This window comes from Polistes dominula, unplaced genomic scaffold (assembly GCF_049000335.1).
Source record: "Polistes dominula isolate Pdom_NZ unplaced genomic scaffold, Pdom_raw_medaka contig_49, whole genome shotgun sequence".
Taxonomy (NCBI): Eukaryota; Metazoa; Arthropoda; class Insecta; order Hymenoptera; family Vespidae; genus Polistes; species Polistes dominula.
Window position 1 is genome coordinate 4,507,516 of NW_028300914.1, and position 224,366 is coordinate 4,731,881.

A 224,366-nucleotide genomic window follows, 5' to 3' on the forward strand; every position below is an offset into this window, starting at 1 on the left:
TTTTATTCGTCCTTAGATAATTCTGAAAAGTTTTATAACCTTTTCTATCAAGAAGCAGAACTTTTGAACTTTGACAATAATTTTCAAGTATTTACATAGTTTCCTGTAATGTTGATTAATTCGATCAAATAAAAATTTTATATACATTTGTACTTAAAATAAAATCAATTTCTTTTTGGTATATTAATAATAATCTTTTGCTTTAAAAAATGCATGGAAATTGAATGTAAGTGTCTAACTGATAAATATTTTCCTACAAAGTAACGAAATTCATTCAGAGACGGTTTACCTGAATCTACGCTTTGAGTGATATTGCAATCTACAGCTCGATTTATTTTATGCTCCAAAAAGCATACTAATTGCTGGACGTATATACGTACGTACGAAACATCAAGGAGAGGAATCATTATCAATTTCATAATAAGCCTTCCTCTCCTTTGCCGAAATTCTTCCTCAAAATGATTCAGATGAGGAATTATCGATCAAAGAATTAAAGATAAATTGAGTAATTAAACTTCAATCGTTTAAGAAAACCGTCCTTTTATATTTAATTGTACAAATTTAGTTAAACTTTGTTGAATTTTTACACCCCATTCCTTTTAGAGTCTCAATACAGCCCCCTCCTCCACAAAAAAAGAAGTTGTAATCCGGTACACTGTTTGCCAAAGGACATTTTTGAAAGAGAAGCACGAAAAGGGTTAAGAAGGGTGAGATGGTAAGCACTCTCTTTTTTTCGCATGAACGAACAAGAGGGTGTGAAAACGAAAACCCTTGTCTTGAATATGCACAAACGTTTCCCTCCTCGAAGTTTTTCTATCTCTTTCTCTCTCTCATACTCACTTTTTATCTATCCATTTCTATCTCTTTCTCTTTCTATTTCTCTTTCTCTTTAACTCGAGTACTGGATACCACTTTCATCCCTTTACGTTCTGTCCTTTTACCCTTACCCCTTCTTTCTCCTTTCCTCACTTTTTCCTCTCTCTCTCTCTCTCTTTTGCTTTCGTACTTTCGGTCACTCTTTCTGTCTCTTTCTCTTTCTCTTTTTGCTTCAGCTACGAAATTAACTAACATTCCGACAAGCTTTTGATGTCGGCAGAGTGGTTCCAGCCAGCACCACGATTCAATTGGTTCTACTTCCCGCGCATTCTACACATCTCAATCTCTCTACACGAAACCATGTATGTACTTCCAATACAATTATTGAATTTTCTAATTTCTAACTCATAGATTTGTAAAATATATTCGATTAGAATAAGTTTTATCAAAACATTATTTTTGTACGTTATTTTGGAATAATTAAATCCACAAATTTATAATGCATTTATAAAACAAACGTACAAAATCAAACTTCAATTTTAAACTATATTGTAATAATTATTCTTAACTCATTCATTATCTATTAAACTATTTTAGGAATTTAATTCACATATAACTTTTCTACATTTACGAACCATAATTTCTGAACTTCGGAAGATATCCATGAAACAAAATTTATTTTTATATATTTCACTTTCTCTCTTTTTAAAAGTATTTTATGAACATTTTCCTTTCGATAAAAACATTCGACAACTTAATAAACCACAAACATCTAGTTACAAACAATATTTGTACAATCATGTATGAAAAATAAACGTATAGCTAGTAACATACTTTTAGGCGTTTGATACTTCAATGCTATTGAGACTCTTGATAGCTTCTAGTAACTATATTTCATTTCTGTATGTATACATTGTGTACACACATGAATACCTATTGAAAGAGATCGTTTTTACCGAATGGACGAGAGAAATTTTTCATGCAATTTGACTGTACACATTCATTTTATCCAACTTTGATCGAACATCGTACGTGACAAAGTTATCCCCAAATCAAATGACACGTTGAATTTCAATAAAATAATTCAATATGTGATAAAACTTAAATGCTACAAAAAAATATATATATGATAATTATTTTTTGATCATGCGTGATTTGTTACAAAATAATATGAAATAATAAATATCAACAATAAATATATTTTATTGAACAATATTTCTTTTCGCTTACGAGTTTATCTTTTAACTTCGTAGAATTCGACAAGTACGTTCCTATTGGGAATCAAAAGTCATAAAATTAGAAAGCTAGCACCAGAAGCAGCACACTTTGCTCGTATACAATACAAACTGCTTGATAAAGTCTCGGATCGTTATTGCAGCGATTCCAGTCCCACGAATGTACTTTGGGGAAGTTATAGGTATAAATATATACCTCAAGCACTTACATAGACCGTACTTTGGCAATTGCAGATTTAGAACGGTAGATTTTCAAGAGGGATGAGCATTTCGCGCCCTTGTGTTATCAATTCTACTTGATTTATATCGTATACGTTGTCTGAAGAAAAATTCACGTTTTCAAGTTAAATAATGTTTACGACGTGACCAACCTGAAATACTTTTCAAAATTCTACACAATACGTCAAAGCAAATAAATAGTTACGATTTCTATGTTGAACTATACTACTGTACAGTATAGTTTCGTTAAATATCGTTCATGCTCGTACATCTTTACCAAGCTATCGTTCCAACATACACACACATACACACATACCCTTATGTAGAAGCACACATACACAATCGGGAACATAAATCTACGTGAGCGATTGATTTAAAAGAGAAAGAGAGAACCACTGCTTGATATTCATCGTACAACCCTAAAATACGAGCTTTCAAAAGCATTCGGTAATATCCGTCGTAGTAAGCTGGGTATCCATGTGGTCGACTATAACCGTATCATAACTTTGCTTTTAGAACGCCTGACTGTCCTGGCATTGACATGTCCGAATTAAATCGGCACTCTGATTTAAAATCGATTAATTTTGTAAATCATTTTTACGTTACTAACATAAGTTCTTAACGAGAAAGCTTTCAATTAATGCATTCCTTTTGTACAATTTAATTAAAATTTTCAATGTTACTACAAATTTTTAATGTGAAGCTGATCTATATTAAGTTAGTATTTTTTCAACTTTTCTGGTAATATTTATATAATAAATTGTAATTAAAAAAATATATATAACAGCTGTTTCTTGAAATAGTTAAATATTCTAAAATATCTTTAAGCATTTGGGAAGATGTTCATGCATTATTTATGAGTTGAGAAAAAAAGAAGTAGAATTTTATTATAGTTACATCGGTAAAATAAAAGTAACAGCTGTTCTTAAAGCTTTGCTATGTATCGTAAATTTTTTTCGGGTAACTCGATGACAAAGAAACGAAGTACTCGCCTTGTCGTTTTCAGATGGTGTTTGCTATAGTTATGGCAAATACGAGAATGGAAAAGGGAAGTCGCACTCCGTTTAACACTGGTAGATATCTTACGCGTAGCATTTTCGAACGCACGTTTACCAATACAAGTTTAAATGGATTTCAAGGATATTCTCGCTTTACATGGTAAAATCCTGACTGTGTAGGATTGGAATGGGATATGTGAAATATCATAAATGCCAACATTGAATATTGCGTATGTTATCGTAATATTAAGTCTTGGTTTTCATGCAAAGCTTTGGAAGGATTGGAATACATTCTGTACAGTCTTCTATCTCGTTTTCTATATTCTTTTTTCCAAAGTAAGAATCCAATTCTGTCGTTTCTATTCCAAGAACGTTGCATACCGAGGACCGTGATTTACGATTCTCTTGGCTAACGCGAGAGAATCGTTCGCTCGTTGGAATTTTGAAGAAAATCTTTGAGCCATCGTAAGAATGATTTTCAAGCCGATGCGATAATCGAATCGACCGTATGATCCGTTAGAATTTATGAGCTGTTGAATAGTCTTTTTGTGAAAAAAAATTCTTTTACTACTGGCATCACACACAATATTTTTGAAGATAATAAACACGTCAATTGAAAATCTCGAAAATATTACGTAGTAATAATATTATATTATTTATTTGGTCAATATTTTAGAAACGTTTTTATTTTAAATAAATGACAAGCATTTTTGTAATAAAATATCAATTTAATTTGATATCTAATATCATTTATTTCACAAAATGTTGGAAAATATTAACCAAACAAATAAAAGTGATAATTTGGAAAACTACGTTTGCAGTGCTTTTGATAAAATAAATATCACATTTTTATATTCTCACATTTACATGAACACGTTTGATGTAGTTCGATAAAATTTTATTTAAATGTCTCGCGCAATATCCGAGTATTCGTTGAAAAGAAAAAAAAAGTATTATACAAATATAGAACGTGCAATGATAAAAAATGTAAGATTATCAGAGAGTATTATATATCAAAGCACTGGAAATTTATCTGTTCGAGGATCTCAGGATATGAACCCAAAGTTCTTCCATTACGTCCTAGAAGGCGGTTTGGGTCGGTGCATTATTAGGCGTAAGCTTGGCAAGGAGTATCTTATATGAAGTGAACTTGTATCCACACAAGGGATGCTGGATTCTATCCATTTTCAACGTAAATGCTTCATATTTCTCACTTTTCTCACTGGTGACCGAGTCTGACGCTTGGGTGAGACTAAGAGACACTTATTTACGAAAATAAATCGTTTTTTCCTATTTTATAGTAAAATAAATCTATTATATTGTTACCTAAATATCTGAAAGGTATTGTAAATAAATAAAAATAATAGTCATTTATAAAAGAATTTTTGATTTATTATTCAATTTAAAATTGTTTATCTTTTATAGAAATTTGAACAACTAAAATATCCGATGCTTTTTGAATGAATAATAAAAAATCAATAAACGAACAGATGAACAGTATCAATTCTTATGGGTATTGAATAATACATACAAAAATTGGAAATAAAAAAATTAGCTAAAACGTTACGTATTATACTACGTCAGTCACCGGATGACTGACACTCAATTATGTTTTACTACTAATTGTAAGCAACAGCGCACGTGGCATGACCAGGATTTCCTTATAAATTTGCGTGGCACTCAACGTGTTAAATGCCTAGTACATGTTCGTTCCACATTTGATGCGATCGATAACAAAGAGAAGCATTTTCAATAGATTGGACGTTGGTTGGATGTTCTATGTACGCCACGTACGTTCGTACTTGTTGCTAATATGACGTTATTAACGATTCTCATGATTCACATAGGCTGCTGCATCTAACTCACGTATCAACGTCAATGCTGAAAACGCATTCGCATTTGGTCGAGCTCAATAATCTTCTAACGAAAAGCGAATACTACGTGTATCGCATAGAATGTATTCCTGCGTCAAAGTTTTCCTCATGTGTGCACATGCTACGAATCACGAAATGCACAAATTATAATCGAAACGTGAGAACAAGAATAAGATAAAATAAATTGTGTGATGATTCTCGTTTGATTTGAATATCATTTAATATTGTTCACAGTTCTTATTTAACTACCGCAAACTCTTAAATATTCAAAAGTGCAAAGGTTACAATTTGAATAATTAGATATTATCTGAGAAAGCTTAATTTTCTAGTTGCGTTGCTCTTCTCTTTGGATAATAGCAGTATGATTATATCTCTGGATTTTCAAAAGCGAGTCACATGTAACCCCAAAGGATTTTAGAGGAAAAGCTAAGTCGAAAACAACTTCTCTTTGATATCGATCTTCTCAATCTCTTATGGCTTTTCCCCTTTTAACACAAAGACTTAAACATTTTAGTTTTATTATTAGGATCTAATTATGGGAATATTAAGCACTTCAATAAGAAGTTGGTAACACATTGACTAGCATGTGTAGCTGAATAATTCAAGAATAAAACTTTTCCCCAAAGATTACAACATTTTATGGGAAAGCTTATTCTACCGTATTTCATAGACTCCCCATCGTCTTGTTCAACCTCATAAATTTTATCTCAATTACCATGGTCGAATTCTCAGAATATTGGAACCCTAAAAGTATACACGTTGATTTGTGTAGAACATTACTAAGAAGAAACCTTTTCCTAAGGATGTTACTAACGATTTTATGGTAAAATATTCCTTCTATATTCTATGAACTTAAAATCATATATAAGTTTAGTCCCAGGTGTTAAACTTTCGTAACGATTAGATTTCACTATCCCCAAGGAAATTTTCTCAATGTAATCCCGTACTATTGCAACTGTTGATTGATGAGATAAAAGTACTGTCAATATTATTAACGATTGAATTAACACTATTAAATCAATGATGCTTATTTAAACGAAGTAACCATAGTGATAGATGATATAATAATTGAAGTGATATGTATGTTTGATGTTGTTAAATAATAATATTTAGGAATTCCTTATAATTATTGTTTTTAGATTTTGGTGTGTGTGTTAGTGGTATGATGGTTTACTTATTCCGAATAACATTTAAAAAAGCGTAACTATATCTTTATGGCAAAGGAATCAGAATAAATAGACGAGGCTATTAAAAAACGCTTTCTCGCATCGTCGCTCTCGCAGCATGCTGTTTTTCGTAGTGAACACACGTGAATTGACCCGAATGCAACTGTATCAAAGCAAGCGAGGGTGATCACTTTTTCACATTCCGACGCGTATCGGTCAGTATGCTTTACGCTTATATCGGATAGACAATATAGAATGTTATCAGGGAAATCAATATGCGAGAATTGAAAGAAAACAATTCTTGTGATTTTGCTATCATTTCTTTTTTTCATTAATAAGTATAAAGATTAATTTATTATATTTATTTAAAGATTTCTTTTATTAGCCAATAAGTCCATTTAGTTTTTTGTTCATATGCTAAGAAAAAACCGAACAAATATTTCTTACCTAAATTAAAAAAGGTTTTTTAAGATTTCAGTATATTAATATTTATAATTATATTTAGGTATACATGTGTTATGTATATTTGAAGTAAAAAATATTTATATAAAAATTCAGATAACGAACTATATAAAAATTGTATGACCTTGTATTTGTAGTTAGTTACGAACTAATTAAAAAATATAAAAAGATATGCTCCTTCGAGCTTGCAGCTTCTATGTTTTTCTGGTCCAAGTAACGCGACAATTGTATAAGCACGATAACGCTACAAGAAATTTATACAAGCCACAACATTTATTTCTTTCATTTATACGCAAATCTACGGATGAAACTAGCGCGTCCACGTGATTTGCATACGAAGAGATTTTACGTTTAAATTCTCACGAAAACTAAGCGAGCTTAAGGTTGTTTTACCGGACGATAATATTCACTGTAATTGCAACATTCCTAACCTTTTATTTTAATTATTGTCTTGTTTTTCCTTGTATAAAAAACTTTATGAATAAGATTAAAAATTGTTATAAATAATTTGAATTTTAAAACTCGCGCAGTAGTGACTTAAAAAACAAATGCTCGAATAATAAGACTAAAATGCAAACATGATTGCAATCATGATATCAAAAAACACGTTTGAATTTAACGCATTCCATAGATATACTTAACTTGCTATGATCTCTTTTATCCTGATCTCATTTATTTCGTAGAACAATCCAGGTATATGAGTGGCGCAATAAGAGATACTGCTTAGGTAATTAAACCTCGTTAAATGAAATTGGCCAGTCGAACTAGTAACGAAGCTAGGTGAACGAGATAAAACTGATCCTGGTAAATCGATTATTAAATCAGAGAAAATTGTTCCAATCATTAGTTAACTTTTTAAAACATTGGAAAGTTAAATGTATCTGATTTTTTAATACCCTAACATGAACAGTGGTGAACATCTTTTATACTATTTCAAAAACATTCCAATTATTCGAAGCGTAACAAATAAGGGAATAATTTAAATTATTTCCAGAAAAAGGGAATACTTGAATAATTCGTTTATAATGAAATAAATTATTTAAAAATAAAATTTACTTTTATTGTTAATTAAATTTTATTCTAATGAAATATCGGTTAAGCTTTAGGATTTTATTATGAAATAAAATTGTGCATGCTTCAAAGAATAATTAAATAAACTAAAAAGGAGGAAAACAAAAATTAAAATAATAAAAGAATAAAATAAAGGGGAAAAATGGAGGGAAAAACAAAAAGATTATATTATCAGACTTGAAAGAGAGAATAGAATCGAAGGAAGGGCTTTGACCAGGTGGATAAATGGTAAGAAAGGAAGTCAAGTTGTTCAGGTTTACAAATCCTTACAATTGAAGTCTTAAATGAACGTATAAGTGTATTCTTACTCTCCATGCTTGGAAAGTAGTTTGGTCGATCGTCGAACTTGAACTTGCTTTTCAAGAATACATAAGAAAAAATGAAAGGTATCTTTCTTTTCCAATCTAGTCTAGTTCTTATACTTTTCCTTGCTTCCTGGCATCCAGATAAATCGAACGAGTCACGTATTTTCTCAACATCGTTGAAAGAAAAAAGTGAAAATCCTATGAAAGAACTATACTACGAACCTGACTACTTCTCTCGTTCGTTCCTCCCTTTTAAACCAGTTGGACAAAAATTAAAATAGAAGTTGTTAAGAGTTACGATGAATATTTCATTCATATTGACATCAACAATGTCGTTAGTCTCTATTTGTGTCAAATTAATTAAATCTCTAATTAGTCTATCAACACGTAACCAATTTAATGTCATGTGCAGTGAGACTATTTTGATATCCAAAGGGAATCCTGATAATGTGCCATGGAAATGAGAAAATGTTTCTACAAAAAAATTAATCGTTTCTACGTGAATTCGCACGGAAATAATTTCAATACTATGAATTATGTTGAATTTGTTGCTAGTTCATATTTGTATCAGATATTTTTCTACTTTAAGATATGATTTATTAGTTTCTTTGGACAAAAATTAATTGATAATGGTAAAGAATGTATTTAGGATTTTTTTTTATTTCTATTGCTAGGTAAAATATAGTTGATCGTAATTTTTAGTATTTTGACATTTAGATGATTGTTCGTTTACTAAAATTTGTAGTAGATTATATTGCGAGTTAATTTAAGCAATAATGGGGGAAAAAACAAACATTTAACTATTATGAAAAAAATGAACATCGTTTAAAATGTCATTGATTTTTGTTTACTTTTTTTTATTGTTTAATTGGAAAATTTCAATATCTTATTTTATCGCATTTACTTGTGATTTCGATCGACAACAGAATCATACGGATGCTTGTTTTGGGGTGAAAGTTTACGCAACCGGATCAACTTTTCTTTCCGTCTCACAAACTTGTCTCGTCTCGTCTCGTCTCGTCGAGAAACGTCGATGCACTTGATCGTAAATTCACGTTTTATAGAAACGATGGGAAGAATGAAAAAAAGAAAAATAGAGTTTGTCGCTTTTTCAATTTACATTTTTTGAAAAAGAAAAAAACGATATTTAAGTTTTCTGATCATTGAAAAATTTCAGTTTGCAATATGTTTAAAAAAATTCATGAAATTTAAATAAATAAAAAATTGCGATAATTACTGTAAATTTTATCTGAATACACATTTAACTGTTACGTTAAAGTAAAATGAGATCTTCAAACAAAATATATTAAAAAGTTCATAAACATTAAATACGGAATGACTATTCATGCATTCCAGTAGAAAACTCATAAAAGGTACAATTTCCTATGAGAGAACTCGAAATGAATTTTGAAAAGTAATTCTGGGAATGTTTCTAAATGTTGGACGATTTAAAAAAGTGATTTCACGCTAAAAAGGGCAATATACTTGAAAAGAAATAACGTTGGATATACGATTCAATATATATACACCAATGTATACTAAAATATATATACACAGAGGTACCATACATCGTATAAAATCAAATTCATCACTTGGCGTACCTGCATTCGTAAAAATCAATTTTCAATAATGCATTTCATTTCTTCCGCTAGTGTTTTCCCTCCCTGGTGAATTTTATCAGTACGAAAAGTAAATTAAACTTTATAACGCTGACGCGATGAGCGTGGCGAATTAAATCCCGGCAGGGATATTTTCATCATCTATCGGAAAAGCAAACAATTATTACACAAATATTTGCAACGTTTTACAATTTACTATTTTTTTTTTTTTATTACACGCCTGTAAGAATTTTTTTTTATATTTTATATTTTATCTACCTATCTATATATCTATATATCTATCTATCTATTTATCTAAATAAATATTTATAGTAGGAGATTAAAGATACACTTAAAAATCAATCAGCAAGATAAGAATTTCCTTATTCAAAGTCTCGTAAAATTATCAACGCTTCTACTAACTTTCCGATCGACGTAATTTATTATCCGATACTTGAGGTTCTGTAATAGATTGACGTTGTAGGATTTTCAGTAGATAAAAGAGGGATCATCGATATTTTCTCATGATTTTAACCTTCGACTTTAGGTAGATACGAGAAACTAACTTTTACATAAATTTACGATCACGCATACTCTGAATTAGATTGGTCCCAATAATAATTTATGAATCTACACATGTCCGCAAAATGTCCCGTTAATAAATGGATTTCACTTCCGAACAAGTTCTCAACCAATTATATTCGAGAGACTTTATTAAACGTTACGTTATACTACTCTACACGAAAGTGAGAAACAGGAAGAGAGAGAAAAGAGAGAGAGAAAGATAAAGAGAGAGAGAGAGAAAGTACAACTTTGTGAAGCCGACATTAATTATTTTAACAGTCTCCGAAGTTCGAACCCTCTAGCAGTACATTATTTTTGTTATAAACGATGATGATGGCTTTTGTTTCTCTCATTAAGATTCATTCCAATTTCTATTCCATCTAACGTAATTTACTGTTCTCGTATTTCATTTTAATAATACATATATTTTATAAAACCAACACGTTTCGTTTCCTTTCAATGATAATTAATAGTATTTCCAATGGTTTTCCATTTTTTATGTTACTTTTGATAGATGTAACTCGGTATGGTTCAAAGTTCATCGATCATGTCTAACACGAAAATGATATATAACGTTTAACCCTTAATAATATTATATTTTACTTGAGATTAAAAAATGTTTAAAATAAAAATTTCAAATACAAAAGTGTAAAAAAAACTTCCTAAAATTAAAATAATAAATATTTTTCGTCTGTTGAAATAAATGGAAATGTGAATAACATAAATACACTATACAATTGAATTAGTATAACATGACACGCGCAAAGGATTATAACGTCTATCAAACGTTGGTTTTTCTATCAGTTTTCTATTTTTTACAAAGATATATTCGCAAATAAATCCACCCTCTTGTAATGATATTGTAATCCGATTTAATTTCGTTTTTGACAACGGCTTATGAAAAAGGATTCTCCGTTCCTCCAGCCCTTTTCCTTCTATTTTGTTCCTTCGTTTTACCTTCTCTTCATCGTAGAGCATATTAATCCAGGAATATAACGTAGCATCGTTCTTACATACATAGATGTATATAGTGTTCAATGTGAGTAGGTTTGTATGGTACTCTCATGGGACGTTCCTCGACTGGACCGTATTTGTATCCATGCTGAAGACCGGTGAATGTCACGATATTAGCACAAACATTAACTCCAGGTCTATTCGTGTATAGTTATACTATATCTTGTATCATAGAAGCCAGGATTAGAAGGAATAGGTTGTAGGAAGGATTATTCCAGTCTATTCCAACATGGACACACGGGTTAGTATCTGACGTCAGTATATATATGTATATGTGTGTGTATATATATATAGTCACCATAGGCGTTAACGATAACGGGAATATAACGTTTTCGTTTGCCAAGTGTGTCCATGGATTTCGATACGATATCGTTCATGATCAACGGGATTAGAACGCTACGAGGTTTTATCGTCTGCTAAAAAACTCGTAAATATATCCTACAACGTATGCATCGATGTTTATTACCCGGTAAATTCGTGCTTTAGATTTGTATGTAAGATAGCAACGGTTGTGAGATTAGATTTTTTGAATTTAAGAGATCAATATGTATATTTAGTATCTATTCGAAGAGATATGTTTCATTTATGTCTGATACTACTGGAAATTATTGGAGTAATTTTAGTTACCAAAAGAAAAATAGAATGATCGTGTATTTCCATTTTAGAATTACTATTTCAGAATTACCATTTTAGAATTACCATTTTAGCTATGTATTATATATATATATATAGTTTATCATTATTACTTGAAATTGTTGCCGCGTATCTTGTATTTTCAACTGTAACTTCATGAATACAGAATCTTCTGTAAGAGACATCTTTTGATCATCCTTGTATCATATATGCATTATAATTTGCGTTATAATTACCGAGCCATTCTGTCATACCCACGATATGTTCTGTATATTAAATAAGCTATTGTTACACATTCTAATACACTTTCTAATAATTACAATTAAACTAATTGTAATTATCAAATATTCTATTGCAAATAAAATATTTCCATATCATTATATTTCGTAAACAATTACTAAAAATGATTATATAAAAGATTTAAGTATAGAATATTTCGTTACTATACATATGCATGTTAGTAAAAATCAGTGAACGTGTAAACTACCACAACGAAGTAAGAAATTTCGAAGAGTCACCGAACGTCCTGATTTCATCCACCTCCTCCTCCTCCTCCTCCTCTACCACCCCTGTTACCATTTCCCAAACCGGATATCCAATTTTACGAAGGATAGGAAAATTGTCGCCGAAAATCGAGCCTTATGCTTTATTTGATAAAATTGAAAATGCTGACTCACTATATTTCTTTTCTTATTCCTCAGCAAAATGAATCACAGATATTCACATAATATTATGTCACTAGATATATGTGATAATGTATATATATATATATATATATATATATATATATATATATATATATATATACCATTTGAGTCTCTTTGATTTTACTCTTGCGTACTTCCTAGAATATTGAAGGTAGGAACGAAGGAAGGTTTCCACAAAGGGTTTTGCAATTCCTATTATCGCTTGTAACACGGCATTGACTTTCTTAAAATTCGCAAGAGTTAGTGCAATTAAATTGTATATTAAGTTGTTACATTTTCACCTTCTGTAGTTTCTCAACACCACGGAAGCATTCACCTCGAGAATGATTTCTCCCTAGAATTGTAGTCAGAAGCTTCAAAGCTTCCAACGAGGTGCAAGCAGTGAACAGCTTTAACATGTTAAAAGAGGAATGTATATGTATGTATATGGAAAATATGAGAGAATCGTTCTCTACTCGTATATATACGAGTATATATATATATATATATACTAATATAATACTATATATATATATATATATATATATATAGTATTATATGTATAATATATATACTATTTCTATACAAAAGACAACACGATCGATCGTACGGCCATTATCAACGCCATTGTCGCTCCTCTATCTCTTTCTCTCTTTCTCTAACTTTAGATATTTCACTCTCACTCGTGCTTTACTCCTCTCTCTCTTTCTCTCTCCAATAACGAACATCCGCAAAGTTTAGGGCTACAGCAGTGATCGGGTCATGTTAGCCAAGTCGTTAAACGTTTTAGACATTCTTCCCACACTTTGAAACAACTTTGCAATCTCGATACAACTATCGATCTATGTGTGAACCAATAGAAATACTTAGCATTATTTGGATTATGTAATATCAAAAGTTTTCGGTTATATAAGACCACGATTACTTTTATAAGACACAATTTCTGAAGTTTATTATAAAAGTAAAAAATATTGCTATTCTTTTATAGTATGCCTTTTTTTTTATAAAAAGTTAACAGTTAGAGATACGTATGTAGAAAGAGACAGAAAATAAAGGAATAGCAGAAACTGAAATTTAAAAAGAGGAAGATTTCACAGCATCGTTCAACAAGCCGAAAAGTGTTTCATTCCGTAGCTGTATAAGGACGATACCCTTTCACATATTTTCATGTATATATGCATATTTGAACTATACATATGTATAACTATATATATCTACTAGAATATTTCGTGGTGGTAGCATTGCCATGCTAGAGAAATTTTTATGCGAACTTTGCCACAGTGATTCCTTTTACGTGATTCAATTAAGTTTCTCGTTGAATCGGCCACACCGCAATTAAGCTTCACTGGTGTCGGTACTCTAGTCGTACAGCTAAAACCACGTCATCCCTAGACGTATATATTTCACTATATTTTGATATTTAAATGAAAGTCCTCTTATACTATATATATGAATACGTATATATGTACATCCCCTTTGAACCCCAACGAGATACTATATACATAATATATATATATATATATATATATATATATATATATATGTATATATATATATATATATGTATGTATATATATATATATATGTATGTATTATATATGTATATATTCGTATACAGATGCAATAATGATAACAGAAATGAAAGACATGAGCAGAACGCACATAACATTCCTTTCGCATCTTCAATCATTAATTTTACTCCAGAATGAAGCGACGTTTAGTAAATCATTGATAAGACATCGATAAAGCAAGAAAATATTTATGGAGTTGCTGCTTTCAACATTTTTCACTATTTTACAAATTTTTATAATTCTTTTAACTTATTAAATGTTAATGAAAATTTTTCTTTCACCAATATTCAATCTTACAACGTTTATAAAATATTTTTTTGATAACTTGTGTGAAAATTATGGTAGGTGTTATTTTATTGTTCACATCAAACGCGTTATAAATTTAATTAAATGAATATTCAGCAGTCAAATGTAATTGAATCTATGGAATCGATTGATTGAATCTAAATATCAATCTATAAAAGATAATTAAAAAATATTACGCTCGATCGAACTTATATGATGAATGAGAATCGTATAAATCGACTAGTTCGAAATTTCTTAATTAATCTCGCAACGCAGAATCGATTTTTTAACGGTGTTGTTTTCACGTTGAAATATCTATCGAAATAAACGACCATGTTTTCGAAAGTTTATTCTACGGTTGTAAATGAGCATCGTATAACAATTTTCCTATCTGAAAAGTAGTTTAATATAATATATGACGATATTGATGAATACTGAGAGATAAAATATTTGCACGTTATTGTAAAATCGATAATCTCTACAATGTTTTCCCTTTTGTTTTCTGTGAAATTGCAATCTCGTCTAGTTATAGGACTATTTTTTTTCTCCTGCTTCGAGTTAATATCAACGATTTTAAAAGTAGATATTACCTCGTCGGTGAAAAAACCGAAGGTCAGCTTTCCGAAGCAGAATAAAGCACACATTGGAAGTGGAAAAAAGCAATATACGATTTTGTTTTTTTAGTATCGAAATCGATGTACACTAGCAGTCAATAATACTACACCAATTAGGATTACAAAAAAAAGCTCTTCACCTTTAATCTATTTCACTACTTTTTTAATTTCTATTTTGTAAAAATAAAAATAAATATTATTTACAAATTTTGCACATGCAGAATATATTATTTCTTTTCTATTATATTAAAAATATTATGAAGTATAAATCACATACTAATCGATAAAACTATGCTAGCTGACTCTTTCTGCATCCAAATATCTTTTGCCTTATTTCTTTAAGTTAACAAATATTCCAATTAAAGTAAAAATAAATTAAATATTTATTATTCAAGATTTATCAGGAAATTAGAAATAAATTTATTTTTTAAAATGATATAGGTTGAACAATACTATAGATGAGATTTACTTATCCTTATTAGCACTGACTACTTTTATAGTATATTCTAATAAAAATATGAAATAAAAATATATAGTTATAATAAAAATTATTTTAAATGGATACACAGTCAAACGGAAATAAAGTTTAAACTAAAGTTTATCTATACCTTATTAATTTTTTTTAATTTAAATAAATAAAAAGGAATAAAATTAAAAATCTCAATTTTTATTCATTTTTGTGTGAATAAGAATAGAGTTTTCTGTTCATTTGTGTAAAAGCGTTTGAAGAACTCCTATTGACTATCAGCATATCCTTCCTGACTTAACGCGAGGAAAGAATTCGTCGTATAATAAAAATAAAAAATAAAAAAAAACGAGGAAGAAAAAGAAAAACGAGAAGAGAAACTTTTCAAATTACGAAAATCCGGTAGACGTTTTCATCCGACACGTTTTCTCGATTCGCGGTTCCTACGAAACTTTTTCACTATGTAGTCTCTTTTATATTCCCCGTTTCCATTCATTTCCTTTTTTCCAAAGATCCTATAGAATTTTCACGGTGTAACTTAAAGGGAGCTTTTCTTAACGTTATCTTTCTTATTTTCATGGTAAGTTTATCACATATTATCAAATATATTGAGTTAGACGAATAAATAAATTTTTTGAAATTTATATCAATAAAAAATTATTAATGGTAACCATTTAAGCATAAAAAATATCTAATAAATGTATTTTTTTTTTTTTAATGAAAAATATTAGGAATTATTTAATCAGACATATAAATAATATCAAATAAAAAAATAAAACCAAATAGAAAGATATTTTCTGATTCAAAAATATTTGAATATAAAATTAAAAAAACAAATCTTTATAATGAATAATGTTTGTATTTAAATATAAATGACAAATTAAAAATTTGTTAAATGTTTTTCAAATACTTCAGTTTAAAAATAAAAATAAAAAATTTATTTTAACATTTACAAGTTGCTTAGACAATAAAAAAATTTAGGGCTATAAGAGTACAAATAAAAGAGCAGGAGGAGAAAGGCGCGTCTTTGGAACGCGTAGCAGATCAAGTTAGAAACTGGATTTAGAAGAAGCTTGGTAGCAAAGGAGTACTGTTTGCTCTCTTCTCGACTGGATATATAAAAGAAAGTCGATTTCTTCGATTACCGGCAGTTTCCATCAGTGATTGAAACGCTTAGCATCATTGATTGTTCAATAAAAAGAAAATAAAGGAAGAAGGAAAGGAAATAAAAGAAAAAGAAAAGAAGAAAAAATTCTCAATGAAGGGTTACAAGAAAAGTTTGGTGAGTGGTGATCATCGTTACCAATGCAACAAACAAAAAAATATCTTAAAAATCTGCGAGTGTTATCTACAGTTATTTACTATCATCTTCTATCTTTATCTCTTAGATGTTAATCGTTGCCAGCTATGTGGTGGTACTCACTGACGCATTTAAAAACGGAAGGACCGTTTTTGAGAGGAGCTATTCTGGTTATCAAGGACCTCGTCAGCATCCACCCTTTCACGAACAGCACCGACCCTTCCGAGAACAATCATTCGGTCAATCGATTCGTTCCTATCGTCAACCAACAGCATCTTATCGAGACCAATCATTCTTTCATGATTATTCTAACTTCAAAAATCGTCCCACATATCACGAAACCCATTTTCAAACTTCCCCACAACCAACACCATCACTATCATCATCCACATCCTACGAAATAAGTTCCTCTTACGTTCCTAATCGTGCGTCTTTTGGAAATGAACATGCATTTCAAACAGAATACTTTAAAAATAGATCACCAACAACCTACCATCACCATCCCCAATCTACTCGAAATTATTTCCCAAACGAGTTTCGACATTCACCTAACTGGATCACGTCCTATCGTTCGGAACCTTACCAGAAAACGGTAGACACGTACGAAGAACTCGAGAAAGAAACTCGCCAACGTTTGCCCTTCGACGAGCCTTCCAATTACTTGAAATACGGTTAGTTTCTAGTTACACGAGCAAACCATTTTATATGAGCCCCATCTAGTTCTCCCTTATTCTCTGCTCTTTTCCTTCTACCAAACCGAAATTCGAATTTAACTTCTTCTGATTTTACAGATCTCACAGAGTTTAAGTTTAAAGTTCTATGTTAGTTTTCACGTTAAAAGCTTAATGTTTGCGATTCTCTTAATTTTATGCGGATATTAAGTCTATTCGATCATTTTCTATAATTAGGTTTAAAAGTCTTCTATTCTCGTCACGGGAGATCCAGAAATTTTCATTTTTCTTAAATTACTTTTGGGTTGGAATTAACGTACTCAGTTTTTAACATATTTGTTCGGTTTAATGTTTGTAAGAAAACTTAGAAATTAATTGGTAAATGATATTTAGAATCTTTTGACACAGTTACTCTTTGATTTCTACTTATAATTAGTAATCAAAAAGTTTTCATAAATTGCGGCTGCAGATGTGACGAATAATTTTGTTTGATTGTACAGTTGTACAAAAGATTAGAGAACACTGTTGTATTAGTTTTGTTTATGTTTTTCATAATGTTTGCTTTATTTAAAAGGAAATCATGGTCTTGGTTTCGCATCGGTACCTGAAGTATTCGATGAAAATACTTTACCGTTGGACACAGAAACAACTACGATGTTGTCAACGACACTGACTGCTACCCACAACCCATTAGCGGAAGATACTGCCTCCAACACTACGCAAACTATTTCTCAACTTCACTCCTCCTCAACCGCTGAACCGAAAATCGCACCGAAGTCAGTAACGACGATTACAACAACGGCGTCTAAATCAAACGTTGAATTAAACACGGTAAGGAAATTTATTTTATATTAAACTCCAGATCATTCATTTGTCTCCAAATATTTCAAAGTAGGAAATGATATCATTCACAACGTTTTGTTCAATATTTTTAAGTGTGACATTTTCTTTTATTTACGAAGAATTTATTTTATAATATTTCTACAACTGAACCATGTTATGCATAATCTATTAACTCATAAAATAATTGTTTGATCCTTATTTTCCTAAAAACCCTATACAACTATGCAATTAGTGAAACTACTACATTATTGTTAAAAAGATTAATAATAATTTTTTTTAGCTTGCTAATGCACAATCCAATACAACAAACATTTTACTCCCAACGATGCCTTCAATGTTTGCTACACCGAAAAAATACTCTGAAAAGTATGATATTCTGACGACCTTGACAACCGCTTCCAACTTTTCCAGTACAGTCACGGAATTTCCTGCAACTTCTTACGATGGAAAGTAAGTAATAGCAATGTCAAAATGCTTTGTTCTGTATTTTACTATACGTCTTCGTTATTATCTCAGAAGATCATTTATATTTCTGGTTGAAGTGATTCCTTAGCAAAAAATATTGTTCTTAATAGAGAAAATTCACAATTAAATAATGTGTCTTAATTTTGTATTTTTTAGTTCGATCATACCAAACAAAAAACACGGTTCTACGATAAGCCCGTCAATAATGTTTATGACTACCAGTAACTTCCCAAATGGATTTTTTAATAACGCAAGGGATCCATCAGATGAATCATCAAAAAACAATATTCAGCAAAATTTACTCGATTTACCAACAACGTTAAAAAGTAACAATCAGGATAACAATTATCTTCCTTTATCTGGTTTAAAAAGTGACAGCTATCAAGATCTACTCAATTTATCAGCAACACAGCAGAGTAATTTCCAAAACACTTTACAAAATTTACAAAACTCTTGGAAAAATACGTTAGAGAAGAATGCATTAAATATACAAAACATAAGTCCAAAGAGTGACATTTCGGGTTCTCTGTTAAATTATTTAATATCGAAAGATCAGAAAAACAACGTGAACGGTGCTACGTACAACTATGTCTTACCAACCGAATCGAGGTTGACTTTAAAGGATAACACGCAGAGCAAGTTTACTAATTATCTAATATCGGATGAATCCAAGCAACTTTTTAAAAATAATTTGCAAAATATGTACCTGGATTATTTACTACAAAGTGAAGCTAAACGTAGTTTATCTTATCAACCATTACAATCATCAAACCTCAATTACTTTCCAACGACAATACAAAGGGAACAAAAGTTAACTTTACCGATGAATACTTTACCTTCCATCTCTCATTCCATAGAAAATGTTAATTATGTTCCTAACACGATACCATACTTGAATTTGGATTCATCATCTTCACCTCGACTTAATTTAGGTATAACAAATTTCTTATTTCCATTTCATAATGATCATATTCTTTGGTGTCTGAAATAAATGTAATTTCTTGATTATTCAAAAAGGTTCAAACCATCCAGAAAGTTTATCAGGTAGTCTACAAGGAACCTTCTCCGCAAGTATTCCCAACAGTATACCTGGAAGCATACCTGCTGGCATTTCTGCGGCTATACCTGCTAGTATATCTACTGGCATACCTACGAACATTCCTACAACGATAGAGTTTGCTCAAACTTTTCAACAACCGACTCAAATTCGTACTATACAAAACAATGTCACACCTTATTCTGGTAAGATGGATGTCTCTCAAATGAATAATACATATTAACCCAACATCAGATAATCATTTATTACATGATAAATTATTTTAACACGATTCTGATGAATCTACTATAATTATTCTCTGATCATTTAGTAACAAATTATTTATATTGTAAAATATTCATGAATACCGTTCATCTGTTTTGCAAAGTACCGATCAAAATTGGTCTACTTAGAAGCTAATGATATGATAAATTTGTTATCATATTTTAACATGTAATACATTATATATTGCATTGTATCTTTAAACCGGTATACGGACGATATTTTACAGGAATGCAGTTGCAGCTGGGTGGATTCGGCGGAATAGATTATGGTCTTCGCTCGAATAGTCCTGAAGCAAGACCAATGGAGCTTGGCATCGCAAAAGTGGGCTTGAGTGTGGGAGAATTTCCGAGGCCGCACAATCCAACATTCGGAAAGGTGAATCTACAAAGTGTAATCGCTTGTAAACAATACGTAGCAATCTATCTTAAGAACATATACATTTGTCGGAGCTTTGTCACAATAGATTTCTAAAACGATTTTCAACGAAATGATTTTCAACGGAACGACGTTGATTCATGCACGCTTAAGCTTACGTGTATACGTGTATCAACGAAAATTTCTTAATTTTCTACATTAGTCAAAATTTTTAAACATTAATACACATAATTTCGCATGATTGAAACAAGACTGAATATTTATTTGACAGTAATAAAATTCTCGTTTTAACTTCTTAATACTTTTTTTTTTATACGATGGTAAATAAGCGAGACTAAAAACGTGTTCGATAAAAGTTTTTTATCTTTACTCTTTCGTTTTATACAAGGTAGCATTGAAAAAGAAATTCAGTGAACGTTGCGGCATAAATTACATCAAGTTACGTGTAGTTACGTGGCGTATCTTACAGAGATCCTTCGTTCCTTTTTTCGTGAGGATACTTTAACCTCGTGAAATTTCCTTTTCTCCCTTTCCCTTTCATTCTCTTTTTTTTTCTCTAAGTCTTTTTTTTCTTTTTTCTTTCTTTTATCTTCTTTTCTATTTCGTTCGTCACACCCTAAAACAACCGAGACTAAGGTGAAAAGCGATATCGCAAAATTTACGCGAACGATAAGACACGTCTAACGCTGAGACAATCATGTATTATTCACATACATACATATGCGAGAGTGAAAAGCCGTACTTTCAAGGCACACTGAATAATTTTCTCAAGATAAAGTTTTGCTTTAACTAAGCAAGTCCGTCTGTTTTCCCTAAAGTCGCATCGAAGTTTTCCTTTCACTACGTACTCCTTACCACAACCCCTAGACCCCAAACATCAAATCCCAAACCCCAAAACCCGAACCCTGCTTTTCTATCTCATTCTGACGAACTTTTTCAGATAGTCCTCTTTCACGGAAGAAAGTTTGATTTTTACTATTCGAAAAGCTTCTGATAAAAGATCTTACATTCTTTTTTCATTGCTTTCTTTCAAATTTAAAAAAAGAAAAAATATTAAAATTTTTAGGAAGATTTTCTGTTTAAAATGATGACAAAATGTGAACTTTTTCAATCTCAGTTTTAAATCAACGTTAACTTTAACTAAAAGCAATCGATGATTACCCTCCTCCTCCTTCCTCCTTCTCTTCTCCATCCTTACCTAAATTTCGTTGATATCGGTATTCATTAAAAAATGTGCGATATATCGTTAACATAACTCCAATATTTTCGAAGCGTTCGGATCTTCTGGTTTCCCAACAAAACGTTTACAATTTTTCAATCTTTCCTTCCCCTAAAGCTTAGCAAAAAATATATAAAAAGTATGGAGGGTCGAAGCTTAAAATAATTTAGCAGGCAGACTACCAGGGTAACAAGATCTCATTAAGAGAATCCCGTTAAAGAGCAAAATACTCAAACTAAAACTGGCTTAACGTCCCTGTTAAAAAACTTTCAACTATTTTTGTAACTTAAATTTTAAACATCCTCATGTTCCATTCAAAATGCTTATTTGTTTTTTCCAACTTTTTAGTTTGTTGTTTTTGTATACTTAGATGAAGTTTACATTTCAAGTAAAAAAAAATATTTTTAACTCACGATTTTTCATGATTTTTATGATTTATTTGATGTCAGATTAAATTTATCTTACAAACTAAATCGTAGAATTAATTAGAAAAAATTTTTTATTTACTTTAATCTCATCATTTTCAATACATTTATTTATTTTTATTAGAAGTTATTTTTGATTCAGTCGCGATTGGATATTCGCTTTCATATTTGATTTTATATATTTTTTTCTTATTTTCTTTTAGCGTAGAAATTGTGAAAGAAAACCTCTTGCTCGAATTTTCCTCTGTACTATAAATAACTAAAAAATTTACTCGAAGGACGATTCGATGGCATTGTTTTTTCGTTTCAAAATGTTTGAGTCGCAGGTGTTCCTTTCATGAGAAAAAGAAATAAAAGTTTTCTTAAAAAGAGGAAAAGTAAAACAAAATATACGAATATCCAAATACACATACACATACACACATACATACATACACACACACACACACACACACGTATATAATACATACCTACATCTGATTCTCTCATCCATTTTCCTGTGACCCTACTCCTACTTTCTTATTCTCATCGATTGCTCAAGACATTTGCGAAGCAAAAACCAACCCGAAGAATCTGCCCACCCAATCCTTGCTACGATATTCGCGATTATTTTAACCCTCCCTTTACTCCTTTTGCCCCCGCCTATTTCTTACTTTTATAGTTACCATTAATTGCAAAGGATTACGGTAAGAGCCGAGCGTGTGACATCAACTGAGAAAATTGAGTACAGTCGTAAGTCTTAAAGGTGGCACAGTAATGCTCACAGATAATCCAAGTAGATGAGAGAGAAGATTTTTCTTCGATTCTTTCAATCTTATCTTTTTTTCTTACATTTCTTTCAAATTTCTTTTGGAATTTAACCAAAGAAACTCGCTTAACAGAATGATCATTTTTGATTGAATGACATTTGAAATTAATAAGAAAATAATTGTTCTCTTTCAGATTGGATTCGGACAAGCTTTGTGGTAATTAATTCGACATCGTAATGCATGGAATTGCATTTGAAATATCTCTAGCATCGAAGGGAAGAGTTCTAGATAGTATTGGGTTCACTTCCAGTCGTACTTCACTTGTGACCCCAATCTTCGAATGAAACTGCCAAAGGACAATCCTCTTTCCCTAAACTTGGAAAGCTACCAGGACTTGGACTATGAAACATTCGCGTTCATTATATACCATAAGGTTTTTTTCTTATCCTATCAATCTTTACACTGTGTATTTTCACACGTTAAGTCGTTGTAAGAGGCTGTTATATTGTAAGTTACTTGTTAAGTATATTATATTATTACTATTATTATTAATATTGTCAATATGATTGTAAGATAGGTTCGATTATTTAAGATGTATCGTGCCAGTTATGTAATAAACGTTTTTATCAAAATGATATGAAATATAACTTTCTTTTTGTCTTTCCTGAACGAAATCGAGCAAATAATTGCTTGATTTAACCACTCTTAACGCGAGGACTTTTAACAAAGGACAAAAAAAAGTATAGTAATTAATTTCACTATTAATTAAATAAATTTAATCGGTGATATAAGAAAACATATCTTAAACTAATAAAATAAACAATAGTGTAGGAAAACTGGTATTTAGTCATTCAGTTATATAAATATATATATATAAGAGTCGAGTGTATGGCGTACATGGAAGTGGTTGATGAAAGATTTGTAGCGATATGGATACGAGTGCATGTGACAAGAAAGAAAAGCGTACGATATCGGATGACACCATCGTTTGTAAACACTCCGAAATCTCTCGAATGTTCCCGAGCCGGAAATCGGGAAGAAGTCTTTTGTTTGACCGATTGGGAATAGTCTGGAGATTTCTAGAATGATTAACGAAAGTGATCGGGACCATTGGTGGGGTGAATGCATATATAAACGCAGTGAAGAGGACGGTCCTCGGCCCTTCTTGATTCGGTGTGACGAGTGAGTGTTAAACGAGTGTAGTTACGGTTACTTATTTTGCTTTCGGTCTTTAAGTCTTTGTTATATTATAATAAACATTTCTTTTATTCAATAAAAGCTTCTATATATATGTCTGTCTGTCTGAAACCACGCCAACCACCACCAAACCACCCCCACAGTTCAGAAGTGGGATTAAAGAAATAGTGGGATCTGTGTCGAAGTGAATACGCGATTTTTTTGGAAAGTGATACAATTCTGTTCTTCTGTTCGCTGTGCGGAAATCTCTGTTCGTCGTATACGAAGTCTTCTGTCCGTTGCGCGGAAATCTCTGTTCGTTAGATACGAAATCTTTTCTGTCCGTTGCGCGGAATATCTCTGTTCGTTTACGCGAAGTCTGTTCTGTCCGCCGTATATGCGAAATTCTGTCCGCTGTGTGTAGAAAATAATATCATATCGGGTTTGAGGAATTATCATCAAAAACAGAAACTATCATAATGTCTGCTAAGGAACCAAGCTCTTACACCGTTTGCCAATTGAAGGAGGCATTACGCGTAAGAAATTTGCCTACTGTCGGAAACAAGAATGAATTAATTAGTAGGTTGACCGAAACGGAGCCAGAAATATGGCAGTATCTGGAAAAGGAGTTGAATAATCCGGTTCAAGAAGACGGTTCGACGGGACGTGACGAGCCGACGGTTGCTGTTGGGGCTCCACGTGTTGGAGACGGTAATGTTTCTCCAGATCTTGAACTGATAAGAAAAGAAAGAGATCTACTTAGAAAGGAATTAGAATTGGTAAGAAGAGAACAAGCCATACAATCAGCAACTACTTCTAGCATTGAAAGTTTAAACCGAGTAAGTAATACACCGAGTAATGTCAACTTGAGAAGTATCAGTGAGTTGCTGTGCGAATTCGATGGGTCCGACCATTCATTTTGGAAATGGGAACAACAATTGAATTTAGTACGTAGTACCTATAGTCTGGACGATAACAGCACAAAGATTGTTATCAGTTCAAAATTAAAAGGATCAGCTCTGAATTGGTTTCATTCAAAACCAGAACACATCAGTTTAAGTGTGGAAGATCTTCTTCAACGGATGAGAACAATGTATAATAATCGTCAAAGTAAACTGACCTTGAGAAGAGAATTTGAAGCACGAATATGGCATCCAAACGAATCCTTCAGTAGCTATTTACATGAGAAAATTATATTCGCTAATCGTGTTCCGATACCCGAGGAAGAGATAATCGACTACATTGTCGATGGGATACCAGACCCACGACTTCAGGATCAGGCACGTATGGCCCGTTTTAAGTCAACGTCTGACTTAAACGAAGCTTTTGAAAAAATTAATCTGCGACCGAAAAGGTCACAGGAATATTACGTAAGGGACGTGAAGGCAGCGAAAGCGGTTGTTCATCCGAACCCATCGACGAAGGGGTCGACGACAACACGGGCAATCAGAAAATGCTATAATTGCGGGGAGGTGGGTCATACTCTTCCGCAATGTAGGAAACCAAGAACATCGAAGGGGTTCTGTTATTGCTGCGGATCAGCCAATCATCATCTTAAGGACTGTCCGGAGAAGAGGAGGAAACCCGATGCGCCTACTACATCAGTATCACACACGTCCACACCTTCTTCAGATTCGATGAATTTGGTACAGGGGCCAGCACTACATCCCCCGTACACGGTACCCTTAACGTTCACCACAGCAGACGAAAATGGTGATATCTGTAGATATAAGTTTTGCGCTATAGTTGATTCTGGATCACCTATAAGTATGATCAAGCAAACCTATGCACCGAATAATGTAAGTTTATCTGCGGTAAAAGGAAATCATGATCTTTATGGAATAAACGGTTCCAAGCTACAAATTTTAGGTAATTTCGAAATAGATATTAATATCTGTGAGGTAGAGATGAAAATGAATTTTTTTGTTGTGCCGGACAACACCATGAGTCACGCCGTGTTACTTGGAAGAGATTTTTCTACAAATCCGACGGTAAAAATTTTATTAGGTCAAGACGTCCAAATTATAAAAACCAATTCCGAGTCTTTAAGAAACGAGAATAATTGCTTTGGTAATGAAATATTGAATATTGATTACTTAGATGAACCAGTCAAAGTAAACGAGACGTTACAAATTAACCCTAATATCCTTTCTGACGAGAAAAAGGAAGTTAAAGAGTTGTATGATACGGAATATAAGTCAAAACTAAATTCGGGTGTCGTTGAAGAGGAACATGGGTGTGAGATGGTAATATCTTTGAAACACGAACAACCGATCTTTTTCCGGCCGAGACGATTAGCTTACGCCGATAAGGAGAAACTGCGCGTAATTCTGGATAAGTTAATGGCCGACGGTATTATTAGGCCCAGTAAGTCACCGTATGCCAGTCCGATTGTATTAGTTCGTAAGAAGAATGGTGAGCTCAGACTTTGCGTTGATTACCGCGAGCTAAATAAAATAACTATTAGAGATAACTTTCCTACGCCGGTGATCGACGACAATTTGGATAGATTGAAAAACAAAAGATACTATACAACATTAGATCTGAAGGACGGTTTCCATCATGTTAAAATAGCTGAATCGTCGATAAAATATACCTCTTTCGTAACACCTTTCGGTCAGTATGAATACCTGCGAATGCCATTTGGCTTAACAAATGCACCACGAGTATTTCAGAGATTCGTATCTAATTGTTTTGATGAACTAATTAGAAAAGATAGGGTTCTTTTGTACCTCGACGACATATTAATTGCGACATATAGCATGGAAGAACATCTTAAAATATTGCGTGAGGTTTTCCGAATAGCCGCGCGATTTTCTCTGCGGTTCCGGCTTGATAAATGTTACTTCGCTTATAACGAGATAACGTATCTGGGATATCAGGTGAATGAGGATGGTATTCGGCCGAGCGACGAAAACGTGAAGTCTGTAGTGAATTATCCTGTGCCGCGTAATGTAAAAGAGTTACACAGGTTCGTCTGTCTGGCCAGTTATTTCCGGCGGTTTATACCAGCGTTTTCGATAAGGGCAAAACCATTATACGATATAATAAAATCTGATAAGAATTATCATTTTGGTTCTAAGGAACAAGAAGTGTTCGAAATGTTAAAAAATCTGTTGGCGTCGCAACCGATATTGGCGGTTTATTCACCGATTCTTGAGACGGAATTGCATTGCGATGCAAGTACTGCGGGATTTGGTGCTATCCTGTTACAGAAACAAAAGGACGGGAAGTTTCAACCCGTGTCATATTTCAGTAAGCGCACCAGCTCTGCCGAGTCGAAATATCATAGTTTTGAACTCGAATGTCTGTCAGCTATCTACGCCATTAAACGTTTCCATACTTATCTATTCGGGATAAAATTCAAAATAATTACCGATTGTGATAGTTTTAGGCTTACACTCAGCAAACGCCACGTGAACCCTCGAATTTCACGGTGGGCTTTGTTTTTGGAAGATTACGACTATGAGATACAGCATCGGCCGGGGAAACGTATGGCACACGTCGATGCGTTAAGTCGATGTCACGAAATTTTAGTTATAGAAGGAAATACTTTCGAACAAACGTTATCTATTAGTCAGGAGCGCGACGATAAGATACGAGAAATCCGAGAAGCCTTAGAAAAAAACGAAGATAAGTTTTACGAGTTGCGCGATGGTCTCGTCTATCGGAAGGATAAGTCGAAAGGACTTCTGTTTTATGTACCGGCTTCAATGGAATGTAGCGTTATGCGAACATGTCATGACGATTTGGGTCACGTAGGGATTAATAAGGTAATTGAGCATATCACAAAAGTGTATTGGTTTCCGAATATGACAGAGAAGGTAAAGGAATACATTAGAAATTGTCTTAAGTGTATTGAGTTTTCTCCGGTTAGCGGCAAAAACGAAGGATATTTACATTCTTTGGAAAAGGATAAACTTCCGTTCCGTACGGTTCATGTTGACCACTATGGTCCGCTGGAGAAGACTAAACAAGGATATCGATACCTTTTGTCCATTGTTGATGCGTTCACGAAATTCATAAAATTATATCCGTGTAAGACGACAACGGCTCAGGAGGTCGTCAGGCATTTGAAAACATACTTCTCTGCATATAGTAAGCCAAGACGCATAATAAGCGATCGGGGAACGGCGTTTACCTCCGAGTTGTTTAAAGAATTCGCGGAAAAAGAAATGTTCGACCATGTACTTGTTGCGGTGGGTACGCCTCGCGCAAACGGTCAGGTGGAACGATTTAATCGTGTTATTACTCCCATGTTAGGGAAATTGTGCGAGTCTACAGAAAAATGGAATTGTGTAATCGATAAGGTAGAATTTGCTTTGAATAACACGGTTTGTCGTTCAACGGGTGAGACCCCCAGTAGATTGTTATTCGGCGTGGACCAACTCGGGGAAATAAACGATAACATAAGGTTAGCGTTAAACCGACGTAATGAGGAAAACCGAGATCTAGTAGCCATTCGAGACAAAGCGTCAGAGAGAATTTCGGAGGATCAGCACTCGAACGAGCGCTATTATAATAAGAGACGAAAGAGACCCGTCTCGTATTATGTCGGAGACTTGGTGATGATAAAAAACGTAGATACTACCATCGGTATAAACAAAAAACTAATCCCCAAATACAAGGGACCATATGAAGTAAAAAAAGTGTTAGATATGGACCGGTACATCGTCGGGGACATTGATGGGTTTCAGGTAACACAAATGCCATATACAGGCACTGTGGGCCCTGATCAGATGAAGCGATATATTCGTCCACGATAGAAATAAGGAAATCCGTAAATTTAAATATAAATTCTATATGCGTCATATCTTATCTTATATTATGCCTTATGTTTCATGATAGTTTATGCGTTACGTCTTATTTTTTTTTTTTTTTGTTAGTTTAATAAGTAAAACTTGTGAGTGAGTGTTTGTTTGTGTGAATATTCCGTTGGTCGGGGGCGACCAAAAATGTCAGTATGGCCGAGCTGTAGGAAAACTGGTATTTAGTCATTCAGTTATATAAATATATATATATAAGAGTCGAGTGTATGGCGTACATGGAAGTGGTTGATGAAAGATTTGTAGCGATATGGATACGAGTGCATGTGACAAGAAAGAAAAGCGTACGATATCGGATGACACCATCGTTTGTAAACACTCCGAAATCTCTCGAATGTTCCCGAGCCGGAAATCGGGAAGAAGTCTTTTGTTTGACCGATTGGGAATAGTCTGGAGATTTCTAGAATGATTAACGAAAGTGATCGGGACCATTGGTGGGGTGAATGCATATATAAACGCAGTGAAGAGGACGGTCCTCGGCCCTTCTTGATTCGGTGTGACGAGTGAGTGTTAAACGAGTGTAGTTACGGTTACTTATTTTGCTTTCGGTCTTTAAGTCTTTGTTATATTATAATAAACATTTCTTTTATTCAATAAAAGCTTCTATATATATGTCTGTCTGTCTGAAACCACGCCAACCACCACCAAACCACCCCCACAATAGAATATGTATTTTTTATGAGTAACTCCACAAATGGAATTACTAATGTGCTCGTCAATAATTTATTTAAATAATTACAACCAGTAACTCGTGCCGATTTGGACCTTTCATTTTCAACATGGTTGAGCACTGGAGGGACTTTAAATTTTTTAACTCACTCGTTACCAACTGTTATGTCACATATGTAAAACATGAACAGTTGGCATTAGACGTTCTGCGATGGCTCCAAAACACTCCTACTTTGCAGCAAGTATTGCGGTTTGACGATCTGAGAGTTCCTCGATCTGTTGTTGCAGAAGATCCATCGAAAATCCATCGAAGAATTCATTTCACATCTTTAGTAAGGAAGCAAATCTATCGTCTTATCTGTAACATAAATTAAAACATAACGATAAGTTATCTGCAATAAAATCTAAAATCGTATCAAATAAAATCAAATAAAATGTAAATAAAAATGGATACTTACAATGAATTCCTATGGGTTGAAGCTCAATTGCACCATGGTGATGCACTACACAAGAATCTAAAAACGCGGTATAAACGAACATAAGAAATTATAGATGAGTTTCTTATCGCGAAACCGAAATTTGATTATGGGACGAACAACACTGACTCTAATTCGCGTTTGATTTTAATTTATTATACGCCCAATGACTGATTCTACAACTAATTCAACGATACAACATTCCCGTACATTGCTTCGCGCACGATTGCAATTAATATCTGAAACAGAAATAAATAAACAATACTACTAATATTATTACTATTACTGAAGATCATTACAATTTTTTTGGAATTATTTATTACAAAAATATACTCACTTCGAATTTTCATCGATGGGGTGTGACGATGACAATGCACAAACACTGACTCTACAACTGCATTAAATGCAGTTAATTCAATTAACACTAGATATTATTATATACAATTGGAGTGAGCTAATTTGATTAATTTCAAATTTTTTTTCTACGTATATATAAAACTAAAATATTATTTTTGTTAAATATATATTAATTTTTAATGCTAAAATGAAATATACGTAAATATTAATTCCTCTCCTCTACCCATTTTTTTTATTCAAACAATGTTTGTAAATTTTAAAAAAATAGTTAAAAATACAATAGCGATTAAATCTAGTGTTCAACAAATTTCTAAATGAATTTACCATTTCAGCGTACCGTTTTAAAGATGCAATTATACGCGAGTTGCACGGAAAGTCTCACGACGGTAAACTAATACAGTGTGAGTGGTTTTGTAGTATACTAAAGGCACTTCTTCAGTCAACAATGATTTATTAACTTAAGTCTTTGGTGACTATGTTACAATTGTTTAATGTGGACTGTATAAATATATGATGTGTAAAATGTATAACACAAAATGTATAATGAACAGAGTGTATAATAGACTTTGACGGACAGAGAGTATGTATTACGAACAGAGCCGTCTTACTTGATTTCACATGTTTTTATATCTGAATCAGTTACACCACTTTGGAGAGGGAAGGGGCTGAATGCAATTTATTAACCAATAGTAGGAGGGTCCACCTACCAGGATCTCCCGAAGGAAAATCTTATGTTTTTGGGAAAGGGAAACAATGCATAAAGAAACGTGATCTAGAATATCGGAATGTTATTTCTTTTTATGATATCGTACGTGCTTAGATATGAATCAGAAACCTTCAAAGGGCCCGACACGGTTTAAAGGGTTTTCATCGCACCATATGTTTCTTTGATCATTGAGATAGTTTGGGAATTTATGGCCGTTTGGAATTTCTTAATGTCTTAGGTAAACAGTATCTTATACCTCCTGCCTATTGTATTTCATGATATTTGATTCCATAAACTTATGGTATGGTTTTCTTCAAATGAAATTGAATATAAGAAAAAATAACTAAATATAAGTTATCGTCTAACAATGATTTAATACCGAACAAGACAGAATATAGCTATACAGTTTTGCCTATTTTATTTTTATTTTATTGAAAAATTAATATTAAATTCTTTATTTCGCAAATATTATAATTAATAATTATGAAATATATAAAATATAATAATTGTATTGTCTGCAATATATTAGAAGCAGCTGATAAACTCCATTCAAAAGAAAGTAAATTACTGTCACATTTTTATTTTGCTCTTCATAAAATATTTTTGATTCATAAAGATCAAATTATTTCTATTCAATTGGATTTTTATGTTTTTTGTTTTTTATGCTTTCGTCTCATTCTCTCGAAATTTAGTTTTTTGAAAGCTTCACTTCTAACACGTGTGATCTGCACACGTGTTTTAATAATCGTTTTGCATAGTAGAGTCACCCACATTTATTTGTGGTAATATACACGTATATAATTAGTATGTATAAATATATATAAGGGTGAGAGAATGACGAAGAGTGCGAGTGTATGGTGTGCATGAAAACAATTGATGAATGTGAAAGATGTGTAAGAGTATGCAGCGATATGGGTATAAATGTGGGTGCACGCAGCGATATGGATATGAGTGTGAGTGCATGCAGCAGTATGAATATGAGTGTGTCTAGCAAGAAAGAAAAGCGAGCGTGCACCCCGAAATCTCTCGAATATTCCCGAACCGGAAATCGGGAAGAGGTCTTTTGTTTAATCGGTCGGGAATAGTCTAGAGATTTCGAAAATGATTAACGGAAGTGATTGGGACCATTGGTGGGGTGAATGAGTATATAAGCGCGGCGAAGAAGGCGATCTTCGCCTTCTTGATTCGGTGCGACTATTTGTGAGTGAACGAGTGTAATACGAGTGTACTTAGAGCTTAAGATTCCTAACTATTGTTACTTACTTTTCTTTTCGATTTCTATCTCTTTATTATTATATCAGGCCTTAATATTTAAGTATTTGTTCTATTATAATAAATATTTCTATTTAAATTCAATAAATCTTACATATATATATAAGGGTGGGTCAAAAAAATGACTTATTTTTTTGTTTCAAGTGCCACGCAAAACTGGGTTCCTAGACACCTTAAAAGAATTCTCACCCAATATGAGCTCTTAATTTTAATAGGAAGATCCTCCGCATCGCAGTTTTTTTTTTTTTTTCAGTCCAATAGATTAAAATTTATACCTCATTATTTATTGATTGTACAGAAAAATGTTCAAGACGAATTTTGTAGGAAATTTAATGCTCTACAAAAAAGGTATTTTATACTTTTTCCGTAAACCTCACCATTTGAATGATATTGGAGATTTAAATTTGATGATTTTTAGACAAATTTCATTTTTGCTTATGAATTTTACAACTCGACAATAAATCACTATTAAAAAGTGCATAATACAAATTTTTGTAGGAAATTAACTGCTCTATAAAAATGGTGTCTTATGTTTTGGCGATTAAATTAGGCGTTCAAAAGATATTCATCATCAAACTTTCATGTGTAGTGATTTGTGTCTCTGAACTCTGAATACTATATTTTAGGTACATTAAAAATTATTAAATATAAAATTTTCATAACTTTTAATTTGCATATGTGCATATATTGAAATTATTCTAGGTTGTGTTAATTCTAACATTGATGATTCCATTGAAATTCTATTCGGATTGCACTCCTCGTTTGTCATTTTGTTTTTCTGGATATTCAAACTTTTCTCTGGTATTTTCGATAATAATTCTAAGGATTTTTTATGGTGGTACTCTTATGGCGGGGCCTAAGAGTTAGGTTTCTTCCTTTAAATTATATTCGGATGTGGGCATCCTTAGGATGCACATCCCTCTTGGGTCTTCAAAAGTGGTTACCTCCTCGTGGTTAGACCCGGGCAATGGTATTTTACTTTCAGTATAATGTTTATCATATTTTTATGATATGCATTCCATCGCAAGTAAAATTCAGCCAAAGACCGTTTACCATAAACATTATAATTGTAATTAGTTCCTTTTAATTTCCTAAATTATATCATATTTCTTTTATTCCTTTCTTTGATTCTTTTTATCCATTTTATCTATAGAAACTAATTACCTTATAATGTTTTTTAATAACTTTTATATATTTACAGATAGTCGTTACCTAGAAATTTTCCTACTTATTTTATTTTCTTTCTTTTTCTTTATATCAAGTATGCTCAAATGAGTTAGCATGAATTCAAGTCAGTGTACTAAACTTTTATGTGAACGAGAAATATTGTTGTATAGTCTTTATATATGTAGTTTTTTCAACTTTGACCATACTTGGTATTAAAAATAAAGCAACTTTTTTCAGTGCTTAATTACAATAATTTAAAGAATTCTATTAGTTTTTTCATATTTAAATTTAGTTTAATTTAAATATTAAAAAGTATTATAGGAAATAGTTTCAAATATAGATTTTCTTATAATATTAAAAATAAGAAAATTCTGTTAGAGGTCTTAAATTTTTAGAAAGAGAAGAATGAAATTTTCAACTATGTAGCAAAGAATGTAGAAAACCATTCTGTTAGAATAAACTTCGCTAAAGTTACGAACAAGAATATAAATTTACACTTACCGTTCTAAGTTTAAAGAGCTTTTTGGGATATAGGAATGCATTATACATGTATACGGGTAGGGAAAGTTCTATTGATACTTAAGCATCTATAAATAATTTTTTAGCAAAATAAATTTTTCATTTACACTGTAATATTTATTTACTTTTTAACAAGTGCCTGTTAGCGTGTGTCTTCGAGTATAGTAATTTATTTCCATTTGTATGCATGTATGTATGTATCTATGTATACATGTACTTAATTACACATGTGTAATTATTTTCACAAATCGTTTGTATGTATATACTTATGTGTATTTTTTGTTCTGTTTTTTTCTTTCTTTCTTTTTTTTTTTGTAGCGATAATACATACGTGTATAATTGCGCTTATATTTTTCTTCGCCCAAATTTATTCATACGTATTGCCTTCGATACATACACACAGATTGAATTTTCTAAATATATCTTCTTTTTTTGTCTCGTTATAAGTATAGTTTTTCTTTTCTTTTTTTTTTGATTAAATTTCAACAAAAATCATTGATCGTTTCTCTTATAATCTATGCCCTGTATAGACCATTGGTAAATAGTTATTTTAAATTTAAGAAATTTGTTCATAGGAAAATCTCTTAAGTCATTCACATTTGACAATACATACACTTTTACTTACTCATTTTAATTCACATTTTTTTTTCTCTTTTTTTTTATCAATCATTCTTTCTCGATGTGCAACGTTGAGTCACCTTAAATCTATTATTTCAATGATTGAGTACGATCATCATATCGGTCTGGGGAATTTCAGTGATTTCCGGGCTCAATTAGAGAATCTTCAGAAATACCCTCCTTATCAATTTTTTTTTATTAATTTCTTTTTTTAATTTCTACTCATTCTCTCTCTCTCTCTCTCTCTCTTTCTTTCTTGCTCTCGCTATCTTTGATTTGATCACTCTGACACACATTCGTTTTTTTCAAGAGATATTTACATTGAATATACAGACATAGTGCTACTTCCTGTTTCATTTTTTTGTTGCTTCTTTCTTACAGTCATTAATTATTACATCTAACTTATTATTATATAGTATTCTTGTATTTTTCATGAATATATTTATGTATATGCGATTTTTTTATTATGTATGTGCATGTGTCTACTTGTGAGTACGGACGCGCGTGTGTTTATGAATGTATATCATATAGGTGATATTTATTTACAAGAAAACGACAACTTATCAGGATAGAAAAATACAACGATCTTACTAATGATTATAATTGTAAGAAATTGTCATAATTTTTTGAAAAAACGAAAAAACGTTTTTTTTCCAAAGAAAAACGTTAGATAATACTTAACACAAGACTAGGCTTACTTTTTCCTTCGTTTCATTTCTTTGGAAATATTCCTTGGCTTTTTTATCTTATTTCTTTTTTATTTTTTTCGTTTATTTGGATAATATCGTAATGGAATAAATATTAAAATAAATACATTTTGCGATATTATATTAATTGGTTTATAACTTGATTGACGGATCTAATTAATTTAATAAAAATAATTAGAAAAAAACTTGATTGTTTTTGCAGTAATAATAAACTGAAATTTACCACAATCCAATCTTGTTTTAATACTCATCGTTTTATGCATTTGCGTATGCACATACGTGTATATGTTAAAGAGATTTATTTTTTGTTACACATGATAAAAACAATTTAAACGATCCAGCAGTACATCGAATTACTTTTCTTGTAACAAAAAAAAAAACCCAATAAGAAAGAGTTCTAATCGTACGTTCCATATGTTACTTTTGTTCTATTTTTATTATTAAACGAATTCGACATTTAATTGATTAAATTATAAAAAAATTCTTTTCCTTTCTCGTTTTTCGTATTTAATAATTTCGAGTTTTATTCGTATCTTCTCTACGTCGGATGTTCGTGACAGACGAACACAAACGGATTTCACTAGCTCGACATAGAAATGCACTTCCGTCGGCTTCTGCTTTCTCTTGTTAGCGACACCGAAAGCAAAACCACTGAAACTTCATTAATTAATAAGCTATCGATGGCATCTAATGGCATCTGATCACGTGCGAGATAAATTTTATGCATGATGAGGAATGAATTATAAGAAAGATTTAAAATAAATTTCAAGAAAAAAAAATATTATATGAAAAAAGTAAAAACGTTTGAAATCCTTTAAGAAAGGTGAGAAAAAGATAGAAAAAGTGAAAGAGAATAATTTAGGTCGAGTACTTTAAGTCGATCATCTTCGTATTATCTTTTCAAAGGAATTCTTTCATTTTGATAACTTTTCGCTAAATTTACAGAGTTATTATAGGCTTTAACGAATCTTTTTTAAATCAGCAACTTTTTACAATAAATTCTTTTACGCTCGTACTTTACCCTTTTTAATATACAAAAAAAAATGTAATTTTCCTTTTTAATTATAGCTGTCTTAATTCGAAATTAGTTATAAATTAAGTAAATACAAATATATCACGAATAATTTAAAATTATTAGAGAGAGAGAGAATTATAGATTTAAAATTGTTAACAACAACTTTAATTTAAGCTTCGCCAATTAAACAGATTTTTAAAATTTAGCATAATAGTCGTATTGGAAAAAATAAATAAATAAATTAAATTTGTGTTCATATGATTACATCGATCAAAGTCCACAGAATTCCTAAAAAGAAAAAGAAAACAATACCAAAAAATATCTGTAAGTTGAATGTAAAATACGTCAAATTTACAAGACTCATAAATCAAGTTAAAACGACGTTCCTTTCTCGACGGAATTTTTTCTATAATCATCGAATCAGAATAAATTTGTAGATGTAATTATTATCATGACATAGATAGATCACTTTAAACTCGCACGAATTCGAACGCCAAAAAACGTTGGAACAATTTTATTTTATTTATTTATTAATCTTATGTGTGCGTGTGTCTAATAAGTGGCACCCGTTCGATTAGATTCTACGATATTTACAAATTTACACGATTAGACTTAAAGGCTATAAGCTTAGTTTGGAAAATAACAGAGTAAAAAGCTTTCATTCGATTGTTTAACATTATTGCAATAAGACGTGACACGCGCGAAATATTCTAAATCGGCCGAGACGTATACGTTTACACTTATTACATACTTATTCCTATCATTTTCTTATCCTAACTCTTTCCATCTTTTTTTGTTCTTATCGCTCTTGTACAATAAGTGAATATTCACCTTCGTTAATATGTGTTTATGTGTGTAAGTGTGTGTGTTTGTGTAAAAAGGTTCTTTGAGAGTCGATAGAACGAATGGATAACACTGTGTAATTTCATACTAACACACTGATATGTTTGAAAAATTCGATCGCGAGTTATGTTTGTGATTTTTCCTTACTTTAGGAAATTTTTGTTTAATCTCCACACAAATCAAAGATGCGAAGATGATAATCCGAAATGTTTGTCTTTCATCGATTTTGTATCTTTTTTTAATGATTTAAATAATTCGAATATGAAGATCTTTTTTACGTAGATGCATGTTCGTGAAATGTTAATATCAGAATTGGTTAAATATATGCATAGAATGGTGTATGAGTTCTAGAAATACACCGAGTCGAAACTATCCCACGAATATCTATGTTTTAGTGAGCATGTTCTTTTCCCCTCGATATTTGATATATGGAATCACGTTCGTAAAAACTGCAGTTTCTAAATTTTTGTTGTTGCTGTTGTTGGTTTGCTTGCCTTCATTTTTCAACTAATGCGCTCTTATTATCAGAGCAAAAAATATTGCTAAGTTTTTAGGATAACTAGGATAGTAATACTGTCACGGCGTTACTCGATAATATATCTACGAAAAATGTAGGTATACTTATAATAACATTCGTACACAACACAAATATTCCTAGTTAATGAACCCCCGAGTCTCTTTTTCTTTCTTTTATCTTCTTATACATTTCTATAAGTTCAACGGAAAAAATTGGAGTAGATAGAGTCATAAAGAAAAACGATGTCGTCGAATGAAGAACGTTTTCTATCGAGCGACGCTGTTGTTATTATTACTATTATTATTATTTTTATTTTTATTATTATTATTATTATTATTATTATTATTATATTATTTTAAACGAACGATTACGTTCGTAAGAGTCCTTCGAATAGTCGTTTGAAATTTTTATGGAGATACTTTGTACAATTGTAACGTTCCTTAATTTATATTTTAAGATCATTAGCTCGTTTACATCTATATTCGTCAGATGGTACTGGTAAAATAAACATAATCTAAAGTCCTAAATAATTTTGCTACAATTTATGTTTTACCAATACATATTCCTAAAAAAGAAACAAAACCTAAACAAAATATTTTATCTAAAATTTAAGAAAAAATATTTGTCATTAAGAGTCTTACTTTACATTATAAGTTATCCACGAATGATTTTGGAAAAATAAAACCCTAAAAAGTTAACATATGATACTCGCAATTAAGAGTCATACTCATAATTAGTGCGAGACCATAAACTCTGACACATCGATGAGCTTTAGTCTTTTCTAAAATCTAATATTCCATTCCCTTTTTTCGCTTATTTAAAAGGAAAAATAAATTTAATGTTCCCAATTTATTCAACTCAACTTTAAAATGTCAATATGTAAATCCTTTCACAATTTCTTCCACGATTTAATTTCGAAATTTAAAGGCGCATAAGTTTACCGAAGGCCTTTCGGAATTCGGGGTTGAAGACGGTGTAAATGACGGGATTGACGAAACTGTTCATGTAACCGAGCCACGAGGTGATAATGAAGGCCGTGACACCTGGTTGACAGGGTTGGGCTAACTTGTCGCACATGGCATCCATGATGTTGCACGTGAAGAAGGGTACCCAGCAAATCAGGAATGCGCCTGTAATAGTTAGACGAAAGGTATGCTTCTAATATAACCAAGTTAAGATTTAGTAAACAGATAATTAAAATTGAACATGGATAGATGGAAGATTTTGAAGAAAATGATCGATGTGTAGTAACTTGTAACCGAAGTTTCAAAATGTTTTAACTAGTCAAGTTTGAATATGTCGATACTGCATTATCGATAAGACAAGTAATACTAAACTCTTACAAGAATCACCTATACTATTAAAACTTCTTACCCAAAACAATAGCAAGAGTTTTAGTAGCTTTTCTTTCCCTCTTGGCTGAACTTTTTTCCTTCTTTTTCTTACTCGCCTTGTTAGTCTTGTATATGTTGAACTTCGAACCAGAACTCGCGTTCTTCTTATCTTTTTTACAAACAGTTGAGCTGCCAGATAATACGCATGGTGTTTTACCAAGTGGTAGATGTAGCATAGAACCAACATTTTTGAGCCTTTTAAGTTCCTGTTTGTTTCCACCATTTCCGTTCTTCTTCCGATCTGTTTGCGAGCTCTGAACACTAGCAGCCGCTACTGATCCAGGTCTTGCTGAAGGAGGTGGCGAAGATGATGTTGAAGATGATGGAGCTGATGTGATCCTTGGATTTGGACTTGGACTCGAATTCGTCTCGGTTTGTTCATGAATCATTGTACTGCTAGCTGCACCGTTGTAACCTGAATTCCTTCGACCATTTGATTCACCCAATTGTGCTTGCGCCACGGCGCTGAAACGACAACTATCATTCGAGTATCAGAAACCTTGGGAATTATTTTTCTGAGTATCACGAATTTGATAAGGTCAAATATTTTTTAAATCATTTAAAAGGATGATAAATAGTTGGAGCTATTTAACTTAATTTTGAATCAGGTTAAAAAATTACATTTAAAATTCATAAATTAGATCGTAGCAATGATCCACCTTTGATAGATAAGAAAACATTACTTGAGGTTTTTAATATTTTAAATAATTTTGATTATTACTCTTATACTTTTATCAAAACGGTAGTAATTAAATAACTTTGATCATTTGATTGGTCCATATACTTAAATGATTCCATCATAATTCGAGTATTAGAAACCTTGTGATAGTTTTACAACATATTACGAGTTAGATAAGGTCAAATACTTTTCTGAGTTGTTAAAAAAGATGTTAAATAGTTTTGAGTACTAAATTAAGAAATTGGGATAACGCTTTAATCGACATTTCTTTCTCTATTTCTCTCTTTTTCTTATTCTTTATTGTGATTACGTTGAAAATCCAATGACTACTATCTCTATAGGAAACTACTTCCGATTAAACGTCTAGCGTAAATCCAAACCTTTCATAGCAAACTAGAAAATGGGGCCGAGTAAGTGATACTCGTGCTTACACTCACGATCAAAAGTACAAAGAATCGAATTCTCTAACACTGTAGGAGGGAAAGTAGAGAAATCTTTGCGAACCGAACATCTTCCCGGTTCTTTCTTTTTCCATCCATTGTATTCTTTCTGTCGGTTAACTTCTTTCCTTTTCTTTCTTTCCATTCTAATACTTCACGAGAAAGAAAAAGGATCGATAGTAGGTGCCCGAGTTTAAACTCAGACGAGTTTCTTTTCTGACGGAAATCGTTTGACCGAAAGCAGAGAAAAAGAGAGAATTAGAAGATGACTAAGTAGAAAAAGTTTTTGATCATTTTCTCTCCTTTTAACGGGTTCTATTATTATTATATAATTCTTTTTAAGTGACAATGAAGCGTAAAAAAAAGATAAGTTAAGGGAGAGAGAGAGAAAGACATATATAAGTAAAAAAATTAAGAAGAATAGAAAATAATGCAGTAAGAATTCGTTAATTAAAGAATCTAATCGATGGTAAGAAAAAGCATATATAGAGTTACAGTAATTTCGATTACTATTACTAAACACGCTTGGATACCATTAAGAGTAAGTAGTATAAGTGTAATTGTTTTAAGGGCTTTCGGTTTCGTCCCTTTCCATGCTTTAATACGAACGGTCCAGGTAATCCTTACTGCTTTCCGCCTTTCGACGAGATGACCCTACGAAAACTTGTTTATTAAACTTCGTTCTCAACTGCGATATAAGTCGCAACCAGGGATAGATATCCGGTTGTAACTGAAAATTATGTTAGGAAACTCGTTCAAGTTTACCATAACTTTGGTTATGACAAAATTATTTTTAGTTACTAGATAGTAATCTCATCTATTTTTCTATGGAGATAGACCGATACGTATAGAATTCGAAAAATACAGAATTTATATCCGTTCAAATAATGTAAATAATTTTCTATATTTAATTTCGCATGGCAAAGTATCTGATGATCTTTAATTTTGTTTTATCGCGTGTAGAAATATATATTTATTATTTAAAATAAAATTATTTTACATTTATATATTAAACAGATATATAATTTACGTATATATGTAATTTATATTTTTAAATATATATATCTACATTACATTAAAACAAAATATAATACATATATGTATATATCATATTTCAAACCAAGGTTTTAAGTTATTCGTAGCTAATAAAAGATAAGACCCTTTTCTAAAATTAATTTTTTTTTTTAAATAAAATAAAATTAACCAAAATAAAGGAGAAAGAAAATAATTAAATTAAACAAAGAATTAGGGTTAATTAAAGAAGAGGAGAAGAATGGGGGAGATTAGATATAATTCTTAGAAAATATTTGACCTCTTAAATACGAAAAAGAAAAAAAAACAAAATCCAACATCTGTCAAAATAATATAACGAGTTGTTTTGCCTTACGCTGCTTCTTCGACGACAGTGGCTAAGAAAAATTCTGTGCTCTTGTCATTGGAGATGACGACAACTGGATCGAGAGGCGTTTCATCTTCATCTTCGTTGCTCCCGGAAGCTGTGTTCGTTGGCTCCTCCATGCCGGGAGCCACCAAGGCGGCTGCCCCCAACGCCGTCTCGGCGAACCTTGCCACAGAAAACCCACTACGTGATCTTAGTCAAAAGCTTTCTAGAAAAGCTTCTACACTTATCATGCTTTCTTTTCTTTCCATCGTTTCAGCCAGCGTCGAGTCATCACCGCGAAAGAGAAAGATAGAGAGTGAAGGGAGAAAGAGAAAAAGAGATAAACCAGCGAGATAGAAAAAGCGAATGAAAAAGAGAGAGAGAGAGAGAGAGAGAAAAAGATAGATATAAAGAATGAGAGACAGAGAAAAATACACATACAGCATGAACTAGAAAAGGATATCTATCATGCGACCTATGAACAACGTCATATTTTCGTTTAAAAGGTTAAATGCGACCTTATTTCTCAGGAACGATATCACGTTTACGAGTATTCTGCCACATTGAAGATATGAAATGAAATAAACCATCGTTGCGCTCAACTCATGCCTATACACAGTAAGAATTCTTTAAGGATAGATGGAATATGATTGGACCGATATAATAAAAATAGATTAGAAAATGAGAAAAAGTAGATTTTATAATCCTGCTTCTTGTGTAGTGGTTCATACGGATACGAAAAAAATGAAATTTATTTCTTTTCTTTTTTGCTCTAGCTAAGATAAATTTCAAAGTAGAATTAAGAGAAATTCTTGAAAAAAAAAAAAGAAAAAAACAAAATAGATAAAGAGATAGGTATAATCAAAGAAGAAAACAGCAAACAAGCTTTGTTCCTTCCTTCAAGATAACTTTAAAGAAAACCCGTTCTACAGATGCATAAAACCCTACCACAACTTTTCCATTTGGATTACCAACTAAGTTCGGACTATCTAGTTAAAGATCAACTTTTGAATTTTCCTAAAAGAAAAGTTGATAACATTTGGGTAATGGATGATAATAGGAATTATTTGATAAACAACTTCTGGTAATAACCCCAAAATCGTTAAGTTTTTAATACCGAAACGGAACCGTTCTTTTTCTTATTTATGATCTGCTTATTTTCAAATACTACGTAAGGAAAATAGTGAGAGAGAGAGATAGAGGGATAGAAGTATACTGAAAAGGTATAACGAAAGCAAAACGGTTAATGTGTGACAGAGGCAACCATAAGTAGGTTGGTTCCGTAGTCGAGAAGAAATTTATTTCCAAGAAGGGAAACGTAGATCGCTTGACTTTTGTAGATAACAGAATACGAAGGATGCAAGGAGGAACCATGATCTCAGAAAATACGCTTTAACACTCAACATTGGCCAGGCAAAGACGATACTGCTCGTAAGTTTTGCTAAGTATCGTCGAGGTCATGCTTGGATATCGACCTAAATTTTGTTTCATATGATTACGTAGTCGATAAGACTAGATCGTTCAACGCTAGAGAATTTTGCTAAGGATAACCTATGTAACATGTATGCATGTACGCATGTGTATATACGTAGTTATGTATGCATCTATACGTTCGTGTAAGAGTAGGAGTGAGTGAGTGAGTGAGTGAGTAAATGAGTGAGTGAGACAGAGACAGATAGAGGGAGAGAGGATGTAACTAGGATTAACGCGGAACTGAGATTATGTTGGATATACAGAACCCAAAAGGAAAGACGAAGTTAGAGAGCCAAAATGTGGCTCGACGATGTAAACACCTAAGTCCAATTTATCGATAACACCTCCCCTCTTCTTCTTCCTCTTCCTCCTCCATCTTCTCTTTTACCACCTCCTCCCCCTAACCCCCTCCACAAACACCCTCCACAAGCTATGGAACGAAACCATAAATAATAACAAACGGGTCCTACCGCGAGAGCATGTGTAATTAATTCCATGCGCGTTCTACGATAACGCTTTGATGTTAGATCCTCTGTGTTAAATGGGTATACATAAGGGTATCAACCTACCCTCTCACACTCCCCCTCTATGTGTTATCGAACTTACACTTATATGGTTAAAGTATGAACTATGGTTTATATCTTTCTTACTTTGTGAATGTGCATATATGGTAATTTTCTTAGTTTTTAGTAATAGAATTTATCCTATTTGGAATTTTTAACGACTATCGAAGTATGTTTTCTTTACAACGAAACTAACACAAGCGTAAATTGATATCTTATAATTTTATTCCTATTCCTTTGTTTTATTTATCGACGTATAGGTTTTATTAGAATTTGTCTTATCTAGAAACAAAGGGCAAACGATTTGAAGACCTTCTGAAAAAGAAGGATTCGAAAGTTTTGAATATAGTTTGAAGATATTCAAGAAACAACCTAAGACAATTTTTTCGAAAGGGAATAATAAAATAATTTATTTTTGACATATTTGAGAAGCAATTTCCTTCCTGAGCCAACTTAATGAATCGAAATGTACTCGGTGTGTGTTGTAAAGTGTCAAGTGAAATGAAAAAACACGCGATAGGGACCCTCACGAATCCAAATCCTTAATCCTCTATAAAAAATCACCTCGAATTTGGGCGAGATATTCCTACGGTTTTTTCCCCTTCTTTTTGTCGCTTTTTTTTAACGATTTGGGAAAGAGTAACAGTTAAAGCATCTCGAGCGTATCATTCCAATAAATCCTTTTGTCTTTTCTAATCGTATTTTCGTTTATGCTCGCGTGCAGAAGCGTTCGTGCGAATGGTTGCTGTAAGCTTTAAACACATATTATACATTTGTTTCCATTTATATGATTAGTATTTTTAACTATTTTTAATCAGTATTTTCAAATGTTAATGGTAAATTGATAGAATAGCGTTATTAATAATTTTTCAGTATTTCAAATATATTATTAGTATTGATAATAAGGTGGTTTATATCATTAAAGTTACGTAAGAGTAACACATTGAAATAATTATTTATTTTGAATACTGATTAAAATTATTTAAAAAATACTCACGTAAATAAATAGCAGTTTTATAGATATCTGTTTCATAAATTTCTTTAAAATATTTAAATTTTTATTTGACGATAAAAAAATTTCGTTTTTTTTCCTAAGAACTTGTGAACTGGCAAATATAAAAATGAATATTATTGTATATTGATATCATCGATAGTTATCATAGTAATTTGAATGTTTCTCAATAAATATTACAATTATATTCCATGATTTATTTTGACTAACATAAATGTTAGATATGATAGGTAGCGATACGGAATACAAACGTTTACTCACCTCCGGGTGTTCGCGATATTCTCTATGATACTGCCCGGCTTTATATCTACTAGATTTGGTTTTCGATTAGCTCGAGCTTTTCTCGCTCTATTTCGTAGACCCTGAAACGATTTCACAACGTGTAATTGAATATCAATATCAATGATAAAATAAAATATATATTGTTTCAAAATAAATAATAAATGATCAACTGATTTTAAATTATAAATAGATATAAATGTATTATATTTTTAAACGTAAAAGTATATAACTATACTAATTTCAAGTAATTAGAATTTCGTTGGAAATTACCTAGTAGTGGTGAACACTGGTCACACATTTGGACAATGTACCTTTCAAGGGATAAATCAACGAAACGATTGTATTTAACGAGAAACCGCAATGTAATCGCTTAAAACCACAGTGACCACTACTGGAATCTAACAACGAGATTATCCGAATTAAAAATAAAGGAAGAAAAGTATTAGTTAGAAACAGAAACAAAAATATTTGATATCTTAAATGTACGATAATATTCGAAAACTATTACACAGTGTAAGCACTAATCTACAAATTTAATTATCCTCTTATCAAATTCAAATAAAAAAATTAATTTAATTGATTTTTGAAACATTGGGATATCCTGAAATGCTCGCTCGATAAAATTTTTGTATAAAATCAATAACAACTTTAGAGAAAACATAATGAGTAGGGGACCTTTTGATCCTTAAAAAAAATTCATTCAGCATATTTTCAATATTGAATGCAATTTTTTCTTTTCAAAATTGGCTAAACATTTTCGGTCAACCCAATAAATCATAAAATAAGTTTTTTAATTTCTTTACCAATATTTATTTTAAAATTATCAACGCTGACATATATTATATATATATTATATTATATAAAAAAATAACACTACACACTGTGATCAGTATTATAGTTTATCAACACAAATATTTGCAAAAAAATATAACTTAAAAAAGTGGTACATGCGTTAAAGAGAAAAACAAAAGAATAATACCTTAAATATGTTATAATAGAGGAACACCATGATGATACAGGGTATGTAGAAGCTGGATAGGCTTGAGTATATGATGAAGTCTGTATTATAGAAGAGACATTGGTCCGGTAACCGATTGGGAGTGTTATTCAAGCCAAGAACAATCGGGCTGCCGATCGCGGCTGATATCGCCCAGACCAACAGTATCGTCATCCACACTCTTCTATTGTTCCTGTGTTTGGCATACTTTATCGGCTGCGTCACTGCTATATATCTGCAATTAAATTTCTTTCGTAAAACGACTTCTCACTTTTTACACTTTTTACATTAGATTATTTACAAAAGTTATTTTCAATAATATTTTAACAAATGATTCGTTATTTTTGAAGTGAAAACTTCTTTAGAATAGGTGTGATTTGAAAAAAAAGTAACGGAACAGTATAACGAAAACGGACTGAAACGGATGTAAGAAGAGAAAAAGAGACAAACATATAGGATTGAGCCTGCGAAAGAATAAGACAGAATACAGCTATACAGTTTTTCCTATTCTCGGTCTTCTCTTTATGCTATACTTCGTAGTTATCGCTCCTGGTTGTATATGTGTGTGCTTGTGAGCGACTGCATACTACGAAACGTAGACATTAGATACGTAGATATTATTTCGATCCTATACCTGTTTGTAGGTAGGAGCGATATAAGGGTAAAAAAATAAATAGAGATAAGAACGTAGGTATTCGACAAAAGAATAAGGTACAAACGAACCGACGGTCAAAATAAAGAAAGAAGGTGCGTGGTCTGTTTTTTTTTTTTTACCAAAGTGTCATCTTTTTCTATTTAAAAATGACTCTACTTTATTGAAAAATTAATATTAAATTCTTTATATCGCAAATATTAAAATTAATAATTAGGAAATACATAGAATATGTAATAATTGTATTGTCTGCAATATTTTACAAAAAAGAATGATTACAAGATATATCAGAGAAAAAGAATTAGAGAACACTGTAGAATAATTAGGAGCAGCTGAAAAAATTCCACTCAAAAACAAGTAAATTACTGTCACATTTTTATTTTGCTTCTTCATAAAATATATTTGATTCATAAAGACAAAATATGTTTATTAAATTTGATTTTTATATGTTTTTATAAAAAATATACAAAGATTTGTATTGACCAAGGAATACAAAAAAAATTATATTAATGATTTTAATATTTACGTTATAGAGAAATTTACGTCAATTGTTTGATCAAATAAAAACATTCTTAACAGGCTGAACACCCAACGTGAATTGGTGGAGTTTATTACTGGTCCCAAATTCGAGACTCGTTATTTACACAGTTCGATAAGCTGAGAAAGCAATACGATTCAATGCGTTTTTTTTAGATTTTTGGTTGTTCAGATCTTTATTTAAACGAGAGTATTTAGAAAGATAAGTTTGTTGTTCAAAGAATAAAGACGAGATATGTTGTAAATAATAAGGGTCTCGAAATGTGCCTGGTTATAGAGTTGAAAAAACATTTCTAGAGAATATCGCGATTAGATCTCTCATTGCATTTTATTAGAACTTTCGTTCAGTCCAGCAGTAATTTCCACATGTTTTTCGTAACGTCTTTATTTCGTCTATCCTAAAATGTTTGTTAGACAGCATATGAATTTAGATGAAAACGTGAAATTGAAAAGCATACTAACAAAAATAATTTTATACCTGAGTTTCTAAAAAAGGATTATTTATATTTACTTAGTTTCCGACGAATTATATTTCCTTTGATAAACATCCTACGATTTTGGTGTCTATCTATAACTATCGCATTCAGCATTCCATTTTTATTGCTTGAATTTGGAAAAGTGTACTTTTTATCAGCTATTCCATCGAGAGACCATACCGGTGATCTTTATTATATATGGTAATAATATTATAATAAATAAATCCTACAATTATCTTACTCTTAAAACTGTGCATTCGTCAGATTCTCTGTATAATTTGTTTATTTTATATTTTATTTAAACATAACGCACATTTTAAATTATAATTTAGATAAATGATATTAATTAAACATAATTAATATTATTATTATTGGTTGATAAAATCGTAAATGGTACAACGATAAACAGCAATAATTTTCGTGTGACGTGAATCGATAACGAGTACTATTAATATTTAAACGTTAATTCAAGTATTTTCTCTAACAATGAACAAACCTCCCCTATTGAAGTAGAAAGAGATAAAGAGAGAAAGAGTGAGTAAATACTAAAACAGGCGTAACTTTTAATCAGCAGGATGCATTTTCTATGTATGAGATTTTAATGTGTCACTCGTAACTCGGAAATGTGTCACACATACTAAATATAAATTACAGTGTAAAAACAAGTATTAACGCCATAGAATTTATTGGCATACAGTTACAATTAAAAGCTATCGAAATAGTCGAATTATTCAGTTCAATGATATTTAAAATGGCAAACATAATTTGAAAATGGATTACTACTTTTGTACGTGGTAAGCTTCGTTATTTCCTAAAATATTATTTTTAAATAATAATTGTAAAATTTTATCAAAGTAAACCGAGATGATTTATCTTAATAAATATGAATATAAAATATTTTAGAATATAATTTGAAATATAATAATAATTACATACGTGCACGATATGTATGTTTTTAACATGAATACATTTTATAAATAAAAAAAAAAATATATATGTATATATATATAATATATAACGATATTGTGAATTTTCCTAACAACGTTAAATGAAATTAAATGAAAAATTCTATAAATATACGATTTGTTTGTTATTTTACAAATACGAATAAATATAATAATTTTAAATATTAACTACTAACAAACTACAACTGCTTGATATCCTTACTTTTGACGAACATCATTATGTTCATAATACACGTAATAATATTGCTAGATTTACATATATGTATGTACGTGTATATTAAATGTATTGAAAAGTCTCGTAACAGGAAAATCGATCGAGCTTTATAATGCACGTTCGTTTGCTTCATTAATAACTATCTTGTGCGTATCCGTATAATATCATTTGCTGGAAATAATATATTGAAAGATTCACCTCTCTCTCTCTCTCTCTCTCTCTCTCTCTCTCTTTCTCTCCCGTTATTTACATTCATAATGTTATATATAACTACCGAAGGAAACAGAAAGAAATAATTAGAATGCTTAAAAATAAACGTCCCATCTAAAATTCACCATCTATAAATTACCATCCCCTTTAGCAACCTATTACCCCCAAAATTCTTGATTTTTTTCTTTTAACCTATTTCGTTGCTTTAACCTCTCTAATTTTTTACCTCTTTCAACCTTCTACCAATTTTCTCTCAACACTTTCAATCTTGACGTATGTAGTTTTTCAATTTTTAAATTAAAAATCAAAATAATTATAAAAATAACCTGGAAAAAGTTGCTTATGTTAGAAGTGTGTCAATTTCATGCATCTAATAAACGAGCGAACGAGATGCGACGTATCGGAAAATAATTTAATCGATAAGCGCGAATAAATTTTTCTTTCGTAAATCCAAAATTACAAAATTATAAGATTTTATCAGACTACTTTTTTTGGGTAAAATTTTTATTTATTATTTAGATTTATTTTAACTATTTTTACATTTTTTTTTTCTTTTATTTTTCTCACGTAAATCCTGAGACATTTAACGACATCTTGAAAAAAATCAGTATAAATTATTCATGAAATTTAATCGATAATCGTCAGAAAAATATATTTTTTTGCCAGAAGAATAAAACTACTCTCGCGCTAGCGTCTATTAATTTTTATATAACTGATCTAGAAGCTTTCTTTTCCTTTTTTCTTTTTTACCGCGATTCAATTTTACTGCACCCACGTTTATCTCTTTATTCTTCTCACGTAAATTGCATTCGTTATTTTTTAGTTACTTTTTATTGTCCTCCTAATTCCAAGATTGTTTTGACAATCATAGCGAGTTTGTTTGCTGCACGGAATGCAAATTTTTTGCTATACCATTGGGAATAACAATTGGATAAAGAGAGAAAAAAACAGTTTATATTTTTGATATATAAATATTTGTTGTTATTTATCAATAAAAAAAATTGTCACACCTGTCTATGGAGATTGCTACCAAATTGAAGATGGAACTTGTACTGCAGGTTACGTCCATTGCTATATAGAAGTCGCAAACGAATCCTGGCAAACTCCACGAGCCTGAATTTACCTGTAATATAGAAATTTTGTTTTATTATAATGAAATATATTTTAACTTACGAAAAAGCAAAAATAACTTGGGAAATTTTTTGTATCACGCGTCGTTTATCGTACGAGAGTTTGCAAGGTACTTTCATCGATCGTGAGAAGGAGACGTTTTAAATATTTTTGTAAACAAAAAACGAAATATTAAAAAAAAAATATATATTCGTTAAAATATTCATCTAAAAAAAAAAAAGAAATGAAGAAGACGAATTTCAAAAAGAAAATGGAAAATGAAAAATTTTATCATATAAAATAAAGTAATAAGAAATTTGGAAAAGATTGGAAATGCAAATTTGATCCTAAAAGAGTGGAGAATTTGGAGAAAAAAAAATTGGAAATGTAAACTGTCATTTTTTTCGAAAAATGATACTTTTTATATGTACATACATATGGAAAACTAAGTGGAATAAACAAATTTGATGGCACTTAATTCTATTAATAGATTTTTCGTGTCCCGAGCGTGTCCACATCAGTTGACGAATAACACCTACTCGTCATCATTTTATGTATGTACCATATTTTCCCGGCAGAAAATTTATTTTCGAATTGTTCAAGTCACAATCCGGAAAATCAATTGTGAAATCACTGGTGCATAACCTCATGCCAATGCGTAAGAAAAATATTATTCTAATACGTTCCACATTTTATTAAAATAATTTCAACTATTGCGTAAAATATATGTTGGCTAATATATATGTATACATATATTTAAAAAGTTAAAATGTATTTATTAAAATGTTAATTGTTAAAATATATTTATTAATTAACAGTTGTTATATATACTTTTTATATTAATTGTCATTCTCCCCATATTCTCTACATGCACGCGTAATTTATTGATTTTCGAAGAGCTTATTATAGAAAATAATAATATGCTTGGAATATATTGAATAGCTAACTATCTACAACAATATAACATCGAAGTACTATTTATATATATATATATATATATATATATATATATATATATATATATATATATATATAAATTATTTTACCTTTTTTTATTTAAAATAATTATTATTTTTAATAAAAGTAAAAATTGTTATCTTGGATTCGTAATTAACAAATTATTTGTCATTTTACAACGAATAATATTTTTAAATTATCAACATATTGAGTTACATGGTGTTTATCGAAGACAGGAGACAGCTTGCAAATTGTCTATTATTTTCCACGTTTCGTTTTCCTTAAAAACACTGCAAGATAAAACCTTTCTCTCTTTTTCTTCCTTTCCCTTTCTCTTTCAATTTAGGAATACATTCAACTTTATTTAGCAATTTAGTCGAATTTAAATCTTCCTTTGCCTCCATATATACATACGAGTTTACATAGGCAACACGAGGAACGCGACACCGAGCTTACCTATTCCACACTCTGATTTATACTAACGTAACATAGCCACCGTACGAGTCAGTTTACATCTTGTAGGAAACCTACACGACTAGGCCTTCCTTCTCTATATTTCTACGAAGAAACATACCATGTTTGTATTCTATTTCGTCTACAAGGTCTCAGCGAACACATTAGACCGTCACTTTCGAAAATTTAGTCTTACTCGTAAACATTGCACCATACGTAAATTTAAGTATAAATTTACGTATATACGCTTGAAGTATTATTATTTGGTTTCTAATTGTTATTATTAATTAATTAAAATGTTTTTCTTCAAATTTTTATTATTGCATTTAATTAAACGTAAATAAAATATTATATTTCTTAAAACTAAATCAAGGAATCATTTTTTACCTTAATAACAAGGTGAATAATAAATTAAAATATTAGAACATTTTTAATAATTAGTTGACAACAAATTTGTTTAACATCAAATTTTAAATCTTTTGTGTGTAAAAATATAGGAAAATGGATTTAAGAAATTTGCTTACACTACCTATTATATAATTTTGATAATAATTTTTTAAATAGTTCAATTCCTACATGAATATGTCATTTACTAAAAATACAAATTTTTTTAAACATCAACTCATATCACGCATCGAACAATAATATCCAATACTTAATCCTAATGATGGACTGTTGCCAGTGTCAAGCATTTTCGATTGGCTATCGAGGTTTTCTAGTTTAACGAGGGAAACGAGTTGATCGCGTGGATTTACGAATACTAGGAAGCTTCGTTAATTATGTGCTTGTTACTGACATGACCCTGAGGCAAAGTATTAACGTTACTTCCTGTTTACGTCAGTAGAGAGTTTAGGACAAAATCAAGCGACCTGTGTTTCGTGAGGATATAACCGAAAATATAACCGAATAATGGTAAATGAGTAAAGGTTGCTTGCCCAAGTGAATAGCTTGTTTAAGTATCTTGTACTGACCCATAGGACACCATATTCTTGCCTCTCTCTCTCTCTCTCTCTTGCCTACTCTTCTCATTTTCCCCTACGTTCATCATGCGATAATTATACCATGTAACATAGGTAAAGCAACGTTGATAACGTTGTTCATTTAGAAATTACAGGAGTATGAATTCCTTCATTGACAAGAGAGACAAATTATCGATCGACGAATAAATTTAACCATGCCTCGTTTAATTTATTAGGGAAAATACTACAACCCTCATAAGTTTTGAATTAAAAAATCTTTATACATTATGAAACAAGTCTTGATACTACTATTGTTGATAATAAATGGTTAACAAGAATTAGTTTCGAAATAGAATGGAAGAGAGTTAAAGGGATAGGCTGAACTCGTAGAAACCAATGAACAATAGAAACATCCGAGTTTAACGAATTGTCCGAAATCCCTAAAGTAAGTACCGTTAGTCGGAATCACTATTCCATCCAAATAATTCTATCAATGGGAATAGATTAATTGCTGACACACATAGTAGGTGTCTCCCTAGCTGTAATTAATTCGAATACAATGTTATTCCAATAGGAAGAAACAACAATTCAATAACAACAACATCAACAACATCAACAACAACAACAACAACAACAAGGGAAATAAGGAATAATGTTTAGGGGACCACAGTTGGTAAGTTTTCCCATTGAATTTACTATACTGTTGGTGGCACTTATACTAATCAAGCTTTGTCTTGATCTTTCTCCTTTCGTCTATTATTCTAATCTCATTCTAATTCTCTGTTACTAAGGAAAACCCTTTTCTAATCAATTTGATCTATTTGAAATAACGTATTGAACGTTATAATTCGCAGAAACTGATGGAGTGTTTAGTTATATGAGGCAATGTATGCTAAGTAGAATGTGCATTTGAACATTAAGGATATGCAAGTGGATACAATGATACTAATACCAACTTACATTCATGAGTAATATGTAGTACTTGACTACGTTGAAGTATCAGTATCGAGTGCCTAATCGATATTTGGAGACTGCCGTTTATTTCTGTAAGATCTTAAGCACTATATAGATGGATCTTAACTTTAATTCTCACATATATTATATAACATTTGTATTTGTATATTTGAAGTAAAAATCTTTAAAAAAGGTATTTTAATATTAAATTCTTACTAATTAATAATATATAGATTAAATTTGAAATATTATATATACATAAATAATATCCAATTATAGAGCCAATTAAATACAAACAATAAATTAATAATATTTGTCAGATTCATTTTAAATTATTAGATTTCAATTATATTATTACTTTAGATTGAAATGTATTTAATTGTTTCGAATCAATTTGAATTTGATTACGAATGATATTTTATTATCGATTATTAATTATTTTACTAATGAAACAGTGACTATCCTTAACGAGACTTCTTACAAAATTCCATAATGTTACATTTTCAATATTGCCTGTAGTAACTCATCAAGAAAGACATGCTAAAGGGTTCTTTATCGTTTAATATCTAAGAGAAGGAAATATCCGTGCTGTAAAACGCGTTCAACTTTACTCACTTTAATATTTAGTAGTTAACTTTTGCGTTAAAAAGATATTGTCGGAAAGGTGAACATTGCGTTTACATTATCGCAAATCATTATTTGAATATTGATAAGCATTCCCAATAAAATTATCATTCAAAGTAGTATTGTGTTTATTCCTAAGCTTATTGTAATTTGTTATCTTCTTTACATACAAAATGAAAGATCGTCTCAAAAAAAGCTTAATAAAATCTGATTATTTTCATTAAATCAAATATATTTTATTTTATTTCGATATTTATTAAGCCCTTATTTTTTGTAAGAATTAATCAAACTAATCGAATATACCATATTTTTTCTGTTGTTTTTTTTCTAGTTCACGGTAAGTAAACACAAATTATTTTTCGTATCAATAACCTTGGCTTAGATTTTGAAATTCCTTATTTTTGTTAAAGATCAAGCAGATACATCGAATATCATGTCGTACGTTTAAACGGATAGCAGAGCAGCTATTAATTCTCGTATCGAGCGGCTGTAGTACACCTAGCGACTCATCCCTCGTAATCCAATGACGCGCGATATAGGATCCAGGATCCAGGATCGTAGAAATGGGATGCTGTTGCTAAAATTGATTTGATATTGATATAATCATAGAAGTGAAATAGGGATACAAAGGAGAACTGGTGTTGATTGAATTATTCGTTTAAATATCAATAACTCATTGACGCATAGTGTTTCCTTTATCACGTAATTAATTCACGAATAGAAATGATACATCACATGGATCTATTAGAAAAAATTATAAAAGAAGAAAATAAACATATGGTATAGTATACTAGTAATAGTATTATATAATATAATCTGATATAAAAATTATTATTAAATAATATAATCAATATTTAAATAATAAGTATCCTGTTTCACAGAGTAAGAGAATGTTGATTATAAATTATATAATAGTTAAGCTATATAGTAAAATCCAATGGATTAGTGATTAATATATTACATTATTTAAATCTTATAGTATACAGTAGTTAACAAGAATACAATGCAACATATTGAAACTAAATATAAATAATAATTTACTCCAGTAATAGCTGATTTCATGGAACTGTATTCTTATCCGTAATTTTAGTATTATCAAATATTAGTAAAAACGTATACAAACTGATTATACTTTTAGTATTTAAAAATAATACACTGATCTCACTGATTGTGAGATATATTGCCAAAAAATAAGGAGAAATATTAAGTAAGGCTCAATATTTAATGGAAAACATTTTGAAGGAAATGAGAAAGATATAAAAGAAATGGAATGAACAACGAGAAAAGGGATAGCTCGAAGGAGGATAAGCTCTGGGCAATTCCAAGGGATGATCGATCGAGGGTAGTCCAAGTTACGCCTTGGCTTCTCGATCCTATTGCCGGCCAGTTAATTGCATTCGAGTTCTCGAGGTTGCTCGAAAGATCGACGAGGACTACAGGTGTTTCTTCTTCCGAATGAAAGAATCCTCCTACTCCTTCTCCTTTCCTCTTGTCTCGACCAATTCCTCGAGATCCGATCGGTACTTTTACTTGCACTTGAAGCCTTGAAAATGTGAACCTCGAATGAGCCTGGAAAAGTTCTACTCTCCTACACCTAACCTTTTCTATACTAGTTTTCTTTAATTATAGCACAGGTTGATAATATTTTATTAAAGATATTTCTTTGGAATGTAATACTTTTTTCTTTTATTAATTAAATTTTTGTCTTTTAATATATTCCTTATTATTGTGATGTTTAATAAATTATAATTACAATTTTATTATATTAAGATTGTTAAATTTATGATTAAATTTGTTCGTATTGGAAATTATTTAAAGTAATCTTTCCTTAGATAATTTGCAAATAGTATTCTTTAATTTTTTAAATATAATAATAATTGACATTGAATTATTGTTAAATTAAAATTGAATCAAATTTGATTTTGAAACATATTCTTTTCTCAAATATTATAATAAAATGCGAACAAACGTATTTTAAAATTTATCCAATAATATTCAAACGATAATCTTCTTTTGTGTTTTCCCTTGTTTTTTCTTCAACTGCCATAAAAAAAAGATATTACCCATTTGTTCTCCACGCCCTTTTTACGTAACACCCCTAATCGGCCAATAATAATTCTAGGAGAAAACTTGAAATACTTCGAGAGGCTAAATTTTTCTCTTTCTTCTTCTTCTTCTTCTCTCTCTCTCTCTCTCTCTCTCTCTCTCTCTCTCTCTCTCTTTCTTTCGTTCTCTCTGTAGATGTTACGGAAGCAATCAATTTTGGAAGGAATCTCTAGAGGCTGAGGTGTCTTGAGGTACGCCGAAATGACATTAAAAAGCCATTACCGTGGGTGATGGAAAGTCTTGTATCCGCAAATCGAGAGCTTTTTGATTGACGATTCATCGAAGGTAATGTTAGGTACGCATGGAAAATTTTCTAAATCCCTGTCGACCATCTCTAATCAATTTTAATTGCTAACTGCTTTCATATTTTTCATAACCAAACTTTTCTCATTTATATTGATCCTTATCGTCTAAGAAAGCAATACGATACTTATGTTAGTTAGAAAAAAAAAGAAGAAGAAGAAAAATTTTGATTTTAATCACGCTAAAGCTTAGACGTGATACACATAATTTGTTCTCGACCAATGGTTTTTTTTTTCTTTTTTTTTTTTAACTTTCCTTTACCATTATTTTTACGAGAAAAACATTACTGAGAAGTTTATAACCCAGAAGAAAATACGTTTTCTTTTTTATTGGAAGACCGAACCAACATTAGGTCTTTTTACTAACATTAGAGGAAATTAATTCTAATAGTTTGTTCGAGTACATTAGTGGAAAATACCATTGTAAAAGGGATATATATTCTGTTCAACCTAATTCCCGACTAATACATTTTTATTTGCGATTAGAAAATTCTTAATTAAATATATATGTCGAACAAAATATACGAAGTATTTCTCCACAATTATTTTTAAATCGAACTCAACGATTCTAACATTTTTAGAAAGTTCTTTTTTTTTTCGTGGTTTATTTTAAAACTAAAAAGATCGAAATTTTCTCGGAGAAAAATGTGAAAAGATATTTTTTTTCGTTCTAACATAAGCAAAATAAAAAAAAAGAAAAAGATAATGCTTTGTCGGTTATCAAGGGATAGATTTAGGGAACGATTTTGCACCAAAATGGCCGCAATGCACCAAACTCACACTGTTAATTAATGAGCTCCCAGGACACTTATACAGCAGATTAAATATATTTACCTTGGCTGAGACTATCCTAAAAGGAAATAGCTTGAGAACAATGCAATTAGAATATTTGTGGGGTTTTTTTTTTTTTGTTTAACCTTTCTCTTTTCTTTATCTTTTTCCTTTAGTTTTCCCGTATTTGTTTCTTTCTGTGTTATCGATCGATCCTTAAAGGATACAAGATGTAGGTGCATTGTTCTATTTTACTATTTCAAATGTGTATGGAATACGTATTACAAATATATTCAGTATACGTCGCTTAGAGAAAATGAAATATATATTCTATATGCGTTTGAAAATAAAACCGCACAAATACGCCCGGATTGTTGTCTCAACACGTCTTTCTCTTTCTTTCTCTCTCTCTCTCTCTCTCTCTCCCTTCGTCATTTTATTTTTAATTTATAACAACGTTACATTTACATAAGCTATTATTTATTCGGTCATTATTTCGTTAAAAAAAATGCTCTCAACATATTATTTTTTTTAATACTTTTAATAATTTGGATTATATTGAACAGATAATATGAATAATATGCACAAAGGACGCATATTAACATTTTATTCAAATATTCCTAAATTAAAATCGATTCAGTAGTAGTTAAAGTTGTGTTTTATCTATTACTACGTTGACTGGCATGCATAAATTTTACATATTTTGCTGTTAAAGTTAAATATAGAATAATATAATAATGAGTGTCATAGATGACCCACATTGTCTTATTGAAAGACCAATATGACAGTCAACGTGTTAATCAACTTATTATTAACCATTGATATAAAATAATAACAGTAAACATATTTAAAAATTCTGCTATTTTAAAAACTTGCAACCCTGTTGCAACCGTATATACCAAAAATATCTAAAATATCTTTTTAGTATCTAGTTTAAGTTAAAGTGTTACCGATTTTCATATCTTTTTACATTCAAAGTTTTCCGATTCGTACTAACGACCACATTTTTGGTATGTCCTAGTTCTCGATATGTTTCAGGACATCCTTTTCTCATCTTCTCAATTTCCCTACTTCCTAAAAACATCCACTTACGGCTTTTTCCATTTTCCTTTTCGCAAAAATAAAAAATAAAATTTTTCTTTTCAAGAGAGAAAGAGAAACAGAGAGAGAAAAAAGTCTCCTCTGTTTTTCTCACGAAAGTTAAGCTACCGCAACACAGAAGATTCTATTAGAGATCTATCCATCCATCGTATTTTCATGTTACAAAACGGGAAACTACGAGATAAAGATTTCTTTTTCGTCAAGCATATACATTTTCAAGAGCCATCGTTTTTCCAGGCTTCCATTATTCCTCTTCTTTTTCGATATATCCTTCGATATTATGTGTGTTTAAGGATGTGGCTTATACGAGAATGAAAGGAATAAGATTGTTATATATACTTCAACGAAATACATTTTTCCCTTTAACTTTTCCGATGCTCTGAGAATAAAACAAAAGCTTCTTATTTTCCTTCGCATATCTTTTCATTTCATTGGCCTTTTTTTCCATTGGTAGCTAGTTATTTTTATTTCTTTCATAATTTCATGAAAACTTTCTCATGTATATAACAAAGTTGCTTTCACAGTAGGAACTAAAAAAAAATATAAATACCAGAAAAGAATTTGCGTGCTAACATGGTTGAACAAAACAGTGCATTATACAAAACAAATATCATTTAAATATTGTTGATATATATATTTTTATATTAACAAAAAATCATTTTTGTTATTTTTTTAACATGGTCGGTAAGAAACCCTGTGTATTGTCCTAAGAACGTTTGATCCTATCATGTTATTTATCTATAAGCCAATTTGTTTAGATAAATTCATAAAAGTTACTTTATTATTCACATAGCGAACTTTGCTTGAAACTCAATATTCAACATAAGATAAAACCAAATATATATATCTAACTATGTAAGTAAGTATAAATCTTTGACGGTTTTACTTCGAATATATCATATTAGAATCTTTGGAATATAGTCGTAACAAAGGGAATACTCTTGTTAAAGTTTCGAATAATCTATGAAGAACAGTCTTCACGTTCGACTAGATACAGTATACCTAACCATCACGTTCCACCACTCGTTAGCACGTGTAGAATAAACTCTAGTAATTCGTAGTATTAGTTAGCAACAAGAATATCGTTGAATATGTGACAGACTTAAGTCAGAGTGATAGAATGAGACATAGTTAGAACCAAAGTTATCTAAGATAGGATTAAATTTACCTACTGTTCACCTAACGCACGTGGGATTGTTGTCTTGCTTAAAAGGACAAAGTAGTTAAGTCGAATTGGGTATCCATGTGACACATGTATCTGTGAGAATATGTGTATTCTTGTAAGAAAACTAATCGGGAAACTTAATAAGCCACCATTTAGAAAGAGAAAGAGGGATGGCTATGTTAATTTGGCGTGAATCCAGACAGTCACAAAGCTTTTGCATAGTTAGTTCCTTTAGGACAAAAAAGTGAGAGAGAGAGAGAGAAAAAGGTGGGGGGGGGCGGAAGAAGAGATGTTAGAGAGTACAGAATGTCTACTTTGCTTCTCGAGACAATATCTGATATTATTTTGATCGTAGTATCGTAAGATGATCAAAAGAATGAACTACATTTTCTGAATAAAAGAATGCCCTTTTAAATGATATATTATTCAAGCTTCTACGAATTTGGGTTCTGAAAATATGTCTATGTAATTTGATAGAGAAAAAATTTTAAAATTAAGACTATTCAAAAATTAAAGTTGCAATAATTATCCTATATAATAATTGTGCTAGTAAAAAAGGGTAGTATATAATTAAGATCATTGAAAAACGATATCTTTCAAACGAAGAATAGTAGAGACATGACAAAAATATTACATTTAAAGTATAGTTATTTTCTAATAAAACAATTATTTAAGTTCTAGTTTTAAAAATAATATAAAATATAAAATTGAAAAATATTCTTAACGATATCTTAACTTTTGTAATATTATTAAACTATGTTTTAAATTTTTTATTCTAAACTAAAATTTTAACATTCTATATTATACAATACATTTATGTTAATTTATTATCTATTTTTTAAAAATAGTTAATAAATAAATCAATCATAAAAATAATTACTGATATGTTAAAATTCGTTAATACATTTATATGAATCAAAGAGAAAATCAATTTAAAATCCTATTTACATTACGAGATCAATCACAATCTCTTCTGAACAATTTGCGTACGTCTTCGTGAGCTACATTTATTGATGGAAAATTAATTCGAGAAATTGGATTAGAGAGGGAGAGAGAGAGAGAGAGAGAGAGATGTGAAGTAAGCGTTACGAAGATTCCATTGGCGAATAGATATCAACTGCTGCATTATGCAACGAAATGCATGTGTAAATGTATTCACAGTTGAGAGGAAGAGAGCTTGAGAAAATCAATGAAGCTTTTAAACAAATACTAATGCGAATCAGCTCATTGCACACCCTGACTACTACAATTATACGTAGATTATACACATATGGAGAATGTTAAGCATTCGAATCATTCGTATCGATCATTAATAATCATAACAGTCAATTATCTAGCTTTCATGATCGATTACTCGATCGCGCTCCTTACATTCTAAAGACAGGTTTCTAAACTTCTATATAATCACCTCTTATTATCTACTATCTCGATGTCTAACATACCAACAATATAAATCTTTAAAATACATGTTAAATGTTAAATTAGGAAATACCAAGATCTTTTGCGAGCATGTGTGTACATTTCTTCGTGTACGTAATTAAGGTAATTTTGGTTAGGATACATGCAATTTATACCGAACGTGCACTTTCGTTATAGTGCGAGCCAGCTGGCACCCGTCTCTCGAAGTCTTTAATGTATTCTACATTCTGAAAATAAGTTGTATCGTTTAAACTCTACTACTTTGTCTTTAAATTTCTCTATCATCGAAATATTCTACTTGATAAAACTTACGTTTTCTTCATTTAGTAAATATTTGTCTGAAAGAAACTCGTGCTGATTGAATGAAAAAAAAAAAAAACAATTACAAACAAATGCATCTAGATTTTAAATTATATTTTTTCAATAATAATATATTTCGTGATTTTTAATATCTTATATATATATAAATATTTATAACTTGGCACAAATTGTTTGAACAATCTTAAATCTATATAACATCGATTTACTATTAATAATATATGTATAAAATACTGCACATAGTTATTATTAAATTTGTAATATTTATTCTACCAAATTTTTATTAATTTTAAGTTTCATTGAAGATCTCAACTATGAGCTAAATATTATAACACAAAACATAAAAATCTGATAAAAATTTAGACACATAAGTTTTATACATTAAAAATACATCAACTCGACTAGAATATTCGAGATCAAATAAATTTTTTAGTCATACATTTGACCTAGTTCACGATATTAAATAAACAAAAAAAGAAAGAAAGAAAAAAAATTGACAAGATAAAAATTTCTCAGACGATTACTTGCATATTTTAAGTGCAAAAAGTACAAAATAAAAGAAATTCTCTCGAACATTAGATATGGAAGTAAAGTTGGTGAAAGCACGTAGACCATTCCCTTGCCACGTTAAGGACCGTTAACGATCTGAACCTTCGTCAAATTAAATGATACAATAAGGCAGATATTATTTATTCGGATCAATAATCCTAAGCTCGAAATCTTTGGGAACTTTGTATATGTGGATATACAAGGATGATCAAGCAAAAGTTAAGAAAAATCGACCAACGAGATTTTTTTTTGATATGTCCGAATGGTATATCCATTCCGTGAGTTATACGAAAATTATACAGTATTTTTGTCATTTTTCTCTTTTCTTTTTTTTTTCCCCCTACACTGATAGGTACGAGAATGAATCGACAATCATCCGCAATCTAATGTTTCCTTTTCCTCCGTTGGTTTTAAGCATAAAGTGAAGATTTATAGTGTGAATACAGTAGAGAGAAAGGGTAACGCAAAAAAAACCTTTCTAGACACCCTCCCAAAAAAAGGAACAGTTTGAGGTAGATTAAGCAAAATACTGTAGATCCCATTCATCAAGTCGTTGATCGTGTTCCATTGCAAACTTCCTTTCTCTTCATTTAACTTTACCGACTTTCACCAGAAAGCTTTGCCTGTTTATCCGAATTTAAATCGAACGAGTATACCAGTTCACGAATAATATAGGGTTTTACAATTCTCACTTTGTATTATTCCCCTCAAAAAAAGAAAAAAGAAAAAGACGTATACATTATTCTATCGGGATTTATTTTTTTTATAGGAAAAAGTTTCGTTGTCAATAAGTATTTCAAATCGTTTGAAATTACTTCGTAAAGACATGGAAATAAAATGTTTGAATTTATTTATTCGAATATTTTGTTCACGAACGAAATTATTTGTATTTTGATGAAATTTAGAGAAAAGCAAGAAAAAAAAAGAAAAATTTATTTTTTATCAAAGAATCGAAATAAAAGTTTCGTTTGATTTGTTGAATCGAGTTGGTATATTAACTTCATTGTAAAGGAAAGTTTCAATTAAAAAATAAAGTTAAGTTCTTGAAAGTATGAAGACGAGTAACGGGTGAAAAGAAATTATAGGTTGAAATTTTCCCGAAGATTGGATCGAAAGATTAGACAAAGGAAGCTAGTTTGATAGTGAATGTTAGAAAGAAAGATATAGATAGTGATACGAATCCGCAATTACAAGATTCTAAAGTGCTTATCGCAAAGCCTCTATATAGCGTTTGTCTGATTTAACTTGAGACATGTATAACAAAACGAGCTGCATATTCCCCTTCATCCAAACGTTAATTAACGAATTCAAACTCGAACGACTTTGAAACGTGATGCACGGAAAGGAACGTGACGAACATTAAAGAACCTAAGAGAGACTTAGAAAGTACGTGAAATCACTGAATACGTTTAGAAAATGATCGCGTACTTTTCACTATACTTGCTAATCTGAAATTCTTCTCAAATTGGTTTCATTGAATTTCAAGTTTTAAAAAATCATTTAAATTATCATCCATTAATTGACTTCACATTTTTACGGAAGATGATCTCTTCGTGGTTTATAATTAATTTATAATAGTTATGTTATATGAGTAAATTATAAGCATATATTATTTTTCTTTTTTTTTTGTTTAAATTATAATTGCACATATTTCTATATTAACTCATTTGTTATTTAGAACATTATTACATCGTAACCTCGTTATAATCCTTAATAAATAATGATCATACTTTTTATTCAGTTAACATTCGTATTTCAACTCATTATAATCATCTTTAATAATGATTCATTTTTTATTCAGTAAGCTCCTTGATAATTCATTATAATTATATATAATAATTTACTTATTCATTATACCCAAGACATCTGCCATTGCCATCACCGATGTTTTTATCTTTTAATTAATAGCAAATGTTTGTGCATAATGAACAGTAAATCGCACCGAATTATTTTAGAAGAATTTCTTCTTAAGTTGATACTTTATTAAGTTGCAGTTAACTTAGGTACTCGATTCAAGTTTTCGATATTGAACTAACTTTTCCGTTGTCTCTACAGCGATAATTCGATCCGCTATTACGCCTGCTATAGCAATTCAAGAGACGATACGACAGCGACACTCTCGAACTTGAAATTCCATTAAAGACTGCTGAGTGTCGTAATTGAAGGACCTCACCATGGGATCCTTGTATCTTCTTGGAAATTGAGACGTGTACGTCAACGTACTTCAGCTATCCTCTTTGCCTTGTAACACATTTTGCACTACAACAGCCAACACTATTAAACATTACGTATATATAGTGACCCAAAAATTTAAAACCAACGTTAGATTTTTTTTACCAACTCTACACATTGCAAATCATTAAATCAATTGTACAGACACTTTTTAACTAAAAAAAAACAAAAAACAAAATATATTTCCTAAAATATTAATTTTATTTATTCAGAAAAAAGTAAAAGAAAAAAATCTTCAAAACGCTGATTTATTTCAAACTGAACCCAGTTGTAAGGGCCTGTTAAGACCATACACTGTGCAAGCAATAAGACCCAAAGGTGGGTTGAAAAGTTTTGAACTTTTACCACACCGTGTTAGGCTCAATACTTTTCAGCCTATCCATTTATATTACTTCTATAATTTCTTTTTCTTTTTTTATTAAATTAAATTATAAAATACTACTTTTTCCATGTAACATGAAACGAATTGGCAGTGAACGTTAAACTTTTCCCTTTCTTTTCTCAAGAGTGGTTGAGTATTGGATTATTGGATCATATTGCTTGCACAGTTTATGTAATTGATCCGTATAATCGTCTAGAGTTTTTAAGAAATTCGATATTTTAAAGGTCTGATAAAAATTTCTCTTGTTTGATACTAAAATAAGGATAAATCGAATCAAGGAATTCTAACTTGTCCTATGACCAAAGAAAGTTATACGAATGAATAAAAAGAGCGAGAGAGAGAGAGAGAGAGAGAGAGAGAGCGAGGAACGTATCCACTTTAAGAACTTATTGTAAGTGAAATTTCGTCGTCGAGGTCAAATGGCCGAAGAAAAAGTTTTATGAGATGTAGGAAGACGAATGAGAAAATAAAGAAAAAGAAAAAAAAGAAAATCTTGCTTCCCTAGGATACTTCGACTCCTGACATTGAATTTTGACTTATGACTTCGTAATATCGATCGTGTTAGATAGACGAGACAAAAAAAAATAATAGAAAGAAAGAAAGAGAAAGAAGAAAAGAAAGAAAGAACGAAAGAAAGAAAGAATAAAAGAAAAGACAACTTCTAACAGTTTTTTTCGTATTACGATACTTTCCTGTCTCATTACCTGGAAGTTCTTCGTACTTTCTTTGAATTAACTTTTCCCTCGTGAAACTTTTTAATAGAAAGGTGCGTTTAACGTTTTTTTACTGTTTCTTCTTATATTCTCGCTGATTTTAATCTAGCGGAACAGATTCTACGAAAGAAGATATTTTGTCCGCAAGTATCGTCGAGCCTAACTTTCATTTTATATTTTGTTTTTACGACTGTCATTCATCTTCCTTTCGACGTTTCCTTATTTACAATATATATATATATATATATATATATATATATATATATATATATATATATATATATATTCTTCATTATCTATTGTTCATGAAAGGTATACTCGATCGCTATTACAAAAATTATGTAAACAAGATCCAATTTCTCGTCAGAATATCAGTATTTTTCATAACACACGTGCGAGTTTAAATAAATTGCTATATTATACTTGTTTATTAATACTTAATAATAATATAAATACAAAATGTTTATAAATTATTACTCTAATTATAATATATTATAATTCTTTATTAAAATTCATTTAACGTGATACAAATTTATACATCGAATTTCTAACAACAAACATTCTTCAGTTAATTTTATGTGTAAAATATTATTAATTGTTATAATCGGGATAATTATTTATGAAAATCTTGAATTTATAATCTTGAAATAAAACAGGATTTTCGAAAACATTTTCTATACTTAGCACGGCCATTAATTCAATGCAGTAATTCATTTCTCGAAATTGATTACAAAATTTACACGTTTTTCATATATTCATTGAATATCTTTTAGATCAATTAGGATAATATTTTCAACCAGATTAAGGTTGTTCTATAATCCAAGTATTTGTTTTCTTTTCTTTTTCGTGCAGGTATATTGTTCGAAAAAAAAGCGTATAACTATGAATGAAAATATTTTTATTCTGTTGTGCAGAATCTCGCGCGGCATTTGAATCGAAAGAAAGGATAGCCCGGATGCGAGATTCGCGGTATGTGTCGTGATATTTATTGGCAGTATCGTGCAGTTATATTTTGTTTTTAATACACGAAGCGCGAGATAAAAAATCTGTGATTTTCATGTACGTGACATCTTGCATGCTACGTAATATATGTTTTTTGTCTTTTTTTGTTGTTGTATATAAATATTTAAAATTCTCTCTCAAAATTTCAAAATTATAGTCTTTTAATTTGTATCCAAAGAAGAAAGTTATTATGAATTGCAAGCTTTTCAATCAAGGTAACTGTATTTTTTTTTTATATTTTGTATCAATTTTTGTAATATATTACAATAATAATAAATCAAACGTATTTTACTAAAAGCACTGTGAATATTAAATGTTAAAATAATCTGATAATTTTAGATACAGAAAAATCATGATCATACATTAAAGATGAAATTGGAAATTGCAATACGTGAGATTATTACTGTAGGAATTCATTTACCAACTTTTGGCAAATAGCAGGCACGTTTTATCAATTTTAATACTCGATCATATTTCCTATCACACGTTTTGCCCGCGGTAATAAATTCACTTTGACTTGGTACGTTCCATATACGGTTATGGAAATTCAATTGGTTCGATAAACGCAAAATTCGCTATGTCGCAAAGCAGATTTTCATTGAATCTCGAATTACTTTCTCTCAATTGTCACCAATGCAATATGTTTCTACAGTTATAAAAGGAAAGTTAAATACGGTAGTTAGACACGTAGAATGAATAGAAATTTTTGTAGGGCTGCTTTCCTAATCGAAAACAATCTTGATCAAATTCGAATATTTCCGATGAAAAGAAAAAGAAAAAATCTGAATATACATATGCAAACCTATGTATATATAAATGCATATATGCATGCATACATAGATGCATAGATTCATATGTTTTCAGCTACATTACCACGAGGTTTTTCATGAGAAAAGAAGATTATGAAACGAGTTCACGCTCAACTGAACTTGATGATATATTTTATGTCTGATTATTATCCTGGAATTGTAATTTTAAATCTTACTCGGAATGATAAATTATTTCTGATTACTTCACAAACGTTTCTAGAATTTTTTTACAATGCTTTAGATTAGTCTAATAAGTAATTTTTAGAATTTATTTAGATAATAATTTAAATGATTGTACTTTTATTATCAAAAATTTCTAGCATTTTAAAATTTGATATAAGATTTATTTTTTCTAAAAAAAAAATAAAAAATTATTTAACACTTTATATAAGAACTAATGGCAATACACACTAAAAATTCTAGAAGTAAATAAATACACAATAAAAATTTCTTTAATAAAACTAATTTTACAAATACTTAACACTTAAAAGAAAATGGTACTATAGAAAATTTAATTCATTAATTTACCTTTTTAATATTTTACGTTTAAACAAAGAAATCCTGTATTTATTTTATATCAAAAATTCAAACTCGACATATTGATCAATCAAGTAATCAAATATCAAGTCATTTTGTATGTTTTTATTTATTTTTTTTTCTTAATGACAATTTTATTTAGAATTTAAAATTCTAAAGATCGTCCAATGATTGAGCAAAATTAAAAAGGAGTTTAAAACAGTTTATTGTGAATAAGTTGATACGATAGAAGGTATAAGCTAAAGGTTCAAAAAGTAAACGACGGGTTCGTATCTTGCTCCTTTATTGGTTCGATCCTTTCTGGATAATCCATTCGTTCCCTGTAAGCTTGCTACGTCTATTTACTTCACAACCGAAAGAAGACTGATATTTCGTACTTTGAACTTACTGGCGGAAATAAAGAAGGTCAAAATGTTCGTAGGAAGACAAATGATGAAAATTGTGACGTAAGTCGAAGATCAAGCATTGTTTTCATCTATCATGTCATTTTTATATTAAAAGTTTAGAGAAAGATAAGTGTAACCTTCTTTATGATTTAGTATGTATTTTTAGAATGTATTTTGATTACTTTTAAACAAACTTACGTATACTTATATATATATATATATATATTAAATACAATATTTTCATTTAAAAATTATTTATATTTATCAAAGCAAATTTTCTGCTCAATTAACTGCGATATATCTTTAAGAATACGTCAACTTTGTTTTTTATTTTTTTTTTTTCAGATCGTTTAATGTTCGATCATTTTTGTAAAGAAAGAAGAAAACTTTCTAAAAGTTCTAGTTTTTTCCTACAAAATGATGTACTTCTTTTTTCCCCTTTAGTTTTTGGTTTCAACATAAAAAGGAAAAAAATATATTATAAAGAAAACGCAAGAAGTACTCGTGCTTTCCTAAGAATTTTAAACTTGTAAAAGATCTTGACGGTTTGCGATGCTTGGATGTTGGATATGGAAAGCTGAGCTTTTACGAAAATTTCAACGAACATGGGTAAAGTAAAATTACTTTGTTTTTAACCGAGATTACATGCTACGTTGGTTTTTTTCATTTTCATATTTCATCTGAAACTAGTCGATGATATTAATTTTCTAAGATTATCATATTTTCTTTTGTTTTTCTCAACTATGTAATATCTTCCTTTGAAAGTAGACAATTATATGAATACACTGTTCAAGCTTACGAATTTATCATTTTCATTGGTTCGCATTTTTCTAATATATTTTCATCGATTCAATAATTTCTGTCTATTCAACTTTCGTCCAATTCAATTGAAAAGATTCTTCGGTAAAAGAAGATTTCTTTTTCGTTTCAATATCTTCATTGCTTTGCTTCGAGAAACGTACGTGTCTTGAATTAATTGATTTTTTTTTACTCTTGATGAAGAATATTAATGTCAAAAGATAACCTAGATCGAACGAAATTGATTTCGTTCGTTTACTTTTTTTACTTACCACATTGGTCGTAAAAAAATAATAACAACTAATGGTAAGTAAAAAAGTAAATAAATAAGAGGAAAAAAACAAATTATCGTGAAAGATTTATTCGATAAATAATTATATTTAATAAATATTATTCGATAAATAATTACGTTCTCAGAAATTATCTATTTTATTTTGTTTTAGACTCTCGTAAATAAATTTATGCGATTTAATAAGACTAACAGTTAAGATTTACATAATTGATTTTAAATGACGGATTTGTTTTGTCAGTAATAATTCAAGTTGAAATAAATTGAACCAACGATGTGCTTTTATCGAAGTCGGCATGATCAAAGGAATAATTACTATGTCAAAGGATAAGAATCTTCACGGTAAAAAGCCATTCATTATATTTTTGCAAGAATATTATCCAATTAAATGAAATTATTTTCACTGATCCTAAATGATGAAAATTTATGAAGACAGGTTGTCAATACTAAGTGCAAAAGTTTGAATTTTTGTTTAGCCTAATTTACCTTTTTCCTTTGTTTCCGTTACAAACGACGCCTGTCTGGCTTTACTTTTCTTTTCTTTTCCGTTCTTTTTTATCACGTACCAAACCGAAAAATCGTACGCTCGTTTTCCTCCACAATTCCCTGCGAAATGGTTGCTAACGAGCATCCAATAAAAAAAAAAAAAACAAAAAAAAACAAAAAAAAATAAAAAAAGAAACAGAAAAACCTACTTGCAAACAAATTGGATCAATTTAATTAATACGATCGAGTTACGATATCAACGATTGTGAATAATAAATTTAAACAATGAATTTTATTTTCATTATTGCACTAAAAGTAATTTACAAGAAATATTTAAGCCGACGAGTAATTGCTTGTACTAACACTTGCATTATTTTGTCAACAAACTTATCATATTTATCAATTTCATTAATTTTATTTTTCAAACAAATTATTTCGATTTTTAAAATATTTAAATTAAAATTTTAAGAATCGAATTACCTAGAAGGAAAATAAATGAAATGATGATTTTCCGGGGGGACAAATTATTAAAATGAGATGGAAGAATTAAATGGTTCCCATTAAATGAGAACGATTATCGTGTGTGCCATTATTTCGCTCTAAATCATTCAACTTGATGATACAGGTGCTGAATGAAATTAGACTAACCGTGTGAACAAGTTTAACACCACGGGATGCGTTAGCGATCGATGCGGTAGCAATGGATTCAAGTCGGTTTGGCGTAAAGCTGTAAATACGTGGGAAATTCGAAGAATACAAGATTATAGATATTAATAGGATTATATCAAATGAATTTGCTTGTCGAAATAAATTCATAAAGATCATCTATAATTATTATTAATTACCTGATCCGCGTGTTTAAATCTGATCTGAATAATATAATCTCATCATTTTATTTGAATTTTTTCTCTAATTACATGAACAAATAACAAAGAATTCAAATTTAACGTTTTATTTATCAAAACTTTTATTTTTAGCAAAACAATTTTTGAGAGTGACAGAGAGAGAGAAAATGTTTGTAGTGTATTTTAAAAATCAAACCGAAACAAAAAAACAACTATCGAAACATCGTCGTCCATTTCAACTGACTTTTGATGTATGAAAAATCGATACAAATTTCGTCTCGACAAGTCGTATTTTATTGCTTCTTGGCATGCTGCCGGACAAATTTATAACAGGTACCTACCTTCCATTTTATTTTTTAGTTTTTTTTTTCCTTCCAACATGAAATAGTACATACGTATGTATATGTATCCATATATGAAAGTGTATACATTGCATAGGTGGATACGTATGTACACATACATTCCAGAATGAAGGATCGTCATTGGGAGTAACTTTGAAACATCTCTTCATTTTGAACACGACATCCAAGTTAGTATAAGTTTCTGATTATATTCTTCCATTTTATACTTATTTTTGTTTCCTATTATTAAACTCCATTGCGAACTCAAATTGTAGTCTAAAACTAAAACCATAAAACCATAATTATTATTTAAACATATAAATTGAATTTTTAAATATATTTTTGCTAATAAAAATTAAGAATTTATCAATCATTTAAATTATTATTATTGTTATTATTATTTATATAAAATCACTTTTTTATAAGATTTGATCCATTTCAATAGAGCACCCAAAGTAGTTTATTGGAAAAATTAAAAAAGAAATCAATTTATTTCATTTTTTGAAACAACTATCCTCTTTTTCCTAAATTATTCAACCTAAATTCCTCGGATTGAGTTATATAGAACGAAAACAAATTTTCTTTTTTCTTATTTTTTTTTTCGATGGAATATTTTTGTCCTGTCGTAGAAGCAACAGCGAAATAAAAAAATAAAAAGAAAATAATGCGAACAGACAAGAATTTTGCATGCTTTCAACGTGTAACGTTTCGATATTGCTTTATTTATTCTGATATCGTGTTTTCCTGAAGATATCAGCCGGTATATGAGTTGTATCTTCTTCTACATATATATTATACTCATACTAACACCTTCATTCACACATATCCTACTTACAGTACTTTCATACTCGACTATCTTCAATATTTACACTCCTCGACTACTGGAAATATCATTTTTTTATTGCTCTTATAAATAGTTTAGTCCAAGAGTAAAATATTGAATATTTACCTTATCTGTTACAATTTTATTCAATTCGATTATTTATGTAACGAGTGAGTATCGGTCAATTAATTAATACGTTTTATTCGAGACCACTTGTTGGATTCCTCTGTGACGATAACATATTCTACAGATATTTGAAACTTTATTATCAACATATTTTTATTAATACTTTTATCTTTTAATTTTATAGAACGTTACAAATATTATCATAATTTATAATACTATATAATATATTTTAATTAAAATCTCCGTACATTTTATACATTTATTTATAATAAATACATAATAATTTTAATATATCAGACAATAATAAAACTATAAATTTAATTAAATTTATATATTAATTATAATTTTTATATATATATTATATTAATATAAAAAAGTATTCTATATATATATATATATAATAGGTTCATATCAAATATATTGCTCAAGTAAAAGTGCATTGCAATTTATCAATTCCCAAAATTTTCTTTCTTTGTGGACCCATCATCATTTGATTTTTAAATTTTTTTTTAAATTTTCTGTTCGATACACGATTAAAATTAGTTCTATATTTCTTTTTCTTATTTCTTAATTTTGACGCAATCTTGACGCAATCAAATATCAAAAGACAAAAAGATTAATAAAATGGAAAGCATAGTAGCACATCTGCTATTAGAGATAATGTTTAAGAGAGTAGACTAATAGAAGTGAAACGTAGATAAAGATAAAGAGAAAGAGTTGTTAAAGGCAACCATTTATTATCAATTTTAACGGACCATTCTCTTTGCTGCACAGAAGTAATCGTCCTCATTTGGGTAAAATGATAAAGTATCTGTGGTCACGTACCGGCAACCACGTGGAATAAAAAGCTTTTATAAATTGGAGGCTGTTCTCGCGGACAATTCTAGTTGGATTTCCCCTTTTTCAAAAAGATATTCTCTCTCGTTGACAAAAGTGCACATTTTCTTTCTTTCTCTATCTTCCTTTTTCTTTCCTTTTCTTTTCTTCTTATTATTATTTTTTTTTTTTCATATTCTTGTTCGTCCTTATAACAAATTGTTCCTATTCGCTAAAAGTTTCGCTCAAGGGTATATTCGTTCTATCATTTTTTTTTCGATTATCCGTTGAGATAAGGGTCGAATTATTTTACTGAAATAATTTTATTCAATTTTTGTCACACCGATGGAACTCCATAGGATTAAGATTTTTCTTTCTTATATGTATATTTTTTCCCTCTATCTTTAAAAATAATTTTATTTAAATTTTTAAGAAAATTTCTATCTTATATTTTTTAATGATTAGTTTTTAAATCCTAGAATTTATATTCAAATTTAATAAATATTATAGTTTTAACGATAAGTGAAAAGTATATAATTACATTATTAATTTACTTTCTATTAAATTCATTAGTCTTAATTATTTTTTATTGCTTAAATAGGTTTTTTTTTAGATTTCCAAAAAAAAAAAGTATATTTTATTTTATTCCTTATTTAAAAAGGATCAATAAATGCAGGTATAGTGGATTATCGCAACTTAATCAGAAAATTAATGGTAATTATAGTCTGGTTAATTAAGGACTCTTATCCAGATCATAAATCATGGATTAGCGAACATCGTTTAACGTTATCGTTCGAGGCTAATCTGCTCTCGGATGAAAACAACGATGTTGCATCATATTCGCATTGAAGGGTTAAAACTTTTCAACGAAAATAAAACTTTCGTTAATTCGAGAAAATGAAATTTGTCGATTTAACGTCAATAGAACTGACTTACGACGATTAAAATAAACAAAAAAAAAAAAAAAACAATCTTTAACAAATCATATTTACCAGATATTGTTAATAATTAAACAGAAAATAATATGAAAATATAAATGAAGAAAATTTAAATAATAATATCCATTAACTTTTGTAACACGAGCTTGAACGTTTAAGTTTTCTCGATTGTTCTTATCCGTAGAATAAGATCCGTTTAATAGTAAAAGATGGTAGTATGCCTTTGTAAAATTAGAACATTCTCATCCATCCAAGCTTTAGTCTTTGTATCCAGATGACGCTTACCAATTTAAGAACGCTAACACCCGATTAAAATGCTTTTAATTGCAACCCTTATCCATTCGTTGTAATTTCATTCGCCGCGTACTAACTGCCTAGGTGCAATAACAGTTAAGTATAATTGTTCCTGATGGTATGCGAATGTTACGATATTCCTTACTACGACTTCAATTAAATTTTTTCCCTTACATTTATTCTCTCAAAACTTAAACTAGGAAAACTTAAATAAACGTTAAATATTATTTTCCCTTTTGTACAAGAATCTTGCCAAAACATTTCAAATCTTGTTAGTTAGGGAATACCGCAGGGATGAAAATCAATTTCACAAACCGCGATAATGGGTAAGGTTCAATTTCCAAAAATATATGAATAAACAATAGGTGCATTAAATAATATAAGTGTTATGGGAGATACTTCCCTAATTATACGACTCCTCGTAAATAAATTCTTTGTTTCGGAAAGTTCTAATTACAAAGAACCGAGAAATCATAATCCTTATATAATAGAATCAATTAAATGATGCGAAAAATTAATTAAAAGTTTGTCATTATCCATTTAAATAATTCACTACGATCTTTACAATATTTGTCTAATAAATAAAATTCATTTCCAAGTCAATTAATACCTAATCCTATTTGAGTATAATGAATTTGAAAATAAAATTAGGATCGTTTAGTTCGAAAATATTCCTAAAAACGTGTTTACTCGACGGAAATGAGATCTTCATTCTTTCAGTAGTAAACTTTTATATCTAGCCAGACTATTAGAAGATATTCATTTTGCGTATTTCGAGAATGTCTTGTTAAGCGGCATTCACCGTTTATAAGATACCATTCCGGTTGGTGGAAAAGAGAAGGGGAAGGGATGTTCTAATAACGAGAGACAGAGAGAGAGAGAGAGAGAGAGAGGAAAGGGAGATTTGGAATAAGGGTGAAACAGAGGGAGACAGAAAATGTACGAAAGTGAGCTTGAGAGTAAGCGAGACAGTAAGAAAGCGAGAAAGAAGGGGGTAAGAGGAGGTTGGAGGATGGAGGATGGTGGATAAAGGGAGGGGAGAGGAAAGGGGGGAGATAGAATGGTCTAGGATAGAATTTCCTACAGTAAATGCAGAAGCAATTTCTGAAGGTGCAGTGAATGGTCCGGAGTACGGCTTCAATGGCAAATATTATGTTAAATCTCTCGTGAATGGGACAATACCAGCTGGGCTTCCCTATTATCAAGGTCTTAAACTAGAGTGTATAAGATATCATATTAGAAATATATTGTTAGGTCTTTTGCTCACAGGTAGGTAGGTAAGTAGGTAGGTAGGTACGTTAGAAGGTAGGTAGGCTTATCATAAAAGGGGATTGGATTCTCCTTTGGGAAATTCGTAGGTTACTTGTCGCTCGGCTTTCCCAATGAAAAATTTATCTCCTTCGACGTTCGAGTTACTTCGTCGAACCACCATAAAGTAGGAGAGAAAAAGATAGGGGGAAAGGGAAAGTTAAAATGAACATGAAAAACGTTTCGGTGCTGAGAGAACTTTTCTTAACTTGGGACATATCATCTCTTTAATTCAAGTAAGCAACCATGAAAATTACTTCGAATGTAACTAACGTGAATTATTTCTTTAGATATATGAGTAAACTTTGATGAGAGGAAATATCGTATGTAATTATATTATTACATTATTTTTTGAAATATTTTCAATGAATATTATAATGTAATTAAAGTGTTAATAAATAAGTATTTCTCAGGATTTTAAATCAAAAGTTATTGTTATTAATAATATTATGCTATTCATATGATTTAATTGAACAAATAATTATCATTTAAAATAATTTCTTTGATGTTATTGTAATGTAATTTTCATTATGTAAAGTGGAATGATAACACAGGTGTGTTGTAAATTTTGGATCTCAATAAGACAATACTATTGATTTAAATTTAATTAATTTAATAAGCTTATGTTTGTTAAACATCTTTAAAACAACTGACTTAACAAATGCGAACCCTTTTCAAAAGACTGGTCTTATTATATCATAAATATATCTTGTGCTATGCTATAATTTCTTTTCTCAACAAAGTAACTAAGTTTACTACAAATCTTTAAAATAACAGATTAAGTAAATGAGCAATCTTTTACATATTTTGAGTAAGGGTGGGAGAAAGATGAGGAGTGCGAGTGTATGGTATGCATGAAACAATTGATGAACGTTGAAAGATTTGTAAGTATATATAGCGATATGGATATGAGTGTGAGTGCACGCAGCGATATGAGTATGAGTGTGAGTACATGCAGCGATATGAATACAAGTGTAGTGGAAAGAAAGAAAAGCGAGTGTGTATAACGATATCGTCTGATGTTATTGTTTGGTAAGCTAACCGAAATCACTCGATATTCTCGAGCCGGAAATCGGAAAGAAGTCCTTTGTTTAATCGATTAGGAATAGTCTAGAGATTTCGAGAAAGATTGACGGAAGTGATTAGGACCATTGGTGGGGTTAATATGTATATAAGCACGGTGAAAAAAGCAGTCTTCGCCTTCTTGATTCGGTGCGACTAGTTGTGAGTGAACGAGTGTAATACGAGTGTAAAATTCCTAACTATTGTTATTTACTTTTTCTTTTCGATTTCTATCTGTCTATTCTTATATATTAAACCTTAATATTTAAGTATTTGTTATATTAAAATAAATACCTCTATTTAAATTCAATAAATCTTACATTTGCTTATTTTTTTATTTTTTTTTTTTTCATAAATAAAGCTCTTGTTAAACTATAATATCTATTTTAAAATATTTAAATATATTTTTAGTATACATAAAGTAGAATATAACATACTGAAGAATAGTACCCTAGTGTGCTATTGAAGACGATCTCGCAAAGCAACCAGTAAACATCTCGAAGGCTAATTTGCAAGTCGAAGGAAGCTTGAACGAAATATCAACAAGAGAGAAATAGAAAGAGAGAAAGGGAGAGAGAGAGAGAAAGAGAGGAAATGTCTAATAGCGTAATGCTCTCGCAAAGACAAAATTTCTTGATTATTCAGGTTGTCGTTTGAACGAACCAACGATAATCATTACAAACTGTAATTACCAGCCCTGAAGAAAGAAAATTACTAACAATTAGTCTCACTACAATAAATTATTCTCAAACGTATTAAGTATACGTGTAACATTGGTGTAGCTTCCTTTTTATTAATCCTTGTGTATTTTCTTTCTCGTGTTATATGATCAAAAGAAATTCCAACCGTTTCTTAAAATTATGAATAATTTGCAACCTATTTAACCGTAAATTAAAAATTAATTCAAGCGTGTAATTAATTATATAAAAGTAATAAAGAACTGAGTATCACAACGTAAAGCAATATAAGCTCAAACGATAAACGAAGTAAGCTAAAGAATTAAGGATTATCCTTCATTAAATGAACACCGAGTAAAAAAACGAAAAAGTGATATTGTAGTTACATTTTCGCCTAGTTACATTTACATCCTAGACTAATTAAGTCTCATTAAAATAAAAGCATTTAAAAACGTCTTTCGAGTATTAATATTAATTTAATAATATATTAATAATAGTAATTAATTTAACTTCTAATAAGAAATTAAAAAAATAAAAAATCAATCATCAAAGTCTTGTAATTTTTCATTCAGAATTCTGAAATGCACACAAAGTTGATACACGAACATAACATTGTAACATAGGAATAACTATCACACGATACCTCTTACGAGCAAATTAAAAAAAAAAAACCATACATGTATAAACACAAATGACAAATTATACGCCGACACAAGGTCAAATATTTTTATTAAACAAATATGCAAGTATTTAAATATAAATATTGTTCTATATATATAATCTATAGTATATATTAAAGCTAGAAAGTAATTTACATGAAATGAGTAACACACTCAGTTATTAGATTTTGAATAAATAAAGGTAAAAGCGACTCATCTGAGAATTGTTTTAATCATTCATGAGTACTGAGTAACGATACGAAGGACGCACAAGATGAATCCTTAATCCTTATACACATACAACCCTTTCTCACTCTCTTTCTCTATGCAATCTTTTGTCATATGATATTCCCATTACTTGTTACACATACTAACATCCGAGTCTAGATCCTGGTTTCAATCAAAATTATGACCTTGTTGTCTGGAGCAGTATCTTCTGCACGACAATCCCTTAACGAAACTCCTCTTCTTCTCCTTTGTGATGTTTCCCAAGTTCTCTGAATTTGTCTAGTTCTCGGTCTCGATTTAGTTCGGTTTGGTTTGATTTGGTTTCACGTGGTTTGACGTAGTTTAAAATTTGATTTGGTTTATTTTATTTTATTTTATTTTATATCATTTCATTTCATTTTATATTATTTTGTTTTCTTTTATTTTATTTGATTTTATTTATATGCTTGTCGTTCCATTGCAATTAATTATTTATTTTATTGTTAGTTTAGAAAGAACACTCGTAAACCAAATTACTCGTTATCCAAGGTTGGAATATTTAATTTTGTACGTATAAGATTAATATTCTTGTGTGTTAGTTTTTCACATTTCACCTTCACCCTTTTCAATCCAGAATTTACAATATTTCCTAGCTTCTGATTTTACGTCTCATAAATGTGCTTACTATACATCCGGATATCCTCATAACTAATTGCTGCAAATTGTAACTAGTCACGCGATTCGCTGTAATTGCACCGTTTCCCTTTCTTTTTATTTTATATTTTTTCTTTCAACGGTTTCATTGCTCGAGTTATTTTTGTTTTCTTTTCTCTTTTTTATTTTTTGGTTTATAAACCTTTTCTTTCCGTTCCTAAGGTCGCAGAATATAAGTTTCATAAAAAAAAAATTACTTTTTACAATTTTAAATTAGCCTACTAATTTTCTCGAAATTATGGATATATTTAACGCGATGAAATTCAATGTAATTATAAAACTGTAATTAATAATAATAATAATAATAATAATAATAATAATAATAATAATAATAATAATAATAATAATAATATTAATAATAATAATAATAATAATAATTTCCCTATTCGCTATTAAATAAGCTATAATTATAGAAATTATGAAACAACAAAGAGAAATGAACAAAAAAAATCTCTTATGCTCAAGTATCCCTCTTTGATTTTGTTTATTTTTCATTTAAGAGTTTCTGACGTATTACTAACGACCTGTCGAAACTGTTAAGTCTAACTTTAACGCGAGACTAATTACATGCCATTACGACTAATTAGTAAAGTAACATCATGAACGTTTCAGTTAAACTTAACGGATAAATTTTTAACCGAATACTTCAACTTTTAAACCTATCTGTCTTATTTCTTTTCACAACAATCATCCAAACGAATGATCAAAAACTACAAACAAAAATAAATTATATTAAAGAAAACAGCTTGAGATGAAATAACTTTTTCTTATCTAAATATACAACAAACTGATTTATTACTCTTCATGTTTTAAGATTTATGCGTGCCTGTCGAGGTGCTGAATGAAAACAGAAATTGTCTAAAAACCAAAAATCACATACACGTGAAAATACAAAATAAATCCTATCTTTTTTAAAAAATAATCGTGATAGAAAAAAAATAGTCTACTTTAAATTAAAGAATAAAATATTCAACTGTGCAACGATAAATCTGTGCTAGACGTTAGACCGAAAGAAAGTACCAGTTGGAGAATTAAAAGTGAAACGGTGCGGAGAAAAAGAATAATGCTAGTACTTTGCGAAACATAGCGAAGTAGTAGAAGAAAATAAAGGAAAATAAAAAAGAAACAAAGGATAGAAAAGTTAGTGGATAGTCAAGTAAAGTGGGAACGATTGAGGGAGGTTGAGGGAAGTTGGAAAGGTAAGAAGAATAAATGTTAGAAAAGAAGACGCACACGCTATTGTCCTTAGTAAAGAATTTTGATGAGAAAACTTGGATGGTAGATGGGACAAATAGTAGATTAAATGCAACTGATTTTCTTTTTTTTTCTTTTTTTGTGTAAAAGGTTTTTAAGATTGGACGACTTTGATAAAAGTCTGTACGGTGTACATCTACGATTGCTATAGATACATTTCGTGATTTCTTTTATTTATTGTTAGTATAAAAGGTTCTTTAAAAAAAAAAAAAATTAGTCGCTAGCGTACCGTAAGTTGCAAATTCAAATAAGAAAAGAGAGAGAGAGAGAGAGAGAGAGAAAAGTTCATATAATGTATACAGTACGTAATCGGGCCAAAAATAGTTTATTTTAGAAAGCATCCGCACGATGATTCCGCAGATCTGCAGAGTATACCGCAGTTTGGCATATCATCTTATCACAAATTCCTATTCCTATCACGTAGCTCGTCGGAATACAACTTATGGAAAGTTTCGTACAAGTATACTGTGAGAGTAAGGTAAAGTATTAATGTTATTGGAAATTTATTAGATAGATATATGTGCCCATAATTAAGAAAGTGGTCTAAGTCAAAATTAAAAAAAAAAAAGACTTTATTAGTTATTACGCACCACATTATTTTAAACTAAATAAATTCAATGTAATTTTCACGATATTGTCAAAAATGAGTCGTTAGATAATGTTTGTTTTTTCAATATTCCATAGAATTCATATAGTGTTCAAATAGAAATCTTTAAATATCTCGAAACAAGAGATACCTACATGACTTAGACCACTTTCATAATTATGGGCACATATAAATTTTGTAAAATAAGTCAAAAATTTGTAATTATTATATGTATCAAAATTAATTGATGTTTTCTACGACAATTACTTTTTCGTTTGACGCGGTTTGTTTTATTCCTTTATTTTCTTTCTTTTTTTTTTTTTAATATTTCTTTTTTTGCGTGCAACAAAACGACTAGAACAATATTATTTAACGTGAGTTGTACTTTTAAAAACATACAAAAATTTCGATTTCAACATTCACATGTTCGAACGAGGCAACCCTGATGAAAATACAAAACGGCAGTAGTACTTTCGTTTGAAGAACACTTTCAACTCACGCAGCGCAAGGAAGCAAGTTTTAATTAAAAGCTTCTCCGCTTTTCCTAACTTCAAAGCCGTGTCTGGTTCGGTAACGTTTGCGTGTCCTTGCGGTCGCTCGTAATTCGCTAGAAAAAACTTACGCATTTACTGTAGTATATATATATATATATATATATATATATATATATATATATATATATATATATATATATATATATATATTTTTTTCAAAGTATTATTTCTTTTTTTTCTCAAATATCTGTTTAAAATTAATATCTTCAATAATTTGTGTACTGCAAAAATTCCAAAAAATAAATTCCTCGTTTATAAACAAAATTTATTATATATTGTAATAATTAAATTTTGAAAAAATATTCCCAAAATTTACTTTTAAAACGTAACATTCGCTTTAATTTTTTATCGCAATAATTAAAACAATTTTATTTACTGTATATATTTAGAATAAATTTCTTCAACGAAACATTCGGTACCAATTTAAAAAAAAATTTTTTTAAAATATAATTTACTAAAAATCTCAAATAAGTAATACTTTTAGGAAAGAAACATTAAATAGAGTTTTATCTTGTGAAAGTTTTAATTTGTTAATATAAAAAATATAATTTTTACGCAAATTATACTCCGTATAGATTTAAATAAAACAAAAATAATATTACAGTATTGAGTATCTAAACGAAGTATCAAAAATTTCCGATTTAATTCTCTACTGATTGTTTCTCGTTTTCTCGAAAGAATAGCTTTTTCCCCATTAATCGTACATAAAACCAGTATTCCGAGCAAATTTTTCATTCGTTCGAATTGAATCGTACTCTACTATAATTCCACGTCCGTGGTGAATCGATGCAGGTCGATGCAAATTAGTCCAGGGGTCGTCACTGCGACCGCAAAAGATTTCCAAATGGAAATACGATTTTTCAATCGGACCGTGTAATTTTTCCAATTTTTCCAATTTAAATCTAATTCTACAACGGTAAAGCTATCTACCTATCAACTATATATATATATATATATTATTATTATTATTATTATTATTATTATTATTATTATTATTATTATTATTATTATACGTTAGAAGATATATACACACACCGCATTGTATAAAAATATTTCAAACCATTTGTTAATATGGAAACAAATTCATATGAATCAAACATTTTATTTTAAAAAAATTTTTTATGACTATTATAACTAAAATTAATAAATTGAATAATAATTCATCACATTGCTAATAACTAATTAATTATACTTTACTCTGTAAGAAATTTAAAAACCGATATCCGAAAGAAAGACATTTTACATTTCAATCAAATAAAAATCAGTTCGTCAATTTGAATATAGTTTTTATAATTATGAATATATATTTCGTTTCATTATCATATAGTAATCATTATTATTATAAATATGTTTATGAATTATAAATCTTTATAATGATTTTAAGTTTTTAATGGGTTGTCCATAAATTATAAAAGAATGAAAAAAACACAAAGAGTACAACTATTAATGTTAACGTCATGAAAATTGATTAAATAAATCATTTTCTGCTTCTTCTTCTTTTTTGTCTTCTTTTTTTCTATATCTTCGTCGGTTTCGATACTAACTTTCGCGATATGACGAAATGCTACAATAAATGTAGACATTGCACTCTTACATTGAAAACGAAATAGTTTTCATCTCGGTTGCACTTATTCCGCTTCTTCGGCAACAAAAAGGACACACACTAGCATTTAATACATAGATATAAATGTAACCAATACTAAAATAGAACGAAAGGAATTCACGGTTAAGAGAGGGTTAGTGCCCTCATAGAAGAAAATAGAGAAATAGAGAGAGTGAAATAGTGAAAGAGAAAAAGAGAGAGAGAGAAAAGTGGGATAAGAAAAAGAAAGATAGAAGTTTTCCTAGCAGGGTTTGCGAACCCAAGGATTGGTAGAGTTGACGACGTTTACAATCGGTAGCACGAATTCTGTTAAATTGGTTTTCGATGACCAACTCAGGAAGAGGATACGCTACGGTACGCTAGAGAGAACATTATTGAACGTAGTACCCTGGAAATGGGGGAAAAGAAAAGAAATAAGATAACGAAAGATAAAGGTATTGTAAAAAAAAAAAAAATATAGGGGAGAAAGAAAATAAAAAAGAATAGAATAAAATAAAAGGTTAGAAGTATTGTGAGAAACGTTTAAAATAAAGAAATGAGGGTGAGAAAAAGAGAAAAGAAGAGAAAGAGAGAAGTATTATAAAAAAAGAAAAAGAAAGAAGAAAGTTGGTGGAAGTTTTGTACCAAAAGAAAAATAAAAAGCAGTCACGAAGAAAAAGAATCAAAATAAAAAGAATGGGAAGATTTGAAGTACCTGGTAAGATACGAGTAACCCGTCCGGAAGTTTGGTCAAATGCTTTGGAATTCGAGCAACGAATTTTCTTTTTGATTTTTTTCACTTATTTCCTGCTTCGTTTCTTTCCCTTTCTCTTTTTTCTCTTTTTCTCTCTCGCTCTCTTTCTCCTTATAACATTTTATTTCACACGTTTTTACGTTCCCATGATCTTTGGTTGAATCTGTGCTGAAAGCTCGAAGATAGAAAGAAATAGAAAAAGAAGAAATGGACAAATACGTATTAAGATAAGAGAGAAAGAGATAGATGAGACAAAAAAATACAGAAAAAGAAAAGAAACAGGAGAAGCAAAGATTTGATTTTTCATAGGCAAAGCTGACACAATCCAAGCACACTCTTATCACAAAAATATGACGCCTTTCCTTCTACTTCAGTCGAGAACGCTTATTCTTTTGTCAGAACAAGAGTGAAAGAAAAATAAAGAGAAATTGAGAGATAGAGAAAGAAAGAAAAAATATAAAAGAAAAAAAAGATATAGAAAAAGAGTGTAGAAATTTGTACTCCTTTTATCGTACAATACAATACAATTCTCCCAAGGCATGCTTTCTTCAAGTGTACAACTCTTGCGTCATTCATTCTCAAGGATCGAATCCTTCAAGTGCATACTTCGTGAATTTTCAAATATTCCTTTTTACTATCCCTTTCTTTACCTCCCTGTCCCTCTCAGTCCTTTTTTCTTTCCTTTACGTAAACCATGCAAGAATACGAATGGTAACATTTCGATGATTTGTCCCAAAAATCGATTGGACCGTTATTTTAAAAATAAAAAAAATAAAAGATAAAAACACCAGGGATACCTGGTGAGAACAGAGAAAGCAAAATAAAAAGGAAAGAAGAAATAAGAAGAAGAACGTTCTTTTATCTTAGATTTTAAAATGCAATTGTAAGCTCGATGAAAATTTGATAAAGTCCGTCAATTTGAAATAAGGTCGTGTCGTTTATTTTACGAATTCATTCTGGTAATAAATATCAAAGCTCCACGCTCTCGATTCTCGTGCATCTCTCGTCGTACTCTTAAATCACGTTCACGCTCACGTAACGTTCATCATTTTGTTCTTCTTAAGACGAATAAGAGGAAAAAAGATTAAAAGAAGAAAGTGAAGAAAGGAAAGAAAAGTACAAAAAAAAAAAGAAAAGGAAATAATAGCAATAGCGTTGTGCAAGTAATATGGCTGAGAGTACGAGAACACAACACAGTATTTCTTTTTTTTACTTCTTGTTGTCCTCTTGACATTCTTTCTCTCTATCTCTCTTTTTCTCTATCTATTACACTCTTTCTCTTTCGTAGCCCATTCCACCCTATCCTCCCCTCCCCACACCCCTCGTTTATACCTTCCCTACCCTTTATACCTTCTTCTCTTCGGTAAAGAAACGTCGTTACTCGTAGCCGAGGGAAATTGCCATCTACGCCAGGGCCGTGTGCAGGCCCTTAATTAAAAGTCCTGGTTTACAGTGTTACTCCTTTACCGGACGAAGATTCTTCTCTCTCCTTTCATGGTAAAAAAAAGAAAAAAAAAAAAAAGAAAATGAGTGCTAGTGTTACATTTTTTCCCTTGATGGATCGTACCCTCGTTGTTCGCCATTATATCTGTGCTTAAAAAATTTGTCAAACTTAGCTTTTTTTTTGTTTTTCTTTCTTTTCTTTTTACTATACTTCTATACCTTTAACCCTTATATAATTAGATACTTCGAAAAAAATGATGGAAAAAAAATTATGCGACCGATCTTCTGTAACACGATATTTTTATAAACACGATTTCTCGTATAGTACAATATATTAAACTCGAATATAATTTCAAAGACATTTGAGTTATTTTATCGTATTAATTTTGTTCTACGTTAAATAATTAAAGAATCAGCCATTTTATATAAAGATTTGAATTATTTTGATTTTAATTAATTTTTTGAACAATTTTTACGAGTTTTATAAGCAAGATTATAACCTAATTGACAAAATCATAGTTAATTTTCATCAAACCGATGTTTAATTATCAGTATCACGTGACCGCAATTTCGAAGGAAGACATGTAACTTTATTGCACATTCCATATTCTCTCGTTTAAATCTTACTAAGTGATTTTCTTTGAAGTAATAGCTTTGAAACATGCTACACGCGCAATGTCACAAACTAAAATAAAGTCTTACGAAGTCTCCTTTAATTGATTTTAATTTATTCCTTAGTTTCTAAAAGAGGATATTACCTATGATATTTCACGCACCTTGTTTCTCAGATATTAATAAACGAGCCTTATAAATTAATAAAATAATCATTAGTTTCTCTAATTGTAATAATACATTCAAATAATTTTAATTCTATATTACGATCGAGTTAATAAATTTTAATTAAAAACAAAAGATCAATATTAAAATACTAGTTCAATAAATTTATGCAAATACTAATCACACATCGAATATAGTCTAAAACAATCATTGACTCCGCTCATATTTAATAATAAATTAATAATTATTATAGAGAGAGATGGTTCGGAAGTAATTTAACTGATCGTTATCATTATTCATTATAAATTTACACAAAATTGAACTAACATAATTGTCCGACAATTAATATAACAAATATATAAATTCTATATTTACATATATTAGGGTGGATCAAAAAAATTAATTATTTATTTTTTACAAGTGACACGAAAAAATGGGTTGCTTGACACCTTAAAAAAATTCTCATCAAATATGAGCTCTTAATTTTAATAGGAAGATCCTCCGCATCGCAGTTTTTTATTTTTTTCTCAGTCCAATAGAATAAAATTCATACCCCATCATTAATTGATTGTACAGAAAAATGTTCTGGAAGAATTTTGTAGGAAATTTAAAGCTCTAATAAAAAGGTATCTTATATTTTTTCCGTGAACCTCACCATTTGAATGATATTGACATTATAAGTTCGATTATTTTAAGACAAATTTCATTTTTGTTCATGAATTTTATAACTCGACTAGCAACTCATTTTTCCGTGTCACTTGTAAAAAAAAAAAAAAAAAATAATTGATTTTTTTGACCCACCCTAATATATATTTTGATTATTAATATATATCAATCGTTCAGGAAATCCTCATCTTAAATCGTAATTAATGTATTAAAATGACGAATGTATAATGTTTATTAATGTTAATACCGTTAAAGACGAAGTCAGCATTAGGAAAAATACGAAGACCTTCCTCTAAGCTCGTTATTTACGTGTTCGCTTTTACTTTATAGAACATATATATATGTACTCTTGCATTCGCGAAATAGTCACACGTATAGATGTATAGGTAAAAAGGAATACGAAGGATGACACGCGTGTGTTAGCCTATGAGAAGCGTAGAACGTATACCGCCATGAAACCGTACACCCATTAGAGCCACTTTAAACGTAGATTAGTATTTCACCACACAGTGTTCGCTTTCCAAGTGCTTTGTGCGAACGCATAGCGCGACGTGCTTGCTATAAAAAAAAAAAGAAAAAAAAATATAATAAAATAAAAAAAAATAAAAAGAAAGAAAGGTAGGAAAAGAGGAGAATGGAAAAAAGAAAAAAATGATAAAAGAATCGAGTGAACAAGAGAAAATTTCTCCTTTTTTATTTTCCTTCTTTATTTCTTTTTCTTTTTTTCCTATTATCGCGTATATGAAATATGATATTTTGAAAGCTTAAATTCGTTCTATAGCATTAATTATCTTTGATATTCTTTTTTATTTTTTACATTTTTTTATTTGATGAGAAAGAAAGAAAGAAAGCGAAAAGAATGAGGGAAAAATATATTTTACGACATTAAGCAAGAAATGTTTGATTACGAGGTGTAATAGGAATCGAAGAATAATAGGACGCGATTAGTATTTAATTAACTTATACTTGCATCGTTATTTTCTGAAAAAATATAATAAAATAAAATTCAAAAATATATTTCAATATTTATTTATCGCGAGTAGGGTTAAAAAAAAAAGAAAAAGAAAATAAATCGTACAAATCGACAAAAGTAATCGAAAAGAATATAAACTCGTTTGAACGTATACGAGTGCATAAACGAATGTATATATAATGCACATATATACACATACATAAGTACCTTCTCACCGCGGAAATAACTTCAGTCCTAGATGGACGAGTGCTCGGTAAACGAATCCACCCTTTTCCTTCTTTCGGTCGTTCGTTACGTTGAAATTTTATTTGCCTACATATACGCGAATCTCATTAGAGCTCGATATTTTAACATATCTATCCGCAAATTACGAGTTTTAGAAACAAATCTTCTCCAACCGTCGAATTAAATGCTTTCATTTGCATGACGAAACACATTTATTTAGATAACTAAAAAGTATAAATTTATAATTTTTAATATGTTATAAGTGGATAGGAATAAGTACTTTTTATACATTACAAATTCTGATCGTAACATAGTACACTGAAATAAAAAACAATGTTTTTTTTTATAAGATCGCTAATTAATTATAACACATAAATTTGGATTATTTTATATCCAAATAATAATTAATATACTATTTTTCATTTAAAAATAAAACATTTAAAAAGAAAATCGTAATTTAATAAAAATACTATACTACTACTACTATTGGAACAAAGGAACATTTTTTAATGAGTTTTTTAAATAACTATAACTTCCAAAATCGTATTATTTCTAATGAAAACACCATACCAATTAATTGCGATCCGAATGAAACAAAGCAATATTATAATATTAAATTAATTAATAAATTAATAACATTTATCAAAATATTACGTAGTACTACTGTATATTTGGATATAAAATAACTTTTAATTTCTACGCTAATTATTAATCAACCCAATTTACCAGATCCCAAATGAAATAGGTTCAACGTGAACTCTATGAACTCTCCGAACTCTCATCAACCTCCTGCATGGGGGAAATAATGCAAATACTAATAAAAAATCTTTAAAGACCTGGCTTTAATTTAATATTAACGATAACCCTTCCCTGGTGTCTCATTGAAGGCTACAATAAAATTGCCATAGTGGGGAACTGGAAAACTGGAGACCCAGGAACGGGGGATGGAGTTAAAGGGGCGGGTAGGGAGGATGGTGATATTTTAGACAAAATTCGATTAGTAGCTTGAAATTCTCTGCCGGCGTCTCTACCATTATTGTAAAAGCCGCGGTGTGCGAAAGTACATGCTACGATAGAAACTATCTATGCGTTTAATCAATGTGTACTGCGTGTTCGAAAGTTGAAACGAGAACCAATACGATACTACATCTTTTTTTAATCCACATACTATATTTGTCCATTCACTTTGATCGTACGATCCAATCTCGTATTGCACAGGGAACAAAATATGGAATAATAGGAAGAGAAAATAGTTATTTCTCAATAGACATATTTCTCAAATCCATACGCTGTTCGTTTATTCCCTTTGATTGTACGACCCAATTTTGTATTATACGCGTGACTAAGAAAATAAAATTAACAAAAAAAATAATAATAAAAGAAAAGAAAGATATTTGAAACGAATAATTAAAGAAGATTTAAGAAAAAAAGAAAAATAAGAAAGAGGAATACCCATCGTTCGATAGAAATCCTTCTCAAATCCATACACTTGCTAATTCCCTTTAATTGTACAAACCAATCTCTGGTATTGCACGTGTGATCAGAAAAATAATTACAAAAAGAAACCAAAGGAAAAAGAAAGGAAGGAATGTATTGCAGACGAATCAATGAGGGGGATAAAGAGAGAGAGAGAGAGAGAGAGAGAGAGAGGGATTAAAGAAAAAGCAAAAGAAAAAGCAAAAGAAAAAGGAAAAGAATAAAGAAATAAAATTAAAAAACAAATTAAAACAAAAATTTCCGATATCCATTAGACATCATTATCAAATCCAATTAATAATTAATTCCCTTATCAATGTACAAACAAATCTCGTATATTGTACACACAAAAAAAAGAAAAATAAAAAAACTATTAGATATTACAAATGAGTATGAAAAAGATAGAAATAAATAAAAAATATAAAAAATAACAAATTACAATTTGGTTTTCAAATTACTCGCACATCCTGATTTACGAGTAACCCATTGTCGCTAGGACGTCAATGGACTCGCGTTTCCTTCCAACCCTTCACTTTTCTCAACCTTCGAGTAAGACGACCTACCGCCTCTCCCATTAGTGAAAGTTAATTAACACCGGACGGCTTGCCGTCGTTTAAAGTAGCACCTTGAAAGGAGCCATTTGTTCCTTCTTTCTTTTTTGTTCTTTTTTTTATTCACCCTACACCGTGTTCTTCTACATTGTTCCTATTTTTTTTTTTTTTCACCATTCTTCCAGACTTTCTTCCTTTCGGGTTTGATTTATTTTCTACTACTGTAAGTGAAGTATATATATATGTATATATTTGTATTAATTAATCTGAAATTCTGCATAAGAATACTCATCGTATATTACCATTCGTTTCTGTCTGTATTTCTCTCTTTCTCTAAGCTTATAATTAATTATCTTATAATTAATAAATACAATATACCTTATTTGTTTATTTCATATTTCTATAGAATTTCTCTAGGTATAAAAAAATTGTATTAATTAAATAAAATTGTAGAAGATTATCATTTGCATATTAGTTTCTATCAGAACTAGATTATAATTAATTATAAGATCTATTCGTTATCAACAATCCTTCTCTATCTCTCCCTCTCTTTCTCTTTGTGTGTGTATCATTTTCTACTTGTCTCTATGTTTCTCTTTCTCTCTCTCTCTCTCTCTCTCTCTCTATCTATCTATCCATCTATCTTCCTCTCTTTCTCTCTCCTTCTCGTTATTAGAAACTACCGACTTGAATAGAAACTCCGAGAGGTATGCTTCCGGCTTAAGCGGTAATTACCATTCATCAATTATCGAGATTCGAAGCTCAGATTCCAGGCATTGAAGCAAAACTGGACGTATCTTCTCTTCATCTCTCTCCCTCTCTCTTCTCTCTTTCTCTCTCTCTCTCCTTTGCATGCGTTTGTTCATTGATTTCAAGTCGTTCTCTGAAACGTTCCAATTGGGATTCGAAATTGAACGTTACCGATTCTACTATAACTCTCTACTTTATTACCAATTAACAGTCACACGGGAATCTAGTATGAATTAAAGAAAATCGATTACTGTAATATCTTTGTTAATTTTCTAACATAAAACATGTTCAACAAGTTGATTTCGACGTTATGTATTTATATTTGTGTTCCTTGTGAAGATAACACAGAAGAGACAGATAAGTGTATCTATCAAATATTTATTAAAGTTGTTTTCATAGTATTTTATGCATTTTATGCAAACTTGTCTTAAGGAAAATGAAAGATTTATCAAAAGTCTTAACGAAAAGCTTCGTTTATTAATATCAAGTTTTATTTAAGTAATTGTAATAATAATATAGAAAGCTAAGTAACCAAACTTACTTTAATAACAAGAAATCTCAATGCTAAAACTGTTATTCGAATGTTGCAACTAACAAGTAATTGGATTTTACAATTCCGCTTGCACGACTCCTGATATTTTCTAGTATGCAGCTGCAACACTTCCCGGATTCATCGGTTACGGTCAAACTATATTTAAAGTATACCTGACGTCGTGATTTCACTTTAAGTCTACTTTAAATTATTCTTCACTGTGAGAAGTAATTTCGTTTTTTGTTTCTTTTTAAATGTATTCAAATACCCGTAAATATATTATGTTTTTCATTAAGAAATAAATAATTAAAGAGACCATTGAAGAAAATTGGTTGTAAAAAATATTATGAGTTGTAGTGTTGTTAATTTGATTTGATTTTCTATTTTATAATATTTTTTACGTTGAATTTTCTTTTAGTTTGTCTTACAAAATTCACTTTCAAGAAAACAATTGTTTTTAAATATATTAAAACTATCCTAATTTATGAAATAATATATGTCTAGATGCATTAAGGTTATTACATTTCTATGATAATAAAATTTATAAAAAACGTCTCAAACTAAATTTTTTAAATTATTATTATTGCTTCAATAATAATTTTTTTCTTTTAAAAAAATTAAATTTTTACCACTCACAAGTTATTTCTACAAGCATTTCATAATTAATCCTCTTATTTAAGAGTTTTTAATAAATCCTTCTTTCATCTTTATCGTAAAGTAAGCTAAAGTAAATAATCTTGGCAAAGAAATAGTCTATAAATTAAATATCATTTGGTATTCGGTGCTTTCGTAGAAAAGTAATTCGCAACTCAATTTGTAAATCAGAATCAAACCCAAACTTCTTTCTCTCTCTCTCACTTTCTCTCTCTCTTTCTCTCTGTCTATCTCTCACTATCTTGGAAATAATTCCAAAACTTTGAGTAACTCTCTTCGAAAGTGTAGTCTTAGTTACATCCTCTGATACTCGAAATTAGTTGTCACACTTTGAAACGAGCTAACGTTCAACCCCTTTTGCACATTTGAGATACTATCGAGCTATTGTACCGAACAACCGTCTAATACGAGTCCTCTTTATTCTCTTAAACTTCATTTTCAAATATACGAATCATTCCTTTATCTAACAATTCAATTACAAACTTTTAAGAAGAACAGTCAGTGAGAAAATACGTCGATTACAAATAAAAATCTAAATTTAAAGTACTTTATTTCGATAAAATTATTTTATTATTTAAAAAAAAAAAAAAAAAAAAAAATATCAATATGCCAAATATCTAAACGATAAGAATAGAATTTATTATATGTTTGCTATGAACAAGAATAGGTATCACATGACATTTGATGTCTGTAGATAGGCACACCTACATTATTCTTGTTTACGGAAGGGCTCGTGCTCCGTTTACACAGCACACTGTTAATATGTACACTCATTTACCTCGTATACCGATATAGGAACGTGTGATTGACCGTGTAAACGTTCAGTACAGTATTTCGCAGTTTCCTTAAACTAAAAGAAACCTGTATAATGTAATAAAATATTATCTAAAAAAAAAAATTTCTATGTCAAGAAAAAAACCGAAATCAAAAAAGAACTTATTTAAAATATTGAAACGTGATTAATTTTAAGATTAATAATTTATAAACATGGAATTTCTACAAATCCTTGCAATATAATATTTATAGTTCTTGAGAGAAGAATGGGTTTGGAATTATTACAAATGCATTACGAATGGGTTTTAACAATACGAATTACTGGTGTAACCGTACAAAACATATGGAACAATGTGAGGAAAAATCATATCAGACCTTCAACACACCTAACGAAAGATTAAGCTTAACATGGTGAGCATTTGAAGTGGCAATCAGGTGGCACGATACTCCTAGCAAACAGCGTGAATTCGGGTCACGTGCCTATTTACGTTGCTCTATGACTCGTGGTTTCGATAAACCACACTCCAGGACACGTACGTCACTTTGAACGTGGTATTCGTGACGGGTTTCGTACCGCGTGTGTCACGTGGTTATACAATATTCCTCACAGCTTGCTATTGAAACAGTAACGAAGGTGAAAGGCCCTTTTCAAGAAGGTGGGTGGCCACCTTCTTTGACCGTTTCTGACCATTTCAATGAATAATCAAGATTCTTATTCTTCGAATGAAATTGAGGACGTGAAATAGATGGAATATTTGAAAATTGATATTAAAACCAAAATGTAAATATATGAGTCTCGAAATATACACCGTTACTTAATTGTTAAACTTAATTGATGGGAAAAAATTGGGAGAGAATGGAATAAAAAATAAGGGAACAACGAATAGATATTGAAATCTTTTTTTTCTTCTTTTTTTTTTTACATCTCTTGTGTGTTCAATACGATCGATAAAGCTATAGCAACGAGAGAGACCAAATTCTCGATAATATCTTTGAGATGATATTAATTAAAGAAGGTTTACCAAATTTCGACTTTAATTTATTTTTAATCTAATTATTTTCTTCCTTTATAAATAATCTTCATAATATTTTTCATTAATCTCATTAAACGAACAAGCTCGATTGTCAAATATAAATGAACAAATAATTCTACAAGATAAATTATTTTAAAATGTGTGACCATACAAGGATACTCTTTTCTTGTACTACTTAAAATTGAATATTTTTATCAAGATGTTTAATATAATAATAATTATAAACAATATTCTAGGATTAAATTAAAAATAAAAATCATAAAACTTACCAGGATATAAAAATTGTAATTAATTTAATTCTATACGCTATCCTAAGTTATAATTTTATAGAACATTTGTGAACAGCCAGTAGAAGTGAGGTATCTAGTTTTACAAAGAAGATACATGTATATATATATATATATATATGATAAATATATGTATGATGAGTTTTATTAATTATTTTTCCCCTTTTTCCCGATTATCTTTGTAGAAATGAGAATGGGTCGAAAAGTTCTTACTATTAATAAGGTTTTGCTGAATTTAATTACATCACCATTGACATAGAAGAACGATTCTTTACTTTGCTTTCTCTATCGTCCTCGTTTCTCTCTTTACCGTATCATCATTCCCATCTGCCATAGCCTTTTCTTCTTCCCCACCCTTTACTACCCTTCTAATACCTTGCGACCACGTTATCACCACATCAGACTACGTACTACTTTTCTCCCTTTCTCAAGATACCTAATAACGTTATAATACTCTACACCATAGTGTAGTATAACTAACTTTTTCATCTTGTAAAAACAAAAGTTAGTATATCTATTTATATCATTGTACATTTCTTTCTCCTTGTTTTTATTCGTCAAAAAAAATGTCAATGAGATGAATTTATTGAGACAAAAGTAAAATTAAATAAACAAATGATATTACTGAAATTACGAACACTGTCTAAGTAATCAATATAAATAATAATGATACTGATTTAAGTCACATAAGAAAAATAAAATATACAAGAAATAATGAAATGAAATGAATGAATAGTATGTAATGAATAATAATATTTTTAAACGACAATGATAGAATTTAAATGAAATGAAAGAATTAAAAATGTTTCTAGAATTATTGACTTGTTGATGAAATATGTTCCGAAGAGAATTAACACAGATACGAAGTTACAGTTTAAGTTTCTTAAGTTTCTAACTAATTGTGAGATATCATTAATATGCTAAAAGATAAATTATATATGTATTACCAAAGACCATAATAACAGCTGGCAACGAAGTGGATTAGCAAGCACAAGTGGTCCCGCTTATTACTATTAGAGATGTACGTTCGAATTTCCGGGAGAATGCCGCAAGCAGTAATTTCCGGTACCGGATGCAGACCTGATTATATCCATCTATACTTGTGTATATTATCTGTATTCTAACTCTTAAAAATAAGATGAAATAAGGGAAAAACTAATAGAAGATAAAAATTCAAACCAAACAAGGAAGAAATTCTAAGAAAATATCTGCAAAGAAAATGTAAGATTTTCATTAAAAAAAAGCAAACGGAAAAATTTATTATTATTCATTAAGTTCCTTTTTTCATTAGGAGAGAAAACAATTTTATTCTTAATCTATTTTGGTTTAAACGATTATATCAATTGAAAATTAAAAAAAATAAAAAGTACAAAAACGTGGTTAAAATAAGCGTCGGAATTATCTTCGTCACTCATTTCGTTTACTTCTGTTATCTGTCGGAAACAGTTAAATTAAATACACGAGCTTAAACACGCTTGTAGTTTACAAGCTTAATTACTATTTTATATATTGTGAAATACTTGTTGACCAGCTTTGTACTACATCACTCTGCTTTACTCCATTAACACTGTAGTATTTTTTATATTATTGATTATTAGTTATACTTAATTAATTCACCAAAAAAAATAAAAAAAAGTAAAATGAAAAATATAAATCAAAATTTGTATAAGTGTATATGCAAATACTGAAAATATATATAATTTAAAAATATATATAGCAAAAAAGCTAATTGTGAGTAAAAAATTTTAACAATTTTTTCATACAATATTTAAGAAAACATAAAGCAATATCAAAATTTACTTTTCTATATTGGTATAGCTAATAATATTATAAATAATATTTTAATAATTATAAAAAGTTTCAAAATTAAGAAATAAATAAGTGATGTTATTTGTTGCTATATAAAAAATGGATTGATTATTATGTCGAATGAATGTATATGTTTCCTTAAAATATATTTTAGAACGTTAACGAAGAAACAAAACTGATATTTTCCTTTCAATCTATTCTATTCTTTATCCGTGTTATCATAGAGTAAATTTTCTTTTAAATCCGATATTGGAAATGATAGTTTGTTTTGTTTGCTTAATCCTCTGCTTTGTTCGACCGATAAACTCTAAACACATCTCCGCGTAGAATATAATGAAGTAAAAAATAAACTAAATAATATATGTATACATATATATATATACTTGGGTTGGGCGCTTTCAGGATTATAACGTTGGGACGACCTATTGTTTTGAAATTTTCAAGGATTTTGCATGATTGCAATCAGAAAGATTTAATTTGATATACATTTTTTATAGTTTTCATAAAAACTGATCTGTATATATATATATATATATGTATATACATTAAGAACAGTTAGATGAAATTTAACGTTTGTTCTATTGTATAAAATATAATTGAATAGAATACGAAAAAATAAATTGATAGGTATATAATTCCTTTTCAATGATACCATTATAAATCTAATATATGTATCACAACATACACAAACAAACAAACAAGCAAACAAACAACACACACACACAAACACACACATGAACAATATTTTATCCAACAGTAATATTATATGAAAACCGATTATATCTGCAGAAATTCAATCAATTTTCAAATACAAAATCTAACGTAACGTTAATTCGTTTAAATTATTATAATTTGGTATTCATATTAACAGATTAAATCATTTTCATCGATTTATCTGAAACACTGACTGCGATCATCGTCAAAATTCCCACGTTCGTTTAAACGAATATGAAACAAGTCGAACTGAATTAACGTTTAAAAATCGAACGGCAATCTTGTTTGCTAATAGAAAACGAATTTGTTGTATTAAAGTTTTAATAAAAGGTGAATCTTTGTTCCTACTTTTTTAAAAACATCTTTTATTAACCGGATAAAATTTTGTTTGCATCTTAAAACGATCAAACGTAGAATTAATAAATCGAATAACGTAAAAAAATAAAATTATATGCGATCGATTAAAACGATAACGTAAGGTAAGAATTAAAATTATAATTCCAATTATTTTATTAATTAAACAAAAAAAATAAAAAAACATCAAAGCTGGAATTTTCTTTTCTAACAAAAAAAATATAGAAACATTACAGAATATAATTCAAACATAAAAAAGAAACATTATCAACATTAAAACTTTAATAAAAATTATTCTTAGCATTCATTATTTTTTTCACTTGATCTTTAAAATTGCTCATCCTGTTTATATTTTCTATAAATTCTTAGATGCAATTAAGTACAAATGCAATTTCATTTTATAAACATTTTTTTTTTTTAATTATCTTTAGACGCTAATTGAAATTTTTTCTTTCAGTGACCAATCTAAGTATATTTATTAAAGACATATTATTGCTTAGCAATCGAATTTAAAAATAAGTCTAGCGTAAAACGAATCGACCAATGTTATGCTTCGTTGAACTTCTCTTGCACTGAAATTCTATGATAAATCAATATGTATAATACATAAGGCAAATTTGCCGAATAAATTTGTTCGACCGCGTCGAAAAGTACAAGTCCAATATTTTCGTTCTTCTTTCTATTCTTAAAATTCCTCCCTCTCCTCCCTGCATCAATAAATCATTTCAAATTTAATATATATATATATATATATATATCGGTAATCTTTTTTTATTTATTTGATTAAATTAAATAAACAAAACGTTATAAGATTAAAAGAAAATATTGTTAAAATTTTATTCTAATCCACTTTAATGTTTGATAGAGTAAATGGAAACAGAAAGGAAAAAAAAAAAACAAAAAACAATACGAGCGATAATCACTTTTTAAACCAAATGAAGTTTTGTAATATCCTGTAAAAAACTTTTCACCCTATCCCTCTTCCTTTTCCTCTCTCTTTCTCTCTCTCTCTCTCTCTCTCTCTCTCTGTCTCTCCTTCTCTTTCTCTTGTGGTAGAAACTTTGATGTTCGGGAGTTAGCTTCGACACAGGATTAAACTTGACCGAACCTAACTTTCATGTCATCTGACATGGGCACGATGGTTGTACTGGGAATACTAAAAAAAAAAAAAACTTATTTTTTCATTTTAATTTCACTTTTTCTTTTTTGTCTACAAACTACAAACAAGTCAATATTCTAACAGAAAGACTATCCTTATGGGAATATAAGTATAGGAAATTGTGAAAAATTAGTTAACCTTACGAATAAAAATTTCATCTAATAATCGATGAAGTTTCTATCTCGGAGAAAAGAAATTTTATGAAAGTTCTTGCTGCGTTCATTTATACAAGAATATTGCAATTTTTCTCAACCGAGATAATTAATCTAAGACAATGCAACGGAGGGCTTTTTTTTATTTTACTAGCAAGAGTATAAAAAGAGAGAGAAAAAAAATGTTGAAAAATAATAAAAAAATCAGTTGAAAATCGATGAAATATTACCCGACAAAGTAAAGCCAATCTTTTTACCACCTGCTAACTCGACATCCCACTGTTATATTTGTTTTGTAATAAACATAAATATCAAAACTTAGCGATGATTAAGGATTTTCAAAAAATCTTACAAGGTTTAATTAAAGTTATCGATAATAAATTATTTTATATTTTAACGTCTTTGATATATTATAACCAAAAAATATATTAATATTCAAAAATTTATGTTTGTTATAATAATTTACAAATTGTAAAAATCATCATTGACAAATATATAAATATATTTAATTTATTGTTATATTTGAAATTTATCTACGAAGTTATTTGACATTTTTGATATAAAATGTTTTACAAAGATATATTATTAATCCAGATAACAATCAAAATTATTGAGTGTAGAAATTAATTCGGTGTATCGAATAAATAATAAAATTAGTTTAACAAGGGTACAGATAATTATTATAAATATTAAACATACACACACACACACACACACACACACACACAAGTGAAATAAATTCAATATGAAATATGTATAACAGATATTATTCAAGAATAATCGCAATAAATTTTCTCTTCTGTCGATTTATGTGGTTTTTATTTTTCTCGTTTTTCTTCAGATCCATCTTTTTTTTTGATTTATTAACATTGACAAGTTTCATAAAGAAAAGATCAGACTCCCGTTTATTATCCATAACGATCTAATCAAACACATATTATTTCTTAGTTTAATTTTTAAAACTATAATTATTTGCAATTAATTGTTACATTTAAATAATATAACATAATATTATAGTTTCTTTGTTCTCCAATGAACCTGTTAACTTCTTATTAGAAAAAAATATATTAACAATAAATAAACATAATGATTTAAAGTGATGAGATAATTTCTAATATCTATAAAGAGTGGAATTAATTGTTAGAATTCCAAGGAAGAAGTTATGAATTATGAATTTGTCTGACTTCAAAACGTTACGTCTGCAATTCAAAGAAGTGAGAAATGAAAGCAGGAAGAAGAACAAGCTTCTCTTGTGGATTAGTTTGTTTCGAGTTCTCTTTTTAACTTCTTTCTTGATTTCCTTAGTAAGAAATACGTGAAGCATCCTTTTGTTCCTTGGTGTTTTAGAAAGCTTATACGGTACTTGTTTATTTCGTCGTCTTATCGCAAAACAAACGATATGTAATTTTTTCTTTTTTTTTACAAATACCGATCTATTAAATACATATACTATTGAAAAGAAAAATATTTATAACTACCTTTTATCCATTAAATCATAAAAACATATTACAATCCAATGGCGGTACATTTAAAAGTATTTTTCAATTGAATGATTTAAAGCAACAATTTTTATTTTTTATTCTAAATAAATAAATAAATTATGAATAACTTAGAATATTTTATTTTACAATTAGTGGGTGTAGAAATTAATTCGATACTTTTTTTATTTTTTTTTTTAAATATGTGAATCTCTTGATACTAATTTATTTATAGTTTTGTTACGATTGATTCTCAAATGTTTCGTTATTATAAATTTTAATAATTAAACGTTATAAACAATGAAAGCTGATTTAATTATTTAAATCAATGTTGCATAATAATTTAATATCAAGGTATTGAATTCATTTCTACGTGGGATATTATTGATTGATTTTTATTAAAAGTTTCGAAAGAAATTAAATGTAAAGTTGATCTCATTGTTGTTTAAGGTTTTGGTAATTTGATTTGCACTGTAATTTAATGAATAGGACTAAATCATTATACTCTGACTTCTAGTATTACTAATCTCTTGTTCTAACGACCCTGACAAGAGATACGATACAATTGTAATATAGGACAACTGTGTAATATCCTTATCTAAACGTATTCTAGCAAACACCTATCATTCTTGTGTTCGGTTCATTAATTTTGAAAGGGATTCCTAAAGTCTTTATTACATTTTCTTATTTTAGTAAAAACATCACTCGAGAGACTACTTCGACGTTCGATATAACTTTTCTTGCGATTTTTCTTTCCCTCGTCTCTTAATCATACAAAAAACTTCGAAAAACTTTTCCAAAGAAATTAAACATTAAAATAATATAATAACATTTGTCTAAAAACCTTCATACATTAATTTCGTAATTAATATTTCTAATCTTCGTTCAAAAATTTTGTAAACTACGATAAAATAATTCCATTTGAATTCATTATTAAATCTAAACGATTTATTGTAAGTTCAAAGTTATGCTCTCGTATTTTAACGATCAGAACAGAAAAGCAGTGTTAGTGTTGAAAGTATGTGTGTATGTTAATTCTTTCTTTCGTCATATTGTATGAGTATGAGTGCATGAAAATATATAGTAAGATGAAAAAAATGGTTTCTCTAGACGGGAACGAATACGTTTTATTTGTAAGGTGACACCACTTGAGTTTATCGCTTAATGTTTGGTTGCACCGAAACCTCACTAATATTTCTTATCGGAAGTAAAGGAATAATCTAGATTCTTTATGTTCGAAAATAATCGAGAAGTATCGAGAAAAACGCTACAGGAATTGACGAAAGCTGATAGAGGGTGATGATGAGTATATATATGCAACGAAAGTACAAACCGCGGTCTATTAGCATAGTCATTCAGAAATTATGACGAGTGTGTTTTGTGTGAAAGATTGCGATTAATAATAAAGATATCTTTGTTAATAATTAAGACGTTTTAAGGTAATATAAAACACACAACGAGTATTAATTATTAATTTATACAATTATAGATACGATTTTATCCTATTTTATTATACCTTTTTAAACTATTTAATAAACACTATGAAACAATATTAAATATTAAAAATTAAATTTAAATTAATTATTAATAAATCTTGCAGTAATATCATCTATATTAAAATAAAATGTAATAAATTGTAAGTTTCTCGTATCTCTTAACACCTCGTGTTATTTTTCAGTGATAATAACTTTAATAGAAAGTAGTAAATATTTCCTTTAAAGTAATATCCCCGTGTAACACGCAACACCTAAAGAAAAGATAAACCTTAAACCATTTTTTTATTCTTCCTTTTGTTACCGGATCGTTTTCTTGATCGATACTATGTTATTTATTTATCGTCGTTGTGTAATGTTATTTATTGTTGAATAATGTTCCGACGATGTGTCACTTACAATTAATGAATATGTTGCTTGCAGATATGCGATTTACAACTACAATGCTTGCGTTTCCTTTCTTATTATTGGTTCTGCTGATTTGTCAGGAATTAATGCGATTTCGAATAGTTTTTCTTCGTGATGTTAATTGAATCGAGTTGTTCGAATGAATGTAAATCGTATATTGATGATGATCGAATGATGATTGTGATATTGTTTCAAGGATTTTTATAGGAAGAAAATGATCGACATTTATTTTCTAGATTGATTGTCCAATGACAGGAAAGTCCACCCCATAGTTCGTCGATGCATAAAGTTAACGTTTCTTAATGAATGTGATAGTGAAAATTATGCGACGAGAGAAACTTATTTAGGATAAAGAAAATCATTTCTTAAGATAAGAATACATGTGTTTACTTATTAGTAAGTTGACACCACTTGAAACGTCTGTCAGTTGAATGTTTCGACGGATTGGCACCTCTCGAATAATCTCTGGATTTGTTTGCCAGTTTTATGGTCTTTAAAAATGCGTTTTGATGTTTTCTCTTTATCTTCGATTATGATTCTTATAGTCAAAAAAATATGCTACTCGATTCATTTCTTTCGTTACGTTTTTACGTAACACCTTTTTTATTTCAAAGTAACGATAATAAATCAATAAATAATACAAAAGAAAAAAAGAAAAAAGAAGAGAAAGCTATTCTGTCAAATTTAATTTAAAAATTAATTTGACTACTCTGTTTTTTAGTTAGCAGATATAGCTACACCATTTTATTATAACACAGGACTGACTACTCGTTTGTTTGTTTCTTTTTGTTCTTCTTTTGTTATTCGCTACAAAACAGTATTGGTTGTGAATTTAATTAAAACGTCAGCTTTTTCGAAACTATGACAAACAACGGAACCGAAAAGGGATAGAGAGAAAGCTTATCGAGCAAGCTTGCTCGATAAGCTTACAAATGAATTAAAACGATACCTTTTTTTTAGTCTTTTTAAATATCTTCTCCATCTAAATTTATTTTCCTTAATTTGCAAAAATTGTATGCAATATTACTCATAATTAAAACAATTTCAAATAATGTCAAATATGTGTGAATTAATTTTATTTCTAAATATATAATTTTAAAAGAAAATTATAATTATATTGATGAGAAATACAATTCAACAATTAAAAAGAAAAATAACACACATACACAAATTCGTATATAAATATGTAATTTTGGAGATTCATGTAATATAATAGAAAATTAACGTTGATGTTTCTTTCGTGAAATAATGAATTATTATCTTGGATATAAAATATTGCAGACATTTAGGTATTAAAAAAAAAATCATTTTTATAAAATATAAATGTATTTGATTGGTCAGAGAGTAATTTCTTTCAGTTAAAAAAATAACGAGAAAATAAATGCACTGATGGCTTATGATAATAGTCGTAAAAACAATGTTAAAGATAATTGAGAATATAATCAATAATTAACAATGATTTAAAAAACTACAAATTTTAAATACAAATAATGATCTTGTATAAATGATAATTAAATAAGCGAAAATTATTTTCACAACAACCTAACAGTACTTGAAAATTACATGAGTAGTAAGAAGGATTAAGTTTATCTATTCCAGTAATGCAGTGTAATTACTACTTAATTTAAAAAATAAAAGAAATAAACGAAGTAAATATGAATCATAGTTGATGCAGCCACGGCAGAAAACGAAATGACTTTCTCATAATAACACTAAACATATATTATAAAGGTTTCGAAAATAAATGAAGAGACAAGATAATTTCTTTGTCACACTTACTATTAGGTTGTCAAGTATGAAATGTAGCCAAAAATGCACATAATTGAATTCAATTTTTTTCCAATAAAACCTTTTTATTTTTAATTAAAGTATCCACCCATATTATCGATACACTTTTGCCATTTTAGAGGTAACTCATTTATTCCTTTGCTGTAGAAGCAAGGACCACGGGAGTCAATGAACTCTTGACACGCCATTTTGACAGCCTGTGAAGAATTGAATTTTTTTCCAGATAAAAAGTTGTTTAAATTTTGAAAGAAATGATAGTCAGTGGGGACAAGATCTGGCGAGTACGGTGGGTGACGGAGAGTTTCCAACTTTAACTCCTGTAGCTTTGACACGGTCATTCATGCGGCATATGGCCGAGCGTTGTCGTACAGTAGAATTGGAGTCATCCAACAACCTAATTTTGGCTATTTAATCGCAAGATTTCTCATCATTTCGTCTAGTTGATAACAGTAAACATCCGCCGTGATCGATTGGACAGGTTCCATAAAGCTGTGGTGGATGACACCTGAGCCAGACCACAAAACAGTGACCATCAGCTTCTTCTGGTGGATGTCTTGTTTCGGACAGTGTTTTGGTGGTTCATCTTTGTCCAACCATTGCGACGAACGCTTACGATTATCGTACATGATCCATTTTTCATCGCACGTAACAATTTGATTGAGAAATGGTCCGGCTTTGCTGCGAGAAAGAAGAGAAAGACATGCGTCGAGTCTTCGTTCCTTCTGTACATCAGTCAATTCATGCGGTATCCACTTGTCCAGCTTTTTCACTTACCGATTTGTGCTAAATGAGTCAAGATTATTTGCTTTCATACATTGTACATTAATGATTATTCACGTGCACTTTGGCTGGAATTTGCTTCCACATGGCTTTCAGGACGTCATTATCCACCCGAGTCTTGGGTCGAACACGTGGTTTATTAGACAGGTCGAAATCTCCCGAACGAAATTTCTTAAACCAACGGGCTACAGTCGCGATTTTAGCCACTGAATGCCGAACACACTATTGATATTGGCGACTGCTTGCTGTGTTGTGGCTCCACGGTGGAACTCATACTTCATAAACACACGAATTTCGCTGATTTCCATGGTCTCACTTAATCACCTGTACAAAAAAAAAATTGCAAATTTTTTTTTAACTGAAATATGCGTTAAAAAGAGGAAAAGATGTACCTTTTACGCGAAAAACAAATTATGCCAAAATACGGCGTCTAAATGAGGTTATGTGCAATTGAAATAAATAACAGGAACTTTGCTCTATTTCATACTTGACATGTTATATACACAATACACACGTTAGATAAATACCCAAGAAAAATCAAATTTCTTTTTGAAGAGAAAACTTCTTTAGAATAGGCAGTGATTTGAAAAATTGAAACACGGTCCGTTACGCAACGGAGTAGTAGGCGGCTCTGTAACAATCAGCATATTTAGTAAGCAGAGAAAAAGAGACAAACATATTGGATTGAGCCTGCGAGAGAATGAGACAAAATATAGCTATACAGTATTTCCTATTCTCGATCTCCTCTTTATGCTATGCTTCGTAGTTATCGCTCCTGGTTGTATACCTTTGTGTTTTTGTGCGTCTGCATCTACGAAGAGTGAACACATATTATTTCGATACTCAAACTGTTTGCAGGTACGAGCGATAGAAGGGTAGAAGAATAAACAGAGATAAGAACGTAGGTATCCGACAAAAAAATAGGGTAAAAACGAACCGATGGTCGAAATAAAGAAAGAAGGTGCGTGGTCTGTTTTTTTTATGCCAAACGTGTCATATCTTTTCTATTTAAAAGTGTTTCTGTTTCATTTAAAAACTGGTATTCAATTCTTTATTTCGAAAATATTATAATAAATTATTATTAAATACATAGAATATATAATAATAGTATTGTCTGAAATATTAAAAAAAAGAAGGATTACTAGATACATCAGAGAAAAAGAATCAGAGAACACTGTAAGATACATTAGGAGCAACTGACAAATTCCACTCAAATGCAAGTAAATTACTGTCACATTTTTATTTTGCTTCTTTATAAAATATATTTGATTCATAAAGACAAAATATGTCTATTAAATTTGATTTTTATATGTTTTTATAAAAAATATCCAACGGCATGTACTGACCCATGCATATAAGAAAATTATATTATTAATTGTAATATTTACGTATTTAAGAAACTTATACTAATTTTTTAATAAAATAAAAACATTTTTTTAAGATGTTGAACGCCCAGCGTGAATCGGTGGAACTTATCACAGGGCTGAAATTTGAGACTCGTAGTGTACACAGTTCGATAAGCTGAGAGAGCGATACGATTCAATGCATTTTTTAGAGTTTTTGTTGTTCAGATCATTATTTAGACAAGAGTATTTAGAGAATATAAGTTTGTTGTTCAAAGAATAAAGACGAGATATGTTATTAATGATAAGGGTCTCGAAGTGTAGCTGGCTATGGAGTTGAAAAAGTATTTCTCGAAAAGATCTCTATTAGATCTCTCATTGCTTTTTACCAGAACTTTCGTTCAGTCCAGCAATAATTTCCACATGTTTTTCGTAACGTCTTTATTTCGACTTGGACACCGTATGAATTTAGATGAAAACGTGAAATTGAAAAGCATACTAACAAAAATAATTTTATACCTGAGTTTCAAAAAAAGGATTATTTATATTTACTTAGTTTCCGACGAATTATATTTCCTTTGATAAACATCCTACGATTTTGGTATCTATCTAGAACTATCGCATTCAGCATTCCGTTTTTATTGCTTGAATTTGGAAAAGTATACTTTTTATCAGCTATTCCACCCAGAGACTATACCGGTGTGACCTTCATTATATATGGTAATAATATTATAATAAATAAATCCTATAATTATCTTACTCTTGAAACTGTGCATTCGTTAGATTCTCTCAAAACTTAGTTTTTTGAAGGTTTCACTTCTAACACGTTTAATCTGTACACATGATTTTTTGTTTTATTTATTTAACTCCGTAAAATCATTTCAATCTTATTTTGTATAACAAATTAATTTTATCAAAAAACAAAAATACATATATATTATATTATTATACCTAATCGATAATCGTGTAATCGATATATTAAATAATTGGTTACATTTATTCGAGAAGAAAGAAGTTAAATGTGACGTATACGTAACAAACAACGACGATTATAAATATAAAATGAAATAAAGAAAGAAAAGAATCTTCGGTGTCACGACTTTAATTCGATTTCCGTGTTCAAATGCTTGGTGTAGAAGCCTTTAAGCTCGCAGGAAAGAAGCCAACTGGGACGCAATAAAATTCTCAATGACGTAGAGACGTGAACCGGAGTGCTAAGTTCTTACCGTTGGAAATAAGATATCTTTCCTCTGTATTTTTTTATTTCCATTTTATTTTATGTAAAAATGCCTAGCTACTACTTGATGTCGCCCTAATTTTTTTTCTTCCTTTACTTTTTTTTTTCATATTTTTTTTTCTTCATCTTTATCAAGTCCACTCTAACGAGTATAATCGATAACGAAGTTGCTACGTGTAATTAAGAAAAAAATAAGTAATCAAATAAATTCGAAATATTTTTTTTTATTTAATATAAATTAAACGTAAATTTTCGAAAAACTTTGCATTCAATAATATATTGAAGTAATTAATTTCCATTAGAAATTCATATTTAGTCATCAAGAAAAAGAAAATTCTTTATTTTTAACTTCGTTAAACACTCACAGACACCCACATACACACATGATTGTTATCTTCGTATTTATTATAGTATTTAACTTACTTTTTTTATTTATTTAGTTTTTCGGAGTTATTTCAAAAGATAGAAGAGTCCTTTGGGGCGATCAATATGATTTCTCTGGTCAGCTTTCACGTCTCGTTCACGTGGTAGCTTCGCACGAGCACTTTTCGATAAAAGCTTTGGAATATCATGTTGGTGATTCGATCGTTCGATCTTTCCAAGTCCTTCGATCGATCTCTACTATCCATTTAGTTTGATTTTATATACTACTCGAAAAGGGAACGAACCATCCAAGAAGTACTTGTTACTCACTCTCGATTTCTTCCTCGAAAACATCATCGATAATTTTTACTTTATGTTGAATTTTTTTATTTTTTTTTATTGCCAGTCAAATGTAAACAATATCAAATGGAACCAAAAAATAATAATTAATATCATTTTATCTTGATTTTTCTTTTTTTTCTTTAATAATAATAAACTATTCAAAATTAATTTAACATCTATTTAAAATAGTAAAGACCATTACGTTGTGAACCACAAAATAATATCATTCGATACGAGATTTCTAAATTCTATCCAAGGAACTAACAATCTTATGTAATTCCTATAACATCACTTGAATTTGTATAGCAAAAAATTTTTGCTTTTTTGTATTCCCAGCCCTTTCCCTTTTTCTGAATTACATAAGAAACACGCACGAACGCATTTCATCCCGGTGCCCTCTTCTCTAAGTCGAACTTTTGCCCGCTTCGATGTCAAAGGATAAAGTCTTACGTGACTGAACTGGAAATTAAACTTCTTCTTCCTTTTTCCTTCCATCCTACTGTCTTTATTTCTCTCGCTATCTTTTTTATCGAAATAAGCCTTTTTTTCTTTTTTCTTTGCATACACATCCCCCCTTTCCTTTCCAAAAACCTTTCGGAATGGGAATCACCAGAGACAGAGAGAAAAAGAAAAAAGTATCATACTATTTGATCCGGAAACGCATGCGTAAACCGTAACATGAAACAGCTGCCACCTTTTAACGAAACTTAAAACTTTACAACGTTTTAACTCAACGTTTTTATTTTCCATAAATTATACAAGTTTCGAAACATTTCAAATTTCACCGAACCAACTTTTTCCTAATCTTGGTTTTCCAATGTTTTTATTTTTTCCCATTTTGTTTTGTGAATTATTAGATGTTGCTATTGATTCGGTAAGATTTTAAACAAATGTAATCGTTTAATTATTAATTGTTTACTTTATAATATTTATAAAGTAATATATCTTTTTATATATCTATTAATTATTCGAAATAGTCTTCGTTCATTTTAATAACATTATTTCATTTATCAGCTACTTATAAAAGAAATTACTGGACGAAAAAATAAACGTAGCAATAAATATATTCAATAAATAAAAGATCTTAAATTTTGATTTTCAAAGATCAGAAGCATCGAATTAATTGATTGACTTATTTGTCAAATTGATTTAATCCAACTTAACAGATAGTTAAAAAAAATATTCATAAAGTAATGTATATCATCGTAGAATTTATTATTGAACGATCACAAAAATTGTTTTCATTTTTAAGCTTAATTGTTATAAAAAGAAAAAATTGATAATAAATTTAATAAGTTAAATATTAATGAAATCTTTTTAATGATAAAATTTAAAACAGATTCAAAAACTTGTAATATCATCTGTTTGATCTGTTAACAGTTCAATTGGTATACTTATTGTTGGAATTGTTCGAAATCGTTAAAAATGAGACTAATTATTGGAACCTTTTTTATATTGCTTTATCTTTTTTCCTTAGAATAACACCCATTACTACTGCGTGGAAAGACAAGTACCCTATAAGGTTCGGTAGCTGTGATCTTGCCAAAGATAAAGCAATAAAAATTCACGAGGATTTTGTCTGGTTGGAATCACCGAGCCTAGAATTCCACGCACTCGACGACGATTTCGTTTTCTTAAGAAAGAATGAAAGATAGAAAGAGAAAGAAAGATACACATATATAAATATATATATATATATATATATATATATATATATATATATATATATATATTTTAGTAGCACCAGCTCCTTTTCGAACTTTTTTACGAGCTCCTTTCAGAGCCTTCGTTTTATCGACGACCCTTCCACTTCGATCGAATATAATTTCTTGAGACTAGACTTACTTTATATATAACTATGTATGTATAATAAGTTACATGTACGAAAAAAGGAAAGAAAATCCGACGTTCGTAAAGTAGGTAAAAAGAAAAAGTGAGAGGCTTACTACTACTAAAGGTCAAACATAGATATGTATATACTTGGTGTCCTAAAACATTACTTTAAAATTAAAGAACAGAAAATAAAAAATTATTACTAATTTTCAAACAATATTATATACAATATTATTAATATTATTTACATATGTAAGCTTTATTTTATTATTTATATTTAATATTTTAATAATATTATGTATAATGCGTTTATCAATATGAATGTAAAATAATATAATGTTGGTTTGTATATTGATTATTATTTTGTGTTTCGTCACATGTAAATTATATCAGAAACAATAAATATTTTAATTATTAAATATAATTTATTATTAGATCAAGTTAATAATATCAATTAATGGAAACAGTAGCAATAATAATAAACTCTTCCATCCCTACAAAACACTGAAGTTAAAAGTATTCACCACTCAAAGGGTTAACTTAACTCTTTCTTATTCGTCGTACTTCTTCACACAAAACACACGCTTTATGATTTCTTAAGACAATACCATACACAACAACCACCTTCGTTTATTCATTACCTATATATATATATATACACGTCATTCCCCTTAATCGCCTTTCATCATTTCTTTGTAGGGTCTTTCTTCTTAAAATTTCCTTTCTTTTAAATCCCCACTTTGCACCCTCGCAGGTAACAAGTTCTATGATAAGCCTGTCTTCAGTCACGTACGCTATAAACACGCACGTACACAACACATACATTCTCATGCACTCTTACTCACATACTATCACAATCTGACAAAAGAAACGACATTTTCCGTGGCTTTACTTTTAAGAAAATCGTCTTCAGCTGTTTCTAAAAACATCTATACGCACACTTATAATAATCGGTTTTTGTCATCTACGTCTTAAGTTTCTTTTTATTCATACGAACAAAGAAACACTGGTTCATTGTATAATTCTAAAATTTCTCTTATCGTCACATACATATATATATATATATATATATTTTTTTTTTCAATTACAAATATGATATTTTAATATTTTAGTATAGAAATAAAAGAAAATTATACGATATATATTAAACTATTATTATTTCACCAAACAGTATTTAATAAAATTAGAAACAGTCAAGGTTATTTCAATTAACAAAGGGTTATATCATTAAACAAATTAAATATTTTATTTAATAAAATTTTATATGCATTAGTGTTTTACAATAAGTTAACTTTTCTAAATAACAAATTGATAGTTCGTTCTGTAAAGTAAATACAATAAAAAAAAAGAGAAATGAAATTACTTAAGGCCGGCGATACATGGACAATAAAAAAAAATTGAATTTTTTTTTCATAAATAGTTAGTTTACCATCTTAAAAATATGCCTGTAAATTTTTAGAATGAAATTCGCATTATTTATCGTATATAAATTTATTTAAGTGCTCCGCCTCAACTCGGCGCTAGACGTGAACGCTAAACTTTGAACGCGTTTTTCTCGAAACGACTTTTTTCAAACTGTGGTGAAAGATAACTCAAAACGGTTTCAACTTATTCTTATGAAAGTTAGCACAAATTTTCTTTATAGTATTAGTTTCTAGATGAACTTTAAAAATGCCACAAAAATTTTCAAAAATTGCCATTTTTGACCCAAAAACCGTTAAAAAAAGGGTCAAAAATCAGACTTTTTTGTCTGAGTCGTGCCAATTTACGATTTTTTGACTTTTTAGTTTTTCCTTAGTTCAACTAGAAGATACATGTTTTATGAACACGCTCCGACCTTTTTTTTTAATTTAAGATTGCTGTAACTAAAGCTAAAAATCACCATGATTGATGCGTTTCGTCGCGAGGACCTCAGGAGATTAGTTACTACGGCGGCCATTTTGAAAAAAAATCAGATTCTTATAATTTAATATATAATGAATAAACATACTGAGTGTCAAAACGATTCATTTATTCCTTCCATTTTAAATAAGCCTCTGAAAAACGGTCAAAATTTAGGCGCTTACATGTATCGCCGGCCTTAAACGTCATTATATGCTACGTTTAAAAAAAGGTATGAGCTTAAGATGTTACTACTTTAAATAGCAATATAAAAACGTGTATAATTTATCGGTTTGATAAAACAACTCTTGGGACACCCTATATAGGTACGCTCACACATATCTAAACATGTATGTATATATCAAAAGGGTGAACACACAAAAAAAAGCAGAAAATCTGGTGTAACTGGAGTAGAAAAGAGATATACGCCAAACATCACGAGTAAAAATATCTCTATTCTTTCTCATTCTTTTCCTTACCTTTTTATCTCTCTTCCTTTAACATTCTCTCAACATATACAGTACGTTGTTTTGAAGTGTACTGGTATAGAAGAACACACTTACGAGGAACCACTTCACAAATTATGTGCAAAGATCCGGACAGTTGCTCGCTTGCTATGATTTTCCCCTTTTTATATCTTTTTCGTACCTTCTTCTTCTTCTTTTCTTTTTTCTTTTTCTTTGTATTTTCTTTCTTTCTTTACACTAAACCCTCATACGTGAATGTAAAAACATTCTAGTTTCGTTGCCAAGTTGGTTCGTTATACCAAAAATAAATAGAGATTCTTAATAGACAACAAGTGAATTGAAAAATCCTGTAATTGTACAAATACGTTTTCTTTTATTAACCTTAACCTTTTTCTTCTTCTTCTTTTTTTATTAAACATTGCACTCGCGTCACCATGGATACCATTGTGTATACCATGTGTCACAATGTATATATTTTTCTTTATTTTTTGAAAGAATTTTATTCATTTTCGAAAGTGTTACTTTTACGGAAAGTATAATCTTTTTTTATTACAATGTTACAACCAACGTTAAAAAAGGTACAAAAGATGATTAAGTTGTAAAAATTCCATTACTCCGATTTCAACGAGACTATCGGTTTATTCTTTCCCGTGGGAGTGTTACTCGAATGAAAATATAAGACTTGAGTGTTACGAACTTTTTGAGAACTAAATAACATGTGTATCACTGCGATTGCAAAAATTATCAGTTTTGTATTCAAGAGGTTACTCCTGACCATCATTCGGTTTAACTGGATAATTCGAACGATAATTATGTTTATTTAAGTTTTATCTAAAATTGTTTTTTATTGCTTCATGAATGCCTTCAAAAATACATGCGTACTAAGCAATTGTTAATCTTTAATCTTAAATATGTCACTTACATGCATTGTTATAAATGGGTCTTCGACAATAATTTGAAATGGTATTAGGCATATTATTTTCAAACTTACTGAACCTAATAAGCATGGAATACGATGAAGGAATTAGTTCAAGTGAAGATGAATTCGATTTTTTGTCAATGAACTCTGATCGAAATGCTTAGAAATAAAATGTTAAAGGTTGTGTTAAAATTTTTTTCTAAATTACACAGAGAACAGATGGAAGTAATACTTATATATGATAGCAATGTATTGTGTTTAATACATAGAGAAGTTTTAAAAGGTTCTAAGTCTAGCATGTTAAGACCAGAAATAGAATGATCTGTTAAAAATTGAAGAATGAAAAGAGAATTTCTAATAGGTTCGTACACTAGTATGATTTTTGAGAGTCACGCAAAAGAAGAGATCTTTTTCTTATCTTACATTCCAAAAAAATGAAATAGAAAGAAAATGAAAAGTCACAAAAAAAGATTATTAGAAGAAATGTAAATTTCTTTCCTTTCATTTTTATTTTCATTTTCATTTTGTACCCACATCTACGCTTAAATGAAATAAAGAAAAAGAAATATCATAAGATTAAATGCAAATTAATGTTCATGAAAAAAGAAAGGTTTGAGGAATCTACCAATACCCTTTAGTGCTACCAACGGATAGTTTAGTAGGTATAATCAGTCTTCAAAGTCAGCATTATTTTACTATTTTTTACTATTTTATTGCGTCTATTTCCCGGCTGTTCTACTCGTTCCTATAAATAATTGGTATCATTAAAAAGCGTTTTTTAATTATATTAACAATATAGAGTAGTTAAAAGCGTTTTAAATAGTATCTAAGGCGGATTTTATTTTTCATCTCTTACAGCCCACCTTCGCGTAAAGGTGGCATAAAAAAAATCCTCCAGAGCCTACTGTAGATCACTAACGGGATTGTAAACATTATATATGGAAGTAGAAAGGTTAGAGGAATCTACCGATACTCGTTAGTGCCACCCACGGAAAGTTTAGTGGAAACCTTCAATTTTCACTTATTAAGCTAATATTTCTTTTTTTTACTTAATAAATGAAGTGCGGAAGGAAATGAAAAAGTTGTTTAAAATGTCAAATGCAATCCAAATTTCTAATACTTTATACATATAATTACATATAAAAGAATGATTCTTACATATTACGGAAAATAAAAGTTAAAAGTTGTAAAATTGTTAAACGGGTTTTTCCAATGGTACACAAAAAGTTTCCAAACATTTTATCAGATTTGTATTTATATATATTATAGACATGCATAGTAGAAATTACTTTTTTCTCTCGTTTTTTCGAGAGTCATCCCTTTTTTCCACTATTTGGAGCAGTACGTACAAGTGAATCTATTGCAAAATTAGATTTCCTGTCCGGCTTCCGCGATTCCATCGAACGTTGGATAGAAACGAGCAAGGCAAAGAGAAACCGATATACGTTTGCCTTTCTTCGGTTTGCTTCCCTCTCTTTTCCCCTTTTTCACTGAACCACCCTTCAACCACTACCATTTACCCTTATTCCTATCCTTTACAAGAGTTCCGTAAATTTCCACTTCTCCGCGTCGAAGATCGTCCTAGAAACGCGGATATTGAGACGAATGTCGTTTGCAACCATGCTTGAGGAAAACCATTAAACGAAGAGAGACAGCCACACAAGAAGAAAAGAGTAAGTAACGTTTGAGAGAGAGAGAGAAAGAGAAAGAAAGAATACCAAGATGGATGAAGAAGCATCTGAAGTTTTCTATCAAACGGATTCCGTTAATTTAATACGTGTTAGTTTACCATCAAAGTCACGATTCTAAGAAAATTTCATGAATATCGAAACTTCTTAGACACGATTTTATTACTGAAACGTTTTTATTTAGTTTTATAATTATAAATTTAATATAGGTTAAATAATTATTGACTATATTTTAATATAATTGAATTTTACTTAATCGATTAGGATCATTATATTAAATAAATAAAAATTTATTGAAAATTAATTCATTGTAAGTAAATCTAATATTTTATATTTTAATATTTAAAGCTTTATAGATTTAATTGTTAAATTATTATAATAATGTATAATTAAATAATAATGTATTTTTACAAGTTAATATTTAAGAAAACAAAAGTATTATTTATATCTTATAATTGTATTAGACCAATTTAATAATATATTTATTAATAAATAAAAGTAAAAATTATAAATGTTAATATTTTTAAATCTTATACTTTTAATTGTTCATTGTTTTATGGGAATAATTTATATACATATGCTAATAAAAATGATTTTTACTTCCTATATATAGCTGTATTAATATTAAAATATAACTAGAATATTTTATGATTGTATGTTATTTTTTCTTAAGTAGAAATACAAAATAAAAGAAGAAAAGGAAGTACTATAGCAAGAAAGAATTTCAAAATAAATTTTTAGTAAAGACCAGTGTGTTCAAAATCGATAAGTTTTCTGTCGTAAGTTAAGGATTTACTTCTCTTTATTCTTCGTTAAGTCTCGGAAAACAAGTTTTTCGATCAGCATTATCAAAGTTAGAAAATCGTTTAGCATCGATCTTGAAGTATCCAGAATTTTCTTTAAAAATCGTTTCTTATTACGTACAATGTATATATATTTAAAAGTACGTTTCGTTTCTTAATGATTTAGAAGAAGAAGAAAAAGAATAAAATAAAGGGAATAAAAAGGAAAAAAAAACATAAAAAAAAATAAAATTAAGAGTAATTTAGTATTTATTCTGATATCGTTAACGTTCTTTCTTTGAAAATTGTACGCTTTAACGTTTTAATTAAATCGACGAATTCACTTGAACTAAGACGATTCCACTTGAATGAACAATTACTTTGAAGTATAAGTAATCGACTATAGTCTACGGTTTAAATCTTCTTACAACAGGGGTAAAAAAAAATCTCTTCGGTAACTTCTCGCACCATGACGGTGGCACGCGAACTAAACTCTCCATCTTTCTTCGAGATGAGAACCTCTTGCATAACTTTCAGGTAAACTTCTTCTACTCCATAAATTATTTTTCAAGAGTATACGATTGCGTTTAGAGAGAATGTTCTGAATGTGTTACTACGTAATAAATAACTCCGGGTTAAATTCAAGGCTGTATAAATCATTTGTCATAGTTGGGATCCAATTCTTTCATGGGTATTACATTTTTAAAGAAAATCAGAAATAATTTTCCATAATGATCTCGTATATGATTGTTAATGTTATCTAAATTAAGCAAAAAAGAAGAAATTGAAATAATGTGTTATCGAATAGATAATAATATACGAATATATAATATTATTTTATTAATTTTTTGTGTAAAGATACGTGAATAGGTAAATCACTTGTGGATATGATCAATAGGTTTGATTATTTTTGTACTTGTTTCATTTATAATAAATACGAGATTTAAATGATATTATTTATAAGTCAGAATTATAAATAATCATAATTTAAACGAATGTATCTAAATACTTTTTTCGAGGATACATAATTATGATAATATAATGAGAACGGTGAAAATTAGAAGCTGGAGAATAATGATACTCTCGTTACGAGTAAGCAAACCAAAAACTCTCATTTACAATAAATTTACTCGGTAAATACACATAGTAGTTGTACAAATAAAAGAAGAAAACAAAAAATTCGGAGAAAATTATGAGTAATTAAATCTATACAGCCCGAATAAATTTTATCCAATTTGTGGTATACATTTCACAAATAATAAAAAAAAAAAATTTTATTTTAAAAAGAAGTAGTACATTAATATTTTCTACACAGTCCCGCCCTGGTACATCGTATTTAATTATTTTTTTTTCTTTTTCAAGCATTTCCATGAGATATACAAAAATAATTTGAATGTCTAACGACAAATTTTATAATTAAACTTTTATAATTATTTTTCATTGGGAAAAAATAATATGATTGTTTTCATTAATTATTTAATTAAAATTATTTCATTCATGAACTAACGGATAATTTCATTACCTAGATTAGGAAAAATTTACTGACCAATTAGGATAAATTTCTCAGCAAATATCGGTGCCTTGATACCCTTCCTTTAAGAGGATCGATGCATAAAGGTAAGCAACACTAATAAGACACGTGATTTACTTCTGTTATAGTATTTTGTTATTTTTGCAAGTGGTATAGTTTCATCGATCATGGGTTCTTGTTTGTAATGGTAATTTTACTAGTTCAGTGTCAATATCGTTGAAAAGCTTCTTAAATTTCGAAATTTATAATCGATGAAGTTATACAATCAGTGTTGCATTTAGAACATCGAATGTCGTAAGCATTTAAATGTATTATAAATAAATAAATTTTTATTTTCGAAAATTACATTCATTTGCTTTGTTTTATTTTTATTATAAGCAAGGTTTTATGTAGATTTCGTATAAAAAAAATTTTTATAGGTGGTAATAAGCATTAACGTTTGAAAATTTTCGTCAACAAACATATCGAAAGATAACATAGTATAATTATAACGAGAATATAATTCAGAAATAGCATTCGTGTAATTTGCATAAAAGAAGTACGGTATTAACGGATTTCTGCCATGAATCCGTAGGGATTTAGTAAAATTTTTCGAAAAATTTGCTGACATTATCTTTTTTCCTCGCATTCTTTTACGACACTAGGGGCTAAAAAAAAACCTTGTTACATAAATCTTTCAGTATACGAATGATGATAATGAATGAGATACGACATAATCCTATAACTTTTTCCTACAACATAATATGTCAAATATTAAACGTAAATTTGTTAATTTCTTATGTATATAAAAATGAGTTTATTTAAATAAGAAAAAAAAAGGAAAAATGTATTCGTTCGATTTCAAACGCAAATTTCACATAATTACATGAATTAATCAATAATGCAACTTATTGTAGTTATAATATTATTATCAGAAATTTTAAGATACACAAATAATATTTAGGAAAATGAATATCACAAAAAAAAAGGTTATTTTGAATGGGTTGTAAAGGACGATGATAGGATAAAGAGGGATGCCAAAGAAAACATACAAGTAACATGCAGTAATTTCTAAGGGATTTTCAAGAGTATCCATCAGGTAAGTAGGAAGGTAGATGGGTGGGTGATATAGTAAATATAGTAAATATAAATTGGTAGTGGTTGGCACAGTAACCTGGAAGGCTTTGCAAGTAGATAAAGTTTTCTGGTAGGACGACCGGCACAAAAGTCGCTTGATATTTTATTCATAGACGAACTTATGTCATAAAAGCAATCCTACGTTTTCTCTTTTTCTTCATCCCTTTCTTCTTCTACTTCTTCTCCTTCTTCTTCTTCTTCTTTTTCTTCTTCTACTACTACTACTACTACTACTACTATATTACTACTATTTTCTTATTCTCTTTTACATATTCTTTTATCTTTCTTTCTTTGAACCTTACGAAGAGAAACGTATATTTAGTAGTAGTAGTAGTAGTAGTAGTAGTAGTAGTAGTAGTAGTAGTAATAGTAGTAGTAATAGTAGAACATAAGTAGTAGAAAGAGTTGAGACAGACAACTGCTTTTGTATGATAAAAAACTACAACAATGGAAATATTTCTCTTTCCGTATGTAATATTAATCTCCTACTTTCTTGATTACAAAAAAATAAAAAATAAAAATAAAAAGATATTACGCTAACTTTTTTCTATTTTTAATTTTTATAACGTTATATTACTTCTGTATTCATTTTAAATTTTGTTGCATTTTAAAGAAGATAAAATGCATTTGTTATTTTATAAAAATACTTCGTCTGTGTTTATAAACGACTTTGTGAAATACCTTCAAAATTATACTCATATTCGTAATTATTCTTGCATGGTATTATTTAAAAAAATAAAAATAAAATTTTTACAACGTTGTAAAAGAGGAATGACGTTTTACGTCATTACGAAATTCATTAAGTTGGAGTCCAGGGAATTCTAGTTAGATTAATGAACGAGTTTATTGGTTTCAAGCTTCGATGTTGAGAAACTGGTTATGCTAAAAACATAGACAGGGTATTTACTGTACTTTGGTTGACCGTACTGATGCTGCTGCTGATAAAATGAGATTTACTCAAACTTTTCGATGTGTATAGATTGCCTTGTTATACCTTGCAGGAAGATAAACTATGAGATTTGTGGTCCTCTAGTTGAAAACTTTCTAAATGTTATTACAGGCATGCATCTTTACACTTACAATATATTACAATATCAAAAAATCGATATTAATATTGAAGCGTAAAAATATTTTCAATTATTTTTTAATTAGTAATATTTTGTAAAAGAAAAATAAACCACAAGGTTCGTAATGAATGAATAAATATTTTTTTAAACGCTAAAAGTATACAGTATACTTTCGAATGATAAGATAATCACAATAAGTTCCTTATCTCGATCATAAAATATGATGTGATCCTTAACTTAATCATTTTCTATAGATTACACATATATATAACATACATGTGAATGATATAAAATTATTCACAGAAATTTCCTTATTTCGATTGATCCAATCAGTGCTGTTAGATGGAGGAAGAAAATCTTTCCTTAGTATCCCATATCCGAAAGTTCGTACGGCAACGTTATAAGAAAGTACGATTTTTGATCGTGGTCAAATGCCAAGCAATTTAGGAGCAATCGTATCCAATGGTGCCAATAATCTAGGGTATTTTTGATCCCTTTGGTCCTTACAGTTCACCCGAGTATAGTAGAATAGACGGACACACGGTGGTTTGAAAATGGGGTATAAGGGGATAGTAGGAGATGGAAAGGGAGTAAAGGGAATAGAAGGGATATGGTTTGCTTGCCCGTAATACAAAATTAACAGGGACCCGTAGGCAGCTGCATCTGACGCTTGATTGATCGAGAATGTCAACTTCACGTTACACTACGACGCGTCAAATACGCCTAAACCCTTGGAACCTGTGAACTTGGCATAATTGAATTATATTTGACAATTCTTCAGTACGACGTAGACGAACTTTAAGTACAAGACGAAACAATTTTATCACCATCGATCTTAGTCTCCTATTATTTTTTTAATTCGCAATTAAAACATTTCAAATTAAATTTATTGTAATTGTATCATATGTAACATACCTAGTTTAAAATAGGTAACAAAAAAAATAGTAATTAAAATATTTTTGTTTGTTTTAGGATTATCAAAGAATCTTTATTTAGGTTTTTTTACTTAACTTTTAGTGTTTGATTAAAAAATGTACATCTGTCGTTACAAAATTCTCTCTGAGATGTCTCTGTTGTATTAGTTCCTATAAAGCAATCGACATTTATTATGGGCTCACAATTTTCCTCGATATTGTAACTGAATGGCGGATTGGCTTAGGTTACGCATAACCTTTAACCTACGGTAACAACATCAAATCCAATACTACTTACTAATCAACCCTCATAAATGAGAAACGTTAAATACACTAGTCCATCTACATCTGATTACGTATCCTGCTAGTTAACTTCCTTTATCCTCTGAAAATAACTATGAAAATTTGCTGTTACGTTAACAGTTACGTTTTCAGCTCGTATTTGCAGTTCCAACCAATGATTTGTTACTACAATTAATGTTCGAACCAGTGTTATTCTTGTTAAAAGAATTTCTTCACTTTTCGGAAGAATTCTAATTGCTCTAGGAAATTATGATTGTTCGGAGTGCTTTAAATTATGACATAAAACATTATTTAGCTAACTTTGATAAGTCAAATTTGGAATAACTTTATCTGAAATCATTAGATATTATAATATATATGTATCATACATTAATTTGTAATAATGTTAGATATATCTATGCATTTATGATTTTCATAACTTTAGTACCGATATATAATAACTGTAATCGTACGTACAGTTATACAGATACAAGGCCTTTGTAGTTTCATCAATTTCATACTGTCGTTTCATACCTTACGGCTGGTTTGACAAAACCGCTACATTTACTACTAACGCAGTAGAGTTTTGTTACCGTGTAACATTGTTTAAAGGCTTGTGCTATTAACCGCTTAACCGCATCGATAATCGCCTCGACATTATTATTTCCTTGGTAACAAACTGTTCGATAAATTATGCAATTTGCCGTCATATTAATATCAATGATAGTTAGAAAGATAAACAATAATTTTTTGTTTTATATAATCGGTTCAATTACAAAAATTATAATAAATCTTGTTAAGTAGGAAATATTTGTATAAAAATAATGTTATTTTATTAAATACATAAACGGGTTATATTTGTTTATATAATATATTTATTAAAAACAATTATACCAAACACCAACAAACAAAAAATTTCGAAAATATATATATATATAAAACAATAAGAAAAGAAAAAACAAATAAATAAATAAGAAACTCGTATTTTTATTAATAATAAAAATAAATTAGCCTTTTATGAAAATAAATGAAGAAAGTAACAGAAGAAATATTTCAAAAGAAAAAAATGAAGAATGAAGTTACATTCCCGTTAACTACCACATACCTGCTCGAGACAATATAGAGAAAAATAATGTTGCAGGTATGTACATATACGATCCAAGGCGCGAATTCTACTGAGACAGGGTGGCAAAGATAATAAATTTCTCTAGGCGGCACTTTAATACAGCCGTGTAACAAGAAGGGCGTTGCGAACTCGTAAATTGTAATCAGTTTAATGCGGCTTGCGTGTTAGTTACGAAACGAGTTCGCAAAGTGCAACGTCGTCTTTCACTACTCTCGCACCTTTTAAAAAAATGGACCAATGACCTTGAAAATATAAAGTGTATGATCGACCATTAATTCTGTAGATCAGTTAAACTCGAACACAATGCAAAATGTCTCTGGTCATTGTCGTACCATTGTTTTTCTTTTTAATTTTTTTTTTGTTTTCTTTAATTTATTGAAAATGTGAAAAGATTTAGCTATCGGTCGAGCGCTGTGAAATTAAAATTGTTAAAAAGAAAAGAAAAAAGGATTGTAACAATTGAATAGGATATTTATATTCCTTAATAATTTCAACATATGCGAATGCATGTGAGTTTATTTTACAACACATGTAATCAAAAAGGAGAGACCTAGTTTCCTAGATAATAATTTAAAAACTCGAGCTTAAACTCAAAGCGTAATAACGTTGTAAACATAGATACGCACATTGATAGTTGAAATTTTTATTATTTATGTACATCGAATTGTGTATTGTAGGATGTTCGAACGTCATAAAGTAACAGTTCTGCGGATCCCATAAGCTATTAATGTCATAGAGAATGGTTATTACGTTCGAACGCGTGCTCGTTGAATAGGAAATTACAAGCTCGTAGATCGTTTAAGCTCAAAATAAAATAATCATGCATACATACACATGCATACTCACATAAAACTCTCCGTCTTACAAATGCACGTAATAGGACAGATCGATTCGAAAAAGAAAAATGGAAAAGAATGAATCTCGTAGATGGAAAGCTATGATGCTTAAAAACGTATTTATCGATTTTAACCGTCTACGTCGATGTATTTTCGATCGTGCGCAGTTAAAACCGTTTTAAATGGGTACGTTCGTGCGCGTGTGCGCGTGTGCGTGCGTGCATGCGTGCATGCTCACAAACGGTCAAACAACTCTTATTCCCCTTTTTTCCCATTCACCCTTTTCTTTTATTTTTCTCCTTTTCCATTTTGATCTTCTCTTATTTTATTACTTTTTCCCAATAAACTCCTACCAATGTACATATATATTTAAAATTATTCAGAAATATTAATTATTTATTCATATTCATTTCAATTATTTTTTTTTATTTCAATAATAATGCAAAGAAACAAAATGATCATCAATAAATGTTAATCGATTAGACGTATCAGCCTAAATTAAAATATTTTAAAATTTGATCAAACATTTTTAAGAGTTTTAACCCTTTGCACTCGGCACGACTCTCGACGCTGGGTAGCAGCTACTCCGCGCGACTTCTAGGCAGAAACGGCACATTTCCAGACCCTCGTATTATGTAGTATAACTTTGGAACCAAGAAACGGATTCTAATGATATTGGACTTATATTAATCGGTAGACATCAAGGAACATATTAACCTAAAGAACTTTTACCAAAAAGACTTATTTACCTAGAGAATGTGTATATTTAATAGCATTGCAATTGAAAAAAAAAACGAGCGCATTCCATTGTATTTGAAATGTGACACTATTTGATAATATTTCTTTGTACATTATAAATCTCACTATAAAATGCGAGATATACTCTTATAAAAACTTTCTTTTATAAATTCTTCTTATCGCTCATCTCAAGTTTCGCCAAAAAGTTCTCGGACCGTCGTGAGCACGCGTCTCTCATTTTCTTCTAACACAAAACCCGCTGACATTTTTTTTATATATCTTTGTTATTTTACTATATTTTGATTCGATGTCTTGTGCTATTTTAAGAGAAAACATTAGAGAAACATTCATGTCTCAAAAAGTTGTGCTTAAAATGACGTAATTCTTCGTAATAACTAATAAACTTTAATGTCTCCTACGTTGAGACATCGGAGTGATAGGCTAGAATCACGATGTTTCATACGGTGAGACAGCGGAATGCAAAGGGTTAATAAATATTTGGATTTTTTCCCACGAAAATCATTATTCATAATAATTCTCTTTTTTCACACGTGAGATAATCGAATTTTAGAAAAGGTATTTTTGTTCTATGCGATACGAGAAACCTTTATCATTTTTCCTTTATTTATTTTTTTTTCTTTTTTGTTTTGTCTTTCCCCATTTTCTTTCATTCCTTTTTATTTTTACAACCTCACGTGTGGATGTCCCACGTTCCGATCGACTATAAATTCTTATCAGCTTCTACCATTTTTATTTTGTTCTTCATTCTTCTTTTTCTTTTTCTTCTTTTTTTTTGTATTTTGCTCATCGTGTTTTACACGATTGGAATGAATCTTACACGAATTTTAAACTCCTAGTTTTTCGTATCTATCGACGATAGAACAAGAGAATTCATTCCGATTTCAATTGGTGATTCTCTGGAGGATTTCTATCTCCCTTCACCTCCTCCCTTGTTCTCCCCCTCTCATGTTTTCTCTTTCTCTCTCTCTCTCTCTCTCTCTCTCTCTCTCTCTCTTATTGGAACTCATATACAAAGTTAATCTTGGAACGGTGTTATTTTCGTTCATAATGCATAACCTTATTAAACATCAATTTTATGAAAATGATCAAAATAATTATCAAAAAGTTCATAATATGTTCATAAATTTGATAATTAACTATTATACTATATATTGTTAATAATTATTTTAAATTAAATGTTTTTAAGTATTAATGAATCATATACAAAATATATAGAACAAATTAAAATTATTATTTATTATTATATTATTGTTTATATATTATATCATTTTTTAATATTATAAAATGATTTAATTATTGTCGAATGAGTTTTACACATACTCACATAACATTACACATACATATATAAAGAATTACGAGTTTTTTTGTAGTTCAATTACTCTTAGGACATAGCAACAATTACGTATTATCTTTCATTATCAAGATGTCTGAGAAAAAATGGAAAGGGTATCTCTTTTATACTCGTATTTACGACTAAAACAAATTTTATGACTGACCCAGCATCTAGAATAAACACACGTACAGTAAACATAAAGAAAGAAGATAGAGAACCCTTTCTATGGATAAGTTCAATTCGTTCGAGAGCATCGACGACTATAAAAAGAAATAAAAAAGGGATGAGAGAATGAGGTGTAAAAATTTAATTGAATAAATGATAATGACCCAAGTTAAGATATTTCGTTTTTCCAAAGAAAGAATGAAAGAAAAAAAGAAAGAAAAAGAAAAAAGAATTGACGTACCTAAAAGATACGAATTCTCCATTATTTTCTTAAAATGAAATAATTTAATAGACTTGAAAAGAAAATACAACCAAAAGAAAGTATAATGAACGGTAAAAGATAAAAAAGGAATAAAAGAGAGAGAGAGAGAGAGAGAGAGAGAGAGAGAGAAAGAATAAGAATAGTAAGAAATGATAGTGAAAAATAAGGTGAAATCTAAGAAAATATAATGACACCATACATTTAAAGAAAAAAAAGAATATCTACTCTGAAAAGTTTAGTAGAAACAGTTAGGAAAGAAAATGATAACACGAAAAGGGTAGTTTCCTAGCTATAACGTAAAACTATCTTCTAACATTGCTGGTACCTACCGACCCAACATTGCCATTGCCACCCTGAAACTCTGACTACTATAAAGGAAAGAAAAGAAACTAGAAAGAACACATTAAAGAGTAAGAAGAAAATAACAGGAGAAGAATCCGTAAGCGTCACGTAATTTATGGTTTCGACGGAAAACCGGTGACGGCTAAAGAAAACTTTTCTCTATCTTCTCAAAACTTTGCCACTACTTTCTCACAACTCTATTTCTTTAACTCTGTATTACTTTTTTCCAAGTGAGAGATGATAGAAGAATCGATCGTGAAAACGATTTTCCTTCATCATCTTCTTCTTTTTTTGTTTCCTTCTTCTTCTTCGTCTTCTTCTAATTTTTGTTTTGTTCTTGTTCCCCTTGATTCACTGCAAACACGTCTTTTGTTTCTTTTTATTTCGATACAAAAATGCTTGAAAGGTAAGAAAGAGAAAGAAGAAGAGTTATTAGCTTCTTATCTATCTTTAGATATTTTTTATTAACACACATACACACATATTATACACGTACGTTTTCATATTCACACATACATACATGTGACGTAAGTAGGTTTTGTTCAGAGTGCACGATGACACAGTTCCCTGGTAATAAATCAAAGACAATCCTGGACCACCAACGTCATCTTTCAAAACAAGAAAATCTTAAGCCAGTTAGATAAATTTCATTTCGAGAAAATCGTTACAATAAATCTTTCATCTATAATTTCATTTCTTATTTTCGATTATTTTCCAATTTATAAAAAAAAAATAGAGTATTGTGCTATAAAAAATCTAATATCGATCGGCTCACACATTGTTCTCTGTTTTTCTATTTTGTCCTACGTAAAATTGTGTATTGAAATTTTTTTATCAGAATATCGTTCCTATTTTCTTCTACTTTTCGGCATACTCGAAAGTTCGTTTAAACTTTATCTCGTGTAAGCTTTACGAGTTGTAAAATAAATTTTTACAACGATAGTTTTAATATTTCTGTAATGAGACTTTTTTTATAGAACTGTGAATTTAAATTCATTATTTCTATTACACATTAATGCGTTCATCCTAAAACACTAATGAAATTTATATTTTATCATATTTTTTCTACTACTTAAATTATTTCATTTAACACATTCTTCGTTTTGAGACTCATTTAACGAATCTCTAATATTTTATAACTACGTCAAACGCATACGTTCTTCACATTTACACATTTACGACAGGAATATCTACATTCGTCTTGTCCTACCTAAAACTTACTCTGCTTCATTTCTTTTAAATGCTTAAAAGCAACCACGTTTAACGTGTCAACCCATTTCCCCCCCCCCCATTTCATAAATGACTTATTACATTATCCGAACATCATTTTAATTTAAAATGAACAAAAGATTATCCTACCTTTCTCTCATTTACATCCGTTTTATTTTACACGTGCATTTTTTATTTCTTTATGTAAGAAAGAAAGAAACAAATAAACAAACCCAAAAAAAAATTAATAAAAAATTTTTACGTTAAATTTTTTTGAAAATTTCTCCAAACTATTAGATAAATCGAAAGTGTAGAAATGACAAAACGATAAAGTTCAAATCATAAGCAGCTGACTGCCACTTGTCTTCAACTATTCCATCGTTCTTATAGTTTTTTCTTTTTTGTTTTCTTTTCTTTTTCATTTTTTGTTTTCATAAAATCGTCCAATTCTGAATCTTTTCTTTCTTGCGAAAAGTACGATTGAAGTTTCAAAGGAAAAAGATTTTACCTTCCTCTTTGTAGATTGAAAAAGCCAAAGAGAAATACACATACTTATAGACACTTACACGGATACACGAGTATAAGCAGTCATGAAGAAGTGTGGCTACGAAGCGAACGAGCTTCTTTTTAAGATGGATTTCGTATCGTTAAAGAACACGAAGAAGAAAGTAAACATAAAGAAAGAGAAAGAGAGGGTATGCGCTTTCTAAGGGACAAAACACATTTCAATTGTTAAAGGAAAACGAGGCTGAAATGTTCAAGCTAGAGGCAATCCCTTTAGTTTTTTTTACAACATGACTACGTTATTTTGTCCAAAGATTGTTTTAAAAAGATATCATAAATGGCATCTAATAATAAATTTATATCAATGATTATGAATCAACTAAATAATAAAAATATTTGTGTTTTGTTTGATTAGTTCTTTTTCTTTTCTGATTATACTACTACAAATTTTTTATATTTAAACTAACACATTAGAAAGAAAATTAATGAAATAAATGAAACGCAAACTTTGAGATAAACCTAAAGCAATATTATGTCTCATTAATAATTTATATTAACGCTCATGAATCAACTAAATCCTACAAATATTCATGTTTATTTGTTTGAGATTAATTAATTTTACTACTCTACAAATGTATATAATATTAATATTATATATGAATAAGATAAATAGTAAAATAATTAAAACCCAAACCTGACTCAATTATACTTCATAAATAATTGTAATCAATTAAATTCTACAAATATTCTTGTTAATTAATTTATTTTATTTCCTATTTTTAGTTTAATTATACCACTCAAAATGTACTACTAATACAGACATATGTTATGAATGATAATAATAGTAATACAAACATATATTATTCAGAACCGAAATACTGAGAACACCGACATGACTTTATTTTTTTTTTTTTTTTATTGACAAATCCAATAGAATATAAAAACAATCAAAAAGTTTCATTTTTAATTCAAAATCGGTCACATTTATCCTACTAGATAAACATTCGAGATGTAAAATACGGGATTCATTTTAAAATGTAAAATATCAAATCAGAATTCGATTATCGAAATTAAACGAAATGGGGACTGGCTTTTCTTCAAGCCAAATCACATTAAGATTTTACGATTTTCTCCCTTCAAAGAACCGATAAAATATGACCACTCGCTTCGATAGTTAACCTATATATATATATATATCTTTATTTTTCTTTATCTTCTGTATCATCTCCCTATTCTTTAATATGGTAGAAAACGTTATCTTTTATCTAATAAATCAATATTATACATTATAAAAAACTTCATTAATATCCAATCACATTTAATTCCCAATTGACAAAGTTATTTAAAGCTTTGTTTGCAATAAAATGTAATTATTAATAATAAATCTTCATATTTATATTATTGATTAAAAACTATACTTAAACATTTTATCTTCTTTTTTTATTGATTCTATTAATGTGTTTTAAAATATGTAAATAATAAAATTCAAAGTCACATTCAATTGAAATATAGTTCATTAAATACAAATTTAGTGTATCTTTCTTTATGGAAACCTAATTTGAAAACTCTAAAAACCTTGCTATAAAACTGCATTGAGTATTTTTTAAACAAAATTAAAAAATGTTCTATGAAATTAATTAACTAGTCTTGTTCTTTTAAAGTTTAACAATAATGTTACATATCAAAAGTTTTTAAAAGTATAATATAAGCTAGATCCTCTCTGTTAAGGGGTTATATACAGTTAGAATTTTCAAAAAATCGATTTTTTTTTTATTTTATTTTCTTAATGTACATATATTTAAGAATACACACAGAAAATTTCATATCGTTCCGGTGAATATTTTCAAAGTTACAAGCTAATTTGAAAAGGCGTTTCAGAGTGCTTGAAGTACAAGGTACAAACTTTAAACGCGTTTTTCTCAAAATGGTGTTATCAAAGTCTGTGACCAACATTACTCGAAAACGGCTAAACCGATTAGTCTCAAATTTTAACACGACCTTCTTAAATATATTTTTTAGTAATTAATCAAAGATTTTTTCTCTCCGATAGATATTTTTTTTTTTATAAACAATTTAAGGCCGAAATTTCGGTGAAGAATCGATTTTTTTTTTTGAGAAACCGCCATTTTGTCAAAAAATTTTATTTTGCTTATTCCTTCGATTAATTACTAGATTTAACATTATTTTAACGAAATCTGTTTGGTTTTTTAATTTAAGATCATCCAGTTCTGAGATATAGTGGTCACCGCAAAACGTCTTTTTTGAGAGGAGCTCCTGGAGATCAGCTGTAGCTCTTTTTCAAATAAATATTTTTACTAGTACTAAGTCTTAAAATACAGTTAAAAGATACCATAATATGTGTATAAATTTTTGGATCAATAAATTTAAAAGGTTTCTCAGAAAAAATTCTGGAAAATTCACTTTTTTTCGGCCGTCTAACTGTATATAACCCCTTAAAGCTTGATATTACATTTTAAAGTATCGACTCTATCAAAAAGAAGAATATCCAATTCTATCATCATACTAATTATCAATTATTTAATTTCATACCATAATTATTATCATACAAATATGAATTATTCGAAACGTTTCAATATCATAATTTAGAACAGAGAACGAAAAAACAATACGTCAGATGGATGGAAATTTACCTTGAAAAAAAAGAAAGAAATAAAATAACAAAAAATACGAGAAAAAAAATTCGTTTCAAAAATAAGCAGATTATTTCTTTTATTCGCCACTATTCTTGAATTATTAAATTTTTGTATTATTCTTTATTTTCTCAGATCTGAACCGATTTCAATAGATTCGTGCGAATGGTCGGGACTATATGTATCATCTACAAACGCAATTTAGTTAACTGCTAACGAAGTACGACCAATACTGGCATGATGCTCGTGCTATACATACGTATATATACATATATGTGTGAGTATGTATATATTGTATGAGTTGCAATACGCAGTAAAGAGAGTGACAGAGAGAGAATGAGAGAAAGAGAGAGAGAGAGAAACTTGGAAAGACAGAAAGCTGCTGAGTAACGAGATTTTCCACGAGACACGTCCGCCTTGTTTACGCGGAGCCTCATCTTAAACGAATGGACGGTGGCACGTGACCGCGGAGATTACGAAAGTTCACTACAAAATAATGTTGACTTTTGAAAAAATAAATCTACGTTAATTTGGCCAACATTTATACAACTATATGTACCTGAATACCACCGAGTAATATGATGCGACAATGTTTTGTCATTTATTTTTCAAATAAGTGAGCAATATTTTTTTCTGTTTTTTTTGTTTTAGAAATAATTTAATAACTAATATTTTAAAAGTTGTCACAAAAAAGTGACACACATTTGTACACATTTTTAAATATTTTATACTTAAATAATATTTAGATATGTTATATTAAAATACATAAAACAATGTATAATAATATTTAAAGAAAAAAATGAAAAATTCTTACTATATTTTAGGGATATTATTATTTATATTATTTTAATGAATTAAATTAAAAGAAAGATCTTATGTTATTCTTATTACATATTATCAAATACTGTTAATAATATTTTTAATATATCATTAAGTATTTAAAAAACAAAATATTAGGAAAATTTATTCCTTACTAAAAAATATTAGGTACATTACATCTAGCAAAAATAATGTTTTAAATGAATGCTTTTGTTTATAATTATATTGAACAACCTAACTCATACGTATCTATCTACGCGCATAAATATATTATTCTGTAGAGGAACTATGAATATAGTATGTCCACGATGGAAATTGAGTGACAGGGCTCATGACAACATAATCTCACGTATTAACGTAAACGATCGTTAAAGTAGGTATATATACCGATCATTACTCCTATAAATCGTGCTTTTTTGCCCATTTCCATAATGCGATATTCATGACAGGTTTTAAAATCGACATAACGCGACTGGCATTGTCCATCTCCTCAATTGCTCCAAACTGGAACGATTTTCTGATAGGCATACTCAATAGACTTTCGTCAATTATTATAGAGCTTTAATATCCCAATTAAATTACCATGGTTGGTCATTAGTGGTAGAGAAAGAATTTTACAAACGAATGAAATATGAATATGGAAATATCCTTCACTTTTCTTTTATTCCATCATTGTATAAAAAAATTTCATCGATCTTATTAAAAATTTACAATGGAATTAATTGAAAAATTATAGTTTAATTTAATTATAAAAAGTAAAATTAAAAACAACAAAAATGTAATTTAATACGGAGATTTCTGTTCGAATATCGTGAAAATTGTTGTATGAATGTATTAATGTTTAAAGCAACAACTAGGAACAACTACTACAACTATAACTATAACTAATAGTGCTAAAACGAGTAAGCTATAAAATGAAAAGCTGGAATAAGGTACGCTAGTTGTTATGAATAGGTGCCTAACTAGAAGCAACTTTGTATAACGCGATACTAATGCACTAATTGGAGTCGATTAAGCAAGACACTCCTAAACGTGTGATATCAGTGAAATATGAAACTGAAAATAAGTAATCAACGTTACTCGAACGAATTACTCGTTTATTCTACCTTTACGTATACATATACACATATATAAATATCAGACAAAACACCCACGCGTACAAATACACACACACACACATACACACACACACACACACACACACATACACACACACACATATATATATATATATATATATATATATATATATAAAATTTATTTTTAATGAACTTCAAGCGAAAAACTTGGAATCCCTAGCTGATTTCCATAAAAATTGAATAGAATATTTTTGCATCTACTGCATATATATTTTTAAGATTTTCTTTTTTATATAGAAATATTTATTTTATTTTATTTATATGGAAATGTACGTTCTCAGTTATTAACTTTCCTTTAAATGAAATATATCTACCAGTGTTGATAATATTGCTTGAGGTTAGATGTTTAAATGTTTCCATGATCGAGCATGAAAAATCATCATGAAAGATCTCCTTTCCCATGAATCGAAACTAATACGGTGAAGAAGATAAAAGATCTTATCTTTATCTTTAGTAAACATTAATACGCTATAATGACTTTGCCAATGAATTTGTTGCTACCTTCGAACACATATCCAAAGATTGATCCTTCTCATCTCTTTGATCATGTCGATCTTAACTAATATACATTTTTCTATTTTCTATTTAATTACACCTACCATCAAGAAAAACAGTTAATTTGATCATACATAATTGGAAAACAAAGCTATTTAGCTTTCAATTCAACGACAATCGTATTGTTCAATTATCCCTCATTTATTATGTTTCATCTGAAGATCTGTCAATGATTCATACGTTTAGAGAAACTATGATCGGATTTGATTAAACAGTTTCTTCACGTAGAGACGTACGTACGATAATATATTTCACATAGTTCAAGATCGTTCAAATTCCCTACATGTTTGGATATACTATATATGGTTATGATAGCATTGATACGTTAATATGCATAAATCGTATTCACAAACATATGCATTCTGGATCCTTTCAAAAGACATTATTAGATTATCGCTAATGTTATCGGAAAAATTATACTAATTCGGATATTCAATATTGTACGAAGTTATATTTAATCAATATAACCGTGTTTATTCCAAGATTAATTTGAAAGATTTGATGAATTTCGAAACTATCGGTTGAATAAAGGATACTACTTTTGATTAATTGTTTTAATAATTACTGGAAAATTGATTATTAAATTACTGGTAATTGAAAAGATAAATATTTTTATTTTTCAAATATTCTATATATTGACAAATGTGTCTAAAAAAATTCACGCCGATAATTTCGAAATGAATTATAATTCAAAAAAAAGAAAGAAATGTAAAACTACGTTTAGAATTCAATTAACCAAATATTCTTTTTTTTCTTTTCCTACGATTTCATAAACTTTCCTCTTGAAATTCTCAGTTTTTATCGGCGTTCCAAATAAACTGTCCAGAATTCATAAAGCATTATATCCAGGTAATCCTCTCTACCTAGCGGATTTCTTTTCTTTCTTCTTTCCATTTTACTTCACTGGGTTCCAATAAAGCATTTCGTTCTCTTATCTTAATCTTTTTCTCATAATTTCTCTTCGTTCTCTCATTTTCTCTTTATACAAAAGATCTTTTACTTTCATCAAGAAGAAGCAAGAGCAACGATAAACAAATTTTTTTTTTAACTCTCTTGCACTTTTCAACAAGGTTTCATATTTTTCATTATACCTTTCTCATATCTTCGTATCTCATTATTTCATCTTATTTACAAGTTTTTTTTATCCTTTTAATTAAAATCATGTGTATTTTAACTTGTTTTATTTTCTGAGATTTATAATTTCGAAGGAAAAAAATTTCCTATTTACATTTACGAATCGTTTCATTATCTTTATTAAATTTATATCTCGTAATTTATTGCACACACAACTCTCTTTTATCTTTGTTTTTTATTATTATTATTATTATTATTATTATTATTATTATTATTATTATTATTATTATTATTATTATTATTATTATTACTTATTATTATTATTATTATTATTATTATTATTATTATTATTATTATTATTATTATTATTATTATTATTATTATTATTATTATTATTATTATTATACTGTTTTGGGAAGTAAAAAAAATAGTAATAAGAAAGAGGAAAAAAATTAGGAATCTTTTATTACAGGTTTCATATATTTTTTTGGGAAAGACACGTAAGCACATTCTTTTGACACGAAAACAAAACGGAAATTGTCTTGTATCAGCAACAGCTGTGCTTGGCTCATATCTTTTTCTTCGTGTGTATATGTGTCTCTTTCCATCTAACTCGGTTTCTCCCTTTAGAAACGTTCATAGTAGATGAGATCAAAGTTGAGGACCACGGGAACTCAACGTTAGAGGGAAACTACTGGTGGGCTCTTCTGGTGACCCGCGAAAACGGCTATCGGTTTAATTACATCTCGAGAGGGCAATTACGCGGACCAATTTGGAAGGTAATTTGAAATGTAATTGTCAACCAAACCAAATGTTCCTTGGATTTGCCTTTCTCACGTAAAACCCCATCCTACTATTAGTTGTTATCTAAATTTAGCATAAACATTATCTTATTCTTTTCGTTTCATATAATCTACATTAATGTATTATCATCCTATTGTTAATAAGAATCGTAAGTCAACGAATGTCTTGCAAATAAATTTGAAACATTAAAATTGACCAATTATTAACAAGGAATAATTGTAAGAGTTTCACGTCTGAAAGTTAATCATAAGATTCAGGGATCATAAAAGAAGAAAAAAAATAATGAATATAATATTCCTTAGATTGTAGATAATTACTTTACAAATAACTATAATTTGGCTATTTTAAAAGCGAAAACTTTTTGATTACTTAGTAACTATCTACGTAAAGGATTATTAATGAACCTTGTATTTCAACCTTTCGACATTTTATATTTATCGATTGCTCTTTTCCCAACGTGAAATTCGGTAACTATTTTCATTTCATATACGCCATTTTGATTACTCATATCGGAGTGAAATAAATCTTCACGTTTCTACGTAGAAGAGGTTTATATCACAATGATACAGATGTGATCTTTTATACGTATTGTTGTTACGTTTGCGATCGTTAAATAAGAGAAAGTTTCATTTGACTTCATAAAACAGCGATAGCAATAACAACTATGAAGAAGAAAATTTGAGATAACGGTTTAATTACATTTCGTCAGATAGAAATTAAAAAAAAAACTCATTAGTTGATGTTCTAATAATTTGACAATAGATAACGATAAATTTAAGAACGTTACATTAAAAATTTTTCTGAATGTTTAAACGAATTTTTAAAAAAATTTACTAATTAAGAAAAGTTCCTTAAATATATTTGGACTTAAAGTTTAATGTTAGAATACTGTTAAACATTATGAGATTCATTTCAAGACTAGTGTTTCGACTCGATTATTTTCTTTTTAATCTCGAGAGAGACTAACCGAAAGAAGAAAGTAAGAAGAAAGTCAGAAGACTTTGGCTAACAACAGGTAAGATTAATGACCCAGGTCGTTTCCCCAAGTAACACTGATTTCAACTCAATTACAACCTATTATTCCCTGATTCCGATCTTCTTATTTTATCTTTTCTCATTCTTGAAACTAAAAATACTTTCATTAACCCTCTTACTATAGTTGAACTATCCATTAGTATGCCATCAATGAATGAAATGAAATTAATAACTTATTTTTGTAATTATACGAAATTTCTACAAGTAAAAAGATTATAAAAATTTATTTTAAATATTAAAAATAAAATATTAATCAAATGTTTCGGTAATAAAATGTTAGAAAAGTTTTAAGAACAATTTAAATATTTGTTAACTTTTCTAATTATATGGTGAGAAATAAATTAGGAGAATTTTATTCTATAACTTGGTATGACAAAATATTTCGTCATGAAATAATGATATTACTTATAATATGAATAAAAAAAATTCTAAACGAGTTAAGCAAAAGTTTATTCTTCGGTTAATATAGGTTATAATGTGACATATTAAATTTTAACTTTATATATAAAGAGAAGAGAATATTTAATGTCCAAAGGTTTTGTTAACTATGAATTATATTGCATAAAAGAGAGAAATATTACTATTGGTCTTTCAGTTCACTTTGTCTTTCAAATAATATTACCAAAGAAGTACATCTGTTAAGTGCTATAGTAAGAGTTCAAAGAAATAAATGTATATTACGAATCGAAGGGAAATATTGTGTCTGTTACGATTTAATACAAGTTATCATAAATTTCGAACGAATACGATACAGCAACGACGATGAAACGTATATTCAAAACTTCAGTAGAGAAAAGAAAGGAAAAGAAATGTAGAATAAGAAAAATTCATACATATGCTTGCTTCTCACAATTTTTATACTACCAGTATAGTTCTCTAGGGAAATTTTCTCAAACTAATCCCCAGATCAATGTAAACCAAAACAATTATTAGTTTTTATATCTACAATATATGAATAAGAAAATACATACAAGTTTTACGTTTTCTTAGCAAATCGATTATTCTTTCTTATTCCATTGATGTGACTTATTTTTGTTAATTAAAATACTCTACATAAGAAATAATATTGCATTGCATATACACGAAATGTTCATTATTTCAAATTATAATTATACAATATATTGAAAAATTATTGAATTAATTATGAAAAATCTTAAAAAAATCTTTCTAAATATTTGCATAATAATAGAAAACAAAATATACATTAAATAAAGTTACAAGAGGAAATCTTTAAAATATGAACAATTTTTGATAGCATACACACTTTGAAAATATAATAAATTTTCTATTTTCTTTCATTTTTACGATAACGATATGGGATCAACGAAAATGTTGTAAATATTCTTTTTAAATCCTATCTTTGTGTGTCCCCCTTTTTCTTTTGAGTTGAGTTCCCTAAAATGCCCGCAGGAATTGCTGCAGGAACAGAGAGAATTCAGTACTTCTACCACAAACGTCCTTTCTCGATTTCACACGTTAGCTCCGCCCATCGAATACGATTTACTGAAGAAAAAGGTGCAGCGTTTCCGTACGTGATCCCAACCATAGAAGGTAGAAAACGTTCTAGAAAGGAGATCGACGAGTTCGATGTAATCGGATTCTGAGATAAGTCCGTTTGATTTCTTCTTTCACCTAGCGGAACCATCCAACTAGAATGAAGTTCTCTATGCTCTTTGTACCCTTCAATTCGGTCATTCCGAAACATCGATCTCTTTTTTTTTTCATTTTCTGACTTTCTTATTTCTTTCTAATTCACCTGAGATATTTCACATGAATTACAACATTGCAACCAAAATTTTATATTTAATTAATAAATAGAATTTTAATTTCAACGTCGTTAGTAATATTACAAAAATATCAATGAAATACTAATTTGTATTTTTCGTTTTTTAATGAAAAATCTTCGTCACTTATAACTATGTGTCATACAAAATTATACGAATAAAATTATTTTTTCAATTTGTTCAATTTAGAACTACCACAATGATTCAAAATATTTACACCCAGAGGAGATTGAATTTTCTGGTTGTATCCGGAACACACATTTGAATTGTGGTGAAAATTTATTTACGGATTAACGGTTTACTAATGCAGTTTGATATATCTCTTTTACTTTAATTGTTTGAGATATTTGCGTTTAACCAGAAAAATGTTTAGCGATGTTTTACGTTGAATGAAAATTAAAATAACATTAATTGTAAAATCTTGTAATGTACACGTACGAACGCTTATAAATATTAAATGACGTGTCTGATAAGAAATTTCAATCAAAAAAATTATCTGATGGAAAATATTTTATTAAAAATGAATTAGAAAACACTGTAGAATACATTAGGAGCAGCTGAAAAAATTCCATTCCAAAACAAGTAAATTACTGTCACATTTTTATTTTGCTTCTTCATAAAATATATTTGATTCATAAAGACAAAATATATTTATTAAATTTTATTTTTATATGTTTTTATAAAAAATATACAAAGATTTGTATTGACCAAGGAATACAAAAAAATTATATTATTAATTTTAATATTTACGTTATAGAGAAATTTACGTCAATTGTTTGATCAAATAAAAACATTTTTAACAGGCTGAACACCCAACGTGAATTGGTAGAGTTTACTACTAGTCCCAAATTCGAGACTCGTTGTTTACACAGTTCGATAAGCTGAGAGAGCGATACGATTCAATGCATTTTTTAGATTTTTCGTTGTTCAGATCTTTATTTAGACGAGAGTATTTAGAAAGATAAGTTTGTGGTTAAAGAATAAAGACGAGACACGTTATAAATAATAAAGGGTCTCGAAATGTGGTAGGCTATTGAGATGGAAAAGCATTTTTCGAAAAGATCTCTATTATTAAATCTCTCATTACATCTGTACCAGATCCTTTGTTCAGTCCAGCAGTATTTTCCATTTGTTTTACGTAACATCTTTATTTTGTCATTCCTAAAATGTTTGTTAGACAGCGCAAAAATATAGATGAAAACGAGAAATTGAAAACCATCCTAACAAATAAAATTTTATATCTGAGTTTCACAAAAAGGATAATCTATATTTACTTAGTTTACGACGCATTATATTTTCCTCGATAAACATCCTACGATTTTGGTGTCTATCTACGACTATCGCATTTAGCATTCCATTTTTATTGCTTGAATTGGGAAAAGTGTACTTTTTATCAGCTATTCCACCCAGAGACCATACCGGTGATCTTTATTATATATGGTAATAATATTATAATAAATAAATCCTACAATTATCTTATACTCTTGAAACTGTGCATTCGTCCCATTCTCTCAAAACTTAGATTTTGAAGGTTTCACTTCTAACACGTGTGATCTGCCCACATGTTTTTTTTAATTTATTTAGATTTCAAGGCTTAAAGCAATTATTTATCGTTAATCGTTAATTATTAATATTTATTATTAATGTTTATAATCAATTCCACATTTTTCAAGGATACTATCAATACAAACGGCGTACATTAATAGCAAATTCATAAAATGTTGCTAAAATGTTTCAATATAATTTCATATTTGACTTCTAGAATGAATACAACACGACTGTTTAACCGTTTTCACAACTAAATACTCCACTGTACACATATGTATAAGTAATCGTTGTAAACTATGTAATATTAGATTATTTTGTAAATGACTATGGAATATATATGGTATCTTTTTAAATCGACGAGGAAACAATTTAATTTATTATTACTTATATCAATTTATTTATATCAATTTATAATTTATATTATCATTTAATGTTTATATCGATTATCTTACGATATTATTATTTATATCTTATTGATCGCAAATGTGTGTAACATTATTCAACAACAATATATAGAAGTTGACCATAAAGAAAAGAACGTACGAAAGTACGTCTTACAGAGTAGCTAGATACTAAGAATGCGATGAATTCTAGATTTTTGGGGGAATTCTGGTCACAAGAATATGTTTGGCGGACATTGATATTGTCAATCTTAAAAATTCTTCAAAATGTTCGAGTTTCTACTACTACATTATAGTTCATACCTTTTAATTTCATATTTGTTTAAAGTTCTTACGCTATTATTACTACTGACTGAAATTATATTTATTCGAGAAAAGTATTTCATGAAACTAGTCTTGATGTAACTTTTAAAATAACGTCGAGTAAAATTAAAATTTTGACATTTTATTAATACATTAAAAATATTAGCCTAATATTTATAGAAAAATAAATTTATATTGTAACGTATAGGGTTTTACGTCGGTTTTAGATATTTAATAGATCTTCAAAAGATTTCATTGCTTGGAACGTTTACATATAATAAATATTAATTAATGTTAATCGTCATCAACATGGTTTCTGGTAACGATTACGCTGTTGATTCTATAGGCAATTTTTTTTACCTAGAAAAACATCAGTCATTGCTACACAAGTCATTGATTATGTAAATAACCTTTGGAAATATATTTTTAAAATGTAAATGTTATTACAATCGGACATACGTAATAGCATTTGAATTACCTTATTGAACTTATTTAATAAGAACCAGTAATAATAAATAGCTCGAATATGCTAATAAAGATTAATTGATAGTATTGGTTGCATAAGTATATTCGAGGAATAGGAAATTAGGTTTAGACGCTGATGTAGCAATGTTAACCTATTTGCATCATATAGAAATATGAAAAAAAATTCCCAAATCACCAAAAAATTTTTATTATGTTTTTAGGTGTAAAATTGTATAAAAATAAAAAAAAAGAGATAAAAAAGAAATAAAATAAAAAATCATCATCGCATTCAAACAGTGTAACAGTTATCAGTATCGGTGCTTCTCTCCGTGATCTTATACTGTTAGAGAGTGTGTTATTTCATAAATTAAATATAATATATATATATATATATATATATATATATATATATATATATATATATATATATATATATATATATACGCTTATGATGCAAATGGGTTAAAATACATGGAAGAATTTTTGAAAAGTTACAATATTAACGAGTTTATAGAAAATTTAATTAATTCAGAAAATTGGGCGTCCTCATATTACACAAGATTGGAGTTCTTTTAGAATAAATGAAATTACTTTTTATGCAGAGATTTTGTCCTTAACCTAGCCGAGGCTGGTTAAGGTAAAGTGTCTGATATAGCTTTAGGTCTGAACAATAATAGAATTTATTAATAAAATTGGAATTTCTATTATTGAGCGCCAGTTAGGTTTTCCTTAACAAAATATATTAATAAAACTACCCAATCTATGTAATCTCGACTAGGAGAAGAAGAATGTGACAAACATAGGCCGGTTTTGTTGAGTGACCTAATATACAATAATTGCGAAATTTTAATAAATATAAATAACAGAGACTATAAAAAGCAAATTACTTAACTTGTGCAAGAAAAAATGATCACTGATTTTATAATGTACGATTTTAATATGAAACAATATAATACATTTTTACTCTTTGCTGAGTTTTTGGTCAGACAAAAGGAATATAAGCGAAAATAATATAACGGAAAAATAATGTGATATTATGATTAACAATTTTTATTACAACGAAAACAGTTTAAGTAGTTGAAAATAAGTCTATATGATATATAATAAAATAGTGTAATAAACTAACAAAGTCGAATACAGAATATTACACGTAGAAAAACAAATAGAGAATAGATTAATGGACAGTCAAATAATAAAGACATTTTAACGATAAATCAATTATCAAATAAAGTCGTATATAAATTAATCGAATGAAGTAATATCGTATAAGATTTCAATAGAAAAATTTGATTAAACTAAGACATTAAATACGGTTGGCGAAAAAGTGAAGATTTTTTTTCTCTGATTGTAAGAAAAGGCTCCAATTTTTGACAACAATTTTCAACATCTTTAGCGCAATTCTTTCCATATTTGACGAATTGCTTACTCTTATTCTCTAGTTTTATTTAGATAGCATTTCTTAGTGTCGTCGTTTGTCGAATTTGTCGAATTTGTCGTTGTTTAGAGGCTGCGCACGAGAAACTACCAAAAACAACGGAAAAATAAATTAGTGTTTAGAAAAAATAATAGGAAAGAAATTATTAATTATAATAATAGGAGAGTAGGATAGATATGCAATAGTTTTATCATAGGAATGAATAAGATAGGGATAGATAAGTAAATCAATGTACACAACTTTATGTATTAAACAATACAACTTACCCCGACAGAAAAATTCTCACTGAATTTATAGAAAAGCCGTGACAAGCGAATACTTTATTTATCTATGAATAATTGCCATAAGTTTTTGAATCTAAATAAATTAAATAAGTTATGGTATTCTAAAAGAACACGCTCACGATTACAATGTCGTTTTCTATTTTAATTTATGTACATTACAAGTATGTATTCTATACATCGAAAGGATTTCAGCTATATATATATACATAGATCCACGGATATGGTAACTGATATTTGGCAGTCGTTCTAAAACCACAGTAGAATTAAGTTGCTTTGTTCAGTAGATATTTTTATGGAGAGAACGTTTTGATACTTAGTTTGTTATAATCTTTTTTAATAACTCACAAACATACTTAGTTCTTCATAAGATGAAAAGTTATTAAAAATTTTTGTTTAATAGTGTGAAATCGAAAAACATATCATATTTTATTATATTCTTTGTGAAAATATTTTTTTTTGATAAATAGGTAAGTTTTATATTTTTTAACATCTTATATCTTTTCCAAATGTGAAGATCAAAAATGGTCATATTATATAATTGAGTGTAATTAGTGTACTTACATATTTAAGATCAAGTGTCAGTCGAATTAAATTCATAAGTTTAATTTATTTTGTGAGTAAAATTAATATAGATTATTAATAAATTATTAGGAGTTTCCATGGAATGAGATATTATATAGGCCAAAGATTATTAAAGTGACTTTAGTTATTGCAAATATTATTTGCTATATTATGCGTTATTTTTGAAAAATTTTAAATTCTACATAATAACCACTTTTTAAAAGTAAATATAATTACTCCAAATAAATTTTTAATAATAATATATTATTTTTATATAAATTTGAATTGAATTTTTCAGTAATCTGAAAATGAATATCTTATTCCTGTGATTAGTATCAAAACCATATATTTCAATCACTTATAAATAGGACATTTCACGTGAAGCGGACAATGAAAAAAATGTGAGGTCGTGGATTTTGTTCATAATTAGCTTGATTGTACTTCTATAGGACCTTAATAATTGTACGTCATTATTCTTTTTTTTACCTTAGTTACCAATTTATGCGGATTCAAAGTATTGGCAAAATATGAGGAATAAATTTTTCGAATACTATTAAAAGAGTCAATCTAATAGATTATATAAGAAATAAATCGTGTTTATTAAAGAATATAAATTAATTATCTTAGAAGTAAATAAAAATTTTAAATTGAACTTTTTTTCGTCTAGTAAACCGAAAGTTAAGAATAAAAATGTGAATTTATTAAACTTTGCATATTTTTATTTTTTTTATTTTTACCTTAAAAAATAGCTCGTAGTATAGAAATATTAGGCAAAAGAAATTAAAATGGTATCTTGATTCGTTTAGAAGATATGAACTAAAGAGTAGGATGGTGCCACAAGGCGCGCTGTACTGAGCGGTTCTAAGTGTATAATTTATGAGCTACAATAGTAAACTGTAAGTAGCGTGTGAGCTAACAGCCCTGAGGAAGCCCTGAGGAACCAGATATTTTTTAAACGAATCGAAATACAATTATAATTTTTTTTTACATAATATCTCTACACTACAAGCTATTTTTTAAGGTAAAAATAAAACAGATCACACGTGTTTGAAGTGAAACCTTCAAAAAAACTAAGTTTCGAGAGATTATGATGAATGCACAGTATCAAGAGTAGGATAATTGTAGGATTTATTTATTATAATATTATTACAATATGTACCAAAGGGCACCGGCATGGTCTCTGGGTGGAATAGCTGATGATATCTACACTTTTCCAAATACAAGCAATAAAAGTGGAATGCTGAATGCGATAGTCGTAGATAGACACCAAAATCGTAGAACGTTTATCAAAAGAAATATAATTCGTCAGAAATTAAGTAAATTCAAATAATCCTTTTTTTGTAAATTAGGTATAAAATTTTAAAGAAGAATAATTACTAGATACATGAGAGAAAAAGAATTAGAGAACACTGTAGAATACATTAGGAGCAGCTGAAAAAATTCCATTCCAAAACAAGTAAATTACTGTCACATTTTTATTTTGCTTCTTCATAAAATATATTTGATTCATAAAGACAAAATATGTTTATTAAATTTTATTTTTATATGTTTTTATAAAAAATATACAAAGATTTGTATTGACCAAGGAATACAAAAAAATTATATTATTAATTTTAATATTTACGTTATAGAGAAATTTACGTCAATTGTTTGATCAAATAAAAACATAATACATAAATACAGCTTTTTTTCTCATTTCGTCCAAATGTGTTGATGGCATTAATGACACCTAGACAAAATGCAATTTTGGATTGCATTTGGATTGGCTTTAATAAGTTCCGAGTTGATTTATTTATTTTTCAAATTCTGTTGAGACACGAAGAATGCAAGATGTCGATGCGTAGTTCAAATTTCATATCTTTTCAACACCTACAAACGGAGTCAATTTGCATTTTTAAACTAATTAAAAAACTTGTGGTATTTCTAGTTTGTTGACTTCAACATGGGATACGTTACTATTGCCCTAGCATCAACTGCAATATTATTGATATTATTTACCATAATTAAATATTTAAAAAATGAATCTCAGAAATATAATATGGTGAAGAATTGTCCAGGACCAAAGGCTTATCCTTTTATAGGAAATATATATATATTTCTTGGTGATTTAAAAGGTATATTTTTTTCATATTTTTAATATGTACATTTATTCTATTGTCATTTAATTATCTGTTTTAACATTAGATATAACTTGTAAAATAATACAATTGACTGCAATCTATTCTTCGCCTTGGCAAATTTGGATAGGCTCAAAATTATTTCTAGTCATCGATGATCCTGAAAATATTGAAGTAAGATTTAATTACTGCACTTCTTTAACACATTACGGCCCCACATTTCTCGAGTCGCCGTTGCGCTGCTGCCTGCGAGATTCACGCAAGTTCTACTGCTCTCCAACGGTGCTATTCATGTAATCGTTCATAACATAAGTAGTTGCAATATAATTAAAGGATCAAACGAGCCCGCCGAAGGCGGGCGAAGTTCGATCAGAATTATATAATGTCTCATTTGAGAGGATTATAAAACACGTAGTACCGCTGCTTGCGCTGCGATGTCACCACAATTTCAGAGGATGTAGCGGTACGACCGAAGGTCGCACCCTCTAAAGTTACTAGAAGGCTAGGGAACCACGCTAACAAGAAGCAGTCACTAGTCTGTAAGTAGCCGTTGATAAGTGTACACCAAAGAAAAGCAAGTTGCGTCCTATAAATAAAAGTAACAAAGATCGTTCAGTCTAATTTCATTTTTACTCTAGAGAGACCCTCTACAAGTATCCAGGAAGAAGAAAGGAGCGCCACCGGTGGCTCTCCCTGAACTACGCCCTCGTGTTGTGACGCTCATATTCTTTAGAGAGTAATATCGAGGGAAAATAATAAAATTCTTAACCAGGTGAGGATGTTACCAGGGTGGGAAGTAATCCTCTCGAATGAGACATTATATAATTCTGATCGAATTTCGCCCGCCTTCGGCGGGCTCGTTTAATCCTTTGATTATATGATGTCTCATTCTCGGGATTACAAAACACGTAGATGTTCAGAGTTCATATAATCAAAAGAAAAACGAATTCTATTATTTTCCCCAGCTACATGCCTTATTTTTTCAAAAACGTTAGTTTTGTAAACGTTTAGTTTTGGAAAAATTGGTATCTGCCTTTCGCAAGGGCCGATTATAAAATCTTGCGAATACTTCTGAAGATTTTGACCACCCTGCTGTAGACTTAATTATATTAATATGTAGTCCTTTTCTGCACGCTGACGACGTCGACGCGTGTCTTGTGCTATACACTGTGAACTCTTTACTCACTCCGCTATCAGATAGGACAGACTTAATCCACCGACTTATTGTCTGAGACGAAGCGTCATTGTGTGGTTTCTTCCAAGTTATTAATAATTTTTCACAATTCTTCCTTAGGTCCTTCGTCAATTCTATATACTTTAGTACATGGCTAACGATGCAAAGCTGTGACTTTTCTTTAAACGTTGGTAATTGTAGTAGTGTTTGTTTTACACCCTTTTTTGAGGTCTTAATTAAATCTTGAATTTCTATTTCTAATCCTGTTTTTGTTTCTTTTACGTCATTTAGGTAATCGTATGGCAGCTAACGTCTACAGTCTGTGACCAGTTCCCAAGGCTAACAGCGTAGCCACTTTCTTGGTTAGTTGTGGTAGTTCTAACAACTCAACTGGACTCCACTTTTCCAAAAAATCCAATATTATTTTGGGGTCCCACGTTCTGTCATATTTAGCTTTCAGCGGCCGTTGCTTAAAAACACCTTTGAAAAATCTATTCAATAACACACTTGAAGTCAAACTCGTCTTGGCAATCAGAGATATGGCAACTCTCGTTGAATTGAGTGTACCATAAGAAGCTCCTGCTTGAAACCTATCAGACAAAAAAATCCAACAATTCAGACTCTGATACCTCATAGGGGTCTCGTCCTTTTTCGTTACAAAATTGCCACCACAGCTTGATAGGAGTGGAGTACTGTTTTATGGTGCTTTCTGTCAAGAACGACAACATTATCTCGGAAGTCTGAATTGAGAGGCCTCTTTGCGCGAACGCTGTCCGGATAACTTCACGGCAACTAGAGATATTTTCCAGAACAGTGGATGATGTTGAGTTCTACAAGGAGACAAAAGTAAATGTTTATTAGTGTTAAAGACAATTGGTTCTGCTATTAACTGAGATTCAAAGATAAGGAACCAAGGTTGAGTTGTCCAGAATGGTATAACTACAATGCCTTCTGATTTTTCCGCTATGATCTTCTGTAATACCCGAGGTATCAGCGCAAAGGGAAGGAAGGCGTAAAAATATCTCTCACTCCATTTTATGGTAAATGCTTTAACGTGAAATCTTTGTACCAAGAACAAAATTCCTCACATTTTGCATTTATTCTTATAGCAAACAGATCAATTATCGGTTTACCGTACGTCTGAACTATTCTTAGGAAGGCAAACTCTGCAAGTTCCCATTCAGTATCAATATTAGTCAACCTTGATTCCTTATCCGCCTCTATATTCTCCTTAGATGGGATATACGAAGCAAAGACCCATAAATTTCTTGCTTCGCACCATTGCCAGATTGTTTTGGCTAGAATTCTGCAATGAGAAAGGTCAATAGCAAAAATTTTTAACGCTGAAAAAACTGCAAGTAACTTTAAGAAATTTATATGCAATTCTCTTTCTTCGCCGGACCAAAACCCATGTGATCGACCTCCGTCACAAGATGCTCCCCAAACTGTCCGCGACGCGTCTGAATAAATTGTTATTTCGTATTGATGAACTCCAAAAGTGTTTACCGAAGAAACAATATGTTCTTCCCACCATGCAAAATCCTAAGCCAGATTTTTACCTAGTTGGACTTTTCCTTCATAATCATCGTCATTTTCTAGTAAACCCAGGTATTTTACTCTTTCAAAATTTTTTGTATATAACCAGCCGTACTTAATTGCTGGGCAGGTTGCTATTAAACTGCCAATAAATTTCACCAATTCTCTAATCTTGCACTCTTTTTTCTCTCGCATTTTTCTAGTGAGTTCCAAGATCTTTACCCTTTTAATTTCTGGTAACTCAAGTGTCAAATGTTCTGAGTTAATGCAGAATCCTAAAAATTGACACTTTTTGCTAGGGATCAAAACAATCTTCTTCTTATTTATAATAAACCCCAACGATTCGAGCAATTTAATTGTTCTTGCTATATTTTTACTGCATGATAGTAGATCAGGGCCAATGCACAATATGTCGTCCAGGTATGCTACTGACAGATACCCACGTTTACGTAAATAATTTAAGATAGGTTTAAAACTTTCGTAAATACGAATGGAGCTGTAGCCAAGTCAAGTGGTAGACAGAGAAATTCGTATAATTGAGACTTGAGCGAAATCTCAGAAACTTCCTGCTAGAAATATTTATGGGAATTAAGAAGTAGGCATCTTCTAAGTCTATGTTTGCTAAGAAATCTCCCTGAGAAAGTATTTTTGATGCTAGTTTTATGTCCTCTAATTTAAAGTGAGTTGTCTCAACAAAAGTATTCAAGTTCTTTAAGTTTGGTATAAATCTCTTCGAACCATCTGTTATGTCTACTAAAAAATACGAAGATACAAATTGGCCCTCTATATCAACGCAAGGTTGAATTGCACCGAGACTTAATAACTCATCAATAGTATCCTTGCAGTCTTTAATATCTTGCAGAGAATTTATAAAACCTTTTGGTTCAATTACTTGATATACTGGTTTAACAAATTCAATCTGATAACCCATTATACAACTTAGGACAAAATCATTATTTGTGATCTTTTTCAATCCGCCACTTAAGTAGTTTGACCAACGGGTTGCTATCTCTGGGTGTAAAGTCCCAACTTGTGAATCGTCTGCTTGAGGATCCTCAGATAAAATTTCTAAAATCTCCATCTCCAATTTCTTACTATCTTTCTCCGAAAGGTTTTCCTTTTCTTCAGACTCCCTGACCCTTTCAGGCGTTTTGGAGTCATCAGTAGACTCGGAATCTTGAGGTGATTTGTTAACAGGTGGCGTTTCGGTTGTCGACGCCCCTAGCGGTAAGTTTACTAACTGCTCTCTTTCCGTCGGTAAGGAAATGCCCTTGCTGGCAGACTCTTCTATCTTGTTTGTAGTTCCTGTAAACAAAGGCAACTAAACAGTTATGACGTCCCTCTCGTGCACGCACTAACCCAATCTTGTAAAACAATATGTCCCACCACTCGTGTGGACCCATTGCCATTCTTAGAACAATATGTCTCACCACTCGTGTGAGCGCATTGCCATTTTTTAGAACAATATGTCCCACCCCTCGTGTGGGTGCATTGTCATTTTTTGAGCATACGTTCAAAATTTACACGGAACAAAAAACCAAACTTTGTGTTGAAACCTGTAAAGGCGCACTGCTATTCTTGACGCCACGAAGAGCTTCCTCCAATTCTTTTATTTTTTTCCACATTCTCTCTTCTCTTTCTACTCGTTCTCTCTTCCTTTTATTTTTGGATATCTTTTCCGTTTCTTAATCACTTTTCTTCCTGTCTTTTAATCATTCTTCTTCTTTTTTTTTACTCTAATGATGTGATGCTATCGAGCACAAAAAACGTTATGAGCGTCACAACACGAGAGCGTAGTTCAGAGAGAGCCATCGGTGGCGCTCCTTTCTTCTTCCTGGATACTCTGAAATTGTGGTGACATCGCAGCGCAAGCAGCGGTACTAAGTGTTTTGTAATCCCGAGAATGAGACATCATATAATTACTATTAAAGAATGCATTAGGATAACTGTTACACCATTTTTATTGTATAATCCTATATTTTTAAATTATTACTTAAACATTTTACATAATAAATTTAACCCTTAGCTTAAGCTTCCGATATTCTAAGGCAGCGAAAAACAGTGTCAAATTAACCGAACAAGCATCCGCTTTGATGCGGCCGGCATATTATTTAAAGATTTCAATAAAACACAATCTGGTAAAATGGGAGAGGAAAACAGTTGAAACCACAGTTTCCTGTTCGTCAAACATTATTCTGCAACAATATATCTCCTTACATAACATGAAATTAAACATCACTGTTGTAGAAAAAAAAGTCACGCGCACATGATAACGACCGATAACGGTAGCCAAAGGAAAGTCACTTATACGTGACAACGGCCGAAAAAGTGTTAAAAACGATTAAATCAAATAAAATATTTTTTTATTTCGTATTTTATTATATCAATTTATTGTTTTGTTTTCCAGATTCTTTTAAAAAGCTCAACCACTACTGAGAAAAGTTACATATATTACTTTCTTAAATATAATTTGGGCAATGGACTATTGACAGCACCAGGTAAATTATAAGCTCTCCCTCTCTCATTGTCTATTTTTAATTAATACAAAAGAAATACTATATATATATATATATAAAATCAAAGAATAATTAGGTGTATTTTAAATATTTCTTAAAAAATATTGCTGTTAATAATAGTTCATTTTTTTAAATTTTCATATAATGTCTACACATAAACACATATATATTCATGTATAAAGATATCCTTTTCTAATTTTTTATTAAAAAATATATAAAAAGAAAACAGAATGAGAAAATAAAGTAAAAAATATCTTTTTATTTGAAGCGTCATTATGGAAAATACATCGAAGAATACTAAATCCAATATTTAATAAAAAAATGGTTTCAAATTATATGGAGTCAGTGAATAAAAATTCTAAAAGGCTAATCAACACTTTAGAAACTGCAAACGGAGAAAACGTAGATTTCTTTCATTACGTAACTTTATGTATGTTGGACATAATATTTGGTGAGTATTAGAAACTCTAGAATTTTTAAAATATTTGAACATGTACAAATCCATAAAAAATTATTTGTTTTTGTCCTGACAGATGGCCTATTGGAATTTGATCTGAATTTACAAAATAATTCGGATTGTAAACTTTATGAACATATAATTGAGTAATATTTAAAAGAAAATTATTATATTTATAATATAACATAATATGATTTTACATTTGTCTTCTTATTGAATTTTATTTTTATTTAGTGTGACGGATATAATTATGGAAAGAATGTTAAAATTTTGGTTGCATCCCAATATTATATTTAACAATTCATCTTTAGGAAAGCGGTTTAATGAAAATGTGTCATACATTAAAAATCTAACTAAGGAGGTAAGAAAAAAAATAAATTTCTTTTCCAAATTTCTTAGTTGTAACTTTATAATAAAATTTTAAGAAAAATTATATCTTATTCATACTTAATATATATTTATATATAACTTTCATTCGTTAAGGTTATAAGGAAAAAAAGGAGTCAATACAAGTAGAGAAATTTTGCCGTGAAGGAAATGGTCTACATGCGAGTAAGAATAATCATTTCCAAAAATATTCTCTTAGTAAATTATTTATGGATAAATGCCTTTGATATTAATAATAAATAATTTGTCATTTTTCTTAAAGATAAAGTAAAATATACGAGTCCATTTCTCGACGCACTATTTGAATCATTTTACAATACAGGAGAATATTCGGAGGAGAATATTCATGATGAAATAAATATATTTCTTCTTGCAGTAAGTTTAATTTATTTTAGATTAGATAAGATTTATTTTTATTTATAAATTGTTTTTTACGATTTGTTTTTTTTTTTAGGGAAGTGAAACTTCTGCTGGAACTCTTACATATTTATTTTTAATGCTAGCATCTTTTCCTGAGATTCAAGTAATTACAAATAACCATTAAACATTATCAAATTTATCGTAATCTTTTAGAAATCAAATTTATTTTTGTACAAAACTTGTATTATGTATTTGTCATTTTTGATTGTAGAATAGAGTTTATAAGGAACTGTACGATATGTACGGTTCAAGCGATGTAAATGATGATCCAATTACATACGATGATACTAAGAAAATGAATTATTTGGAACGAGTCATTAAAGAAACACTTCGTCTTTTTCCTACTGTATCATTTATTGGACGAACTTTAAGTAACAATTTAAAAGGTATTTATATATAGAAAAAATTCTATTCGTATTTTTTTTTCCAATATTTAAATTCTTGTTTTATATAATAATAATATGTATTTAATTATTATATGAAGTGAAAGACAACATTGTAATACCAAAAAATGCTGATGTACTTTTTGCAATATATTCTCTACACCGAAAGGATAAATATTGGATTGATCCATTACGATTTAATCCTGATCGTTTTCTTCCGGGAAATTACGATCCGAAGTGTTTCATCCCATTCAGTTCTGGAAAGAGGAATTGTATAGGTAGAAGCAAATCATTATGCACTTTTTAATTAGTTCCTAAACTGATTATTAGCAAAGTACATGCTTATTTAATATTGCTTTTTTAGGTCAAACATTTGCCATGGCACAAATGAAGATTATATCTGCTAGTCTATTAAGAAAATTTACTGTTGAAATAGATAATCCAGTAGCAATTGAAAATATTGAATTAAAATTATCCGTTACTATGAAACCATCTGAAACGGTACTCTTGAGATTTATCAAACGATAATATTTCACATTATTATGAGAGTATTATGTAATACAATAAAACAATTGTTATAATTAACTTTACAAATAAAAAATTATTTGACTATAGACACTGACTGAAGAGAAGTAAGAGGTGTGTTGAAACACAAAATATTAGATAGATCGAAATACCTCCTAAAAATGTTCCTCCTATACTTTTTCGTTGATAAACTTTTTTACGCTGGCTCGATGAAACAAGTGAATGCTTTTTTGAAATAAAAAAATAATTTATATAAACCAAAGTGTATCTCTAAATTTTGGTTATATATCACTAAAATTTCGGTTTAGAAAAATAATTAAAACAAAAAAAAAAATAAAATAGAAATAAAGGAAAATAGAATAATAAAATAGAAGTAATAGAAAAATAAAAAAAAAATGAAAAAACTTAATTGAATATTTTATACGCGGTTGCACGGGGAACTCAATTGTTTTATCGAACATTTTTCAGCTTCGTCGCTGGAGTATTATTGTTGTTATTATTTTTATTAAAAATATCATGAATCGTTTCTGTTGCTATTTTTTTCCCTTTTTATTTTTTTGATTCTCTTTAAATATTTTTGTTATTTCCGATCAAAGCATTCATACCCTATAGCCTACAATTCACTGCACTTTAAACAAAATTGATTATTAATACGAGTAAGGTAAGTCGAGGGAATATACCACAGCTGAGGAAAAAATCAATCCAAAAAGTACATAAATAAATTTAATGAAACTTAAATACGTAGATTTAATAAATATTGTTTCTAATTATTATATGCAAAATAACATTTATCTAAATATTTATTTATTTATTAATTAATAACAATAAATTAGTGTGTGTTGAAATTGACACATTCCCCACATGTAGGTGTAATATGCCACTTACTCAAAAAAGAACTTAATTTCATATAAATATCACAAATAACTCGTAATTTAATACTTTTACAGTATAACAAATATAATTTCGATTAACTGCATTAATAATTATAATAAATAGCTTCAAAAAAACGAGATAACAATAAGAAATTTGACAAATTGTATGATTTACATACAGGACATGTTTCACTTTCACAACAAGTTTCGTGCATCCATTTTTCACATTTGCCACATTGCACCCAATCGCATTTCGGTCCTTTCTTACTGTAAAAACTTATGTGACACACAGGACAAAAGTCTCCACTGGCATATTCCCCCGACTCACCTTATTATCGTTACTACGATTTTTATTAAAAACATCGTAAATCGTTTCATTTGCGGTTTTTTCTTATTTAAATTCTCTTCTAATATTTATTTAATTTTTACAAACTCATGCATAACCCTCCTAAAGGGTGCAATGTAACTGTACTTTGAACTAAACTGATATTTTACGCGTTATTATTTTTAAATAAGTTGAAAACGTATCGTTTTAGGTCTCTGATCGATGAAGAATCGATATTGGAAAAATATTCTTCAATGCATCTTGAGTTTTATATTTTTTTAACTTTTTTTTCTCCACAAATAAGACATATACTCTTTCTCTCTCTCTCTCTCTCTCTCTCTCTCGTATCTCTATCTCGTATATATTAGGTTGTCAAGTATGAAATGGAGCAAAGTTCATGTTATTTATTTCAATTGCACATAACCTCATTTAGACGCCGTATTTTAGCATAATTTGTTTTTCGTGTGAAAGGTACATCTTTTCCTCTTTTTAACGCATATTTCAGTTTAAAAAAATTTGAAATTTTTTTTGTATAGGTGATTAAGGTAGTTCGAGCGCATATTTATGAAAAGATAGATTGTCTTGAAATTTTCATAATATATTCTCGAAATAACTGTTTTGAAGCTGGAACAAAAAAACAGTTCCTAGACAAAATTTAAAAAAAGAAATGAAAATAAAAAATTGAACTTTTAACGTGAGTTCTTATGGATACAGCATACATAATACATGATAGCTTTCTTCTAAAAAGACAGATTTTTACAAATGAAGGTGAAATTATAAGATTTTCTGATGACAGGTAGCCAGGCTAATTTATAAACAAAAAGAGAAAAATCATTGAAAAACGGGTAGGGTTTATTACGGGAGGTATTAACGCGTTGAGGAACGTCGTTTGCGCATGCGTTGAAGATCTGCCAACATCGCACTTTGAAATGTAAAAAAAATAGCAGTGAATTGAAAACAGTAAAATTAAAATACAAACGTATTAGTATGTTCTATATTGCGATGTTGCCAGATTTCCGATAGCAGCGTCGTAACATATATATTCACTTAAGAAGGGCGAATGTGGATATTACCAATTTTTGTATTTTTAGGTTTATTTATGTATGAATTTTTTCATTTAAAAGTCTATTATATATCTCTAAATAAAAATTAAACCATAAATTTAAATATTAATTGTGAATGAAAATTCAAGCCCCCTTGGGGCCCTTCGCTATGTACGTTACCCAATGCTCGAACTACCTTAAGTGAGACCACGGAAATCAGCTAAATTCGTGTGTTGATAAAGTATGAATTCCTCCGTGGAGCCACAACACAGCAGGCAGTCGCCAATATCAATAGTGTGTTCGACATTCAAGTGGCTAAAAACGCGTCTGTACTAACTGTAGTACTAGACTGTAAAAACGCGAGAGATTTCGACTTGTCTAATGAACCACGTGTTCGACCCAAGACTCGGGTGGATAATAACGTACTGAAAACCACGTGGAAGCGAATTCCAGCTAAAGTGCACGTGAATTATCATTTATGTACAATGTATCAAAGCAAACAATCTTGACTCATTTAGCACAAATCGGTAAGTGAAAAAGCTGGACAAGTGGATACCGCATGAATTGACTGATGTACAGAAGGAACGAAGACTCGACGCATGTCTTTCTCTTCTTTCTCGCAACAAAGCTGAGCCATTTCTCAATCAAATCGATACTTGCAATGAAAAATGGATCATGTACGATAATCGTAAGCGTTCATCACAATGGTTAGACAAAGATGAACCACCAAAACACTTTTCGAAACAAGACATTCACCAGAAAAAGCTGATGGTCACTGTTTGGTGGTCTGGCTCAGGTGTCATCCGCCACAACTTTATGGAATCTGGCTAATCGATCACGGCGGATGTCTACTGTTATCAACTAGACGAAATAATGAAAAATCTTGCGATTAAACAGCCAAAATTAGTTAATCGGATGACTCCAATTCTTCTGTACAACAACGCTCGACCACATGCCGCACTAATGACTGTGTCAAAGCTACAGGAGTTGAAGTTGGAAACTCTCCGTTACCCACCGTACTCGCCAGATCTTGCCCCCACTGACTATCATTTCTTTCAAAATTTAAACAACTTTTTATCTGGAAAAAAATTCAATTCTTCACAGGCTGTCAAAATGGCGTGTCAAGAGTTCATTGACTCCCGTGGTCCTTGCTTCTACAGCAAAGGAATAAATGAGTTACCTCTAAAATGGCAAAAGTGTATCGATAATATGGGTATATAACTCTCGTATCATGTACTTTAGTAATACTTTTGTTATCCTTTAATATAAATGTATTTATTTGATATTTTTTTTAAGAGAAAAATCAAAATGATTTTGAAGCGAATTGAGCGAAATCAAACAAACAACGAGCAAATGGTAAAGAAAATATAAACCAACCTCTGTTAAATATTTTTCTATATAATTTCTTTCACCCTCTTACTTTTAAGAATCGACTTACTCAAGCGACATTAACATTTTGCCTGAGTGAATCGCCTCAGTTATTCGACTAGTAGCCTGCTTACTTTGTACTAATTGCTACGAAGAAATAAGAACACTTGATAGAAGTTACGTCCAATGAAATCCCGACATGCGACACGCTCCTTCAAGGAACTTCTAATCGTCTTAAAAGTAAATTCGAAATGTACAATTCCCATCTCTAATACCGTTCACCAAAGAAACTTATGAAAGTTTTAAAAAATAAATAAAAAAAACACATTGACGCACACAATTAAAAGAACTAACAAACTTAAAATACAATTATATAACCAATATGTTAATTATTTCTTTTAAGAATATTTTTTGATTTTTCTAACAAAAAGAAAAAAGAAAAAAATTCAAAAGGATGTAATTCAATCATTCGTTTTTAAGCTCTTAATTATTAATCTATGTTTCTGCTATACGTTGAACAAGAAAAAATGAAATTTGCACTTGTCAGTAAAACAATGACACATTTAGCAAAAAAAAAATTATAAAAGAAATGAAAATCACTATCACTCATTTTTCTCGAATATCTAATTTTAATTGTTAATAATAAAATGATAAACGTGAATTTAAACTATGTAATGAAATATCAGCATAGGGGAAAGAATATCAATAAATCAAGACTCGTTCTAAAAATAAAATAAAATCGTGCAATGGTCGATAAATAAAAACTAACCGGAAATGAGAGTTAGAAAAAAATCAATAAAAAAAAACACGAAAAATAAAAAAGAAAGAGAAGAAAAAATGATTTGAACGTGCCATCTTTTATGCGTTTTTTCTTCGAATGCATCGTTTTGATAAAACGATTTTGAGGTTTCAAGGTACCCAACCCCATTCCTGCATCCACCAGCACCAGTACCACCTTTGCTCGTTTATGTTAGGCCGCTCAAACAAACTGCTATCATCGTTTATTCGACCATTAATCATTCTGAGAGCAGCTGCGGGGTTGGCTTTAACGTCGGCTGCTGCTGTTGCTGCTGCTGTGCTGCTGCTACCTTTGTGGTTTCGATAAGGAAACCCCTGGTGGGCTTTGAATTCAACGAAACACTTAACGAATTATATTCTCTTTTTCTTTTATTTCTTGGAAACGTATGAAACTTTCAACAAACCAAATGCTAAACGTTTTTAACATTTCAGTGAGATTGGTAAATGGAATATATTTCTTTTTTTTTTCGTTTTTCTATCACTTTTTATTTTACGAAGAATAAATAATAATTTAAATAAAAGTAGAATAAATAAAAAGAAATCTGTTATTGTATTAAATATAAAAATATTGCTGATAATAGAAGTTCGATAACAGCAACGATGGTGAATCTTTTCGCACAAGAGGAATTTTCGACGTTAAACGAGAGAAAAAGATTTTTGAATAACTCCTATTGTATCCGTCGTATAATGGAAAATATTCTATTTATATGTGTATATGTGTAACCTTATATTGCGTTAAAGAGAAATATGTAAATAAAAATCAAACAAATTTATTTTATAAATAGAAAAGGTACCTCTAGAAAATCATTCCTTTTTATTAAATTAACCTTGCGTAACGTTGAAGAATGCAAATTTTCTTTTCGTTTCCACAATAACTTTTTACAAAGTAGATAAATAAAAAGAAATACAAAAAAGAAAAGGAAAGAAACAACGAAACAAGCTCAGAGAAGGAAACATATCATGGCGTTTTAATGAAATAATTCTTAGCGTATTTTTTTACCAAATAAAGGAATTTACAATATTACGAAATACCATACGTTTAATTTAATTTGACAGAAACGTGGGAATTTTCAAGAATATAATAAATTACTAATAATTCGAAAATAATTTGTTCAAATACCAAAAGTATTCTATTTTTATAGTGTTAACGTAATAAATTATCCATTAGGTGCGTTAATAATAGGTTAAATGTAATCACTATTTCAAATATGTTTGATAAAACTACAAAATGTACGAACGAAATACATCGCTTAAAAATACAACACCTTTATACTACTTCTCGTAATAGTTTCGTGCCATTTCAAACTATGGCAGTCATAAAATACAATGCCACATTACGTCACGTCACGTCATGGTATATACTATGATGATACGGTTTTACTGAACTCGCTGAAATATAAGGGAGTAAAAATCTCACAAGAAAGAGAGATGTGTTATTTATTTTTTTTTTTTTTACTTTCACAAATCGCAATATACCGGTGACTTTTTCTCAACGAGAACGGTTATTGTTCTCAACATAAAATCCTAAGAAAAACTAGGGATTTTCTTTAACACAACCAGCTCTTATGTTTCAAGCAACTACATATTTTTTCTCTTATCTTACAAATCGTTAATTTTCTGATAAAAAATGAACAAAAATAATAATAATAAAATGTATTAATTTAATTAACTTAGAATTTAATAATACTTTTCTCCGATTTATACATTATTGTATGCTATTTTCCTCAAAAAAACTAAACTAAGTTAAAGAAAAATAATAAAATAAGACGAATCTAAATTAAATAAGAATCCAATTTGGTTATTTATTATTAAACAAAAGTACAAATGACTTTAAATGTTGTAGGAAATTTTGAATGACGAACGAACGCAAAAACAGTTAACAAACAATGAGAAATAAAAAGAGAAGAGAATGTAAAAAGAGAAAGAAAAAAATATAAATAAAAGCTCAATTCAACAGAGACGAGTTAGGAAAAAAAAGATAGAGAGAGAGAGAGAGAGAGAGAGAGAAAGAGTCTAGTCATGGTTTGAGAAAAATATGCGTCGTTTGGTGACTGCTGGACGCTGGCAGAATTTTTTTTTTTTTTGTTAAACGAAACAAAAGTATAGGTGAACAATTCTTGTGTAAACGAACATAGCGCTACGATTCTCTCGATGAAACCATGATAACACTACGCGACTAGCTGGAACGACGTTTCTGTGTATGTAAAATTCAGGTAAACTCAATTTCTCCTCTCGTTCTATGAACAAGTGAGTTTTCTATCTCTCTCACTTTCTCAATGTATGTGTTATATGTGTCCTATGTATGTGTTGGCTTTTCGCAATTTCCTCTTTTAGAAACATTTTTTTGGTAGCTGTGTCACGAGAATCAGCTTCTCACCTTTTTCGGTGCAATCATCTACCTCTCTTCCACTTTTTCATATCTTTATTGTCTTATTTTCTTATAACCTAGTGAAAATATTTAATATATTCGAAATGTTTTAAACATGCTTGAGTTATTCTTTTGTTTTCGTCGAATGTAGAAATATTTTCAAGCGAATTAAAAAGTTTTGAAAGAAGAAATAAGAATAGAAATGAAATGAAAAAAAATCAAACAACAACAACGACGAATAATTGTATTGTTTTATTGAATAAATTTATTTGGATGATTGTGAATTTATCGTTTGTAGGCTGATTCACACGTTGACTACACGTTGATTATATTTCCTTCCATTTTACCGGTCGAATTGTCAGTCAATCGACAGATTTTTTTTTTCCCACCTCACCGACAAAAGAATAGACATTGGTTGTCGCATAAAAGGGAATACTTCGAGGATAATAGGGTGGGGGTTAATCCCAAAGGATTACGTCATCGAACTGTCGACCGATTGAAATCGGATTACCTCACGTCCGAGTACGATGCTTTATCGAAAACGCTTCACGTTGAATTTCGTAGTATTTAGGTACTATATATATAATTTAATATATAATATATAGATATATTAATCGTTTGTGGGACTATCGTACGCTTGATATGATTTCTATGGTCTCATAATATGATATCAAAAATTATAACGCTTATTTGATTATTCACTTTTATTTTTGATTTAAAAATTTTTCAATATTGTAATATTATATCACATTCCTTATCACGTATACTGTTTTCGGTTCATATAGCGTTGCAATTATACTTATCCAAGTACAGTTTAAAAGGAAAGGTATTTAAGATAAAACAACGATCTCTTAAAATTAGAATTATGGTAATGCTATTCGAATTTTGATTACATTAGTTCCTCATTTATACTATTTTATAGAACTTATTTTTTTATCAAAGGCTTCATTTATTCAGTTTGTGAAACTTTAAGTGTAAAATGAGAGCAATACTTTAGTTTTATTTTTCTCGAGGAAAAAAACAAAAAATGGTTAAAAATAAAGTACAGTTTATAACGAAAATTAACGACTTATAATACGAAAAATATGTAATATAAAATGAAATATTTATGAAATTAAATATCTATCAATTTATAACACATGCTTATATTATAAACATGTAAAATTTTTAATTATTTCTCAATAGATATCTCCTATATAAAAATATGTGATCAATTTTAATCATATTTCGTTTTTCATCAAGCAAATACTTGATGAATATACGATTTAATATCTAGGGTTTTTAAAAATATAAATGCGATCATGTACGAGTCGATGTAGTTATCTCTTTGCAAGAACTATATAGAAAGAAGCAATTTCTTTGAAAAGAAATCACTTGTTTTGTAGAAAAAGGGACGAAAAGAGATTTTCGGTAAATTGGTCTTGGGCTTCTTCTATGCGCACAAAGTAAGTCGCTTCGAAATACCTTATGACGAGTGCTAAGAAATGAAATAATCGAAGAAAGATATATTCTATTTAATGATCTAACAGAGACGCTGCTGAAAAAAATCCGATTTCATTTAATAGATTAGTTTTTCCTTTATTTTACTTATTTATTTATTTTTGTTTTCTATAGAATATTTTTTTTTTTTTTTGAAAACATCGTGATAGATGATTTTTGTTGATTTGAAATGAAACAAGGCTTATGTACTTAAGTATTTACCAACGTCACGTAGTTTATTCAAACGACGAAACAGAACATAACCGCGGACATTATATAAATTGAATTCGATCTGCGGAGACAGCAAACTTGCTAATGGTAACAGAAATTTCCGAGAATAGCCGCGATTGACCTCGACCGATAATAATCCAATTGTAACTATTGCGTTTTATTACCCTTCCGGAGATTATCAAATTCTTGTTTGATTTGTATTCAAGGTGATGCATTTCAGTTGGACATTTTCAATGATTTATTAATCGTCCGTTATGCATGTACGAACAACTCGAATTTAATCTCAGTAATTCTTTTATAATTTGCCATAATTCGTTAAGGATATTTAATCCACAGCTTAAAATAAACTACTGAATATTTTTAAATATAATTTTCTAATCGGAATATGTTCAATATATTTATATGGAAAAAAAGAAAATACGAAAACAAACAAGAATTTAAAGTTAAAAAATAATTTAAAAAAAATAATAAAAAACATAAATTACATTTAAGGAAAATCAATGATAAAAAAGACAAATCAAATTTTACCTAACAAATTTAAAGTGAATATATTTGTAACACAAGTTTTAATTAAAAATATAAAGTCAACATATAAATTTGAAAATTTTTTTATCTACTAAAATCAACAAAACAGGATGTAAAGTTTATATGTAACAATGTATCATAGAACTTATTCTTATGCAAAAATGAATATACATTTCATACACTTTGTATATACTATTTTTCCTACATGTGACGCAAAAGAAAAAAAAATAATATATACGAGATGGGAAAACTGTAATAACAAGAAGATGTGTTTGCATATGTTTGTCCTATATAAATTGTGTATTTATAGTAGTTAGTGTCGAATATACTATGAGTCTACTACTAAAACATTCTATGTATTATAGTATGTGCTACCTGAGTGATGTACGAGAATTTCATCCAACAATGCAGAGAATTCAACAAGTATCGAGCCACGTGCTGGTTTACTCGACGTTCTCTTTGTTCATATATGCGAGCTAGCATATGGAGAACACCTACGAATTCGTTCTTGCCTTCTCCATTTTCGTGGTCTCGGTGGTATTCACATTTATTCAGTCGTTAGTTGTCTGGTTAATCGACCGAGTAACATTTTCATGTAACACGTATGCAAGTATGTACATTTTTAACGAAATTCTAACACGCTTCTCTTATTACATTGTATAGACGATTTAATGCTTCCTTTGTATAATTTAATTGTTGTTAATAATTCATATTACTAATCATATGCTTACTTTGCTTTCACTTCTATTATATGAAATAGAAGGATTATTGTTCTTCGAATGTTAATAATTATTGGATTAAAGAAATTTATTTTGTAGAAAAATATTTATCATTATTATCATGGATAAATTATAATATTATTTCTACCAATGTAATTGTATCGTATTAGTATAATTATTACACTATAAATAAAATTGTTACTTCTATCTTAATTTTATGATGTTAACTTATAACGTAAAAGATATTGAAAAATAAGAAAATAACTTTACACTACATTGCAGAAATCTTAATTATTTCGTTTAACCTAATAATTTTTTTGATTTTTCTTGGACATAAGCTTAATTAATATCTGATATTTAGGTTACGAGGTAACTCCAGCTTAACCTGAAATTTACATTACAGTATAGAAGCCCTAATTATTTGGTTCCTTAAATAAAATTTCTAATTCTTCTTTCTTACATATTGAAATTATTTATAAAAAATATATTAAATAATAAAAAATTAGAGTTTTATTTTCTTTTCACAATATTATTTAATAGCAGTAAACTCTCTTATGTAGTTTCAGAAATCTAAATTTCCCAAGTTGTGGTTTTATTGGATATTCTTGTACTTATATTAGTTAAAGTACTTAATAGTCAATTCTAACTGACAGATATATCGAATTGTAGTGTCTAGACTTAAAAGCGCAACAAGTGCAACGTAGGAGGTGGTGGAGATGGCGGAGGCGGCCTTTCACTTTGGCAAAAAGGCGGTTTAGAGTGGCTGCTCTTGTGGCTGCTGAACTAGCAGCTGAAGAAGCCTTTCCTTTTCCCTCGTTTCGAATAAAAATCAGGCTATTTCGTTTGCAGAATTGTCTTTGATCTAAAGATTCGTACTTTGCGAATGCAACACGCTTGAAAAAACTATTCGGAAAGACAAATGGTCTTATTATACTAATAAGTTGTCAAAACGAATTAATTTCATCAAGGATTCAACAAATATTTTGACATTTTGTTTTCTTTAAGGATAAAACGTATCTAGTAAATGTTAAAAAAAAAAAATGGAATAATTTGTTGTAAAAGTCGTAAAAGAATAAGATGATAACTTCCTGTTTTTTTCGCACCCTAAAATGATAAACGTTAAGGTCTCTGTGCTAAATTGCAAGAATCGCTGAAGGTGCTGAGCTACTACGATCATTGAGGGTGTGCCAGTAAGGGTTCGAAGTATGGCTTTTACAGAGCTTTCTCAAGCTGCCTTTTCTCCTCCTCACATTCCTTCCTCTTGTTCATGGCCTCTGTCGCGCAGGACTGAAAGTTGAGAAGGGGGAACTGGGAACGTCGCAAATTGGTGCGATATCTGTGCTAACAAGCGCGTAATCAGGTCGGCTCAAGAAGCACCCTTCGTGTTATCTTCCTACTTTGTGACTTTCCAAACGATTTGATGTAAAAATCGATTCTTATGGGTATAATAAAATTAACCCGAAATCGATATTTTCAACTATTTTCATTTTTTTTTTCATATTTCTCTTTTTTTTTACAAAAAGTAAAAAAAAAACTCCGATAAGTCGAAAAAAATAAAATAAAATAGATACATAAATTAACTGATATCTATTTCAAATCTGGTGTATTATTTGATATTCTTACATAAAATTTCAGAAACAATCTAAAGTATCCCAAATAAAAATCAATAAAAAATTGATCAGAAAGTATCTATTAGATTCAATGACATTGTATTAAATGATCGCAATAATCCTACAAAAGAACAATTAACGTTATTTACTATTAGCTTAAAATTCGTTGACATACAAGCCTTGAGAAATATAACAATAAAAAAAGAGAGAGAAGGAGAGAAATTCTGTTAATCTAGAAAAAAATGTCGCAATTTGATAAACGTGCGGTCGTAGGGGTGGCGAGTTGGTCAACGATGAATATTCGTCATCAGAACGTTTTCAACGCCGCTCTCTCTCTCTCTCTTTTTCTCTCTCTCTCTCTCTCTCTTTCTCTCTCTCTTTCTCTCTCTCTCTCTCTCTCTCTCTCTCTCTCTCTCCCTACGTATATATATATTTCACGATTCAACGAACATTTCGGTCACTTCGTCATTTTCAACTTTGTACCAAAAGCGTGGGAAATTCTACCAATCGATGAAAATGTTCGTTCGTTAACCATAGATGTAATTGCTCGATTGTCTCTCTAAATCTGTTTTTTATTTACATTTCTTTTCGATTACTACTGAGTATCTCATCAATCTTTAATAAAAAAAAAAAAAACTTGTATAGGAAGCAAAAAAAAAGACAAGAAATTCACAAATTGGTCTTATTAATTCGGTACTGTAAAAATCAATTATATGTTGTTTCACAAATATTCAACAAATAATTTACAATCATTTCCATAGTTTCGAACAAACAAAAATTCATTGACTTTATTTTTCTAATACAAGCACGAGATGCACGATAAATCTGAAAACATAATGGGTGATAAATATCCTTGATTTTTTTTTTATCTACTTTTTTTTTAATTTCTCCAATACTCTCGTACCTAGTAAACTTATTGGAATGTAAAAAATGAATAATTGAGACGTAAAATATAAGTTAGTGCAAATATGCCTGCCATTATTTTTTGTTGGTGATACCTTACTGCGTATATAATATCTTTCACATGTTTTGAAATTACTCGTGGGTAATAGAAAATAATAACGAACGAGAATTGCTTTATGAGTTAATAAAAATTTTCGCATATGTGCTTTTATTCCTTCAGTATCATTTTAATAAAATTAACGCTGCGTATACATGCGTGTGTGCATGCATGTGTGTATCCAGTTGAAATAAAATGATGAAATAGGAAATGTTTAAAAAAGATATGAATCTCGTTCAAAAAATTACAAATTGACCCGAATAAATAGGAATTTACCCTCAACAAAAAAAAAAGAAGAGAAAAAGAAGAAAATAAAACATGCTAAAAATATTTTTTGTAGACCCGCATGATATCTTCCAAGGAGTTGGCTTAGAACGAGAAACATATGTACAAATCTCAATAAATAAAATCTCAGAATATCGTTCTAGAAGTTTTGTAGATACCGTTTGTGAGCTTATCCACGGAAAAACTAAAAGTGATCCATTTCCCGTGACTCTACTTACTCTTACTTCGATCTTTCAGTTTTTTCTTACATACTTTTTGGCAGTCATGATATATCCTTTCCTTCCTGCCACTTCCTCTCCTCCCTTACAGCTACAAAAGAAAATCTCTTTCTACTAACAAAGACTTCGATTCGAACTTTTCTTCAATAAAGAAAACATTCCTTATCAAAAATCTTTCGATAAAATATTTATCTAAACAGAAACTAAATATTTCGTTTTATAAAATTTGAATATTTAAAAAAAATTCTAAAGAGTGTAATGCAAATAACTATTCAGTCAATATTAGCATAATTTTTGATATGATATAATACGAATACAGTGCGATTGTCAAAATTAAATACTAATATATAATTCACAAATTTTGTATGAACAAAATCAAAAATTTGATTTAACCTAACAAATTTACTTAACGTAATTGATAAAGTTATAGGTAGGGAAAAAATGTATAAAAAAAGAAAAACTACTTTCGCGAAAAAGAAAAAATAAAGAAAAAGGTTTTCAACGTTGATTTATCTTTATTCTCTCTCTCCCTCTCTCTTTTGTATTTCTTACATTTCGTATCTCCGAACCAAAGAATCAACCAAAATGTCTTAGACTTCTTGACTCGTGTGTTCTGACAATCCCGTATATTTGCCGACTCTATGATATTCGATATTCTCTCGTGGGAGTTATGATGAAAATGTAAGAGAGAGTGAGAAAGAGATAGGAGAAAAAGAGAAGGCCAACAAACCGACACCGTACAAACGTTTATTCGTGTGAGAAATCCAGCTTATCTGTCTCTCACCAAATACCAGCTGTCCAACGTTTTCTTATATCTTTCAACAATTTTTTTTCCTTTCTTTTCTTTTCTTTTCTTTTCTTTTTATTCTTTTTATTGAACTTCCCTAAATGTGAGAAAAGTATCTTTTAGAAAATATTAATTACTTATTTGTCAAACTCCAATAAATAATATAAAATACACTGAAACTTCTTATGATACAGTTTTTACGTGTACAGAACAGCTGAATTAATTTGATATAACATAAATGTTTTATCACCAAAATTTTATTTCATTTAAAACGATATATATAGCAGTAAACGTATACAGTTTTAATTTGAGGGGATAAAGCTTATAGAATAATTAATATAGAATAAATTCAATTCTCTTACAGTACGGTACATATTCAGAAATTAAAATTTCAAGGATGATAAATTTACTAATGTAAGAGAACCAATAAACAATTGAAAGTTTCCTAATTCATTCGAAATGTAGACCACTAATTAAAACAAAACTAATATAACCTACCAGCTGCTAGCATTAAATACATCTATGCTTCTATTCTCTCAATTTATCAAAATTAAATGCAAGTAAATGTATATTCTTAACATTTTGCTGTTTAAATTAAAACAATAACGTTTAATAATATCGTTCTAAAACAATCGTAATTTATCGCACACTTATTTATGCTCATTATAAATCATTAATTAAATGCAACGTTACTACCATTTATCTATTCGAATTTCAATTTATTATTCTAAATAATTTCTGTTATAAACAATTTATTGTACATTTGCCTCTATTATGATTAAAAATTATATTAAACAGATTTATTTAAAAAAATTAATTTATTATTTTTTTATCTCTTTTGAGTTTTTTTTTTCGTTAGTTTTCATTATAAATTAAATATATGTGTGCACTTTATGGTTGACTCAAAGAGCTAAGTTTAATTTTCTAAAAATTAATTAATATCAACTGAATTAATTAAATTAAACAATTACTGAAATATAATGTTAAAATAATTTCAAACCAATTTGGCCGTTTAAACGAGTAGAAATTTTACTGCATCGTTTTATTAATTCTTTATCTCGTGTCAACTCAATAAATCTCAGATTTTACTTTCATCGTTTATAATAACTTATAAAAGTTTATAATAAAATTTTCCTTGACATAAACTTTATAATGTTAATTCTTGAAAAAGTTATTCAATCATAGTTATAAGAATTACACTTCGCAATTTATCTCCCATTATTCAGTACCAACCTACTTGTATTTATTTCTATTTCTACTTTTCTCTTATTCTCTTTTTCTTTCAGTGTCTTCTTTACGCGTATTTGCTTTTCTTTAATTCCTTTCTCTTTTCAAAGATCTTATTTTCAGTTCATGAGGAAAAGATAGTGAACAAGGAGAAAATGTGTTTTATCGAATGAAACGTATAAAGTACAAGTACTTTAAGTTTCCCACAAATTCTATCTTCTCTACCTGAATTTACAATGGAATAGAAACTAAATGAATGTACAAAGAGAAAATGAAGAAGTTAAATGGAATTGTTTAAAAAAATATATAAAAAGAGGAAAGAACGAGATTAAAGGAAGACATGTTTTTTTTTCGTATTTAATATGAACGTTTCTTTCTAAAATAAAAAATTTTGCTTATGATGAATCTTTGATATTGTAAATAGTATTTAGAAAAAATAAAAATATAAAAGAATAAAAGTATTCAATTTTTAAACAGTATTCAAATTATTTAATATAAATTAGAAACAAAAGATTTTACTTTCGAATAAATTACAATTAATTGCAACAAAATCTACTTGAAATTAATTTAATTCTAATTAAATATGTTAATAAATTTAAATTTAATTTAAATGTTGATAAAATATTTTCTATTCTGTTTTAAAATCAAGTATATCTATCATTAAATACATAATTTATCTCATATCCAACTCGATTTAATTTTTCTTTATATTTATGTTGTATATTAAAATGTTTTAAAATAATACTGTAAATATTTAATATATAAAAAAATAAGTCAGCGAGAGAAGGATTTCAAGTTTTGGAAAAAAGGGAAATAGGAAAAATTTCGTTTCCTTGCATTTTGATAAATTTATGTCGTTCGACAACTCGTCGTTACGTCACTTCCTTGAATGAAGAAGAATGTTCATTGTTAAAAAATCTTATTGAATGGATTTTCAAAAAAATATGACAAAAAACTAGTACGTTATATAATATTCAAAGCTTTTTGATTATTAAAATCAAAAAGTAACAATAGTAAATCACATATGCTTTTGCATCTTAAAAAAAAATATTCATACGAAGATTGAAGATACACAAACAAATCAATTCTACAATATTAACATTTTAATAAATTTTTAGAAAAATTTTAGATTTATTTGTTAATTACTTAGATTCAATATTAAAATTTAAATATATTTTTGTTCTTAAAAACTGAATAAATTCAATTTTGATCTGAATGAAATACTTGTTTGGTTTCATCAAAGATTTTTGACGTATAAAATTTATGACATGCACGCGTGTGCATATTTAAACATAAAAGTGTTTCGTCCTAGCATCGAATTATACATGTGCATACAAGCGAACGTGCAAAACCTGTACGTTTACATATGTGAGCCAGCGTTTGCTTAGAATCCACGTATTTCGTAAAAAGTCGTAACTTCCTAAACGCAAAGGATGTTCTCTCCTGGAAGCTTTTCAGAGTCGTGCTCAAAAGGAAAATATCTAGATGAAGAAAAAGATAAATATAGAGAAAGATAAGAAGAAAAAAAAACATAAAGTATTTTGCATCTTCAAAGTATTTACAAAAATCTTTCTAGCTTTTATTTTTTTACGTTTCTCACAAAACCAGTGATTCATATTCTTATCAAAGTGTCTATAATAATTAAAAAATAATGACCTCATATAAATTTTTAAAATAATAATAATTATTATATATATTAATAGTATATTATGATTATATTTAAATAAGTAATAATTAGTTGATCTCCCTTTTTTTTTTAAATTTTTAAAAAATCAAGACAGTACTCCGATCAAATTCTCGGTGTTTTCAGGTAACAATACACAATCCTTTCGATTAATTAACAATTATTTTAATATTCTACTGTAGTCTACAAATATTTAACATTGTTTAAACATATATACATGGGCTTAAACATTGTATACCTATTAACATACATTAAATATAATTAAATATAATTATTATTTAAATCTAATTTTTATCTAGTATTATTTTAAATGAAAATTTTCACAGTAAAGGTTTTTACTACGTACGATCATTAAACCAAATATTTCCTTTGTTGAAACAATTACATACAATATAAATTAAAAAATACAAAAATCAAACTTTATAATCTGAAATTCTATTTATTAGATATATTATTTACGTTGTACACTTTGACCAACGTTCGGAAAATCATATAAACAAATTCGATAAAAGAACTTTCATAAAGGACCAGTCTAACGGTGGATTTCACTGAGGACGGTATACACATCCGTAATTTTAAATTACAATAAAAATTTTCTTCGATTAATTAACAATCATTTAAGTTATTTTTAATATTCTAATATAGTTTTTTAATATTTAGGATTGTTTAAACTAATATACATGTGTATATAGTAATAAATTAATTTGAATACACGTGTTCGGATCAGTTTATTAATCTCTTTTGTGTTTATTAAGCCTCTTTATTTTCTTCCAAATGGTAAACGTGATTTATAATTAGACTTACACTTGATGAATTAATTGGATCTGTACATGTTATTTTTTCGTTCTTTGTAAACTAAAGATCTTTGGTTGGACCTATCTTAAATAGGATCTAAGAGTGGGGACTATTTTTAAATATAAAGTAAAAATTCTAAATGTATCCAATTTCTTTCTTATTTTCTCTTGTATATCGTAAACGGTGTGTACGTATTTATTTTCTAACAAAGTGCACAGCCGTCGCCAAAATTACAAACCGTTGGTACTCTGAGAACCCTGTAATAAAGTGGCCGGGTTTGACTAAAAGTTTTGCCAATAGAAATAACACTATTGGTTTTCTAATAAAACTCGTTTTATTTAATCGATTAGGATACCAGTAATTCCATTCTCTTTTATTTTTCTGATTTTTCATTTTCCTAATATTAAATTGTTCAATAAGTATAACACCAAGATATAGTAATTTTATTATTTTAATATTTATTTTAATATTTATTATAGTAATTAGAACCCAAATTAATATTTAGATTTAATTCAAAGACCTTGTTACATTTTTTATTAGCAGGTTTGAGTATCATGAGGGTACTGATAATTAGTACTAAGTTTGCTCGCAGTGTTATGAGGGACACTGATGATCCCTAGTAATATAATTGCATCGTACATAATTAAAAACTTATGTTGTAAATAATATTTCAACGTAATATTTTTAACGTAAAATAATAAATTCGTGTTTTTGCAATGGAAATAAGTCATATAAAATCAGCATTGCATTCAACGTGTAAAAAATTCTGACATTATTAAACGATTAATCTAATACTTTCCTACGTAAGAATATTTTTAATTGTGAAATTTAGGATTTATGTGACAGCTAACACGGAATTGATTTTGAAACGTTTTATGAAGTTAAAATATGGAAAATGATGACAATCGCAATGTTCTTTGGCCATTTCTGAAACGTAACGGAAACCGCAAGAGATACGGTCACGTTGTTGAACTTCTCCGGAACGACATTAGGTAGCATTAGAGATCAGGCTCGTTTAATCCATGACAGATGAATCACGGTTCTCTTGAATCCGCTTTTGGAGAAGTCCATGAGAAAAGGAGCACGTTAGGAATCTCTAACGAGGCGAAAACATTATACTACTTGTTTCAAATCTTTTTAAAATGTTAATTACTTTGTTGTGCATTTAAAATGTATATATTTTTAACTAAACTACCTTGTTAGAAGATATTAAGTAGATTTTAGTCAAAGTATTATATTATATATTTTAGAAATTAACGACTTTATTTAATCTTCTACAGTCAATTTTTTTTCTTTAAAAATAAGTTATAATTCGTGAAAATTATGATTTAATTGTCACATAGTCGTATGGGTTGTTTTTTATATGATAAATAATTTTTTCATATTTATTCATTTTCAATGAAAATGTTAAGTAGAATAGAGTACAGGATATATCCAAATGTTCGATAATAAAAAAGTGAATTTTTTTAAATACTAATTAATAATAAATCAAACACACACACACATACACACATAGGACAATATCAATTAATGTAAGATACAATCATTTGTGAAGATTATTTTTGATTTTATACGTAAATGCATATTACAATAGAATTTTATTTTTATCGCTCTTTAGAAAACACATTTAAAGACCGTGAAAAAAGTTTTTTGGATGGTTCAAGAAAAAGCATATCGAAAAGTATCAGCTCAGAAATGTTCTTAAGAATCTTACGATGTCCAAGTGTCTTAAAACTCTATTCTCAACCACTAACATTCCCATTAAAAACTTTTCTAGCAGTATCCGCGGAAATGATAATTCCATTGCCTATTTTCTAAGAATCCAACATGATCCAATCGTTTCATGCATACTTTCTTCTCTTATCGACAAAAGTAGTTCGAATGGGAAGATCAGAAATATATTGTAAAAAGTCTTTCACCTTCTTGAAACTCGTAAAAGATTTTATTAGATATTTTTACCATCTCTTCTTTTATTTTAATTTGTTTTTCTTTCCCTAATTTTTCTGTCCTATTATCTTTTGTTTTCCACATAGAAAATGCATGATATTTCATTCAATATTTTCTCATTTTTCGAATTTTTTAAATCGAATATTGGTTATGAGTATTCATAGTGCTAGTTTTTACATAAATTTTTACAGTTTAACATATTGTACTAAATAATGTACGTGTTATTTTTCTTTTTTTCTCCCTATATTCGTACACATTTCATTCAGACAGGACATATTCGAACGTGTTCAATAAATTTAATCTCGATGAAACTATAGCTTTGCATCAGTAGAAAATATGTCAAATTACTGAAAAAAATTTCTATTTATTTTGGATTTTAATTAGATTTATTCTCACTTTTTCAAAAAAAAAAAAAGAATAAAAATAAAAATAAAATACACAGTTATAATAGCTTGAATTTATAAATAATCTATTTTGGAAGTATTTCTCAATTTATGATGTATAACTTAATATTGATCAAATTTTTCCTATTATTTCCTAGATTTTAAATAATAAAAAATAATGTTTAAAAAATTTTAAAACTTTCAAAAATTTCCCATAATTTCCAAAAACTAATTTCTAAAAATACTATACTAAATATCCAACACAAAATGGAACACAGTGTTCAAATTACAATGTTTATCAAACCTTTAGATAAAAAATATTCAGATTTTACAACAAAATTTCTAGCAAATATTTATTAAAAAAAAAAAAAAAAATCGAGAGAACTTGTTCTAAAAATGGCTGGAGAACAAATTTCCTATACAAGAGGATTTACCCATCGAGGTAAAAAACTTGAGCAAAATTTCTAGCGTCCTCTCGAAAAGGACTCATGATAAAGAGGAAGAGTCTTTTTGAAAAAGGGACGAGAGGACGATGTGCTAGCGTAAGGTTTCTTTTTTCTTTAGTAGTTACGAACACTTCCCGTGGGAACCCTTTTGACATCAGCTCGGAATCTCTTTGATCCCGTAGGCGGAACTCTACCATCAACAGGTGAGCAAGTCACTCTCGATACATACAGCTAGCTAGGTAGCTGTGTTGTATTGTATATAACGAAGAAGTCGTATGTTAAGAGACGACCCTTTTGAATAGGTAAACTTCGACGTACTAAGTTATTTTTATCATCATCGTCGAGAAACAGTGGACCCTTATCGAAATATGCTATGTGTTATTCTATTAATTCACTAAAGACCAAACCTATAACTGACCCTCCAAACATAAATTTCTTTTTTCTTTTCTTTAGGGACTCCTTTAATATATTATTATTTGAGCATAGGGTTGATAATATATATATATCGATCATTACTTCATCTTATTTCATTGCAAAACATTATTCTAGATGTTTATAATGAAATTTATAGTTTAATTAAGATCACACACACACAGAATAATAATAATATTTAATTAAATACATATTAAAAAATTATTATGAATATAATTAGAATAATTTAATCATACACAAAACTCTACAAACTTTACTTTAATAATTATTATTTTTTCGTGAAAAATGAAATCCTAAGACTGTTTTTAATTATTCAATAATATTATCTAAAGAAAAAATTAATTTTAAAACTTATTCAAGAGGTTGAATCTACCAATTTTCAAGATTTTAACCAAGTTTCGAATACAAGAGTCGACGGATGCACGTTTCTTCTTCTTTAGCTCAGTTCAAATTCAACGTCATGGAAGTTCGTTCGCTCGAATCTCGAAGCTCGAAACCAAATTATTTCCTGTCCTCGAAGTCAAGAGGTCTCGTAAATAAACGACGATTTATATCCTAGCTAGAGCAGTAAAGCTCGATAAGTCAGCAGCACCCTTTTTCGTAAAGGGCGTATCCCTTTGACAAAAGCATCGCGATTAGATCGAACAGAATAATATTATTTTTTTCTTTTTTCTATTATATTCTAGTTGACCGGTCGTCTCGATAGTGGCAATTTTTTTTTATTCTTATCGTTATCTAATATCGTGAAATCAGGATTATTTTATTCTTTCGTCGACCCTGAATTTTATTTTTATTTTCTCTAATACATCCAATTGTCATTAAATAGTAATATATTTTCGAGATATCAAAAAGAATTCGTTCTTTTTTTCTTTTATTTTATTGTTATTTTTTGATCAAAAAGATCGATCTTTGAAATTATTAGAAATTAAATTATGTGATAAGATAACGAAGTACAATTACTGAGATTTAATTAGAAGGTTGATCGAAACTAATGAATTAAAGACGTGTAAATAATAAAACTAATCTGAAAGTTTTTCTAGAATGTTTTCCCCATCTATTAAAGGTCAAAGTTTATTCAGAATTTCTTGTTGTAAATAAAAGAGGAAAAGAGAAAGAAAGTTACTTTTTTATCTCGTTTATCATACCGAACGCGTTATCAACAGAAATGCATGAGAAAATATATTACCAGCTTGTTTATTAGCTTGTTTATTGTTTATTAGCTTTATTCATTTATTCTCTTATAATTATTTTAATATATATTACAAATACAATATTTATTATCTTTTGTTTATAAAAAATAAAATGCAATTAATTTTATCTCTTTGAACAAACCTGAATTTATTTTCTTAACTCTTGATAAATGGAATCCAAAAGTAATCGTTAGAATCCGAAAGGAAGCAAGACCGTTACGAATTGAAACGGTAAATCTAACAAGTTTCACGATTACCACTTGTCTTCTTTCCCGACGAAAAGTAGAAAACAAAACTAAAATGGGTCTGGTTGTGTTGTCGTTCGAGAAACATAGAAAAGGAAACAAAAAATAAAGAAAAAGAAATAAAGAGAGATAAAAAAAACTAATAAAGAAAAAGCAAAAGACAAAGTGAATGGTCAAGAAAAAAGTGGACAATTCCACGTTGGAAAAGTCCGAGCAGTCAAGAATTTATACGAAAGTTTTAACGTAACCGGTAGGGGGTCTTCAACAAACTAGATTATAGACTCTTTCGTAAAAATAAGAATTCTATCAAGTTTGTACTATCCTCTTCTCTCTATTTCTTTCTTACTTTCTCTCTTTCCCTTTTCTTGCTATCTGGAAAAAGAAAATGTTATTAACGAAAATGATTCGTTTTCTTCGGTAAAAAGCTATAGTATATATAGAAACCGAAACAACATAATAGGACAAAGTTTCGATTGGGAACGTTTTGTGCATTTCGAGTGCTACTTTGGCTTAGTTCCAACATAAAAGCCACGATAATGAGAAGGGTTGTCCTCTGGGTCGTAGTTGTGTGTTCCGAAACTGGGTCGGTGTAGGTATTTTTTTGCACTCCACCTTAAAAGAAAAGAAAAAAAAAATAGAAGACAAAGGAAAGACAATAAAATGTACGTAATAACGAGATATATAAAGAATAAAAGTAAATATGCATCAAACGAGATAAATTAATATGTGTAATATATTTAGTTAGGTTTTCACTGTTTTTTTTCTTTTTTTTTTGTCATATATTCCACAGGAAGATAATAAAGATCGTCTTTGCTTTTGTTCTTAGCCTTATCCTAGGGTAATTGGTGGAGCAGGACGGTAGATGGGAGTAACGCGAGCGTGAAATAGAGATACAAAGGGTGTTTTGTAAGAGGCGAACGTGTGCGAAAGGTCTATGCCGTTAAAGCTTACGCGATTATGCTAAAATATTTATTCTACCATGAAGTATTAGCCAAGTCGAGCCGTTTATGTGTAGACTATCTGTGTCTCGCTCACTTTCACAACATAACTGTACTTGTACACATACATATATATAGATTTCATATATGTATATAAGTGTACGTAGTATGTAATGTATGAACACAAGTTCTACCTATGCTCGATAGCGCAAGAATATTTTGTAAAATTAGACGCGCATTGATCGACAGTATCAACCACTTGCGCTATCACGTTCACCTTTCTTACCTCGAAAATATTCTGCTGAAGAAAATTTCTACCTAACCTCGGTTTAACTATGTATTACATCTTACCCCTACGTTCGACGACCGATCCAATAACGTTCCACTCAGACCGTATATGTCTGGCAAAGCAATCATTTTCTTCCTAAACTTCCCTCAGGCTTTTTTAAAGATTTTTTTCCCCTTTTAATCTTTCGTCGGTAAACTAAATAAACTTTTTTCATTTTTTTTCTTTTTTTACGGTAAAAGTAAAGACACAATTTCTACTTGCTCCTGGCTTTCTTACTTGTTTGATCTTGCGAATATATAAGGATTTTTTGTTTTCTTCAAAATATTGGCGTATACGTTTATTGTTTTTAGTATTAAACTTTTCAAAATGGAAAATTGTTTTACTAGGAAAGATATAAGTTTTTTTGATAATAGTTTTTTATATCAATTTTCTCATGGAATCTTTGTTCGACCTTGCGTATTAGACTCTAACTACTATAACGAACAATTAGCACGCAAATGTACCTACTCGCATTACGGCAAATCCAGTTCTAACCCTTAAGTAGCTTTCACCCTTAACGCCTTGTGGTTTTCCTACGCTATCACGCGCGAAAGCTCGTTTCTGCTATTCCAGTTAGTAGAAACTCCGAAACTTCTCAGAGTTTTACTTTCGACTACTAGACTCTCTCTCTCTCTCTCATTCTCTTTCGTTTAATGTGTGTTTTCTGTGTATTCGGAAAATAGATAATTAGAAATATTCGTTTTATCGATAACTATAATGCCAAAATTTTTAATAACCCCATGTTTTAATCAATTATATTATAGTTTTTTCTAATGTAAAATTTTTTGGTATATCTTATTTTAATTAAATTTTATACTTTACAATGATATTATTAAAATAAAATATTTATTATATAATTAGTATTAATTTTTTAATGTTTTCAATATTATTTACTGGTTAACTTAATATCCATTTACATAGAAATATTTTCTGAATTTATACATTTAAACATTTTAAAAATTCTTTTTAAAGATCGATAAATTTATGTTTTTATTCCACGTATAGGTATACTTTATTCTCTATGATGATGATAATAATAATAACAATAATAATCGATGGCATTAGCTTGATGACCCGGTTAGCCTTCAAAAGAGTAGGTCAACCAAGAGAAAATCTTTTCGTAGCTAGACCGAACGTCAAAAGGTATTTTAAATGACGCGTATTTAGCGTTTAAACGCCTGGCTATTTGATTTTATGATTTATGAGAACGGCATGGGATCTTCCGTTATAAGTATAACTGCTTGAAAGTAAATGATGGGACAAAACCAAACGACCTCGTTAATGTTAAACGACAAGATTTACTACAAAGGATTTCTCCGCGAATGGTGTGATTTATTTAAACGATTTCATGATACTGCACTATTATAATATATATGCGAGTATACATCATTCAAGGTTACGGTAATATTTCAAGTATTTCAATTTGATGAACGTAAGATGTCACGTAAATTTCTTTCACCCTCGTATCAAATTCTTATTAATTTCCCATACTCAAAAACAGTTTTAAAAAAATGATTAAAAAATACGAAAATAATCATACTAAGAACACGTTTAATCGTTTACCTTCTATCGTTTCAATTCGAATCGATCCTTTTAAAAATAGTTTATAAAACACAAGATTGATAAGTACAAACCTCTTAGTTAGATTTTGATTAAATCTAAACGAATAAAATCGATAACTATATATTATAGTGATGAAATCTATTATGACAGTAGATAAAGTTTGATAGTTAAAGATATTTATTAGATAAAAAAAATGTTATAAAATGAATGGGAAAGAAGAAAATAAATAAATAAAAAATGTAAGGAAAATTTTCCATCGAGTAGAATCAACGTGTTAATACGCAAACGAGCCATTCTGGTCGCTCGTGTTGCAATTAGCGAGTTAAAGAGTAATTACGCGTCGGTCTGCTCGTCACCGTAGCTACTACTATACTCATCATCGTCGACGACACGATTATCCGTCGTTAATGACTACCACACTTTACTATAACTACAACTACTACTACTATAACTGTTACTAGATCATCGTCAGTATATGACATAAATGTTTCACGTATGTTGAACTTACTAACACATTAGAGAATGTAAGATGCCTATTATACTATATCTCTCTCTTAGTCTCTCTCTTTCTCTTTGTTTCTCGTATAAGTTTCTCATCTTCCTGCTAAAGAAGAAACTAAGTGGTTGAAGCTTGAAAGTGATAGATCTAATGAGTTCTTGTGTCTTCCTATGGATTGAACATTTTATATGTGCACTTCCTTCTTAGATCTACTAGCTACACTCCTACTGTACTAGTTCATCCTGTCAGAACCGCCTTCAGTCTCTCTCTTTTTGTGCCTCACTGTGAAAATTCAATGAACCATGCCAGTCAATTCAACTTACACTTATTTATCTATATCCATGTATGTGTTTCTGGTATCTAAAAATAAATTAAAGAAAGGTCATCATGTGGGCTGACCACAGATGATTGATTCAAAATTTATTTTTTGTATTTTAGATGGACTTATTCACCTGAAATTATTATAAGGCGAATTTGTTGTTCTTTTTGTTTGTGTCATAATTTCGATCAATATTTCAGTAGGCAGGCAACAGATGATTGGTTCGAAATTTTTTTTTTCTTTTTCATTAGGGATCAACTTACTGACCTGAAATTATTCTATAGTATATTTTTTGTGTGTGCATGTATATATATGTGATAATTTTGGTTAACATTTCAGTACGGTTCTTTTTTGGAGGGGGGGGGTATCAGTTAATTTTCTTTTATATTATATTTTACCGAACTCACGTATACGTACATATGTAGGTACATTGTGAAACAAGTTCGCTCCATTGCCTCTCCCGTTACCAAATGGATCAATAATGTCACGTAAATTGAGACTTTGCGTAAATTTCAAGAGAATAATGAATAATACCATCCACGTCGATTTATGCTTCGAATGTATAAATATATATGAAAAGTTGTTGTTTTTCTTATTTTTTTTTTTTTTTATGTATATACATCATATCAACTTTATTGAGAGCAGGTACTCGAGGAAAAAAAAATCTCGTCTAAAAATAAAAGAAAGAATAATCAAAGTTTGTTATCACAAAAGAGAGAGAAAGAGAAAGAAAGTAAAAAGAGAGAGAGAGAGAGAAAGAAAAAAATACTTTCTAGACGAGAGTAATGTAAAGCCTTTCTCGTCATCGTCCTGCGGAACGAACAAATGCTATCTTAAGTGCGATGAAGAAATTCTCGGGGAAATTACTCTTTTCATCGGGCAGCTCGTAAATCGGCTGCGAAAATCATTCGCAAGTGGAGGACTGACAAATGAATCTAACCGGTAATGGTATGGTTGGATCATTGAAAATAAAAAAGCCTCAATTTCGTTTCCAACGAGTCACTCAACCAATGTTCAATTCTTCTGTCCATTTTCTTGAACTCTTCTTATTATCAGAAGTTCTAACCAATCAAGATAGTCCATTTTACGAGAATAAATTTTAACTTATATTGGGTGAGGCATTTAATAAAACAGACTACCTAACAATAGAATCAAATGTTTTTGATAAAATTTATTTGGCATTAAATGTTAAATTAATTTTATGTTAATAGTTTATTTGTAGGTTGACATATTTTGTTTCACGTGTGTGTTAACAACAGTAAATTCAGTTCTACGAATTGGTTTTTTTTTCTACCCAATATATGCACGACTACTGCTGTTCAAATTCAAGATAAAATGAAAAAATAAAGGCTGAAAAAGAGGATAAATTTTAAAAGTAGGCTTTTAAATAATCTTTTACAAAGTAGTATATCCTTTATACGATAATAATGCTATGCATATATACTGTAATGGTAGTAAGTTGATGTTGAGCTTAGATACTTACAATGATACGGAAAATATACGAGTAAAAACGTATTTCCGTATATAGCCCCTTAACGTCCAACTCGACCATGAGCAAGTAGTAAAGGTGTACGACAAGGTATACCTTGAATATCGTCCGTGAAGGATCGAAAACGAGCGAACATAACGTCAGATGTGCGAAAATAATTTCGTTCTATTGGTACGTAACGTCATATCTAATACGTTTCGATGCTTATAAATATTTTATTGTCATATATTTTTGTTATCTCATTTTTACAAATATATCAAATTGGTTTTTAAATACATCCCAAATTTCCCATGGTTTAATATTTCAAAAAATAATAATCAAAAAATATTTTTTCACTTAAAAATACACATGATATCTTATAAATGATTAATTTATTAACTTTACTTATATTAAAATATTTTTATATTTAACATTTTTTAATATCTCTTACATTTAAATACGCAACACAAATTTTTATATTAAAAAAATCTCTATATTTCTAGCCAATAAATATGTATATATATACTGTTATAACTTCTTTTTTATAATAAATGTTTTTATTCGTATATATATAAGTTAATTCTCATATTATTCAGAAATATTTTTCCACTTGACGCGATAGAGGGGAAAAAATAAAATAATAAATTTCTCCAACATTTCTCTCACTCTCTCTCTCACACACGCACACACTCACACGCTTTCACTTTCTTTTTATTTTTATTTCCAGTTCCTCTTTCGCCGTTCGTAAACTTTTACGAGATACTCCCACACTTTTTTCTTCCGCGAATTTAATTCGAACGAAATGTCGTTCCGTACCGCGACGGTGGAATATGACGTCGGCTTTAATGCATTTGCCATTGAGAATCATTGAGAATTTCAAAGCATGAAATTTCCTTCTTTCTCCCTTTTCCCACCTCCACTTATTCTTATACATGATAACGTTTCAACATCGAACATTCAACGTCGATGCATATAGGAATACATTTAAATTCGTACACATGCACACACACGCACGTACGAGCAATTTTTATACAGGTACACATACACAACAAGTCAGGTATATTTTATCAGCAATACTTTTACCAAAATAAAAATAAAACGAAAGAAGAACGAAAAAGAATTAAAAAGAAGAATAAAAAAAGATAGGAACGAAGTAGCTTTTCCTCCCAGCGATTGCCACGACACAAGCCCTTTTCACTGTCCACCATCAACCCTTTGTCCGTGATCCATCCTCCTGTGCATTAATTACCACGTGTTCGTACCAAAAGGGACGACTGCTTGCACTACATGTGTGCGTTCGTACGTGTGCTCCAGTTAATGTTTTTTATACTGTCTGTCTGTCTGTCTGTCTTGTCTGAGTGAAAGACAGAGAGAGAGGAAGAGAGAGAGAGAGAGAGAGAGAGAAAAGAGATTAACGCTTTTCCGAGATTACATTTTTTTCTATGTCGACGATAAGTCCTTTTATTTATTTTTTCTTTTTTTTTTGTAATAAAGACAACGATAAAATTATCATTATTATTATAATTAAATAATTCGAAGATGGTTGTTGATAAAAATTGTGTCAGAGTGAGATATTTAATACCGATAACGAATATTCCCCTTATTTTTATTTGAAAAATCTAAAGTAATGTAGCAAGATAGAGAAGTTTTTTATTTTTTTAAGATTTCTCGAACGAATTTCGATTATTTCCCGTCTTGGGATAAAGAAACGAACGTCATTCTCGGACTCGAATGAGGAATCCATTTCCATTGAACACCCACGTTCGAACTAACGGTATCTCAACTTTCGACTTTAATGGAATCCTTAAGAGTTGCCTTTGTCGATTTTCCGATAGGAGTGCTGAAGGAAATGGTGCTGAGTATCCTTCTCCCTAACATTAACTGACACTACGGTATTACTCAGATAAAGTTTCGATTTTTCACGTCACGAAACAAACAAATTAATAATATATTACAGTTTTAGATAATAATAATTTTCATTTATATTATTTACTATAACGTAAATTAGTTTAGATATTATATAATTATAAAGATTTTATTTAGGTATAGTTAAAATATATTTGTCAGAGAAGATATTTAAAACTTACAGTAAAAATCTAAGAACAAGATACTTTTTATTATTATGCTTAAAAAATAAATATTTCATTTTTTTTTCTTATTTTATATAATTTTCAAATCGTAATAAATCATGTAGGACTTAATATATGAAACGTTCCTGATCAGGTTTTTGAAACATATTCAAGAATAAATTCAATGGTTCTTGGTAACGTTCAATGGCACTTGGTTCGTATTTCGTGTAAAATGGCAATGAAGATTGTCTTTCTCTCTTTCTTTTAAAGATGATGCGTATAATATCGAGCGAGAATATCTAACAACCACAGTACATTGCACGTACACATACACATAATACACATACATACTTATTATCTACATATACACATACCTAATACTTTACTTCAGTTCCTTCTGCTCCGTTCAACCGGATGCATTTTATTTACACCAGGCTAACGACGAGCAAAGAGATAAGATATACTATTCTAGCTTCCAAGGGAATAAGATTCTCAGGAGATTAAACAAATGGTGAAAAAATTAAAGAGTATACAAAACAATAAGAATAAAAAAAAAATTAAAGCATGAATAATTACTCTCACTGAAGTAAACTTCCGATTGAATTTATTCGATCTTTTTTCCCCGAAGCTCCGATTTTCATTCCACGTCTGGCTTCTTAGTCGAGAGAAAAATATCATCATAGTATAGAATGGAAAAAGAAAAATAGATTCTCGTATTGTACACCCCCTACGGTATAATATTAGAATCGAAAAAGTAGTCGATAAATCAGGTGTCACGACGTCGACGTTTAATTTCGTATTATCTATCGAATCCTCGGTTTCATCGTTTTTTTTTTTCGAAACTCAGCGATGCGTTAATGGAGGATGATTTTCATATCGTTCCATACCTGTCATTGTATTATTCCTTCGATGATATAATAATGTTAAAGAGAGAAAGAGAGAGAGAGAGGAAAGAGTGAAAGAGAAAAATGGGAAGGAAATAAAAAGATCAGCTTTCATGGTCAACGAATGATAAGGGGTTGGAAGGGACAATAAAAAGAATAAAAAAAAAAGGGGAAAAAATGGATAACGTCAGCTATTCGATCCAACACCATCGTTAGTGTCCACAAATCAAAGCAAGATTTATATGTATATGTATATATACATATATATATCTTTTTTTATTATGTCGAGGGATGCCCGTGCATTCCTTGATCGATGCGGATGCGGGTTTCAAAACTAGCGTTGAAAAATAGCATGCCATGAACAAAGCGTTCTATCCTTTGATTCATTTCCTCGTTGGTCAAAATTTATGCGTCAAATACGGATCTCTCCCCCTTTTTTCGAATATTTTTCTTCTTTCAAGGACAACAACGGTAAGGACGACGAAAGAAGACGTGCGTCGTTCTTTAAGTCGAAGAAACAAGCTACAATTTATGTTGTTAGCTATAAATTTTCCTTTATATCTTTTTAAGAAGTTAAATGCTCCCGTCACTGAAGACTGATACAAAATTTTACATCTAAGCATTGCCTGTCCTTTGAGTCAACAATATTTTAGTTTTTTAATTACAATTTTATTTATTTTATTTATACTCATCCTTTTTTTTTATTGTTGAATTTATGATAAAGTTTGTTCAGTAGATGATAAATGTTATTTAAATTTTAGAAATGAAACTCTTTAGGCATCACTAACGATAAAATTTATTAAACGACAGGAAAAAAGAGGGAAGAGAAAGGGAGAATGTGTGTGTGTGTGTGTGTGTGACATATAATCCACGATCAACAATTTAACGAGATTGTCAAAAGTTCTAGTGTGTTAGTATGATATATGCGTGTTGTGTGTGTATATATGCATAAGATACATCGATCGATAGTTATTACAAGATGCGTTTGTTTATAGATGGAAGAGTGGAGATGTAACATCCCTTGAGAAAGTTCAATATACCTTAAATGATTGTTAATTAATTAATGAAATGTGTTTTGTTGCATAAAAGCATCATATATAAGTTCAACATATCTTCCTCTTCGAAATTCACCGTTAGACTATCTCATCGTTATCTATGAAAGTCGATCAAATTATTTTTATACATTTATTGATTATTGTTTATATAACTTTCCGAAGGTTACATATGTATAACAAAAATAATATTCGTAATAAATAGAATTTATTTCTTCGGGAACTGAAATTTTTTTTTTTTTTAAATGTTCAGTGTAAATTGGAATGCTTTTAGCAGTAACATCCATCACTGTGTTGAAACCTATAATTTAGTAGCGAAATGAGGAGAGTATTCATTGTGATAATTATTTAACGTTAACATAACCATGTTACATTACGTAGAAATAGCATGTTGGTTTGCAAAGCCTAATTCACGGAGGGTAATATCCAAGAGCTCTATATATAAATGCCAATACGGTGTCGGAGGTCACGTAATCTAGATAGATGAATTCGTTGTGAGAATTCAATTACAAGTTAGTTTAATAGTTCCACTCATCAAATGTGGATACTACCAAAATTTTCAGATAAAATGTTTCAAGAATACAAAATACATTTTACATTTATTATTCTGTTCATTGAATCTTCAAAACGTTGACTTTTCGATTTTAATCTTTTTAGTTCATGGCGATATGTAAAAATAATAAATATGAACATTCTTTATCAGTTATCACAAATATCTCAAATACCGTTTTAGAATGAGTAAAAATTCAAACGGATAAAAGCTTGCAAATTTCATACAGTCGATATATGAAAAAAAAATCCACACCAAAAATTCTGATAACTTTTGTGAAGGATGAACTGGAAACTGCACAAGCTGTGAAATAGTCCTGATATAAATCTTTTATTTTTATTTTTTTTTTTTAACAGATGGTTTGACAGAAAAAGCTTCCAACGATCTTTTTCCTATCGCTAAACCTATAAAAATTCGTATACCAAAATCGTGTTTTATTCGAGGTGATCTTAACATTGGACTAGAAAGGGAAACGTAACTCGAGTCAGTGCAGTCGACGATAAGCCGAGCTTTGGAATCAATTTAACTTGACCCTTAAACGGTACACGCTGAACTCAGTGCATGTAAGCGATATATCGAATTACCATTGGTCCGCACTAGGTCCAATGTATACATGTATATGTATATTTATGTATATACTTGTCACCGATTTATCAAGAAGATAGTAATCAAATTTCTATGTAAACCTATAAGGAATGTATATGTACTCAAATTTGCATGTATATACATATATGGACTTCCCCATAAACCGCTTGTCGACTTATGAAAGAGACAAATGTTTACTGTTTATTTCTATTAAAATAATGTAAAAAAATAATTTTAAATAGTTTAATAATTATAGTTAATTTGTATTACATTATTTTCTATTTATAAGTGTTAAAACAAAAATTCAAATTGCCCGCCACATTTCAATCATCTTTTATTGTTTTTCTCAAGTATCTTTTATTATTCTTCGTTTCTTTAAAAATCAACGACAATTATGCATCTTTTTTTTTGTAATCCATTTACATGAAAAAAATAAATATATATTTTATTGTATTATTAAATTAAAAGGAAATTGCGAACTATATATTTGTTCAAACAATCTATGCATTTACTAACAATAAATCGGTACAAACTTTTTGTGTAATCCAATATATATGATAATTTACAAATATTTCTTTTTGGTAATACAAACTACAAATATGAAATATCTCATATAAACAATTTGTTACCCTTCAAAAACGTGGATCAAGAATGATGTACGAGAACGTTTAGGTTCCCTCCCATGATTCATTCCAAGCCCTCTACAACTTTTCTTCACAAGATTCTCCTGAAGAGCGATTAACAACTTCCGCATTCTTGAAGCATCTTTTCCCTTACTATATAGAATAGTATTAGAAATGCTCAGGATATCTGAGGTCCAAACGATAATAACGATATATAGGTGCGAGACATGTTCGATCGTTTGGAAGATATGCCTATAGTATTTATAGGAAAATGATAGTTCGATATGGAACCAAGAAAACGATCTGACCTTTAGTTTACGATTATCGTAAACTCTACAAATATATACAGGATGAAAAATTTTAAATTAGGTCACCCTAAATAATTTAATTACTATTTGGAAATAGATAAAAAATCATCAAACGTAACATACTTTATTTCAATAGTAGCATAATCTAACGTTAATAGATTTTTTCAGATGCACGTGTGAAGAGAATTAAAAGGCAAAATTAGATTTGTATTAGAAAACATTTTCTTTTATAACCAATAGAATTTGAATAATCGTAGTGACCTGTTTTAAATGGTTCACCCGGTATATGGGTACCCTCAAACAATTGGAAATTGAAATTAAATTCAGAGGATATATGGAAAATATTGTTTTTATAATTTTGTAATAAAAATTGGATATTAGCAGTAAAGATGAATTATTATTCGAATAAGGGAACTTAATGAAATTTTATTTAAAACGTGGGGACAATACGAGAGATTCTATTGAATAAAAGAATATTCATACTTTGTAAATAGAAATGATCTTAATCTCTTGCAAATCAAATCATTTCGGTGTTCGCCTTTGAAAAGTTTTCTATTCTCACGAAGTAATCCTCTTTTTACAGACGTAGTGTCAAGACTCTACAGGTGCTTGGCAAGTTCTCAAAGATCCGGAGTTTAACGATCTTCTTTACGTATAGTTGGAAAGAGATAAAGAAAGAAAAAAGAAATATAAAGATACTCTAAGAGAGGAGAAATTAGGCTAACTCTAAATTCAAAAGTTTGAAATCACATTTCAATAATTATTACTCATCTTTTAAGTATAGTCTTAAAGAGAAAGAAATTAAAGAAATTATTCAAACTAAAAATTAAAGTTAAAAATACAATTTCTATAATCACAATTCGTCCGTGAGTTTACAAAAAAAAATAATAAAGTACGTAAATTAAAACAAAAAAAAGGAAGTTAGTTAAACAAAAAAAAATTTTGAAGTTTAGAAGAATTGTGTTCTGACGATGATTGTGACAAAAAATCGTAATAGAAATGAAACGGATTTGATAGAAATGGAATAATAAAAGAAAGAAAATAGGGGAAAAATCAATTGGTAAGACTGAAAGAGAAAAGTAGGATGAGAGTAAAAGGAGACTGGATGGTCGAGGATATGTGTGCGGTTGGCATGAAGAGTACCGTCCTTCGACTATAACGTGATGATTTATCGCGAGTGCACACTTTCGCACGGGTTCTCAGCAATGCCCTTTTTCTCTTGGGTAACCCTTCTCAAACCAGAATGCATGAGAGTTTTCTTCGCAGTACAACTTATGCACCGTTTATTGACCACACTGGTCAGAGACAGCTACTTTAATTATATTTATTTCATTTGATATCTGTTGTTCTTGTTAATCGATTCTACATTTTCTTAATATAATTAAAAAAACAACAAAAGAATAATTTAAAAATTGTCCTTCAATAGAAATAGATTGTTCTACGGTAGCGCTGATAATTTGACCCATTTAAATATTAATTAAATATAAAATTGTGGTAAATAATTGTTGGTTGTTTATCTTTTTTTTTAATATCAAAGTATAAAGAAGCAAGGTTTTTTTTCCATAAAGAAAATGCATAAACTTTGAAAATCGATCATTCGTTGATTATTTAGGAAGATGTTAGAGAAAACAGCAAATACTTATTCAAAATTACTTTTTTGAAATGTTTGCAAAAGAATAAATAGTCTCGCGAAGTAAGGAAAGTTAAATAGCGTTTTCTACAGCATGAATATGTTATCAAGAGAATTAAAATTTTTATTTTCTTATCATTTACTATAGTAAGATTTGTTAAGGAAGAAAACGCGATGGTTTTTATTTTTTGAAGAAATATTCTAAATATTCATTTTAATAAGAAACAAGAACAATAAAACAACTGTCCAGTATTTGTCTCAGAATATTTTCGTCATGAAAAGAAGAAAAAAGAAATATATATATATATATATTACACTTCTCAGCAGCGAGCTTTTTTTTCTTTCAAGGCTAAACCACATTCCTTATTCTTATCACCGGATTAATGGAATTTGTTACAAAAAAATAATTGAAAACTTCATCGTTCTCTATTTCAAATCCTTATTAATATTCATGCACAAGTATAGTTATAGATTGAAAATTATTAACGATGAAAAAAAAAAATAAGAAACAACACGAAACAACTTCATGATACGAAACGACATGATACAACAAAATAGAAGGACGTGTAGTATGCCGATATAAGCAAAAGGTACAATCAAAAGTACCCTGGCACGCTGACGGCTGGAGTAATAAGCTCCCATGCGATCGAGTGATCTCCGTTATTAACATAGACCTTGCCCCAGAGCGATTTACTATCCCCACCCTTCAAAAACCTCTATCCAGTTCTCTAGTTCTCTGACATCAACCCCAGTATTCGCTTTACTTACACAGATCGAGACCTACCCTTGATAACACAGTCCATATCGTTGACCAAGGAATAAGATATAGGTTCAACTTGAAATTGCTTGTGGTCACGCTCGCGTTACTTCCAAATGTTTCACAAATTTTTTTATTCTTTTTTTCTTCCTTTTCCTTTTTTTCCTCTTCTTCTTTTTCTTCTTTTTTTTTTTCTTAATCCATTTCGTAAACGTTTCTTTTCTTAACTTCTTTATATCACGTAGGTACCATCTTTAAATCCCAATAACTTTTCTCTTATCGTTTAAAATCGATAGTGGAAGAAATGTAACTTGACCCTTAAAAGGGCAAGGGATTTTAACTGTCAGCAATAAGAAGACAAGTTGGAATTGAGATATACATCCTTGTATAAAGGAAATTCGAATAGGAAATGTGTGAAACTCTTTTCGTATCTCTTCGTGTCTCCTATATCTCGATATTTTAACTCTTCTTCCTTTTAGTAAATTTATTCTTGTAGTGATATTATAGTATTCATTTTTTGCACATTTACCGGAGAGAACTAAATCAATGATACTTAAGTTTTGATTTTTCTGCAATTACCTAAATTATAAAACAATTGAAGAAATAAATTAAGAGGTACAAATAATAATCGACTTATTTATGCAATAATAATTAAAAATAGATACAAAAATTATGAAGTGAACAATTATTAAAATTTTTACAATTTCTTCTAACGAAAAAATTCATGCCAAACATGCCGGAAATCTTTTCCAACAGTTAACACTTTTAGTCACAAGAAAGAACTTAAAATGGAAAAAAAAGGAATGAACGAAAAGTAGAAAAAAAGGAAAAAAAAAGAGAAGCGACGTAAGTCTTGAAAATATTTTACCGGAATTCAAGACACGAACTCGCCTAGAAGAGTATCAATTTCTCTTCCAGTATTAAAGTAAAAATCCTTGGCACCATGAGGAACAGTTAGAGGAAGAGAAAGGAAATAGGAAATAAAAAAAATGACGAGTGAAAGCAAAAGGTAAGAAAGAAATGTTACCGCGAAGGATCGAGTACTTGAAATTTTGAAGTTCGTGCAATTGTAAAAAAAAAAAAATAAAGAAAAAAAAAGAAGAAAATTTATTTTAATCTCGTTGATTTAATAAAAGTTTTGAGTAATTTCTTTGACAAAGTTCAAAAGTTTTCGTCGGCTTCTAAATCGTTAAAAAGTACTGCACACGCGGTTATATCATAAATCTTACATGAGAATTGTCTTTGAATTCGAGATTTGAAAAAAAAAGAAAAAAGAGAAGAAGAAAAACACGCACATACATTTTAAGAGAAGTTTTAAATAATTTGTTAAGTTTAAGTTAAAAGTTGATGATAGTAAGAGAGTCGGTGTTATTGACAATAAAACTAAAGTGCACCAACCAAACAGGACGCTTACGTCGTTCTGGCATTATCGTCGTGGTGCATTACTTGCCCGAATATGTCGGTAAATCGTTTAATGCGAAACTCGTGAACGACCGGTTAAGCGGACGAAAGGAGGTTTTAGCACGTTCCATCTTGTTTACATTCGACCTCCAGAGAGAAAGAGAGTATAGAGATAGAGATAGATAGATAGAGAGAGAGAGAGAGAGAGAGAGAGAGAGGAAGAGAGAGAATTACAATTTTATCCTTCGAATATATATAGGTTCCCATAAACGAGAACCTGTGTTGGATATGTGAAATTATAAAGAAAAAAAAAGATTATCGATTTTTCATTAGATTTTCTTTCCACTTTTATTCCAATATATTTAATAAAACGTATTATCATTGGTTTGATACGATCCGATTAGGGTTAATTAAATTTTTCGATAATTTTTCCGCTTATTTATACTATCGAAATATTATAAACAAGAAAAAAATATTTGTAAACATATTTCTATTTGCATATTTATAAACAAAAGCAATTGAATAAATTGTTTCGAGAAATTAGGTTAATTGTTTATCATATTACAAAATTTGATAACAAGGATCAATATCCATAAAAATAATTGTAGGATAATATAATATATACTATACAATCAGTTTGAAATTCATGAACGAGGAGAACCAACCACCGAGCTTGCAACTTTAATTAACTAATCGTACTATCATCGATTCTATCTAAGCACGTGTTCGTCCACTCGATTGCTCGTATACTCGTGTACGAAGTCATCGAGATATCGACGAGGTACGATGCTGAGTAATTTATAATATAAAGCCGTGTTCTCTACTAGAACCTGATAAAAAATTCTTTCTAACACAAGAGAATGGAGAATATTTTTCGTTCCAAGCTAAACGTTATTATTAAAGCATAATGTTCCATTATTCTCTACTTTTATCTATTCCCCCTATATCGAAAAAGTAAAGAAATACTCAAAAAAGGAACTAAAGGAGGAACAAAGAAAAGAAAGAAAAAGTAAAATAAAAAAACATAAAAAGAGAATTGTTGATCTAATTGAAAATAGAAATTGGCCAATTACTTCGTTCGACTAATTGCCTCCATTCTGTGTTTGTAAATGGCCATTCGAGTCTACCAATTGATTTCCTACGTATTTTATGCGACATGAACACAAGCGCTACATACATACACCTTGTACAAAACGCAATCCATAGAGCTGAGAATTATTAAAAGCATTCTCAACATCGTACAAAGTGGTCGAATATTAATTTTCATCGAATTGCAACACAATTGTGTCGGTAGAAAAATTATTTAACACCAAATCTAATAATAATTTATATATTAAGGAAATATGAAAAATATTCTAACTCAAAGTAAGAAATAAATTTTTCAAAATAAAATGAATTATAATTTCAGAATTACAAAAGTATTTGTTGCTTATTCAGTATTCATTATCATTCAAGAAGGAACGTTTCTAACTTTAAATTCGTAAAGACTTTCTACATTAAATTATTATTATTATTACTACGTTATATGTAAATTTGGTATATTACATACGGAGAAATATTTTACATAAGAAATAATATAACGTATATACATTTTACTTCTGCATTTATATATATACAGAAATATATATATGAAGTAATATTTAACAACGTTTAACTCGTATAGATCCTTCATCTATTAGTCGTGATGCAGTAATCACATAATTATTATTTCGAAGGTGAGGTTATATCAACGAGAGAAATTTCGAGGAACGGCAATGAAACGTTCTGATTTATATGCACCGTGAAGGACGATGCATGCTACTGCACCCCATTGCATTCCCGAGAGTGATTCTAACAAATATAATTTGAAGCATGTAAACCTGCTAGAACTATGACACGCGATCCCGCGTCACATCATGTTTCCCTTTCCATCTTTTGTAAAAGGGAGATAAGAGAAAATAATGTTGAACTTCACGAATATTGCACAAATCATACGAATATTTTTTTTTGAACGGATGAACGTCCATTGTTTTTTCAAACATTCTCGCAAGATAAAATACAAAATGTTGGACTAAAAAATGAATAATGTCAAAATTTTATCAAATATTAATATCATTTATTTTTAATTAAAAAATACTCTTTAGATTTTAGCAGTATTCAAAAAAAAAAATATCAAAATTACTGCTTTCAAAAGAATCACATTTGAGTTTCCTACCATACTTTTAATCTTTAACTTAAACTGAAATTAATCTTTAAAAAAAAAAAAGATAAATTAAATTTCCCAAAATTTGATGAAATTTTTCTTATGATTTTTAGCCGCATTTTACTGTTCATAGTTATACGATATTAATATCGTTTACTCTTCTTTTACAGTTTTAATATTTGCCTTCAGTATACTGAAACGGTATTCTATATAAAAATAGGTCAGCTATCAAAGAGGTTATAATTATCTGGTTTTTATAGTCACATTTTCAACAAGACGCGAAAGTCTCGTTCGATCGTTCGATCGTTCAAACAAGCTTAATTAACTAATCTTGTTTTTATTTGATTCAGCCAATCAAACAGAGGCAGATAGCCTTTAACAAAAATACACCGTTTCTTCGTTTTATTCTAGTAAAACGCGTGGCTTTTCCTATCGTCCCTTAGGAATTTAACACTTTTCCGATTCGATCAGTTTCCGTATATCGAGTCGTACTTATATAGATACATATATGTATGTGTATATACTACATATGTACCAACACATAGAAATAGTTTCTAATCGGTAAACGAGTTAGAAGGTTAATGGATTTCGATGTTTAAACTGACACCTTCGTAATAAGCAAACCTATCGAATGTATTATTTTCTTAAAACATGATTATAGAAGACAATTTATCCGTTGAAGAAAAATATAAAATAAATCATAAACTTGACTCACCAAAACGTAGACAGCAAAAGGCATGACAAGAACCGCTACTAGTAGATCAGCAACCGCCAGGCTGACGATAAAATAATTGGTGACAGTCTGAAGGGCTTTCTCTCTTACAACAGCCAGGATAACGAGGACATTGCCGAATAGGGTTAGACAAGGTACGATAACCAGTATGAGGGCCCACCAATTACTGGGGTTTGACTTTTCGTCTACCGAGGTTGGATTGCACTCGGTGTCATTAGCAGAGACTATCGAGGAAGTACAATTAACGGTGGTACTTAGATTCATACTACCACCGCCATCATAATAGGCCGTGAGGTTAGCGAATGCGCTGTAATTTAACTGATTGATATAATCGTTTAGATCGTCGAAGACGAATAAATCCGATATTAGAGTATAATTGTCGATTAGGGTTGAACTTGAATAACTCGATGAAACGTTTGGTGTAGACGACGCGAAGCTTGCCGTACTCGTTGGCGTTTGAGTATCGTCGAACCAACTGGTTGACTCTACGACGATAACCCCAGTTGCCGTTCCGCCATTTGCAGAAGCTGTCCCAGTAGCCGCAGTTACCGCGACAGTGTCGCTTTCGTTTCTCGACATGTCGAATGTACGTTCCAAAATCGTCTCAAATGCAATCTCGTTGAACTCCCTAGAATGAGTTCTCGTCGTTGTTATCGTAGCTGTTATCGTATTCGACGTACTAGTCGTAGTTGTTGACGTATTCCTTGCCGGCACTACAACCTCCCTAACACCGTTACCGATCTTCGTATATCTCGATGTATCTACCTCCCCCTCAACCCCACTACTTATCACCGATTCCCTCGACGATAGCTTTCGAACGATCGACCGAAACAACGAATCGTCGTTGTCCCTTCCACCTTCCATTCTGCTACCACCACACCGATCACGAGATCTTTGATCTTTCCGCCATTCTCTGCTTTTCGCTTTCCTCCTCGTCTTCTTCCACTTTACCCTCCTCCTCCGCCTCCTCCACCTCTTCCTCCTCCTCCACCTCCTCCTCCTCCTCCTGTTTCTCCTCACCCACACCTCCGTTAATTCTTACCCTTCGTTCCACGATTTATCTTCGTACCGTTCAAAAATCACCAATCACAACTTTCACGATATTATCCTTTTTCTTATTCTTCTTTCTTGATGACTCCTGAAACAATATATGAAATATTTTAATACACACACTGTTACTTAGATATTCATATATTCAAATTGAATACCTTCTTTGTTATATAACTGCACTTGCACTTCTCCTTTGACACAATTCTTTTTTTTTTTTTAAGATATTCTTTTCAAGGTTTAAAAAGGCCAAATATTCGCTGTTATTCATGCACTACTTTGCCTATCTAACCGATACCGAAATATTCTGGCAAATATCTAAGATACTTTATATGCAAATGGTTTCTTTACCAGATCTTACCATTTTTAGGATAACAAACTTTTATATAATAGAACGTTTCCAAATACTTTAACGTTGGTATTGGTCCAAGGACAGATATTTTATTATCGATATAAGTAAAACGTTTGAAAGTTACAAATTTAGGTTCTATCAAGGATTCGATTGGTTGAATTAAACTAAAAACAACGGAACTTCTTTTATTTCGAAATTGAGTTCTCCCGAGGTAAAGCACTTTTCTTTCGGGGTAACAAAAAAAAATATGGAAGATACAAAAATACGGGAAAAGGGGGCGAATTGACAGATGGTTAGTCATTGTAACATTTCTTTCGTTCGAAGTGGTCTTTGTACCTTTTTGGAAAAATTTATTCTAAGAAACAGAAGAAAAAAAGATAGAGAGAAAAAGAAAAACGAATTCTGAACCCTCTCAAGAACAAAAATTACCTCCTTATCCCCACATGGTTTTTCTATCGATCTTCAACCACAACTCCCTCACCCCCATTCCCAAACCTCGTTTCTGGAAAACAAAAATACGAAAATATATATTTGGAAAATTGGATAAAGTAACTAATTCGTAATAATTTTCAATTGAATAAATGTTCATAGAAATTTGCGATGTCCGAACAAATGAATTTTCTTTTCATTCCACTATTTGAGTTCGTTTTATTATTTTTTTCTTCTATTTTGTAAAATAATTAAATAAGGATCATAAGGTTTGTTCAAGTAAATTTTTATCAATTATAGGTTTGTTAAATTTCCAAATGAATTTAAAGCATTTATCGTTCTTCCGTTTCAATAGAAAATGAAGGAATAAAATTTCAAATGCAATTGTAAGAATGAATTATAAAATGTGTTATACTGAATAAAAGCTTGTACAGTGATATGGTAAAGATTTATCCTAACGTTTATCGAACGCACCCTCTAACGTTTCTCCTTCAACGCACATCATTTCTTTCACGTTCAGCACATTTTCCTTTAGTTTACGTGTTGCGACCTTTGCTTCCCATTCCTTGGAAAGCTATTTTCGAAAAAGGAAAGATTGAATTTGATCGCGAAGAAATGTAAACATGGCAACCACCACCAATGTCCCAAAAGATTTCACAACGATTTTTAAATTGCAAACATCTAATATTCAATCTCGTATTTTTCAAGTAAAAATTTTTCTACAGAATTCCAAATCAAATGTTATTGATTTTTATTTCTCGCTTCTTTCTTATGCAATAATTTATAGAATAGATCAGATATATACAAAGAATATGATTATCATCGAAGGAATAGAAAATACGATAGAATGAAAATTCTTTTTATAAAGTAGTAAAATTTTGCCAACTATATCAGAGAGAAGAACTAACGTGGACTTTCAAGCTGCTCGTTAAATTTAATAAATTCCTATTCAGGCAGCCTCGGTCTTTGAAAGTTTCTTGAATTAATAACGACGCGAACCGTATAACGGTCTTGGGGATATTAAGAAAGTTAATGTATCATGCGTCCGTCATTCATTAGCTTAAGAAGATTATTATAATATTATTCGAAAAGTAACTTGTTATCTAAAAGAGGAACGTTTTAATTGCTTAAATAAAATGACTCATTTTTATTTTTTTTTTTAACATTTTATTTATATCTTTAATCGGTAAACAAAAAATATTCTTTAATAAAATTCAAATAACAACGTGTTTATTAGATTTTGTTATTTGATTATCGTAAATGATAAGAAAATTATTCTTTAATAATATTCAAATAGAAACCTACCGCTTGTCACATTGTTATTTATTTGACCAATAGAAAATGTAAACAATCTGTAGTTGATTTAAAATATAAATTATTTTACCTTCAATGTTCCTTTCTTTTTTTTATCTGGATTACAAAAAGGATCTAAAAATCAATACTTTAATATTTAAAAAAGAAAAGAAAAATCATGTTTATATAGAGTTGATATAAAAAGAGTTATTGATTTAAAAAATCAGCAAGTAAAATATACTTCGGAACTGTATTAAAAATTCTAACATTATTTATTTGCCAACTCAATATTTCCACGACATCCCCTGTCGTACATGTATATTTTCCCTTGTTATACGACTACATATGTTTTCATCAATCACGTACGTTCGTTTATTCGTTCGTTCGTTCGTTCTTTCTGACTCAATGTAACTCATATCAATCAAAACTATGTGTACACGTATTTCTAGCGTCTACCTAATATCAACTTTTAATTATATCACTAATTAATGTTACCAGCAAGATCAATTAATTAAGATACGATTAGGTTACAAAAAAATAAAATGAAACGTTATGAAACTTGATATCTTTCATTATTATGCATCGTTTTTATTGTCCTTTTCCTTCAATTTAGGTTGAAATCTTTCAAAAGGTTTATTCGAATGATTGAAATTATGAAAAGGTTTATATAATGGTGAGGGTTAGGGATGATCTGTTTGACGTCATACTTCTGTATAATTACGAATACTAATATATGATCGAATATATTTTCCTATACAAATCGATCCATTTGCTATCCTGAAATTGTCCATAGCTTGACTTATAATCTACGAACTTTTACCAATATCGAACAAACCCCTCACTGTTATAACTTCTATCTTTCTCTTTCTCTCTATCTCTTTCATTTTATTTGCTATAAAAATTCCATCCACGAACGGTATTACTTTTCTCGATTAGATAAAACTAGTTTTTCTTTTTTTTTCATTCTAACACATACACTAGATTTCGTAATATTAAATATAAATTTAGGTAATAATGAGAATTTATTTTGCTTAACAAAATAATATTTTTACACGAGTCAATAAGAGTTGTAACAAATATCAAAACTTAAGTTTTAGTTTAACAAAAACTTCAAGTATCCTTTCAATCCAATTCTTTTCTTACTCGCGTTTTTTTCAATCCCTCTTTTCAAAGATGAAATCGAAGCGCGTAAGATGGATTATCGTTGTTGCAGCTGCAAAGGGGAAAAGAAAAAAAGAAAGACAATATATCTGTCATAAGAAAAAAATATCCCTTCGGGGGTGGTAACGTTGAAGGAATGACTTTGATGAATTGTGGAAAATAACTTTGGTTATTAATAGATTCACAACTTATGGTTGTATGTTTATGTGTGATTTAGGGTATTCTGTGAAACTACAATTAATCGTAAAAGAAAATAATTGGAAATTACTTTAAATATTATTTTAATTATTCATTAAAATTGTCTCTTAAATATTTATCATCTACGAAGTGTTAATTAGTATTTAAAAAAAAAGATGGTAATAATAATGTAACGTTGCTTAAAACGAATTAAACTTGTATATTCGTTACTTCTTTTTTGTTCAAATGTATTTCGTACACGAGTTTCGTGTGCAACAGGTATCTAATTCATGCTTTATTAATAATCTTATATTTTAGTTATTCCTGATATATCAGATGCGATAACATTTTAACAAGTAACCGATGCAAGTGTTATATCGAACAATTATGAATTAATTCACTGTAATAATAGCTAGTATAATAATATTCGTATATTTATTACATCGAAATTTATGTTTTTAGTAAGTTACTAAATAAGTACATTCAAACAAAAATAATACATCAACATGAAAATAACTTGCGTACTTATACGTATGCGTATTATTATTTCATATTTTAACAAATTTTATTTAACTTTATAACCTAATATTTTTTTTACCAATGGAGCTCTCTGTATATTTGTTAGATTAATCTAATATAAAATAAACTTTAGGATGTGAATTTTGTTTTGATTAAAAATTATTTTAATTCTAAATAGTGTATGTTCTTTCAAAATTTTTAATGTTTAACTTTTTAATTATTACTTAGAAAAAATAATACAAAAAATAAATTATCATTGAAGTATATAAAAATAAGAAATAAATATTTCTAACACACATAAAATTAGATTATCTTGACTATTATTTTATTTTTTTTTGTTTGCTCAAAATCTGTTCATGCTTTTTCTTGCATAATGCAGACTGTCTATTCTTAAAGGGTACATTTCTTTTTCTTATTTTATTTTTGCCAACTCTAATGTAGCAAGAACAAACTCGGACCAAATTTCTAACGTCAAAAGAGGCGTTAAAAATGGCTTGTCGTGAAGTACAGAAACTTAAACAAATGGTTCCGCATAAATATTCGAGTCATCGTGAAAATGAGATAAAAAAACAAGGAAGGGGAAGGGGGTGATAAAAAAAGAAAATAAAAGACAAAACGAAGAATTTCTTTTCCCAATAATTTCACCTAAAACGTCGAAGATTAGTCCATCACGTTTCCTTAAATCCAATTTTAAAAGAAACGTCGCGAATTCGTGAATAGATGGTAACACTTGTAAGAAAAGTGCACAGGACTTTTTACTTCTTTTGTGCAATCCACTTTGCAAGAGAATATCTATTCTTTTATCTCTCTTTTCGATTTTTTTTATCTAAAAAAAAGAAATGGAGAAATAAAACGACATCTTTTAAGAAGAATGTGTTTTCTCACGAAGTGTAAGATAATGAGCATTTTCTTCAAATATTTTTATCGAATATTTATTACAAGACAAAAAATATACAAGGTATCGCAAAAAAAAGATTATTGAAATATTGGAAAAACACTAATTAACATTTAAAATAATCAAAATAGCGTGGTTACATTCTTTTGCGACACCATGCATGTAAATATATACATAAACATATTTACATGCTTATTATGTAAGTGTAAAAAAAAGAATATAAAGAAGGAAAGAGAAATACGAAAGAAGCTACCAAAAAAAAAAAAAAGAAAAAAACCAAAAATTTTGGTATTCCAGTGAAAACGTATTGAATCACAAAAGGATTCAACCTTTTTTCTCTTAACGAGATTTATTCATATGCTTAATCTTCGTATCTCCCACCTCCCCTTAATTCACCTCTCCCACGTTATTTGAAATAGAAAAAAAGTATTTTTAACGTTTCTTTCACTTTAAACTTATTCTACACTGTCTTTCACATTCCTTTATGGTATTTAAAATGATAGTGAATGTACATGCAACGAATAAGATTTCGTGACGACCTTCTCGATGAAAAAAAAAGAGGGGAAAAAAAACAAAATCCATGCTTTAATTATTATAGACGTTCGAGGTCATTCTCTTAAACCGTCTTGTTTTCACTTTTTAGCAATTCAAATCTTACACGTTAGGCGTGTTAACTTTAACCTCGAAAAGATGGTAATAGTAGCTCAAGGAAAAGGGAAGGTACTTACCATCGATCATCATCGAAGCGCGTATTCCCTTGACGCAAGTTTTCAACGAGACGAAACTTTCTCTGTCGCTAGGAACAGTCGTTCCTTGACTTTCGTTTAGAATCATTCTCACGATAACACGTCAAATATAAGAAGATAACAATTATATTCCTTTCAATTATAATCAAATTTTGAATATCACTTAATAAATTCGACAATTATATTACGTTCATATCTGTGATAACATTTAAAAGCTGTTAGAGTCTTTAGAAAATCGATGTTATGTACGACGTCCATACTGTGAGTAGATTTATTATTTTTCTGAAGGTACACCACTACCATAAGTACGTTTTAAATTTTTCTTCTCTTTTTATTTCTCTCTCTCTTTCAAAGAAAAAATAAAATGATAAAGGTTGTAAGGTAGGTACAACACTATCGTAGAGACGGTTGGATTAAACTTAGTAGCATCGTTGAACGTCACGATAAAAGAAAATCTTTCTAAGCTTTGCCATTCATCGATCCTTTTCGAATACTTTGCTATAAATCGAATCAATATTTTATTATCCGATCAAAAAAACTAGACAAACTTTGAAATGTTTATATGCATGGTTCTTTGAAAAATTTTGTTTTTTTTTTCAAACAGTTCAATCAATTTAACAGTATATATCTTTGTTTTTTAATGATTACACAACAATGTATACTAGTTATTCTTGAATTCTTCTATGTTTTTCTTCTTCTTCATTCGTCATCAGTGTGATACTTGAAACGAAATTGAATAGAAACTGAATCGAACGGTGATCCAACTACCGAGCCGGACGCCGACATTAATTCGATCTTTCCTCGTGCTTTCCCTTCAACAACCAACACTAGATCGTTGAAATTGGAACGATTCGAGATTTCCTCGAGGAGGAAATTCTAGCTCACCAGCTTTCGAGCAAAGCTTGCGAGCTTTACGAAGCGACGGAATGACGTAGTGTCTAGAACACCGAATAGTCGTTGATGAAAACGTTCGGCATCTTGTAACAATGAGTGTTGTTCTCTAATCGGAATCTCATTCTCCTCTTGTTATTCCAATTTCTTTAAACTTCGAAATTATCCTCTAAATTTCTTATTTCGTTTAAAAAAAAAAAATGAAAAAAGAAAATATAAAAGAACAAAGATACAGAAAAAGAAAAAAAGAGAGAAAAGAGAAAATTAGTAGAAAAATTGACACGACACTTATCAAATATGAGGTTTCCTTTCTTTTTTTTTGTTTTTTTAAATAATCATTATGTCCAAATAAAACGTAGTATAGTATATTACAATTGACAGACTGGATAATAAAGAATGAAACTTTTTATTTTCTTTTTTTTTTGGAGAAAATCCAACAAAGTTTCTACACTTGTAGTAGTACCTGTGGATTCTACCTACTCATTAGTTTTTTATTTTTATTTTTTTTTTTCAAAATTCAATCGATAATGTTCCATAAAATATTAGATATCTCTCGTTAAAGAAAATAAATATCGCGAATGTTGTGTTTTAATTAAATGTTTCGTGTCCATTAGTTAACTCATTTTTTTGTAACTCGGAGGAACGTTAGTTACGGGCCACGTCGGTAAACGAACGGCGAGCGACTGGCTGTCTGCTCGAGTTTCCACACCAGCTCGAATCCCGAAGGCTCACCGCGCGTTCGAGAGGGGGTTGTAAGTGCAAAGAGAAGGGAGCCTTTTCCTCCCTACATCTATTCTCTCTCTCTTTCTATCCTATTCAACCCTCTCGCGCATCTATCGCCCACGCTGCCTCCAACTAACCCCTAATTCTCGATCATACCACCCTACCTCCACTCTTCTCCTCTTCTTTTTCCTTCTACGCATCCTCCTCTCAACCACATCCGGTTCCCGCACCCCCAACGCCAACCCCTTTTCAGCCCCTCAACCCCACTAACCAGCCGTTCCACGATCCTTTCCTTTTCCGCTTGCTATACTAAAGCCTTGAGAACCTGCTGACGCCAACTAGCCGGATGCAACGAGACCCTTAATTATCAATTACTATGTCTACCATCCCCCAGCTGTCTAAGCTTATATTTGTTTTGTCACGAGTTACTTACTTATTCCTATTCCCTATATTACCCTATTATCTTCGATTTTCCTTATCATTCTTCTAACGTTTTAGTTATTGATGCAATTTTATTTAAACCTGCAATTATAAATTTATATTTTGTCATTTTAATTTATTGATTGTAAAATGTAATTAATACATCATATGCGTTAGTTTTCTTTTTTTCATTCTTCTTTATTAGAAATTATAATTAGTGCAATGTAATTGTACTGGTATGAGTACTGAGACAATAACTTTCACATTGTATAAATTATTTTATATTCATGACAAGAAATTGGGTCAACTCGTCCGGGAGATCTCATTTTTCTTCTTTTTTTTCATGATAAAAGAATAAATAAATCATTTATTTGTCACTTTAATTAAGATAAGGTTTTTTCTGAATTCTACTTTTTTTTGTTTACGATTCATCAATATTTATCATAAGTTTTCTCGCATTTCCTTTTATTTCTATTCATACGTTTATATGTTTTTCCCGTATAGTAAGTTAAATAGTTATACGATAGTGGTTTTCGAACTTTGATAAAATAATATATAATTTTATAAAGTTAACGTTAAGAAACTTGTTGAAATTTTGATAAACGCTTCTTGATAGCTTATTTACAAAGAGGGTATCGGACGAAAGCGAGAGCTGTTTGTTGCCTTGGAAGAGATCGAGTACTTTAACTTTGTCTTTAGCTTTAACTTTAACATTGTCAACTGGTTTTCCATGCGTCAGGTCGACTGTCCTCAAGATAGTACGGTTAGTCGATCTAAACTCTGAACCTTACCTTACAACTCGAAGTCGTTTCAGATAACTAAGAGGGTGAGTTGCGTTAAAGGATTGGATGTTGAGAATTTGTGACAAGACACTAAGCTGTTAATTATTCACTATGACACATTGATTCTAATCTAATCTCAATTCAATATTGTTACTATAATTTTTGTTACTATAATTGTTTTAAATATCATATACAAATTTCTAAACTGTATATTTAAGGATTAAAATAAATATTATTTAAAAAAAAAAATGATTGTACGCAATGAAATTTATTTTTCAATTTTTTAAACAAAAATTTTGGCAATAATGAAGAAATATATATATAAAGGAATATTAAAAAATTGATAAAATGTATTATTATTGAAGTTAAATAAAAAATGAATCATTTTATTTAATTGACTTATTTGATCAAGAGAAGATGTATCCGTTTGCTGTCTTTAGACAAGAACAGTAGATGCCCCAAGGATGTCTCGTGGGACACCCTAAGGATGTAGGGAATGATAAGCGGTTTCGTGACAATAGCTTCGTGAATACCAAAGGTGTGTGCACATAAGCTATCTCAGGCTACCGAAACGTATGTAATGCACGATACAGAAATGTCTATGTGTTTCTCATAAACGCATTATAAATCTTATTCCTTTAGAATACAAAAATTACAAATTTAATAATAATATTATATTTCTTTATTTGATATCAAATTTATTAAGGAAAATAAATCAGAATATTTTTCTTTTATCGTATTAACGATTCAATACTGATTGAACTAATTAAAGTAAACCAATGAATTCCTTGCAATTAATGAATAATATATTTCTTTTCATTATTTAGCTTGAATTTCAAGTATCCTTTAAATAAACCATGACATTAAAATTCGGTAGGATAATAAGGTATGATAACTTGTCCATCATCATACTTTACCATTCAATTTCACGCTAGTTTGCCACGTTTACTTCGAAGGATAGGCTATTTTACCTATTTTGTACGACCCTTCCTTCTCCTTCTTCCTTGAGTGATAGAATCCTGAAATAGATGGACGACGAAACGAACAGCTTAGATGAAGAACACTTTTTCTCTTTGCTCTTTCTCGAGAAAATAGAATAAGAAACTAGAGATCTAAAGAGACATAGACAAAGAGAGAAAGAGACGGAAAATTCGTTTTATTCGATACGAGGAAAGAATTTCATTTTGAAACAGATCGGAAACTGTACCACCTTACGATATATGTATATACGTGTGTGTGTGTATGTATAGCTATCTCTTTTCTTCTCTCTGTTTCTTCTTTCTATTCTACGTTTGGTTAGACTATAAAAAGTAGGCTTCTATGGTGTATCAATATTTATACACTTTTTACAAAAAGTAGATTTTAATTTACGGATAAATAATATACTTTGGAAAAATAATTATTATTGACAAATTTATAGATATATCTTATTCGAAAACATTTAAATAAAAAAATAGTTAAAGGAATAAATGATTTTTATTGATTTTGATATCTTCTTCTACCTTCAAATCGTTGATAAACTTATTGAATAGTAACTTGTTCCTATTACATTTGTTATTTATTTTTTTAATAATTACAATAATATTTATATAATTCCATTAAAAATTAATAACAAAAGATCTACGCAGCTAAAAATCATAAAAATTTCGACAATATATCACTTTAAAGGATATTATAATCTTCATCTTTTGATCACGTTTTTAACAATTATAAACAATTTATTATAAATAATTTTCATAAACAAAGTTATAATAACTCATTTATTTAAAAAAAAAAACAAAAACCTTTGAATATCATACATTGACTCCCAAAATTATATATGGTAATATTTAATCAATATACAAGACTCTGTTTGTAATAAAAAAAAAAAAATTATATTTGTTATTTTACTTGCAGTCAAACTTTTTATTCCTATTTAATCATTTCTACAAACCACTAATTCTTTGCAAATAAATCTAGAAAGTACATTAAAAAAAATGGAATAAATAATAAAATTAATTTATGGTTAAGACATAATGTCAGTCAGATTTCAGTAGTATTAATCGAAAGACCTAATTGGATTTACCAAATGTCTGAATCAGCATTTCCTGTTTACCGTCTAATTCACTCTCGTCTCGAATTACCTTCGTGATGCGAATGTAGGTTAAGGTCTCCGTTCTCTCACGAACTTAGACGCGGACGACATTAGCTATGAGAATATACATGAAATTGAAATAACGTATTATGTAATTGATATTGTTGTTTCTCAAATATCTTTGAGTAATATAATATATTTCTGTAGAAGATACTAATTTATATACATGCATAAATTGGACCCATTTTAAAACCCTTAACCTTTGAACAATTCTCAATTTAAGCAAATTTGTATTTTTATCAAATAGAAGGGGATGAAAGAAAAAAATCAAAAACAAAAATTACATTTCTTATCAGATTTTGATAAGAAATTAAGATAACATAACTTTAATAGGATCTTTTACTTACGACTCTTTAATTTTTTAAGTATGAAAACTAAGATTGAAAAAATTTTCAAATCTTTTTTTATATATAGTACTTAAAAGTTTCTGTAACGTTAACTATAAGAAATAATTATTTTTTTTTCTTTGTTTCCTGACAATTTAAAGATAAATGAATTTGTAAGCTTTTAAATAGATACGTAGAAAAAAATTTATCTACACCTGTCAAGGGGAAAATTCTTGTAAGATAAATATAGTTGGATAAAAATAAAGAAAGAGATGAGTTAACTGCAAACGGAAATAAAATGACGAGTATAAAACGTGGCAATAGAGAGTATGACGTTCTTTAAGACCGTGAAATTGATCGACATTCTATGAATTTCGATGGCTTTTATATCTTATCTACCATAAATGCATCTACACATATTTTCATATATACAGGTATACATACGTACATAGTATATATACATATATCTATGAGTGAAGATCTTCGTCATCGAGAAAATTCATCTATCAATATGAAAAGAAGAAGCTGCTGCTTTCTTCCACGAGAACGAAGTAAAAATCAGCAAATAATTTTTATCAAAGAATAACCTTTATGATTCGTAGTGACTAGCACGAACGAATATTTTAAACGATAACAAAAGAATACATTGTGAATTGAAGAATTCTTTTTTTTATTTTTTTATTTTTTGTTAATAAATAAAAATTTCATTCAATGATATGAACTGATAGATAGATATTTTCTATTGAATACAAATTTAAAGAGAAATATTTTAGTCATTGTGTAATACTTGTCTACATTTTATTTTATGTGCGTGTATGTATGGATACGTATGCAGTAGTATATATATATATATAGCAAGATTGTAAACTACCTGAGCATCAAACATATCGATCGGTCGAATAATATCGCACAATTGGGATTTCGATTTGCCGTTTCACCGAGAAATTCATTAGCCTAGGAATGGATCAGCTGTTGATGTGTACTAGTTTCAATACTCAAGTACACACAGAATGATCTTAGACTGGTTGCTCTGCCTTAGGCTAATCGTGACTTCAATGAAGCGTCCTTGACTCCAAGATTGTGTTCCAGGAAGAAGAATCTATCGATATCGATTACTATACTATATATCTCAATTAACAATGCAAATACGAACCCTAAACGTTATTTAATTTATTACTTAACATTATTACGAAATATTTGTATTAAAATGTATTTTAAAATATTTTTATAATTTTTATAGCATAGAAAATTAATATAATATATAATATTAAAGATTAAAATATTAAATTTTATATTTTATAAACTTTGTAAAAAGCATTTAACCTTTTTAATTTACTTTACCTAAATCACTGGTCGCATACTAACTTTTTTTTATTAAAACAAATACATTATGTTTTTTAAACATATTTTTATGTTTGTTCCATGTAAGGATTAAAATGATGATTTTGTATTTTTGATATACATTTATTTTTATTAATAACAATACAAATTAAAAACTCGGGTCTAACAAATTTCTATAACTATCTGGTAAATTTCTATTTTTGTAATTAGCAATAATTCATAAAAATTAGAAAATTGCATTAAAAAATTAAAAACAAAGTATATAAACTTTCTCGTGTACATTCTCAAAAGATATTCCTGTATTTTATTTTTTGTTTAGTTTATTTTTCTTTTAAGGAAAAAGTTTCGGGAATTCTTGTTGAAACTTTGAATGTCTGAAGGTGTCTAAAGAGAGGTTCGCCTATTTAAATAATCCCTAACCCTTCTTACTAACCTTTAAAGAGTATCCTTTTTTCACCTTGTACCGTTTACATCCCTAACTTGTTGTCTAAACTAACGTTTTCTAACTAGTCTGCAATCTTTTTACTGCTAACGAGTATCTTCTTCTTCTTCTTCTTCTTCTTCTTCTTCTTCTTCTTCTTCTTCTTCTTCTTTCTCCTTCTCCTCCTCCTCCTCCTCCTCCTCTTTTACTTCTAATTTCTCTCTGAAATTTTAATCTCCCAACGTTAATCTTGTGTTCACAACCTTAAATATATAATCCCTAAGAATAATTATACATATATAAAATTTTAAACCGTGTAGTTAAACGTTGTTTTCTGTATTTAAATTCGTGTTAAAAATCAAATACTATTTGACGTTGCACAAAAATATATTCTTTTTTTCTCCCTCTCCCTCTCTCTCTCTCTCTCTCTCTCTCTCTCTCTCTCTCTCTCTCCTTTTCACTTTTATCATCATATTGGAAACAAAGTTAAAAAAAAATATGCTATCATCAGAGAGAAAGTAATCACAGCTTTTAATAAGCACCACCTTCTTCTATCTCACTCTTCTTTCTCTCTGTTTCTCTCTCTCTCTCTCTCACTTTACTCGTAGTTTAGAAAATTTTGCACAAATGTTATCACCAGACATTGAATTAGCAATAAGGCAACTATAGTTATAAGGTCAACAAATTTTCTACTGCGTAGTTGCTCTAAATTCTATCTTTTTTTTAACTTTCTTTCTTTTATATAATATATATATATATATATATTCGCATTTCCTTTTTCAGAGAACACAAATGGCACCAAATTGTAAAATAAACATTTCTCGTGTTCGTTTGTAAATCTTTAAAGAATTTTAAACGAATTTTCCTCTAACGAACTGCATTCCTCAACCGCAGCTCTTTCTGTACTTTATGATACTGTAAAAAAAATATTACACACATATACAGGATGTCCCATTTAAATCAATCCACTTAAATATCTTCGAAACAGTTGATGGTTGAAAAAAAAGTGTTAGACAAAAATTGAATGGTTTAAAGGGACACTTTATTTGATATTATTAGTTTTTTTTTTATACGTACACGCGTAAAAGTAACATGATGATCAAATTTTAATTTTTTTAATGAAATTATATATTTTTTTAATTCATCAGCTCATAATAAATTTTTTATTTCCTAAATTTTATAGCAAACAAACAATTTATGGCAAAAAATTATTAGTTTCCAAGATATTTGAATTTTAATATTGATTAATCGAATTAGTATAATATCAGCGTTATAATATTTACATTTTAAAAGTAAGTTTCCAAAAATAGACCTTTCAGTCTGTAAAGAAAACTAATATTATCAGAAAACGTTCTCCTTGAAACAATTGAACTTTGGTATAATATAAAAAACCATCAACCCATAAGCCACACATTGTACGAGATAGAATGACCTTTTATTCGAAATGTACGAAATAATAGTCATTCTATTACAGCTCTCCACATGCTGCACTCAAAACTTTTCAACGCTTTTCTATGTATTAGAAATTCTACATTTCTATTATATATAAGTAGTACTTTCATTTTTTCGGTATAAGCATGAAAAAATCTTGACGTAACCTTTCAAAAATTTCTACCCATTTGCATAATAGTTTCTGAACTTTTAAAACATCCATATGAGTAGATTCAGAATTTTTCAGCCCTCTTATATGTAAGAAAGTTGCTCTTCTTTTTTATATATAAAATATTTTTATGTATTCCATATTTATAAATGTTATTTCGTACATTTCTCGGCTTTTAAGCCAGGCAAACAAAGGGAAGGAAAATTTATACGACGATTTGAGTCTCAGACTGTTTAAATAAATTAATAATGATGATATATCTTGATGAATTAGTTAATTTGAATAATTATTTGTTTGCAAAGAGTTTATCAAAAGAATGAATACTTCGTGTGACAATAAAAAATTGATCAGAGAAATCATTAAAAGGTTTCATATTTATCAGGGATATAGATACATAATGTATCATACAGGAAATCAAATTAAAAAAATGAATAGAAGAAGAAAAAAATAAAATACATTAAATTAAAATAAATAAAAAAAAAAACAGATTTATAAAATGATAATGAATAATCAATTAGAAAAATTAATTGAAAGAAGTCTTGCATACGTCACTAGGAAAAACTTTAAAAAAAACTAATTAAAAAAAATCATGTGAAAAGAAAATGTTAAATATTCAGAGTTTTTAGATAAAATAATGATATGAATATTAAAACATTACCGTCTAATGACAATGACATTACAATGAATTAATTAAAAATTATAAAAAATTTTATTCTAAATGAATTATGTTGTATAAAAATGAAATCAATTTATGTATAGTAAAAAAAAAAAACATTAAAAAATATTTAAAAAGATAAGACAAAGAATACAAAGAAAATGAGGGGGGGGGGGTAAGGTCCTTTGGTTGTCTGATGATCCTCGTAAAATGAATGGATATTCGCATTAGTATAGCCGTATCAATCTCGCTAGTGATCGATCCTCGTCACGTTCTGCACTTAATGTCCGCCAATAAGTAGTAATGGTCCCACAGATGGTCGGAAAAGGGAAGATGAGAGACAGAGTAAGAGAAAGAGAGAGAGAGAGAGAGAGAGAGAGAGAGATAGAAAGAGAACATGGAATGCATTAGAGGACATGAAGGAAGAACCATTTCACGGATTAAACACAGGTAACGGTGCTTTAAATGTAATTCTAGCAAAAGGGATTTAAAGTACCGATAGTCAACAACTCTCGATCGAAGTCGAAAGCTGTGTCGGGGGAGGAAGGAGGATGGAGGGGTTATAAATGTAATGAAATTATTTACCTGACTGATTGCAAGTGAAACGTTTTATTATTAATGTTTTAGATTGGAAGATAGGAATATGCTTACCAAGTAGACACTCGGAATTCATTCTTATTCAAATTTGTTTCGATTTTTCTCTCTTTCTATTTTTTTTTGTTATCCTTTTTCTCTTTTTCTTTGTTTTGTTTTTTTTTTGCTTTTTTTTTTATCTTACTCCTTTAATTGGTCAAAATATATGGATAGTAGTACTGTTGAAGATGGGATAGGAAATATTGAAAAAAATATAGTCGGGTATAATAAATATGATCTGATAAAAGTATCTTCAATGGTATGATAAGGTATGGTATGATATGGTACACTTAGAAATTTGTTTTCCTTTCGTTAAACTTCGAGACGTGAGGTTGAATATTTCATTCAGAAATTAAAATGTATCTTTTAATCGGTTTGTTTGTTGCTTACTTAGGGTAAATTTTTACATATAAAAAAAAATAGTATTTAGATCAAGTGTTGATAAATTTTGTCGTTCACGGTGAATTGAAAAAAAATTGAAAATCAAATATCAAAATTTTTTTTTCAAAATTCTGTTAGATTTTATTATCGTGCGTGTTAATTAAGATGGAGAAAAATTTGAGTTTTCGTCAATAATTTGATCGGTCCATCGACGTAGGACAATTTTGACTTGACGTCGAAAAAATCTGGTACAAAACAATTTTAACCTGTGAAAATTCATTTTGTCTTTCACATATTCTCTGTTTTCGATATGGACGAGCGTTTCGTTTATGCGTTTAAAATTGATCGGCCGATAAAAAGTCATAGAAAATAATGGCTCAATATGACGTATGCACGGGGATGAATTAAATAAAACGCGAATATTTTACTTTTCAAATAAAAAAAAAAAAAAAAAACCACGAAAGATATAAATGTATATTTTTTCTTTTTTTAATTTTTCTCCTTTTTACGTATTCATTTTGTGCTTTTCGTAATAAAAAAAATTGTTCGTTAATGTTAAAAAATCAGTCTCTATATTTTTTATTCTACATTTTAAATAAATCAAATTTTTTGTTTTTATATATATAAAAATTGTACACAAAATCGAGTCGGGGAAAAAAAATTGGACAAAACCAGAACTGGGAAACTTTATACATTCACAAATATTTTTTATTCTTTTTGTTTTTATGTTTATCAGAAAGTTAAAAACATATGACCTATTGTCAAGATAATAAATATCATGAAATATAAAGATGAAAAGGTGAATTCAAATGATTTGACGAACACTGTTATAGAAATAATATGACATTTACCCTACACTTGTTTGTATTCCACTAAAAAAAAAAAAAATGAAAATAAAAGAAATTAGTTTTGAACATTTATTCAAGCATGAATGTATGTAGGAGTTTAAATAATGCAGTATTATTTCTGATGCACAAAGATTGCTTTTTTTCTTTATCTTTCTTTTTTATTCCATCGCAACTCGTTTCTCAATTTTAGTTTTTTGCTTCACTTGTATGCTATCTTTTTCTTTCTTTCTCTCTCCTCTCTCTCTCTCTCTCTCTCTTATATACTTTCTCTCTCTCGTTCAGACTTTCCAAGAAGAAAATCATTTACAGAGTAGTGACGTTCTTGACGTTAGATATCAACGAGATATGTAAATGTAATCATTCCTACTCTATTTCGTTACTCTAATATTGAATACCGTGTCTCCCGTATGGCTTCATTAATCTCGAATTAGATCGGAGAAGGTTGCCACGAAGGGTGAACAGATAAGATACTGGAAAAGAAAAAGAAAAAGAAAAAGAAGAAAAATAAGAGGAATGAATGCGAATCGTGCGAACACTCGTACACACGATCTTAGAAAAAGGATGACCTTACTTTTCTATCCTTTCAATAACATACGTGTCAGTAAGAACGCGCAAGATTGCGGAAGAAGCTGGATTAAGGGTACGGTAGTCTTCTTCTACTACTACTTCTTCTTCTTTTTCCTGTGAATTCATCGGACTTTGCGTTATGAAGAAAAAGAGGGCAGAAAAAGAGAAAAAATAGGAAAATGGTATAAGAAAAAAAAGGGAAAATATAAGTTGCTAAAAATCAAGGAGAAAAGCATCGGAACGTTCCTAATAGTACAGAATTTAATGAAATCGGTGGATCAGGTATTTATGGAAGGGCTTCTCCAGATTCAACTGCCTAACATCTTTCCGTAGATACTATATTTCTCATTCTTGTTCTATCTATCTTTCTCTTTTTTTCTTATGCACACAAACGATATAACACACATAGAGGTATTATACGTAGGAACAGTGGGTATACATTTCACCTTCATTTTACTTTGAAATATTTTGTTGTCCGGCAAAGACCAAGTTAACGTCCAACTCGTTCATGAATATGTTGATTATCACGCGTTTCTGATATGCTAATCATCGAAAATTGTCCTTCTCCTTAAATATTTCTCTTCAATCTAGAAAATTAAGTGATAGAAAAAGTATGAGGACAAACGTGCTGACTTATTATTCGTTAACCTAGATTTTTTGTTTTGTATATATATATATAGCGAATATTATCTAGGCTAGAAAAACTATGAATATTTGGATAATTCCAAAAAAAATTATTTTTCCACATTAACTTTAATTTGGAAAAAATTGTTTTAGATTATTTTTAAATATAGTTGGTTTAAAATCTCTAATAAGTTAAAAATTAATAACTAAAATTTATAGAAGTTTCAAAAAAGTGTATTTTTTTTATGTAAAAATAAATTTGGGTTGATAAAATATGATCTTCGTTTCGTTTGCTTCATTTTTCTGCGATATGTTTCATTGGATTATGAAATTATTGTAGAAGAAAACTTTGATTTTAGTTAAATGACGAATAAAATTTCTATCTTACGTGTTCTCTCTTAGACGTATCAATCATTGATGTATCTGTACATGATTGTGAAGTGATTTATCTGTAAAGAAGGTTCCACTTTGTTTCAAAGTGAATAAGGTAGATTTCTACTATTACAATGTGTATATACTGTAGCAATGTAGAGTTCTATCTCATCAGTTGTAACTTACAATATTGAGAATCGAAAGGAAAACTATTTTATTATCATTCAAACGGTAAAGCAGATTCATTTTAGTATCAAATGATAGAAAACAGGAAACTAACTATGATAACACCAGATATCTACTTCATTGGCAAGCAAACACAAACAGTATTTAATAACTATAAATAATGTTTCTAACTATTTGTCAGCAAAGTAGACTCAAATGAGAAGACCAGTTTGTTATTTCAATCCCTTTCTTATTGTCAATCAGTAAAGTAGATTCCGATCTAACTAATAATCAGTATAAAACTTAATAGAATTCTATTGTACTAATCATAAATCAATAAGATTACATTCTTTTTTGTTAAATTTCTGATAACAATTATTTTCAATATCACAAAATTACTTTCAAGTTATGAGCATTTCATTTTCTTGGTTATGCAATTGTACAATTTGAAGATATTATAAAAATTTTTATTTTCTTATCAACCATTATACATAAAAACAATACTTACTTCTTTTTTGGAATACAGAATAATTGTTATTACATAGTAATCGATCAATAAATTCATTCTTGATACTTAACTTTAACTATAAAACCTTTCGCATATTATAAAAATTGTCAAAAATAAATAATATATAGAAATGATCAATTTTGAAGCCAAAACAAAAAAATAAAGATCAACATTATAAAATCAATATCAAAATGCACGATTTAAAAGTAAATTAATTTTTTTCATGGAAGTTTAAAAGGTATGTTATTTTTTATTTTCTTTTTTTTCGAGATCTTATCATAAGTTCGAAATGAATAGGAGGCACGCACCGTGTTATAAAACGTACACTTATTGTTTCTAATTGAGAACAGCAGCCTACTAATTTGCAAGCGGTCTGCATTCCAAAGATAAAACTTCGAGTCGGCACTTAAACTGCCATTCACGAACTTCAACCGCAACAAACGACCGCGGGTACGAAATGAACCTTCCTATGTTACAACCGTGTGTACGAAGTACTAAAAGATTAAAGTGTCCGCGCTTTCTCCAAAAGCATTTAATGTACCTAGCGTTGCTGTTTAACCATTCAGAAAGCCGACTGCAATAACGAAGAATAGAGGGGCGGGAAGGAAGGAAGAAAGAAAGGAGGGAGGAAGGGTGAAAAGCATCGTCGTGTTGCGTCCTGTTCAACCGTTTCGAGAAAATCAAGGATTTCCAAGAGTAGCACAGGAGTTATATATGCTGGTCGCGTACTTTTAAAGTTAGTTATGTCTTGCTTCTGCCAGAATCTCTCTCAGTCGTTTGTACGTTTCCACCCTCAGTTTCGTTTAAAACGTTTTCTACTATTCAACTCATCATCTTTTTCCATATGATGAGAAATCTAGACTAGGTATGTCTGTTAAACACAAACACACTTCCCAAAGAACAATAGAAATTTAAATGTAATATAATAATAATATATAATACAGCACAGATTTCAGATCTATCATTTCAATTTGATTGTTAATACGTTATCATTAAATTGTATGATTCTGTTGATTAATAAAAAATATACGTCTTATACGAAATAACTAAACGTTTTAAGAAAAGTATATAAACGTTAATTTATTATACATTAAAATTAGTAGTTTTTTAAGGAAAATAATTTTGTTATTTTTAAATTTTCAAATGACAAATAGTTAAAGTATGAGATTGAGATTTGATTTGTATTTAAAATTTAAATATTCATATTTATTCGTTCTTATTTTTTCCTGTACTTTAAAAATTAATGTTCTGTTATTCGTCGAGTTTTATCAGATCTAATCAACGGATTACATAACAATTTTGTAGTTTAACAACTCACCTTTCGTGAATTCTTATATTACTTAGTTAAAGTATGTAATACTGTCTTATTTCATATTTAAACAGGTTAATATAGTTATTTCAAGATTTCATTTCAGTCATTTTACATTTTAATGTGTACATAAATCAGAAATTTTGAAATTAAAACCAGACGATCAACTTATCGGGATAAACAATCACACATAGTTGAGAAATGAAACTTCTATCATAGTTACTTCGTTTCTCACTACTTATTTATGCTGTTTGCGTGCAAACGTAACTCTCTGAAGAGTCGTGTTCGCAAACAACTAATTATTTACATATACAATGATTCATTTCGTTAACAAATAAATCAATTGTATCCAATAGTTACCATTCTAATATTCTACCATACAGATGCATTATTCAAATTATAATATTAATTATAAATTACTCTTTTGGCGTATCTATATGATTTCATATTTCATTAATTACGACTTCGTTATGTATTATAAACCGATAGAATATTTGAATATATATTAATAACCGTAATACGAAACTACTATCACTTCATCCTCAATCCTTTTATATTTTTAACGGAGGAGTTTAACATTTTTGTTTCGATTTCTTTTTCTTTTCTTTCTTTTTTTTTTTTTTTAATTTTATTAGAGAATAACCTATTGCACTTTAAAGTCACTACTCTTTCATAAGTCGTATTATAAACGTCGGTCTATATAGAATAGAGATTAGAGAAACGAAGAGAAGAAGAAGAAAAAGAAAAAAAGAGAGAAAAAAAAAGCGACGTGATAGGGTAACAGGGGTTCTAGAGGTTGCTGAGAGAGTAGAGGATAATCTCTCTTCAATCTTTCTTATAAAATTATAGAAGCGGCTAAGTACTAGCAGAATTCTCATCTCTCTACAGGTTTTTTTCATACGATTTGCCAAGTCTGACCACAGATGACCTAGACTACTTTTTTTTTCTCTTTCCCCGGATTCCGATTAGGATAGTTGAACGAAATTTTTTTCACTTCTCTTCCAACTTTTGTTCTCTTTTTTATTCACTCCAGTAACCGAATTCAACGAGTTTTTTTTTCTTCCCCTTTCTCACTATTTAATAATAATAATAATAATAATAATAATAATAATAATAATAATAATAATAATAATAATAATAATAATAATAATTAATGATTCGAAATAATATAAGAAAAATATATGAAGAATTAGTGCTAAGAAATATAAGAAATATATATTTTTAATTTTTAATATTAAAAATTAATATTAATGATATCAAATACGAATACTTATTTAATAATAATGGTAATAATAATAACAATAATAATAATAATTATAATAATTTACCTTGATCGAGTTACCATTTTCGTAGCTCATTTTTAAATCGCCTCGCGTTCGAATTTAATTTATTTCTGGCTATCTGCTGAACGGCTAACAATATTCTACAAAACGAATCAACGTCATGTCTGGGACAGGGTCATCAGGAAAACCGATAGCTAATCGAGGAAGGATTACTTTGAAAAGAGTGCAATATAGCGTTAAAGAATCATTGTCCGATTGGAATAGTCAGTCATTGATCTACTACCACAGTGTATTATGGAAAAGAGATGTTTACGAGTAGAGCAAAGAGGAATTGCAGCGAATGATGATGAACGGGGAGTATGAAGGTAAATGTGAAGGTGGTAGAAAGCATGGTCTATTTCCTCCTCTAGGGAGGAGAAATTATTAGTAAATTATTACGTGGGAAATGATTAGCTTACGTATATATACGTACGCACGATCATACTTGTGTACACGTATTTGCTTATTTGTGTATTATTAGTGCATGTGTGGATGCGTGCTTCTTCGTGTGCGTATATGTTGTGTGTAAGAGAGTGAGCCGGAAGCGTCGCGTTGCAGGAACGTAATTTGGGGATTATGCTCGCTCGTATATTACCGTAGGAACAATGGCAAAATGACGTCACTGTCGTACAATCACGTACGTAATCCGCAAGGATCTTCTGGAATCCTCGTTCTATCTCTCATCCTTTGGTTTCAACCTTCTCTTTCTCTTTCACTATATTTCTCTTTCTCTCTCTCTCTCTCTCTCTCTCTCGCAATCTATTTATCTCTCTTCCTGTAGGGTGTACTATACGCGCATCATATTTCTTTGTTTACCTTTAATGTTCAACCATTTCCAGAGGCATCAACAAACACATGTTTTCGCAATCTAGGAAAGAATGATTGCTTGTATGGTTTATCCTCTCTTTTTTCTCCCACCCCTCCTTCAACCCTACCTTCCCACCACTCTTTCCCTCTTTCTCTGGAAAAAAGAAGTTTTTTTATTATATTATCTAGTTTAAACGGAAAAATATATATTATAATTGTTTTCACGTCTAACATGATACATATGCATATATTATTTCGTCTCGGTTAATCCTCATTTAATTAGAAGCTTATTCGCTTTTACGGTAAAAGCTGAGTAATTAATTGAAAAGAGTAAACATGAGTTAGTTTATATGTGTGTTTCTCTATATATCTTCTTGTGTTTCTGTATGTGTATTCATTTTTTGCAAACTTTCGGACGAGAAAGATCAAAGCTATTAAAGGGTGTACTATCCCCAACCTTCCCCTTCCTATCCCCCTTTTTTTAACTCTTTCTACCTATAACCCTTTCAATTTTTAAGCCAATCCTTTTTATTAAACAGCAAGGACTCAATTACCGAGTTCGTTTTTATCCTTTGAATGACGAACTTGAACAACACTACGTCTACCGCGAAAATGACTTTTCTTCTTCGCTGCTACTTGTCTGGGTTTCTAATTAAATAAAAGGGCGTCAGAAAGAGAGAAAGAAAGAGAAAAGATGGGAAAAGAAAAAAGAGGAAAAAAATGAAAACGAAAAAAAAGATCCTTTCCGAGCTTACTCGGCTCATCACGAGTCATCCCACTTTCCAGTCTAACCAAGCTCGGCTACCATCTTCTGAATGCTCGCCAACGACCAACCTTCCGACTGACTTAGCCAACTTTGCTTTTTTTTCTTTCTTTTCTTTTTTCTTTTTTATTTTCCACATTTTCTTACCGTTTCTATGTTTTCTTCCCTATTTTTCCATCTTCTCTCCTCATTTAAATCCTATCCAAAGTTCCATAGACTGATTATCGTAATTTCACGATAAAATATATTTTCTACTAATTTGTTCATTTGTTCACCCTCTCGTATGGAAATAAAGATGATTGTAAGATAGATTCATATCATTAACAATTATTATTATTATCGTTAGATATTATTGTGAGGATGGGAAGAAGATGAAGAGTGTGAGTGCATGGTTGCGTGAAACAATTGATGAACGTGAAAGATTTATGAATACGTGCAGCGATATGAGTGTGAGTGCACGCAGCGGTTGAGTGTGAGTATATGTAGCAAAATGAATATGAGTGTGTGTACATATAGCGATATGAATATCAGTGTACTTGGCAGGAAAGAAAATCGGGCGTGCATAGCGATATCATCTGATGTTATCGTTTTGTAAGCAATCCGAATTCTCTCGAATATTCTCGAACCGGAAATCGGAAAGAGGTCCTTTGTTTAACACGTTGCCGCACACTTTTAATTTGACGATCGTGCTTAGAAATACGAAGATCGGACGGCTATAGCCGTCATTTGCGGCAATGGGTTAATTGATGGGGAATAGTCTAGAGATTTCGAGAACGATTGACGGAAAAGATTAATACCATTGGTGGGAGTGAATGCGTTTATAAACGCGGCGGAAAAAGTTGCGAGCGCCTTCTTGATTAGGTACGACTATTTGTGAGTGAACAAGTGTGATACGAGTGCAATTACGAGTTTAAGATTTCTAACTATTATTGCTTACTTTTTATTTCGATTTCTATCTCTTTATTCTTATTACATTAAACCTTAATATTTAAGTATTTGTTTTATTGTAATAAATATTTTTTTTGAATTCTATAAATCTTACATTATTATACGAATTTTCGTTTTGTTTTTAATCGTACGTCAATAACTTATTAGTAATATTTCTTTTTTTTTTCAATATTAAATTTGTTTTTGTACTTTTTATTATTTTTTTGTACTTATTTTACTGATACGTCACGTCAAATTATTTTTTTTTTTATTTTTTTCAAATGTATGATTCAAGATATAACGTCTCACACAGGTGCATAAGTGTTCTTTCGTGTTAAGAGTATACAGATTCCGAGAGAAGTTTGACCGCGGGCGATTTAACGGGAGTAACTCACTTCTGACTGAAAGTCCAAATGAAAGAAGCTTTGACGAAGGCGGAAGGACGCTTTCCGAGTGCACAATAAAGATAGAAAAAAAAAATAAATAAAATGAAAATAAAAAAAGATAGGAGAGAGAGAGAGAGAGAGAGAGAGAGAGAGAGAGAGAGAGAGGAGGATCAAGAATGAGAGAAGAAAAGGAGCAAAAGGAAGTGAGAAAATGTGAAACAAAGTATTCCAGAGAAAAAGCTTTTAGAAAAAGTCTTTGGAAAAGTGAGAAAAAGAGAAAAAGAGAAAAAGAGAAAGAGAAAAGAGAACAAGGAATGAAAGAAAGATTTACTTCTCATCCGATACAAATATAGCTTCTTTTAGTGATATTTCCTACATCTATTTTCTCTTTCCTCTATATAGTTTCCTTTTTTACTTTTTATATTTATTCTTTTTTTTAATGATTTTATAATGATAGAATATAAAATCTTTAACGAACTACTCAAAGTTATTCAAATTATTCTTGTAAGAATTGATATTAATTTTTAAAATATATGAGATTTATATATTAAATAGATATATAATTTATATATCAAAGGTAATATACATTTTCTCTATTTTAATATATTTCTTTAAATGTAATTTATATACATTACGAATTTTTAAATTTATAAAATTATTTATATTTCTATACGAGGGTGAGTTAAAAAATAAGTTTATTTTTTCATAAATATCATAAATTAAATTAACAAACATTGTCTAAATAAATTATTTGTATTATTTTAGGAGAATCATTAAAAGTAGAAATAAAATAAAAAAGAAAAGAAAAACAAAAAAAACAGAATTCTATCAATGTCGGACATGAAAAAAATAAAGAAACTAGAAGAAAGATGACGCACTTTAAGTCGACGCACGTCCGATCAGGTGAACACAAATATCCAACACACGTAGACGTTGATGTAACTATGAACGTGTGTATTTTCTACACATATATACTCTTCGTCGTACTCACGATTTCCGAGGACAGATTGAGCGGACAGTAACGATTCTCTGCTGAATTGAAACGAAAACTACTTCTCTCGCCGATAGCTTATCCCCATACATCCATTTATTTCTGTCAGTGGCACTGATTGTGACCAGGTTTATACCGAAGGCGTACGCGATTCACGATGAAAATTGCTTCCCAGAGTCTCTATAAAAAGCTTCCGATATCGGCGATCACTGACGAGCAAAATCGTTGAACCTTGATACTCGTTTATATCCAACCACTGACTCTTTCGATCATGTTCAAGATAATCAACGAATAATGCATTTTTAACAAAATACCGAAACATTTCTTACTTTTATTAAACGAACGTCAAAAAGTTTTATTTTTACAAAAATTCTTTGAACACTAATGTTTAATTAAAATAAACAACACCAAGATATATATTATGCTTAAACAATTTTTTCAATACTATTTTTATAGATAAACATTCTGATTATTATAGTTTATTTATTATTTATTTTTAATAAATAAAAATAATTTATTCCAATTTTTTTTTATATTAGAATCAATTTATTTGTACGGTTCTATTTTCCTCTTTTATTTTTAATTGACTAAAATTGTATTCACCACATATTCCGATCAAAAATCTTCTATTGACAGCAGATTATTTATTTAATAATCGTCTGAATGATATTTGCTGAGAATATAAAATTAACTTAAATGTGTCTTTAACTTGATTAAAGCAAAACAACAGTATTCGAAATGAGTGTCAGAATTGGAAACATTTTAATTCTGCTATCATCGCAGACAATATCGATGTAAATATCTTTTAAAAATAGTTACTTCAATATCATTCAAATATAGCAGTGAAATATTCGAAATTAATTTGATCGAATTTAAAACGAAACTATGAAATTAGTAGTCAAAATTGAAAAACCAAGTTATCTACAAATGAATTATTATACAAATATAGAATACTTCGTCTATTATAGTATCCAACAATAAATTGAAAAAAAAGTATTTTCAAAACTTAAATCAATTTATACAAAAAGTTAGATTATAATTTAGATATCTTTAGGAAAAGAAGCAGATATATTTGAGGATTAAATTAACTCTAATCATCTTAACAGTTACCATAAACGATCTTAAACATCAACGAAAGCTCGCGTGTCTTCCTAGTTACTTTGACCTTAAAGCAAGTTGGCAGTTTGCAGTAATACGAGACATCTTTCAGCCATAAAGTGCTGGCTTGTTGCGTGCCTTAGGACAAATATGTCCTTTGAATCGGTTGTAGTTCCAATTCCAAAGGAGAGGATTCGCTATTTATGTTGTCATGCTTACGATCGTTCCGTTTATTTCTATCTACCTTGATGCTCACAACACCGAACGTGGAACCTTAGATCTTATGTTGGAAGGATATTTGCATACTTCGTGACAAAGCTCATCTATACCAGTAAGTTCAATTGTGTTATGTATATCTCTCACAAATGCACTTCTACGGTTAACTTCTTCGAGTATTGTTAAACGATCTATATGAATACGAATTTATTATATTTTATATATAAGATATAACTAATAAAATATTTATCAATATCGAGAGAGATACAATATTTCTATTATCATGATTTTATTAATATATATTATTATTATTATTATTATTATTATTATTATTATTATTATTATTATTATTATTATTATTATTTATAAATAAAAATATCACACACACTCGTATTAATTGTTCGTGGGAATCAATACAATTTTGGTTAAAGTGTTTAATCATGTAACATGCATTTATAATATTGGGAGGTCACCCAGATGGGGAACCCCCGCAGCAGTGGAAGCAAACTTAGTTTTGGTTATCGATAACCCTCGTTATCGTGTTTATTTTATCAGAAATATTTAAATATAATAACGTTGTTTATTTTAATATAGAATATCCAAAAGTAAATAATCACAAGAAATATCAAAATGAAAAGAAAATTCTTTTCGTATGTTGTTTATTTTAGATATAATAAAATATTAAAGCTTGTTTCAATGATCAATTCGCTCGAACTAATATGATATATTTAACATTTAACTGAATAAACGAGCACTCATATTAATAATTTAAAAATAAATTGATGAAAATTTCATTATTATTCATTATCCAAGCGAAAACAAATTCATTATTTAATTGGGTTACTCTCTCGTTAAATCATCAGTATAGTAAAGTGATGCAGGAATATCTGTGATCCGTCTAATTGTAAATCGAATTTACTAGGGAGATGTAGAGGAATAATAATCAATGAATCGTTAACCGAGAAATCGTGTTAAATGTAGAAGATATTTTCGTTTTTGCGATAGTTGGAATATTTTGCTATTTGGAAATAAGATGAAATTATCTGATATTTACAAATTCATGTCTAAAAATGAATCATTCTATATAGGAAATAATAAAAAAATTGTTCTATATTTAAAATTGCGATTAAAAAATGTCTAATTAAGGGGGTATTCTACTTTGTAATTTTTTTTTTTTCAAATTTTTTTTTTCGATTATTCGTAAGTAAATATATTTAAGAATACTCTCTGAAAATTTCAAAACGATCAGAGCATCCTAACTGTACTTTTTCGTCCCTCGAATCTACCCGTGCGCGGGTAAAAAAAGTACTTAAAAAAACTTTAAATGCGTTTTTCTCGGAATCACATTTTTGAACCGCGTGTTGTAAAAATCTCCAAAACTAGGTATTCGATTCGTCTGAAATTTTTACCACATAATCTGTACACATATATCAACCGGTGGTAGCAGATTTATAAAAAAATTTTCATTTTAACTATTTTTTTTTGGCAAGAAATGAGAAAAAAAAGAGATTTTTTTGATAATTTTTTTTTCAACTAACGCCATTTTGTTATTTTTGCATGTAAATGAAAAAATCTGCTACCACCGGTTGCTGTAGTCTTTGTGAACATAAAACTATTCGAGTTTTTCATTTCAGATAATCCGATGTCCAGATTTTTACAACAGAGCAAAGGCTAGACTATTTTTAGGCGTTCAGTTCAAGGGCGTTTCCAATGTATATAGAGCGTATAAAATAAATAAAAAAAATTTTTTAATGTACTTTAGGAGTATATTTATTAGGCACAACAAACCCTACATCAATATCTTTCTTAGTTTTCTAATAAAAAATTGACAAAAATACCTATTTTTTCAAGCGACTAAAGTAGAATACCCCCTTAACATCAATTTAAAAAGTATACTCTTTATAGTTGTTTTATATTATTTTTATATGTTATTTGTAATATGATTATATTAAATTTATTTAATAAAGTTTAACACTCTTACATTTCCACTTACATTTTGTTTGTATACATAGAATTTTCTGGATATTGGGTAGAAACAGAGACAACCTGATAGAAGTTATGTGACAGGAGATGACGAATCGCGAGGATCGAAAATTTAATTGGATCGCAGGTAATCACGAAGGATTCGATCGAGCGTTACCTTTCTGCTGATCCGTAAACTTCTCTCATTTCTACGAATTTTCGAATTTGCTTGATAATTAACTCCATTGATGAATTTCTAATTATATCGTTTATGCGATGAAATTGTAATCGTTAATGATATAAATATACATTTCTATAGTTCTACTATAATCATCTATACTCTCTAATATTTCTCTAACTTTTATTATTTCCTTCTATTTCTTTCACTCGGTATATTTGTGAAAAGGCAAGAGCTTGTTAACTAACTTTGCAGTTTACTTCGAGTTAATTAGCCTTTCATCGGAACTCGAATTTTTTTCCTTCTTTTAATACAAATAAAACGAAAATGAATTTCAACAACTACGTCGTACGTATTCTGAATTTCTCGAAAACTAATGGAATTCATGTATGCATGTATGTAAATATGTGTGCCTATGTTGGTAGCATTCGAGTTATCTGATATGTCTAAGGTGAATACTTTACTTGGAACGTACGAACTTATCAAAACGTCGGTTTATCAAACGTACGTTCCGCAATGTGAAAAGGGAGAAATGATAAAAAGGAAGGAACACGTTTATTGCCAAAGTTTCACCTTAACTTTTCCTACGATTTGCCAAACTTCTTCGAAGGTATACCAAAACTCCTCCCAAATTCGAACGAACACGAAAACGTGAAAACTATTATCATTAACCTTTTCTTCTATGTTTCCTTTTTTTTATAAGGCAATCGATGTAATCTATCGATATTAGCATTACTTTAAAAAATCGATATTTAAAAATACAAAAAAAATAATTCAACAGGAATAATTGTAAAATTTTTTGATACAAAGAAAAAAAAATCAAAGATTGTTTGATAAAAATTTGTTAAAATTAGATTGTAATCGTAGCCTATAAGAAATCCGAAAAGACTTACTGAAATTTTTCCGGAATTTTTCTTTCCCTTGCTAAAAATTCTAACAACTTGGGAATAAAATTAGTTCCATGCATTTTACAAAAGTAGCGTTGAGAGAATAAGGATAAAGAGGAAGAGGTGAGAAATTGAATCAAGTCGAGTCTAGATAAATCTGCAAGTTTCTTCTTTATTCTGTTACTATTAATGAGTATTTTATATAGAACGGAAAATGAATTAGTAATGATGGGAAAGAAGAAAACTTAAAGATATTTAATAGAATAAAATAATTAACTATTAAATTTGTTGCTATTACAAATACCTGCTTTAGACTTTTATTTATTTAATCAGTATAAAAGAATAATTAATTTACTTTATTTTAAATATTTTGTAAAAATATATATAAATTTGTATAGATATAGTTAGATACTTTATTACAAATACATAGTAAATTGCGGTGATAGTTGTTAAAGGGATAAAATTAAAAATGATTATAATTAAACTACTCCCAATTGTTTAAATAATCCGTGTAATATTAATCACTATTATTCTATCCTCATTATTATTATAGATATTATATTATTTATTTTAAAAATAGTTATATCTCAAAATAAAAAAATTGATCGAATAAATCTTAAATTTTTCCGATGTTAAATAAATATTTATCACTCTTCTTTTTTTTTTTCTTCGAACGTAGATTTTGTTTATCTTCTTATTGAAATTCTCGAGAAGTTAGAAAGTTAGGTAAAAGTATATTGAATCTTGTGAAGGATGTATTTTCGTAGATCTACCTTGTCGGTGACGATAAAGTTTGACGAGTAAGGGCAAGGGTTTCTTACGTCGTCGCGTCGCATCTCCTTTCTTCGCTTTTCGTATGGTACGTAGTCTCAATTTGGTAAAGCTCTCCTTCCAGGATTTACGTGTAACGATAAGAAGCTTACCTGTTATGCACGCTAATGTAAGTCTCCGCATGGATCAGGAATTTCAAACTCCACTTGTCGTATGCAACATAATAGAACCGATACACATTTAGGAAAAGCTTTCGTGTCTCTTTAATGCCATATTTACAAACGTTCAAATCGTAAATGAGATCTTTCGTTAAAGCTACTATGTAATATATATACATATATATATACTATATATACCACAGTATGCAGCGTATCTCTGATGAGCTGGCAAAATAATATACGTTAAAATTATTACTGCGATAACGTAACACAGCTTATATTATTTTAATTATCTTTTTTTTTGTATGTTTAACATATACTCTTCAGAATTTTAAATAAATGTTGAGTACAATTAAATTTATTCCCCGATGAAAGTGTATCTTTCTTTTTTCTTTTAAATTTAGTTATCAAAAAAGTTTATAACTGTTTCCCACCTTGTTATATGTTTCATTGACCTCAATTAACTTGTAATACGATCATTTTTTGGTTTCAGTATTAGATGAATAATCTTCTTTTAATTAAATTAACTAAAATACATAGTTTAATTTTACTTTTATTCTTATTATATAGGTCTAATTTGAAATAAATTAGAATAAAAAATCACAAAAATAAAATGAGAACAACTATTGAATCCTCGTTAAAAGGAATTAAAGTGTTCAATAAATGACATAGAAGAATGCATATAAAATACGCCCCGGTATACTGTCAATCAGTAATATCGACGTTTCTTTCTATTCCTCGTTACTCTCTTCGATGTACGTTCATTACGTTTATCCATCGGAGCTTTTTCTATCACAAAACGCGACAGCCAGCGGTTAAAATGACTTCACGGCATACAATGAAATTGTCTCTTACTTTCTCTCTCTCTCTCTCTCTATATATATATATATATACATGTATATTTTTTCCCTTTTATCTTCCACATATTTGTGCACGTACTACGTTGAAAATGATGATAATAAAAATGAAATTTTTTCTTATAGAGGTTTCCTTTCGATTATTATCGTTCTCACATCTATTATGACAAAAATAGAAAGAGATAAAAGGAATATATATTTTATAAAAAATAATGAATTAAAAATAGGACATTCTCTATTTTAAATTAAACGATCATCGACCTAAACCATATACACTTCCTACGTGTTTTTATTTTCTATGTAAATGAATCTTGATAGAAACTATGAATAAAATCTTAAGAGAACTCTTAAAAAAAAGTCTAACGCAAACCTGAAAAAATTCGAACAAAACCTGATGTGTAATAAAACCACATTTTATAGATAAACCATATTCTTCTGAACATTGTATACATTGTAATACATTGACCCCTTAACATATATATATTGGATGATTCGCCAACTATTAGCATCTAAATATTTCTGTTATTTATTATAATATAGAAAAATGTTATAATTATTTTATCATTTAAAAAAATTCCAGGAGACATTAAGAAATTCTGTACGCCTCCACCCACGTAAAAAATATTTTAACTATGTTATGTACTTCTTCATGCCATATAAGTTTTATATATAATATTTGTCTATATTACAACAAATAACGGAAATATTTGGGTGCTAATAGTTAATAGACTACCCTATATATATATATAAATAAATATATATATATAAAAATATATATATATAAAATTATATATATTTATATATATATATATATATATATATATATATATGCTTTTTTTTTGCTTTCAATTAATTTAGTTTATAGAATTTCCCAAACTGTACTTATTAAATTTCACTATCATCCAATGATCAATAACCGAAAACCCGTACTATATCAGTAAAAACGATACGTATACGATCGTCAATTTATTTAAAAGCGACACGATAAATGCAATACAGGAACCAGAATACGATCCACGTACAAACATATGCTATATCCACACGTACATATCTTATCGAAAATCTAAATGCGAATAACGATGAAAGAACACAAGGTATACGGTACCCAAAGCAAATCCATTTCATTTCAACGGTGTTTCAATTAAGCCAACTCGTCGAAAGACTTCCCGGACGAGAGACTTTTATCATGAAAAAGTTTTCCGTGAGGTTAGTTACCGGTAGGGGAAGAAGGAGGAAGAGGAGGAGGAAGATAATGAAACGACGTTGAGTCGAGAAGAAGAAACTCTAGATTCGTGTATCTTCTTGCGCGTTTCCATCAAAAAAAAAAAAAAAAGGAAAGAAAAGAAGGAAGGGGAAAAAATGTATATTTATTTATAAAATTTTGAGAAAAAGGAAAGGGGAAAAAAGCAAATGCAAAAAAAAAATGAAAATGTTTTTCGTTACCCTAGTACAAAAAGCCACCCTTATTGATTAGTCCTGTTCGTTTAAATCGACTAATCGACTTTTTATTACACTAATTGCCTACACCCACCTGCTTACGTATTATATATATATATGTATATAGATTTTTTGTTCTTTTTATCTCGTCCGACCCGTTTCTTTTGTCGACGTTTTCATAAATCGACGGACGACTACAAGACCAAGCCCTCCGGGAATTCTCATAATTTAATGTCGATCGACGACCCGTTTTGCTATCTACCCGTTACGATCTAATTGAATTTTTATTGCATTAATTGCTTGAGGGAAACCTTAAACCATTACCACCTTTACTCACGTTTCTTTATACAACTTGTTTATATTTATCTGTACTTCTTTAGAATATTAACGTTTGCGTTTATTCTTGTATTAATTTCACAG

At 29.4% G+C, this 224,366-nt stretch overlaps 3 protein-coding genes and 1 long non-coding RNA gene across 6 annotated transcripts; 2 read left to right on the forward strand and 2 right to left on the reverse strand.

Moving 5' to 3' along the window:
* The first annotated feature begins 16,606 nt into the window (after window positions 1-16,606).
* LOC149033339 (uncharacterized) lies at window positions 16,607-22,127 on the forward strand. The gene is made up of 7 exons (XM_089169868.1): window positions 16,607-16,859; window positions 16,966-17,548; window positions 18,123-18,379; window positions 18,672-18,841; window positions 19,013-19,788; window positions 19,856-20,098; window positions 20,404-22,127. Exons 1-7 carry the CDS (start codon window positions 16,836-16,838, stop codon window positions 20,646-20,648), a joined length of 2,298 nt encoding a protein of 765 aa, XP_089025994.1. The 5' UTR covers window positions 16,607-16,835; the 3' UTR covers window positions 20,649-22,127.
* A 12,081-nt stretch (window positions 22,128-34,208) lies between these two features.
* Dop2R (dopamine D2-like receptor) lies at window positions 34,209-198,066 on the reverse strand. Of its 3 annotated transcripts, none has more exons than XM_089179802.1 (8): window positions 196,469-198,066; window positions 189,850-191,005; window positions 50,099-50,211; window positions 46,017-46,269; window positions 45,017-45,117; window positions 41,714-41,908; window positions 39,188-39,672; window positions 34,209-38,943 (listed from the first exon to the last, which is right to left on the reverse strand). In XM_089179802.1, exons 2-8 carry the CDS (start codon window positions 190,729-190,731, stop codon window positions 38,735-38,737), a joined length of 2,238 nt encoding a protein of 745 aa, XP_089035928.1. In that variant the 5' UTR covers window positions 190,732-191,005; window positions 196,469-198,066; the 3' UTR covers window positions 34,209-38,734. The 3 variants fall into 3 exon arrangements, with proteins under 3 accessions (XP_089035928.1, XP_089035929.1, XP_089035927.1); XM_089179803.1 differs by having other exon boundaries at window positions 39,188-39,684; window positions 41,714-41,890; window positions 196,469-198,065; XM_089179801.1 differs by having other exon boundaries at window positions 39,188-39,684; window positions 196,469-198,065.
* On the forward strand, window positions 148,151-151,526 carry LOC149033340 (cytochrome P450 4C1-like). Its single transcript, XM_089169852.1, has 7 exons — window positions 148,151-148,280; window positions 148,363-148,432; window positions 148,521-148,647; window positions 149,128-149,196; window positions 149,305-149,479; window positions 149,578-149,754; window positions 149,841-151,526. Exons 1-7 carry the CDS (start codon window positions 148,151-148,153, stop codon window positions 150,002-150,004), a joined length of 912 nt encoding a protein of 303 aa, XP_089025978.1. The 3' UTR covers window positions 150,005-151,526.
* Window positions 198,067-209,890: 11,824 nt separating the features above from the next.
* LOC149033341 (uncharacterized) lies at window positions 209,891-216,749 on the reverse strand. Its single transcript, XR_016179027.1, has 3 exons — window positions 216,383-216,749; window positions 212,515-213,469; window positions 209,891-212,259 (listed from the first exon to the last, which is right to left on the reverse strand). It is a non-coding gene; the product is annotated as an uncharacterized LOC149033341 (long non-coding RNA).
* Window positions 216,750-224,366: the final 7,617 nt, after the last annotated feature.

Excerpts from the sequence above, each read along its gene's own strand:
- LOC149033339 (XM_089169868.1), top strand. The coding sequence starts at position 16,836 with ATGAAGGGTTACAAGAAAAGTTTG. Across the intron at positions 18,842-19,012 it reads GCAACTTCTTACGATGGAAA|TTCGATCATACCAAACAAAA; the intron begins GTAAGTAATAGC and ends TGTATTTTTTAG. Across the intron at positions 20,099-20,403 it reads CAATGTCACACCTTATTCTG|GAATGCAGTTGCAGCTGGGT; the intron begins GTAAGATGGATG and ends GATATTTTACAG.
- LOC149033340 (XM_089169852.1), top strand. The coding sequence starts at position 148,151 with ATGGTTTCAAATTATATGGAGTCAGTGAATAAAAATTCTAAAAGGCTA. Across the intron at positions 148,648-149,127 it reads TTAAAAATCTAACTAAGGAG|GGAAGTGAAACTTCTGCTGG; the intron begins GTAAGAAAAAAA and ends TTTTTTTTTTAG. Across the intron at positions 149,480-149,577 it reads TTTAAGTAACAATTTAAAAG|TGAAAGACAACATTGTAATA; the intron begins GTATTTATATAT and ends TATTATATGAAG.
- Dop2R (XM_089179801.1), bottom strand. The coding sequence starts at position 190,731 with ATGGAAGGTGGAAGGGACAACGACGATTCGTTGTTTCGGTCGATCGTT. Across the intron at positions 50,212-189,849 it reads CTTTTGCTGTCTACGTTTTG|GTAAATTCAGGCTCGTGGAG; the intron begins GTGAGTCAAGTT and ends TCTATATTACAG. Across the intron at positions 38,944-39,187 it reads AACTCTTGCTATTGTTTTGG|GCGCATTCCTGATTTGCTGG; the intron begins GTAAGAAGTTTT and ends TAACTATTACAG.